This window comes from Saccopteryx bilineata, chromosome 4, assembly GCF_036850765.1.
Source record: "Saccopteryx bilineata isolate mSacBil1 chromosome 4, mSacBil1_pri_phased_curated, whole genome shotgun sequence".
Taxonomy (NCBI): domain Eukaryota; kingdom Metazoa; phylum Chordata; class Mammalia; order Chiroptera; family Emballonuridae; genus Saccopteryx; species Saccopteryx bilineata.
Genome location: NC_089493.1, coordinates 254,474,406 through 254,762,763, shown reverse-complemented (window position 1 = coordinate 254,762,763; position 288,358 = coordinate 254,474,406). Strand labels below are relative to the sequence as shown.

The following is a 288,358-nucleotide window of genomic DNA, read 5'->3' as shown; positions in this document are numbered from 1 at the left end:
AGGAATGCAGGTCATCTCTAGAGGCTGGAAAACGCAAAAGAACAGGTTATCCCCTGCAGCCTCCAGGAGATCAACAGTCCTGCTGACACTTGGATTTTGGCTTGGTGAGACCCATTTCTGTAAGATAATAGATGTGTCTTGTTTAAAGCTACTAAATTTGTGGTAATGTGTTACAGCAGCATGGGAAACTAAAACAAGTGTGCCTTTGATACAATATAAGTGTTATTAGATGGTATGAAAAAACCTGGAGCCCTGGAGCAGGGCCCAGGAGAGTCAGAAGAGCCCCCACAGAGGGTGCTGTGCAGTGAGAGAGCATGCCATCTGCATACCAAGGCTTCTTGCTTCCAACCACTCCAAGTTCATTAGTTCCCCCAAACCACGCTCAGTTTTGATAATTCTCCAGGAGGACTCACAGAGCTCAGGGAGAGCAGTTACACTCAGTTTCAGTTCACTGCAGGGAAAGGATACAAATTAGAATCAGCCAAGGGAGGAAGCACTAGGAGAGGCTAGTGAAGCACCAAGTGCAGAGTCCCGTTGTTCTCTCCCTGTTGAGACGCAGGCAGCCTCCCTCTCCTGGCATTGATGTGTGATAATGTTGATGTGTGGCATGGAGTATTGCCAAGCAAGGCAGTTCACCCTGACCTTGAGCTTTTACTGGGGCTCCATCAGGTAGACATGATTGATGGATCTCTTTCTAAGTCAACTGATATTGTGTTACTCAAAGCCTCCACTCTACCTTCTACCTTCTATTATTGGTCTTTCTAGTCAATCCACACTCTAAATACTATGGGGTGTGGCCAGCTCCCTCTCTGAATCACAATTGTAGACTACTTGGCACAACCTAAGGCCCCCAGGCAAACAAAAACACTCTTACCAGTGATGACACAAGGCCTCAGAGATTGCCTCCCAGAAACCAAGGGCAGAGGCCAGACCTTCTCTTTGGGCAAGGCTAAACCCTTTACTACCTGTCTGCTAAACTGGGTTTGGAGGGTGAGTGGGATTATTTCCATGGAAGCAAAGGAAAGAGAGAAAAAGGCACCCAAGATACAGAAATAACATGAGCAGAGGCACAAATGTTTGTGGTATTTCTGAAGAAAAAGCTAGTAATTGACTACAGTTTCAACAAAGGATACTGGTCCCTGGCAGATAAAGTGGCCAGAAAAAGCCTTGCCTGGCGAGGCCCTGGGATGTATTTAGGAGTTTTGTATAAAGAGCAAGCTGTGTTTGAGTGCTTTTTCAGAAAGGAGTGATATGAACAAAGAATCCTTCTGTCATGTAAATAGTCATCTCCCACTTTATCTTTTATGAGTTATGCTTTTGTCTATTGGATTTATTTTTAAATAGCACAATTTGTATTTATAAGAAAGGAGAAAATGATCTTTTTTCATAATAATGCTGACAGCAAAGTCATACAGTCTGCTCAGATTAGACTGTGCCCGACTCCTAGGGTGCAGGACAGAAACTCAGCAGGGTGGCCAGCAGGGTTGCTTCTCCTGACATCCTTGCTTCATCTGGAAAATGGAATGTAGTGGTAGAAACCCTGGTGACAGTAACGCTGGGACAGAGATGGCCTACAAGTGGACACGTGCCACATAGCCCAATCAGCACACGTCCAGACTTAAAGAAACCTTACCCTAACGTTAGTATATTTCATCTTCATTTTATTTCCCACAAGGGTAAGGTGACTAATTATCCTGCTTTAGGGAAGACAGTCCTTATTTTGTAAGTTCCATCCTCCCTCGAAAAGTGTCCTCCTACATGTCTTCCTTTTTGATATTGGAAGACTAATATGTAAATGTCCATATTCAATTGATGCAGTCGATCCATTGCATGTGATGTGACGTTATTTGTATTTCACATGATGATTTGTCAAGAATCAGTACAATATGGAAAGATACAATTATGAGACACATGCGCTCCGCATGGGACACCTTGAGAGAGTGCGCGATATACCGAGCCTGCAAATGGCTTTGTGTACTTTTTACTGAAACACGACACAGCACATATGACATTGTAGACTCACGATAATTTCTTTCTCAGTGAATTTTAATCATACACAGGTAAGCACAATTCATGTTTTATTAATTCATTATCTATTTAATAATTTCCAAATATGTATAATTTTATTTACAAGTATTTTCCTGAAATTCAAGTTTTAAAGTGGAAATCTAACTTCAAACCATATCTATTAATAACATCTTTTGATTAAATAGTTGCATAAACAGATGTTTTTTAATTAGAAAATGATAAATACACCTGAATATCACTCCAAATTAGTGGTTTTGTTTGATATTTAATTGCCTACCATGATATAACGTTTTCAGTTCCTAATATGCTTGCATCATTCGTGTAGCTCTATATTTTATTTTTAATTTTAAATTTAATTTAAGGGATGGAAAAATCAAAAAAGAGAAAATGCCATTTCAATGATAAATTGAAAATGGAATTTCCATTCCTCATATCAAAGAAAGATACCATTGTTTTTTGCAATATTTGCAGTGGAGAATTTTGTATTGCAGTTGGGGCAGAGCAGCGATAGCGAAACACTTGACCACCAACAAACATAAGCAATCATTAGATGCAACAGCTTTCAGTTGTAAGTAAAGTAACAAGTTTTTTAAAAACTTCAAGTTATTCAGAAGATGAAAAACAGTTGGCTGCAATAGAGGGAACATTTGCATTTCATACCATAATTCACAAAGTTTTCATAATATGTATTGTACAACTAAATTATTGAAAAAGTTTCACAATGCAAAATTTTCATGTGCCAGGACAAAATGCCAGGCTATTTTGAAATCAGTATTTAAAAATTACTGTGACAAAATACTTACAGAGGACTTGGAAACTACAGCATTTGTAATGATTTTATCTGTTGCATCAAATCATAATAAAATTAAATTGTATCCAATAATAGTAAGATATTTTAATGTTACCAAGGGCATTCAAGTAAAAAATTTCAATTTAGAATCCATTGAGGGTAAAACTTCTGAAATTTTGTCAAACCATCTATACAGAGTAATAAATGAAAACAATTTGAAATCCAATGTTGTTGCACTAATGGCTGATAATACAAATACAAATTTTGGTGGCAAGGATGCAAAGGGGTGAATAATGTGTATGTAAAATCACAAGAGTTACTCCAAAAGAAAATACTAGGAATTGGTTGTAATGCACATATTTTGTCAAATGCAATCCACACAGCATCATGTGCCATGCCAATTGATGTAGAAGTAATAATAACTACAATTTATTTGCATGTTAGTCATTTTACCATTCTTGTTGCTACTTTAAAACAATTTCGTGAAGACGCAAATGTTGAATACAAAAACTTTTAGGATATTCAGAAGTTAGATGGCTTGCTCTAACACCTGCTATAGAGCATGTTCTATAATTATTTGAGCCTCTCCGTTCATATTTTTTAAGTTTAGACAAATGTCCTAAAATCCTGGAATCATTTTTCAATAATAAAATATTTGAGATATTAGTGCATTTTGTACATAATCAAACTTCTATTTTTCACAAAACGATTCAAAAGATCGAAGGTGAACACATTTCAGGCTATGGAAGTTAGTCTTATTTTGAATGACTTTATCCTTCAATATAAATCTCATTTTAAAGAAAAATTTCTTCCTTTAATTATAAAGAGAAAATCATCAAACTTAGAGGAATCAAATTTGGGCATAACAGAAATGTTTATCAAAGAAATGCAGAATTTTTACCAGACATGTTTTCAATATATCCAAGAATGGTCTGAAACAAATATCATGGAAATAACAGTTTTCAATGGTGTTTTCTTACTTCATTGCAAGTATATTGGACAGATATTGAATCTTGTCTTGAGTTTTTATCTAAAGAAATGCCAGACATCAAAATAGACGACAATCGTCTTTTTGAAGAAATTAAAAGATTGAATATATATTTAAATTCTGAAAAATTAATACAGTGGGAAAATGAACATGTTGAAATTGATAAAAGATGGGTGGAAATATTCAGTCATTTCAAAAATGAACATATTCCATGTGAAAATTTATTTATTCTTGTTCAATTTACATTGTGCTGCCCTGGAACTAATGCAGCAGTTAGAAGAGTTTTTTCAATTGCTAATGATTTTTGGACAAGTGAGAAATCAAGATTGAATGTTGATACTCTAGCTGCAGCACTTGCCATAACATTCAATACGAAGGATATTCCTTGTTCAGATATTTTCAATATATTGTTACAAGATGATACATTGACAAAAAATATTCATTCAATGGATAACATTATCTAAATGAGTACTTTTTCTTATAATTATTATTAAAAATTAATAGGCATGTAAGCATAATTATAATATAAAATATTACAAATGTTTTTATTATGCATTTATCATATTATAGTGAATCATTATTGCAATGAATAAGATGTTTCTTTTATTTACGATATTGTTTTCTTCAATTTACTTTTGTCCTCCTTTTCATTGTAAAAAAGTTGGTCACCTTACACAAGGGTCCCATGCTACAGAGCTTTGATGGTCAAGACTCAGAGACAATCAGAAACACACTGTGTCAGTTCAGACTGCTATCACAAAATACTAGACTGAGTGTCTTAAGTAACAGGCATTTTTTTCTCTCATAGTTCTGGAAGCTGGAAGTCCCAGATCAAGGTGCTGATAGATTTGATTCTTGGTAAGGCCCATTTCCTACCTGCAGATAGCCACCTTCTTACTATGTCTTCACATGGTGGAGAGAGAGCTCTGTGGACTCTTTCTCTTTTTATAAGGACACTAATCCACCTGTCATGAGGCTTCACCCTCATGACCTCATCTAAACCAAATTGGCTCCCAAAGGCCCCCTCCCCCCCAATACCAGTGCAATGGGAATTAGGGCTTCAACATAGGAATTTGGCGGGGGGAAGAGCAGATATTCGGTCCTGAACACCATTTCTCTCAGATCAGTTTACAAGTGCCCACGGGCCATCTCACTAATAATGTCTGTTATTTTATTTTAGCAACAGGGTTGTTTCTATACAAAAGCTAACTTGAGAGTTGTTGGACAAATGAGTTTGTAAACTTTGTGTTACTTGAGTTTGCTCACTTTTATTGTTAAAAATTGTGCTGGGCAGCACCAGGCATGTGATCTGTGAAATTGCAAATTATATTCCTGCTTGGGAAGGGCCATTGTTATGCTAATTTTTGCTGGAAGAGATGTTTTGGTACCAGAAAAGTTTTAAAAAGAAGGAAGAGAAGAAGCCAAGATGGCAGAGAAAGAGAGAGAAGCCAGTTTTGCAGAGTAAGAAGCCATGGTGGCAGATGGGGAAACCAGAGGCGAGGAACTTTTGCAAGTTCCCCTGAGACTGGTGCGGCTTTTGATTCTAGGAAAAACCAGAGAAGATTCTCCTGGTTGTGGATCCAAAGAATGTGTCAGTAGCTTTGTGAGCTTTGAGTGAAAAGGAAGTGTTTTACCCTGTGTGTTTGCTTGTCAGCCGGTACAAGACTTGAATAAAGGAATGGCCCACCATTTTTTTTGGCTCCACTGTTTCTTTATTATCTGTCTGAATCCAATGGAAACTTGCATGTGAATGATCATGATGGCGGCCACTACTGGCCATATTAGGTAGTTTTCAATTGAGAAATTATATTTTTTATATCTATAATTATAGAACTTATAATTACATTATATAAAAAATTACACTTTCTATTTCTGCAGAAAGGAAGGACTGCAGTCTTTCAGTGACAAAAACATGGCTCAAATACTTGGGTCACCTCTGTGTGACCTTGTGCACATCTTCTCATAATTTTAACTTATAAAGTGATAGGAGCAATTATTACTTTTTTTTTTTTTTTTTGAGGAGGGACTTACTTCACAGTTTTGTGAGGGCCATGGAATATTTGGCTAGTTGTATCAGCTGTACACATGTAAATTTTCTGTTATACAAAACACTGCTTTTGTTTTCTGGGAGGTTTCTAGGTCTGTGGAAACTGTTCAAGCTCCACCCCCACCCCCCTACCCTACCCCCCCCCCCCAGTTATAAAGCACATCTACGGGAGCCTTTGGGGAAACAAAGAATTTTAAGGTCCATGGATTATACTTTTAAGAACTTTATGGTTTAGTTGATGAGAGTTCTATAGGTACAAAGATGAGGCCCCCTGAGGCCATTTATCCAGCCCCACTGCACTTCTGGAAGGGGCACCTCTTTCATTGGTGGTCAGTGAGAGGAGCAAAGTGCGGTGTTGCTCATGTACAGTACTACTTCCGGTGACGCAGGACGCATGTGTCATGGCTCCAGAAGCGCGTCATATCACTTGTTACAGCTAGCAGTGACAAATATGGAACCGGACATTGACCAGCTCATTAGCCAAAAGTAGGCCCATAGTTCCCATTGAAAATCTGGTCAGTTTGTTGATTTAAATTTACTTGTTCTTTATTTTAAATATTGTATTTATTCTCATTTTGGTTTTTTTTACTTTAAAATAAGGTATGTGCAGTGTGCATAGGGATTTGCTCCTAGTTTTTTTTATAGTCCGGCACTCTAATGGTCTGAGGGACAGTGAACTGGCTCCCTGTGTAAAAAGTTTGGGGACCCCTGGGTTAAATTCTCTACCTTTTCACATTGACATACTGTCCTTTCATTAAGTATAATAGGTAAACAAACAAACAAACAAAATGTTTATAAAAATAGGCCAAAACACTCAGGTTACAAACACTATATGGAGCATGATCTTGTTCTGTTAGCACATATTGGAGTCCGTTTTTATACACACATGTACATACACACATATACATATTGGGGACAAGAGGAGAGAGAGAAACTGATAGAATAAGCACTAAAATATTGACAGGAATTATCTCTGAGCGGTGCGATTGCAGTAGATTTTTATTCTGTTTGTTATTAATATTTTCTAGATTTTCTACAATGAGTCAGTGTTATTTTTTTTTTACAAAGGCTAAGTATTTGGAATATTTTTAGATGTCACCATTACACTTCCTGGCCTTTCCTTCCCTTCTCACAAGAATTAAATATTATTTTACACATTATATTTCAAGCATAGTTGGAACTCACCACAGGAAAAGATGTCACTCCCTACTTCATTCTATTGGAGAAAGTGGTCTAAGTGATTTCCTGGGAGTTTGCTCTTTATTTTTTATTTTATTTTTTTATAGTTTTTTTAAAAATTTTATTTATTCATTTTAGAGAAGAGAGAGAGAGAGAGAGAGAGAGAGAGAGAGACGGGGGGGGGGAGCTGGAAGCATCAACTCCCATATGTGCCTTGACTAGGCAAGCCCAGGGTTTCGAACCAGCGACCTCAGCATTTCCAGGTCGACGCTTTATCCACTGTGCCACCACAGGTCAGGCGGAGTTTGCTCTTTAAAACTCCACACATCATTGTAGTGACAATGGGCAAACCTGGTAAGTGCTGGTGGGCACAGTAGGGATGATCTTTGCTTTCTTTCCCCTATAGACAAGGGAAGGAAACAGCAGCTTCCCTGTTACTGCCATCTTCCTTCTATTTTTAACATTTTATCTCTTGTTCACTCTGGGGAGCTAACATATCACTCTGCTATTAAAACACTTTGCCTTTTTCAAGAAAGCTTTTAGATTAAAAAGCTTGGATATGGAGTGTAAAGACTTATAAATGTTTTATTTACCAGGGATGTGGATGGCTAGTTCAAAAAATATAAAAACATCTACATTCACCTCAAAGACAGGTTGTGGTTTTCTTGGGCCATATAAACTACTGACTTCAGCAACATTACAACAAGGAATTAAATACTCTTGAGAAGAGAAAGAAAATAAGATCTTGTTGGTTTTGGATGTTTGAAGTCACTCATTCAATACGATGAGTCCTGCAATGCTTTCTCTCACTTTAGACAGAAGACATAAAATAAGACAACACTGGGGGGAAAATGCTAAGTGGATTCATAAAATGCCCAAGTCATTCGTGAATGATGTTTTCATGGGAGAAATCAGTAAAAGAAAACTTAAGATCTTTTAAAGGCCAAAAAATAGGTGCCTCTCCCTTATCCGTGGAGGAGGAAGATATGTTTTCCTTGGGGTCCAAAGAGTTAAGTCCTCAACCTATCTACTTCCAATTATCTACTCACACCAGGTTGACCACCATGATGGTTTCCAGAACCGTAACATCCAGATTTGGCTGTAAAAGCATGGACACTTATTTATTCAATTATATATGTAACATTCTACACATCCACTGAATACCAAGCGCTGAGGTGGTTTTTTTTTTTTTTTTTTCCATTTTTCTGAAGCTGGAAACAGGGAGAGACAGCCAGACAGACTCCCGCATACGCCCAACCGGGATCCACCTGGCACGCCCACCAGGGGCGACGCTCTGCCCACCAGGGGGCGATGCTCTGCCCATCCTGGGCATCGCCATGTTGCGACCAGAGCCACTCTAGCACCTGGGGCAGAGGCCAAGGAGCCATCCCCAGCGCCCGGGCCATCTTTGCTCCAATGGAGCCTTAGCTGCGGGAGGGGAAGAGAGAGACAGAAAGGGAAAGCGCGGCGGAGGGGTGGAGAAGCAAATGGGCGCTTCTCCTGTGTGCCCTGGCCGGGAATCGAACCCGGGTCCTCCGCACGCTAGGCCGACGCTCTACCGCTGAGCCAACCGGCCAGGGCCAGCTGAGGTGGTTTTTAAGTTACGAGATGCTCACCTTGTGGGAGGAGTAGGTACAGAAGAGATTCAGATGACACGGTTCTCTGAGTTTCTTCCAGTTTAAAGTTCTGTATAACAACTTCCTTAGGGAAGTCAGAATTGGACAGTAACTCAAATCAAAGCAAACTAATGATTTAGACAAATATTTAAAAAAAAGAAAAGAAAGAAACGGAGCAAAAAACAGAGAAAAGCAAAGACTTTGTCTGTAGGAAGAGACACTGGGAAGGCATCTTAGGGAGGGAACAACTTAGCTGAGCCTCAAGGACAGAGTGAGGGCAGACAGATAGAGGAGAGCTGTAGGAGCCCCATGCAAAGGGCCCTGTAGCAGCTAAGAGTCCTTGGTGAGCCTGGGGACCTGGGATTCTCCAGACAGTAAAGTTGGGTGTGTCAGAGTGACCAGCCTGGGAGTGGAGGTGGAGAAGGAGCTGATGTAGATGGCATGGCACAGCAAATTCAGGAACTGGGGGAGCCAGCGAAGGTTTCAGCAAAGGGTTAGCTTGATCAGATTTGAATTTTAGAAAATAACTCCGAATGGGTTGGAGGCTGCAGATTGGTGGTGAAGAAGAAGCCAGGACAAAGAGAGATACAGGGGCCTAATCTGAAGGCCTGAACTGAGGCTACAGAGTTAGCAGGAGGAGGTGGGTTCCAGATATATTTAGAAGGCAACAATGGGAGCGTTGGATAACAAACTGAGTGGGCGAAGATGAAGGTGTAGTGTAATGGGGTGGAATAGGATTCTAGATTGACTCCTAAGTTTCTGGCTCAAGCAACTGAGGAATGATGTTACTCACCAAAGTAAAGAATAAAGAGAAAGTATATTTGGAGGGCAGAAAAGATGATGATTTTGGTTTGGAATGTGCTGAGTTTCAGATTTGTGGTAGATCGTATTTTTTAGAGATAGTCTCAACCTTATCACACAGACCATATGCTCTTATTACAATGTGACTTTGTTATGTCCTTCATCCACTGAGAACTGAGGCTCTGCTCCTCTCCCCTGAACCTGGGTTGACTTTTGTGACTGCTGTGATCAATAGAATATGATGGAATTGATGCTGTATGACTCCTATGGCTGTATCGTCAAAACCCCATGCACTTCTGCCGTCCCCTCTTGGGATGCTTACTCTCAGAACACAGCTGACTCATTGCGAGGAAGTCCAAATGGGCACCATGTGGACAAACCACATGGAGAGGCTCTCCAACAGCCCAGCTGACGTCTCAGCCAACAGGCCTATCCACCACCAGACATGTGAGTGAAGAAATATCCAGATGATTCCAGGCCCAAACGATCAAGTTGACCCAACCTCCAATCTTCCCAGTTGAGGCCCCTGACTTAGTGCATTATAGATCAATCATCCCTGCTGTGCCCTCCTTCACATCCTTACCCACAGAACCTATGAGCATAATGGTTGTTTCCACTGCTATGTTTTAGGGCGGTTTGCTATACAGCATTAGTACCTGCAATAGGAAACATGCGGGACATTCACATGAATGTGTTCAGTGCAGATTTGGCTATGTGTCCTGGAGCTCACAGAAGAGGCCTGTTCTGAAAATGTTCGCTGGGTGTCATCAGCATATAGAGTATAACTGAAGCTGTAGATACAAGAGCTATCCTAGGATGTGTCTTAAGTAGGAAGACAAGAAGGGTGGATCTGAAATTTAAGAGTATATATATATTTAAGGAGCATTTAGAAGAAAAGAAGCATATGGAAGAAGCTAAGAATAACACTATTTAAGGATCAGACAGGAAACTAGAAATAACTTGAAGAACGTCAAGCAGAGATGTAGGTGCCTACAAAATTATTGAGAAGGCTAGACTGCTGCTTCCAAGTTCTAGGTTCCCTGCCACAGGTGTGGCAGAGTCAGTGAGCTGCTGCCACTACTCAGAGGACAGGGATCTGCAGAATGCTGTTGGCAACCTCACAAATGCACCTCAGCATTGAGGTGGAGACGGGTAGGGGGATATAAAGGCTGCAGCAAACCAATTTCCTTCCCTTGCAGTAGGCTCACCCCTCTGCTGCCTCTGCTGGAGGATAAGAATAATTCCCACCTTCCAAATCCAATGCAGCTCACTGCATCCAGACTGCAAACTTTATCCAGAACCAGGGAGCAAGGGAATAGAAAGAAACATATGCCAGCAAACATCTAGCAAAGAGCATGAAAGGGGGGGAGGGTGAGAACCAATGCTGGTGACAAAAACCAAACTGAACCAAAATACAGCCCAATGACTTTTCAAAGAGATGGGGTGGTCTGAGGTGCACAGTAGATTACCCCTCTAGAGTCAAGCCAGGAAGCAAAACTGAGGGCGGAAGGGCAGTGGATTTTGGAGCCCAATAATCTTGAGTTCAAATCTCCAGGTCAGTCCCTTCCTTATGGAACTCACCATTCTTTCAGGCTTCCGTTTCCTCAACTTTCCAACAGGAAGAAAAAAAATACAAGCATTGCAGTTTGTTTTTTTTTGTTTTTTGTATTTTTCTGAAGCTGGAAACGGGGAGAGACAGTCAGACAGACTCCCGCATGCGCCCGACTGGGATCCACCTGGCACGCCCACCAGGGGCGATGCTCTGCCCCCCAGGGGGCGATGCTCTGCCCCTCGGGGGCATCGCTCTGTCGCTACCAGAGCCACTCCAGCGCCTGGGGCAGAGGCCAAGGAGCCATCCCCAGCGCCCGGGCCATCTTTGCTCCAATGGAGCCTTGGCTGCGAGAGGGGAAGAGAGAGACAGAGAGGAAGGAGGGGACTGGGGGTGGAGAAGCAAATGGGCGCTTCTCCTATGTGCCCTGGCCGGGAATTGAACCTGGGTCCCCCGCACGCCAGGCCGACGCTCTACCGCTAAGCCAACCGGCCAGGGCCAAGCATTGAAGTTTTTTTGGGAGAATTAAAAATAATATGTGTTGGTTGCTGAGCACAGAACTTGGAAGATGGAGGCAGACAGAAATGGTGGCTTTTCTTATTCCTCCTAAGGAGGCAAGTGAGGCGTGACTCAGTCCAGCGGTGGGGAGGCCCTGCCCAGACGGGAGCGCCCGTCCACCTTGACGGATGGACAAAGAGCAAGATTGGCAAATACACTGGTGGAGCAGACACTTCCTGGATGGCACTGTGTCAGACTTTATTCAACAGCCCTTGATTTAACATTGCTTCTTTGAAGATCTGTAGATAAAATGTGGCTTCCATCCTCTTAGAGTTTCAACACCTACTTTGAAGGGTGGAAGAAAGTGGCCAAAACGAGAAAAAACTGCTGAGAGCTGAGTTCACAGCAGCTGGTACCGGCTCAGAGCTGACGCCACCCATCCTACACTGGGAGCTTGTTCTGATCCTGGGGGAGGCTCGCTCAGCTTCCAGCAGCTTGTGAACGCCAGCCTGTCTCCGCTTTCTAGCCGGGTTATTTCCATTGCAAAGTCCTAATCCAAAAGGTGGAACTGTCAACATGCAGAGTGTGATGTCTAAGCAGGCTTAGTGTAGTGTAACAGAAAGCTCACAGCTGGATTTAGATACAGCTGATGCTACCTTTGAGCTGGGTCACCAGAGCCACATGCTGAACCTCTCTGAGCCTCAGTCTCCCCACTTACAAATAGAAAAAAATGTACTGACTGCCTTGAAGGACTGCCATGGAGGTGAAATAGTAAACGATGAGAGCCGCCAGGTATTGACTTGCATGTGCCAGATGCTGTGCTAAGAGGTTTGTTTATACACATGTGCTTAATTTAATCCCCAGAATAATCCTATAAGGATTTGTTATTTCTAATTTGTAGATAAGGAAACAAAGGTTTAAGGAGATTAAGTATGTACTTTATTCCAACTCACACAAATACTAAATGTGCTGTAGAGGCAGGGCTGGAGCCCCTGCTGATGGAAGGGCCTAGCACGGAGGTCTGACTCGCAGGAAGTAGACAGTAAATAGAAAATGTTAGTTTTTTACTAGTCCAGCTCACTCCTTCATATGGTAGACCCCAAACTGATTCCCAGATAGTGACTTGCCAAGAGGCAGGACTGGGGTGGAAATTTAAATTTCCTGGTTTTGAGTGCAGTGCTTTTTACTTTAACCTCAACTGTCCTCCCAGGATCAAATCCCTTTCTAGGAAGACTAATTTAAGCTTAGCGAACCTGGCCATAAACAATCACATGTGCGCGACAACAGCGCCCTCTGCTGGCTTCTAAGAGAATTGAAAGGGGGCAACGGGCCATTGACTCATTGCTCAAGGTTTCTTTGCTGTTAAGACTTTCTAACTTAGCAGCCCTTATTACCACCCCCCACCTGTTTTTAAAAATTTTAAATGGCATCCTTGTGTCCTTATGTCTTTCATTTATATTTTACTAGAAAGTCGTTTCTGGTCATTAAAAACTATGTGCCTGCCCAAAGGGAGTGGGCCAGTCTTAGAGGGTTCCTCTGATTTCCTAAGAGCCGTCCTCTAAGACTCCAGCGAGCTCTCTCACCCCCTCCTGAGACTCGCTGCCTGGGGAAGTACTGTAACCCATGCTGCAGACTTTGGGGGTGCTAGTGATTGACAGTGAAAGGAGTTTGAGCATACAAGGACACCTTTATCGTGAAGTCCCTATCGTCCCAACACTGCTGAAGTCATCTGGGAGAACCAAGTTGAGCATACAACACCACATCTGACTCCAACCCAGGTTTTGTGCTTCTACATCCACCACGATGACCAAATGATTGGGTGTAAATTCTTTTTTTTTTGCATTTTTCTGAATCTGGAAACGGGGAAAGACAGTCAGACAGACTCCCGCATGTGCCCGACTGGGATCCACCCGGCACGCCCACCAGGGGCGACTCTCTGCCCACCAGGGGGCGATGCTCTGCCCCTCCGGGGCGTCGCTCTGCCGCGACCAGAGCCACTCTAGCGCCTGGGGCAGAGGCCAAGGAGCCATCCCCAGCGCCCGGGCCATCTTTGCTCCAATGGAGCCTTGGCTGCGGGAGGGGAAGAGAGAGAGACAGAGAGGAAGGAGGGGGGTGTGGAGAAGCAAATGGGCGCTTCTCCTATGTGCCCTGGCTGGGAATCGAACCTGGGTCCCCCGCACGCCAGGCCGACGCTCTACCGCTGAGCCAACCAGCCAGGGCCTGGGTGTAAATTCTGTAGAGAAGAACCCAGAATCTCCCAACATCTAATTCCAGGGGTCAAACTAGACAGAATTCAGTGACCACTACATACTCAGTTACCCATATTTTGAGCAAGCGTTGGTGTTTCTAAACGATGAACACATCGATATCAAGTTCCTGCTCTCGTTGAGGGTTTAAGGAGATGCTGAATCTAATGTACACTGCCTGGTGCCTGCCATTCAAAGCAAGTAATAAAGAATTGCTAGAGCAAGAACCAAAACAAAGCCATTACATTCCCCAAACCAGCACAAGCTCTCTAATCTCCTAAATTCCTTCCAGAGATTAGGCATTGTCAGACCTCTGGAGTGAGAATCTGACCACCAGGCATTCCACTCCCAGCGCCAATCACCTGCCCTGGCGATGCTGGAACTCATCAGCCTTCTCCTGGCACGGAACATGCGCTTGTTATTTTAAATATCCTTCCCATCAATCCTTCTGCCATTACCAAGAGAGTTTGCTTTTCTGCCCCTTATTTTCAAATGAAAGAAACTTTGCCCAAACTTTTCCTTGAAGTTTCTCTTCTGGAACAAGGGAGAAGATGGAACTCCTATGAGGAAGGGATCTCCGTGACAGCGCTGACTGAACCTGCCCCTACCGGCCTGGCTGTGGCCTCTGCCTAACTTAGGTGGCGTTTTCACCAGAGGGGACGAGGCAAAGTCCTAGTGATGCACACAATTCAACAGGAGTTCCTGCTCCTACCTCCAGGCTGTTTGCATCTGTGTAATCATCTCCTTTGAAGAGGTCAGTTGGTAAAGAGCACAGACGATGACAGACCTGGGCTTATATCCCCCGGCAGCCGCCCACTCCCAGACAGGCCTAGGTAATGCGTTAACTTCTTTGAGTTCTCCAACCCTAACACGGGGATCATGATCACTGAATCCCTCCTGGCAGCTCTGGTGAGGGTCATAGAAGACAATGTACAGAAAATGTGGGTCACTGTGTCTGGCACAGAGGAAGCGTGCAAGGCACTCATTTATTCAACAAAAAATTGAGTGAGGAGCTAGTGTGCCAGGTGCTGACCCACATTATGGGGATTCAGCAGTGAATGAAACAGCAAACTCCCTGTTCTCAGAAGGCCCACAATCTAGTTGGGGGCGGGTTGATGGTAAACATGCGAGATATTACATATCCGGAGCGCTGAGCTATGAAGAAGAATATTTTTAACAGAGGAAATGCCTCTCTCTCTCTCTCACGGAAGATTTCTGTGAGAGATGGCAAGAGTATTGAGTGAAGTAGGATACCTGCAGGAAAAGAGTTCCAAACAGAGGTATCAGTAAGCCCCAGGCCCTGAAGCAGGCCCACTTCCGGACTTGGGAGCAGCAGCAGGTGGGCGTGGCCGGAGTGGGGGGCGGGAGGGGCGAGGTGGCTGGGAGCCAGGTCTGTGGTGGGATTTTTGAGGCTGTGGGAGGGACCAGTAGATGAGTAGCAAAGGTGTGCGGGCCAAAGAGTCACTCAAGGCCACTGTTCTTTTCGTTCTTGGCTTCCTATTCACCTTTCTTTGTACCTGGCACAACCATACATGGATATCTGTGTCTAATAGCAGCCTTGAAAATCATTCCATTTCTTGACCATCATTTGACCTTCCCTTGATTCTGGAGAATGGCAAGATTCCTGAGAACTAGAACTCGGGATGTCTGCTGCAGAGAAGGTATTAGAATAAACTTCAGGCCCTGGCCGGTTGGCTCAGCGGTAGAGTGTCGGCCTGGAGTGCAGGAGTCCCGGGTTCGATTCCTGGCCAGGGCACACAGGAGAAGCGCCCATCTGCTTCTCCACCCCTCCCCCTCTCCTTCCTCTCTGTCTCTCTCTTCCCCTCCCGCAGCTGAGGCTCCATTGGAGCAAAGATGGCCCGGGCGCTGGGGATGGCTCTGTGGCCTCTGCCCCAGGCGCTAGAATGGCTCTGGATGCAACAGAGCGATGCCCCAGAGGGGCAGAACATTGCCCCCTGGTGGGCAGAGCATCGCCCCTGGTGGGCGTGCCGGGTGGATTCTGGTCGGGCGCATGCGGGAGTCTGTCTGACTGCCTCCCCGTTTCCAGCTTCGGAAACATGGAAAAAAAAAAAAGAATAAACTTCACCCCAGCATTCATTCTGCCTTCTCTATGTGGTCCGTTATTAACATTGTTCTTAATATTAAGTGCTTCTTGAGAATGACTTATTTTATTTACTGCCCAGAAAGGTTTAATTATCTATTTGAAAAACCCACTGATGAGGTGTTGAGAAAATTCACCCAGGCTGTTTACTGTCCCATAAACATGAGGGCCACCTTTACTTTTCCCAGGAACAAAAACTTAAATTATAAACCCCGTTTTGTTTTGTTTTTTTCAGTACACAGAAGTGAGTATTTTATTTTTAAACTTGAGAAATATCTCAAAGCAGAAAGTCTTCCTGAAAATGTAAACTTGTCTAACAAGAATGTGTTTGATGACATAAAACAGACCGATGAAGCTACAGCAATCATCTCCCCTTATCAGAGGTGGAATCTTATTTTGGATGATATTTAAGTTTACCCCCTATAAGTGGTATGTATGTTTGTGTACATACATACATATGTGCATATATATTTATATATATATACAGGCATATAAATATGCATATACATATACATGCATTATATATGTGCATGTATATTGGTTCTAACAAATAGAAAAGTGAGGAAATGTCACTAAGAACTGAGGCTTCTGTCTTGCGTATTTTCTCACTCTCTGGCTGGCCAGCTGCTCCATGGAGAAGCCCACTTGGTAAGGAAATGAAACCTTCAACAACAACCCGTGAGGAGCCGAGGCCCCACCTGAGTGAGTGAGGAAGCTGAGCGCTCTCCAGTCCAGCCTTGAGGTGGCTACAGCTTCAGAGGCAGCTTGGTTTCAGCCCATTGGCATACCAGGAACAGGAGGCACAGCGATGCACTGCGCCTGAACTCCTGACCCATAGGAGCTGTCAGATAATATCTGCTGTTTCAAGGAACTAAGCTTTGGGGTCATTTGTTATTCAGTAATAAAGAACTAATAATTAGCTCACAGATAAAATGTTTTCTTCCAACTTGTCCTTGATATTCTGATTCAAAGAAACACTTTAGGAATAGAACGCTTACTAAAAACACTAGTGATTGCATTATAAGATGACTCTAGACACATAAGCTCAGACTAAAGGTCTTGGTTTTCTTACTATAGAGACCAAAATGCAAGTAAACAGTCAAAGCATTTTGATCTGAAATAATAAAACAAATACTTTAAAATTCTTTCCTCTATTTTTCACAATTCTGAGATATATTAAAACACAATGAAAGAGGACATTGAGTTCAGCACGACTAGCATTTACATCTGTGCCCGTTGCAGGGTGAGGTGCAGAGGGTGCACGTGGCCCTGTCCCCAGTAGCTTGCCATCAAGTTCCCAGTGGTCACACCAGATATCTATAGAGTATTAACACCACCATTTAATAGATGTGCAGAAGACTGAAAAAATGGCAGCAGAGTAGGCAGATGCACAGACGCCTAGCTCTTACCACCAAACTGGAATACAAATCAATTTAGGAAAAATCAGCATGAAAAACCAGCCCTGGCCGGTTGGCTCAGTGGTAGAGCATCGGCCTGGTGTGCAGAAGTCCCGGGTTCGATTCCCGGCCAGGGCGCACAGGAGAAGCACCCATCTGCTTCTCCACCCCTACCCCTCTCCTTCCTCTCTGTCTCTCTCTTCCCCTCCTGCAGCCGAGGCTCCACTGGAGCAAAGATGGCCCGGGTGCTGGGGATGGCTCTTCAGCCTCTGCCCCAGGTGCTAGAGTGGCTCTGGTCGCAACAGAGCGACACCACGAATGGGCAGAGCATCGCCCCCTGGTGGGCAGAGCGTTGCCCCCTGGTGGGCATGCCAGGTGGATCCCGGTTGGGCGCATGCGGGAGTCTGTTTGACTGTCTCTCCCCGTTTCTGGCTTCAGAAAAATACAGAAAACAAAGAAACAAACAAACAAAAAACCTCTGAACTACAAGAACAGCTCTCAAAAACCAAGGAGCGAAGAAGACACAAAAAACCTGGTAGGGAGTGCCTGAATCTCCCCTGCTTACAGGAACGGTGGGGGGGGGGGTGAGGCTGAGAGCCCAGAGGGGATCTCACACAAGGGAAAAGGGCAGAAACTACTGCTCACAGCCACTTGCCTGGCGACCAGAGAGCGAGGTGTGTTGAAAAGACCAGCTTATCTCCCAAGTGGAAAGGACAGGGAGAGGGACAGACTGTGAGGGGCTAGGAATGCAGGAGATAAACTAAAAAAGCTGATTCACCCGTGCTGGAGGCGGCCATAGCTGGGGGAGGGACTGAACCTTTCACAAAACAGAGCTGAATTGCTTCTGGATCAGAGATCTCCGGACATCTATCCAGCTCCAATCAGCGCAACAAGACACAGCTGAAAACAAGAAGTGGGGAGAAGGGGCAGTAACTCAGGTCTCCATGGAGATTTGAGATACACCTCCCCCTACTGAAGCTGAGAAAACACCCTGCCCCCAGAGAGATTAATTGGCTAAAGAGGCCTTCAGAGTCTCAGGTTACACCCACCGCATTCCTGGATACAGTTTCAAGGAAGCCCCCTGCTGAGATCAGTAAAAAGACTATCACCTGTTAAGAAAACAAACAAATCAAGACTTCAAAGCTGCCCAAATCCAAAAGTGGATTACAGATAACAGCTGATACCATCCCAAGAAGACCTAGAAATAACTGAAAACTGGAGGCAGACAACACCAAGCCTAGACTCAACCAATTCTACAAATAAAAAACCCAAAAACAGACAATGAGAAGACAAAGAAGTGCAATCCAAATGAAACCACAAGAGACACCTTCAAAAGATGAACTGAGTGATATGGAAATAATCAAACTTCCAGATGCGGAGTTCAAAATAATGATTGTAAGGATGCTTAGGGATCTTAGAACAATAATGGATGGTCATTATGAACACCTAAATAAAGAAATAACAAGTATAAAAAAGAATCAGTCGGAGATGACAAATACAATATCAGAAATAAAGACCACAATGAAAGGAATTAAAAACAGGATAAATAGAGCTGAGGATCAAATCAGCGAGTTGGAGGACAACTGGAATGAAGGCATGAAAACAGAGAAGAAAAGAGAAAAGAGACTCAAAAAGTCAGAGGAAACCCTTAGAGAGCTCTGTGACAACATGAAGAGAAATAACATCCGCATCATAGGGGTTCTTGAAGAAGAAGAAAAAGAACAAGGGATAGAGACTTTGTTCAATCATATCATAGCTGAAAACTTCCCTAAATTAATGCAAGAGAAACTCTCACAAGTCCAAGAAGCACAGAGGACTCCATTAAAGAAAAACCCAAAGAAACCTACACCAAGACACATCATAATTAAAATACCAAAGCTAAGCAATAAAGAGAAAATATTAAAAGCTGCAAGAGAAAAAAAAGTTATCACCTACAAAGGAGCCCCCATAAGGATGACATCCGACTTCTCAACGAAAACACTTGAGGCCAGAAGGGAATGGCAAGAAACATTCAAAGTAATGCAGAACAAGAACCTACAACCAAGACTACTTTATCCAGCAAGGCTATCGTTTAAAATCAAAGGAGAAATAAAAAGCTTCCCAGACAAAAAACAACTCAAGGAATTCATTACAACCAAACCAATGCTGCAGGAAATGTTAAGGGGCCTATTGTAAACAGATCAAAGTGGGAAAAGAATATAGCAAAAAAGGAATACAACTTTAAAGAAGAAAATGGCAATAAACAACTTCATATCAATAATAACCTTAAACGTAAATGGATTAAATGATCCAATCAAAAGACATAGGGTAGCTGCGTGGATAAGAAAACAGGACCCATACATATGCTGTCTATAAGAGACACACCTTAGAACAAAAGATACACAAAGATTGAAGTAAAAGGATGGAAAAAAACATTTCATGCAAATGGAAATGAAAAAAAAGCTGGGGTAGCAATACTTATATGAGACAAATTGGACTTTAAAACAAAGAATATAGTAAGAGATAAAGAAGGCCACTACATAATGATAAAGGGAGTAATCCAACAGGAAGATATAACTATTATAAATACCTATGCACCTAATATAGGAGCACCCAAATATATAAAGCAGACTTTGATGGATTTATAGGGTGAGATCAACAGCAATACTATAATAGTAGGGGATTTCAATACCCCACTAACATCACTAGATATAGATCCTCAAGAAAGAAAATTAACAAAGAAACAGCAGACTTATTGGAAACACTGGATCAACTCGATTTAATAGATATCTTCAGAACCTTTCACCCTCAAGCAGCAGAATATACATTCTTTTCAAGTGCTCATGGTACATTCTCTAGGATAGACCACATGTTAGGGCACAAAAGTGCTCTCAACAAATTTAAGAAGACTAAAATCATATCAAGCACTTTCTTTGATCACAATGGCATGAAACTAGAAATGAACCACAACAGAAAAGCTCAAAAATTCTCAAACACATGGAAACTAAATAGCAGGTTGTTAAATAATGAATGGATTAAGAATGAGATCAAAGAAGAAATAAAAAAATTCCTAGAGAGATGACATCAGAGTAATGGCGGAGTAGGAAGCGATACCGATAAATCTCCCCCAAAACTCAACAAGATCTTCAACCAGAAACAGAAAAACCTATACTTGGAGCCTCCAGATGCTTCACAATACACCCGAAGGTATGGTCGAGTGAAAAATTGGCTAAATATATAACCAAATCCTGAAGGAAATAGGGAGTAAGAAATGCTCCGCCTTCCTCACTAACCTAAACAGGGCGGCTTTCTGTGGTAACTGTGAATATAGAAACTGAGGCGGGCAAAGGGGGTGAATACATCCAGGCTGTGCACAAAAAGCCGAACCAGGCTGTGGCACGGAGATCCTAGCGGAGGAAAAATTGTTCCTGTGGCAAGCCGGGCAATACAAGCTAACACTCACGCCAAACCCAAACAAAGAAAGACAAGCGGGGCAGCCATTTTAACCGTTCTCCTGGTTGGTGCGCAGTTAGTGGGCGAGAGATCTCTTCCTAAGCCCCAAAAGTGGGTGTCCGTGTTGCCCCACAGAGAGGCAGGGTCAGAGGCCTTTCTGTGGGCCAAAAGCAGAATCTCTGGGCAGCCCCAGCGCCCTGGGAAAGCCGCGCACGGGAGGGAGCGAGAACTAATTCCAACGGTGGAAATTTTCCGTGCTGGTGAGGGTTTCACTCAGGGAAACGCGGCTGGCCTCATATCCTGGTGTGCGCGCGCAGATAGGTAGTGAGCGATTCCTCCGAGTGCCTCGGCAGGGTGCGCCCGTGTTATCGCACAGAGGGGCAGAGTCAGGGGCCTTTGTGTGGGCCAAAGCGGAATCTCGGGCCGCCCCAGCGCCTTGCAAAAGCCGCGCACGGGGACGGAGCGAGAGCGAATTCCAGCGCTGCAAATTTCCATGCGGTTGGGGGTTTCACTCAGAGCGTGAGACTACTGGCCGGATATCCTGGTCTGCGCGCGCAGATAGTGAATGAGAGTTTCCTCCAAGCACCCCGGAAGTGGGTGCCCGCCTGTGTTACCGGACAGAGTGGCAGAGCCAGAGGTCTTTGAGTGGGCGGAAAGCCCGCCTGATTATGCTAGCAGCTCTGACTGACTGAGCCTTACCCAGAGCCCAGTGCTGAGTGGAAATAGAGTGGGGAGTTGCCAGCTCTTTGAACCTCTTACTATCCAGGCAGAGGCAGCAACAACCCCATAGCTGGATTATCAGGCTACTAATTGAGGAAGGAAAGACTAGGAGAAAGGCTCCAGGAACACGGACTCTCTCACTGTCGGAGCCTATGAAAGCTAATGAGCCTTGACTCCCAACGAGACTAAAGCACAATACATGACATTGCCATAGAGACTTATCAACTGCAAACCTCTACCTGAGCGTGCCAAAGGGGCAGAACCCGGGGTACAGAGTCACCGACCAGGAAGAGGGAGAGAAAAGAAAAAACAAGAAGATAACCTCTCAAAATCAAGAATAATCTGCAGACTTTATAACCTATCCCATTTTATTATATTTGTTCGTTTGTTTCTCTTATCTTCATTCTTGATACTTTTTTTCCTCCTCCAATTTGGCCGATTAACTCTCTGCCGGTCTTACTCTCTCCTCTCCTTGAACTACACTACCCATAAGTGTTACATCTCCCATTATCTTTTTTCTTCTCTTCCTTTCTCTCTATGAGGGTTGCACTCCAAAACCCTTAACTCTCTCTCTCTCCTTTCTTTTTTCTTCTTTTACTGGTTCCCTCTTTTTTTCTCTCTCTCTCTTTCTTTTCTCCCTCTATATTAGTCTCTTCCTTTCTCCTTTACATCTCCTCTCATTCAAACCTCAATAACAAACAAATTATCTTATCTGGGACTCAAACTTATGTTTGTGGCATTTTGGGGGTTTTTTACTTCACCTTTTTAACGCACTAGCAGTGCTCCCATCCCTGGCTCTCCATTTTATCTAGTTCTTGTTCCACTAAATACAATAGTATTTTTTTAATTTGTCCCCCCATTTTTCTGTTCTCTTATTCCTCTCATCATAACTCTTAGACAACACCAACACCTAAAAGCAAATTATTTTATTCTTGACCCAAATTTTTTCCTTATTTGCTTTTTGTGGGTCCATACCGCCCCCCCTTTTTTTTCCTTTTTTTTTCTTTTTTTCTTTTTGCCCCTTTATTACTTTTCCCCAATTCAGGACCTCCATCACAGGCATTGTTTGTTATAATTCACAGTTCACCACAAGATTTTCTCAAGAAAAAGGGGAGAGGAGAGGAAAAAAGGAGGGGGGGAATAATTTCCTTTTTTTAAAAATTATTATTTTATTTTTCTTTATTTCATTATTAATTTTTTTAAAAAAAAACAACTCTTTTTGATTTTTCATTTTTTTAACTTTTTATTCTTTATTCACTCTCATTAATACTATCAACAAAACCACCCTCAGATGCCATTAAGGAAGAGAAAATTGAATATCATGGATACAAAAGAAAGAGAGGTAACACAGCTAGATGAGGAAAAATCTATGGAGAAAAAATTTAATATATTGGAAACCTTGGAGCTAAATGACAGAGAATTCAAGATAGAAATCCTAAAAATCCTCCGAGATATACAAGAAAACACAGAAAGGCAATTTAGGGAGCTCAGAAAACAACTCAATGAACACAAAGAATATATGTCCAAGGAAATTGAAACTATAAAAACAAATCAAACAGAGATGAAAAACTCAATTCACGAGCTGAAAAACGAAGTAACAAGCTTAGCTAATAGAACAGGTCAGATAGAAGAGAGGATTAGTGAAATAGAAGACAAGCAACTTGAGGCACAACAGAGAGAAGAAGAAAGAGACTCAAAAATTAAAAAAAATGAGATAGCCCTACAAGAATTATCTGACTCCATCAAAAAGAATAACATAAGAATAATAGGTATATCAGAGGGAGAAGAGAGAGAAAATGGAATGGAGAACATACTCAAACAAATAATAGATGAGAACTTCCCAAGCCTGTGGAAAGAACTAAAGCCTCAAATTCAAGAAGCAAACAGAACACCGAGTTTTCTTAACCCCAACAAACCTACTCCAAGGCATATCATAATGAAATTGACACAAACCAACAGCAAAGAAAAAATTCTCAAGGCAGCCAGGGAAAAGAAGAATACAACATATAAAGGAAGGCCCATTAGATTATCATCAGATTTCTCAGCAGAAACTCTACAAGCTAGAAGAGAGTGGACCCCAATATTTGAAGTCCTGAAAGAGAGAAACTTTCAGCCATGAATACTATACCCATCAAAGCTATCCTTCAAATATGAAGGAGAAATAAAAACATTCACAGATACAGAAAAGATGAGGGAATTTATCATCAGAAAACCCCCACTCCAGGAATTACTAAAGGGGTTTCTCCAATCAGATACAAAGAACAAAAAAAAAACAGAGCCACAAGTAAAAGCTCCAAGAAGAACACAATAAAACCAAATTTAAACTGTGACAACAACAAAAAGAAAGAGGGGGAGAAGATGGAGATTAACAGTAGCAAAGGACGATGGAGTGCAAAAGTACTCACAAAATAGTTTGCTACAATGAACAGGGTAGGGACCCTTTTCATTACTCAAAGGTAACCACCATTGAAAAAACCACCACAGAAGCACATGAGATAAAAAAGATAGCAACAGAGGAAAGATGTATGGAATACAACCAAATAAAAACAAAAGATAGAAAAACAAAAGAGAAGGATCAAACAAGACACAAAACTAACAGAAAGCAAGATATAAAATGGCAATAGGGAACTCACAAGTATCAATAATTACACTAAATGTAAACGGATTAAACTCACCAATAAAAAGGCACAGAGTAGCAGAATGGATTAAAAAAGAAAATCCAACTGTATGCTGCCTACAGGAAACTCATCTAAGTAACAAGGATAAAAACAAATTCAAAGTGAAAGGCTGGAAAACAATACTCCAAGCAAATAACATCCAAAAAAAAGCAGGTGTAGCAATACTCGTATCGGATAATGCTGACTACAAGACAGGAAAAGTACTCAGAGATAAAAATGGCCATTTCATAATGGCTAAGGGGACACTGAATCAAGAAGACATTACAATTCTTAATATATATGCACCAAACCAAGGAGCACCAAAATATATAAGACAGCTACTTATTGATCTTAAAACAAAAACTGACAAAAATACAATCATACTTGGAGACCTCAATACACCGCTGACGGCTCTAGATCGGTCATCCAAACAGAGAATCAACAAAGACATAGTGGCCTTAAACAAAACACTAGAGCACCTGGATATGATAGACATCTACAGGACATTTCATCCCAAAGTGACTGAGTATACATTTTTCTCCAGTGTACATGGGTCATTCTCAAGAATTGACCATATGTTGGGCCACAAAAACAACATCAGCAAATTCAGAAAAATTGAAGTTGTACCAAGCATATTTTCTGATCATAAAGCCTTGAAACTAGAATTCAACTGCAAAAAAGAGGAAAAAAATCCCACAAAAATGTGGAAACTAAACAACATACTTTTAAAAAATGAATGGGTCAAAGAAGAAATAAGTGCAGAGATCAAAAGATATATACAGACTAATGAAAATGACAATACGACATATCAGAATCTATGGGATGCAGCAAAAGCAGTGATAAGAGGGAAGTTCATATCACTTCAGGCATATATGAACAAACAAGAGAGAGCCCAAGTGAACTACTTAACTTCCCACCTTAAGGAACTAGAAAAAGAAGAACAAAGACAACCCAAAACCAGCCGAAGAAAGGAGATAATAAAAATCAGAGCAGAAATAAATGAAATAGAGAACAGAAAAACTATAGAAAAAATTAATAGAACAAGGAGCTGGTTCTTTGAAAAGATCAACAAAATTGACAAACCCTTGGCAAGACTTACCAAGGAAAAAAGAGAAAGAACTCATATAAACAAAATTCAACTTGTTATCTTTGAATATATGTATCCTGATTTATTGATGTCACCCCATTAAAAAAATAAAATTATTAAAAAAAAAAAAAAAATCCAAAATGAAAGAGGAGAAATCACCACGGACACCATAGATATACAAAGAATTATTGTAGAATACTATGAAAAACTTTGTGCCACTAAATTCAACAACCTAGAAGAAATGGATAAATTCCTAGAACAATACAACCTTCCTAGACTGAGTCAAGAAGAAGCAGAAAGCCTAAACAGACCTATCAGTAGAGAAGAAATAGAAAAAACCATTAAAAACCTCCCCAAAAATAAAAGTCCAGGCCGTGACGGCTATACCAGCGAATTTTATCAAACATTCAAAGAAGACTTGGTTCCTATTCTACTCAAAGTCTTCCAAAAAATTGAAGAAGAAGCAATACTTCCAAACACATTTTATGAGGCCAACATAACCCTCATACCAAAACCAGGCAAGGATGGCACAAAAAAGAAAACTACAGACCAATATCTCTAATGAATACAGATGCTAAAATACTAAACAAAATACTAGCAAATCGAATACAACAACATATTAAAAAAATAATACATCATGATCAAGTGGGATTCATCCCAGAATCTCAAGGATGGTTCAACATACGTAAAACGGTTAACGTAATACACCATATCAACAAAACAAAGAACAAAAACCACATGATCTTATCAATAGATGCAGAAAAGGCTTTCGATAAAATACAACACAATTTTATGTTTAAGACTCTCAACAAAATGGGTATAGAAGGAAAATATCTCAACATGATAAAGGCCATATATGATAAACCATCAGCTAACATCATATTAAATGGCACTAAACTGAAGGCTTTCCCCCTTAAATCAGGAACAAGACAGGGTTGTCCACTCTCTCCACTCTTATTTAATGTGGTACTAGAGGTTCTAGCCAGAGCAATCAGACAAGACAAAGAAATAAAAGGCATCCATATCGGAAAAGAAGAAGTAAAGGTATCACTTTTTGCAGATGATATGATCCTATACATCGAAAACCCCAAAGAATCCACAAAAAGACTACTAGAAACAATAAGCCAATACAGTAAGGTCGCAGGATACAAAATTAACATTCAGAAGTCAATAGCCTTTCTATATGCCAACAATGAAACAACTGAGAAGGAACTCAAAAGAATAATCCCCTTCATGATTGCAACAAAAAAAATAAAATACTTAGGAATAAACATAACAAAGAATGTAAAGGACTTATATAATGAAAACTATAAACCATTGTTAAGGGAAATTGAAAAAGATATAATGAGATGGAAGAATATACCTTGTTCTTGGCTAGGAAGAATAAATATAATCAAGATGGCTATATTACCCAAAGCAATATACAAATTCAATGCAATTCCCATCAAACTTCCAATGACGTTTTTTAAAGAAATAGAGCAAAAAATCATCAGATTTATATGGAACTATAAAAAACCCCGAATAGCCAAAACAATCCTAAAGAAAAAGAATGAAGCTGGGGGCATTACAATACCTGACTTCAAACTCTATTTTAGGGCCACGACAATCAAAACAGCATGGTATTGGCAGAAAAATAGACACTCAGACCAATGGAACAGAATAGAAAGTCCAGAAATAAAACCACATATATATAGTCAAATAATTTTTGATAAAGGGGCCAACAACACACAATGGAGGAAAGAAAGCCTCTTCAATAAATGGTGCTGGGAAAACTGGAAAGCCACATGCAAAAGAATGAAACTGGACTACAGTTTGTCCCCCTGTACTAAAATTAACTCAAAATGGATCAAAGATCTAAACATAAGACCTGAAACAATTAAGTACATAGAAGAAGACATAGGTACTCAACTCATGGACCTGGGTTTTAAAGAGCATTTTATGAATTTGACTCCAATGGCAAGAGAAGTGAAGGCAAAAATTAATGAATGGGACTACATCAGACTAAGAAGTTTTTGCTCAGCAAGAGAAACTGATAACAAAATAAACAGAAAGCCAACTAAATGGGAAATGATATTTTCAAACAACAGCTCAGATAAGGGCCTAATATCCAAAATATACAAAGAACTCATAAAAGTCAACAACAAACAAACAAACAATCCCATAAAAAAATGGGAAGAGGATATGAACAGACACTTCTTCCAGGAAGAAATACAAATGGCCAACAGATATATGAAAAGATGCTCATCTTCTTTAGCTATTAGAGAAATGCAAATCAAAACGGCAATGAGATACCACCTCACACCTGTTCGATTAGCTATTATTAGCAAGACAGGTAATAGCAAATGTTGGAGAGGCTGTGGAGAAAAAGGAACCCTCATACACTGTTGGTGGGAATGTAAAGTAGTACAACCATTATGGAAGAAAGTATGGTGGTTCCTCAAAAAACTGAAAATAGAACTACCTTATGACCCAGCAATCCCTCTACTGGGTATATACCCCCAAAACTCAGAAACATTGATACGTAAAGACACATGCAGCCCCATGTTTATTGCAGCATTGTTCACAGTGGCCAGGACATGGAAACAACCAAAAAGCCCGTCAATAGATGACTGGATAAAGAAGATGTGGCACATATACACTATGGAATACTACTCAGCCATAAGAAATGATGACATCGGAACATTTACAGCAAAATGGTGGGATCTAGATAACATGATACGAAGCGAAATAAGTAAATCAGAAAAAACCAGGAACTGCATTATTCCATACGTAGGTGGGACATAAAAGTGAAACTAAGAGACATTGATAAGAGTGTGGTGGTTACGGGGGTGAGGGGGGAATGGGAGAGGGAAAGGGGGAGGGGGAGGGGCACAAAGAAAACAAGATAGAAGGTGACAGGGGACAATCTGACTTTGGGTGACGGGATAATTGAACGACAAGATACCCTGGTCTTGTTATCTTTGAATATATGTATCCTGATTTATTGATGTCACCCCATTAAAAAAATAAAATTATTTAAAAAAAAAATTCCTAGAAACGAATGACAATGAGCATACAACAACTCAAAATTTATGGAACACAGCTACAGCAGTACTGAGAGGGAAGTTCATAGCACTACAGGCACACTTTCAGAAGCTAGAAAAAGCTCAAATAAAGAACTTAACCCTGCATCTAAAAGAATTAGAAAAAGAACAGCAAGTAAAGCCCAAATGTAGTAGAAGGAAGGAAATAATAAAGGTCAGAGCAGAAATAAATGACATAGAGGCTAAAGAAACAATACAGAGGATCAATGAAACTAGGAGCTGGTTCTTTGAAAAGGTAAACAAGATTGATGAACCTTTAAGTAGACTCACCAAGAAAAAGAGAGAGAGGACTCAAATAAATAAAATTAAAAATGAGAAAGGAGAAATAACAACTGACACAACAGAAATACAAAATATTGTAAGAAAATATTATGAAGAACTGTATGCCAAAAAACTAGACAACCTAGATGAAACGGACAAATTCCTTGAAACATACAGTCTTCCAAAAATCAATCTGGAAGAATCAGAAAACCTAAACAGACTGGTTACACCAAATGAGATTGAAACAGTTATCAAAAACTCCCAACAAAGAAAAGTCCGGGGCCCGAGGGCTTCACAACGGAATTCTACCAAATATTCAAAGAAGAGCTAACTCCTATCCTTCTCAAACTATTTCAAAAAATTCAAGAGGAAGGAAGACTTCCAAGCTCCTTTTATGAGGCGAGCATAATTCTGATTCCAAAACCAGGCAAAGACAACACAAAGTAAGAAAATTATAGGCCAATATCTCTGATGAATATAGATGCTAAAATCCTCAACAAAATATTAGCAAACCAGATCCAACAATACATGGAAAAAATCATACACCATGATCAAGTGGGATTAATTCTGGGAAGGCAAGGATGGTACAATATTCATAAATCAATCAATGTGATTCATCACATAAACAAAAAGAAGGAGAAAAACCATATGATAATTTCAATAGATGCAGAAAAAGCATTTGATAAAATCCAGCACCCATTCATGATCAAAACTCTCAGCAAAGTGGGAATACAGGGAACATACCTCAACATGATAAAAGCCATCTATGAGAAACCCACAGCCAACATCATACTCAATGGGAAAAAATTAAAAGCAATACCCTTAAGATCAGGAACAAGGCAGGGGTGCCCCCTTTCACCACTCTTAGTTAACATAGCCCTGGAAGTCCTAGCCACAGCAATCAGACAAGAAGAAGAAATAAAAGGCATTCAAGTTGGAAAGAAGAAGTAAAACTATCATTATTTGCAGATGATATGATATTGTATATAGAAAACCCTAAAGTCTCAGTCAAAAAGCTACTGGACCTGATAAATGAATTCAGCAAAGTGGCAGGATATAAAATCAATACTCAGAAATCAGAAGCATTTTTATACACCAACAATGAACAGTCAGAAAGAGAAATTAAGGAAACAATCCCCTTCACAATTACAACCAAAAAAATAAAGTGCCTAGGAGTAAACTTAACCAAGGAGATTAGAGACTTGTACTCAGAAAATTACAAAGCATTAATAAAAGAAATCAAGGAAGATACAAACAAGTGGAAGCATATACCGTGCTCATGGTTAGGAAGAATAAACATCATTAAAATGTCTATTTTACCCAAAGCAATCTATAAATTCAATGCAATACCGATTAAAATACCAATGACATACTTCAAATATATAGAACACATATTCCAAAAATTTATATGGAACCAAAAGAGAACACGAATAGCCTCAGCAATCTTAAAAAAGAAGAATAAAGTGGGAGGTATCACACTTCCTGATATCAAGTTATACTACAAGGGCATTGTACTCAAAATAGCCTGGTACTGGCATAAGAACAGGCATATAGATCAATGGAACAGAACAGAGAACCCAGAAATAAACCCACAGTTCTATGGACAACTGATACTTGACAAAGGAGGTAAGGAAATACAATGGAGTAAAGACAGCCTCTTTAACAAATGGTGTTGGGAAAATTGGACAGCTACCTGCAAAAAAATGAAACTAGATCACCAGCTTACACCACTCACAAAAATAAACTCAAAATGGATAAAAGACTTAAATGTAGGCCGTGAAACCATAAGCATCTTAGAAGAAAACATAGGCAGTAAGCTCTCGGACATCTCTCAGAGCAATATATTTGCTGATTTATCTCCACAGGGAAATGAAATAAAAGACAGGATAAACAAATGGGACTATATCAAACTAAAAAGCTTTTAAAGACAAACTATACAATGGGAGAACATATTTGACAATATGTCTGATAAGGGGTTAATAACCAAAATTTATAAAGAACTTGTAAATCTCAACACCAGGAAGACAAACAACCCAATCCAAAAATGGGCAAAAGAGATGAATAGACACTTCTCCAAAGAGGACATACAGATGGCCAATAGGCATATGAAAAAATGCTCAACATCATTAATCATTAGAGAAATGCAAATTAAAACCACAATGAGATATCACCTCACATCAGCCAGAATGGTGCTCATCAACAAAACAACACAGAATAAGTGCTGGCGAGGATGTGGAGAAAAGGGAACCCTCCTGCACTGCTGGTGGGAATGCAGACTAGTGCAGACACTGTGGAAAACAGTATGGAGATTCCTCAAAAAACTGAAAATCGAACTGCCTTTTGACTCAGCTATCCCACTTTTAGGAATATACCCCAAGGACACCATAGAACGGCTCCAAAAGGAGAAATGCACCCCCATGTTTGTGGCAGCCTTGTTCACAATAGCAAAGATCTGGAAACAGCCCAAATGTCCGTCAGAGGACGAGTGGATTAAAAAGCTTTGGTACATATATACTATGGAATACTACTCAGCCATAAGAAATGATGACATCGGATCATTTACAATAACATGGATGGACCTTGATAACATTATACGGAGTGAAATAAGTAAATCAGAAAAAAAACTAAGAACTATATGAATCCATACATAGAAGGGACATAAAAATGAGACTCAGAGACATGAACAAGAATGAGATGGCGCCCTGGCCGGTTGGCTCAGCGGTAGAGTGTCGGCCTAGCGTGCGGAGGACCCGGGTTCGATTCCCGGCCAGGGCACACAGGAGAAGCACCCATTTGCTTCTCCACCCCTCCGCCGCGGCTGCGCTTTCCTCTGTCTCTCTCTTCCCCTCCCGCAGCCAAGGCTCCATTGGAGCAAAGATGGCCCGGGCGCTGGGGATGGCTCTGTGGCCTCTGCCTCAGGCACTAGAGTGGCTCTGGTCTCAACATGGCGACGCCCAGGATGGGCAGAGCATCGCCCCCCTGGTGGGCAGAGCATCGCCCCTGGTGGGCGTGCCAGGTGGATCCCGGTTGGGCGCATGCGGGAGTCTATCTGACTGTCTCTCCCTGTTTCCAGCTTCAGAAAAATGAAAAAAAAAAAGAAAAAAGAATGAGATGGCAACAGGGGTGGAGGGGTGGGGGCTTGGGGGAGGGGGGATGGGGCGAAGAAGGAGAGAGGGGTTGGGGGAAGGGAGGGGCATAAGAAAACCAGATAGAAGGTGACAGAAAACAATTTAACTTTGGGGGAGGGGTACACAGTACAATCAAATGTCAAAATAATCTAGAGATGTTTTCTTTCAACATATGTACCCTGATTTATCAATGTCACTGCATTAAATTTAATAAATAAATTAAAAAAAATAGATGTGCAGAAAATTCCTGATTCCTAAGCAGATGTTTATAACTTGGATGATAACTTTATCAATTCTGGCTATTGGCATTTGTTCTTATAGAAAATCAGATGAGCAGGATAAAAAACCATGAATTGGGTCTAAAATAAGTATCTGAAGCAAAGTGAGGACTAATATCATCCATTCCATTTCCCTGGGAAATTCCAGCAGGAACAAAGGAGCTGAGGGTGGATCTCAGTTGGGGCGCATGCGGGAAATCTGCCTCACTGTCTCCTCTCCTCTCCCCTAAAAAAATAAATAAGTAAATAAAGTAAGCTTTAGAGCTGAGTAGTTAGATGGGACTATAGAAAGTGGTTCACTCCAGTGCAGGCACTTGGGTACTGATAACCAGCTGGTGGTAAAACAAAATATATCCCCAGAAACATTGAAAATGGCAGAAAAGGCAAATAACTTTGTTTATGGAAGGAAAAGGGCCTCAGATAAACATATAAATAACCCCAAAATAAGCAGCACCAACAAAATCATGAACGCTTTTCACATAAAGCAACCTGGACTTCTACAAATTATATTTACTTAGCTAAATGTGAATGCAACATTGTTAAGGCTTATCTGAAGAGTCAGGAAGCAAATGAAACCAGAATTAAACTATAGATATGCTGGCTAGAGTGCCTTTAAAACTTGCCTTCTGAGTCATAAAAATTGTTTGGAAATCCAGTGAGCTAATAACTGGAAAATTAAAGTTCACAATAATTTTTTCTCTCTCTTGTTTCAGCTCCTATACACATATACTGTAAGGGGTCTTAGCATTGAGGATTTATTCCTTAAGAAACCATCATTTAGGCCCTGGCCGGTTGGCTCAGTGGTAGAGCGTCAGCCTGGCGGGCGGGGGACCCGGGTTCGATTCCCGGCCAGGGCACACAGGAGAAGCGCCCATTTGCTTCTCTACCCCCACCCCTCTCCTTTCTCTCTGTCTCTCTCTTCCCCTCCCGCAGCCGAGGCTCCACTGGAGCAAAGATGGCCCGGGCGCTGGGGATGGCTCCTTGGCCTCTGCCCCAGGCGCTAGAGTGGCTCTGGTCACAACAGAGCGACGCCCGGAGGGGCAGAGCATCGCCCCCTGGTGGGCAGAGCATCGCCCCCTGGTGGGCGTGCCGGGTGGATCCTGGTTGGGCGCATGCGGGAGTCTGACTGTCTCTCCCCGTTTCCAGCTTCAGAGAAATACAAAAAAAAAAAAAAAAGAGAGAGAGAGAGAGACCATCATTTTCCCATAGAATTTACTGCTCTATATGTGTCCTTTCTTTCTAAACTCTGAACCTCTGAGAGGGACTAATTCATTTTTAAAATTCCCAACTCACCCAATTCCTGGCATGTAGTAGATGATCAAAATCTACCAACTGAACAGATATATGGTAAAGTGAAGGACTGGAAGAACTTGTATGAAGTGTCGATACCATAATCTCTCAGGAAAGGACCATCTCACTGGACCTTCACCCCAACCCCTAAGGAACCACCAACCACAGTGTGAACCAAATAGGTTTCTCCTTAGATGGGGACTCTGTCCTTCAGCTGCTACCACCCTCTTGAAGCTTGGATTGCTGTTTATATTCTACTTCTCTTATTCACTTCTTCTGCCTACTAATTCCATGTTGGGGTAGGGTTTCCCAACATAGTATTACCGTGAGAGGGTGAGCAGACAGAGCAGAGAGATAAAGGCTTCCCATTCATCCATCACCAATGGGTCAATTATTAGCAGGAGTCATTTTTATTTTTTTCATGACTTGAGAAAAATTAATTAGAGCCAAATAAACTCAACAAGAAATAAATATTGATTGAACTTATCCTATTCAACCTAGTATGTTCAGGAAGTCTTCATTGTTAAAGAACTCTTATAACTTTGTCATGAGGAGGATGTCCCGGCTGAGAAGAAAAGGTTTATTATGGGATGACCTATAAATATCTATAGAGTAACGGACACACAAGCACATTCTCAACTTTGGCTCAATGCACAATGCCATGGACATGCCTGAAGCCATCTTACTACCATTCCACTGAAAGTCTTAAACCATATATTTAGATATTCTCATGTGATTTGTGAAGGAGAAAGTCAGCACTTTACAAAGTAAGACACTGAACTGCTAAGTGTTTCTTTAATCTGGGACAAAGATGGCATATGAATGACTCCTTCAGGAAAGATAGTTGTTAATCAATCATGGAGCTCAGTTCTGTTAGGCCTGGGCATGATCCAGCATCCTTTTCAATACAGCTAAGCACAGTCACGCCAATTGGTGGCATGTGAATGACATGCAGTGGCCCCTCGCCATATCACGGTTCACTTTTCATGGTCTCCCTGTATCGCGGATTTTTAAATTGTATGTATCTAATTTTTGTACTGTGGATTTTTCGCTATACTGTATTGTGGGATTTTGCAGTATATAGGTATTTTATATATTTATTATTTTAATTATTTTTGTGGTAAAATAAGTATTTTCTAGAGTGTAGAAAGTGTTTAAGAGCATAGGAAGTGTTTATAAGAGTGTGGGAAAGGTTAATAACAGTGTGGGAAAGGTTTATAAGAGTGCGGGGAGGGTTTATAAAGCCTTAAAATATATATAAATAATAAAATAAATTTAAGGTTGCTACTTTGTGGATTTTCGCCTATTGCAGAGGGGGGGAGGAGTTGGTTCTGGAACCGAACCCCCGCGATAGACGAGGGGCCACTGTGTATTCGCCATCCCTAAGGACACAGGGCAAATGCTAGCTGTGGCTATAGAGAAATTGTTCTGTAGATACCATAGCAACTGGAGCATAAAAACTTTCAGATGAGTGTCCTAAAACTCAGTGAGACTGTTAATTGACCAAGATCATGTAGAAAACGGAAGGCAGAGCACAATCTGAATATGGAATGTCTAATTTGAAAGTCGGAAACAGTATTGGGCAGCTTTTCTTTTCACTTCAATATTGTGGTCCATAGTCCTGAGAGAGAGCATGTGGGAGTGATGAATAGAGCTAAAGCCTCAATGTCTTCCTTGATTATAAATTGTCTTTTTCTAACCTTTTTGCCGAATTATGGTTAGACAGCCATTACTTTTTGTCCAAACTTTCTATTGTCCAGGACCTGAAGTTCATAATCTTAAATATATCATTCCCGGATCTTGGCATATGTTCTTGTACTTTCTGAACTATAAATCTGCAAAACTATTTTCACCAAGAAGCCTTTTATAGCGAATATATCCAAAATATATTCACGATTAAGAAGTAAACATATGAACCAACAAATAATTTTGGAATAGTTGAATATATGGTCAGAGCCCTAGTGGTCTGATGAGAGATTTTACCAAACATGTATTTCAAATCATTGCAGAACAAAGGAAAATGGAAAGCTTCTCACCCTATTCCATGAGGCTAGACAAACTCCTGATACCAAAATGGAGAAAAAGCAAAACCAACAAGCAAACAAGCAACAAAGAAACTAAAACCAAAGAGATCCCACCACTTTAATCTTGTCACCTTTCTGAGCACCTGGTGTAGCATCTGGTTTAGTGTCTCAGAGCTTAGGGCAGTCATAAACCTCATCAGTGGGATGAACCTGCCTTGAGGTTTGGGGGTCCACTTGGTAGCCAGGGCTGATAAAAGGGAAGGGGGTCAGAGCTCAGCTGGCATCTCTGACCATCAAAGAAAATAAGTTATTGTTTTAGTGGGTGCATTGTCGCGGCCAGAAAAAAAAAAATTCAATTACTGATAGAGGGAGCCCCCTCTCCCAGGGCGATTAGCCCAAGACACCAAATAAGTGTTTTATATGTGTAAAAACCTACACTTATTCACAGGAGACTGAGTCTTACTTCAGGCTAAGGAGAGTCTTGCCAGGTTAGAAATCTGACAATAGGAAGGTTATATTAGACCTGTGGGTCAGTAGCAAGAGCATTGAACCAGGAGGAGTTAGATGCCTAGGTGGAGTCCTAGCTACATCCCTTACTAGCTCTCAGAGCCTTGGAAAGTCACTTAACATCTGGGCTCCTGTTGTCAACCTCATAGAATGTTGAGAATCAAATAGGGCAAAAGAAAAAAAATCTTACAATATTTAATGTGATATTAAAGAGGACTGTTTGGGGGATAGAATCTTCAGAAGATATTGATAAAACATTTTAGTCCTGTTATTTATTAAACTGCTCAGTAGCTTATAACTTGGGGCATGTTATACAACTCCTCTGGGCCCCAGCTTCCACATCTGCTAAATGGTAATAGTAACAATACTCATCACAATGTGGGGATTGCAGGTGGTGGAGGAGGGTAGAGGGGGATAGATGGTGATGGAGGGAGACTTGACTTGGGGAGGTGAACACACAATACACTGTACAGATGATGTGTTGTAGAATTGTGCACCTGAAACCTATATAATTTTATTAACCAGTGTCACCCCAATACATTCAATAATAAAAAAAATAACACTACTCATTTAATAAGGCTGTTGTGAGGATTAAATTAGTGTGTTTATAATGCTTAGAAATAAATTTATTACATAAAATGAAAATTGCATTAATGAAGTGTCTAAAGCTATTTCCCATGAAATCATAGCTTATTGTGTGATGAATAAAACAACAAAGCAAGATTTTATATAAATTATAGCTCATTTTTTATGATGATGAGCCACTTTGCTGTAGGCATTTTAAACTTGTGACACCCTGTCCTTAGATGTGGTGAAGAAAGACTTGCAAAAGTCTGTCTTGAAACACTGTTCATGCAGAAATGTGGCCATAGATAATGTACCAGTGGCAAAAGGTCTGTGCTATACCATGGGCTACAGAAATTTGGCCTTTGTTCTGTTCCTGAACTTTCACCTGGGTGAAATTTTCAATGATCTAGGTCCTTGTCATTAGATTTGTATGTATTTAGGTTCATCAAATTGGGTGACAATGTTTTAAGACTCATATGTGCTTTGGCGCTCTTTGGGGTTCACTGTGATGTTTTGCCACAACCATGTAGAAGAGGTGTGAAGTGTAGAACCATCCAGTGTGAATCAGACATATCCCATCACCATGGACCTGAAGCCCTTTGATGAGCCACTGCCAAGTATCCATTTTGCTTGGCTTCAATCACACCTTTGCCTTGCACTTCACACATTTTATAACTGTTACTTTCTCACTGAAACACACACACCCTCACCCCCAGAAGAAATGCACATATTCTGAAATTGTCATTTTGTGATTATACATTTTGGATGTTGCAGAAATATATACAAAGATGCATAGTCACAGGCAATTTGAAACATGCCTCAAGATGCTGCCAAACACGGTCATATGCAGTTGGAGATCCACACTGCAGAATTAGCATCAACCAAATCAGCTGTTTACAGGAAAGAATTTTTGAGTCACCTTCATAATTTTAAATATAGAGGCTTCCATTGGAGACCCTTAGGGCACCTTTTACATCTCTCGACCAGCAGTCTATCAATGAGACGCTCATTTATACGCGGTGTGTGTGTGGGGGGTGCCTGATAGTAGTAGGGGAAATGATCTTAATCCTCTGGCCAGATCTTTCTCGATCACAGATTAACACTTGACCTGGGGGGCAACCTTGTTTGTTTGTTTGTTTGTTTTTTACATAGACAGTGAAACAGACAAATCTGATCTACAGAAGAGAGACAAGGAGGTGTTCAGAGAGACTGAGCCAGACTATTCATCAAAACAATGAAAAGCAGGGAGGGATTGGTGGGGGAGACTGAGAATGCTTTGCTTCCTAACCGCTTTGCTCTCCTTATTGTTAGGCTTTCTAGATGCTTCCAGTACTGGAATTCTGGGAAAGATCCTTGAGTCCTTCCAGTATCATCTCTTCCCTCCACTTTAGCCTAGTTTGGGTGGGTTTTCATGATTTTTAACCAAATAATCCCTGACTAGGACAAGTGGGATTAGAACTACCGAGGGGAGGAAGTAGTGAACCAACTACTGCCGTGGCCCCTTCCTGCTGGTTTGTTTGACTGAGTCCTGCCCTCGCAAACCTGTCTTCTCCGGTGTCTACTCCTGGTGCCTGGGGCTCAGCCTTTACTTCTGGGTCCGGGCTTTGTGTTGAGGAGACCAGGGAATCTCAAACCTGCCATTCATTCATTAACTCCATAAATATTTAGACAGCCTCTTTTTCACGCTAAGAGAGGCAGTGGAGATGTCTAGACTAATAAACTCAAGTGTCTCCTCCTTAAGAGCTCAGTGTCAATAGGCTAACTACCTTCTTCAATCAGATACGTGAATCAAGAGAACATTTTATTTTAATTCTATCGATTTTTTTTTTTTTTTTTTACAGAGACAGAGCGGGAGTCAGAGAGAGGGATAGATAGGGACAGACAGACAGGAACAGAGAGAGATGAGAAGCATCAATCATCAGTTTTTCATTGCAACACCTTAGTTGTTCATTGATTGCGTTCTCATATGTGCCTTGACTGTGGGCCTTCAGCAGACTGAGTAACCCCTTGCTCAAGCCAGTGACCTTGGGTCCAAGTTGGTGAAGCTTTGCTCAAACCAGATGAGCCCACGCTCAAGCTGGCGACCTTGGGGTCTCCACCTGGGTCCTCTGCATCCCAGTCCAACACTCTATCTACTATGTCACTGCCTGGTCAGGCTAATTCTATCAATTTTTAAGAATACTTTTCCTTCCCATTGTGTGGCACCTATTCTAATGAGAAGCTTAATAAAATTTCAAATCCAGAAATTAGACTAATTGGGTTCTTAAAAAAGGATGTCTGATTTTAGGAGTATAGTTTTACATATCCATTATTTATATAGAATGTTTTGATATTTAAAAATCCAATTTAAAGTTTTGTGGCCAAAAAAAAAAAAAAATCTAAGGAGTCAATTCCACATCAAACTTTCCTTTGCTTTGGCTGTGTTCAATTTCTTTCCCAAAAAAAAAAAAAAAAAAAAAGTAGTGTTGCTCTTGTGTTTCTGACAAGAATCTCAGGATTGGACACAGAAGCTGCGGAAACTGTATATTGGTGCCTTTAACTCAGAAAGCACGTGTTCTCTGAGACTTCAGGGCAGAGGCTTTGGCCGAGGGGACTGTACACACTGGACAGCTGCTCCTTACCACTTAGAAGAAAGCAAGGAGAAGGAGGGGGGAAGGGAAAGGGGGAGCAGAAAGAAGAAAGAGGAAGAATAAGAGGAAGAAAAAGAAAGCCACAGCAGCGGAAGACATTAAACCAAAACAAAGGATTCATTCCATCTGAGGTTGTTTTCTTCCAGGCTCTGTGCTGAGCTCCCTGCTGAAATGGAAGAGCCTGTGATAGCTCAAGCTCTGTCTCCCTCTGGTGACCGCTCTTACTATCTCCGCCTCCTGCACAGGCTGTGGCGATCCCTGTTTACTTACCTGAGAGGGTGAAACCTTGCCATTGATAAACACGCTCACTCTTTCCCTTTGAAGACTCCAAAGGGAGCTTCAGTTTGGGGGCCGTGTCATAGCAGTAACGAATGGCACGTGCCCCTGGACCAATTGCCTGGGCTTGAATGTCGGCTCTGCCATTGACTGTGAAGCAGCCAGAATGTTATTGAAACGGTGTGCCTGTTCCCTCAGCTGTAAAATGAGGCTGTGAGCTGCGTGACCCAGAAGTGTATGTGGAGTGAACAGGATACTCCCATCAGCACTTGCACTGTGCCTAGTAGAGACAGCGCTGGCTGCTGTGGATCTAGGGTCAATGAAGACACTCTTGTCTTTGGGGAGCAGGGCTTTTCCAGCACGCCAAGGGCACTGCAGAGGTCATTAGCTAGGAAAGGGTGGCGGTGTATGCTCTATTATGAGACAGTTTTCTTGTAGGAATCCACTGCTTATATTTTCAAATCAGATCCTAGAGGGTACAAAACATACAAAAAACATATTTTAAGAAGTCCCTAGACTTTGGTCACTGGAAGACTTTAGGAATCTCTCAGGGAAATAGATTTGATTCTTTTTTTTTTTTTTTTTTTTTGTATTTTTCTGAAGCTGGAAACGGGGAGAGACAGTCAGACAGACTCCCGCATGCGCCCAACCGGGATCCACCCGGCACGCCCACCAGGGGGCGACGCTCTGCCCTTCCGGGGCGTCACTCTGCCACGACCAGAGCCACTCTAGCGCCTGGGGCAGAGGCCAAGGAGCCATCCCCAGCGCCCGGGCCATCTTTGCTCCAGTGGAGCCTCGGCTGCGGGAGGGGAAGAGAGAGACAGAGAGGAAGGAGGGGGGGGGGGTGGAGAAGCAAATGGGCGCTTCTCCTATGTGCCCTGGCCGGGAATCGAACCCGGGTCCCCCGCACGTCAGGCCAACGCTCTACCGCTGAGCCAACCGGCCAGGGGAAGATTTGATTCTTAAGTCGAATACTGATTACACCCCTTTTCAGCTGTTGACTTTGTGTAAATGACTAGGCTCTTCTGAGCCATAATCTCCTCCTCTGTAAAGTGGGAGTACCATGGCGCCCTACCTCACAAGGGCTCTCGGGACTGTGTCGTAGGCGGGGCCACCCCAGGAGACACCCAGTAAATGCTTCGCAGAGGAAGCTCTCAGCCTGGGGGTCTATATTATCACCTGCAGTCCAAGCGAGCCTCCCTCTCTCTGAGGAAGGCTGAGACCAGCATCCAGGGAGATAACCATGCAGTGAATCCTGACGCAATGGGGTCAGAGGAAGGAAGCCTGCTTTCCTTTTCAAAAATGGTTTTCAGAATAATATTGGCATTGCCTGGAGAGCTTTTAAAAATCCCCAGAACCAGGCCCCACCCTCTAAGGTTCTAACTAACAGGTCTGGGGAGGGGCCTGACCCTGAGGTTTACCAACCACTACCTTAAGAGTAACCTTCTACAGCTACACACCTGTGTGTCAGAATTTTTTTCATACCTTGTTGCCAAGTTGGCTGAGGTGTACATGCTTAATAGCAATTTAAATACAAATTTCTTTGTGTGTGTATGACAGAGACAGAGAGAGAGAGAGAGACAGAGAGAGGGACAGATAGGGACAGACTGGTAGGAAGGGAGAGAGATGAGAAGTATCAATTCTTCGTTGAAGCACCTTAGTTGTTCATTGATTGCTTTCTCATATGTGCTTTAACCAGGGGGCTATAGCAGAGTGAGTGACCCTTTGCTCAAGCCAGCAACCTTGGGCTCAAGCCAGCGACCTTGGGGTCATGTCTATGATCCTACGCTCAAGCCAGTGACCCCACGCTCAAGCTGGTAAGCCCCTGCTCAAGCTGGATGAACCCGTACTCAAGGCAGCGACCTCCGGGATTCCAACCTGGGCCCTCCGTGTCTCAGTCCGACGCTCTATCCACTGCGCCACTGCCTAGTCAGGCAAGTACAGAATATTTTTGAAATAAGGGCAGCTTGACTGGTTTCAATGATCAGAAAAACAGAGGGAGAGGATATGTAAGTCCCACTGAGTATTTTTTTTGTTTGTTTGTTTGTTTTTTTCCATTTTTCTGAAGCTGGAAACAGGGAGAGACAGTCAGACAGACTCCCGCATGCGCCCGACCGGGATCCACCCGGCACGCCCACCATGGGGTGATGCTCTGCCCTGGCTGCGGGAGGGGAAGAGAGAGACAGAGAGGAAAGTGCGGCGGAGGGGTGGAGAAGCAAATGGGCGCTTCTCCTGTGTGCCCGGCCGGGAATCGAACCCGGGTCCTCCGCACGCTAGGCCGACGCTCTACCGCTGAGCCAACCGGCCAGGGCCACCACTGAGTATTTTTGCACCATGATGCTCTTCAGGGATGTGGACCTGTCCCCATTCTCTGAAGCGCCCTCCACTTACACAGCAGGCAGAAGTCCTCTGCCATCCCTCGAGGTCCAGGCCCTGAGCACACATGAACTGCAATCAACAGCCAGCACCAGGGACCTTTAAAGTGGAAGAGTCTTTGTGGAAGGATATAAAGGGACTCTTAGGTGCTCGCTTCGGCAGCACATATACTAAAGGGACTCTTAGGACAGGGGCGGGTGGGGGTCACCAGGAAGAATTGCCTCTGTATATGTGGCGAAGGACTTTAGAGAGAAGCCAGTGGTGTTGTTTTTGCCAGAGCCCAGAGCCCATCCCGGAATAACTTAGGGTCAGGTGGCAGCTGTCAGAGAGCCCCTGGGAATGAGCTTCTTGAGTGAGTGGGGTTTTGCGGTGACGAGGTTAGTAGAGCAAGCAAGGGTCCCCTTTCCAGCCTAGGAGGTGCTGGCCCACAGAAAAGCATCACTGTGAGAAGAGAGAGGGATGACGTATCTACTGAGTGTGGGGACCGCAGTTAGCAATGAGGTGGAAGGCAGCTTTCAGGTACGACAACCATGAAGTGTCACGTGGCTCATTTTCCAACCCAGAGCACGGACTCTGGAGCCAGCCTGAGTTTGAATCCCAGCTTTGCCACTTACTCTGTGACCCTGGCATGCCCCCCACACAACCTCTCAAGGCCTTAATTTTCCCATCTGTGAAATGACCATGATAATAACACTTCAGAGTTGTTGAAACACTTAAATAAACTAATCAATATCAAGGGTTTTAAGTAGCATTTAGAATATGCTGAGAAACATAGTCAGCATTAATATTTTCATCATTTCCCATCCAGCTCAGAAGAAACATTTTTAGGTCTTAAAAAAAAAAAAAGGATAATTTTTACTAAAACAAAAGTGACTACGATGAAAGAGGGCATACACAAGAACCAGGAGAGTGATTTTCCGTTTGGGAGAATTCTTGTACCCGTGCAACGAGGATGCTTCCTCTAAACTTCAGCAGTGGAAGGGCTGGAAGGGTGCAACGGCTGAAACCGAGCTTGGAAGAGCATGCCAAGGCCAGGCCAAAGCCAGCTGGTGTGCTCCAGGCTGACAGCAAGGGAAAGGGCAGGCGGGACTGCGCCCCTCTGCCTCCCGGAGCTGTGTGTGTCACAGGAGAATGCTCCAGCTACCCTGGGTCTACGGACAGGAATTTGTGTCTAGCAATTTTGCTGTAGGGGTGATAAAAATGACGATCTGTCTCATTGTAGCCTCTTTTTTTTTCATGTCGGTGAGCCCGAGTTACTGACCAGCTGGTCCCCAGCTGTTCCCTGAAGCAGGAGGCCGATGAAACCCAGGGGCAGAGTGATTACTCACATTGTAGCATCTTTAGGCACAATTCTTCTGCACAAAGGGGTTTGCACTAATTCTCAAGAGCAACTCCAGGGGACTGGGGAGCTTCGGGAGTGTGAGATAAGACGAATCGCCCAAGGAGAGACCCGGGCCCTCATTACGGGCTGTGACAAACCCACAGACTCTAGCAGGCGTCCCCAAACTACGGCCCGTGGGCCACAATTTGGCCCCCTAAGGCCATTTATCCAGCTCCCGCTGCACTTCCAGAAGGGGCAACTCTCTCATTGGTGGTCAGTGAGAGGAGCACTGTATGTGGGAGCCCTCCAATGGTCTGAGAGACAGTTAACTGGCCCCCTGTGTAAAAAGTTTGGGGACCCCTGCATGGCGTTTCTCACACTGCCCAGAGGTGCTCACCAGAGTCAGGACGGATATCTGGTCAAAGCTGTTTGTGTAACCAATGCCTGGTCCAGCTAAGCTGTGGCTTCAGAGTTATTACACCACCCCCCCTCAGAGCGCGCCCCGGAGAAGAGAGCATTAATGGTGCAGCACACTCAAGGGCAAGGCAGCTTCGGGGTCTTTCATAATGAGGACATCCTGTGCAGTTTTCTCAGAAAAAGGCTTTTCTGTAGGCTTCAAAGTTTTTAAAATTAATTAACATTTTACATTCGGCATCCCATGAATTTCACATCTGCCACTGATTTTCTTACTAATTAGAAACACTGTTGGTGGAGGAACTGTTAGATGTTTGCACAGTACAAATTAGGGCATAATTACAAGACAGGGTGTATGCTAATGATAGCAAGGCTGATAAACCAGTGTTCACACCAACAGAAGGATCTTCCTTCTCATTCCTATTAGGACCCTACATGAATGGAGGCATAAATCTCTTCTGATAGTTGGGTGGGAGTTGTTTGAAACTATACAATCTTCAGAGAGACGTGCCCCCTGAAGACTTTTAGCCTCCACATCTCACTGAGAATGTTGTAACCATGCAATACCTGTTCTCAGGTGTAAGCAGGTAAGACCTCCTACCACTCTCACTACCGCCCGATTGTTACTTTGGAACACTTCCAGATGTGCTTCTTAAAGGGTCTCATCTCTTTGGGAACCTCCAGCCTGGCAGGGGCTGAATTGGTCTCAGCTCTTACGGAGAGCAAAGCAGGGCCCACGCTGACTGCTCTGGGCCCCAGCGCAGTTCCCGCCATTATTACTCTGCCATTTTGTCCCGATGATCTTACTGATGCACTGAAGACGAGCTGCTGGTTCAGTTTAGGACAAATAAGGAGCAGCCTGTTTGACTAACACACAGCAGTTGGTCACAGAAGGCAATCAGTGAAGAGTAAGAACTTGCCCACAAAAAAAGTAACTCTCCTATGGAAGACAGAAAACAGACACTGAAAGCCAATACGAGATAGGATAAGAGTGGTTGTCAAAAGGAGGTCTTAGTGAAGGTTCTTGAAGCCGGAACCCCTGCCTCAGCCTCAGAACGTAGTGGTGACAACAGTGAGAACCTGTATCCCCTGATGTAATGACTCTTACGAGAACCCTCCTTCCATGTGTTTCTAGTCCCTTTGTAGAAGGAAATCATCACAGCACAGCATGGCATGGCAGAGGTCATGACCTATGGGTCCCAGGCGACACCAGCATATTGTTAATTACAGCAATCACCATTGCCCACTCTGGGGGAATACTGGTCCACTATCAGCCAGACCATTCTATAACCATCTGCAACCTCCAAAGAAATGTCCTGATTGCCTAAGCCTTCCCTCTGCTTTGTGGCTTTTGCTACACTCATGACCAAGTTCTCTGGTCTGACACTGTCAGCAGCCTCTCCGCCCTCACGTTGGCCTTTTTACCCACGTCGAGTGAGTCTGCACCAATCTGGCATATGCCTGACTGTTCCTCAGGGCCTGGGGTCACATAGCCAAAGTCTAGAAAGGCCAGAGGCATACCACACATGGTTGTGGAGACACACAACCCCGAGCACAGGCTCCTTCTCCAGAGAGCGGCCACCGCTTGGCTTCGGCCTTGTGGGCATATGGACCGATCAGTGCCAGACCTTTCTGACTTCTCAAGAGAAATTAGAACACTGAATTTGTACAGGAAATTTGCCAATTTTGGAAATGTCAACAAATTACAAACCTGCAAGTCAAACAAAATAACACATACACACAAAAACTTGTACTATATTCATTCTACATGTGGCCTAGATAAAATCTGCCTTAGGCTGATGATCCCGGTCTCAGCAGATAAAATAAACAGAAAGTGCCGGTGGAACTCACAGATGGGTGGGTGATTTTGGCAGGAGCCGAAAGGGTCACAGAAGACCGCAAGGAGAACTATGACAATTCTATTGCTTTGTCCCAAAGATAGGATCTCTGGTCCCCTGCCCACTCATTGTTTACCATTCTAAAATTGAGGAGTCTTTTGAAAATTATGAAATATTTTTAATTTTTAAAATATTCTGTTAGCATAATGTCCTTTTAAGCCCCTGTGTCCTTAGAAAGCTGTTCTTGGTGGTTTATGTATGCTATTTTATGATGTAATATGTTGGGATAGAGGTCAATAAATCCCCCAGGCAAAACACAATTTTTAAAAATCAGGAATCCTAACACGTACCATTTTAAAAAATCTAATAGAGTGACATTCTTCTAAAGAGGACATTTATTCTCTGAAGACATCTGCAACTGAATGTCACGTGAGGAAGTAGAAATGCTCCATTGTTACTAAGAGCTCGTGTATGAAAGAAGATTATACCAACTCTCCTAAGGTAGCTATGACATGTCCCTTTTTTACGTGACAGTGAAGTGCTGCTTCTATAATAACATGCACCCCCTTTTTTTTGTATACCATATTTTAAGGGGGAAAATTGCTTTTCTATTTCATAATGGCCACAATGACATATTAGAGAAAAGGGATGTATTTTTCTTGGTATATTTTTCATATTCATTTATAAATAGTAAAATTCGCCCTCCTTTGTGTGACTTTTGCCAAACATGTACAGTTTGGGTAACCTCCTGTGCTTTGTTTTGATGCTGGAAGTCAAATACAAGGACAGTCTTCAACCTAGATTCATTAACTTTGTCAGTTCATCCTGCCCATGTATTCACTCATCCCAGCGCCTATCCTGCACCAGCGCTCAGGACTATAGAGGAGCACAGACATGCCCCTGACCTTAAGGACATTTCTGTTCTGCAGGAGAGCCAGGCCCCTAAAAGTGACGATGCAGTAGGACAACCGCTGTAAAGGATATCTGTACAGACATCACTCGCGTTTATTTAACTAATGTAGCCTGATCCACCTAGCAGTACCAGGTCTACCGTTAGTGTTGGGAGTGCGGCTGTGGGTAAGAGAGTCCCAAGCCAGCTCACAGACCAGCCAGGGAGCAACGAGATACAGAGGGTTGAGTGGTCGCTGGGGAAGGACAGGGATCCGTGGGGCCAGGTGGGAGCAGGCTGGGAGGGGCGCTGGACAGAGGGACATCTTATACTAGGAGCAAGGGGGAGCCGTGCTGGGAAGGCACCGGTCTCAGTGTCAAATTCCCTGTGCAATTCCAGCAGCACAGCCCAATTCTGGAAGGGGCTGTACAAACCTTCACCAAGAGTGTAAAGATGTTGCTTAGTAGATTGATTTATGACTGGTTAATGATGGAGAAAATGCATGGGAGAGCGTTTACCCTAAACTACAATCCAAGAAAGCTTCTGTTTTTCCTGCTCCAATCAGGCATAGAAAAATGGCTGTTCCACTGACAAGGAGTCTGTGATCCGTGTGTTGGCAGTGCCTGGAAAGTCATTTATTAGTAAGGGAGGACAAGAACGGGCCTGGGTGTTTGGTACCGGCCACTCCGCACAGCCCTCTGCTGGCCCGGCTCCAGGAGCTGACAGCTGGAGGCTGGTCCCATGATGAAGCAGACGTTGACGGGCTCATTCCCAGCCAGCCAAGGGGTGCTGAGATAAGGGGGCCTGTATCAATTTCAAGGCAGGAGACGATGGTCAGAAGGCAGCCAGAGTGAACAGTCCCTGGACTGGAATGCTTGGCTTTGTCCAGACTCATTGGCAGGGTCTTCTGTATCTTCTGTCATGTGGGGTGATGTTCACCAGCCGAAAAAGGGAACAGTTCATTTAAATTATGGGAAATTTATTGGCTCGAATTCTGTTCCCTGCTCACTCTCCATCTCTCCATTACAAATGAATGGAAGTCTCCACCTTGAGCCAACAACTTGTCTTCAACCTCTTTTGCCCCCAGTCACACCTTCACAGTCTCGTCTGTGTTTCCATGTCTATCCACCTGGAGGCTTTGCAAAGCAACCAAGTCCGCCTTGGAATCACATAGACTGAGGGTTCCCGCTTGGGCACCACTGCCATTTGTGCTGGATAATTATGTGCGGTGAGGTCTGTCTTGTGCATTGCAGGAAGGTTAGCAGTCTCCCTAACTTCTACCCACTAGATGCCAGTAGCATGCCTTCTCGTTATGGCAAACAAAAATGTCTCCAGTCATTGGTAAATGCTCCCTGGGGAGCCCAGTTGCCCTTTGTTGAGAACCCCTGAGGTAGACCTAGGCTCCAATCTTGGTTCAGCCACTCGTGAACTTAATTAGCTTCTCTAAGTCCTGATATTCTTGTCCATTTAATAATTTTTATGGTTGTTAGAAGTATGAGAAGATGTAAAGTTGGTTAATTTTTGGCATGCGGTACGTCTTCCAAGGGCAGCAATTATTGCCATTTCAGTACTCTGCGTTTTCCTAGATAATCTCTTGTGGTTCCTGATTTCTGGTGACTAAAGCATTCAAGAAGAACAGTGGCACCGACAGAATTTCCCTGGTGCTGTATCTGCCTCATAAAGCAACTTGGCTTGAATTGCATCCCCTAGAAGTATAGTTTGGAATCTCTTTCCAGGAAAGCTGCTGTCTTCACATTCCTGTAAACTGGGGTCAGCAACACTGCGACCACAGGGAGACGCTGGCCTTGTTACCGTTACTGCGGACTCTGGGGTTTGAACCATCCCTGTGACCTCGCACTAGGCGCATGTAGGTGACCAATGGTTTCTGAAGTCAAGGTTTGAACTCCCAGCTTTTGGGATTCAGGGCTTAAGACAGATACAAACTGATTTGGTAGTACAGTTTTTAAACAGTATATACAGGGGGAACCATTTCTTGGAATAAGTTGTAATTTTGAGAAAATGGTCTTTCAGGGTTTAAGGAATGTCTATCTCTGCATCCAGCACCCCACCACGTACTCTCTTCTCTTTCTCTCTCATCCTGAGAATAGGGACTTTTTTATGCAATTACTTTGAAAAGTATTATTCAAGAAATTAATGTGCTTCTCTTGGCTGATTTATAAGAATAGAGGAGTGGGAGAGGTATACAAAGAGGAGATATATTTTGCAGTTTAATCAAAAGTATGAGGTAATATGGCAGTCCTTTCTTTTCTCCTCCCTCCTTTCCCTCTGTCTCTTTTCTCTCTCTCCTTCTTTCCTTCCCTCCTTTCCTCCCCTCTCCCAACTTCCCTCCCTCCCTTCCTCCTTTCCTCCTTCCTTCCTTCCTTCCTTCCTTCCTTCCTTCCTTCCTTCCTTCCTTCCTTCCTCCCTCCCTCCCTTCCTTACTTACTTCCTCCCTTCTTCTTCTTTCTTTTCTCTCCTTCTTTCCTCCCTCCCTCCCTCCCTCCCTCCCTCCCTCCCTCCCTCCCTCCCTCCCTCCCTTCCTTCCTTCCTCCCTTCTTCTTCTTTCTTTTCTCTCCTTCTTTCCTCCCTCCCTCCCTCCTTCCCTTCCTTCTTCCCTCCTTTCCTTGTTTCCTTCCATCCATCAAAACATTTTTGTTTGCTCTAGGACCTGCCATGCCTGATGATAGATTGGACATAGTGCTAATTGAACTGACTGAGAATGGCAAAGTTAACTGTTCAGTTAGTTATACGGAGTTATACAGAAGTAAGGCAAATGTCAAACATAAGTGTACACTTTAAGTATATACAGATTTTGGTCAACGTGGTACTCTTTTGGAACCATTATGAGAGTTAGGTATCTAGGATCCAAAGTGGAAAAAGGCAATCTCTATCACAAGAAATAGAGAATCTAATTGGGAGAAAATAGATACTGGAGTTTTTGTGAAGATTAAATTGGAAAATTGACTGAAAAGTGATTAGAAGAGTTTCCACACAGAATAAGCAGCTAATTAATTCTAGAAGAAAAAGGAAGCTGCAAGGGGAAGGAGGAAAGGAAGGAAGGAAGGGAGAAGGGAGGGAAGGAAATCATATAAAATAGTATATATTAAATGACAAATGGGGGGACAGAGATCATTCTTTAGGAATTTAGATAAGATTCCAGGCCATAGGTTATTCAGAGAACACTCTTTGAGATAAACATGGAAAGACGTATGAAATGTCAAGTAGTGAGGAAAAACAGAGGCCTCATTTTAGCTAATAACTTAAATATTTCTAGGAGATATTTGGCAATATTCTACTAAACATGAATTCTTTCGAATTGCTAGAATTCTCATCTGAGCTCCCTGAAACATCAAGCTAACACAGGTCAATAAAAACCATTGCCTCTCAGTATCTTAAACCCTGTAGCGTTGGGACATAGCCTGCGGTTTGCCAATGTAGCGTGTATTCCGTGTCTGGTGGAGAGATCCAGGCACGTCTAGGAAAGGGTGCCGCTGTCCTCCCTAAGGGCAACCAGGAAGAGGGACTCATGTCTTTGAATTTTTATTTATTGATTTTAGAGAAGGTGGGAGAGAGGGAGGGAGACAGAGAGAGAGAGAGATCAATTTGTTCTACTTATTTATGCAATCATTGATTGATTCTTGTATATTCCCTGGTTGGCGATTGAACCTGCAACCTTGGCGTATTGGGATAATGCTTTAACCAACTGAGCTACTGGGCCAGGGTGAGATATGTCTTTGTTTATTCACTCTGAGTTGGTGGCCATGTTCGCTCAATGTAGGATTTTAAGTTTTTTAAGTCACTACCTGCTCTGTGAGTAGTAATTCCTTATATAATTTCTAAGTTTACCTCTTTTGGACTCTCAGATTCATATCTGAGTCCCTAAATATTACAGTTCCTATATGAAGAAAAACATCTCCAATGCCAAGTCTTTCACTTACTTATTGACCAGTACTGTTGATTCTTGCCCAGATATGTTTTCAGAATCAACTGGGATCAAGTCTTTATTTCTACTTAGGGCAAGAGTGAGGAGGACATTCATAGATCTCAGCATGTTTGAGAAAGTATATGACAATCAACCTGGCTCCAGCAATATGAGGCCCTGTCCAGGGAAGTAATTTGGAATTCCTTCAAGCTTATATGTACTTTGTTAATTTGTTTAACTTTTATGTAGCTGGGATGAGGAGATTGACTTTTTTCATTAATAAAAATTGTGTTCCTTTTTTTTTTTAGTGCTCAAAATTAAGATGATTACATGTAAACTGTATAAAATGACTTTTTAAATTTTTTTACTTATTTGTAATTGCCTTGAAACTTCCTGCTTTCTGGACGAATTTCTTGGGAAGCATACTATCTAAACTTCAGATAACAATCACTTATTCTCAGCAAACAGAACTCTGGTATGGTTGGGAGGGGCAGCTATCCCTATAGGAGGAGTGGCTTTTAGAGTATCACACGAGACATTGTCTACCTTGTGGAAAGCAAAACCAGCTTATATGACCAGAGTCATCTGTGATCTGGGTAGCAGCCCAATTAATAGGTGCCATGATTCCAATTCATCTACCCCAGTTGGAGTGCCCGGGACCCAGCTCTGGACGACAGACGGGCCACCTCTACGGGTTCCAGCGCTAGTTACCTCGGGGTCCTCTCTGGCTGTTCCTTAAGGGCTCACTATTTGGGAACCTCTCATGAGTGACCAGCCTTCCAGAGTTTCCATGCTACAGATCTTTAAAACTAAAATGGACTATAAATAATAATAATAATAATAATAATAATAATAATAAACATATTTAGAAAAATGATAAAGATAATTCCATGAGGTTCCTATCATAATCTTTCATGGTTTAAACAATTCCAATTTTATTTCTCAATGTGTACTTTTCTCTTCAAATTTTATTAGCCATTCTATTCCTTTGGGGGATTACTCATCATGCGCCCAATCTGCTCTACTCTGCTGGTCTACTTTATATTTGATAACAGGGACTATATGATGTTGTAAAGATAGACTTCGAAGTCAGAAGCTTAGGGTGAACTTAATTTACCCTTCAATACCTCTGTGGAGTGTGGTGGGAACAGGAGAGATTATACCTCTGTCCTTGGACATCACTTATGTTCTATTCCTTTCAAGGCCCTACACCTCCCCATGACTTGTCCCCTCTTTATCTCTGACCTGCCTCCATCATCCATCTGCCCCATTCACTCCATACAGATTAGCTACAGGGGTTTTCTGTTTGTTCCTTAAATATGCAAAACTCATTTCCACCTCAGAGGGTTTTTGTGATTTTTTTCTTGTCTGGAATCCTGTTGCCAGATTTCTACCTGACCAGCTACTGTCAAGGCTTTACAATATGTAATTTTGCACAGATGATTAAATGCCTCAGATTAAGAGCTGGACTGGACAACAGTCCCATGTTCTAAAATTTTCTGAGTCTTGAACATCCTCGAAGTGTCATTAATTTAGTAAAATAAGATGCCATTGGAGTCCCTGTGAGATCCTAGATTAGGGGAATTCTGTCAATATATTGATAAGTGGGAAAGTTTAGGGAAGTAATGAGTTTGTCTCTCTTTTTCTCTTTTCCACTGGAGAGAATCAGGATGACATAAGAAAGACTTAGTGTTCAAGAGTGGAAACTGGGCTAAATCATGAAAGGTGTGCTCTATACTTTCCCAAGGGCCCTTTTTGGCAAACACATGGAGAAGTTGGAGACTTAACAGCTTTCACTAGGGCCCCAGGCAAAGACACAGAGAAAGTCAAGCATGCATTCTGCATTCCACCACCTCTTGCTTTCCCCCCATTCACTGCCCTCCAGCTATTGAATTTCCTCCTGCTGCCATTGCCTTCTAAATCTTTCCACTCCCCAACTGTTCAACGCCTCCGCACAGAAGAGTGTCTTCTTTCTCTGCCAGCTGGAGTTCCAGTCCCCTGAGTTCTCATGACAGCCCAAGTGATTAAAAACATTTCTATTAAAGGGTAAAGAAGGCCTAAAGAAAATGTGTAGTTTGAAAAAAGAAAAAAAGGTTTGATATCTTACCTGGTCTTCTAGAACCTGAAATGCAAGTAATTGGGAACACGCACACACTCACACACATTTTCCTTGTAAATTTACCCTGTAAGCTAAGCTAGGAGATAATAAACAGAACCTCATTTTGGAAGAAATCCTAAGTAAGCAATATGGCCCCCTACTTCAGTGGTTTCCAACCTTTTTCATCTCATGGCACACATAACCTAATTACTAAAATTTCTGCAGTATACCCAAAAATATTTTTGCCAATTTGATAAAAGTAAAGTAGGTATAATTTTGATTCATTCAAACTGGATGGCTATTGTGTTGACTACTGTTATTTTTTTACTTGACGGTCTAAGGATAAAGAGGTCAGTGCCCATGACTAAATAGGTATTACGTTTTAAATTTTTTTGTGACACACCAGTGTGCCTTTTGTGACACACATGGGCTGAAAATTGCTGCTCTACATACCAAAAGCCTCATGGAGACATACCCTCATATTCATGGATTTGGATGTATAATCTTTGATATTTTTCTAATCAGACCAAACTAGTAAATAATGGTTTTTAGATAAAGGGATTTCCTAATCTCCACAATTTTTATGGTTTTATAGTGGCTCGGAAATCTGTAGTGGCACAGATTACAGAAAAACATACTTTATGATTTAATAAAAGTTAATTGGTAAGTATCCTTTAGAGGAGGGGTCTCAAACTCGTGGCCCGCCGAACAATTTTGTGCAGCCTGCAGACTAATCCACGAAGTTCAAAATATTTTGGATAAAATTAAGTAAGCCTAGGGGCCTACTTGTATTTTTTATTTCTCTAGCATCCTAGCTAGATATTAGCTTAGTTAACAGCAGTTTTGATGCGAACTACAGTTTCTGATCGTTTTGTGACACTGAGTAAAACTGCATGTACGATTGTGCTTGTTGTCCTGATTTTTTTTTGTTTTCAACTGCAGTGAGAAAAGTGTTGTGTAACAGTTGCCTTTTGTAGACCTAGTGCGGCCCGCGGAATGGCTGTGATCTTGCTCTGCGGCCCACATGCTGAGTTGAGTTTGAGACCCCTGCTTTAGAGTCACCTTTACATAGAGCCAGAACTGAGACCTTCATTCTCACTTTGCCATTAAACTATTTTATCCTTAATCCTGGATCTCAGGGGCGGTTGTGGCCCAGCCAAGTTGACACGTAAAATTAACCATCCCATCCACACATATATCCAATTGTTCTGGGGTCTCATTGAAAATACTAACTATCTCATATTAGCTTGGGAACTTTGCCCAAAATCATGTATGTATAGGTCTATTTTTGGACTCTATTCTGCTCCACTGATTCCTATATTTATCTTTACACCAATACTACTGTCTGGATTTCTGCAGGTTTGTAGCAAATCTTAAAGTCAAGGACTACCAATCCTCCAACCTGCTTCTCTTTTTCCAAAATTATTTTGGTTTTTCTATGTCCTTTGAATTTCTGTATGCATTTTTAAATCAGCATGCTAATTTCTAAAAAAAATCCTGTCAAGAATTTTTGATAGGGATTATATTGAAGCTACAGATAAATTTGGGACAATTGACATTTTAACAATATTGAATTTTACAATTAAGAAAAATTGTTTATTTCTGTTTTTTAGGTCTTTGATTCTCTCAGCAATGTTTTTTAGTTTTCAGTGCGCATTACATGTGCTTATTAAATTTGTTCCTAAGTAGTCTCTGTTCTTTGATGCTATTTTAAAATTTCACTTTCCAGTTACTCACTGCTATACAAAGATTTATTAGTGTTTACTAACCTGTTATCATCCTGAGACCTTACAAAATTCACTTGTTAGTTTTTGTAGCTTGTTTTGTAGATTCCTTAGGATTTTCTATATACACAATCATGTCATCTGTAAATAATTTTACTAATTGTTTTTATCAATCTTCAGGCTGTTTATTGCTTGTCATTGCCTTATTATACTGCCTAGGACTTCCATTATAATTCAAACTGCAGTGATAAGAAGGACCGTCCTTGTCTTGTTCCTAATGTTAGGCAGTAAATTTTTCATTGTTATATAGAATATTAGATATGAGGTTTTCAAAGATGCTCTTTATCATGTTAACAATCTTTCCTTTTTTCTTTATGATTAGATATTGTTTTGTTAAACGCTTTTACTCTATCTGTTAATATATATATTTATCTACTTTTTAAAAATTATCTTATTGTTGTACATTACCTTGAATGCTTTAAAAACAAGGAAAATCAACCCTGTATTCCTAGAATAAACCCCACTGGGTCATAATGTATCTTCTTTGTCTTGTCAGTTTCAGTTTGCCACAAATTTTAAAAGATTTTTGGCTTCTATGTTCACATAAAAGATGTATTTATCTGGTTTTGATAAAAGAAAATGAGTTAGACAATATGCCTTACTTCTTTATTTTCTGAGTTTCTGTAGAATTGGGAAGGATTGGTATTATTTTCTTCTTAAATGTTTCATAGAGTCCCTCAGTGAAGTCATCTTGACCCAAGATTTTTTTAAATTATAAATTCAGTATATATATATTATATATTATATTATATTATATTATATATAATTCAGATATATATATATAAAATTCAGATTTTCTATTTCTTCTTGTGTCAGTTTTAGTAATTTAGGTCTTTCAAGGAATTTGTCTATTTTTTCTAAGTTGTAAAATTTATTGTTAAAAACTGTTCATTTTATATTCTCTTTTCTTTCAAAATGGCTGTAGAATTTATAGTGATACTGACTTTTATTACTGATATTGATGCTTTATGTTTATTTTTTCTTGATTAGTCTGGGGTTTATCAGTGTCATAGAAATTTTCAAATAACCAGCTTTTGTTTTCATGAAATTTTCTCCATTGCTGGTTTTGTTTTTCATTGATTTCTGCTCTCATTTTTATTATTTTCTTTATTCTATTTGCCTTGGATTGAATTGCTTTTCTTTTTATGGCTTCTTAATGTAGAAACTTACATAATTGATTTGAAACATTTTTTTTCTTTTCTAACATAAGATCAGGATCTAAAGTTTGCTTTTAGTACTACCTTAGCTGCATCACACAAATTTTGATAAATTGTTTTCAGTAGCTGTCACTGCAAACTATTTTCTAATTTCCTTTGTTATATCTTCTTTGACCCCAAGATTTGCATACAAAATATAAACATATAAGAAAATAAAATACTTTATTTGTATTTGTTACCTACATTTTTACTTAACTATATCAAGAACATTTTTACATTAAATAATTTTCTGTAGCATCATTTAATGATTGCATAATTTTGCACATTATGGGTATATTAATTATACAAAATTTATTTAAACCAAGCCCCTATTGTTGGATAACTTGGACATTTCCAATATTTCACAGTTACAAACTGTTGTGATAAATATTCTCATATTAGTGTTTGTGCAACTAAGAATTTTTGTCTTTGCATTCTTTTTCTATAAAGTGGAATTTGGGGGTAAGAATATCTTTTTTCAAGGCAGTTTCCTGTTTTCATACTGACTTCTTGGGCCTAAGCCCACATTATTTACATGATTGAATTAATTTATTTAGCAAAATTGCTGATTGTTTAATTTCCTCTAAGCCTTTTTGTTTGTTGGTATATGATTTGCAGAAAATTTTATTAAATACTCATACTGAAGAGACCTAACAGTGATATATTTGTTGTTTCTTGGTTAATTTTTTTTTTCAGAGTTGATGTGGTCTGTGGGCTGCATCAGCTATTTGGCATTTATAGTGATAAAAAAAATTTTTTTAACCACCAACATCTAAAATTGAGGGAGTGGGTATTACACATAGCTTATATAAGAGTCCTAGGCTCTTGGAAAATTGGGGATCTGGCCACAGTAGGCCAGTATTCTCACATAGTAAGAATCAGTGGGACGTAATTACTCTAGACCCATACGCCCTTTTCATTTCAGCATAGTTCTCACTCTGCCCGTGTTACTTGATTAGGATACAGCCCAACACTTCTAAGTATTTGGGTTCACAATCCCTGCTTTGATAAATTAAAACTTTTTAGAAAACTAATGTTTGTCATATATAGGCAAACTCTGATTTACCATTTCAAATCACATGACAGCTGTTTGGAATGGTCTCTACATGAAGGCATGGACATTTTCCAGTGTCCACAACTTGTATTCTGTTAGGTCTCCTTCTGTTTCCTTCTCCAAGAAATTCTAGATCCCCACCCCCAATTGGGTGACTTTTATACTTTCAAAAGGAAGCTTCACTCTTTGGAGACACAGAACAGAGATCATCTCTATGCTCGAATAAACATGAGTGTTTCTAGGCAAGCATTATCTCTAGAGCTATGCAAACATAATGTATTTACACAGTGTCTCTGATTTTTCAGGTCTCAGTTTTAAGGGAATATTGAATGTATAGGTCTCACATATCAGTAGTTTTAAATTCATGACACAGTTATGTTGGGATCAAATGATCAATGCTGGATGTTAGCTGTCTATTCCCCTACTTGGTCCTACCTAGCCAAAGAAAATTCTCTGATCACAGGTCAATTTCTTGATTCTTTTTATCCCCTACAAATAGGGATTCTTTTCTGCTAGGAGAGAGGTAAGGTCAGTCTACAAACAAAAGTGATACAGAAAAGAGACAGTGAGGAATGGCAGAGAAAGGAGAACATTGTGCTGAACCAAGTTTTGGGGAATTGTGAACTGAAATGCTCAGAGTGGCAGGCAGCGAGTGCGTGGGGGAGAGGTGGAAGGTGCATGAAGGTTTTAATAAATTCTGTTATGGTCTTTGAATCTGGATCCCTTTATGGTTTTTAAGAAACATAAGTAAAGGTTTTGAAATGACTTTTGGCTGTGGAATGCTATTTCTTAACTGATTGCAACCCTGCTCAGAGACCAAATTTTCTGCTCTAGGTTTATAAAGATTACACAGGCTTATGAATAGGTTTTCCTTGTTCATATCCTTCTTATATTGTGCTATGAATATATTCATTTGCTGTTCATGAGACAGTGAGTACTGGACACCTGTTTAAACAGATTTAAGATTGTTCTTTCTGGGCAAGAGTTTTGTTGTGTATGTACCTTTCTTAAAAAAAAAAAATCCAAGACCTAGACAATTGAGACATACATTTCTGTTTATATTTCTCATTCTATGGTTTTTTGGAGTTGGGGAGTTCACATTAAAGGTCATAATGCTTCTGGCTCTAGGATTTGATTTCTTAAACACATCCCAGGTCAACTAGAGTGCTAGAGTTTATTACTTTTTAAAAACCAAACCCCTGCCAAGTGAAAGGAGAGAAGGCATGTTTAGATGAAAGTGCCTGATGTTCAAATTCTGCCGTTTGTTGACATTTTATTGCTCAATGCAATTTTTCCTACCCTTCAGGGCATTTTGCTTAATGGTTTCCCAAGAACAGTAAGATGAGGCTTCAAAGCAACCTCAGGTTTTAGCAACAATGCTCTTATTCGAGTTTATATGAGCCACATGTCCAAAATCTTGCATAAATCTGAAGTTTTTCCTATAAACACTTATGCCCAGAAAATACGTGAGCCACGTTCACTAGCCATATTAGATATCACATGCTAATATAGAAATAAACCAGATAATTCCAAAGTAATAGACTTTTGTGGGGGCTGTGGCAAGGGGCAGTATAGCCAAACTAGATATTAGATGTACTAAATTAATTCAAGGATGTCTCTCACTAGTGATCTGAAAGTGCCAGCTGTTGGTGAGATACCTTAGACATTGAATTATTACAAATACACCAATAAAGTCATGTATTACCCTCCCAAAGTCTGTTCTTTGTGATTATTCATTCCACAGGTCAAAGGGAATATGAGCAATTTATTAGCTTGAAAGCAGTTCTCATCTTATTGAACCACATACATACCAGTAAAAATGGCTTTATGAGGGGGATATATTTTAGTACTGTGACGGTTAAAAAAGGAAGTGCCAATTCATACAGTCAAAGTACTATCCAATTCCTCACTTACTATTATTGGCTTCCAGAGCTGACTCTTCCTCAATCTTTTTATATTTGCACTGGGTTGGCTACTGGTCATGGTCAACTGAGTCAGTCTGAATAAGAATGTTTCTGGGAAGCAGGACCACAGAGACGGCAGGCCTGGAGGAAGAAATGCCTAGCATTACCGGTTGTATCAACCTAAAGAAGTTACCGAGAGGGATGATGGAATCTCATTCTCTAGAGGTTTAATAAACAAAGCATATGCTTTTCTCTGTCTGAAAGGGTGTGCATGTACCACATGTGGAAGTATTGTGAGGCATATCATATTTTTCTTTACCATGTGTTTATTACTGAAAAGCAGAAGGAAGAGCTCTCTTACCTTGCAGGAAGAAGGTATGTTGGCAGCAGAGTAGCTAGAATCATTTCATTGCTGATGGTTGCCAACAAGGTAACCCGCCAGGAACTAGTGTCAGCCAAACCTGCAACATTTAGGAGACTGTGGGGTCTGAACTCACGCTTAGGAAAATGTTCATACGTATTTAAAACTTCATCTGACAGCTATTCTCCAACACTCGTTGCACAACAGAGGAAATTTTCAGCCCTGGTGTTTAATTTTCTTTTGTGGGCTTAGGGACGGACCTCAATGTTATTTTAACTTTGTCTCCTCCAGGCAAGGAGACTTACTTAATTAGGTAGCCAATCAAGAAATGCTGTTTTGAACATTTTGTATAGTGCAGGCCACGCGCTCCTTATGGTCTGCAGTGCGTCTGGAAAACAAAAGGGGTGTGGGAGAGGACTCGGCTTTGAAACATGTCTAGGAGGGGATGAAGGGTACTCAATGAGAGCAACTACTTTTATGTGTCCACTGGGCCATGGGGCAAGTCTAGAAGAATGGTCTTAGAATGAGAGGTGTGATTTTTCTTAGTTGACAGACTTGAAGTTTGGGAAGGAGCAATAGCTAGAGGATTCTTTGGGATTGCGCCTCTTTTATATACAGTGGAAAAGGAGGGCTCTCTTTCTTTTCTGATTACTCTGAAGCTTAAGAAAGAATTGCTTCCTGCTAGAGATTTATCACTACAATCCAGCCATGGTAGGGAATGCAACATCACAGGATTTTTCTAGCAGACATGTGTATAGACCCAGACACACCTGGTGGCTGTAGTCATGATGCTAAGCACTCATTCAGACAAGCTATAAAGAAAATGGTTTAGTTCTTCTCCTTGAACTCTTCACAGGTTTTGGAATCAGGCTGTGAACAATGAATCCTGCGTGTGGCCCAAAGAAGGCAACCACTGTCAATAACATAATGACTATTAACTTTCCAATCTAACGTAACATTGATTTCCTAGTACCTGTTATTTACTGCCTGTACCAAGTTTGTGAACATTTTTAATATATTTATATTTAAAAATTTATCTCTTTCAACATAGATGAATGTCAGGAAAACAAATGCTACAAATAATGACAGATATCTTTAGTAATTGGCTAACACATTCTTTGTGCTAAATGAACATAAATATGGAGAAGGATGTGAAGGGGAAACCTAAGGTGACGGGGAAGTGTAGGTTATTTACCTGTGAACAGCAAAGCTTTTTGTGTAAGGGACAACAAATGTAAAGAAAAACCAGGAAAGCTTTTTTTTTTTTTAATTTTTTTCCTAAAGTGAGAAGCGTGTAGGCAGGAAGACAGATTCCTGCATGTGCCCGACTGGGATCCACTCAGCACGCCCACCAGCGGGCGATGCTTGGCCCCTCTGGGGTATTGCTCCTATGCAACCAGAGCCATTCTAGCACCTAAGGCGAAGGACATGGAGCTATCATCAGTGCCTGGGACAACTTTGCTCCAATGGAGCTTTGGCTGCTGGAGGGGAAGAGAGAGAAAGAGAGAAAGGAGAGGGGGAGGGGGAGGGGTGGAGAAGCAGATGGGCACTTCTCCTATGTGTCCTGGTCAGGAATCAAACCCGGGACTTCCACATGCTGGGTCAATGCTCTACCACTGAGCCAACCAGCTAGGGCCTAGGAAAACTTAATATAAAATGGAAGCTGTCTTCCATTTCTTATTGATCATTCTTTTCTTTGAACTCAGATAACATTTACCCATGTTGTAGGGTGAGTTTTTTTCAATCATATGCCATCTCTCCCTGCTCGACTGGCCTCTCTTTTTCTCCCACTAAGACAAAATCTGGTCCATAAGTCTGGAACTTACAGGGCATAAGAAATAGAATATGGCTTTCCGTGATAGATCTCAAGTTGGGGAAGAAAGTAAAGACTTTTCCAGCCTAAGTTACAGGCAATATACATACTAACACTTAGTTCATCTTTGCCAAGAGGAGAGAAGATCTGTACTCCTACCCTCCATGCACAGGACCCTAAGCATCATCTTCACTCTACCCCACCACCATACTGAGTGGGAGAAGGAGAGGAAGGAGAGAGAAAAGGATATACCATGCTGAATGCTTAAGTCAAGAGTTGGCTGAACCTTGAATAGGGTGGGAGAATATAAGGAGGAGGACACAAAGAAGAAGGTCAAGGGATGTGTCAGATGTGTTACAACCATGAAAAAGGATAAAGAAGTGCGAACAAAGGAAGGGGGTGGATTTGAGTGAAAGTGGTCTTCCAGAAAACACTAAGCTAAGGATTGCTACTGAGGCTAAATACAAACTTGACTTCTGACCTTTTCCTGGCAGGCAAGACAAAAAAGGAAAACATAAGTTATATAAGGTTCTTATTAGCTAATAAAAAGAAGCATGCCAGTTTTTCTATAGGAGCAGATTATTTTCTCCTAGTCTAAGAAGAATTTATTTTATGGCCCCTTATAGAGCCATTGGCTTCTTAAAACATTTGATGGTTTTATAAAATATATATATATATATAGAAACTTTTTTCTATATGGCTATTTCTTATATTGATTTTTGATAAATGCCATAGTTCAGAGATGACATTTCTTTGGGACTTAGAATGCTATTTATTCAACCATCAGCAATGAAATGAGGTTGATGAATTACATTTGGGCTTATAGCTTATGGAAGGACCCTGGGAATGGTATGCTACAATAATAATAACCACAGGCTACTACAGAAAGTATCAATTTGACATTAGCAAACATATGAAGTTGTATTCAAATAGAATATAATTTTGGCTTCATTTCCTTGAAATTTGGCTAAAGGGTTCAGCCCTGACACATACATTTTGATTTAACACTGTGTCTTCATCATACTAGAACAGTCTAAATTCCATATATGTACAATGATCTAAAATTGATTCCAGTTGGTCCCACACTCACATCGAGAAACCACTCTGGGGGATGTGACACGTGTTCCTCCCATTTACAAATCAGTTTAAGCACCAGAAGCAATTAAAGTTTCAATTAAAGTAAAAGTTTATTTTGCTGAGATTCTTCAGGACTTGAACGTGCTAATATGCTGTCACAGATTGAGTTGCCTGGTAAGCAGACTGACCTGGAGACTCTTGTTCAGGAAGTTTATTAGAGATGGCTTTCAGATTCAACACCCAGGGCAGGGCAGGGAAGGGGAGGAGCAGGATAAGGCAGATGAAGAAGCTTGGTCAAACCCAGGGAAAGCTCTGGCACTGGGATGGCTTGTTGGAGTTTCTACAGTTGGGTGGAGAGATGGGTCTGCATAGCACCATGTTGACCAGTCATTGGATAGGTTGCCCTGGGAAGAGGTGTGCTCTTGGGCAAGGTGGCTTTTTGGCCATGGTAATTTCTTGAGGGCCAACACCTGAAGGCTGTGGGCAGCAGCAGTGCCAGCAGATGGGAAATAAGTCCTTTGTTTCTGAAGGGTGCGTGCATCACAGTAGGTTATAGAATTCTATATGCACCGTTTACTAAACTAGCAAAACATACTTTAATCCTAGAGAACAGCCACACAGCTCCTAGACCGAGTGGTAGATAAGATGCAATTTATGAAGTGTTGCTTTATTCCAATGACCTGGATGGTATACTATTTACTCAGTATGACAAACACATCAACTAGATTTTATATTTGGTGTCCCCTGCCAGAAGCCAGATGTCAGTGACTTAGTCAATGAAAATTGCTCATTTTACTCAAATATACAGAACAGTCCAAGGCTTAAGCAGCTCCTACCAGAAACAAGTTCTTTTCCTTCCTCCTCTTCTTTTTTTGGCTTCGTTACTTTTGTTCTCAGCTGCAAGAGGCACTGCCCTTCCCCAGTGGCAAAGAAGGGTTAAGTACCAGGGTGACAGATAAGTGCTAGGTAAGCTTCTTCCTTCACAAATTCTCTAAAGCATCACTCTGATTTCTACTGACTTTTCATTAGCCAGAACTGGGTCATATGACCACTCCTAATCAAGGCCATCTGGGAAAGTAATTTTGCCTGAGAACATTTAGCTGACTCCTTTGATTAGGAATAAGGGAGAGAGGATATTAAGAAGGCAACTAGCACTGCCTACCACAAGTAATAGAATTTAAATTCTTCCTTCTCTGGTCCTAACTGACTGAACAACAGCAAGAACAAATTCCATATAAAGAAAAAGATAAATATAGTTATAAACCAGAAATATAGACGTGAGCACAACATCACAACAGATTGTTATACTTTGCAAATTTATCCCATTTAACACAGACTTTCTACATTTTAGCATAATCACTATACATTTATTGCCATAGAATTATGGTTGCATTTCTACCACTTGGGAAAAGCTGTGTGGTAGGAATTCATTGTGTGTGCGCTTGTGTGTGTGTGTTGTGTAAACAAAGACATGTACTGGTATACAATACCACACTGTACTGTGTAATGAGGTCATAAACCATATCATGAATCTTGCTGGCATATTATGGGGAGCCCCTGCAGCAGTGCTCAGGGTGTAGGTTTTAGTTTTTGCTTTGGTGTGATTTTGTCTTCATTATGCCCCTGCCAGGTGGGTAGCTTCTGATGGTTTTACTTCTATAAACATAGATTTTAGGAAATTTAGAGCAATAACAATGAAAATGTAGCCCCTGTTACAATTAGCCATAGAAGTGTGATGACCCCATCCTTTATTGAAAAGTGTTTGCCCTGTCTTCTGTGTTTCATCTGGGAAATGCCTCACTCTCTCTAATTATGATTTTGAAGTGTCCTTCATATGAAATAACAATATTGAATATGACTTTCAATCTATAGACACATTAAATAAATGAGCGTCATATCTCCAACGGCACTTCCCCAAAACATCCAATAATCTCTTCTGCATATCTTATCCCAGGTTTAGGGGCACACCTCTTCTTGAAGATGGTTCTTTTTTTTTATTGTCAAACCATCTCCTCAAATGTTATCTCCATAGACAGTTCACAACATCATAAAATTAAAAAACAGAGACCAAGGTCATGCCAGAAGAGTCTGCATGTCTGACACGCTCCCAGCGGAGGCCAATGCTGAGGGTGCCCGAGCACACCTTGAACAGCAAGACACTGGATTGAAAACTGGGTTGCCTAGTGGAATCCTGGGGTAGTTTTTATAAATGCTGATGCTTGGATTCCACCCTGGAGAGCTGGATTTATTTGTTACGGGGTTTGGTGTGGGTATCAGAGTTTTAAGGGCTCCTCCGGTGATTCTAATGTGCAGGAAAGTGTGAGAATGACTGCTATACACCAATTAGAATACTTTCTTCCCCAAAAGTCCCTCCAAATGCACAAGACCTGTCTATCCTTGTATGCCCCACTATGGTTGATACCCACGTTGGGGGCTTTTGTGTTCAAACAGAGTGCTGCATTCTTGGTATGGGCTCAATCACAGTTTGCTGACTACGTCAGCATATAGAAAAATGCTTGTTCTACTTACAACTCTGGCAAGGAGGGAGAGGTGATTTACTCTTCATTGTAAATATAAATATGGGTCCAGCACATTTATATTTACAGCAATTCCTTCACCAGCTTATTCCAAGGATGATCCCATATAAAGGGAGATCTTAGGAACTAAGGGCAGAGAGGGCAAGAAAGGAAGGAGAAAGATAGTAAAGAGGAAAGGAGGGCAGTGGAGAGGAAAAAAGAGATAAGAGAGGAGGAAGGTGTGGAAGAAAAAGAACGGGGAAGAAATGAGAAGGAAAAAAGATGGATCCAAGGGTATTGAAAAAGTTGTTACATAATTATGAGCCATCCTCTGCAAGAGATGACACAAATATCAACAAACTTATGGTCTCATAGGAGACGGGAACCAAATGCTTGAAAGTTACATAAAACTGTGCTATAGTAAAAGAATAAAGAAAAATAGTACCAGTGATAACACAGAACATATAGACAGACCCATCAGCAAATGAATGTTATGGGCAATAGACAGAATGAAGGCTGTTTTTATGGAGGGTGATGGTGATAACCCCGTCATAATGAAGTCATTCTTACCTCGCTTTATCAGCACAATTCAACATTAAGCATAAAGGTAGCCTTCTGAAAAAAAAATAACATTTAACCTGTTTTCTATCAGGGAGACTGTCAAGGAATTATTTTATAGTTAATTTCTCTAGCCTGAACCATAGATGTTGCTTATAAATATTCACTTTAAGAAAGAAAATAATTCTCAAAATTTACCTGAAGATACCCTGTGAGAGTTTTATTCCTGCTCCCATTTCTATGATGTACATCTAGAACTTTTATAAAATAAAGATTGAAGTTTTGATAGTAATGTTTTATGAGACGAATAACTAAAATTCAACCCATTCAAAGTGGTGAAGGTTTGGTATCTTGTTATCGTTTCTAAGAAACATTCTTAATTTGATGTGTTGAACTTTGACAATACAAATCCCTTTAGTGACATAAAAGAAGCCAGTCTTTAAAAGATGCTGACAGATGTTGTGATAGTCTTTTTTACAATGGCACTGTTTCCTGCTCTGCTGCATGTAATTAGGCATGCAGATAGAGCTTTACTCATTTTACTGGCCCAATGGGAGGGAACTGGGGCAGGGGCCTCAAAGCTCAGCTTACTAAAAGGCAACACACTCTTTAACATGTAAATGTCTGGAATTCTATAAAGAATTAAGAGTTTGTGTTCTTGTTTTTTTTTAAATGCTGCATAAAACTAGGTTTGTGGTAAGGAAAAACACCATTTCTATGAATTTCAAGCAAATAATTAATTCATTTCATAAGGAACTTGGATGGTAAAGATATTATCCATGTATGACTTAAGGACCTGCATTTTTAGTGTCCTAGCAACGCCATTAAACATAGACTGCATTGTCTTGCATCAGAATCTGTTCAACTTCCCTATTTTACCTTTTAAACAATTCTTGGCTTAGTACTGTGGCATTTAAAACGCTAGGGTTAATAATCAAATTGCCTGAGTTTTCTAAGTCAAGGTAGCATCTCTTTCTTTCAAACTAGAAATTTTCTTTGCTGTTTAATTGGGAACACTGTGTCTGGCTTATAAAATCTGCAGACTGACTACCCAGCCCAACTTCCACTTTCAAGTTTAAAAACACAGTCTAAGAACAGACTGGTGCCTTGAGGGGAGAGGACACTCTCTGGGTCTCCTTCATTTGCAGGCCCTCTTCTAGGACTAAGTCCCAAAGGAAGTTTCACGTGTGATTCCAGCATCACATCCTCTGCAACAAGCAGAAAATGCAGGAATCTCTGTTTCACATGTGCTTACTCTCTGTTAGAAGTCCAAGCACTGGAATAGAGCAGTGAAATGTACAGAAGCAAAGTGGGCATGTGAAGCCAACAGGCCAAAATCCAAATGGGGCATCTCATTTGAGGAAAAGATAACGTGGGAAACACAGAACCATACGTGTAAACTAACGTAAGAAACTTACTGGACAGGGACAGGGCAAACTGGCTGAAATTTATAGACACATTGCTCTGTAAGTTGGAAGGAACCTACCTTCTAGATGGATATGTAAGCCAGTCTCATCCTTTTCTAGATTTATCAAAAAGGAAACGTCCTTTGCCCAAGACCAAAGAGTTGTTCAGAAGCAGAGCCAACACCACACTCATGCTTCCTGTGTGTTAGTCCAGTGGGCAGCATACTAAGGAGATAGCACATTGCAGGGCAGACAGAAAGATGAATTGTAATGAAGATGATGAGAAAGCGTGTACCAAAGCCAATTCTTCCATTTGCCTTGGACACAAAACTTAAATTTTCTGAAGTTTAGTTTTCTAATCTATAAAAAAAGGAGTAATATCTGCACATAAGTCAGATTTGTGCATAAAAGATTGTGCACTTAAATATTAGCTCCTTCTTGTATACCTCATTGCATCTCATCAAGCTCAAGTCTGTCAGATGATCCACATATACAAAATTACCCCCTAATTTAGTACCTTGGCCTGTTGTGTCCACTAGGATACAGAATGGTCCACATTTGAGTGTAGTAACATTGCTAGGAACTGTTAATAGCATGCAATGCTCTTTCCTACTGGGAGGAATGTATTGTCCTTTCATACTTAAATCTGACAGGCCTCTTACAGGCAGGCTCTGCCAACAATTTGAAAATAAAACATTTGAAGTTTCAACAGAAATATATTTTACATGATAGGATGAAACCTCATGGAACTTACTGCTTACATGAATTGAAAAAGCTACATCAATAAGGCTGTTATAAGTCAGGCTCCACACTGTCCCCTAAAGGGATTAAACAGACCTCATAATGTGTTAGAGGCAGAAAAAAAGTGACCCAAGAAGGGGCTAAATCCTTAGTTGTCATTAGCATTTTCTCTTGTCAATGTTGCGCCTTGAAAAGACAGAGGACTTGACTTATTTTATATACTTGTCTGATTCTTTAGTACTTAATGAAAACTAGCGTGTTTTATTTGACCCTGGTGGCAAGACAGCTAAACTGGGCAGTTTGTTCCTGAAATAAAATAGCAGCAATCAAAATACTCTGAGTCCCTTAGAAATGAGAAGATCACAGATTTATTAGAAAGTAGGTATCCCAAGCTTATAGGTGGCTGTTAGCATTGTTTTGTCTCCTTTATACAAAAAGTAGAAATGACAGAAAAATGCTCTTGACAGAAAACAACACCGCTGGCTTGATCTCACTGAGATGCCGAGCCCAGGCTGCCCACATATAGGGAAAGGAAGTTCAATCAACATTAGCAAACACTCATGCAATTGATGAAGTTCAAAATGGCGTCTGAGAGTTGGTGAATGTTCTGTGGGTAGGCTGAATCAATACAATCTTAAAAACATACATTTGTTCAGTCATGCTTTTAAACAGCATCTCTTTAAAAACAAGTTATATATACAAATATCACTCCAAAATGTCTTGTATAGTCTACTACTATAAATTTAAGGCATCCAGATATTCTGTTCTTCTGCTGGTGAGGCACTGTTCTCATGGTTCTATTTCCACAGAAGACAATCCAGAAATTTCCAATGGTGTCCAAAGGGCAGCGATGAGATCTAATAAAAAAGTGATTTACAAGAAGAGTTCTTTGGACTCTGGCTCAGCAATATGCTTTATGCTGTAGAATTTCTTCATTTTTCTATTGATGTCATTATGCCTAAGCAGAAGGGAAACCACGAGGCCAAAATTAGATATAATTATGGTCAAGTTACAAGACAATACCACTAAACCGTTCAGCAAAAATGGAAATTATCCTCACACAAACCACACGAAGAACACTTCATTCCAGTAGGCAAGTTATTCTCTTATTTGTATAAACCACTCTTTGAAAAATAAAAGTCATGTCATAACACACATTTACTGAAAGCTTTGTAATTCTCAATTCCAATTGCTGATTGGAATCCAGGCAAAATTCTATAGTCGAGTGCATTTTATCACAAACAAATAGAAAGCACAGTAGAACTGGTCTAGTGGAAACAAGAGATAGTCATACTTTATATACATGGATTCACTGGTGACCCCTTTTATTCTCCAGTAAGCATAATAGTTATTAACAGTTTAAAGATAATACTTATTAATCGCTTAAAAATATGCTTTTTCTTTGGGTGTGTGATTACTGAGTAGTATAGGTTATTAGAGCACAAGGAGGTCGATTTATAGGGAAAAGAGGAAACAGGGAACAATGATGCTGTTTTTCCCTTCATACTTGACACCCAGTAAGCCTGTGGAAAGAAGTTCAAGCTCAACTTTGAAACAGTTTTATTTTTTAAGTGAATTTACCTCTGGGAGGATGCATTCATTTTCATGTGAAATTAGTTCTATTCTGGGTTTAACATCTTCCAGAGAAGAGCTGTTGCCTGAGGGTGAGTTAGCCACTAAAGTTTTCTTATTTCTATATGAGGCAAAAACAGTTTCTGGTAATAGTACTTGCTAGCATGGAGACATATTTGGATGGAGAACTCCAAGTATGGTTTTATAGCCTCAACATCATGCTAGTTTACTAAGATCATGTAGTTTATTCATAGTGTTTTAGTAGATATTTGATTATTGTCACCACCTGAAAGTTATCATTCTTAATTTTATCTATTCCTCTGAATATAACTTTAGAGAGTTGGCCAAGGGCAAGAAAGGAAAAAGATAAAAGAAAAACACAGTTGGTGAAGAGACATGCTAAGGACTTCCCACTGAACATGGTGGATTAGATACACACCTTTATCACCCCTTTCTTACAAAACACTATGATGAAAAAGTAAAGACATAATGAAGGCATAAGCCGAAATGAATAAGGGAAATGGGAGAGGAGATGGCAACAGACAAAATGCCTATAATATTTCAGGAACAGGAATGTGAATGGATACAGGTTGCATTTCTGCTTTAATATAAGAGATGCTGTGGTCAAAAACACTACAAAGAACACTTTCTTCAGGACAAAATCCTCCGTGAAAGGAGCTGAATGTATACCAAGTAAAATGTTCATTTGGGGCATTTATCTGAATAATATCAGGCTAATTCAAGCATCCCTGAACCCTACAATTACCTAGTCCTGAATTATCAGTATTCAAAAGAACAAATGTATTTGGGTACTTCTGGCATGAATTATTCAGATAATTTGCTCCTCCTTGATTTCAGTTTTGGATATAAAATCGCATTCTCAGTGACCAAAATTGGAAAGAAGAAAAGTCTTGGATTTAAATGACAGTTTTTCAAGTACTCTCGTTTGCTGACTCATCTAGGCATGAATTCCATATTTCCATAGCCCAGGCAGCAACTCAGAGGATTAGTTTAAAATGGTCCATGGCATGCGTCACATTTCCACTGATAGTCAACTTCGGGGGAAATTGCTACTTTTGTGGTCGCCTCCTAAACTTTACTGAGAGCATATCTACAAATCCCATCTCTCAAACAATGGGGTTTTGGTTCAAAGAATGAACTCAAACTAATACTCCCTGTTGGTAGGTGACCTGTAATTGGAAGACCTAGATTTATACAGAACACACCATTCTTTCTGTGGGATGACAGCCTCAGTCCTTTTTGGTTTTTCTTTTTCCTTCTTCTTCCATTTCTTCTTTCTAGGTCTCCCTCTCTCCAACTATTTATGAAGTCCCTACCACGTGCCAGCCCATGCTAGACACTGGGGGTACATCTTGGGGCACAACAGCGCTATCAAGGATCACTGCTCTCATGAAGTTCTTTACCTTTCATGGAATTTACTATGTTTTAACTGTATCCTCCTTAATTCTCTCTTGATTGTGATCTCACTGACTGAAGGGACTGTGTCTTATTCTGGGCAAAAGGTGTGGCATAGCACTAAAGACATGGTGGAAATGAGTGTGCCAGCAATCCAAGGATGTGGGCCCAGGGAAGTAACAAATCTGAAGTTTTCAGTGTGAGAAGGAAAATCCCAAAATGCTTGTGGTTGAAGCAGGGATGTTTGGTGAAAGTACTGGATATTTGGGTAAAGTCTCTATCTGGTACTTTTAAACCTCGAGGAACTTGCTGCTTCTTTAAAACTCTTAGCCTTAAAGAGTTTACAGCTGGGCACCGCTCTCCTAGTGTACAAAGGTATCCTGGTTGTGGCAGATGCGGTGCAGTTACGACACATCATAGAACATGTATTGCCTTTGGAATGACACAGTTCAAAATCGGACCCTGGGAGTGAGGAAAGGAAAGTTGGGTGAACGGTGTTGTTTGTTTTAAGTTTTGTGACGACACTTAAGTCTGGATTAGCATGCTCAAAGAATGTGCTTCTAGTGGGATGACTTTAGTTTCCAAGACAGGTCTCTTCCTGTACCCCCCACCATGGGTGTCCCACATTTGGAAGGCATTTGCCTTCCAAAGGCAGTGCTTTAGGACAGAACATGGGCTCTTAGTTGTACAGGGGGTCCTTGGGTTATGACACAGTCTGTTTGTTCCCTTAACCCGAAGTTTGGTCTAAGTCAAAACACACCCTACCTAACACGAACGGAACACTTGTGCTTTTAACAAACCAAAGTGGTGTAGGTAAGCATACTGCAGGACGCCAACTCCCTCACTCATGTGCCACGTTACTGTGTATTCTTCCGCCGTGTGCAAACTAGTTCCCCCACAGTCTGTAAGTGCGAAGCTAATGGCTAAAGCCAAACACGTCTCAATTTTTTAAAGATTTTATGGGAATGTCTAAAACTCAAAATGTCGTATGTCAAGACTGTTGTAACTGAGGACCCTCATAATGGCCTTTTCTATGTCTCAGCTCATTCTATTTTGATACTAAATTCACTGTTCTCCTGTGTCGGAATATGCTTCCTCCTCTTCCCAGAGGGTGCAAGGAGCTTATGAAAAGAAACGCCATTTGTGAGTCATGCTCTCATTAGTCCTGAGAGCTCCAGGGGCTTGTAGAAAGAGTTTGCTAAATTGTGCTTAAATGCTGATCATTTAAACTATTTCCTATCACATAGCCATTTTTCTCTACATAGAAGCTTCTACTATGCAAAAGCCAATGACCATTTCAAAGGAGAACCTGTCAATAAATGAAATCTGGAGGAACGGCTCAAGATTGGGACGTCCTCCCTTCCACCACATGGACAAAGCTTCAACGTGAAATACAGGTTTTGTCTTTGAAATGAATTTGAATCCTAGGGAGGCAGAGGTGGGGTGGGAGGGACAAGAACACCTGGGGAACATGGGCAGGTGTGGAAAGAAAGGAGCCCAGACCGGCTCCAGGGGGTTCTGAGGCAAAGCTAATCGCCTCAGGTCAGGAATCAGCTCCTGCTGACTGGACTGGCTCTGGACCTCACAGCCAGTATATTAGAAATGAAAACACACACACAGAAAATACTTCAGATCAAAGCACAGAATTTGAAACTATACCTTTTTGAGCAGAAAGTCTAATGGCTATAGTGTTACAAAACACCCTTTTTGTATTAGCACTTTAACAAACGTTTCTGAACTGTTACACCGGGAAGATTCAGCCTGCTTCGCCAGGTGTGCTCTAGACCTATGCCTTCAGCACATATTCAGGAAGCTCGGAAACGTCCCTGACTGACTAGGTACTAGAGAACTGGCTGGTTCTCTCTGCTCTGGGCGATGACAGGTAAATCCCCCTTCAAGAATCCTAATGTAGCATATGGGTTAAAAATAAAGTTAATACTTCCAGGTCAAAAATTTAAGATGAGACTAAAATGTAGTTATTTTATTACATCCAGAGAAATTGTGGCAAACGTGCATTTGCTCAGCAGGCCCAGGGATTCCTTTCCGCGCGGACTGCGTTTTCCACCATGACTCTGAAAATGCTGTTCAGTGTGGTTACCAGTACCCTCTGCTTGGATCAGGTATCAGCCAGGGCCTCACCTCTACTTTCCCAAATGTCTTCCACATCTTTGCTCATTTTTCTGTTTAGAATGATAGTTTAACAATAAAGCAACAAGGACAGAAACGTGTGTGCGCGCGCGCGCGCACAGGCACGCGCACGCACGTTTGCATACTGGCGGGAGTGGGGACACACTGAATACTGATCTCCACTGGGCACAGCAGAGGACCACTGCCAGGTGCTCACATCAACTCAGGCTAAACACATCACTCTCTTTGAAGTGGTTGTTGAACAACCTTGATATCTATGTAAAATTTTTGATGCTAGCTCTGGGCTCCAGATATGCAATTCTGAGTATGGCTAATTCCTTTGCAGTAAAACCCACACAGATGGTATTTAATGCTTAATGTCTTTTTAAGAAGTCTGTTCTCATGTTGGTCCTAGGATTAGGGGTTTCCTGATGCTAACCCCCCGAGGACACGGCGCCCCACTAGTCAAAGAGAGTGTGACTGGTGGTGGCCAAGGGTTAATGCCCTCTGTCTATCTGTAACTGGAACCCACGCTCATTTCATTTGTTACGAATCTCGGATAGACTTAAACTCTGGGAAATGAATGTCTTATTGACGTTTTAAGACAAGTAATTGCAAACATTCCCTTGGAGTGGTAATAACTCAAAACCAATTTGTCCTCTGCAGGAGAAAGTAAAGATAAATCTGACTGTTATAAACAAAGTCATCCTCTGCAGCTGAAAGACACTGGGAAAGCTGTTCAAAGTAATTGAGTTGAATCTAATTTTAAAAAGCATTGAAAAGAAATTTAGATTCTTTCTATCAAGCTGTGACCAATTTAGAAAAATAAATAGCAAATAGAAACCCCGCAGAGAGCTGACATTCTTTAAAATGTTGTATTTTATTGCCCCCATTTTTCATTTACCAGGAAAAATAAAAATTTTCTTAGGAACTAAACTGTGATTCCAGTGCCCGCCTGGAACGAGGGCCCGCGGCCTGCCTCCTTGCCCAGGGCTGTCCTGTAGGGCCAGTCGGCGGCAGAATGTGGAACTCACTGACTGCCACTGCTTTCTGAAGTCATACGATCCTGGGCAATCCCTGATACCTGGGAGGGGCCATTTGGCCTTCAAGCCAATTCCTGGGACAGGATTTGAAGCCATCACTGATAGAGGAACACTCGGGTCCCTTTCCTTCTCGTGTCTCTCTATAGCAGGGGTCCCCAAACTACGGCCCGCGGGCCACATGCGGCCCCCTGAGGCCATTTATCCGGCCCCCACCACACTTCTGGAAGGGACACCTGTTTCATTGGTGGTCAGTGAGAGGAGCATAGTTCCCATTGAAATACTGGTCAGTTTGTTGATTTAAATTTACTTGTTCTTTATTTTAAATATTGTATTTGTTCCCGTTTCGTTTTTTTTACTTAAAAATAAGATATGAGCAGTGTGCATAGGGATTTGTTCATAGTTTTTTTTATACTCTGGCCCTCCAGTGGTCTGAGGGACAGAGAACTGGCCCCCTGTGTAAAAAGTTTGGGGACCCCTGCTCTATAGGATGCTTTTCCTATGGGTTCCATTGGCAAAATAAAACAGGCACTGGAGCCAGGTGTTTTTCATGTCCACGTTCCCCTACCAGTTTTAATTTCTCTGAGGAATCTCTATTTCAACTAGAGATAGCCATCCTTACTTTATCTAAGGAGAGAATCGGGCTGGTTCTCTCTGCTCTGGGCGATGACGAGTGAATCCGAGAACCCTCCCCTCTTGCGCACGAACAACGTCATGGGTTTCCACTTGCTGTAGAACACATGGGAAACTAAAAACATAGTGAAGTGCAAACCAATTTATATGGTAGGGAGGGAAAGTGGCCAGGATGCTTATTTAAATACACTGAATATTTTTATTTTGGGGTTTCTGCTTATCACTGAAATCCAACTCTGTTAATACAAAAGGCCCATGAATCTGATAGGTTCAAAACTGAGCCTTCAGAAGGTTTGTTTCTTAAACTGCGTAGGAAATTGTGAACCTCATGTCAGATATCCAAGTAGTCCCATAACTTCCTGCCGGGCTCTTATTTTTGTAATCCTATTATAGTAGATCGTTCAGCTTTGTTCCCTTGCTTATGAAAAGACAGGATGAAATGCTTCTGGCAGGAGACTCTACTTATGACACCATCTTGCTTCCAGGTGCCGGAGGAGCTGGGAAGGAGTGGGAGGCCCCCTTCCCCTCCCACCCCGCACAGTTTGTCAGTCTTGGTGCTTGAGTCGCTCGGGGTATCACGGTGACTGTGTTTAACCATAAAAAGAGAATTTTCTAGGCACCAGAAGACACAAACTCAGATGGGAACAGAGAAGCGTATGCGGGTGTGGAAGGGAGGTTAGGAAAAACAGAAGTAGGCCAGGGCCAATGCCCGTGTCCGGGAAGGGAGCTGGCAGTTTTTCCTGTTCCTTCCTGACCCCAGGAACTGAGATGCTGGCATTGCCTCAGTGTGGCCAAAGCAGACCAGACTTAGTAGCATGTGAGCCTGACCCAAGCAGTAACCACCAGTAACTACCAGACACTCCAGGCACTTCCTTCGATTTAATGAATTAGATGAGACCCCTAGGGGCACCCACTAAAATAATTGTGTGACTGACTTTTCCTCTAGCCTAAATGGAGACCTGGAGCAGATAAAGCTCAGTTTAGAAGGGAAAAAGGAGAGTGACATCTCACACCTCAGTATTCTGAACTAAATTTCATACCCACAACCAATATACTCACATTTGTGTGTGTATAACTACATACACACACACATACACACATTCACATCAACATTTTAGAGGATTTTGAGAGAGGGCTAAAAGGTGTGTCATGCATTTAATTTAAATGATTCATTAAATTTAGTTTAAGTGATTTAAAAGTGACTGTCTCTTTTTTTTTTTGTATTTTTCTGAAGCTGGAAACGGGGAGAGACAGTCAGACAGACTCCCGCATGCGCCCGACCAGGATCCACCCGGCACGCCCACCAGGGGCAAAGCTCTGCCCACCAGGGGGCGATGCTCTGCCCCTCCAGGGCGTTGCTCTGCCAGGACCAGAGCCACTCTAGTGCCTGGGGCAGAGGCCAAGGAGCCATCCCCAGCGCCCGGGCCATCTTTGCTCCAATGGAGCCTTGGCTGCGGGAGGGGAAGAGAGAGACAGAGAGGAAGGAGGGGGGGCGGGTGGAGAAGCAAATGGGCGCTTCTCCTATGTGCCCTGGCCAGGAATCGAACCCAGGTCCCCCGCACGCCAGGCTGATGCTCTACCACTGAGCCAACCGGCCAGGGGTGACTGTCTCTTTTAAGAATGGGTTTGGATTTCACTCATCTGGAATACCATCGTGAGAGGCACCTCCAGCATTACTGCCCTCCCCGCTCGCCTCCTCCTCCTCCTGTTCCCTGCCTGTCAGTCCTGTCCCAGTCAGAGAGGTGTGTGTTCCCCGGGGAGATAAAAGAAAGCTATGCTACAAAAGAGTTTTGTCCAAGAAGATGTCTGAGCCACCTGGGAATCCAACATAGTCCTTCCGTGTACGCAGTCCATGCATTTTGAACGGCAAACATTTTGTTGGAGAAAGACTCCTGTTTTGCGGGCTCTCAGAGACTGGCTTTCTGACTGGCACCCTGGTTCCAAATGCTAAGCGGGAGCTATTCTGGCAGGGCAGGGTCTGGCTTCTCCAAGGGCAGCAGAAAGGTGATGAAATGAGCTTTCAGTCTATGATCAACAATGAAAGAAAACCTCAGCTCTGCTTCAAAGTTCTGGTTCTGATCGGAGGCTAACTCATTCCACCCATGGCAGGAAATTCAATTTCTGTACTTACTTGGTACTTGACGGCATTAAAACAAAGACTGAAAGCCAAAGTCACCTGGGAAACGGCCGGTGTGTGAGCTGGGCAGACTCCTCTGCCCTCGGCTGCTGGAATAAAGCCCCTCCCATAGGGCACTTGCTGCCTTTCTATGGTCCAGTCACAAGCCTGCCTATTTCTATTTGGGGGAAGAGTTTTAAGTGTCGTGCCTTGGTGTCAGCCCTGCTGAAGGTGCTCTGGGACCATGATGTAAAAGGTCACGCGAGTCAAAGCAAAGGCACAACCCTGCTCCGCTCCATCTCCCTACACCACATACCGTGCACAGCCATGCAGATGCTCTTCAATCGGCGTGTTAGAGGGAAGGTTGGTGCAGCTGCCGGACATCTCCTAGAGGTGCGATTAAAAATCATCTGAAACCATGCAGCAAGCTCAGCACATGCGCAAGTCTCAATGAACAGGAGGCGTGCAGGAGATAGCTTAGACTAGGTAGGACAGAAGCTTGGTGCACACTTTCAAGAGCATGGGGAACTGCTGAGATGATTCTTGTACTCCTTGTACTAAGTTACCTGGAATAGTTGTATCTGAGCAATGTAAGTTCGGACACATTTAACCCCAAAGGGCCTGGTGTTTGGGGGCACAAGGGTGACTTTTCTAGCTGAACCAAATATAGCTAAAGTCCTTTATAACAAGGACAATTCACAGTGGAAATCAACTGGTGTTAATTTAATTAGAGAGATATTAACTAAAGCTTAGTTTTGGTATGGTGAAAAAGAATTAGACAGTTCTTAGACTGCCCCTGGGATTTTACCGTGTCCCAAATAATAAATTGCGTGATGTGATTCTCTAGATTGAATGATGTGTATTATGGGTCCTTCCACTCCTCAGAGGTTTGCATGTTGGAGGCTGTACCATCTTTGATGGCATGGCGCGCACAGAGCACACAGGACACATTGCCTGAAAAGATGTTCACGTTTCTTATTCACTGGATTTGAACCACAGATCACAGCCCATGGGTTTCTAATAAATGCAATTATAGAATGCAGTCCATGGCGCGCTCTGCCATCCATCCCGTGTGAACTGGGGAGTGCTTCGCCTGCTCTCGCCCTTGTCAGTGCTTGGGGGCCTGCATCGAACAGTGCCAATGTGGATGGAGGTCTCTGGGGTGTGTTTATTTCTAAGATCATTCCAGACTGAAATAGTTAAATCTTTAGAAATAGCATTTCTATTTATGTGCTCTTTAATTGGGCTTGAAATTAAACTACCCAGTTGCACGAGGAAAACGAACTCTTCCTGAGGCAGAATCCACGCCAAAGAAAGGCTTGACTGCACGTGGATTGGTCTCTAATCACCTAGAAATGCCTCCCTGTCTCGGATCCTAATACTCAAGGATCAACCTATTTAGGGAAATATAGGGACCAAATATAACTCCCTGTAATTTATTTAATCTTTCAGAGTAGTTTTCCAGACGAATAGCAAAGGGGATGTACTCAAATGTATCTCACTAGAAACACATAAACTTGGCTTTCCACGCATCCCTTTGGGATTTTTCTGGGGATTACTGCAAGGTGGCGAAGGTCAACAATCTGTAGTGTCAACAATGACATCATTCAGAGGTTAAAAGAGGTACCCTCCAAACAGCACTCACCGCCTTACTCTTTCCTTTGCTGGCAGAGCTCATGGGATGTCCCTTGAAATCCACCGTCTTCCTCCCTAGCGCGGTTAAGGGCAGTGTGGAAGTCTTCAGCTGGTTGACCGCCTGATAGTTATTATTATTGTTCTGGTTACCACTTAGGGTCTCCATGATGGAGCGGAAGGTTCCGAAAGGCCTTTTTAGGTGGTCCCCCGACTCGCTGCTGGTGGAGGTACGCTGGAGGGCCCTGCCCTTATCTCTGTCCTTCTCTCCAGTTAGTTCCAGGCTGGTCTGCTCCATCTGCACCACAGGCTCCTCAAAGGTAACTCTGAGTTTCAAGTTCTGAGAGGTCCGGCGCTTGGAAGATGGAGACTTGAGGGCGCTCTTGGGACTCGTGGCCGCTTTTTGGGCAGCCGTGCTGTCAGGGTGGGGCTGAGTGGGGTCTCCGGAGGGCTGGTTTGGGGGAGTAGTCCCTGAGCCTAGACCCTGGGATTCTAAGTCCGGCTCGCTGCTCTCTGAGGTGGGAGATGGGCTATGGCCGTCCAGAGATTTGGGGACCTTGATGCTGAAGGGCAACCTGCGCCCCGAAGCCAGGCTGTGCTTCTTGATCATCAAGTGTAAGCTCTCCGCGCTGTCCATGGTCTCCGCACTTTCCACGATGGGCTGCGGCCTGGGCCGCTCGGCCTTCCTCACGGGGGTGCTCTTGGGGTCTTCCGAGTTGTTGGAGTCTGTGTCGGACTCGCTCAGGGACCTCTGCATCAGCTGCCTCAGCCTGGCTAACTTCAGCTCCCTCTTCTCCAGAGGGATCTTTTTGGAATTTCGAGAGGAAGCCTGAGTATCCTGGAATTCCAAGGACAGCTTTTCCTGGGTGCAGACACTCTCGGCGATATCTTTCCCCAACAACTGGCGAAGAATTTTATCAGAATCTTCGTCTTTTGCTTTCGCCCTAGCCCGGCTGGATGCTGACAGGCTCCCGAGGACTGGCACCCCCTCCTGGGCTCCCGGTTTGCCTTTGGCAACAGACTCATCATCTGCATCTGGGGATTTCCACGGGGACTTTCTGGAAGCCGGGGAGGATGGTGAACTGAAAAGAGGATGAAGGAGACATGAGATGATTTCCTCCTGGGTTAAAATGACCTGGCCACAAGCTATAGCATAGCCTTTGCTGTCGCTAATAAATTATAAATCAGTAAGATTGGAATAAGAAGAATCACTTAATGTCTGTTACAAGCAATTCACAAATACTCAATAGTGACAACTATAACCAAAGTATGGCATCCCTCATATTTTTATACCAAGTCTAAATTTGTCTACTGTTTTACTACTTACACATCAATTTTGCACAAATTTTCTCAATTACCTCATCTTCACCAATCTTACGAACCCAGGTATACTTATTCCCATTTTATAGATGAAGAAATGAAAGACTGTGAAAGAGTTAACAACCTGCTCATAGTCAAGGAACGAAGAAATGGCAGAGCCAGAGGTCAATCCAGGACATCTGACCCCAGGTCCAGTGCCTTTTCCCTGTGATATCTAATTTTTTTTTCCTTTTTACAAATATAAAATATGCTGCTGACATCTTTTTTTTCTTTTTTTGTATTTTTCTGAAGTTGGAAACAGAGAGGCAGTCAGACAGACTCCCGGCATGCCCACCAGGGGGCGATGCTCTGCCCATCTGGGGCATTGCTCTGTTGCAACCAGAGCCATTCTAGCGCCTGAGGCAGAGGCCTAGAGCCATCCCCAATGCCCGGGCCAACTTTGCTCCAATGGAGCCTTGGCTGCGAGAGGGGAAGAGAGAGACAGAGAGGAAGGAGAGGGGGAGGGGTGGAGAAGCAGATGGGCGCTTTTCCTGTGTGCCCTGGCCAGGAATCAAACCCGGGACTCCTGCATGCCAGGCCGATGCTCTACCACTGAGCCAACCGGCCAGGGCCTGTTGTTATCTTCTTAAAAGATATCAGAAGAAAGTCCAAAAGAAGGCTTAGAGATTTAAGAGACTTAAGAACTCTAACCACCAATGATCCCGACATTACCTGGGTGAAGAAAGGAGTGACTTGCCCTCTGATTTCTGGGCTTCTAGAAGTTGTTGGAGCTGGTTCTGTAGTGTGACACGTTCCATTGTCTGTCTGGGTAAAACAAACCAAGACAATAAGCTCTCTGGTATATAACTCCTACTAGAAATTAGTAGGTGTAAGTTTTTTCATGATAACTTATAATAAGTTGCAACAAATCTAAAAGTCTCACACATGTTCATCTCTTCATCCTTACAGTTCAGGAAACTTCCTAGGTATACATTCAAAAGGACCCAAAATGGATGTAAATTTAGACTGTAAGTAACATAAATTCTCATCAGTAGACTGAGTAAATAATTTATTAAAGGGGACTATTTAAAATAATATACTTGAATATTTTTTATTTAAACTTGAGAAAAAGTTCCATATACATATACATACACACACGCACACAGAGAATACTTTGTAAAGTATATCTTATATTCTTTAAATAAAAAAGGAAGTTATAAAATACTGTGTGCAGTATAATCTTATTTTTAAGAAAAATCTTTCTCTCTCTCCAAGTAAGGTGACTCTCTGAGGTACTATGGGTTAGGACTCCAACATGCTGTTTTCTTGAGAGAGTGGGTCATAATTCAAACCATAATACCTAGGCTTGAGATCAGGATTTCTAACAGAGCTGAAGGTTAAGGTCGACATTCTAAATAGTTACTATGTTTACTAACTAGAAGAGGTAAAGGTATTCTTTTTTAATTTTTTTTTTATTTTTTTTATTTTCCCAAAGTAGAAGCAGGGAGGAAGTCAGACAGACTCCCACATGCGCCCGACCGGAATCCACCTGGCAAGCCCACTAGGGGGCGATGCTCTGCCCATCTGGGCCATTGCTCTGTTGCAACCGGAGCCATTCTAGCGCCTGAGGCAGAGGCTATGGGGCCGTCCTCAGTGCCCGGGGTCAACTTTGCTCCAATGGAGCCTTGGTTGCAGGAGGGGAAGAGAGAGATAGAGAGGAAGGAGAAGAGGAAGGGGGGAGAAACAGATGGGAACTTCTCCTGTGTGCCCTGACCAGAATTGAACCTGGGACTTCCACACACTGGCCGACACTCTACTGCTGAGCCAACCGGCCAGGGCTGGTAAAGGTATTCTGATAGGTAAAAGCACTCAGGAGTGTCTCACACTCAGAATTTTGGACCAGAAAAGCTAGTGTTTTCCATCCTTCCTCCTGCCCTGGAGCCCAAAGGGGACAATGTGCTGTGGCTATACAAAGGGGGTTTCTCTGTTCATTCCTAGTTTGCCAACCTCACTGAGGCACATGGTAAGTAAAGGGCTAGTGTCTACATGCAACCTCTTATATTTTATCTCATCATTGGCCTAACTACAACTGTCCACAGCACCCAGCTTTGGACCGATGGAAGAACTGCTGTCTACTAGTGTACACATGCTTTTTATCCTAGGATCATCAACAGAGAGAGCAGCCAAGACCTTGACCTTGAAAAGTTCACCAATTAAACAGCTCTAACAGCTCATAAAAGCTTCTCAGATTCTATGGTGCAGAGACTGAGGGGAATGTTTTGAATCCTTTCTTTGAATGTGACCCTCTAGGAAAAACATTCTATTTGATCATTTACAATTTCTTCCTGATGGACATGTCTATACATTACTTGGAGGAGTGGACGATAGTACATTTTTGAAAGGCTCTTAGGCAACATGTATGTATGTATGCCCTTTGATCTAGCAATTCCCTTTCTAGGGACTTATTTTTTAGAATTACCTACACGTGCACAAAAAGACAAGTGCACATATGTTCACTGTGGGAAGATAACTTACTGAGTTTTGAATTTGTGTGTGCACTTTTCCTTCAGTTACAGCTAGCTCTCCAGGCTCACTGCCTCAGAGTAGTGTTTTGTAATTGGGTGAAGAATGCTTGAAGGGAACTGTAATATTTTTAAATATTAGTTTGTATTTTCTCTATTAAAAGCCTGATCACATTAAAGACAATATTCTATGTACTGGCAGCAGGAGTGATGCAGAGGCTTGTACCTCTAAGGCAAACAGTAGAAGCAGAGAGCTCAAGGTGTCCCAGGTTTGGAGAAGGGTCTGAGGCCGTGCACCTGGTTGTGTGCATTACATTTGTAATCAGTGGAGGCCTTCTACCCAGCATAGGCCTTTTTTCAAAAGGAAAAAAAATATATATATATATATATATATATATATATACACACACACACACATATATATACGTTTTATAATTTAAAAGTAAGACTTCCTTTACATTTTTTCCTTTAAAAATTAATTTTTAAAGTTATCCCTCCTGTTCTGTCCATATTACTTTCAGATACTGATTCTAGTTTTAGTGATTCTCTCACCAATATGGCAACTCCCGTTTGACCACTGTGTTTTCAAGGGCTGATGTTGGTCTCAGGTGGGCATCAGCTCCTAATCCTTCAATCCAACAGAGATCTACCTCTCTCCCGGTCCCCCTTACATCAAGTGTATCGTGACAACCTCCCAGAAATGCTTCCTGCACATCCATGCAATGTGTGTCTGTCTAATAATCTCATAGAGAGAAGAACTGACTCTAGCTAGACAGAGTGTTTTAAGTAACATCATGCTGACTGCATAAGAGTTTATGTTCTGAGGATTCATAAATCATCTGATTAATTTTTATGTTAATTTACTGGTGGTATGTTACCATGTTAACTGTAATTTCCGAACTATATATTTTTCTTTTTGAGAAAGCTGAGAAAATGGCCCATCTCTAGACTTTCCTTTCTCGTGTGCTTTATGATCTCCTAGAATATGAAAGACAGAAGTTCGGGAATGATGCCCTTGTGTGCTCTCCATGCTTGTGACGTCCTCTGTCCCTGACATGGGGACACACAGGGAGAGGCTCTCGCTCTTTCCCAACGTGGCTTAAATTCCTTGCTTAAAAAGCTTGCTTTGCATTTTTCTTGTTTAAATATCATTTTGTGGCCTGACCTGAGGTGGCACAGTGGATAATGCATCGACCTGGAACACGGAGGTCACCAGTTCGAATCCCCGGGCTTGCCTGATCCAGGCACATAAGGGAGTTGATGCTTCCTGCTCCTCCCCATTCTCTCTCTCTCTCTCCCCCTCCCTTCTCTAAAATGAATAAATAGAAAAACACTTTAAAAATGTAAATATCATTTTGCTTCTGCAGAGATGGCATCTTCCACATTAAAGCTGGTTGTGAGGATTTGGGAAGAAGGAAGAAAAGAAGATAAGAAGACCAAGGGGGTCTCCATACAACCCGTACCGGGGAGCTCACCAAAGCACCTGGCTGAACCCTGAGCACAACGGGGATGGGCCAGACTGTTCTCAGGGGATGAGCAGGTACTTACTCCTTCAGCTGCTTGGTTAGCTTCACCACCTGCGAGGCCAGTGACATGCAGGTCTCCACCACCACCAGGTACCGGGAGCACAGGGTGTGCCCATGGCGCTCGGCACTCTGGGAGGGCTTGTCCCCTGCATGGTTCTGCATGGTGACATTTGCTCCATATTCAACCAGGGTCTGTCAGAAAGTGCAGAGACATGTGGTCGTATTGGAACCTCCTTTTAAACATTATTTTTTAATGACTGTAACGGAAGGATGAAAATGGAACTTTTCCTGTTATTCCAAAACCAGTTACCAGAGCTCCTAACAGCACAGGGTGGGGGACAAAGGGGTACCATCATATACAAAAGAGAGCCTCTGGCAAGCTTTCAGCAGTCGATATCAAACGCCTCCTTTCAGAGCCTAGAAGGATGCAGAAGACCAGTACTGCCTCCATCAACCCTACCCCAGTCACAGAAGGAGACTGAGAAGGGCAGGGGTTGCTGCATCCTTACAGTCCTGTCCTTCATGAAGAGTGCAGAGCAGTGTCTGTGACAAGATGCCGTGTTCCTTCCAACGGGTGGGCTCACAAAGCTGGGGTGCTGGTAAGGAGAGAGTGGAGTTCTGTTTACCTGTCCTATGTACTTGGGCAGCACACTTGACCTGCTGCTGAGCCAAGTTGATCAAGAATAGGAAGCCCTGGAGTGAAATGACATGGCAGAGGCTGTGCCATGCCCGCACTCCACCCTGTGCCATGGCAAGGACGTGCCCGTAGATTGAACAGATGTTGTAGAAGGGAGCTTGGTGCGAGCTTGCGTTGCCCCATTAAAATTGGAAGAGGTTGCCAGTGGATGCACAGGTGGAGGGAATTGCATGAAGAAGAAGGGTGGACCATTGGATTCACTGGGTAGACTCCAAAGAGCCCTCCGAAGACCCTATTCTCAATGCCCAGCTGAAGGCTGCCCACAGAGGGCGTCTGAGGCAAACCACAGTGACGCCTTTCGGGGAGAGTGCCATGACCTTTCCCAGTTAAGCCGAGAGTGGACTTTTTCTCTCTATACCTCCTCTTGGTCCCCAACACTGGAGCCCAGAAGAGAGAGGGGCAGAGGAGCTAATGTGGAGTGTAGAAAACCAAGCATGCCTCACATCCCATGCCAAGTTCCTTGGACCCCAAGTCTAGTCTGGCTTGGGATGAGAATGCTTTGAATCAGAAATGAGACTGAGACTTTAAACTGGTTTGAAGTAAATGTTACAAGTTAAAAATCAGCAAAAATTATGGAATCTGGCCAATGTAACATTAGTGGAGGAGAGAGAGATTTGATGGAGCATGGCTGAGATCATTAATTAAAAATCAAAATATCAAAATTCTTTAGCATTATACTGTGATGACATCAGCTTCCACAAAAAGCTGTTACAGTGATACTAATCCACCGCCACAATCTGACACATTCCTTGACACTATCAACATGCGATTAGAGACCTCTGAATTTATTTTTGTAATAGGTAATTTTTTTTTTTCCCCACAAGCTGTGCTTGCAACTTTCAAATTCCTAGACTACTCAGACTCAGAGGTCATTAAGGAGCTTCATTTCCCTTTCGGTTTATGATCACTCAGCATGAAAGGTCAATCTGCCAGAGAGCCATCGCCACCCACCTCACAAGAGTCACGGAGACCACCTCGGCCCAGAGCTCGCCGAGAGACTCAGTGTAAACACACCCCGCGATCGCTCCCTGGACTCCGGACTCTTGTAATTTTCTTTCCAATGTTTTTCAAACTCAGTCCCCTCCTCACCTCATGAGAAACCTTGCTCACCCTCACTTCTCCTCTCAGTCCCTTTGTATTTTATTTTAATCTCACACCCAGTGGACAGAGCTGCTTCCAAGATTATCCAAGTTTCCACATCCGTGGTATCGAATGCCAAAAATACCATTTGTGTTCAGCGGAGTGATGAATGTTCTGAAGGGACAGACCGCCTTTCCTCACATAGTAAAAAGAAAAATAACTGAAATCTCAAACAGAATTGGAGATATCAGCTGGTTTTCTTTGGCTTTCCGTCATTTATTAGCTGATAAAAAAACACGTTTATTTCAGGACTATTCAATATTAAGGGCGTTTTGTTGAATGGAAAAAAAACAAAGCTTTCCATTTTTATTCAATTATTTTCCTTCCACAAAAAATAATGCCACTCCTTTCATCTTTCTGCAGATCCTGGTAATAATTTCAATGTCTCTCTTTTCTATACTCTCCAATTTCTCAGCACTCCTTTGACAACTTGGTGCCTTAAATTAAAAGCTTTATCCTCTGCCAACAATAGTGGGGGAACTTTTGAACACTTGGAATATTTTCTATCAATTTAGCTCTCCAAAGAGCAGTTGTCTGTGGGTAGATACTCTCGAGAGCTCTCTGTTTTTTAAAAAAATTATTATCTCTTGTCTTTTACTTTTATAGTCTTTCTATATCTCCTCCTGTTGTTTCCTGAGTCCTCTACTTTCCTAAGCCCAGTTTTTCCTCTCAGATACAGTCTACCTTGCGCAGGACCTCAAACAGTACCTGTGAAATAAAGGAGCATGTTAAGTTTGCAATAAAGGAAACAGCACGCAAGAAGGCAGAAATGATTGTTGCTTCTTGGAGGTGTTAGAGACACATAACGTATTTGAATTGTACAAACTTGGCAGAGGAAGACTATTTTCTCTAATCATGGCTGTCGGCCATGTGTTGTCTATGGCTCTGCCGGAGATGGAGGAATAAGTGTTGGGTCACTTTCAATGACAAGAATGCTGTGATTGATCTGATTCTGGTCACTATGATTACTGTTTATAAATCAGATTCCAGGCCAAATCTAAACCTTGTTTTCCAATTCAAAGCCTTTCTTCTCACATTGTCACTCTGCTTCTACCTGCTCTTCCCCCTCCTCTTCAGCTATCCTCTCTCTCTGCTTGTCACTCAGGGCCTTAACATTGTTTTCTGGGTGAAACGGTCTATCTGGTTCCTTTGCCTGTGCCCCAAACTTTTGAAGCCCCTCACTGGGCTCTCCTGCCATGTGCTGTTATGACGGCCACACCGGGTCTGGCTCAGTGTCACACCTCTGTATTAGGCTGAGGGATGAGATGGCCGATTCCTCTTGTAGGAACCCCAACCTCTCTCCTAGTGCCCCACATGTGGTCTGGGCCAGGGGTGGAGCCTCCCTCCCCTCTCCTGTGGCTCTGCTCCCCAACCATTTCACATCACTGCACACATAGTTTATAGTAACACTTGCAAAGCACACAGATTATAGTAATACTTGTAAAGCATGTTCGGCTAAGAAGATGCAGCCACCGGAGGCTGCTTGGTGGAGGGGCTGGTCAATCAAGGCCATGGCTAGTATGCCCAACAGCTATCTGAGTCCTTCCTGTAATCAATTCTGGGCCTTTCTGAATGCATTTGAGAAGCTCAGTCCTTTCACAGAGAAGGGGGGGGGGGCTACAGTCACTCTCTTTAGTCTACTATTCCTTATTCCGAAGAATTCTTCTAATCCATTTTTTTAAAAAAATCTGTCCAGTTTTTCATATACCTGAGAAGACATATGCTAATGGTAGGTAGCAAGGACACTCTGCCATTTGAGAGACTGAGAGATGCCAGGCTGGTAATGATTTTCTGCTGTCTTGAAAACACAGGGGCACTTAATGTCTATTGTCCTCAGCATTAGGGTTCTAAAGTAATGCTGAGAGAGAAGGAATAGCCCCTTTCAACATCCTGTGACACTCACGGGGCATCTTGTAGGGCTATTTTGCCTGGATCCGTGTGGCCTGCTGGAAATACAAATACATCAGTTTAATTTTTTATTATCTACTTAATAATCTACTATAATAGAAAAGGTTGATTTGATCCATCTTTCTGTTTCTCCTTGATCGTTTTATGGATTGGTAAATTCATTTCACTCTCCAAAGCAGCAGGGCCTGTGTACCTGTATGCACCCAAGGTAGCCATGCTGCGAGGCTACGTGAACAGCACTGTTGCCATCCTGGTCCACTTCGTCCAATGAGATGCCCTGTTCTTGCATAAACTGGAGAAGCCACAGGAGAATCTTCTCCTATAAACATACAGAGGATTGGAATTAATGGAATATCATGTAGAGAAATCTAACATACAGAGGAAAACAAAACTGCATGCAGTATGCAGAATGAACTCAAAATCCATGACTGGAGACAATGAAAGAGAAATGTTCAGAGAACTTTCAGAGCAGGAAGTTATCTCAGAACTGCTCTTGTTTTACTTATCCTATTGATGGGAAAGTTGGTTTGCAGAAAGTTTTGTGGACCTCCTCAAAGTGACACAGCTGGACAGATCTGAAGAGGAAACTGGTGTCCAGGTCCTTTGATTCCAAGGCAATGTTTTTGTTACTGTTACACTGTCTGTAGGGTTCATGAATACTACTATAAAACCCAGGACTATGGAGATAACTAGCTTCTACTTTTTTTTTTTCCTTCATTTTTTCGAGGCTGGAAATGGGGAGGCAGTCAGACAGACTCCCGCATGCGCCCGACCGGGATCCACCCGGCATGCCCACCAGGGGGCGATGCTCTGCCCCTCTGGGGCGTCGCTTTGTCGCATCCAGAGCCACCCTAGCGCCTGAGGCAGAGGCCACAGAGCCATTCTCGGCGCCCGGGCCATCTTTGCTCCAATGGAGCCTCGGCTGTGAGAGGGGAAGAGAGAGACAGAGAGGAAGGAGAGGGGGAGAGGTGGAGAAGCAGATGGGGGCTTCTCCTGTGTGCCCTGGCCGGGAATCAAACCCGGGACTCCTGCACGCCAGGCCGACGCTCTACCACTGAGCCAACCTGCCAGGGCCTAGCTTCTACTTTTAGGTTTAGAATGCTTCAACCATGACTTCCGAATCCCAAACCTCCTGCAATCAACCGGCTTACAAAAAGGAGCGATGCCTTGATTTGTCAAGTCTAAGATAACCTCACCAAAATGAAATGGAGATTCATTTTGATTTTTCTGACCAAGCACAGGTCATGCTCTAAAGGGAAAGCTTTCTCTTCTCCCATGTTAAAGGGAGAGCATCTAAAACTCTCAACACAACCTTCCAAAAGGAAAGACACAGAGCAGTCAGTGCATTCCCGTGATCCGCCACATTTTACCCACTGAGTCCTTGTGGTATTTTCATGTTGTGTTTGGCCTAGGAAGAAGGCTGGGGGATGGGACTGCACCGTTTTCAAATAGAAAAATTAAATATAATGTTAAAAAAATATGAGAGTGGTAAAAACAACAGCATGAAGTTTAGTGGGTGGAATTTGACATTTGAAAAGATGATCATGTGTTTGAAATAGCCTTGAACCTTTCCTTAGCCTTTTAAAGGCTTTTTTTTTTTTTTTTTTTTTTTTTCTGTTATTTGCTCGGACTGGTCATGAACTTTTATACTTTTCTGGATTAAATTTGCCTTCACCTTCTGAACATGCCAACTAATCTGCTAAAGGAATGTTGGATAAAAACAGCCAAGTCCTTTAATGTTTCACCCGTCATGTGGGGAACAGGGCACTGTTTATGAAGGCATCTGGGACATCAGGGACAGGCTGAACATTTGCACCACACTTTTTCCACATGAGCAAGCAGGGAGTAAGACCCCTGAAGAGTAAGAAGAGAAAAATGTAATCAATGCCTACAACCTACCAAGAATGCACCCAGGGGAAGCAGAGTCAGAGTGAGCGTGAGCTGCGAAAGCAGACAGACCCTGCAGAAAGTGAAACCCTCCCTATGCCGACAGGACGAGGTGGAACAGAGCCTGGAGGCCAGGCTGGGAGTGAGAATCTGGGCGGAGAGGCTTAATTCTCTTCCTCAGAGGCAAACTTGGGAAATGCTGGAGCTGACATTTGAAGCAGAGCAGGTGACGTTTCACATGCATAAGGTAGAACAGTTTGCTTTATTTGTCCTAATACGGGAGGAAACAAATTAGATTATTTCTATGTGGAGACAGATGATGGCACCATGTGATCAATCTTAACTCCTTAAAAGATCCTAAGAAGTCGATGACCAAGACATAGAAATGTCAAGAGGGCAGGCGGCTGGACCTCTACAGATGAAAGGGGCAGCCCTGCCGTCTGCAGTGGGTCGTTCTCAAGCTCACAGGGATTCGGTTTTCTCCATAATAGTAAGTCATGAAATCCTAATATTGCAGAGTGAGAGAGATTTTAGGGTCATCCAACTCAAACACCCTTATTTTAGAAATCAGAAAACTGAAAAAGATCACTGTACATTTTCTGATATTCTAGTAGCTTTTTTTTTTTTTTTTTTTTTAGTAAGTAAAGGTCAGAGGAATTCCAGATATTTAGAAATGTTTTATAGGTACCTTCTGGTCAGGCATATTTTCATATTTTGCAGACTCAATTAAATATTATAGTGGCTATGTCTATTCCACATGCACAGAAAAGGCCCTTTCCTCACAGTGTTTTGACTGTTGGTAATGCGGTTGTAGGAAATGGAATACTGCATTTCATATGACTAGGAATTTCCCCCTTATAGACATCTGGGAAGGAATCTAGACACCTGGACTTTGTTGGGGCTTGATACTCTGGGAGAACAAGACAAGGTCTGTGTGCTGCAAGAGCCGCCTTGCTTCCTGATGGCTCTCCAGGCCAGCTTCAGTCTATAGTGTTACACTGACCTGCATTCTTTTCTTATGATGGCATGGATAACTCTTTCTTCCTTGCAATTAAAGATCTTACCCAATTAAATATGCAAGACTCACATAATGGAAGAACCATGACTTTTCTGTTCATAAAAGACAGGTCTTGGGCCAGCACCTCAAATTTGGTTTTGTGTTTTTCACTGGATAACTTACTTTAATAAAAAGACATGGCCCTGGCCTGATAGCTCAGTTGGTTAGAGCACCATCTCAATGCACAGAGGTTGCCGATTTGATTCCTGGTCAGGGCACATACAGAAACAGACTGATGTTTCTGTCTCTCTCTCTCTCTCTCTCTCTCTCCTTTTCTCTTTTCCTAAAATCAATAAATAATTAAAAAAAATAATATGCCACTGGCTTGTCCACTAAGATATTATATGGAAACAAAAATCTCTTCAATGACTACCAAAACAGTTTAGACACAACAGTTCTTCTAACACCCAACATCTAGGATTTCTGAGATGGACAGGAAGATGGCTAGAATCCCCAGGTATTTAACATCCATTTTCAGAGAAAAGTTGCTTTCTGCTCCAATTTCACTGAAAATATTCACTGTCCTACAATTTAAACTTAACAAATATGTAATATGGAGAACAGAATATAGCCATTTTCTTCAACTAAGAAAGCCCTTATAAATGCATGTGTGTATTATATGTACATACACGCAACGGTGTCCACCTCTCCCCTCTTAGACCTTTAGCGCTCCAGCACACCTACCTACCTCCAATCCCCAAACACTGAGGGAGAAGAGTTAAGGAAGAATCCAACTTCAGATCTTCATTTTCCCCAAAGCATTGCTTTCAGAGAGCATCTGGTGCGGTCACATGGATGGAGAGGCTCTTCTGCAGTATTTCTCTTTTACAGAAGGCCTCTCCAATTTATATTTCATCCATCCACCTATCTTATCTATATCCATTCAACTCTCATTATTGACTGAAAACTTCCTTCATGGACTAGTTTTGTCTTCTGGAAATGTTCTACTCTCTTAGTAACCTGTTCTAATGTTGTGTTCTGTGTGTTCCTAAAGGCAATGTAATTGTAATTTATGAGACTTGCTGAACAAAGTCTAATAAAAACATAATTGAAATGTATGCTACAGCTTTATTACTGGCATGAATAAAGTCTCTGCAGTTTTTGATGTACTGTAAGTTCCGAAGAAGGTAGCTTTTGTCTTGTGATCAAGGATCATCAAATATAAGATGCCATCAATGATAAGATTCATTCTGGTTTTGAGATGTTAAAGTATAAAATAAATGGCCAGCAATAATTTCATAATGTCATTTATTGTGAAATAATTGTAGGATCCAGAGATGGTAAAATGTGTGTGGGGGGCAGGGTACAACCGAGAATTAATTACATAGGTGAAGGAGTAAATAATTCTTTGATAGATTTCTTGTATATTTTATGAGAAATTATGGTGACATAAACTAAATAATAGCTATAGAAATAAAATAATAAATTGGAAGATATCCAATAATTATAATAGCCAACATTGATCTAGTGTCTACTACATGTCCACAATGGGCAGTATTTCATATGGCTTTTCCCCAGAGCAACCCTGTAAAAAAGATTCCCTTATCTCCATTTTAAAGGAGACCTTCCCTTTTTCAAAACTAAATGACTACAGGCCACTGAGCGAGGCAGTGGTGAGGCTAAGCTATAAATGCAGACAGCTTGACTCAGGAGCCAATGTTCATCATGATGCTGTTTTTCTGTCCTCTGAGTATGAATACCCACAACTGCCCAATAGCCCAGGAACCCTAATTCCATCAAGGAATGCTCCCTTTGCACCCTCTGTGTCACAGAAACCATGGTTAGCTGCCTGTCAGTCCGAGATCCTTGGGGCTCTGCGTTATCGGGTACGCTTTCCCAAGATCAGTCCTTGGAGAGCCGACAGACGTGCATGCTAATCAGAGACTTTTCTGTTTTGCTTTCATCTGCAATGGCAGCGCTCTCAGTGCTGTTTACTTATCTCCACCCCATGGCAGTGAAACAATAAAGTCAAAGGAATACTCCCCATTTTAAAGTAAATGGTGGAGAAACAATAACACAGCCTGCGGAAGCATTCCCCCTGCCAGCATGCCTTGCCCTGTTCATGACCATCCTGGGAGCTGTTCAGCCCTTTCTTTTTTTCAACAAGTAATCTCCCTCCAAAAAAAAAATCTGTATTAGAGCAAATATTTAAAAAGGAGACTGAATAGAACTGTGTGGGCAAAGGTATTCCTTGTAAATGCTCATTGCTATGATGACGCTTGTGTGTAACGGAATCTTTTGATGGAAGGTGTGAACAATTCAGAAACAAAATGATCACAGGTTTGAAGTGGAAAGTAACCGAGCCCGCCGAACCAGTGACCAACGAGGCTGACGCCCTGAGCATCTGAGGGTGAGAGCTGTGCTTGGCAGCCTGGACGAGACCATTTGAACCTTCCTTCACATTTGAATGAAACAGCCGGTAGTTACACAGGCGGAAGCCTTGACTTGAGACAATTCTGTCTCAATTGTTTCACTAGCAACACCTCTCTCAAGGGACAGTGGACCGAGCCTCCCCCAGGCTTTCACCTTCACGCTGCCTGTGCTGGCTCTGCGAGGTACAGCCAGGCAATGAAATAATTGCACCCTCTGAGACTTCATGTGTCAGGATGAGGAAAATCAATTCCTATCATCCAAAGATCTATCACCCCAGGACATCACTAAAAACTGCTGGCTACCCTGTAGCACTGGAGTCTTTAAAGGTAATTTTTACAAGAAAAAAAGACACAAATTGGAAATCAAATGGAGCCCATTCTTTAAGAATCTATATGAGGGGCAGAGGGCAACTAAAATAAACCAAGAGAGGAATTTTCCCCTGTACTATCCTTTTCAGAGGTATTTACTGAAGAAACAAAACCAGAACACACTCAAGCGCCGGCTTGATGTAGAAAAACTTGCATGTGCTGAATCCATTAGAAAACTGTTCAATAACAGTCTTCCTTGAGAAAATATTAGCCTTGTAACGGTTCCAAGTTCAGCATCTCCACAGGTTATCTGTTACATAAGTGGCTGTGGCGGATATAGGATGGCTGAACAGAATTCCCAATTCTAATGGGTACTTGGGTAGAAACGCTCTCCTAAGGGCGCTGCTAGACTGCCCTGCTCAAAGCTGTACTTTAGGTCATTAAAAATGCTTATCAGCTTGAAATAACAACCTGAAGATTGATACTAGCATGTAGCAAATGTCTGACACTGCTACTCGCATAGGTCACCAATTTCCATCTTTTCCTCGAGTTCAGCCAAGTAAGCCACACTATCACCCAACCAGTCCCAGAAAGGGCACTTTTCTTTAGTTCTGTCCCAATAGCTTCCAAATTATGAGAAACCTGCTGTGAGAGTTGAATAGGGAAACTGGCATATATAAGTAACATTTCCCAAGACAAAGAATGCCGGATGCCCAATTATTTACTTAGAGTCTCAGAACAGCCATGCAATCCTTCCCTCCTTTTCTCTGGCAAACACTACCAAAAGTGCAGACAGCCTTTCCACTAATATCAGAATTCCTTGTTAGACTCCATACAATCAAATCAAATCAGGGACATGAAACAATTATTCTGACAATTGGAGAATAAACTAAATTCTGTTTTATACTGAAAACAGTTTATAAAGATTAGCAGTGATTAAATTCTTTAGGTCTTTTGAGAATTGTATTGTGCCTTCTGCTAGTATAAGTAGAAAAAAAAAAGGCAACCTTAGCAAAATTTTCTTAATTATTATGATTGTTTGTAGAATACTGGAGATGCGTAAGACAGTAGTTTTTACAAATTTTAAATGTTCTTTGTGCTCCTTTTTTTCATTTCATAAATTTAGTACAGGTATTAACTTCTTCAATGAGCTATGTAAGTCACCCCATAAATCACAATGTATTAGTAGATAAAATGGTGAAAAAGACTTCTTCTGTAGCTCTATCAATGCCACTGGGAGCAAGTTATACAAATTATGTAAACAGATGGGGAATGGGGACAAAAAGAAATCTAGCCCCGCAGTCAGAGGACTTGAGATTCAGTCTTTGCTCTTACTAACCAGTAGACCGTGTGTAAGCCACTTCACTGTCTTTCTTCACTCTCATCTACAGAATGAGTATAAATACAACATGATCTAACAGCACTGTTTTAAGGAATAAGTAGATAATGCACACAAATTCCAATGGCATGGTGCCTGGGACAGAGAGGATACAGTACATAGTAATACATATTTTAATTGAAATTACCATGGCATAAAATAAACCATCACCTAACATGACTCCCAGTTCAAGCCAATTTTTTGAACTTGAGATTGTCATGCATAAAAAGCATAATTTCTTGTTGACAATACCACAGCTTACTGTCACTAGGGATGTTTATGAAGCCAGAGGGGATATGGAGAGATGCATGAGAAGCAATTTTCTTTGCTACAAACAAATATGATTGAATCTATTTTAATACAGTGCTGACTTTATTTTTTAAAGACTGAGATAGGCATTTTGTGGTTTCAAGTTTTTTTTTTAAGATAATTTATAGTCATTTCCTCCAAGGGAGTTAGTGATCTGTGCATTATCAATTACTCATACTGGGATTTCCTACTGTAGAGACTGGTTGTAACTAAGACTCATCTATTCAATAGTTAGTGTGCTTGCTCATCTTCAATAGGGAACTTCCTTGATTAATGTCTTACAACATATTTTCTTCTTAATTTTGGGTTCAAAAATATGCTTTTTCTTATTACCTGTGCCTTTTTCTCTATCTCCAAAGTTCAAATTTGGTACCAAATTACTAGAACAGTTTTGTATCATGCATTTTATATATAATAGACAGTTACCTGTAAAAGTTTTTCATACGGATGTAGCTTCATTATTTATCTAATATCCTATTATAGAATATTTAGGTTGTTTTAGAACATTTTTCATTAAAAAATGCTACAATGAATATAATTGCTTATAAATCTGATAATTAAAAATTCCTCATACCTGGCCAAAGCAACCTGCATAATGAATGAGGCTTGGATAATCCTTAGAACAACTCAGTTCTGCAATGGCTTCCGTTTCACTCACCATCCAGCGTACGCACTCTAACTGACCATTCTAGGTTTGAGAAAAAAAGAGAAAGAGAAAGAGATTCATGGTAATTCAGGTTTGAAAATAGCTCATAGATGGGAATTTTACTAAGGAAGAAATCACATGAATTTTGCCTTTTATAAATCCGGCTTAATTTATTTACAAATAAATATAGGTATATCACCTATTATATCTGTAATATGTGGTTCTCGCTCTAAATCAACTGTAGAATTTACTTAAGCATATTTTTATAATTTTAATCAGTTATTTAAAAAATCACTATATTGAGGTAATAATCTGCACACTATAAAATAAACCCTTTTAAGTATACAGTTTGATAAATTTTGACAAGTAAGTTCTCACTTGTAACTACAACTCCAATCAAGATATAGAATATTTCAATCACCTCATCAAAAAATATTTCTGCTAGCCTTTTGCCCCCATCTCCCAGGCAACCACTGATATGATTTTTATCACCATACAATAGAGTATATATATACTCTTTTGGACCTGGCTTCTTTCATTCCACATAAGGCCTCTAAGCCTTATTAATATAAGCTACGGCTTATATTAATAGTTTATTCCTTTTTACCACTGAGAAATATTCCATTGCATAAATATAGCACAATTTGTTTATTGACTTTTAGAATAGACTGTTTTTGCTTAAAAAGTTAAAATGTTAGGATTTCAAAATAGAAAATAATCCTATTATACTGGCTCTAATGCTACCTACCCTGAACTGAAGCCTTCTGTGACTCCATGCCCACAAGGGCTCCTTTCTCCTGTGCTGACAGCCCACATTATACAATCCAGAAAGGCAGTTGTGACATACATAACCTAGTGATTAAGACCTGGACTTTGGAATGGACTTAAATCCTTAATCCACCACTTAGTTACAAGGCCTTGATCGAGTTACTTCACCTTTCTGACACTCAATTTTCTCCTCTGTGAAACAGCAGCATGAATAGTAACTACCTCATAAACTTACTGTGAAGATCAAATGTGAAAAACTACATTAATTTTCTAAACACACAATACTTGTTACCTTTTAATATTAGAGTGTTCTCTTAGACACTCACAATCACCCTATAAGACAAAGAGATATTCAAAGGCCTTCCCGGTGTGCACAGCGTGGGACCTTACTACAGGAGAAAAGAGCTACTGTGGGCATGGAGTCAGGGAAGTCTATTCTAAAAACAAGACAGAGGAGGTAATCTGCTCATTCTTAATTTACTCCAATGGTTCAAGTAGTCGACTCACAACTAGACACGCAGAGTCTATTTCCTCCATCTGGAATATCTAGCATCACAGGTGTTTGCTGAATAGTTTCCTGGTGCCTCATTCAGATCTACTTCCCCCCTTCTCTGCCCTCCTTGCTGGCAGGGGAGGCTGATCTGTATGGGCTGGCTCCCTTGTCCCTGGGCTTCTGGCTAGGTTTCAGTGATGGAGAATGGTAGCAAGAGACTAAGAGAATGAGTTTGAGGTTTTCTCTGTTCCTGGCTCCCCTTTACCCTTCTCTGAGGTTGCCACTGGCTGATGGAGTCCTTCTACCAGTCAAAGCTCAAAAGTTAGCCAGTGCTCCATCCAGCCCTCTCTATTGCAGGTCCTTCCCTAGTTCCTTCAGGCTCTGGGGTGGTAACGCCCAGATCCTGCACTTTCCTGTGTGGGCTCCCTACACCCTACCACCCTCCTCTTGTGTGTGAGTCCTTCATGATAAACTTTCCTTGAACTATACAATTTGAACATGCCAAATGTTTCCTACTAGGATTGAAAAAAAACAACACTGATACAATGTGCTTCATTTCCTCTGGATAAACCATATTAATCATCTACTAGGCAGACAGTTTATATAAACTGGTATCTACAATACAAGAACACAGAAATATGAAGTAATATTTCTGATTTTAATAAGTAGGGTCTTTTTTTCTTGTTCTAACTAGAGGTTTATTAATTTTTAAAAATCTTTGATTTTGTTGATTTTTCTCCATTGTTTTTCTATTCTCTATTTCATTTATTTCTACTTGAAATTTTTTGTTCCCTTTCTTCTGCTTGCTTTGAATTTAGTTTGCTTTTCTTTTTCAATTGAGATCTTTATTTTTCTTCTGTTTTTAACATAGACATTTACAGCTATAAATTTCCCATTAAGTACTGCTTTAGCTGCATCCTTAAATGTTTGGTTATGTTGCATTTCCATTCAATTTTTTTTAAAATTTCTCTTATAATTTCTTCAATAAAATTATTTAGATTAATTTCATATACTTATGAATACCCCAAATTTCTTTCTGTTATTGATTCCTAATTGCATTCCATTAGGTTGAAGAACATACTTTGTATGATTTCAATCATTTTAAGTTTATTGAGACCTGTTTTATGGCCTACCATATGTTCTATTCGGAAAAATGTTCCATGTGCACTTGAGAATTCTGCTGTTTGGAGGTAGAATGCTTTGTTTTATGTCTATTAGGTCTAGTTATTCAGGAAGACAACATTTAAATAAGTAAAATGCTGCTTCTTAGAAAGGAAAAAAGAAATATATCACCACTATGAGTTTGAAAGCAATATTACTTGCCATAAACAGAAATACCAAGAAAACAAAATATGTTATTAAATTCCAGTGGGAGGTTTTTGCTTGCTGAAGTCTCCAAGCCTGGGTTCACTCATTGTGTACTAAAAAGGAATGTCAGCAGATTGTATTTTAAGTTATTTTTTTCACCAGACCAACATTTTCTCTTTGAGCTTAATCAGAAAGATTGACTGAAGAGAAGGAATTAAGGTTATTTCATTCCCAGTCTGTTTAGCTCCTAAAATAATTTCTTGTTCTAGCCCCATTTTAGGAAACATAGTGGTTTTACCTTATAGAAATCTTTCTTTTTAAAGGGCACTCAATATATGTCCTAAACTCCTACAGTATCCAGTTTTGGGTCCCCCAGAAAACACTCAATAAATTCTGGCAAGTATTTATTATGTTCTATTTAAGAAGTTCAAGAGTGGGAGAGAGATGTTCTTAAATCTTGGGATAACTTCAAAACTACTTTTTTCTCAGATAATCTTTTTATTTGATACCCTATCTCTGGCTCTATTTCCTGTCAGCCAAGTCACATTATCTGAGCAACTTCTGTCCACTTGTACCTAGTTTGTTTGTCTTTAATGACAACAGGGCTCTCAGAACTGTGCTTAATGAGGTGAAACACCACCAGCCAGTTACTGGCATTCAAAACAAGGTCCTAAAACAGAAAATGATGACTTCTTAGTACTCTTTCTGCATTAATGTCCATCCCACTATACTGAATAGATGGAAGTAGGACATGTCTCAGGACAGATTTTTAGACGGGGTAGCATTTGTGAAATATTTGTATGTATTGTTTTTATAAAATCTAGGTTAAATAAAGGCATAGATGAACACTTGCACTTCTCAAATCACTGTCCAGAAGTAAAGCAGCAGAAGCCTGGAACTCTAAATCTATAAAAGCTTTTGAGTCTTATTATTTGGCTGTGTTCTTCATTAAAACAAACAAAAAGTGCTAAGCTTTGCATGCTGATTGTTTGATGGCAATACTATGTTGACTGAAAGAGTTCAAGAATGAGTAACGCTTAATCTGGATATTATAGAAGGAATTTATACCCATGGATGGCTTAATAACCACAGTTTCTTAAGTACCTTCCTACTCAAAAAATTCTTAATCTGTCAAAACAGGACTAGGGCATATAAATTAAGAAAGAAAATTTTTTTCATCCAACTATGTTATTAGAATAATCTACCATTAATCAGGGAAATTATACATATAAATATTTTATAAACACTAAAACATTTAGAGGTTTTTTTTTTGTTTTTTGTTTTTCTTTTTCTGAAGCTGGAAACGGGGAGAGACAGTCAGACAGACTCCCGCATGCACCCGACCGGGATCCACCCGGCACGCCCACCAGGGGCGACGCTCTGCCCACTAGGGGGCGATGCTCTGCCCCTCCAGGGTGTCGCTCTGCCGCGACCAGAGCCACTCTAGCGCCTGGGGCAGAGGCCAAGGAGCCATCCCCAGCGCCCGGGCCATCTTTGCTCCAATGGAGCCTTGGCTGCGGGAGGGGAAGAGAGAGACAGAGAGGAAGAAGGGGTGGGGGTGGAGAAGCAAATGGGCGCTTCTCCTATGTGCCCTGGCAGGGAATCGAACCCGGGTCCCCTGCACGCCAGGCCGACGCTCTACCACTGAGCCAACTGGCCAGGGCAACATTTAGAGTTTTAATGTCAATGTTTATTGGCATTGCAAGAGTATTCTACTTGTCACTGGCATGTGTCCATTGATGACCAAACCCAGCCTCCATCTTCCCACAGGACTCTGACATAGGACAAGATTGTGAATTTGCATTAGTACTTGAATTACTGATAACTTACTCATCTTATCCACCAGGTTATCAGCTCCTTAGGAAAAGGGATGATGTCTCATTCAAATTTTATTATCATCACCTAACATAGTATGCGGTGGACTTGGTACATATTGTTGAACTCAGCTATCCTGAACCTCTACTTCACATTTGATTTATTTTTCTTCATGATGACTACCTGTGGTCTTAACCTGAAAACATCATTCACAATTAAAGAAAATGATATCCACTAGGCTCACAGATCTGTCATTTTGTATCAGAGTTATTTTTTACACTATCTTTGAAATAATACCCTATTATTGAGTAATATGAAATAAACAACTTTTAATGTCTAAAACTTTACTGAATAGTAAATCGAGATATAAAAATTTAGATTTGCATAAAAGATATATTAAGGATAAGATAGGAATTACTTGCTTTTCAAATGTTATATGTTCTTTAATGAATTCATAAATAGATTTCTGTAACTACCAAATTCCCCTAATAAATTTCAGTATAAATCCATTAATGAAAGTTACAATTATTCAGCTTTTAGAAGACATTATTATGCAAAGTACTTATGCAGAATCACAAGCTGTATATTTTTCCAAACTTCATTTCTAGCTTAACAAATATGACTGAATTCCACATATATTTGCCAAAGACCTTAAAAAAAATTTTAGTTTAATAGCTTAACCTTCTAGTGATGTGTTATATATTTTACAGAGACACTCACTGCCATGCTATAAAAAACTATGTTTTCTTGCATCACAGTTTCTAGGTTTTAAGTCCATTGCAGTCGGCATTAATTGGTGTAGTTTTTGACAGAGCGTATACTATGCTCTGCAGGAGCTAAACTCAAACTCAACCCTGGTACTCTAAACAACTCTTGATCCTTAAGACATTTCAACTTCAGATGTGACCCATAAAAAGCCCACTTCACTATCTAAAAGACGCCTGCTGAGGGCTGTCATCCCTGAAAATACACCTTGCCCTCATTTGTCTTGCTCATTATATTCATGTTAGGAAAGAATGAAAGACTGCGACAGATCCACGTGTGGTTGAGAGTGTAAATTGCTGTCTCCATGAATAACACAGTTCCTAGCACCACAACTGATCATTTCCCTTTCTCTTTATTAACTGGTTTGAGGCATAACCTCATTGCACAATAAATTGGAATGCTGTCTCAAAATCTCAAAACAGGGACTGAAATGATTAATCTCTTAAATATATAACATGTTCATTTGCTGTTAGATCATTTGCTTGGTATATCACTCTTCTTTCTCTCTCTCCATCCTAATACTTTAGCTCAGTAGGAATCCTAAAAAATAGAAATCGAGGCCCTGACTGGGTGGTTCAGTGGATAAAGTGTTGACCTGGAGTGCCAGAGGTCATAGGTTCAATCTCTGTTCAGGGCATGTATGAGAAGCAATCAATGAGTATACAACTAGATGGAACATCTAAGTGAAACAATTTGATGCTTCCTTCTCTCTTTCCCTCTTTCAAATCAATGGAAAAGTTATTTTTTAAAAATAGAAATTTAACTTTTAGCTGTGGAGGGCCCAGCCCCCAACCACTCACCTTGATGGCCAGGCCTGCAGGAGTCAACCTCGCAGCATTTCGCTCATTGAGACAATCTTCTCCCATCAAAGACGTGAGGTGCTGCAGACATTCTGCATGGCCCTGTGACGCAGCAATGTGTAAGAGATTGTTTCCACTCTCGTCATGAATTTTGTCTAGATTGTCAGCAGCTAGGTGTGGCTGTACAAATAGTAAGATTAGAAAAACTTAGATCAATAAATCAGAATGAGATACTTTGAGAGTTTTACTCTGGGCACTACAAAGAAGGTATGAGCTTCGGGGGGGGGGGCAGCCATTGGGATCTAATAAGTCAGAACCCTTGCTATTAATTCTAAGGATTTTCTATTACTTTGTTGTTGTTGTTATACTATGCTTTAGAACATAAAAGTTCAAGAGACTTATTTTCATGTGAAACATGGTGACAGGATAGGTTGGAAGGCTTTGGAAGGTTCCAAACTGCCTTATAAACAACTATGATGACATTTATAGTAACTGGCAGGTTCCTAGTCTCTCTCCTCCACTCACTGCTAAGTCCTGAGGGCCAGTTGTGTTATGTTACCTGTTGTAGGTTTGTTGAAAGAATGAACTACTTGACTTGGGGGTGGGGGTGTGAACACACTAAATACACTGTACAGGAGATGTGTTATAGAATTGTACACCTGAAACCTGTGTAACTTGGTTAACCAGTAACACCTCAATAAATTCAATTAAATGTGTTTTTTTAAAAAAGAAAGAACAAACTACTTGTTTTAACCATCTGCTTTACCTCGAACCATGGAGAACTGGCTTTGACTGCAAGCTACATGGTGACTGCTGCAACTAGTCCTTCCATGGGTTCCTCTTAAACACTTTCATCCCCAAACAAGCTTTTGGGGGCATGGGAAGAAGCTACCTGCCTTTGGTTTGCTCACCTCTACTGAAGTTCATCCCCTGACTATAAACTCATTGATAAAGACTGTTTGGTAAATTGAGAGGTGTTCTCATTTGGGAAACAGGAAAACATGGGAAGGACAAAAGAAACAAATGAACCAAAGAGAAATAGAGAAGAAAAGCCAGGAGAAAAGGAAAAGACATTTTCAGGGGGAAAAAAAATTATTGCTTTATTTAGTAAAATTATTCAATCATATCATGCTATTACAACAATAAGATCTGTGATAACAGAATAAGCACATTGTACTTATCTACGCATGGCTTTACCCTAAGTGGAATCACACTGCCAAGATGTGATGATTTTCCTGAATGAGACTTTAATTAACATCATAGTGTTAGCCCAGACTTGCTACTGTGTGATCCAAGTCTGGGAGCCAGAAAAGAACAATGCAGGCAGATGGAGTGTGATTTCAGTTCAGTTCTTTGAGCCTAAGCAGACCAGACTTTTCTTACATCATGTTTCTCTGTGTCTAGAGTCTTTAGAAAAGCTTCTTCATGCTCCCTAGACATGCTGAGCTGGAACTAGTAAAAACCCCATGTGGGTCAGAGGGCAGTTAAGCTCTGGGGTAAGCTTCTATCTGCAAATGCTCTCAAACATCCTGGCCCAACTCTTCAGAATAATGATTAGGATAAAACAGAAGACCCTCTGTTCACGTATCTGGCAGGTCCCACCTTCAGCAAGAAACTGACATGACATCCCCACAAATAACTGAGTGAGAGCATTGGAAACCATTAGAAAAAGAAAGAGAAAGACATTAAAATTCAAGTTTAAGAAAGTGCTGGGCTTTTCTGTTTTGTTTTTGTTTTAGATTAAGTGTCCTTCCAGTTGAATTCATGCAAAGTTAAAGAAATAACATTCTCTCTACAGTCATTTGTTTTCCCCTGCCTTAACCTCCTAACTTATTTTAAAACTCATAAGTCAAACCACCTAGCTAAAGCCACAAGTAAAATGAGACAATGGAAACAAATGCATCCATATTCTGTTACTAATGAAGGGAGCTGATAAACTAGAGCTTTTGAATTACTGATACGTATGCTGAATAAGAGCACACTTACCAAGAGAGAAATTTGTCCTTCTTTAACGATGTTCAAGATGCTTTTTACTTTTTTCAGATACTCACTCCTTTCTTCTGGGCCCTGGGAGCTGGTCCAGTTCATGCCACCGATCTGCTCTTCTAGTTTGGGTTCTGTTGCTGAGGATGACAGGTGGAAGGCCCTGAGCTGGCAGTCCGGTGCTGGCTTCTCGCCTTTTCGACCGTGAGCATCACTAAACGTCTTGTTCAGGAAGTCCTTACTCTGGTTTTCAGGCTCATAGGCAGAGCCACACTTAACCAGAGGAGGCGAGCTCTCGGAGTCCTCGGCGGAGGGCTTCTGCTGGTCGTGGAAGGCAGACGGCGCCTTTCTCAGGTGAGGGCTTCTCACAGGAGAAAGGGCACAAAGTGGCGTCATGTTGGACGCGGAGGTCTCAGCACTTGGCGCAGAGCAGGCTTTGGCAGAAAGGCCATTGATGGTTGTGCATAAACCCAAAATTCTTTTTTCTGAAGTCACCTTGGTAAAAGAGGCAAGCTGTTGACTGGATTTAATGTAAGGCACATCCAGAATCTCATCCATGTCGAGGTCATAATGCTCCAGTTCGCCCAGCAACACACCGGGCTCCGGGATCTTACTTTGGGGGCCACCCTCTCTATCTGCGGGGCTGAGCTCTTCAGGTTGGGGGCCTGAGTCAGCGTCATCCCCTTTCTGGTACTCCGCCTTCTGGTTCTTTTGGTCATCACTTTCATTGTTGTCCAGAGTCTCCGGCTGATGTTTCAGTGGGGACACTCGCTTCACTGGGCGGAACTTACTGTATACATCCGCGATTCCTGTGGGCTTCTGTGCATTTGTAATAAGAGTTGAGACGCTGCAATTCCAGCTAGAGCTAGAAACTGTTTTAATATAAAAGAGGAGACTATTAAATTGAAACACTGGACATATCTAGGCCATGCAGGCAGATCTGGTCCACTGAAGTTAAGCTCCTAGTAAGCTCCTGTGTAAGGGGACCACTTAGAACATGTATAATAAAACAAATAGTTCATACTTAACATTGGAAAACTGTGAAAGATAGAAAAGTTTTGACATATTGGCTCAGAATTAATTAAAGTAGTAATGGTGAAAGCAGACAGCTAAAGAAAACAAATCCAGATGGATATTCAGGTTTATTTTCTGGACAGTCACATCTGCCAGGAGGTATTTTGATATTTGTTATCCCTGAAACGCAGAATTAGAGGACAGGTGTCTCTGTGTTAAATGAACTTCCAAACTAATTTAGGGAGAGAAGGGATGTATGTTCACACATTCACACATGCGTATGTACACTCCTAAAGCTTAAGAAGTTCCATATATAGAAGGTATAGATTATTCAACATTGGGCAAATTATGACCAGTTGGGTGCTTCACCAGGTGATTTGTTGGATGGATTGGGGAAAGAACAGAAAGAAATGAAGTGGTCAGGAGTTGACAGGACCGTGGGAGAGTAGCCGTGGTTGAGTTTGCCCCACTCTACACTGGGCTTCCCGGTCAATCACTGTTTAGAGGCCTGTCATGGTGCTTTTCTGCATATGACACAGCAATGTAACGTACTGACACTTCACAACAAAACAAGCTTCAGTGCTACCCTCTATTGTGTGAAAAGTCGGAAATAAACAGGAGAAGGATGTTGCAAAGGGTGAGTGAGATAGGCAGACTAGTGGGTTTTTTTTCTTTCTCGTTTCTATTCAAAGCTTAGATAAACACCGTATGGTTTGCATTTGAGTGTCTGGTTGCGATGGAGTAAAAAGCCAAACAGTGTCACACCTGGAGGTGAGAGGTGAGAACCACCACCTCTCCCAGTTAGCATCATAGGAAAGGCCACCTGTCCTCTTCTCAGTGCAGGATGGTGGAGCAACACCAGTCTCCTCGGCCACCATGATACTGCTTCCTCCCTGGGACACTCCCCTGCCTAGATGACAGATGACCCAGCACTCCTGGAAACGTGCAGGCTGGTGATTTATGGATTCCTACTCCCCTGCCACTTAATTTACACCATCCCCCATCCAAAAGGATGAGGTTTCAGGACATGCCCTCCAACCAGGGACCTCTCATCTCTCTCTCCTTTTCCGGAGCAACAGCAGGTGGGAAGACTTCAACCCAAAGCATGTGTTTGTGTCTGTTCTTTGCTACTGGGCAAAACAAAAGAGATGGCAGTATATCCAGGTTTCTACCTTCTGCAAGAGTCCCTGGCTACCACTGACTTGGGGACTGAAAGTGGAATACAACTTATTAAATTTAGACCACTGGTCATTCTTCCTCCTGCTAGGTAGGATGTGTTCCAAAAGGATTCAGAGACATTCTAAAACCAACCTAAGGAGGTGCAAGTGAATGTTCTGATCCTGAATGCCATATAACTGAGTGTGGGTTCTGTCTCCAAAATGGACCTTGATTTTGCAGGACGGTTTCAGAGAGTCTGCATTAACCGGTTCTCCTTGAGGCCCTTCTAGCTCTGGCATTTTAGGATCTCAGAAAATATTATAAGCTGTGGGGGAGACTTGGATTCTGTCCAGTAAGGAATAGGTTTTAGCAGGGAATATTCCGGAAAGAAAAGACGGTATCCAGATACCTGTAAGCTGTGGCTTCTCTCCCTTTTTGTAGGTTCTGGTTCTGAGGTGTGCACAGTAGTTAGCACCAAGCAGACAATTAACAAATGCTAGTATTTGAATTTGAATCTCACTTTGTACAACATATTAACCCCTTTTTAACTGCTCAAAGTGCATCCTTCTGAGGGATTTACCGCTTCATGTTCCACAAAAAAAGAGTTCTGTTAATAAACTCAGAGGAGTGACAATTACTAATAAGGGCTGGATTTTTTAAAATGACGTATGAAATGTAAAGATGCAAAACTTAAAGACTAATTCCAGTGGTCCATTATAAATTTAAAGGTTTTTCTATCCATGTCCTCTTCTCTTTAAAAATGTAAAGCAATGAATAAACGAATGTCTGACAGAAATTCCTGTCAAGCATTTCCCCTCTCCCTTTTAAGAACACATGTTACTTACTTACTTGTTTAAAACAGCAGAGATAATGGACACAGAGTTTATTATGTGTAAATATGTCTTTAATTTTATCCATCAATTTTCTGAAAAGCTTCAAATATAGTGATATATATAATCCTTCACATTTCTGAGATACATACTTATTAAATACAGTGTCTGCTAATATTTTTGCCAATTACCTTCATTTCTTTGAAACTTCTTGAACATGCACATCTCAGGACACAATAAAGAGTTTTTAAAGGCTCAGAGCTTAGTAGGCCAATACAACGAGTGCATTGTACCAATATATTTATGTATTGTATAAGGTCGTAGGTTCAAAGGGCTACTCTTTTATGTTGGCTTTATTTACATGTGAAATTTTTTCCAAGTGATACAAGGAAATGGATACCATATGTTTCCCAGCTGTTTTGTTCTGACAGGAGCCATTACAAATGCTCTATGGGAATGAGCTCTGTCTGAGTCTTAGGAAAACACTACTTTCTACGGAAGGGTCTAGAAACTGAAGTATGGTGTCAACATTAGGACACTGTTGTCCTTCCCCTTATTTAAACGTATGAGTCTTTTTTAGCCTGAAAGTGAAATCTATGCTTTCTAGCTTTCTAGTCTGTGTCTTGACTACTGGAAAGAAAAAAAAAAATCTAAGTCATGAGAAATGGATTATTTTACTGGTTTTCATGAGAATACTCTAATTTATTATTGGAATATATGCCATTGGAGAAGGGCAATTTTATATACATGCAAAAGCTAAAATTCTATTAGTTTATTTCTCCTAGTATGGGAAAATGGGTATATTTTAAGCACAACCCAAGAAACTGGCAAAATTTTCATTTCTAATTCTGTGTCTACCAAAAATGTCACTTAACTTTGTTCTACACCAACATCATAATAAATTTCTTCCAATACATGGAAACAAAGTTCAGACTAACTGTGGCCATGAGGAAGATTTTTGAAGCTAAATTTTTTTTCTGAGAATCATGAATAAATACTTCCCATGTTAACAAACTATAAATCCCTGAAAATTTTACCTGTTATCTTATTAGATCTTTACAAGCTCAGTTAGAACAGGGTCTGTGTCTAATTTATCTCTCTGTCCCTCAAAGCAGCCAGTAAACTGCCTTACATAAATAGGTTCTTAATGACTCTTAGTTGAATGGGTTCATTTTTAACATCTTAGAAAGTAAACATGTCTAATATATCTTAGATCTGTCTGCTGATTATTCACAAATTTTCTAAAATGGTCAGTGGGTAAATGGAAATGTATCTGAGGCTGATTTATAGGCCACAATTACCTCTTCCAATCTAACTGGCATTCGGAATGTCTCTGATCACCAGCAAGATATTTCCAATTGCCTGCTGACCATCCACACTTCACCATTTATTCAACAAATATTCACCATGAGCCTGCAAACTGCAAGTATTTGTGGCAGGCAGAATGTTCTGATGTATGGGGTCCTTATCGCTCTCCACCCTTGCTTACTTTGTCTCCTTCCCCTCCTCACTCGACACACACACACATACACACCCACTCCACTGTCTTCCCTAATCATATCCCTTACTCCTGGACCACATGACCACTTACCGTCTACTGGGCAACCCATCTCCAAGGCATGGCTGCCCCTTCTCTTCCTTTGACCCCTGCCCACACCCCTCAGGAACCACGTCCTGGTCCTGCTATGGCCTGATCATATATCTTTCTCAAACCCCTTTTCTTCATCTTATTATACTGACTGGACCACACTAGGACCCTCTCACAGTTTCTTCAAGGTTCTACCTACTTTTTTGGTCTTCCTTTCCAGTCCTGGTTTATCCCTCTTTAGGTAAGTCTCATTTTGTTACTTCTTAGTTCAAATCCTCAGGTGGCCTGTACTGCCTGCAACAGTATGTCCTCCTATGCAAGGTGCAAATCCACACAGTACTAAGATGGCACACAGCTAAAAACCCCGGATGGAGCCACGCTAAATACTCCAACTGAAAGGGAGGAAGCTAGACAACTTTCAACTCTCTCTCTTTCTCCTAATTAATTTAAGGGGTCTCAATTTGATGTTACAATGAATTTAATTACTCTCCAAAAATTTTAATCTCCCTTTGGAATAATGAGGCCACAGGCTATGGGTTCAGAAATTTTCGTAGGTAAAGAGTAAGCAGAAATATTTTCTTTTCATCACCTTCATTTTAATGAAGACCTTAAAATTACTGCGAATGACATTGGTTTTCGTGTGTGTGTGTGTGTGTGTGTGTGTGTGTGTGTGAGACAGAGACAGACAGAGAGAGGGACAGATAGGGACAGACAGACAGAAAGGGAGAGAGAGATGAGAAGCTTCAATTCTTCATTGTGGCAACTTAGTTGTTATTGATTGCTTTCTTATATGTGCCTTAACCATGGGCCTTCAGCAGACCGAGTAACACCTTGCTCAAGCCAGCGACCTTGGGCTCAAGCTGGTGAGCCTTGCTCAAACCAGATGAGCCTGCACTCAAGCTGGCCACCTCAGGGTTTCGAACCTGGGTCCTCCGCATCCCACTCCAATGGTCTATCCACTGTGCCACTGCCTGGTCAGGCTGACACTGATTTTCTATTTACAACATTAACATCAAGTTTCTTTTAAGAACAAGTGTCTAAGTTACTTTAGAAAAATATGTTAAGTAAATTATAGTACAAATACACATAAGTAAAGCAAAATTAACAGAGGTAGATGCTGGGTATAACACACGTTATGGAAATAACACTTGAATCACTGAGGTTTGGGAAACCCAGGCTTTCAGGATAGTAGCAATGTATGTAGCATTCTTTTATTTATCTCCTAACTTATCTTCTCCTTTCAGAACCCATTATTCCCACATCACTTTTTTTTCCCTGTGCTTCCATCACTAAACTCATCCTTTCTGGTTAACCTTCGTCCTTTCTTCACTGCTCTCGCCTTTGGGAAAATCCCCCCTCTCCTACAATCCCCTGGTTGCCTTCTCTGCCTGAGATGCAGGCTCATCTGACAAGATTCCCCTCAGGTGTTACCTCCACAGTGCTCTTCCTCGTTCTCTCCCAGGGAAGCATTGCTCCTTGCTTCTCAGTGACTGGATAGTATCTGGCCATACACAAGAGTTGGGCATTTCTGAAGATCTGCTGCAACTGTTTGCTCATTCATTAGTTTCACCTTCTTTTTCCAGAGCTCCTCGGGGCAAAGACTGCTTGTAAACCTTGTGTTTATAACCAGCCCTCTGTCTAGCACAATATCTCACAGGTACTGGGGCTTAGTAGCTAAATTTTATTTATTTATTTAATTGAGAGAGAGAGATAGAGAAAGAGAGAGATAAGAAGGGAAAGAAGAGATGAGAAGCACCAACTCATAGTTGTGTCACTTCACCTGTTCATTGATTGCTTTTCATATGTGCCTTGACTGGGGGGCTCCAGCCAAGCCAATGACCCTTTGCTCAAGTCGACAACCTTGGGCTTCAAGCCAGTGACCTTTGGGCTCAAGCCAGCAGCCATGGGATCATCTAGGTAGACGATTCCACACTCAAGCTGTTGAGCCTGTGCTCAAGCCAGTAACCTCAGGGTTTCAAACCTGGGACCTCAGCATCCTAGGTTGACACACTATCTACTGTGCCACCACCAGTCAGGCGGTCACTAAATCTTTTAATGAATAAATGAATAAAGGGAGGAGAGAGGGAGGAAAGGGTAGAAGGAAGGAAGGGGGTAAGATGGGGAAGGAAGAATGTGAAAGGAATATGCTAGACTAAAGATATAGTAAATAAAGTCTTGTCACAATGAGGTACTTTTGCCACAGTTTGGGCACACTAACTGTGTCCAACTATTTCAAAGACAGTATTAGTCAGCTATTGAAGATGTTCAGACATTTAGAAGATGCATTGCATATTGAAACAGTTTTATGTATTTCCTACAAGTTCTAAGTCTTGTTTTCTTCATCTGTAAAACAAAGGGTTAGACTATATGATTGCTAAGACCTGACCCACCTCTAAATTTCTGTGACTGGATGGAATGTCTACAAATAACAGGGCTCTTTCTTCTGAGTGACTCACTATGAAACACTGTAATTCTTCTGGATCTGTGTCTTTCAACAGATCCTTACAAATTTGTAATTATGAGGCTAAGCTGATTGCTGACACAGAACAATTCTTTGGCTCTTGGGACTGATAAATTAGTATTTTCTTAGGAAGATAATGTACAGTTTGCTATTGCAATGGTGAAGACAATTTTTAAGACTGAACGTCAATGCTGGCTCCCAAAAGGCCTACTTTACTTTTAAATATGGAATTATATGTTCAGCTTAGAAAATATGAACTTTAGACATCAAGAAGAGAAAGAAAAGCGGTATGCCTTTAGGATAAAAGTGTTCCCCTACTGTTTATTTTTAAAAATTAAATAAATTCTATTTTCCATGAAGCAAAATGGTCTGTTTTAACTCTCACTCTGTCTCTCTCTTCCCCTCCCACAGTCGAGGCTCCATTGGAGCAAAGTTGGCCCGGGCGCTGAGGATGGCTCTATGGCCTCTGCCTCAGGTGCTAGAATGGCTCTGGTCGCAACAGAGCGACACTCGGATGGGCAGAACATCGCCCCCTGGTGGGCGTGCCAGGTGGATCCCAGTTGGGCGCATGCAGGAGTCTGTCTGACTGCCTCCCAGTTTCCAGCTTCAGAAAAATACACACACAAAAAAAATGTGCATAACAATCAATACACTTCGCATCTATAGCTCCCGGAAATCTAGGCACCTTCAAGAACGTATCTTTTAAGTTCTCCAACATTTCATTCCCTTCCATTTTTACACCTGAGGGAGGGACATTATGAAAGATGAGGGATGCCAATGCGAGAGTGATGAGTTTCCTTAACCCAATATGAACTGAAGTCTCTAGGGAACTGCTTATTCCAAGCACCCCAGGCTCTAGAAGAAGTGGTGACAGTCGACTTCACCCATCTTGGATGATAGGAAGAAGGTATGGAGTCTGAGGACTGCAGGCCATATCCTCACCTGTACCATCCTATACTGTTACCTGATCCCAGAAAAGGGTGAGCTCTGGATTTAGAGACTTGTGTTCAGGTTGTCCCATTGGAATGAATGAGTATAAGGAAGGCATGTTTCTGGAATGTTCCCACAGGGTTGCTGGCTCATCCCTCTCAGGGATGTGCCAGTGATGCTCCATACCCATTACTGAGAGAACTGTGAGGCTACAGGGGAAGTACAGAGGACTTTATTACTGTATTTATAAAAATATAAATCAAAACTATTTCACAATAAGATGTTAAAATACTATTGGAAATGATACATGATTTGGCTTTAAATTTCCGGAGTTAAAGTGGCTACTGATATCAAGCAGCTGTTGCAAGTGTCAGGTTCACATTTCTTTATTCCCAGTTCCACCCAGAATTGTCACTTAACTTTGTGCCCCATCTGCATCCGTGTCTTTGGACTGTGAATACTCATAGACATACTCAAGCCCCTCCTACCCTGGAGAGAAACGATACTTCTTCACCAACAAGCCATGTTCTATCATGAAATCAGACTCAATATTTTGACAACTTTAAACCTTTGGACTTCAAAAGTACAGTTCAAGTAGAATAACAATTGGTGGGTCTAAGGAAAGTACATGGCTTCAGAGTTATTCTGTCATCTAAAAAGTATGCTGACCTTCACTTTGACATTAATAAAACCTCTTAAGTGGATTAAGCCTTATATTCCTCCCTCCCTTCCTCCCTCCCTCCCTTCCTTTTTCTTCCCTCCCTCCCTCCGTCCCTCCCTCTTTTGTGCTGAATTCTAGAAAGAGATACACATCAAGAGACATCAAGCAGAGCAGCACAGAAACGTAGAAAGTAAGAACTTGCTCAGCGTGTTTTCTGGAAAGTGTTCGCAAGCTCAGCTGGTTTCTGGAAAATGCAGAAACACACCAGTTTTAACTGAAGGTGGCGGTGTTTTACAGTGTTGCTCTGATGTCAAAGACAAAGAACACAGAGTTACTGCTCCTTTGTAAGAGAAAGCAAGAGGCAGATGGAGGAGTGTGAGTGTGAGTGTGTGTGAGGTGGGGTGGGGTACAGGGCAGGGTGAGTATTGGAAAATCCCTACCCTCTACCCTCTGCTCCCCGTATCCAACCGATGGCTCCCTAAATGCCCGCTGCATATTGTCAGCTACTTCTCCTGGGCTATCTGTCAGTCAGGATTATCAGCATCATTCCTGAATCTTTGGCTTCTAGGACCAACTCCACTCTGAAGAATATTTTATCATCTATTAACATCTATTAATATTTTGGTAATAATCTTTTATGTGCAGGAATTTGACTAAACTTATTTTTTTTACATTATTTAGAAATGTTGAGTTTCTGAATGTCATTTTGTGAGACTTGTTCTAAAATAGTAATAAGCTTTGGACGGTTGGCTCAGCGGTAGTGTTGGCCTAGCATGTGGAAGTCACAGGTTTAATTCCCGGTCAGAGCACACAGAAGCACCCATCTGCTTTTCTACTTTTCCCCCGCTCTCCTTCTCTCTCTCTCTCTCTTCCCCTCCTGCAGCCAAGGCTCCATTGGAACAAAGTTGGCCTGGGTGCTGAGGATGGCTCCATGGCCTCTGCCTCAAGCACACTCTCGCTGCAACAGAGCAACGCCCCAGATGGGCAGAGCATCGCCCCCTGGTGGGCGTGCCGGGTGGATCCTGGTTGGCGCATGCGGGGAGTCTGTCTGACTGCCTCCCCGCTTCTAACTATGGAAAAATACAAAAAAAAAAATAGTAATAAATTGTGTTAGTTCAATAAAAAATAAGAGGTTTAGACATCAAGAAGAAAAAGAAAAGGGGGTATGTCTTTTGGATACAGTGTTGTCTTAACTTTTCTTTCCCTAAAAGTTAAATGAATTCAATATTGTATGAGAAACAAAGTGACAGTCTGTGACACTTGGTCTCCTTTTGAGGTGGTGCTCACGAGGGGCCCGAGGGGAGGACTAGGAGGAAGAACCAGTGCAGCCTGCCGCCCCCTCTTCCTCACGGCAGCCCCAGGCGAGTTCCCGCCTGGCCAGAGCTCTCAGTCACATGGCTGCAGAGGGAACAGGGCAGGGGCGGCTGAACAAAGCCAGGTGCAGCCGGAGGCCTGTCGCAGCACAAGTGCACAGGGAGCCACTGCCGCGTCTCGGGTGCAGGTCCCTGAACATCGCTCAGGCGTGGCTGTAACTGCAGAAAAAAGGCTTATGTGCAGTTTAAGACTTCCAAGGATGTTTTTTAATTGGTATTCTGAAATGCCCTCCATTTAACACTTTGGAATCACATATTTCCATAAAGTTACCTATGTTTCTGAGTATAAGTGGATGATTTTCTTAGAGGTTTTGCATGAAAATCTTGGATGCTCTTAGATTTTCACGAGAACGCTGGAGAATGGATGAGCAGTTCCCACGAGTTCCTACATGGAAATAAATGAGCACTCAGGGAATTTTAAGCGCTATGTGGAAAACACATCGCACTCTGACTCCTCTACCAGGGCTGAGTTTCCTGGACTCCAACTTCTTTCCGTAACCCTGCAGGGCCACCTTCATGAAGATGAAAATTATTTCCTAAACATGCAATTCACATTTGCTCTATTTGGGTCACATGTAGGCAATTAATTCCAGAAACCAGTGGCAAAATCTGGTTGTACTCATTTCGGATCCATTTTTACCTAAATCCTAACCGTGCTCTCTGCCCGGAGTTTGGCAACCACTGACACTGAGCCTCTGTGTGGCAGCACAGTTAGGAAAATGGTGGAGTTATTATTTTTTTTTTAATTACTGAGGTGACACTGGTTAACAAAATGATACAGAGTTCAGGTGACAATAGTACATCACGTCATCTGTTCACTGTCCTGTGCATTCACAGCCCCAGTCAGGTCCCCTCCCATCACCACTGTCTCCACTCCCCACCGCCCCCTGCCCCTGGCAACCACCACAGTGCTGTCTGTGTTCCTGAGCTTTTTCTAGTTTTTTCTCTTTTTTTCCCCCCTTTTTGCTCAATCCCTCCAACCCTTTCACCCAGCCACCTTTCCTCAACAGAAAATAGCTGGCAGCCATTAGAAAATGATTTTTAATAACAATTTTTCTTAGAAACAATTGAGTGAAAGAAATTTCCTCCTTTATCTTGAGTGCATCAGCCTAGATTTAGAGTCATCTTATCCCTGAGAATCTGTTCTTTCAGCTCTTAATTCCTTCAGCTGGTGAAAGGTGGCTATCTCTCTCTTATGTAAGCCAGACATACAAGAATATAATACAGCTTGTCCAGAAGTGTTCAAGTCATTGGCAGAATGCTAAAATGCTCTTACAGGTTTTACTCATTCAACAAACACTTGTTGAATGCCTTTTGTGCACGTGGTTCTGGGGTGCCAAGGTGAATGAAGTGGACATACTCCCTGCCCCAATGGCGGAACCAGATAGCAAAGTGATAATACCGAGGAATCAGAAATGACACAATGCAAAGTACTCAGAAAGAGACAAGCAGGCTATTGGATTAGAGAATGGCTGAGAAGTCTCATCGTGGAGGAGACATGTAAGCTAAGATCAACGGGACAAGAAGCTGATTTTGTGAGGATCTGGGGGGAAATACAAGAGGAAAGATAATTCTGTGAAGATCTGGGTGCAATGCTAAATGCAAGAGAGAATCTGCTCCCAAAGTTCTTTTCTCTAGAGCCCAGTGAGCCAGGCTGAACATGATCAGAGATGAAGTTGGGGAGGCTGTCAGAGGCCAGCTCATTTAGGGGCTTTATTGACCACAATAAAGAGTTTGGTTTGTATTTTAACTGAAATGCGGTATCCCTGGGCGGGGTGGTTCACAGAGAAGTAATCTGCTTTATTTTATACACTAGACCCTTCTGCCTGCTCTGTGGGAAACGGGTGGGCAAGGACTAGCGATGAACAAAGAGGGAAGACTGGTTCATGGCTGTTAACCCAGAAGAAACATAGAGGTGACCCGGATGAGCTGGTGGCTGTTGAGATGAAGACAAGTGGACAGATGGGGCACTTTGAGCACTGACAGCCCAGGGCCTGATACATAGATCGATGTTGAGTGGGAGGGAGAGGGAGAATTCTGGCCTCAGCCACTGGGTGAATGTTCAGTACACTGGGTATGTTTATGAGGGGGGGTAAGAAGAGGGACATGTTAAGAAGGGAGATTCAAGACTTCCTCGTCAGAATTCCACACGACAGCTCGTGTACATACTGAGTGGGCCAGGAAGCAGGAGGCTTGGAGAGCTGAGGCAAGCAGCAGCAACATGTAGGTGGTATGTGAGGCTGTGAAAACACATGTGACATCAACCCAGAGAGACACGGATATTGACAGGAGCCAGAGTCCTACTGAATACTTAAGTCCCACGTAGATATTTAAAGGTCAAGCAGAGAAGGAAAAGGAGTTGCAAAGGAGACTAAGAAAGTGTCAGAATATTAGGAGAAAAATGAGGAACAAAGTGGTATCACAGAACCAAGAGAGGAAGATGTTTCCAGAAAAGCATGGCCAAGTGTCAGATAACATCAAGGCCAAGAAAGATAAGAACGAGCAGTGCCAACGGATTTGGCAACATGGAAGCTGCGACCATTCCTAGAGAGGTGAAGGTCAGGCCGTCGGCACTTAGGGTGAAAGGGAAGTAGAAGGCTAGAGATGGAGGTCCCCTTATCTCTTTAAAGCAGGTTGGCTGAAAATAGGGGGTAGGGGGAGAGGAAGCAGCAGAGAATCAGGCTGGAAGCCACTAGAAGGGGTACTGTTTACTTGGTTTTTCAAGATAAGAAATAGAGTGTTTGTATGATGAGGGTAATGACCCCACAGAGAGAAAGACACTGAGGGGGTAGCTAAGAGGGGAGATAACTGAAGGATCTAAGTGCCAAACCAAATGAAGAGAAGGGTTGTCCCAAACCTCAGTTAAAACACAAAACCCACATCCATCCGTCCATCCAAACTCAATATACACAGGGGTGGGCAAAAGTAGGTTTACAGTTGTTCATATGAAAAAAGACAAAATACAATAATTAATAAATAGTACAAGAATAAACTCTGCTTCACAACTGTAAGCCTACTTTTGCCCACCCCTGTGTTTAGCACCAGTGCCAGACACTGGAGATATTATAATGAACAAAATTACACCAAAGAGATTTTATTTAGTCTTTTAGAGAAAACTGATATCAAACCAACATCACATTATTAATAATTCCTTCCCAGTGATTTTATATACTGACTTTTAGAGAGAGGAGACAGACAGGTAAGGGGACGTAAGGAGTAGGAAGCATCAGCTCACAGTAGTTGCTTCTCTTATGTGCTTTGATTGGTCAAGCTCGGGGTTTTAAACTATCAACCGCAGCATTCCAGGTTCAGGCTTTATCCACTGTCCCATCCCACCACAGGTCAGGCAATTATATTGATTGATTGATTGATTGATTGATTTAGTGAGAGGCAGGGAGAGAGAGACAGGAACACTGGGCTGCTCCTGTATGTGTCCTGACCAGGGAATCAAACTGGCAAACTCCATGCTCTGGGATGATGCTCCAACCAACTAAGCCATCCAGCCAGGACAGGCAATAATATTTTAAAGACAGATATTTAAATAGGAAAAGCATAGAGAGCTAGGAAATAATAGAAGTTTGAAGGGTTATTAATATAATTTAGGCTTGCATTGCTCAAAATAGAAGCCATTTGACACCTGTGGCTATTAAGCACTTAAAACGTGGCTAGTGATATACATTAAAATGATAATAGTTTTGATTTATTGGGTTAAATAAAAAATATTATTAAATTAACCTTGTATGTTTATATATTTAAAAATTTTTCAAAGATTTCACTTACTGAGTTTTAGAGAGAAGAGAGAGAAAGGGTGGGGGGAGGAGCAGAAAGCATCAACTCATAGTAGTTGCCTCTCATATGTGCTTTGCAAGCCCGGGGTTTCGAACAGGCAACCTCAGCATTCCAGGTCAATGCTTTATCTACTGTGCCACCACAGGTCAGGCTGGTATATATTTTTAAATCTAGCTACTAGAAAAATTTAAATTATGTAAATGGATTGCATTATATTTCCACTGGATAGTGGTGGTCTAGGGAGGAAGTCAATGGGCCCTGAGAAGGTGAACTTGGAAGTGAAAGGAACGATGGAAGGGCATCCCATGTGAAAGAACACAGCACACCTGGAGAACTGCAGGAGGATCCTTGACGTGACTGGCAGGCACAAAGGCAAGGGCAGAGTGGCATGCAAGGAAGCTTGTTGATCCAGGAGAAGATAACTCAATATGCTGAAGGCAACACAAGAGTGTTTCCCACTGTATATCTTGAGAACCATCTTGGGATACTTTGAGCATTGAGTGGCATGATCAGATCTGCATTTTAGAAAAGATCACCCTAGGCCCTGGCCCGTTTGCTCAGTGGATAGAGTGTCAGCCTGGCATATGGATGTCCTTGGTTTCATTCCTGGTCGGAGCACACTAGAGAAGCAACCATCTGCTTCTTTTCCACTCCCCCTTCTCTCCTTCTTCCCCTCCTGCAGCCAATGGTTTGATTGGTTCAAGCTCCAGCCCGGACCCTGAGAATAGATCATTGGTCCAAGTTTGCCAGCCTCAGGTGCTAAAAATAGCTTGGTTGACTTAAGCATCTGGCCCCTGATGGGCGTTGCCAGGTGGATCCCAGTCTGGGCGCATGCAGGAGTCTGTCTCTCTATATCCCCTCCTCTCACTTGAAAAGAAAAGGTCCCCATGCCTAACCATGAACAAGAGATGAGCAGTGAGGTGGCAACATGCTTCTCCATGTTGCATATGCATAAATGAATCACCTGGAGAGCTTCTTAAAATGCAGATCTGATTCTGGAGTCTGGGGCAAGGCTTGAGAGTCTGCACTGCTAAGAAAGTCCCAGGTGATGTTGACGGTGCTGGTGCTGGTGCTGGTGCTGGTGCTGGTGCTGGTTCTGGGTCTGGACCACAATGTGAGATGCAAGGGCCTCAGGGATCAACTGCCAGAGCAAGGTCTGGGCTTTTGTGAAAGTCAAAGCTCTTGACTTTCTCTGAGGATTCTTCAACTATGAGATTCTAGGATTCTGTTTCTGTTACTTCAGTTTCTTTTGTGGGTTTTTTAAAGGGAAGGGTCAGGGCAAAGGAGATATATGGACCAAACAGGGGTCATTTAAAATGGGAAGAAAGAGCCCATCTAGTAGTGGGAACCAAAGGAAAAGGATATGTTTTTAGCAACAAAAGAGATGCTGTCAGAGATGCTATAAAGCCCCAAATCTAGTAACCATGCCCCCTTCCCCTGCCCTAGTGCCATGTACTCATACTTTAGCCTTGGGCTGGGAAGATGGGACCAGACACCACCTCACCCTTAGGACAGGACTGAGACTTCAGAGAAGAAATTCATTGTGAGGCCTCGACAAGGTACAAGATACTTCTCCTTGTCCCTGTGCTTCAGTTCTTTCCCTCCCTGGCTAAATGCTTGTCTTTGTACTTCCAGTTTCTCGTCCTTCCTTATCCAGATTTCTTCGAACTCATTTCTACCAAGCAATTTCTGTCATTTATAAGTGTGAAACATTTGTTTTTTAGAGTCCAATAAAAATAACCAAAACACAGGAGAGGAGACTGTGAGTCCCTTCACCTTGATTTTTCTCTCCCTCTAATATGTCTCATTCCCGATTTTCTTAATTCCCCAAGGCTGCTAGCATTTAAGAAAATCAGGGAGCTACGTTGGATATATTCCTAGAAGTAGAATTGCTGGAAACACTAATTTGAAAGAATATATACACCCTTATGATGATTAAAGTGTTATTTACAATAACCAAGATTGGGAAGCAGCCCAAGCGCCGCCCATCAGTAGATGAGTGGATAAAAAAGTTGTGGTCCATTTTCACAATGGACTACTATGCAGCCATAAAAAAGAAGGAAATCTTACCTTTTGTGACAGCATGGATGGACCTGGAGATTATGGTGTTAAATGAAATAAGTGAGTCAGAGAAAGACAAGTACAATAGGATTTCACTTATATGTGGAATCTAGTGAACAAAATAAACTAGCAAACAAAATAGAAACATAGATATGGAGAACAGACTCAGCTGTCAGACAGGATGGGGGTTGGAGAGATAGGTGTAAAAGGCGATGGGATTAAGCAAAGGAAAGAAAATTTATAGACACAGACAACACTGTGGGGACTGCAGCAGGGAACTGCAGAGAGGAGACAGGGAGATGACAGACAAAGATTGGGGGGTAGGTGCTCACCTGTTTAATTTTATTGACCAATGTCACCCCAATAAATTCAATTAAATTTTTTTTAAAAAAGAAAAAAATTTGCTGCTTATAGCTATGGTCAAATAAAGAGAAGAAATGTTCAAGTGAAGAGAGAAAGGTGCCAAGATGCAACATACATAGGCTCTGTTACATTCCACCCCTTTCTTTATTTTTTTTTTACATTACCAGAGTTTAATTTTAACTTCGCTATCACTCCGTGCTCCTATATTTCCAAATATGACACCTACTCTTTCTCGTAGGAACATAAACAGAGTGTTAATGATTTAAAGGTAGAGATGGTCTCTCCCTCTGGCCAGAGTGCAGCTCTACCCTCAGGAATAATTTCTGTGGTTCATTCAAAATGATGGCCATGCACATTCTCTTGCAACAGAAAAAAAAGCAACAGATATAACTTTCCTAACATTATGATTACAACCATCCCCCCAAATAAAGCCTCCAGAAGAAACACTATAAAAAATGCCTCCAGAAAAAATACTATAAAAAGTGCCTCCAGAAAAAATACTATAAAGAGACAGTAATTTTGGTGGCAGAGTTAATTGTAGTTTTTACTTTCCATTTATTACAATGAATTATATTACTTGTATAATTTTTATTTTATTCAAAAAATAAATATTATTGTTTTATTTGACTAACATTCACATCTAGATGTTTTATTGTATGTAAATTTTTACTATATTTAGATAAACTGAGAATTTTGTCATAAATGTTAGATTCTTTATTGAATTAAAGTGTTCATTTTCTTTCTTTCTTTTTTTTTTTTCTTCTTTTCCAAGTGAGAGGAGGGGAGATAGAGAGACAGACTTCTGTATGTTCCTCGACTGGGATTCATCTGGCAACCCGTTTGGGGCCGATGCTCTGCCTATCTGGGGCCATGCTTGCAACTGAACTATTTTTAGCACCTGAGGCAGAGGCTTCACAGAGCCATCCTCAGTGCCCAGGGCCAATGTGCTCAAACCAGCTGAGCCATGGCTGTGGGAGGGGAAGAGAGAGAAAAGGGAGGAGGGGGGCTGGAGAAGCAGATGGGTGCTTCTTCTGTGTGCCTTGATTGGGAATCAAACCCAAAACATCCACATGCTGGGTTGATGCTCTACCACTGAGCCAACCAGCCAGGGCCATAGTGTTTGTTTTCTTGACTGAGATCTTAGCAAACATGTTTCCTACTCTTTGGAGTCCATTTTATGTTACATCATGTGAAATGGTTCAATTAGCAGGATTTTTAATTTCAAGTGTCGTGCCAACCTTCCCTTTCATACTTTAATATTAAATCTTAATTTTTATATTGTTTATTTACTTAGTATCATCAGCTATGTCACGGCAGCGTGAAAGGATAAATTTCACATCAACTCATTATTTTGGGTGCTGTCTGAAATCCTTGGAAATCTTTAAAAACCCCGTATTTTAAAAAATTTAGGGTTTATGACAAAATTTACATGCACAGGGACTAAAAATACAGAAAATCTGCAATGCTCTTAAATATACATCCAAAATTATTTTTACCAGATATTAAGTTTTAAAAGCATTGTGCACCTTTACTCATCGTCATCCAGTGAGGTATAATTTAGGTATGTTCTTTCAGAATCTTCTCTCAAACATCCTCAGGCCATTTATTACTGTTACAGAACCAAATTTTATAATCTCAGAGCATCTAAGTTCTCAGACGCAAAGCTGCATTAATATTTATTTCCTTCTTTCATAAGAAAATGATACAATGAGCTCAGCAGATACACATTTTGAAGAATCACAAGACATTTAAAGCACCATGAACTGAAACAAATGTGCATTTGAATTACTATTTAATTTTTAAAACTCAAAGTTAATGTCATTGAATATGTTTGATTTGAATAACATAAGTCAACATAAGATATTTTTGTCCCCATGTGGGTAAACTGTAGGGCAGAGTTAACACTCACGGTACTGTGTTATCCTCTTTACTCCATGAGTAGCAGGGATCAGGCACAGAATACACGCAAACTTCTCACAAATAACGTTCTTTTAGAGGAGTAAATTTTTTCACATACAAAGTCTATCCTGCTAATCCCTGGCCCACACTACTAGCCAAAGTTCCCTGGGCTAAAATTACTCTGCAGCTGGCTCAATTTCTTACTGGCTCTGGAGTCAGTAGACACAGCTTCAGATACACTTGCTAGCTGTAGAGCAGTGGTAGTCAACCTGGTCCCTACCGCCCACTAGGGGGCGTTCCAGCTTTCTTCCATGGCCGGCAGTAGTGGAGCAACCAAAGTATAAATAAAAAGATAGACTTAACTATAGTAAGTGGTTTTATAAAGATTTATTCTGCCAAATTTAGCGAAAATCCAACATAAAGTACTTGGTAAGTAATTATTATTATATGCTTTAACTTGCTGTAACTCTGCTTTATAAATTTTATGAAGTAAAGTTACTTCCCTACTTTATAAATCAGCATTACTGTGGAACCGGTGGGTGGTTAGAAAATTTTACTACTAACAGAGATACAAAAGTGGGCAGTAGGTTGACTACCCCTGCTGTAGAACGATAGCCAAATTAGTTACCTCAGGGAGCCTCAGTTTCCATGTCAATAAAGTGGGCATAAATAATGGTCCTCTCTTCAGAGAATTATTCTGAGGACACATAAGCTATTCACAGAGGACCTGGCATACTGTCTGGCACACGACACACCTAAGGAAACACTGGGAACTCCCAATAGCACCTGCGCAGCTCCAGGGACAGGCAACACTCGCTCGCAAACTTCTAACTCCTAGTTCTTCACCTCTCTCCTGCTGTCTTGCGGCATCTCTACTACCTTCACACTTCCTTTCAAAATTTTATTTCTCAGAAAATTGAAACCCAGTGATAGCGTAGCATCATCGATGGAGAACAATTTAAAATATTCCTGTTGAGGGAAAACACAGATTTCTATAGGAAGGGCATTCCCAAGGCAGGCCATGGGCATCGATGAGCTAGAGAAAGGCGTAGAGACATTTCTGGGCCTCTGACAATACTCTGCCATTCGCCTTTCTTAAATCCCATCAGGGGTCGGGCCCAGGGTTCAGGGAGGAAGTGGAGTGAGTCCTGAGGTATTATGTCTCACAGAGGGGTTTCCCAGGACCACTAACAGGGCTTAGTAGACGCTCCTAGTCCTCTCAGTAACTGAAAAGCAGACGAAGCAGACAGGCATGAGCCTTCTCTTTGTAGCCCACTAGGGGAGGCAGGAAAGGTGGAAGGTACTTAAGCAGACAGGCATGAGCCTTCTCTTTGTAGCCCACTAGGGGGGGCAGGAAAGGTGGAAGGTACTTAAGTCCTGGGAGGTGCTCTGTGGGGCTGACCGGTTCTGATTCTGATTGGACCATACATGGAGGGACTTTAGGTTCAGTTCAGGGCGCTCCACTTTTAAGAGGGGTGCTGATTAACGGTGGTCACCCACCAGAGCACAAGAAGGAAGAGCAGGATGCACTTAAAACTGTGGAGAGAAGTTACAACCTGGAGGAGACAGGACTGAGAATGACGGCCATCTCCAAACACTTAGTGGTACCATTGTCCAGGAGGGACTGTCCCTCTCCAGCATTCCAAAGGAAGAACCAGGATTAAGGGAGGAAAATTTGAGAGACACTGATTTTGGATGAACTAAAATATTAACCTTTCGTCACCATGTATTTGACTTCCTTTATCTTTGGGTGGTAAACACACATGAAATATCCAGCTGATGATTATAGAATTGTACAGTAGAAACCTATATATAATTTCATTAACCAATATCACCCCCCCCCAAAAAAAAAGTAACTTCTATGGCTGGTGGCCCCATGCAGCTGAGAGTTCCATGTCACTGAGGTGATGACGTACAGGCTGGATGACCCCAGGGAAGGATAATTAGGGTCACCTTCAAAGACCCAATGGACTTTGGACTATGCGAAGTTTTTTGCCTTTTAAAAATAACTCTTTATTTGTAAATAAATTTCTAGAAGACTTGAAAAAATAAAAAAACAGTACAAAGAACATTGTGTACCTTTAATCTACATTCATTGGTTGTCAACATTTTACCCATCTGCTTTATCATTTACAATCTCACTAGCTCTCTCTCAGACTAGATTAGTTTTAGGGTCCCTTCTTGAGAGTTGTGATTCTACACACCGAGGCTCTCTCCAGGTAACAGGATTTTAGAAAAACTGGACTCCTGCAGGCAGTGCCCTCACAGCACTTGGAATGGATCTGAACTCCACACACATGATAGACAGGGCCCTACAGACCAGCCTGACCGTGACTTCATCCTCACTTAGATCACCACACGCAGCTACACTGGTTTTCTTTTCCTTCCTCACACATGCTAAGCTCATTCCTGGCTCAGTGACTTTACACCTGCTAGTGCTTCTGCCTCCAGCCCTCTTTACTGGTTTTCACGTGGCTGGGTCCTTCTGCACTGCCTGATCCGCCCAAAAGCCCCTTCTCCTCCCCAACTCCTACAAATTACTCCATCACATGACTTCAATCACCTCTTATCACTCTCTCATTCTCTGAAATGATCTGGTTCAGTGATTCCTTTGCTTGCCTCTTGTCTGTATCTTGTCATTGTGTCCTCGGTGCCTAGGACAGAGAACACTCAACGATTATTTGCTGAATGACTAAATAAAAGAAAAAAATGGATCCAAGAACATCTGGTCAGAACTTGTTAATACAGGGATGGATGTCAACATTGGACAATTTACATTTAGTAGAAAGTGCCTAACACACTTTAGAAAGGTAAGGAGGAATGTCTGTATCTGGTGGAGGATATGCTAAGTGACAGGAGGTTTGGGGAACAGTTTCCCTAGAGGGTGCCCCATCCAAAAGAAAGATGTGGACTCTTCTCAGAAGCTAAGGTGCTTTCTGCAGCCATCTGTTGGGAAAAACCACCATAAAGATGAAAATTTGTAAGCAGCCCTGACTCCTCCTCAGTGTCTGGCACAAGAAAGCCTGGAGTGCTGCAGGAGGTGGTATTCCTACATTTGGATGCCCACAGAACTCACTGAAAATGCCTCAGTTCTTTCTAAAACTGGCTGTGAAGACTTGTTAAGATTTCTTTCAAAGGAACCCATAGATACGCAATGCTATCAAGAGATAGCTATTTTCATGCGTTTCTTTTCCTTGGACCATTCTCACTCCGTTGGAAAGTGGTTTACCTCAAGATGACCTATCAAATTGGACTGTGATAGCCTCAAAATGGCCTATCAGATTGGACTGTGCATGGGATTATATTGAGATTTTTTTCCCCCCACTCATATATCCATTTCCTATCAGGTCTAATTAATGCAGATGACCTTTAGCACTGGGTCTTTGCTCTGCATGAAGTTTTCAAGCTTCCGAACTTGAAATCGGCCCCCTTCTCAACCAGAGAGGAAATGTCTAACATCGCCTATTGTGGAAGTGGCTAGAAGTCACACGACCTGGAGAAAATGGAATGAACAAGTCCCAGGAAAAATCAGTTTCAAAAGCTTTGGTTAAGTCATTTCACTTGGTAAGCAAGAGAAGCTATTTAACAATGCAAAGAAATTCACCACTTAATTGATGAGGGAAAATGCTGTTTTTTAACGTTTTAAAAGGATAATATCCTAAAATTAAATTAATGCCACCAAGTCCAGCTATTTGAGAGGTAGTATGCAGAATGGTAAAATAACTCTAGAGCAGGGGTCCCCAAACTTTTTACACAGGGGGCCAGTTCACTGTCCCTCAGACTGTTGGAGGGCCGCCACATACAGTGCTCCTCTCACTGACCACCAATGAAAGAGGTGCCCCTTCCGGAAGTGCCGTGGGGGGCCGGATAAATGGCCTCAGGAGGCCACATGCAGCCCTCGGGCCGTAGTTTGGGGACGCCTGCTAGAGGCAGACTTCCTGGGGTTTGAATGCTCTGTAACTTAACTGCTGTATGACTCTGGGCAAGGTATTTCATTCCTCTGTTCTGTGTTTCAGTTTGCCCATCTATAATACAAACATCTTAGTGCTTAGCTCACAGGGATTTTATGATTAATTGAGCTAATGTTAGTAAAGTGCTTTCTACCATATCCAGCATACACATTAAGCAACAGTGAAGTGTTTGCTATTATTTTTACTTCCTTACGCCCTAATTCAAATCAATGAAGAAATAAAATACTCTATCTACAAAGTACCTCATATATGTTACCTAATTTTTATCCTAACAATAGTCTGGTAACATTGGCAAAATAAGTTTCCTTTTTACTTTCTAGATAACTTAGTCATAACCTCAGGGTCATACAGCTGACAAATGGTTGAATGCTAACTTGAACGGCCGGACTCAGGTCCCTTGACTCTGAGGCTGGTGGCCTGTCAAGAGGTTCAACCTGGAACCCAGTGATGCCTTTCAAGGGAACACATCCTGATAAGCCTTCTGGTCAAAGCTTCTGTTGAAGCCGATATAAACTTGAGTGTGTTTGAAATAAAAAAATACTTTTTTAAAACTTGAAGGTAAATGAAAACTCTTATTTGAACTTAAAACCTTCTTCTATCATGTTTCTGATCCAAACATTGAAATACTACTTTCACACACACACACACACACACACACACACACACAGCAAGACTAATTGTTTTCCCCGTCTCGTCTAAGCAAAATGTCAAAAGAAAACAAACAGGAGAAAAATAAGTTAGCTTTGTATAAGTCCTTTCCGTGAGGAAGGATTCTAAGAATTCTAAGTAGCTGCATAGGTAAGGACCACCTATTAATTGTTAAATATGAAACACATCATTTCAGGATTATCTTAAACCTCCCATCACCTACGGTTCTCAGGATTCTAGCTGCTATCAGAGGAGGTCCAGCTTTGGCAAGGTTAATGGGATGACTTAGAGTAATTACTCGGAAAAAATAATAAACATCATTTCATAGTTTAATGCCATGGTATCATTCCCATCAATATCCATTTTTATTTTCATTTTTGCCCATCACAGAGAAAAAAGGAAGGAGGTTTAATTTGATTTACAGAGGGGAAAACAAGCCCGAATGTACTTCTTTTTGTTGGGGGTGGGGGGATGCAAGGACAGAAGGTCAACCAGCTGGTTTTCATCTATATGCCATAATTCTCTTTAGTTTACACTATTAAACTCTAAAGCTTCGCTCTAATCTTAACTGCTGCAGCATGCCTTATTGCAGATTCTAGCATGTCACATCCCTGACAAGGTTGCAGATGTTGGTCAAGTGCCATCCCCTAAGCTGGCCTTGCTGTATGGGTCTCAGATGCACCTAACATTTTTTTTTCATTGGCGCCTGCATCATTATGTTTTGTCACCAAAGGTTTCTTGGGTTTTCAGTAAATTGCTGTGCATACTGTGGTTTGGGCTGTCAAGATGATCGCCTACATTTATTTGTACACAGCCGTGTATCCTCATGACAGCCTCCCTGTCCTGTTAGCCTTTGGAGGATGACCTAACATCTGTTCTTTGAGAGTGGGGAGGAGGGTGAATAGAGAAGCTATAAAAGAAAAAGGAAACAGAAAGCAGGAGCAAACAATGTGAGGGGAAGCAGCTTTCACACTAAAATCCAGGACCAGGAGGAGAGGCGAGAAGCAAAACCTACCTGATCTGTCTTCGTTTTGCGAATCACATCTTCGGCACAGTTCTGGGATGGTCTTGAGTGACGTGACTGAGTACTGGATGGGAAGCCAGAGGAGAAAGGGTGTAAAATACCACTTTAACTGAGAGTGTGACATTCACTCAAACTGGACAGAAAAAATTCAAAACACAAGACGTGATACTTGAGTCCAACATGTATATCCAGAAAGTCTAGCTAATTGGCTGCTCGGTGATCTGGGAGCAGCCCAAGCTCGACCTCCAAGCATCTAAGCAGGTGCAGATTAAAAAGAGGGCTGATGGCCTTTCTCTAGGAAACAAGGTGCAGTGTATCTGGCAGAGACCGTCCATCACCCATCACTTCTGCTTCTTGTGGAAGAGGGAAGGATGCTCTGACCTTGAGAATGTCCAGAGATGGCCAATCCATGTGCACTCTGAAGCCTCAGAGTGAAATCTCTGTGCAGAAAGCCAGGGGGGAGAAGCATCTAGCTTCCTGGAACACCCAGGGCGGCCAGGAGCCGTATCTGTGCCAATGCTGATTGGACTACACAGACATCCCTAACGTTGCCATGTGTCACAGGTTTTACTGTGTCCAACCTGTAATCTCTATGGAAAATACGGGGTAATGTTATAAAAAGTAAGAGGAGCGTGGTTCTGCATTTGAAAGCTCATCTGTTTCACAGATAGATTAGACTGAACCGAAAGAAACCCCCTTGCAGGTTCAGACCCAGCACCAGCTCAGGGGCTGGCTATCAGGATAACAAATTATGACACAGGGGGCATAAAATCAGAAGGGTAAAACAAACGTAAAATCAACAGCCATGATTTATGGGAACTACGCTTGGTGCCAATCAATCTTTCTTTAGAGAAGGGTGTTTCAAAACAAATAAAGGACAAGCTCTTTCTTTAATCATGGGGCTGTCTTCAATCTCATTTTAATGCAGAAAATACAGCTTCCTAGAAATGTTTTGCTCTCTACCTTAGGAAACACGTTCTTATGTAAATGAGAACATATTAGGAATGACTTCAGTGTTGCAAAATGGGGGGGGATGGAGGAAAAAAACCATTTAATCTAAAAGAAAAATGATCGTGGGAAACTCAGGATTATTTTAGCATTACAAGTGAGGAATGTGTAATTGGGACACATTTGTCAATAAGAAGGTTCTTTAGTTAGCTTGATGTTGATAGATGAAGCATAGCATCTACATGGAGACCCCAAGTGCTTCCCACAGGGTATCAGGACAGCGAGGAGGAGGAGGGGGTGCACTTGTAGCTATTGTCAGTTTGCCAATTTTATATTACAAACAAATTAAATAGCTAGCACTTCCAAATGAAAAAGAAAGTCTCCAAGGACTAACTAGAGAAATTACTCTTACCTGTCTGATGCAATAACACCCTGTTTGTGTTGGCCCATTCCTTAGAGAATACAGGTGCATTAGCAAATCCACTCACATACTCAAAGAGAGGGAGGGCTGCTTCTTAAATCAGAAATGAACTTCGAGAATTCTTTTCCCTCCACATTATGTTCTTTGAGGGTCAGGGACAACACAGGTACAGAAGGTCTTTTTGTTGTTGTTGTTACTAATAAGGTACCTTATGTTTCCAGCCAAGGACAAGGTCTCTAAGGAATCTGGTAGCTTCTAGAGACCAGCTGGTACAAGTTAAATAATTACACAGTCTATAATTCAATTAAAATCAGGCCTTTTGTTTTGGCTGCCATGTGCCCATACACCCTTTGGTCTGGCAAAGTCTTACCTTCTCCCTCTTTTCTCTTCTCTTTTTTTTTTTTTTTTTTTTTTTTTGCTTTTGTTCCAAAGCACAGTTTAAGGAGAGGAAATTCAAGATTGATTGTGTTTAAATATAGTTAATGATAAATTCAATGAAGCTGGTGGGCTGCCATCTGTCTGCATTGCCAGCCACATGCATCCTCACTGCCAACCCCTACCCTGAAGTCAGGCATGTCAGAATCTCTGACTTATTTATTAGCTGTACCTTTAGCTCTTCCCCTGTGACCTCAAAGGTCTACTCTGTGCAGTTACTTTTAATTTGAAGAGGTTTAAACTTGAACAGCATGGCTGCCAGGTTGGTGTGGGGACTGAGCTATGGGCATAGACAAGCAGATGGCCAGCCACTGCTTCAACCTATTTCACCCATGGAAGCTTTGCCTCTCCTGCTCCCATGGTCACACAGGAAGTCACTTCTGGGAAGGCATACACCTTAATTCTTTGGGAAAAATGATCTTGAAGTAAAAGTTGTTTGCTGCTCCTGGCAATGGAAATAAAAAGTACAGCAAGCTAAGAAAAGGATGATGCATTTGTCAGAAAAGTCAGAGTTTTGGATAACTGTAAGGGTATATGGAATGTCAAACGCAGCAATGACTTTTGATTTACAGTAGAACAAATTCACCATTCTTTATAAAGACACAAGAAAAAAAATCAATGCGTAGATCTGTTTCAGTTAAGGACTTAAGGGATGCTGCAAAGGTAGTTAAGTTGTGATGTGAAGAGATGAAGAGGAAACAGACAATTTGCCAAATCATTTTCCTATTTGCAAATTTGGGAATAAGCAAATGACCCAGGAAGCCACCCTTACACGAATGCATTCTGCTACCTTGTGGGAGCTAAAACAGAAGGCACCCAAGGCCTTTATCCCTGTGCCCGGGACAGATGGCCTTTTACACGAAGCCATCAGATCCCCAACCCACCTCATTCTCAAGTCAGTGGCTGGCTCCCATGCCAGCCACTATTGTCATTTTGGCCCCATCAGAACCAAAGACCAATCTTCCCTACCTCTTGCCCCCAACCCAGGGCTTTATATTCTGTTCCCTTGATTCCTATTATCCTTGGATGATAAGACAGGAGAGGAAGCTTGCAGATAGTTGAGAAGCAGTATATTTCCTACCTCTATGTTGTTCTAATTTATTCTTTTTCTAAAAATCTTCCAGAGGTTACTCAGTAGAAACAGCCCTTTGGATCCAAACTTATTTTCCACTCCTCCATCATTTCTCAAGAAAAGCTTCCACCAAAGGTTGACCAGCTGCCTCCGCTTCCTCGATGTCCCTGCACATTCCTTGTTTAGTTTCCCGTCTGTCCCTTTACTCCAGGATCCTCTTTGTCTGCTCTGCCTTCCTCTGGCCCAACAGATGGAACTGTTCTGCAAGGCCAGCAGGCTTGTGTTCTGCCTTCTCCCTGAAACCCTGGCCGACGGCTTCATCCCCTCCTGACCTTACTCTTTTCTGCCCTTGGTAAAATATTGCCTGTCTTCTGCTCTGTTTTGCCTGTGTGTTGGTGTTGGCTCCCATAAGTGCCTGGGGGAAAGAAAAGTTTTGTGGGATTTTTTTTGTATTTTTCTGAAGTGAGAAGTGGGGAGGCAGAGAGACAGACTCTTACATGTGCCTGACTAGGATCCACCCGGCATGCCCACTAGGGGGTGATGCTCTGCCCATCTGGGCCATTGCTCCATTACAACGGGAGCCATTCTTGCGCCTGAGGCGGAGGCCATGGAGCCACCCTCAGTGCCCTGGCAAACTATGCGCCAATGGAGCCTTGGCTGCGGGAGGGGAAGAGAGAGATAGAGAGAAAGGAGAGGGGGAAGGGCTGGAGAAGCAGGCGGGCACCTCTCCTGTGTGCCCTAGCCAGGAATCTAACCTGGAATTCCACACTCCAGACGACACTCAACCACTGAGCCAATATATATCAGTATATATACAGTGTGTCCGTAAAGTCATGGTGTACTTTTGATCGGTCACAGGAAAGCAACAAAAGACGATAGAAATGTGAAATCTGCACCAAATGAAAGGAAAACCCTCCCAGTTTCTGTAGGATGATATGGCAGCATGTGCACATGCGCAGATGATGACATAACACCATGTATACAGTGGAGCAGCCCACAGCCATGCCAGTCGAGATGTGGACGGTACAGAGGAAAGTTCAGAGTGTTCAGTGGCTCACTAAATTAAAATCCGTGGCCAAAGTGCAATGTGAATATCGGCGCGTTTATAACGAAGCACCTCCACATAGGAATAACATTACTCGGTGGGATAAGCAGTTGAAGGAAACCGGCAGTTTGGTGGGGAAACCCCGTTCTGGTAGGCCATCAGTCAGTGACGAGTCTGTAGGGGCTATACGGGATAGCTACCTAAGGAGCCCTAAAACATCTGTGCATGAGCCCACATCGAACTGCACTGAATAGGTATGGAACTGGGAGAGTTTTCCTTATATTTGGTACAGATTTCACATTTCTATCATCTTTTGTTGCTTTCCTGTGACCGGTCAAAAGTGCACCATGACTTTACGGACACACTGTATATACATGGCACACAGTGATGTATCAAGTATATGACTGAAATACCAAGATGTACACACATCTGACTAATCATCTGGGCATTATTAGAAATAATCAGCCCTGGCTGGTTGGCTCAGCGGTAGAGCGTTGGCCTGGTGTGCAGGAGTCCCGGGTTCGATTCCCGGACAGGGCACACAGGAGAAGTGCCCATCTGCTTCTCCACCCCTCCCCCTCTCCTTCCTCTCTATCTCTCTCTTTCCCTCCCGCAGCCGAGGCTCCATTGGAGCAAAGATGGCCCGGGCGCTGGGGATGGCTCTGTGGCCTCTGCCTCAGGCGCTAGGATGGCTCTGGATGCAACAGAGAAATGCCCCAGATGGGCAGAACACGCCCCCTGGTGGGCGTGCCGGGTGGATCCCCGTCGGGCACATGCGGGAGTCTGTCTGACTGCCTCCCCGTTTCCACCTTCGGAAAAATGAAAAAAAAAAAAAAAGAAAAGAAAAGAAATAATCAAAGGAGTTCCTTCATATTTAGGCAGTAAGTGGGAATTTTCTCCATGTTTCTGTCCTTGCACTAGAATTAATCTGCTTTCTCAAATGCAAATTTGACTAAAGTGCTTCTCTGTTTCAAATCCTCCACTGGCTCTGCACAGCCTACAGGGCATAAACCACGTGCTGGAGCATGGCACATGAAACCCTTATGAGTTCAGACTCATCTAGTCCTCCCTCATTTCTCTTTAGATTGGGGTAACATCACTATTTCTGTGGTTCCCCCATACTGTTTTCCCAGTCTATACCTTTATGCATGTTCTTCCATCTACATGGAATAACATTCCACCTATTCCCTAAGGCAAACTCTTTTATAATTCATTAAGCCTACCTGGGTAGGTCTTCTATAATATCTTCTCTGACACCTTCCAGATGGCAGCTTTCAAACTATGGTCTCTATACAAGGCATCAACCCCATTCAGAATTCACATTCTTTGGCCTCATCTCAAAAACTCGGAGGGCGGGGCCTAGCAAGCTGTTTTTACAAGCCATCTAGGTGACTCAGATGTATGCTGAAATTCAAGAAGCATGGCTCTGCATTGTTTCCTATTGCAGGCATATGTCCATTACAGAACCCATCATGTGATGTTTCAGCTACATGTTTACATAATTGCTTTTTCTGCTTCCTGACGGTACGGATAATATTTTATTTAACAAAGATACAAGGTTATTTAATTGAATAAAATAAATTTCCCTATGTAGCCCATCTTTTTAGTGGCAATAATAATAGTAATAATGATGGTACAGGCAGTCTCCAGGTTATGAATAAAATAGTTTCTGTAGGTCTGAAAATGTTTAAACATTTATATGCACAGTAAGGTAAAAAATAAATACTATGTTAATACAAATCCCTATCTAAGTTGAATTTAGTAGATAAATGTACCTGTTCCAACCTACATACCAATTCAACTTATGGACAAACTTATGGACCCTATCTCGTTCCTAACCTGATGGCTGCCTGTAGTTAATGTCTACATAGCACTAATCTTCTTAGAAAAGCCCTTAATTACAAGTCTAGCAATGTAACCAGGTTCTATTTCAGGGGTCAAGAAACTTTTTGGCTGAGAGAGCCATGAACGCCACATATTTTAAAGTAGAATTCCATGAGAGCATACAATGACCCGTGTACATTATGCATTATCCAATAAAAATTTGGTGTTGTCCGGAGGACAGCTGTGATTGGCTCCAGCCACCTGCAACCATGATCATGAGCAATAGGAAATGAATGAATTATAGTACATGAGAATGTTTTATATTTTTGACATTATTTTTTTTATTAAAGATTTATCTGCGAGCCAGATGCAGCCATCAAAAGAGTCACATCTGGCTCACAAGCCATAGGTTCCCGACCCCTGGAAAAGAAAAAAGACTTCCAATATATGTATTAATAGTATGAGTGCTTGCTGATGCCTTAGCCTTTTGTATAAAGAATAACGAATTTGGAGTGAGAAGATCTTGATTCAAGTCCCAGTTCTGACATTTATTAACTCTGTGGTTCTGAGCCACAGGAACCTGGGGCTCCAGTTTCTTCCCTATAAAACAGATACTCAGACGGGATAGCGCAAGTGAAGTCCATCCGCAGGCTGGAAAGTGATGTGAAATGCTCTGTCCCTTCTCTCTCACCTGTTTTCCATGTGTGTCCCACAGCCTTGCCCTCTCATCATTCCACTCATGATGTTAAGCTCAACAGATCAAGGATGGGAGACTTAGTCAGGCAGGAGGAGGGGGCCTGGGCTGGGGCTAGAAAGCAAAGGAAGAAGAGCTCAGCCTGTCCCAGCACGTTATGTGGCTTCTCTTTGGCCTTTCCTCATCCAAGAGAATCCACGGCCAACGGCTGACCCTGAAACTTAGCTTTTGCGAACTGCACAGAGTCGATATGACGCAAGACAATCCTACACATCCCAGATGACACCCGTCCATTTTGTCACTCTGCCATGCAAAACAGTCTGAACGTGGGATTCATAATAACAGTGTGTGATTTCTACATGGGGCCATGGGGATCTCTGACCACCCTAGATACTGTTCAGGCCTGAAAGGCTTTGGCCCTTACTCCTGAAAGCTGGAGCCAGTTGGGTGAACAAGCAGACATTACTCAAACGGTAATGAGCCACAGAAAATGAAAGAACGAAAATCCCAAGCACCTTTTCAAGCGAGAGACTTTTAAACAATGAAGGTCCCATCAAGTTTCCAAAAGAAACAATTTCGCCAGTCATCCAAACAACTATCCTGAAGTTCACGATTTTTCACGCAGTTTTCCAAACCTCCAGCAGACGTCTCAACAGGCACACAATAAAACAACTAAAATGTGTACGAGCAAAGCTGGTAGTGAAAGCAAAGATACACAGCTGAAGCGAGATGTTCAGAAACAGCATTTTTCTAAAATGTTGACCGCGCCTCCCAGGGCCTGCCCTTCCGATTCAGGAAGGGTGTCCTAACTGCACACCCTCCATAGGGGACTGTGCTCCGCTGCTCCGTCTCAGAGGCTGTGGTCTGAACAGCCCCTTCTCCGTTGCTCGCTCTCTGCTTGGGCTCCGGTCTCCTTTTCCTCAGCCACTCTCTCACCAGGGGCTCTCTGCTCTGACCCCACAAAAAGAAACAAGCACCTCCACTATCTCAAGACATGCAGCCTCTCCAATTGATCCCAGACTTTCCAGCTCTTGTGTTCGTCGCCATCTTTTTAAAAAAGAATTGCCTTGGTTTTTTATCTCTGCCGCGTCAACTCTGCATTTATTCTCCCATCAGGTGTCTTCAGTCCCTCTCAGGCACGGTTCTTATTATGGCCACCAACAAGTTTTAACAAGACAATCCAGTGGACACTCTTTAACCTTTTTCTTTATAATGACCTATTTCCCACTATTGACTACATCCTTCTTTAAATTCCTTAAGTCCTTCCACCCTTTACAGCTCCCTTAGTTTTTCTCCTGTATCTTTGAAAACTTCTTTCTAGTCCCTTTTGTAGAAGACTCTTTCCTCCTCTAATTCTCCCCCTCCCCCATGAGAAACACTTCTGCACACTTCCTTCCTTGGAACATTCTTCTCTTTCCAAACTCGTTTCATAGTTGACCTCCCCAACTCCTACAATTTCACCTACCACCTGTACATAGTACAGACACTGGTTGTATGGCCAGGGGCTGCCATCGTGGCCATTCACATGCAGGTTCTCATTGGATTCGGACAGACGGTAAAAAAACAACGGAGCCAAGAACTGGTGGACTTTAATCCTAGCTTGCACCCAGCGGGGGGGGGGGGGGGAGGGGAATACACACGACACGAAATACTTCCCTGTTCATTCAGGACTCCCAAAGCCACTGACTCACCTGAGTTTCCTAGAATCAAAGGTTTCTACCTCACCAGTCTTATTCACCTCTATTCCCCATTCCTTCTCCTAATCCACCATTCTGGCTGCCTCCTCCACGTGGCTTCCCTGTCCTGCCTCCGTGGGCTCTTCTTATAACATAATCACTCTTCCCTTGAACAACGGGATCTCTCCTTTTAAAACCTTTTGGTGCTAAAACCCTCCCCCAACGCACATTAGTATAATCACACCCATTCCAAGCAAGAAGGGCAACTAATATTATCACCTGGATGACAAGCATCCACGTGGGCAGCGCCATCTTTAACAAAGTAAACATAATATATTTTATCTGCCCAACACTGGTGATCAACATTTTTAATATATCCATCCCCATCGGCCTTTAATACATTTCTTTCCACCATTCAGGCTCCAATAAAGAAAATTATTACAAATAATCCTATGGTTAAATACATTTTTTTTCTTTTGTACCATATTTTTAATCCTATTTTCCAAGAGGTTTTTCTTTTAAAATTCACAAAATAAATTCTTGTATACTAAAATACTGCTTATGGTTGATAATCTGGGAAAACTCAGTAACTCTTTTTATCCTACAGAGTATGCAAGAAACTACTCTATTGTAATGCTAATATGTGTAATCAGGAAAAAGAAACAGTACTCCCCTGGCTAAGGTGGTGGGCTCACAGTACTGAATGACCCCCTTCTACTGGGAGAAGTGTTCATGAACCAGAAGAGACCTGGTGAACAGGGATGACCAGAGGTGACCAAGGGGCCCAGCAGAAGTCACTTTCTTTTTATGTATGTGTGTGTGTGTGTGACAGAGTCAGACAGAGGGACAGACAGGCAGAGAGATGAGAAACATCAATTCTTCATTGCGGCATCTTAGTTGTTCATTGATTGTTTTCTCATATGTGCCTTGACGGGGCGGGGGTGGTGGTGGTTACAGCAGACCAAGTGACTCCTTGCTTGAGCCAGCAACCTTGGGTTTAAGCTGGTGAGCCTTGCTCAAACCAGATGAGCCTGCGCTCAAGCTGGCGACCTCAGGGTCTCGAACCTGGGTCTTCTGCGTCCCAGTCCGATGCTCTATCCGCTGCACCACCGCCTGGCCAGGCAGAAGTCACTTTTAATGCAGGGGTTACATACATGGTTTCTAGTGCTAAGACTGCACATACTATACCCCAGCTCCATCATTTTCTGACTAATTAATCTTAGTTACTTAACCTTTGTATATCAGTTTTTTCATCGGTAAAACATGTAATAATGGTATCTACAAAAGAATGTGGCTGTGAAGATTATGGGCTAATAATGTAAAACGTAGGGAATAGTATCTGATGCATAATAAGTGTTCAATAAGCATTAACTAGTATTATTAGTTAAATTGAAAAGCATCAAAAGTGAGCATTAAAAAATGAAGCCGGCCTGACCTGTGGTGGCGCAGTGGATAAAGCGTCGACCTGGAAATGCTGAGGTCGCCAGTTCAAAACCCTGGGCTTGCCTGGTCAAGGCACATATGGGAGTTGATGCTTCCAGCTCCTCCCCCCTTCTCTATGTCTCTCCTCTCTCTCTCTGTCTCTCCCTCTCCTCCCTAAAATGAATAAATAAATTAAAAAAAAACTAAGCTTTAAAAAAAAAAAAGAAGCCAAAATAGTGGGAACAACAGAGGCAAAAACTACAAATTACAAAGAATTACAAAAGAAATGTATCTTGCAGTAGGGCAGATGGCTAGCTGTAGTACTTATTTAACTTCAGTGATGGTCTAGTTATAATTGTGAACCAGTAATCAATCACCATCAGAATTTAAAGACTACTTGTCAAGGATGGAGTTCGATATTCTAATTAAATGTGTCCTACCATAAAGTTACCCTGACATGTCATAATCTGCTTGTGTGTTATTATGGGGTACTGCAAACCCTGTGAGAACACAGACCAAGTCTGTGTCACTCACCCAAGCCTAGAAGCATGCTGATAAATACTTATTGAGTAGATGGGCATAAAATCTAGTTATGCATAAGAGGTAAATAGTGTGTAAATAACCTGCATCGCCAATCTAATGAAGTACTGTGACTCTCAGGCAAGATAAAAACCTTTAGGGCTATCTTCAGAGTGAGAGAAGAGCAGTTGCCCATTCTTCTTGGAAAACCCTCTACAGCATTTCTTTCTTCCTTCTGAGGAGGGGATGTCCTGTTCACGATTTGTAGTTGGGGACCTGGGTTCTAGTCCTGGGCTCTACCATTAGCCATGGGACATGAATGTACAATTCATCTTGTCGGGATTAGATTACTCCTAATTCCCTTCCTGGCAAGGGTTAAGAAAATCAGATAAAACATATGACTTTTATCAGATTAGAACTAGGCGTGAGGTTTTTGATAATGGGGGCTAGAGAAGGGAGGGATGAGAGGTCATTTAGATTTGAACATAGGACACTGCAAAAAGGACATGCGAGCAGTTGATGAAACTAGATCCTACGGAGAAACATTAAGAAAGGTTTAATGTAGATTAGAGCAAGATGGCTGCTGTGAAGGGCACAGAGGACAGTACTACAGGATCTTACGCAGGCAGATTCCTGGCTAGAGAAAAGGTTCCAGCGAGCCAGGTTCTCTGTACCTGTAGTATCATTATATATATCATATATATGGTTTTGTTTTTGTTTTTTGTTTGTTTGTTTATTTTTTAGAGAAGGGAGAAAGGAAGAGAAAGGAAGAGAGAAAGAGAGAGAGAAGCATCCCTTCTTAGTCCCTTTTAGTTGTGTATTCGTGGGCTGCTTCCTATAGGTGCCCTGACCGGATCAAACCCACAACCTTAGTGTAGCTGGCCGATACTCAAACCACTTAGCAAGCTGACCAAGACCTGCCTTTGTACTCTTTATCACACTAAAATCAGGGCAAAAGCTATATTCTTACCTGCCCAACTCGGCAGGAATCCACTCGGTAAGCAATATGTATCCTTTCTCAAGGTCTCCCACTGCTGTGAAATGGCCCTTCACCAAAGTGTAATGCGACCTGGGAGGTATCAGTGGTCTGCGGTGAGTAAAAGGCAGTACACACAAAGCAGAGGTGGGCAGGTATTTTAGTGCCACTGATGCCTGATCTGTAGGATGCCAAAATGTGAAAACTCATTGCAAGGGAGACTTGTTCACCACAGAATTGATTTTTCTACTAGACAGAGGTTCAAGCACCTTAGGAAATGAATCCACATAATTCTGTGCTATTACTCTAGACTTAAGGGCTTGTGTAGAAGGGAATAGTGCCGTGGAAGGACACATTTATCTGATCTCATTTGACTTGCACACAAAATAGGTTATGCAATTACCAAAAAAAAAATGCCAACCTTCATCCAAGTTATAGTCACACTGATACAGAAAAACTAAACTTCCTGTGCAGGGAAATACAGTGTTTTCCTTAGTATTTGTTTGTGTGCACATAAGCATGTGTGTATTGACATGTAGGTATGTGTATACATATGTATATGTGTGTATGCATATAAATATGGGGGGGGGTGTTTTTATGTACATGCACATACATAAAATTTCAAATTTTCTCCAGAAAACCAGGGCAATAGGTAGATATGATTATTATTTTATAGATAGGAAAGTTGAGGTACAGTAAAATTAAGAGATTTGCCTAAATTCCCTTTAGCTTGTTTTATTTTATTTGTTTATAATATATACCAACTACATTAGTTCCAAAAAGCCATTTGCAATTGCCTCAGTGCCTATTTGGGGATAATAACGGGTGAGAGGGCGGGTCCATTCTACAACTAAGTTACTCCGAAGGGGAAGAGGAATGTGGTCAAAGAGTTTTGTATTTCAACCCCGACTTAATCTCTCTGTAACCTTGTGAAAGTCATACGACATTGCTAAGCCTCATTTTCTTCATTTGCCAAACGGGATTTAAATAGAGCCAGCTTTGCAGAGTTGATGTGAGGCTTAAACAAAATAATCGACTTAAAAGAAGAGTTCAGTGCGGCGTGTGGCGCAGCCAACATTTGATGGCTCTGAGTCAAGCTCTTCAATGGCCCCATGGCCCTGCCTCCGCTCTCTTCAGTCCTGTGCACACTGTTTTTGAGAATAGCAAATTGGCTCCTCTTAGTAAAATATACCATGGCTACTAAGAACCCCGCGGTAGAATAGTATTCTGGAGCATTATTCATTTCCAGACAGAGGGCTCTGGCTTCCATAGGAATAAAGAAATCTGTAAACCCATTTGTGGTGACAGAAAGGCCCTACTTTGACCCTTTATGTTTATGTGTGGCGTCATCTCTCCCTCACACATCTGCAGCTATTGCACAATGTTCTGCCCTTTTCCATGGCAGGATTACAAGAATGTATAGTTTCAACCCTGCATGTTGCAAAGGATGAGCATTATTTTCAAGTCTGGGAACCTTCAAAATAATTTAAGTGCGTTCTGTGTTTTGTCTCATTAGGTAGAGGCAAAAAAGTTCTTGCTTTTTTTTTTTTTTTTGTACTACTATAGAGCTTGTGTCTTAATTAAAACAAGAACCAGGCTCATGACCAGAGGAGAAAATCGTGAAACAGAAAGCCTAGGGCTATGTCTGGAGAGGAAGAAGAACAGTTTTAAACTCAGGCATCTTTTTGGTAAACATCTTTTTCAGCTGTACTGTCCATTACCCACCCCGCCCCTGCCACTTAGCCAGGAAAGAGGCTTAAGGGCTGTCAGAGATGGAGGTTTATGGGACCCTATAAATAAAGGATTTTTATTTCGCTTTAAGCCAGTAAATTTAGCAAGCTGAACACATCTTTATTCTTCAATGGTAGCATCTGAATAGAGTCTCCAGGTTGCCCCCAAAACAGCCGTCACACATTTATTGCTTGTAGTTCACCTAAATGGGCTGAAAACAATCATTTCAATATTTACGAGGTTATCTCTGCTGCTTTCCTGGTGAAATCATTATGTAAGAACAATGTGATTCGGGCATATTTAAGGTATTAAAGTTGGATTGAATTGAACTACAATAATCTACCATGTGATAGAGGCTGCTAGTCAAATTTGAGCTTTTCAGTTTCGTGTGGGTATTTATAGGTCAGGACTGCTCATCCTCAGTGTATCACCATTTAGGCCAGACAATTCTGTTGTAGGGGATTTTCCTGTGCATTTTAGGTTATTTAAAAGCATCCTTGGTCTCTACTCACTAGATGCCTGCAGTATACCTCTACTTATGACAATCAAAAATGTCCCCAGGTATTGCCAACTGTTCCCCCAGAGGGTGGGTAAAGTCGTCCTTATAAGGACTACTGCAATAGATTATTTTCATCTTGGAGAAGTAGTCGAGTATTGTGGCTAAAAGTATGCATTCTGGAGACCAGAGTATTCCTAACTAAGTGGGTGACTGTGGGCAAGTTATGTAATATCTCCACGTTTCAGGCTTCTCATTTGTAAAATGAAGGTAATAATAAGTACCTTCTTCAGAGGGTTGTTGTGAGAATTAAACAAGACAATGCCTATTCCATAGTGAGTGCTCAATGGATGTTAGCCATTATTATTGTTTCAACAATTCCATGTACTTTCACTTTTTTCCCCTCTGATACAAGTTTAAATGTAGGTCAAAGATCTGAACAATACCTACATCACCAAAGGGGGACGGTTGCAATATTACACAATTGCAACTGGCTATCTTTTATTTATGTTTCAGAGCGGTCAAGTTATAGAAACTCAACTATTGCATAATTTTGTATCACAACTTGCTAAACAGCTTCAGCTATTGCTTAACATATTTTATTATCTTTTAAGTGGAGATTCCTAATTCATCAAAATTATGGGCTGCCGCCAGATGAGTCTTCTATAAATAAATACAACTGCTCTATTGTAGTGTTTGAAAAAAAAAAGTCTTGACATGATGCCTGGTCTTTTCCCTCGAGCTCTTTCTTCACCATTGGTCATATAAATATTATTGTATTATTCATTGAAATAACAACAAAAGCTACCATTTTTAAAATCAAATTACTGTGTGCCAAGCTAAGTGCTGCACATATATTATTTCACTCATTCCTAAAAAAAAAGGGGGGGGCAATAAAAATTATAAAGCAACCTTAAAAGTTAGGTGGGTATCTCAGAGAGACGAGTTAATGTGCTCCAGCCAGCAAAGGTCACAAGTCTGGAACCCAGACTGGTGCCTTTAAAGCCTATGCTTTTAAGCCCTGGCTAGTTGGCTCAGCGGTAGAGCGTCGGCCTGGCGTGCGGGGGACCGGGGTTCGATTCCCAGCCAGGGCACATAGGAGAAGTGCCCATCTGCTTCTCCACCCCCACCCTCCTCCTTCCTCTCTGTCTCTCTCTTCCCCTCCCACAGCCAAGGCTCCATTGGAGCAAAGATGGCCCGGGCGCTGGGGATGGCTCCTTGGCCTCTGCCCCAGGCGCTGGAGTGGCTCTGGTAGCGGCAGAGCGACGCCCCTGAGGGGCAGAGCATCGCCCCCTGGTGGGCAGAGAGTTGCCCCTGGTGGGCGTGCCGGGTGGATCCCGGTTGGGCGCATGCGGGAGTCTGTCTGACTGTCTCCCCGTTTCCAGCTTCAGAAAAAGAAAAGAAAAGAAGAAGAAGAAAAAAAAGCCTATGCTTTTAAGATGCAACTTCACCGAGAAAGCTCAGAGAGTTACTCCCAAACTCTTATTACACCAAGTCCCCTTTTCTAGAACACCGCCTGCCCTCCCCAAGCCTCCACACAGTAGCATTCACTTTCATTGCTTTATCCTACTCAGCACAAACTACCCTGGAGAGGGAGATTATAGAAGAATCACACTCTGAACGCTTTTAAGTCAAGCACAGTAATTTAAAGAGGGAGGAAAAGTCAGAAAGATATTGCAGAAATAAAGAAACTCACGTTACATTCGTCTTAACAAAGATTAATAAAAAAATGGAACCGGGAGTAGTGAAAAGCTGAATTCACCTTTCCCTGGTACAAAGATTCAACCAAGGTTAAAACAGATCACTCATCAAACACATCGTAATAATTCAATTCTTGCATACGGTATGAGATTTTACTTCAAAGTGAGGAGTAAAGGAGGGGACTAACGCTGTTGCCAGAGGCACGGTAAAGTCAACTTATCTCTCTGAGACAATTTCTAGTTGTGACTCAAAGCTCTATGCTACAAAAGATCAATAAAAAGTAAGGTCAGAAATTGTGTCCATCTGCTTTTGTGGCCGCCGCCAGCACTGGGGCTCCTGGTGCTGCTGCAGCCCCAGCTGAGGTTGGAGCAAAGGGAGACTCGGAATCACACAAGGATATGGGACTTGGTGTCTCTAATAACCACAAAGCAGTCAGGTCAGTCAGCTCTTCCCTTGTGAAACAAGGAAATAAAGGCTTACTTCTTTTAAAAGAAAAAAATAAATTGTGACCTTGGAGGTTCTGAGAAGGAAAATCATATGACTAGTTCAAAAAGAGCAACCTTCTTGTCTCATACCCCGAGAGCCCAATTTGGCTGGGAAGGCACAAGAGTTCAATAGGTGGCAGAATTGATTGTATGGACCAGGATAAGTCACAGTCAGCTCTAAGCAGGGTGCATGAAGAGGACCCATACCAAGCAGCCATAAGTTCTGAGAAGTTCAATAGCCTACCACAGGGATCGGGAACCTATGGCTCGCGAGCCAGATGTGGCTCTTTTGATGGCTGCGTCTGGCTCGCAGACAAATCTTTAATAAAAAAAATAATAACGTTAAAAATATAAAACATTTTCATGTATTACAATCCATTCAGTTCCTACCGCTCATGTTCATGGTTGTGGGTGGCTGGAGCCAATCCCAGTTGTCTTCCAGGACAATACCAAATTTTTAGTGGATAATGCATAACGTACAAGGGTTGTTGTATGGCTCTCATGGAATTACATTTTAAAATATGTGGTGTTCATGGCTCTCTCAGCCAAAAAGGGTCCCGACCTCTGGCCTACAGCATTACAGGAGTAAGCAGGGCTTCAGAGGTTGGTTGGTCCAGTCCTTAACAATGCACGAATGCATGACTCTTCCTCAATATTTCCAACAAGCATCCAAGCTGTGCTTTGAAACCCACAGTGATTGGAAAGACTCCCCATACTGTTCATCAGTTACTAACCTGTCCATCCTTGAGTATATTTGCTTGTGAACTCTTGATAATGCTGGCGGTGCTATAGCCAGCCATATAAAGGGAATTAGCATGAACAGGATTAATGAGATGCATAAATAACTCTAGGAAAATCCTTACTATCTGCAGGCACTTTATAAATTTACTCAGTGAATAATTTTGGCAACAATGAAAAAGATTAGGAATGGGAAGCTCAGTAAGGTTAAATGCCTTTTCCACTTGAGCTCATGCACAATTAAATGGGATTTACTTCTTGGTCCAGGATACCCCAACACAGTACTTTTTTCTGCTCCACAGGATGTCTGCTGTCAAGTTCTAAGGTGGTTTGGTGAGGTTGGGATACACCGATTATAATAGGGAAAGCAGTTCATGTAGGTGAAGGCAGCGTCTCCGAAGGGCATTACTGCCAAGTAGTAATACTTACAGATATGTCATCACTGAAGTCAATTTCATCCAAATCAAGGTATTCAGGGGCTTCCATTATTCTTCTTTGCACATTTTGAGTAAGGTTAAATACTTATAAATTCCTGGACAAGACAGAAAAGAAAGGCAAAAAGGTTAGTGGTTTTATAAACAAAAATCGTATCTACATTTAAACAAAATGAAAAAGGTAACTGGCACTGGCGCTGCCTTTGAGCACATTTCCCTTCCTCCTACGCCCCAGCCTGGCTCTCCAGCCACATGGAGCACAGCCCCTGCATGCTCCCCGGTACGCCTCCCCAGGGAGCACCTGCAGTCCTTGGCTGCACTTCATTTGTGCGATCGCTCTTGTCGTTTCCTGAGCACTGACTCAGGTCAGACTCAGCCCCTGCGATCTGATCCCTATCACGGCTGAGCCAGCCCATACCCAGCCCATAGGGCGCCTGGGTGGAAGCAGGCCTTCGGGGGCGGGCTGCCCTGAAATCTTAGGAAAGCTATCTTCAAAGGTCTGTACCGACATATCCCGGACACTTGCATGGAACAACGCACGCTGGGCCTCCACAGTAATAACAACAGAAGGACAAGGCAGGTCCAACTAACCAACAGTAAAGAATATTTCAGAATTTGAAGCACAACCTCCAGTTCATTACTCAAAAAAAAAATTTTTTTTTTTTAAAGAGGATCGAAGTACACATTTTCACCACAGAGTTACTGTCACATTGCCCCTGCTTCTCATGGCTCTGCTCAGCCCAACTGTGCAGGAGTGACCGAGGTGGCCGCCAGCGCGTCCTCTGTCAGCATCGCCTCGGGGCTGCCCGTGGCGGTTCTGTAAGTCTGTCAAGAAGATACATCACCTCCCGGCTCATTTTCTCATCACTTATCATCATCACCACTGGCGGTGGCAGTGGCACCTACAGATGTCAAGGACATGAATATAGACCTCCTGGAGGTGCCTTCCTATGCAGTTGTCCTCCGCAGAGCCAACTCTCAGCTAAAAAGATTCCATTTCCCGGAAGTTGTCTTTCTGATGATAAAACCTGCCTTATGGACTCGGACATGAAGAGGAATTTGTGTTTTCCTCTAAGCAAGGGATCCCTTGCAGAAGAGTAAGAAATACATTAAGGGAAAGTGAAAATAAATCTAGACACATGAAAATGAGCTTCTCAATATAAGATCAAGAATGTAAAAATACCTAGTTTTTAAAAGGAAACACTTATTCTGAAGGTATTGCCTTTTCATTTTAAGGTATTTTTTAACAGCTATACAAGTAGGAGAATTACAATAAAAGGGAAAATAATCACTTGCATCCCGTACCTTAAACTCATTACTTAATTTGATTTTCAGTGCTTCTTCCTTCCTTTCCACATGCTTGTACTATTTATATATAGTATATTTTAAATTATAGCAGATATAGAATTAGTCCAGAAAAGAATTAGGAACCCTACTATCATGCTTTAATGAGATTCATTCAGAATATTAAAAGTTCTTCTGAAATCACAGCAAGGTTTAAAATAAAAACAAATGTTCATTTATAATATATGTAGCCAGAAATTTTATGATTTATAGAAATCTAAAAATAGGTTCTTAAGCAAATTACTTTTTACAAAAAGAAATATATCACTCTTCCTCTGATCCTCATAAAGCTTTTCAGAGAAAAACATACACACTCATACTTGCAAATTACTCAGAATAATGATCTCTTCCATTCTGGTGGAATCTGAGACAATTCAGGCTCTTTGGATTCCAGCTTGTCAGCTGAAACAGACTTTCTTCCTATCCTATTTCTTTTCATTAGGTCTGTTCTCCATAGTGGATTGTTAAATTGCAGGCTATTCCCACGGCTTTGGTGAACACAAGGATGACACTGGGTATATAATCGGGTGCAAAGTATCACCAGAAACACGGAAACTCAGGGAGAGGAATCAGAGAAACATTCATCAGAGTGGGTACTGGGTGGACCTTTACATATATGGAAATACAAGACTAAATGCAAAATGCAAATGAACACGTCTTAGCCAAGCACGTTAACAAATAATCAGTGAGCCCATTTGAGGTATTCTGATGCTATAAAGAACAATGTATACTCGAGTCTGTGTAGCCATTTCCATGAAACATATCCAGTAGATACTATAAATCATGGTATTAAAACAGAAAATCTTGGCCCTGGCCGGTTGGCTCAGTGGTAGAGCGTTGGCCTGGCATGCGGGGGACCCGGGTTCGATTCCCGGCCAGGGCACACAGGAGAAGCGCCCATTTGCTTCTCCACCCCCGCCCCCCCTCCTTCCTCTCTGTCTCTCTCTTCCCCTCCCGCAGCCAAGGCTCCATTGGAGCAAGGATGGCCCGGGCGCTGGGGATGGCTCCTTGGCCTCTGCCCCAAGTGCTAGAGTGGCTCTGGTCGGGGCAGAGCGACTCCCCGGAGGGGCAGAGCATCACCCCCTGGTGGGCAGAGCATCGCCCCTGGTGGGCGTGCCGGGTGGATCCCGGTCGGGCGCATGCGGGAGTCTGACTGTCTCTCCCCGTTTCTAGCTTCAGAAAAATACCAAAAAAAAAAACCCCCAGAAAATCTTTACATTTGGACTTGGAGGATGACAGTGAGGTTCTTTATCCTACAGTCCGGAACAGAAGAGTTAGAAAAGTTCTAGCCCATCACAGGCAGACCTGGCCACTGCTCATATTTATCTCAGTGGGTGGGATGGTCCAGCCTCAGACTAAGGGGTCCTAGGCATCCAGGATTGTCCTTTAGTTCCTACTGGACCTTCATGCATAGCTATCTTCTTCAAGAGGCCTTATTCTACGGCCCCGTTCCTTATGTTTGGTTTGAACGCTTCTCTCTTGCCAGTTGCCACTTTGAAAGTATTATGTCCTCATTTATCATGTGCCAAAATCCCTGTGGTTCATCAATCCCAGCCACAGTCCCAAAGTGAACTGCTTCTTTTCAGTTGAGGGTGAGTCCACAGTTATCTCATGTTCACTGCTTCCTCCTTCCTCATCTTCCCATGCACTGAGCACCTGGCCCCTTGAGGACTCCCATCCCAGGAGTTAGATGTCCGATGGGAAGGGATGAGGTTGGATTAGAGCAGCTGCTGCAAACAACCCCACCTGATAAGGACATTGAGCCAGGCGAACCCGTGGGTGCCGTCCTCATCCTGCCCCCTGGCGCCACTCCAGCCCGCACACCAGCCCACAGTGGAAGCCAGTGAGTCGTCTTTCCTGACCGAGGACACACGGGCTCTGAAGGAAGGTGCAGCCACAAAGGACATACACCGGAGGCCCATGAGCCGAGTCTGGCTCACAGATGTGATGTGTTTGGCCCTAGCAGTGTTTTAAAAATAATCACATCAGTTGCCAACACGCAGACCTTGGGTGATTTCACATTAAATTCTGGGTTTTTGGCTTCACTTAAAAAATATCTGAAGCTGTGGCAGCACAGGTCCGCATTCCCCATGACAAGAGCTGGCTTCAGCTGAGCTGCAGCTGCCCTACCTGTCCAGGAGGCCTGCTCCCCAGCCTGCCGCCCCTCCCGCCTGCCGTCCTCACTGACAGGCCCTGGCTGGCCTTGGGCTGTTGGAGTGGTGGACCCTTCAAAAAAATTCAGCATTAAACAGTAAGTACCGCTCCGCCCTCAGTTTTTTTGTTGGTAGTGGTGGTGCCTCCTGCCAAATACTGTTTACTTCATTTGTACTCTAAGATTGAATTTGTAGTCTAAGGTTGTTTTAAATTCTCATACCGCAAGCAACAACAACATAAAATTTCTTACACATGAACTACCAGCATGTTACAATTTGTGCTTTTACAGGGCCTTCATTCTATCTCTTAGGAGTAGGAAAAGAAAACTTTCAGGAACACGTTAAAATGTGATGAGGCGAAGAGTATGTTTTCCTCCCTTTACAATCAGAGGAAGGAAGGGTTCTTGCCCTGCTGTGACAGGCACTGTGGGGTGACATGGTGCCACTTCCCCGTTGTGAACAGACGGGACAGGAAGCGGTGTGCCAAGTGTAAGCCACAAAAAGACCTAGGCCTTCCTTCATCTGGCCAGACCAGCAGCTTGGATGCAAGAGGACCAGCCTTCCTCAGGCCAACCAGAGTGGGTTTACGCCTCAGTGCAGACTATTTTTCAGCCTCCGCGGAAAGGGAAGTCCAGCGTGAAGTCCTTTACACGAGGTTTTATTGCTATGCATCATAGTTGGCCCTGGGCCGCTTGGGAACTCAGGACGCAGTCATTTATGAATCTGTACTGCACCCCACCCTGTTAGCCCCGGCCCTACGAGCTGCAGTCACTTCTCCGGGGTCACTGAAATCCCAAGGGCTTCCTTTAGCATTGCCGCCCCTACCACCCACCACACCTCTCACAAGGTCTGCCTACCTTCTGTATTGAAGCGATACCATTTTTCTCAGTTGGGCTTTTGATTTCTTGTCCCTGATGCTGCCAATTTTTAATCTGTTACTCACTTAGGCAGATACGGCCATGTTGGGGGTAGAGGTGAAGACGGAGAATGGGCAGGAGGTGAGAGCATAGAAAGGTAACGAAAATATTTTTCAATGGCTTAGCTCTACCAATTTGGGTAGAAAAACTTATAGGGAGGGAAAGAATAAAAATATGCAGAGGCGCAGACCCCAGGCTAGGTGATGGGGGACCCGCGTGCTGTGCAGAACTTGTGGGTGACACACTGCTCTCTTCTTTCGATGTGCCCAAACCACTGGGAAAAACTTTACCCAGACTCCAAGCTGATGCTCCGCTAGAGAAAGCAAAGTACAAAATAATCAGCGTTGACTACACACAATGTCTGCAGGGTTTTTCCTTCTCTCACTGAGTTTTGATAAACTGCCAAGTACAGGAGTCCTTCCAGTGCCTATAAAAGTATGTGGGAGGGGCTCATAGCCCTAATGGGTCTATCAACACCATGTCACCTTCTCACGAGTGGCCTTCGTGATAGCCCAAAAGCTTCCTTTCAGGGAAGATTCAACTTGGGAAAAAGCTCAAAGGAAGTAAAAGCCCAACTGGATAATAAAAATCAGACAAGCAATTTAAAAAAGACCTTCCCCCTCCAGTAGTCTGATTTTCAGGTGAAAATTTTAATTTTTTTTTTTTGTTGTTATTGTGACTTAAAAATTAACTCTGAAAATAATTCCAAGTGGAGACTTCCAAAAATCTGGTGGGTAATGGCAACATCAACTGGAAAAAGTTTGGAGTGGCCAACAAAATTTCTTTGAGAAACTACACCCATTTAACATACACATTCTGGTGTGCTTGGCTCATAAAAAAAAAAGGGAAAAAAAGGCTTACTGAATTGTGACTGCAGTCACATATCACATAAATTGCTCTACTGAAATTCTTCTTAAAATGAATTGCCTCACTCCATTTTACAAGGAGTCAGCGCGGACTCATTCTGAAGGCTCACGTTACCCAGATTTCTCCTTTTCTGCCAAAGTCACTGTTGCTACATTTACCGGTAAACTATGAGGCTCGGTAATTAAAAGTAAGTTAAGGCTGTCAAAATAAATGAGCAGAGTACATTCGGTGATGAGGTAACCTCAGCTGATCTGTATCACAACTTCTCTCTTTCCTGTTTAATTCACCCATACTTGGGAAAACACAGCAGCTCCCTACACCCCTACACACGTGCACACACACACATACACAGAAACATTTGTATTGGGATAAATTTTCAGTTTGAAAGCCTGCACGTAGATCCTGGACTGACTTTCTTTAATATAACAAGAGCTTTAAAAATTCACAAACTGAGAACTGGAATGCTTGGGTGAAAAAAAGTGGAATATGTGAAACGTTTGTCCCCAGCTGGCTCAGTAGTTTGGCTGGCAAGGAAGCAACTCATTCCAAATGTTGGATTCAGTTTCTTCCACTCTCTGATTCAACAGTGGCCAGAAGCATGGCAGTCGCTAAATGTCTAGTCCTGCTGCAGAAAAATAATAGCGGTAAGGAACTTGAACTGGAAGGAGACAACTAAAGGACAGCCAAGAAGTACCCATGGGGAGAGAAAGGGAGAAAGCATACACTGCGTAGATTTCTTTCCCTTCTTCCTTCATAGAATATTCCTGCATGCACATGCTGGATGAGACATATTCTACTCTCCATGCCTGCACAGAGCATACACTACAAGAGAGACAGACAAGAAAACAAACCATTATAATAGGATACAGCCCTGGCTCAGGCAAATAAATGCACAGGAGTCTGAGACATCTAACCTAGACCTTGGAGATGAGAGACATCTGCCCAGTAGAGGGGAGGTCTCAGCTGAAAGCTGGAGGCGGGCACCTATGGTGAGGGAGCTGTAACTGCAGAAGCAAGGGTTGCAGGTAGTAGTTATGTTAGATAGGACAAGGGTCTCCAGGTCTGGGCGGTTCTTACTAAATGCTATTCTTGCTATGTTAAAATGTAGCACAGTATTTTGCAGAAGCAGCTGTAACTTGATGAGCTTGACCAGAACCCAACCTGATAAGTTTAGCCCACTGCCAAGAAGAAATCAACATGTAATTAACCAAATAGTATATACAAGCAATGGCTAAGCCTCCCTTTGGGGACACAGAGCTTTCCATGTGAATCACCTCTCTTTTACTGGCTGCAAGTATACAGAACTACCTAATGATAACCACATCTCGTTCTCGAATAGAATATCCCTTCAGCGAACCCCTTGAGTCTGGTAACGGTTAAAGCGTGGGCTAAGGCCTGGAGGTGAGAATTCTGAAATGGAATTTCCAGAAAGATGAATAACACTGATATAGCGCCCGTTGCTCTTTTTTCCACAAAAAAAGGGGGGATCTTGAAGTGCGAGGGCCAAGCTGGGGTGATAAAAAGGGGTAGCTGGGGGAGTATTTCTAAAACCAGAGTGTAAACAGAGCACATCCTCTTGGAATATCAAATTTTCTGGCATGTTTGGAGAGAGTTTGCCATCAAACAAGAGACTTCAGGATAATATATTGAGCCTGCACCAGCTCGTGGGGAAGGGGTGTGCGAGCTCCTGTTTGAACATCCACAGAAACATTCATGAAGCAAAACTTTGCACCAACATCTAGGTCTGGGTGCTTTTACATATGCTTTCTTATTTATGTTTCACAAACAGCGCAGGAGATAAATATATATTATCTTTTGAGAGGACAAGGCGAGAGAGGCTCTGTAATTGCTTCCTAGTCACACCACCAGGACTCCTGATGTTCAATCTGCTTTTCTCCCTTATTTCACAGCTTGCCAAACCTGCAATGGGAAAGTAACACCTTACCTGTGTCAACTGTTCTATTTCTTTTTAAATCACATTTGCTGTTTTGTTAATCTGACTTTATATGTCATATTACAACTCTGTAAGGGAGGCTGAGGGAGTGTATTGTGACTTGCAATCATATTCTATTTTACAAATGGCAAAACTCAGAAATGTTTGGGCCAAGGTCATGGACTACCAATTGGGGGCAACACCAGCTCAGACAATCCACTTCCCAATAATGAGTCCAGAGCTCTTATGATTCACTCTCCTCGCTCAGGTAGCTCTGAAACATTGGCATGTCTTTGAACCATGTAGGGCAGTATCCCACAGACAATCTGAGCCCTGAATTGTATTGCTTTTAGTGAACTGTAACCCCAAACAAAGTGCTCTTTCCTCTCTACAGCAGAATGTAAACAGAAATGGCAAACATGATCTTCATCATGAAAGAAAAGTGTATAGGTCTTGGTGTCCCTACCATACCTTGCCCATAGATACCCCTGAACTAGTTTGTGAAACATTATATGCCACAGCCAGTTGTTTAATACTTCATCTTAAAAAAAAATCTGATTATGACCATCTTTCCTTGCACCTTATTAAAAAGGCAAGTAAGCTAGCACTGTACTAGGAAACTCGTTCTAGAGATCAGGAGTGCTCTGACAAATCCCTACGAAGGTCACCCTTTTTGTGGTTCGCAGCCCTGGCTTGTAGTTTAAACTTCTTGCTAATGATTTGGGAGGTCATTTCATTATTTCTAAAATCTAAACACTGAGCACGAACCAACTTATACCAGAAATTCAGAGTTTGGAAACACCTTAGTTTTTAAGCCTAGAGGTAGAGGTACTTTTAAATTTGTGTGTGTGCAATTTAAAGTGAGAGTAATATTTAAAATTATTTTGGAAAGAAGGAGAAAACGCCATGCTCACAGTAGCTGCACAAGAGAATTGAAGAGAATGTACAATAAAAAAAAAGCATATCTATGTATAAAAAATACACACATATACAAGAAAAAATATATTGTGTTCAGTTCTGGATGCCACTTCTTAAGAAGGCCACAGTAAATTGGGATTACCAAGACACAGTAAGGAACTTAAGACATCCCATGTTTGGACAATTCTGTCTGAAGTAGCACAGCTAAGGAAATATCTAACTAGAAGACAAGGGCACTCTTCTCTTTCCCGAAGAATCTACAAAGCTATCAGGTGAAAGAAGAATTTGACTTCAAGGGTAGATCTTAGGGGAAATTTCAGGGATGCCAATCTCAGCAAAGATTTCCTACTAATTCCACCTGGAATGGGCCGACACGGAGTGGGTGACTCTATGAGATCACAACCACACCAGCAGGCAACTGTTAATATAGAGGTCTGGAGGGATCCGTGGGGGAGAAAGATGAGAATCATGAGTTGGGAAGAAGGAAGAGATGACCTTCTAACTCAAAGATTCTGTGTGGTCTGAGATGGCAGTGGTAACATGCCTGAAGCCAAACCAGAACCTCAGGACAGTCCTGACCCACTTCATCCTCTATCCAGAGTGCTACCATGATGATCTCTGTTGAACTTCCCTTATCATATTTCATCTGCCATCCAGATCCCACCAGGAATGTGAACGAAATATGGAGGTTAAGGGAGGAGAGGGGAAGAGAAGGGAAGGGAAGGGAGGAGACAGAGAGAAATAATTTTAAGGAGAGAACTGAAATGGTACTCATCCAATGTGAATATGATTTACTCTCTGTGGAAGATGAAAACTTATCAATTCCACAAGGACAAAACTATGACCTAATGTGGTCCAAATAAAAAGAAAATATCTGAGATGAAAAAAGAAACATTTCTAGCACCAGGAAGTTGAGCCTGGACTTAAGCCAACTGTGTCTTATACTGGCTTCTGGAAAAGAACTATGGAATAATTTGGGAACTGGAGCCCTTACTCAGTTATGTACAGGAAACTATCCAAATCCAAGTTCCCAATTTTTGGCACACCTGAAGTGGTCATGATTTACTCCTGATTTTGCTTGATTTCTATAGTGGATTTGTTTGGCAATTATTATGGAGAATGTATGGAACACAGATGACAATCCTGATTCTCATTTTAGAGCAAAGTAGACGTGATAGCAATATGCACAGACAGCATTAAAGACCGCAGCAGGAGTTAGTTGTCCTCGTTTTGTTCTCACACCTCTCGTCTGTGACCAAACTGAACAACACTAGACCAGTGATTCTCAAAGTGCAGTGTGCATGAGAATCCTCTTTTTAAAACAGATTGCTGGGTCCAACTCCAAGAGTTCCTGATTCAATAAGTCTGGGTTGGGGCCTGAGAATTTACATGTCTAACAAGTTCCCAGGTGATGCTGATTCTGCTGGTCCCAGAACCATAGTTGAGAACTACTTCCTAAGATCAATGACTTGTCCCAGCCCTGGTTGGCTACATCTGTACTTAATTAAAAGACAGTGACCTCTTCCCTGCACCCTCATCTCCACAGATGTTAACTTCATTATACAGGATCCATGCCTAGTGCCCTTCTGATTAAACTGCCTCAGTGGACTTGACTAAGCATTTCCCATGAAGACCACCCAGAAACCTCAGTTCTTATGTGTGTGAGAGTGTGTTTGTGCATTTAATTCTCAGTGTTATACAAGGGACATTGGTCTACAAAACCCTACAAGATTTGGGCCTGGGTTACTTTAAAATCTCCTTTTTCTATAGAACATCATGGCAGCAAAGATGTTCTAAGTTTCTCCTGTTAATGAGACCCAATTTATAATTTTACTCGCAGCCTTTTCAGAGTACGAATCTCAATGTAGGGATATCCATTCACCAGAACTACAGTATAGTAAATCTCATGTCCACTAATAAAGAAGGAAAATGGAAAAATCTAATAATTCGTTTAAAAGTCAAGGCTTATACAACATGTATGCATCATAGATATTTAAAATAATGACTCGTTGAATCTAAAGCAGTCCAAATGGCTACACTGGCTAACTGTGAACAATAAAATCCTGCCCATGTATTTAAAATTCTAATTATAATGTGCTTGCTTATTTTTATTGACTCAAAATCCAGAAAACAGGTTAGTATAAAGATTTTTTCAAATTTTCCAATTAAAATGTTCCAATTCAATAACCAAAAGAGAACATAAACTCTCTTTAAAATAAAAGTTCCTTTTTTTATTTTCTGAAGAAGAGTATATAGTTTGATATTTAGGTGATGAAGCAAATGGGCTAATGTCTGTAGTAACCAAATATTTTCACATCTGCATACACACAGAGTATCACTGATTATTTAATCCAATGCTTTTATCTAGCCCCCATTTACTGAAGACACTTAAAGGAAAATGAACAAAATATGCTTCTATCTTGGATGAGGTACTATGATTAAAAGGGCCAAAACTGAACCCTGCATGCTTAAGTAGTGCACCTCCAGCGTGCCAACGCATTTCAAGAAAATTGTAAGATGAAATCACAAGGTTACTTTCAGGGAGTCATCTAAGAAGTGTTACCCACAGTTTGAACAATATACTGTTTTAAACACAATACCTTGCACAGAGAAGTACTTAATATATTGTTTATGTTGGGTTCATATCCAGACTATGATCATTGCTGAGTTACTTGGTAAGTTCTACATGAACAGTCTTAGTATCGGACCAGCAGTTGAAAGCCACTGACCTGAACAACAAATGCTGTGATGACTATTTGTGTTCAACTTGTAACAACTTAGTGTTCATATATTTTCTACTTGCACAGTTTCCCTCAGAAGTCTCTTTTTGGGGGCGGAGTCAATCTTCTAGTCCCCCTTTCAGAAAGGGTCTTTTGATATGGGCCATGGAAGCTTTGGCCATACCTTCCAGTGATGGGGCTCGTTTCCCATTGATTAAAACCAAGTAGGTTTTTTTTCTTTTTTTTGCCATTAAGTGCATGAAGAAGGAATAACATTTGCAGGCTATGGTGGCATCCCCAAACTAGAGCCCGCGGGCCGCATGCGGCCCCCTGAGGCCATTTATCCAGCCCCCTGCCGCACTTCCGGAAGGGGCACCTCTTTCATTGGTGATCAGTGAGAGGAGCATTGTATGTGGCGGCCCTCCAACGGTCTGAGGGACAGTGAATGGGCCCCCTGTGTAAAAAGTTTGGGGACCCCTGGTAGCACCCCAGAAGGACAGCAACTTCATTTTGTAATTCACCAGCATAAGCAGGAAAGGACTGAAAACAGAGAAGCCTGGAGAGAGGTCTGTGAGAACAGCTGGAAAAAAGACAAGGGCTGCCAAGTCTTTTAAGAAACAGACTAAGATAAAGTGAGAAATCCAAAGTAGAGCGATCAGCCACCCTAATAAAATACTGAACTTGGCCCCTCTAAGAATTTCAATTTCTGAGTCATCATCTCCCATCCAGATGTCACTAGATGTCATCTTCCTTCTTTCTGAAAGGAGAAAGGACATCCAGACACAGACAAAGACTAAGATGGCTAGAGGAAGAATATCAATAAGAACTAAAAATATTTTCCCATAGTAGAACTCTACCTGCTTGCTTCCAAAGTCAATTAGGCAATCCACGTAAACTCTTGTTAGTGGACAAGGGGTGTGTAGCATTCCCCGCATTCGGGGATTCTGATCTTCCAGTATAGATGAAAACTGGGATGTACGCAGCCACACCAGCCACCCAAAGAGCAGCAACCACCTTCAAGGAATGCTTCTGGTGGTCCAGGTTTTGAGCCTCACTCAAGGGGTGGATTGCTTGGTAGAGCTTCCAGTGGTAGAGCAATGCAAAGTGTACCGTGAACCAAATGGCCAGTGAAGTCGTGAGGGCTGCCGTGAAGTGCAGGACTTTGCAGCCAGCTGAATCCAACATGAAACCAGAAGAATAAACAGCTTTCCTGACATTCACCACCAAGTTTCTAATGAGGTAGACAAATGTAAGACTGCAAATCAGGAAAAAGGATGTCTATATCTGCCCAGTGATGCATTTCCCGGTAGAATAAAATAAACACAGGTTTCCAACCAAGCTCACAAGGATGAGGATGGTAAAAGGGATGATCTCAAGCACGTCTGCAGATGGCTTCATGGTAAACGGCACATTGGTTATTTCAAATGTCTTCTCTTCAGTTTAAGCTTCTGGATAACCAGTACAAGGTCTTTAGCAAGAACTCTGGTTTTTTTTTGCTTTTAATCCACTATATGTTGACAAAACCACCTGGTGTCACCCTAACAGTTCAGAGATGGTCTGTAACAGAATTCTGCTTGCTCCAGTGATGAGCTGCTGAAAACAAACCCTTCTCAAGAGCTATCTGCTTTATCATCTCTGGGGACCTAACTATGATGAGAAAGTTCTAAGTATCATCACTTAATTAAAAGTTCTTAGAAATGTATTTATAACACTGTAATCCAATTTCCTAGATACAGTGCCATATAGTTTTCAACAACCATGAGAGAAAGAATAAAATTAAATTTGTGACAGCAAAGGAAAGGTGGCCAGCGGTTGAAGTCACCCTCTCCATTCACAGAAAAGAAATGAAAGAAGTGGGCATGCCTGAATAACAATGAAGATTCCCAATAAGAAAAAGTGACGAATTACCAATGGCTGTAATAACATGACAGAGATCGTGAAGTATAGCAGTTTTCTAGTTTCTCCACCATTTTTGGAAAGCAGGGATACTCTTATCTGTTCTGGGGATCTCAAGTGCTTGTGAGTATTAAAAAAAAAAGATCATAGAAAATACTCATGAAGGCAGTTGAGAAGGAAATAAAGAAGGGAGGAAGGAATAAAGAAAGTGATTAGGGAAACTCTCCCCTCCAAGAGCACAAGAGGCTAAGAAAAGATTTCTGTCCTAAGCATGATTGGAGAGCACAGAGCAAGAACAGAAAAATGGCACTGAAACACATTATTCTAGTAATTTGATATTAATTCACTTTTTGTATGAAGTTTTTTGGCCAAGTATATCATAATGATCCATTTCAGGGACAAACTACTTTCCCTCTACTGTATTTGCCTGTAACTTTTGCTGTCAATCATCCCACGCTATCCTGTCACAATATCCGCTTCAGTCTGCCCCAGTGGTGGACTGGAGCCCGCTTGCACTGACTTGAGTAATTGTGCGCATCTCTTTCCAACTCTGTGGTCAGTGGCTTCATTTTAGGAGCTTGAAATTAGGTATGCTTGGAGTATTTACACCATGGAAATGAACAAATGCTACAAATCAGGGCTTTTAGAGGAAGAGAATTGTTTTACTAGACCAACACTAGGCTGAAAAAAAAAAAAGGACATTAGAGTAATAGAAAATTAGCTGATATTTTATCTACAAAGGATAAGATCAGTATTTGGTACCCACCAACCCATTAAATAAGGGTATGTGTAAGAGGTTTATGGCAGCACTAGCAGGTAAAAGAGCTGGCCCCACAATTCCACCGGGGGAGAATGAGCCTGGGGTGATAACACTTCCTGTTAACAAAACAACAACAACAAAGTAGTAACAGTAACAAGACAATAATAATGCTCAGATTGGCTACCATTTATTTAACACCAATAAGAGCCAGACACTATGTTGATGTTTCATAAAGTTAACCTCATTTAATCCTTAATATCATTCTCATTTCACTGACGAGGAAAAAGAAAACCCAAGAGGAAAAGTAAATTGCTCACAGCTACTGAGTAATGGAGACAGAAATCAAGTCTAGGTATGACGGACCCAAAACCACCAATTCGTCACGGCCTCTCCACACATGCTGTCAGATTGTGAATTTCCTGTTGACTATTTTTGATCTTCCTCCAATGACTTACAGTTGGTACACTCAACATACAGAGCCCATGATAAAATCCTTTTGCGAAGAGTGTCGTCAGGTTTATAATACACAAATCATGTATGTTTTGGGGTAACAGTCATCTCCCTTCTCCTTCAATGATAACAACACACACACATGATGGGTGTTTTACACATCTGCATGTCATAAAGATCTTTAAACCTTTTACACACCAGTTCAAGATACCTTACTTGAAACAGAAAAAGGCTGTTTCCAATAGTCATGAGCCCACCCCCTTCCTGACCGCATTTAAGCAGAGGCACAGTCTACTTGGTGTGAATTAGGAGAGCAGCAAAGAATAACCTTAAACAGCAGGCAACATACAGCCTACCCTCATTTGAGATCTATTAGGATATGAATTAAGAAATTGTCTGTGTGATGCTATTTCTCAAATATGCCCAAATGGTAACAATTTACGGCAAGTCAATTGACCTCTCAGGGCTAAAAGGGTAAAAGAAATGTTTTGTAAACTCTCCACTCTGCCCTCCCCCACAAAGGCTTACATAAACATTTGTTTTTCACAGGATCAGCAAACATAGTATGTCCCTTTGCATTGGGGCAAACGTGTAAAATATATGTCATTTTTTCCTCTACAGGATAATTTTTACACTAGCGAAATAGTGCTGATTAAAATGTAAGGAAAGTAAAATTAATTTTTGTGAATACTGGCTTGATTGATGGATAATACTTTCATTAACTATGGCATAGTAGGGCTGAAGAAGTACTTTTGTAAGGCTTAATTACCTATCTACTAAGAACCTTTAGCATGACACTGGACTCTAAAGATGACAGACAGGAGTGGAAGCCATTGTCCCTGCCTTTGAGAGGCACATGGTTGAGTCGTAAGAACACAGATGTATAATGCATGTTATATATTACATTATGTGTACAGATACATACACACATATATCAGGCCATTTATTCAAAGATATATTTAAATATTTATTTATTAAAATTAATAAGTAATGAATAATATAGTGTAATAAACTGTCTGGTCTTGAATTCAAAAATAAAACATTCAGGCAAGAGAGGGACTCATGGGGGTAGGACTATTTGTAACCATCAGTTCACAGAAAAGGAAACTGAAGCAGGGAGAAATTAAACTACTTGTCCTAACTAGCAGGAAGAGGTGGCATGGAACTCTCCAGACCTCTGGCTTCAACTCATCTGAATCAGAAAGGGACACGGTCAAGCAAAGCTAACTGAATTGTGAAATAGGGGTGCTAAGAAAGTTGGGTGCCACTCAGTGATGGGATTCAAATACTTTACCAACCAGTTCTCTGCCTCAATAACCATTTTAAGTATAAAAAACAATATACTGAAAGGTAGTTTATTAGTTCATGCATTTTTTTTTTTTTTTTTTTACAGAGACAGAGAGTCAGAGAGAGGCATAGATAGGGACAGACAGACAGGAACAGAGAGAGATGAGAAGCATCAATCATCAGTTTTTTGTTGCGACACCTTAGTTGTTCATTGATTGCTTTCTCATGTGTGCCTTGACCGGAGGGCTTCAGCAGATCAAGTAACCCCTTGCTCGATCCAGCGACCTTGGGTCCAAGCCGGTGAGCTTTGCTTAAACCAGATGAGCCTGCGCTCAAGCTGGCAACCTCGGGGTCCTCCATGTCCCAGTCCGACGCTCTATCCACTGCGCCACCGCCTGGTCAAGCAGTTCATGCATTTAATACTTAAATAAGAACAATAAAAGAGGTACACAAAGCTAAATTTTTTTCACCTGTGGGCAGAATGAACATTACTGTGGGTGCTTAGAATATGCAGTTGCGCAGGTGAATGTTAAAAAAGAGTTAGGAATATAAACTTGTGATTTCCACATTGGGTGGCTCCTCAGGTGCTCACTTTAGAGAGAACCCTGATTACAAGTGCCATTTTATCAACTGGTTCGCCGAACTCAAAAAATTCGGTATTGTTTCTGCCGAACCGGTGCGAACCGGCTGAGTCCCACCACTGGTGCCACTCCTGAGATCCCCGAGAGGGGCTGCAAAGAGCTCCCGGCGGCAGGCGGCAGAAAGCCCATTTCTCAGAACATGGCCCCGCACCAGGAGGGCCCAGGAGGCCATGCTGCTTCCTCCACCGAGGAAGGTAACTGTTCGTGTCCACTTCAAGGAGGAAAGAAAAAACCAATCTTCCTTTGGAAACTAAACATAGGCTCCTGCCAATCCAATTTCACTGAGGTCATTTGAGAACTGAGGAGTTCAAAGGTTCCCTACAGCTTCCATTTACTTTGGCATCAGATTTAACAGAAAAAGAACTAAGGGAGAATGTATAGTATAAGGCCCAGGCTGTTTTCCAAATCGCAAACTGCTGAAGTTATTTAGAATTTACTTTAACTCGCAATCACATGTAAAGTGGTTCAGATGTAAATGCTTTCCGCGTGGCTTAAGACAGTCTAGGTTTCCTCAAACGCACATGTGCTGTTCTAATATGAAAGCTGTGGGTTCAAACTCTCAAATACACTGGGTTCCTCCTGATTAGAGGCTGCTGTTGCTTTATGCGCCAGTTGGTTGGGTTTTAGGAGGAGAAATAGAGCACGCAGGCTTCCTTTGCTGGGGCATTAGGTTTTCACAGTAGCGCAAAGATAAACAAACTTTGCAGGCGGAGGGGAGGGCACTTTCTCTTTTAAACTGAGGATGTAATATAAATAAATGTCTTTTAAGAAGAGATGGTTTGAAACTTGATTCTGAGGCTGCATTGATACAAAGGCACTAATTTATTTTACTGAAGATCAGTATAGCACACATGGGGAAGGGCATGCCATCTTGACAGGCTGGTCTAACCAAGCTGGATAATTCACTAAGAATAATTCACAGAAAGATGCTACTTAAAATTGTTTGACCCGCTCCCTGTCCAGGAGCAAACTGATATTTACATTTTCATATACAACCACATGGAGGGAATCACCAAATCTTTTCTCTTATAATCAATGACTGCCTGAAGTTTTTAATTCTCCCCAAGGCAGCTAATTTCTGAACAGCCAGTGTAGGACTGAAAACCCCTGGCTCCAAATTAGAAGTGAATGACGAGGAACTTCAGGCTGGCTGGGGCCCGAGCAATTAAATGGTAACTGCCTTTTAGATATAGGTACTAATGCTGCTGATTATGTTAGTGTGCTCGGGGCTGGGAAACTTGGACCAAGCTCCAGGCCACTCTGGTTTGGGGGAGGGGGCTTTGATTGATGACACCTGACACTGAGCTGGACCCTCAGACACATGCCTTCTGCAACCTTCACTCTATCCTGTGAGGTACTCCTAGTTTCAATAGAGCTGAGTCACTTGACACTGAGCTGGACCCTCAGACACAGGCCTTCTGCAACCTTCACTCTAACCTGTGAGGTACTCCTAGTTTCAATAGAGCTGAGTCACTTGACACTGAGCTGGACCCTCACACACAGGCCTTCTGCAACCTTCACTCTAACCTGTGAGGTACTCCTAGTTTCAATAGAGCTGAGTCACTTGACACTGAGCTGGACCCTCAGACACAGTCAGTTCTTCTGCATCCTTCACTCTAACCTGTCAGGCACTCCTAGTTTCAATAGAGCTGAGTCACTTGACACTGAGCTGGACCCTCACACACAGGCCTTCTGCAACCTTCACTCTAACCTGTGAGGTACTCCTAGTTTCAATAGAGCTGAGTCACTTGACACTGAGCTGGACCCTCAGACACAGGCCTTCTGCAACCTTCGCTCTAACCTGTGAGTTACTCCTAGTTTCAGTAGAGCTGAGTCACTTGACACTGAGCTGGACCCTCAGACACATGCCTTCTGCAACCTTCACTCTAACCTGTGAGGTACTCTTAGTTTCAATAGAGCTGAGTCACTTGACACTGAGCTGGACCCTCAGACACAGGCCTTCTGCAACCTTCACTCTAACCTGTGAGGTACTCCTAGTTTCAATAGAGCTGAGTCACTTGACACTGAGCTGGACCCTCAGACACAGTCAGTCCTTCTGCAACCTTCACTCTAACCTGTGAGGTACTCCTAGTTTCAATAGAGCTGAGTCACTTGACACTGAGCTGGACCCTCAGACACAGTCAGTCCTTCTGCAACCTTCACTCTAACCTGTGAGGTACTCCTAGTTTCAATAGAGCTGAGTCACTTGACACTGAGCTGGACCCTCAGACACAGTCAGTCCTTCTGCAACCTTTGCTCTAACCTGTGAGGTACTCCTAGTTTCAATAGAGCTGAGTCACTTGACACTGAGCTGGACCCTCAGACACAGGCCTTCTGCAACCTTCACTCTAACCTGTGAGGTACTCCTAGTTTCAATAGAGCTGAGTCACTTGACACTGAGCTGGACCCTCAGACACAGTCAGTCCTTCTGCAACCTTCACTCTAACCTGTGAGGTACTCCTAGTTTCAATAGAGCTGAGTCACTTGACACTGAGCTGGACCCTCAGACACAGGCCTTCTGCAACCTTCACTCTAACCTGTGAGGTACTCCTAGTTTCAATAGAGCTGAGTCACTTGACACTGAGCTGGACCCTCACACACAGGCCTTCTGCAACCTTCACTCTATCCTGTGAGGTACTCCTAGTTTCAATAGAGCTGAGTCACTTGACACTGAGCTGGACCCTCAGACACAGGCCTTCTGCAACCTTCACTCTAACCTGTGAGGTACTCCTAGTTTCAATAGAGCTGAGTCACTTGACACTGAGCTGGACCCTCAGACACAGGCCTTCTGCAACCTTCACTCTAACCTGTGAGGTACTCCTAGTTTCAATAGAGCTGAGTCACTTGACACTGAGCTGGACCCTCAGACACATGCCTTCTGCAACCTTCACTCTAACCTGTGAGGTACTCCTAGTTTCAATAGAGCTGAGTCACTTGACACTGAACTGGACCCTCAGACACAGTCAGTCCTTCTGCAACCTTCACTCTAACCTGTGAGGTACTCCTAGTTTCAATAGAGCTGAGTCACTTGACACTGAGCTGGACCCTCACACACAGGCCTTCTGCAACCTTCACTCTAACCTGTGAGGTACTCTTAGTTTCAATAGAGCTGAGTCACTTGACACTGAGCTGGACCCTCAGACACAGGCCTTCTGCAACCTTCACTCTAACCTGTGAGGTACTCCTAGTTTCAATAGAGCTGAGTCACTTGACACTGAGCTGGACCCTCAGACACAGTCAGTCCTTCTGCAACCTTCACTCTAACCTGTGAGGTACTCCTAGTTTCAGTAGAGCTGAGTCACTTGACACTGAGCTGGACCCTCAGACACAGGCCTTCTGCAACCTTCACTCTAACCTGTGAGGTACTCCTAGTTTCAATAGAGCTGAGTCACTTGACACTGAGCTGGACCCTCAGACACATGCCTTCTGCAACCTTCACTCTAACCTGTGAGGTACTCCTAGTTTCAATAGAGCTGAGTCACTTGACACTGAGCTGGACCCTCACACACAGGCCTTCTGTAACCTTCACTCTAACCTGTGAGATACTCCTAGTTTCAATAGAGCTGAGTCACTTGACACTGAGCTGGACCCTCAGACACAGTCAGTCCTTCTGCAACCTTTGCTCTAACCTGTGAGATACTCCTAGTTTCAACAGAGCTGAGTCACTTGACACTGAGCTGGACCCTCAGACACAGTCAGTCCTTCTGCAACCTTCACTCTAACCTGTGAGGTACTCCTAGTTCCAATAGAGCTGAGTCACTTGACACTGAGCTGGACCCTCAGACACAGTCAGTCCTTCTGCAACCTTTGCTCTAACCTGTGAGATACTCCTAGTTTCAATAGAGCTGAGTCACTTGACACTGAGCTGGACCCTCAGACACAGTCAGTCCTTCTGCAACCTTCGCTCTAACCTGTCAGGCACTCCTAGTTTCAATAAAGCTGAGTCACTTGCCCAGTTGGTTCCAGCTGGTACGTGACTGAATCTAGAGTCTCACCAGGTAGGTGTGTGTGGCTCCCAGAGCAGTCGGTTAGGAGAGCCTTGAATGGGAATGGGTAGAAATACTGAATCCAAAAACTAGGTAGCAGAGAACGATGAGAGAACTTGAGAATCAGACCTTCAAGAAAAAGTCTGCCAGTCCGAGGAGCCCCGTGGTGCCTTTCCTTGCCACTGTGGTAAGGAAGAGCCTGCGACAGAGAAGCTTTGTGAGCAGGATCTGGGAAAGCCCCATGTCAGAACCAGAATGCAGGAGGCTGGGAGGGGAGGAGCTGTCGCCGAAGAGGAGGGGCTTCCCGAGCACGGGGAAACCACTGCACTTCCAGCACTAGCTAGAGGTGCCGGAGGAGAGGCCCCCAGACGTCTGAGTGGAAGGACTGACAAACCAGGAAATAAAGTGGAGGGGCAGACCTATTCTGGCACTTCCTATAGGCCAATCTGTAAGAGTGATGAAGTCTGTCCCTAGGAATCTGAAGCCAGAAGACCTAGGTTCAATCCTAAACTATTTGTGAAAGGTCTGTCGAGTCATATCTGCTCTGACCTCAGGTTCCCCACAATGAAATATCTAGTCATATATGTCTGTACAAGTGTGTGTATATACACATGTACACACATATATAAACACACATACATATATGTTTATGTATGTATGTACCATATTTACCCATGTATAATATAAAACACTCCCATGTATAAGATGCACCTTAATTTGGGGGCCCAAAACTTGAAAAAGAAAAATGTATTACATAGAGTTAGTGAACTCAAGTTTTATTCATCATAAAATTCATACAACTCCTCATCACTGTCAAAACTCCCATCCATTAGCTTGTCTTCATCTGTGTCTGATGATGAATCACTGTCTTCAACAATGAGCCCAAAAACAAGCACGAAAAAATGGGAAATGCAAGTTAAAAAATCTACAACCACTGTATAAGACACGCCCAGGTTTTAGACCCCAAATTTTTCCAAAAAAAAGTGCATCTTATACATGGGGAATATGGTGTATGTGTACACATACACACACCTATGAGGCGATCATAGAGTCAAATGAAATTGTGAACCCAGTCTGAAGGTTGCAAGGTGCTATACAACTGCTAGTTTTTATTAGTATTTATTTCCTAAAATCACCCAGACGTAGAGGTGCTTTATGCTTGTAACTTGAAGGTGCTACGTGGGCTCTTTGCTGAAGGCTGAAATTTTAAACTCACTGTCTGCAGCATAAGCTCAGTTACTGGCAGGCAGTCCATCCTTCTTCAGGCCAAGTCCATCCCTGAGCCCCTTGGTTTCTCTCTCTTCTGTCCTCTAAAGATTAAACCCATCTCTTGCTTTTTGTACTTGATCACAAACAACCAACAACCTACATCAACCCTACAGATGAAATCCACCCCGTCTTCTCTTCTCTCTCTGGACTTCTCTAAAGAGGCGACTTTTCTAAAGAGGCGTCTAGATTACCTGTTGCCACTTTATCTCCTTTTAGCTCTTAATCCACCACAATCTCCTTTTTACCTCTTTTCCCTCTGAAAATGATTTAGAACAAGATTAGTTCCTACTACTAAATCCAATTACAGCCTGACCAAGCAGTGGCGCAGTGGATAGAGCGTCGGATTGGGACGCAGAGGACCCAGATTCGAAACCCCCAGGTTGCCGGCTTGAGCGCGGGCTCATCTGGTTTGAGCACACCTCACCAGCTTGAACCCTACATCGCTGTCTTGAGCAAGGGGTCACCGGGTCTGCTGTAGTCCCCCCTGCCCCTGGTCAAGGCACATATGAGGAAGCAATCAATGAACAACTATGGTGCCACAACGAAGAATTGATGCTTCTCATCCTTATCCCTCCCTGTCTTGTCCTTATCTGTCTGTCTCTCTGTCTCTGTCACACACAGACACACACACACACACACACACAAAAATCCAGTTACACTTCGCCTTGTCTTACGTTCTTTCTTTTTTCTTTAAGCCTCTAATATTTTCCCTCCTTATGGGTCAAGAGCCCAGTCCACTTCTCACTCAACCACTGACCCCCGTAATGTACAGATTTCCACCTGCTCCTGGATGTCACCACCTGATGTCACCACCTGGATGTCCCCCAGGCTGCCCTTCAGCTTTCCTGGGCCACATTATCATTCTCTACTTGGCTAAGGTCTAGAGCAGAGGTCCCCAAACTTTTTACACAGGGGGCCAGTTCACTGTCCCTCAGACCGTTGGAGGGCCGGACTATAAAAAAACCTATGAACAAATCCCTATGCACACTGCACATATCTTATTTTAAAGTAAAAAAAAACAAACAAAAAACGGGAACAAATACAATATTTAAGATAAAGAACAAGTAAATTTAAATCAACAAACTGACCAGTATTTCAATGGGAACTATGCTCCTCTCACTGACCACCAATGAAAGAGGTGCCCCTTCCGGAAGTGCGGCGGGGGCCGGATAAATGGCCTCAGGGGGCCGCATGCGGCCCGTGGGCCGTAGTTTGGGGACCCCTGGTCTAGAGAGTTAGGTATTATCTCTGTCCTGTCCCTCCCCCTCACTTGCACATTCAATCATTCTGTCAGTTAAGTTTTTATCTTTTCATCCTTCCTACCATTTTCTTATTATAGCTTCTCCCTGTTTTTTGCTGGAATGAATTTGAGAGGGACAAAACTAAAGGCAAGAAAACTAGTACATGTTTGCTTCTTTAAAAATGCTCTCTGAGTCTAAACAACCCTTCAAGTGACTTAAAACAAAAAGATAGCTTGTCACTTGACTTCTGAAAACACTTCAGTGTCTTCCCACCGCCTACGGGCAGGTAGCCAGTTCCTGCGCCAGTTACATAGAGCCAATCCTGCTGCACGCCTGCCTCCTGTTCAGCTCTGACTCACGCTGGAAACTTCAGCGATAGTGACGGAGAGGCTGTGCACAGTCCATGCTGCTCCCTGTCCGGGGGTTTTGGCTTACGCTGGTATCTCTGCATACATTCTTCTCTTCCAAGCCACCCAAAGCCCCGCCGCTGGCTCTTCATTTGCCACTGAACGGTGCAATCATCTGCCTGTTCTCTCAGGTAACTGTATTTCCTAAGCTCTTTTGCCAGCCCACTGACTTCCTGGTAGTTTGGCCAAGGGCAGGCTGGGCTGAAAGATTAGAGGGGCGGGGGAAGGGCAATCTCCCCGGCTCTCTCCACTTTCCTTCTCAGTCTCTTTTCCTTTCCCTCTCTCACGCACTCTTGCTCTGCCATAGGCAGTGCCTCCTATGTTATCAGCATCGTTAGCATCATTCTCTGATTGCTCTAGAAGGCCCTAACTTGTGGGTGATAACAAACCTTTCCTCTGTCCTCTCAGCCCTAAGTATTACTCCAAAGGAGGCATTTACAGCTACATCTGAGTTCTAGTTTAGATTCTTTACCTACCTCTTCCTCTGTGAAAAATTCCTGAGCAAATTACATTCAATATACTTACCATAAAAATATTATTATATGCTTATACATCTGCTTTTCTCATGATGAGACTGTCTTGTTCACCATAATCCAGTCTATTCATCACAGAGTTTGACATATGTAAGGCCCCTGAGAATTGTTGAACACATGAAAAAATTCACTGGATGAGTCAGTAAACCAAAGAAGAATCTTTTTATGAGAAGCTAACTTCAGTTTAGCCACAGAGGGTATCCAAAATGTTCTGCACTAGTAACTGTAGCAAGTCTTTCCACAAATCATAGTTTAATATTTTAAAATAAATATAGGATATACTGTACTGCATTTTGGGGAAGGCCATGTATCATAAAATCAAAGTTATTACCCCCCAAAATTTAGGGTTTATGGTTCCAAATAGTCCAGATGGAGAACTTGGAAAACTAAAAAAAAAAAAAAAAAAAAGGGACATTTGACAACAGTAAATACAACAAATAAGGCTGACCAAGGGTCAGGGGAGGGCAACAAAGAAGGCAGGATTCCAAGGGGGAAAAATCGACCAACACGAACACAGGTTCTTCTGAAATTCATTTTATGTTCAAATTCTGGCCTTACCCAAATGTCTTACAAATGTCTCTTTTTACTACTATTCTCTCCTGTGTTTCCTTTCATTGCAGAAAGCCACTGAGAATTACTGAATAAAAGGGAACTCCTTCAACTTAACTTAGAATATTTATAAAACCCTACGGCTAACATCAAACTTAATGGTGAGACACTCAAAGCTTTCCCACCAAGATCAGGAACAAGGCCTCTTACCATTCCTTTTCAACACTGTACTGAAAGTCCTATCTACTGTTTGTTTCCTAGACAAAAGGAAATAAAAGGTATACAGACTGTGAAGGAAAAAATAAAACTGTCTTTATTTACAGATGACATGTTGTCTATTTAAAAAAAAATCCACCAAAATAACCCAAAACTCCTGGAACTAATAACTGATTATTGCAAGGTTTTAGGATATAACATTACTATACAAAAATCAATTGCTTTCTAATTAAAACCACAATGAGATATCACCTCACACCAGTCAGAATGGTGCTCATTAACAAAAGAACACAGAATAAGTGCTGGAGAGGATGTGTAGAAAAGGGAACCCTCCTGCACTGCTGGTGAGAATGCAGACTGGTACAGCCACTGTGGAAAACAGTATGGAGATTCCTCAAAAAATTAAAAATGGATCTGCCTTTTGACCCAGCTATCTCACTTTTAGGAATATATCCTAAGAACACCAAATCATTGATTCAAAAGAAGAAATGCACCCCCATATTTATGGCAGCATTGTTTACAATAGCCAATATCTGGAAACAGCCCAAGTGTCTGTCAGTGGACGAGTGGATTAAAGAGCAGTGGTACATATACACAACAGAATACTATGGGGCCATGAAAAAGAAGGAAATTTTACCTTTTACGACAACATGGATGGACCTAGAAACTATTATTTTAAATGAAATAAGCCAAACAGAGAAAGAAAAATATCATATGACCTCACTCATTTGAGAAATCCAATGAACAATATGAACTGAGGAACGGAACAGAGGCAGAGATGGGATCAAAGGTACCAGAGGAAAAGAGGACAGAGGAAAAGGGGATGAGAGGATGGGATCAGAGAAGGGAAAGAGATTGGTGAAATTATATATACATAACACAACATTATAGAGAGCAGAAACAAAATCCTGGAGGGAAGGGGGGAGGGCATTGGGGGGGAGGGTGGCAAGGGGGATGTTGAAGGGAACATGGGGGTGGGGGGATGTATTCAGTGGGACACTTGAATCTATGTAAACACAATAAATTAAAATCAATAAATAAAAAAAGTCAATTGCTTTCTTATACACTAGCAATGAGTAAATGGAATTTGAAATTAGAAACACATCATCATTTATATTAATATTCCCCAAAATGAAATACTTAGGTATAAATCTAATAAAATATGTATAATATCTATATAAAGAAAACTGTAAAACTCTGATGAATAAAATTAAAGAACTAAATAAATGGAGAGATACTCTATGTTCATGGAAAGGAAAACTCAGCATTGTCAGGATGTTAGTTTTCCCCAACTTGATCTAGAGTTAGTTTCAATAAAATCCCAAAGAAAATCCCAGTAAGTAATTTTGAGAATAATGACAAACTGATTCTAAAATTTATATGAAGAGACAAAAAATAAATAAATAGCCACCACAATATTGAAGTGGGAGGACTGAAGTTACCTGAGTTCAGTAATTACTATAAAGATACAGTAAGAGTAACAGTGTGATATTGGTAAAAGAACAGATAATGAGATCAATGGAACAGAACAGGGAACCCAAAAACAGATCCACATAAATATAGTCAATTGTCTTTAACAAAGGAGCAAAGACAATACCATGGATCGAAGAAAGTTCTTTTCAACAAATGGTCCTGGAACAACTAGACATCCATATGCAAAAAGAATAAATCCAGACACAGACCTTGACCCCCTTCATAAAAATGAACTGAAAATGGATCATGGACCTAAATGTAAAATGCAAAATACAAAATATAGGGGAAACCTAGGTCACCTCGGGTGTGGTGAGGATTCTTTAGCTCTAACACCGAAGGCATAATCCATTAAAGAAATAACTGATAACCTGGACTGCATCAAAATTAAAAACTTCTGCTCTGTGAAAGAAAACATCAAGAGACTAAAAGACAAGCCACAGGCTTGGAGAAAATATTTATGAAAGACACATCTGATAAAGGACTGTTGTTCAAACTGGAGAAAGAACTCTTAAACTCAACAATTAGGAAGTGAACAACTGACTGAAAAATGGACCAAAGATTTTAACAAACACCTTACCAAATAAGATTTAAAGATGCCAAATAAGCATACGAAAAGATGCTCCACATCACATGTTACCAGGGAAATGGACATTAAAACAATAGTGAGATACCACTGGACACCATTAAAATGGCAAAAATCCAGAACACTGATAACACCAAATGCTGGCGAGGATGTGGAGCAACAGGAACTTTCACTTATGGTTGGTAGGAACGCAAAATGGTACAGCCATATTTTTGTAAGGGGAAAGTTTGGAAGTCTCCTACAGAACTAAACATGCAATCCAGCAACCGCACTCCTTCGTACTTACCCAAAGGAGATGAAAACTTATGTCCAGGCAAAATCTACACTGGGATGTTTACAGCAGCTTTTCTCATAATTACCCAAACTTGGAAGGCAAGCAGATATCCTTCAGTAGAGGAATAGATAAATAAGCTAAGGTACACCCAAATAAATGAGTGTCATTCAGCACTAAAATTAAATGGGTTATCAAGGTATCAAAGGGCAGGGAGGAATCTTAAATGCATAGTACTAAATGAAATAAGCCAATCTGAAGTGGCTACACACTGTATGGTTCCAACTATATGACATTTTAGAAGGGCGAAACTATGGAGACAGTGAGAAGATCAATGACTGCCAGGGTTGGGGGCAGGGCAGTGGTGGGACGGGCAGATAGGCAGAGCACAGAAGATTCATAGGGCAGTGAAAATACTATGTATGATACTACTATATAATGCTGGATACATGTTATTATGCATTTGTCCAAATCCATAAACTATACACCACCAGGAGTAAACCCCAAAGTAAACTATAGACTCTGGATGATGAAGATGTGTCAATGTTGGCTCATCAACTCTAACAAATGTTCCACTCTGGTAGGGGAGGCTGATATGGGAGGTGGCTCTACGTGTGTGCTGGGGACAGAAAGAATACAGGAAATCTCTTTACTTTCCTCTCAACTTTGCTGCAAACCTAAAACTTCTTTATTTTTTTTTAAGATTTTTTTTTAATTTTTTTATTCATTTTAGAGAGGAGAGAGAAAGACGAGGAGAGAGAGAGAGACGGTGGGGAGGAGCTGGAAGCATCAACTCCCATATGTGCCTTGACCAGGCAAGCCCAGGGTTTCGAACCGGCGACCTCAGCATTTCCAGGTCGACGCTTTATCCACTGCGCCACCACAGGTCAGGATAAAACTTCTCTAACAAAGTAAAGTCTTTAAAAAATACCAAGTACTTAGCACAATCTTCTAAGTTTACAAATTAAGCTGTGTGCTAACGGCCACACAGCTTCCGACAGGCAGAGCTGGGAAGAGGACACAGGTCTCCTGAGTTGTTCTGCCTACTACTTTTCAAATTAATCAGAAAATAAATAAACAATAGTAATAAAAATAAATAAAATGAAATTAGTTTTTTTTGTTGTTGTTGTTTTTTTACAGAGGCAGAGATAGACAGGGACAGACAGGAACGGAGAGAGATGAGAAGCATCAATCATCAGTTTCTCGTTGCGCGTTGCGACTTCTTAGTTGTTCATTGATTGCTTTCTCACATGTGCCTTGACCGTGGGCCTTCAGCAGACCGAGTAACCCCCTGCTGGAGCCAGCGACCTTGGATCCAAGCTGGTGAGCTCTTTGCTCAAGCCATATGAGCCCGCGCTCAAGCTGGCGACCTCAGGGTCTCGAACCTGGGTCCTTCCGCATCCAAGTCCGATGCTCTATCCACTGCACCACCACCTGGTCAGGCTGAAATTAGTTTTTTAAAAAAGGATTTACTGTTTGACATTAAAGCAACTTGTCCTCAAGTCAACTGCTGCCCATTCATTCACACCAAAAGCATCTAGTCCAAATGGCTTCATTAGTGAGTCATTCAAAACAGGTGTCCCATTTTCATTACAAGCAGGTGAAAGACACAGTAGTACAAATACTACATCTGTTTGAATACAATTATTTAGAATATGCATCAAAAGTCTCATATCTATGTTAAATATCTTGAACAATAAGAGTTTGAACATAGATGTTTTATTTTTTCGATGCACTATATTGTCTGTGTGTCTGTAAGAAATTTTTCAGTTGCAAACTATTTTAAATAAATCAGGAGGCCTGACCTGTGTTGGAACAGTGGATAAAGGCATCGACCTGGAAACGTTGAGGTTGCTGATTCGAAGCCCTGGATTTGTCTGGTCAAGGCACATATGGGAGGTGATACTTCCTGCTCCTCCCCCCTTCTCTCTCTCTCTCTCTCTCTCTTTCTCTCTCTCTCCTCTTGAAAATGAATAAAAAGAAATTTAATAAAAAGTAAATCAGGAGATGATTATTAACTCCTCCCCAGTTCTAGGAGCCTTCCTTTACCCCTCTGTACCTGGCATGTTGGATCCTCAATTTAAACACTTGAGTTTACTTCCAGCTCTAGACTAATTTTTCCTTTTCCAAGGCCTAACTCTTCTAGGTGAGTCAACACACGGGAGCCAACCTGAACCACGAGGAGCCTGGTCAGTATCAGCCGGCTTACACAGGGTCCCAAGAGAAGGAGCTCTGTCACTTCCCAAGCAAGTCCTTTCCAGGAAGCAATGCCAACTGGTAGAATAAGCAAGACAACATGTGATTACTTGAACTGTTGGTATTAGTGCTACCAAGTCAGCGAGAAAATGATGGAAGCCACGTGTGTTGGTTTTGGTGCACCGTGTGTTTTTTACTCGTTGGCTGGTACGAGTCTAGAATAAAGGATGGCCCACTAGTTCTTGGCTCCGTTGTTTCTCTACGATCTATCCAAATCAAATGTGTACCTGAATGGGCCTGGCCGCAGCTGTGATGGGCACACCTGCTAGACTTACATTTGGCGTAGGGTGTGGCAGGATTCAAATCAAGTCAGTATGGAGTCGCCACCACCCTTGAGCGGTGGGGTAAGGACTGGCTGTTGTTATGGTTCCCCATGGCTGTCCTTTGGGGGACTGTAGGATGGCTGATGTTTACAGCCATGCAAGAGGAAACTGAGAGCTCTGTGGAAGAGGCTGCCCAAGGCCTGTAAACCGAGCAGTGGAAGGAGCTGGAGCAAGTACGGGAGAAAAAGATGCCAATCCTAGAGCTGGAGCAAGCGCCAGAGAAGTAGGCCGATCAGTTTTGTGAGTTGCACCTGGAAATGGAGCAGCTGCTGGAGATGGAGTTCCAGATTGCCCTGGAAGTTGTGGAGAGCCAGCGGCAGTGGGAGACCAGGGCTGGGGCTGCAAGGCCTGTAGGGTGGCAGGCAGCAGCAGCCCAGGGTTCAAGCCTGGAGGCGGGAGCTGGCGTTTCCAGCTCCTCTTCTGAGGATGAGAAGGCTGAAGATGCTGTCCGCAGAGAGAAGGTGAGACCCCAGCAGCAAGGAGTTCCTACTGTGTTCCTGGTAGGTTTGCTGTGATTTGGGGACAAAGGGGTGTATGGTAGCATGCTCTCTGGAGCAGAGGTAGAAATGCTGACTGTCCTTGCCACATGCTCCTCCTTGGGACAGCTTAAGAGCTGCCAGGATGGCAGGGATAGGGGAGGCTGAGGCCCCATGTGTGTGGACTGATTCCCGGACCATGACCAGAGCGAGCATCAGCTCTTATGTTGGATGGATTTATGGCTTTTGGTCAATGTGAAAAACCCTGACGGGGGCGGGGGGCGGGGGGAGGGTGGGGCAGCTCTGCTGGAGGCCCTCCTGCACTGGGAAGCTTTTCATCCTGTTGGAGAGAATCTCCAAGGACATTTTATGCTTTGGGCAAAGTGCTCAGAGAGACCCTGATTGGGGGGGAGGGGGCGCTCCGGTGAAGGGCATCTTTATAATTGTTAAAATTGTTTGACTTGTGCTGTTACTGTGATTTGTTTGTGATATGCCCGATTCTTTGCACAGGAATGCCTATGGTGTGGATTGTGGATTGCAAAGTGAGCAAAAGAGTTGGAATGTTGGGCAAATAAATTTGTAAAATTTGTGTTATTTGGTTTTGCTCACTTTTATTGTTAAAGATGGCTGATGCCCACATGGGGCAGTTTATTACCTTCCTGCTCGGGAAGGTGCTTGGTTATGCTAATGTGTGCTGGAGGAAGGGCTTTCATGCCAAAAAGTTTTAAAAGGAGGAGCTAGGAGGCCATTTAGAGAGAAGACCACGTTGTTGCAGGGAGAGAGGCCACATGGTGGCAAAGAGGAAGCAAGCAAGATGGCGGGGAGCTGAAGGGGAACAGAGGTGAGGAGCTTTGTAAGCTCCACTGAACTGGTGAGGTGGGAGCCTTTGATTCTAGAAAAAACCGGATTCTCCTCGTTGTGGGAAAGGAGAAGATTTGAGTGGGTTTTGGTGTGTTTGTTTTTTACTTGTTGGCTGGTATGAGTCTAGAATAAAGGAGCCAATTCTTGACTCCGTTGTTTCATTACCATCTGTCCAAATCAAATGTGAACCTGCACAGGCCAGGCAGCTGTAATGGTGGCCGTGGCTACTGGCCTTACACCATGGTATCTGGAAACTCAATGTTTTCTTGTTTTGCTTTTTGTTTGTTTGTTTTGAAAGGGAGGGAGGGAGAGAGACAGGAACATCAAGCTGCTCCTGTAGATGCCCTGACCAGGGAATTGAACCAGCAACCTCTGCACTCTGGGATGATGCTCCAACCAACTGAACCATCTGGCCAGGGCTCAACCTTCACTGATTTTTAGAGAGACGAAAGGAAGGGAGAGAGGGGAGGGGGAAGGGAAGTATTTGTTGCTCCACTACATTGTGCATTTTTGGGTTGATTCCCGTGTGTGCCCTGACTGGGGATCAAGCCCACAACCTTGTTGCTTCAGAATGATGCTCTTAGCTGACTGAGCTAACCAGCCAGGGCTGAAATTCAATGTTTTCAACATAGATTTTCCCCCTTGACCACATATTTTGTCTGGTACCCAAACCCTTACCAAGCTTTTCAAATTCCATCCCCCCAGGTAAAGCTAGCTGGAGCAGGTATTCCTACACTATTTATTTGAATGTGTCTGTTATCACTATATCGTTATCAAGGTGGGGGGCATTGCCAAGGCCACTGAATATGGTTCATGCTCAGTTCAGCCTCAGTTGAACCTTTATTTCATTTGTCAAACTCTAATTGAGTTCTTGGTTTACTTTCTTCTCCTTATCTAGAGTGATGTGGAAATGTAGACATTCTCCAGTTTCCTTCTCCCCCATTTAATCTGGTTCTGCACATGGTAACCAGTACATATTATTATGAGTTTTCTGATGCCAAACATTCCATTTCTACTGATAAGCCTTCAACCCCCTTGTTTAAATTCACTACGGTTTGCTTCAAATCAATTCTGTAATTCTGCTGCAAATCTCTGAGTTTAACAGAGGAAAAACCTGGTTTTCCACCATTCCTCTTTTCATTGGCTCCATTTCTGGGGTAAAAAAACACACAGATTCCTGAATTCCCAACATGCCTGCTGTGGTGAGCCATAATGGTAATACTGATACATCAGCAGGCAACAACATCTGGATTCATCTCACTCTTACCAGATATCTACTCTCATCCAATGTTCACAGGTATCTGAGTGATGGGGCCCCAGTGTCCTCATCTGTAAAATGGGCACTTGAGGGTTTTATGAAGATTAAATGAGATCATGTAGGCAAAGTCCTTAGAGTAGTTCAGTGGATGTTAGTTGTTCCTGTTTTTATTATTATCCTAGTATTAGATCAACTAGAGTATCTCCAATGATAAGCAAAATTACTCAGTGCACAGGTTCAGTGATTAGGAAATCAAGATTCCACATCTAGAATCCAGAACATTGACACACATCATCTTCCATTTTCAGCCGTCCCAAACTGCACCCATCCTCCAGTCGTGGAAAATTACAAGGGTCATACTTTTTACATCACTGCTAGTTAAAAGATGATTGTGATGACTCAGGACTGAGGAAGCATGAAAGATCTTTCCCCGCTTTTCTAGGTCTGGTCTGTCATTAGGAACTGATTATGTGGAAGCAGAAGATCAAATGATTCTGAAGTGAGAAGCTGTTCTGGGAAACCCAGGGGAGAGAATGAGCCAACATGCTGGAGAAGATCACGCCTGGGAGGCTGAGGTCAGTGGTACAGCTCCTCGGCAGGGGAGGACAACAGTTCTACACGGGGAAGCCTGGTTATCCAACTGCCCACAGCTTCAAGGTCACATAGGGATATGAAAGTCATCATAACATAAAAATATGCATGAGTTAGCTATTTTAACAACCTCCCCCCACCAACCCCCCCCTTCCTTCTTGCTTACAAGTAGCATCTCTCTTTATTCATTAAATCAATGTTTTTGGAAGTCGGTCCCACACTGGTTGTGGGAGACTTCAAACACTCCTTTAGTGTAACACAAATACAATGCAAGTAGATTGGAATGGAAATTGCTGGCCAAAGATGTAGGATTCATAAAGTCAGAAACAGTGATGTTGAGTAACTGCTTGAAATGCACATCAAGTCACTAGAAAAGTTGGAATGGTTAGTAATTTCAGAAACATATCTACAAGGGTGGTGGTGTAATAGATGTTTCACAAGAGATTGATTTGACTTTCAAAAGGTAAAGAGAGGCCGTGGGTAAGTTGAGTAAACCCAGGACATTTAGGGGGGGCAAAAATGACCATAATTATGTACCACAATGCCAAATACAAAATGATGTAATGTAATATGAATGTATAATTTTATTGAGAGAAATGACTGTCAATTCATTTTAAAGGTCTAATGTAAATCTCATTATTTATAGGCATAAATGAACTTATATTCATAATTTCAGTTTAACTTTTTAAGACGAATTCTAAATTAGTGAAGTTTGTTTTACTGTTTACTCTGAAAACATGTTGCAGTCTGTAGTGACTTCACTTTTTAAATTAAGTTTATTGGGGTGACATTGGTTAATAAAATTATACAGGTTTCAAGTGAATCATTCAGTCACACATCATATGTCTACTGCATTGGGTTTACCACCCCAAATCTAATCTATTTCTGTCACTGTGTATTTGACTATTTTCCCCATCCCCCTTTCCCTCTGGTGACAACCATACTGTTGTCTGTGTCCAAGTACTTTATTTTTTAATTAAAGTGGTCTTTTATTCCTCTTCTGATTATTCTCAGATAATAAGGATGTCTGGTCCGTATAATCAAACTTGGTTTTCATAAACTATACTTGGAGACATTACAAAATAGAACTTAAGTGCTAACTGAATGAAGTCCAAAAAAAAAAAAAAAAAGAGTTCTCTTCTCCAAGTAAAGTTCCACCTAATGAATTTCACGAAGCTAAAGAGACAATAGTGCTTTTTGAACAACTACCACATGCCAGGCACCTTACATGCCTAACTTCTAAAACTTTTAACAACTCTGCAAATTATATAATATATATAATGGGGTTGATATAATTATCCCCATTTTAGACACAGGAAAACTGAGGTGTGGGTTCTCAGGGCAAGTAATTGGCAGAGAAAGATTACAATCCATATCGTCTAAGAGCCTAAGATCAGTCCAACTGATGCCGAGGAGACAGTAAACCAGACGCTGGATGCTGGTGTTGGTGGAAGACAGCGGTTTTTAAGTTTAGCTGCTAATGCAACCCTATTCAGCACCAGCCTCCATAAAAAAGAAACTGAAATGTAGCTTCTGCAGCTGGCCATGGGCCTGTCAAGAAGATACAAGATCCACAGCTCCAAAGGGTTCTAGGCCTTCTGCCCAATTGGTGCAGCTATAGACATCTGAAGCACTTGCAAGCATTCTTATGTATGTTTGTTGTGGGATATTCTTCTGGGCAGAACAGCTGGCTATTTGGCCAAATATTTAGGATTCAATGAGTCGAAAGCAAATTCGGACATCAACGTGTTAAAACCAAAAAGAACTGTGAAAAAGTGATTACAGGTGCTCCTGGAACAATGTTTTCCCACTTCTGCATATAAGAGCCCTGCCACAAGTGCAAATAATCAAGCCTGACTGCACACAGAGGTCCTTAAAATCCAGCAGGTTCTCCAAGCCTTGGCACTGTCCACAGGAATCCTTGCAGCACGAGATCCTCCTCTTGAGAAGCTAGAGGCATTACTATTTGTGGCCTGAAACATGTGCTAGAGGCCAAGATCTTGATCTCTAAGCCTACAGATTCGTGGGCTGCTTAGCACTCAGCTTTTAAAGCCATATATGCTTTACCTTTTCCAATAAAAATAAATTATTATGACTATCCACTAATAGCTATTATATCTCTCTTATAAGATCTTATTAAATAAAGATATTCAACCTGACCTGTGGTGGCGCAGTGGATAAAGCGTCGACCTGGAAATGCTGAGGTCGCCGGTTCGAAACCCTGGGCTTGCCTGGTCAAGGCACATATGGGAGTTGATGCTTCCAGCTCCTCCCCCCTTCTCTCTCTCTCTCTCTCTCTCTCTCTCCCTCTCCCTCTCCCTCTCCCTCTCCTCTCTAAAATGAATAAATAAAAATTAAAAAAATAAAAACAAGCTATACTTTAAAAAAAAAGATATTCACTAATTTGTTAAGCTTTCTGAAGAAAGGCATAGTAGATCTACATTTGTTTTATTAAAGTGAAACATCTCATGTTGTTACTCAGGCTAATAGAATATTTGATATGAAACCTACTCAAAAATCGTACATGCTCTGACATGTTTCTGATAGTTCAAATTTAATATATTTCTAAACTGTATAGTCTTCAAAACATGATTTGGTAAATTACTCTTGGCTTAAATGATTTCTTTCTGTGTCTTAATACAAAAGTGATCAATTTTTGTTTTTGAAACCATTCTTACTTGAAAAAAATTTTTATATCTACTATATGGAATGGTTTCCTATCTAGACAATTGTATATTAAAAATTGTTTTCTAAGGACTTTATGTTAAGTATACAGGTTTCAGATAAGTTTTAAAACGATAAATTGGAAGAAAACCTTTAAAAGCCAAGAATCAAACTCATTTTTAATAGATGTGGTTTGTTACGAGGAAGACACAAATTCTAAGCTGTGGATTACCTTACTTCTTATTATATATATTCAGAAGTTTCTCTGAGTTCAAAAGTTCAGAGCAACAATTTATAAAGGTTTTAGCAACTGAAGCAAGCCAGAGGGAAAGTGCTGCTTTAAATCAACACTCGACTCCAATCCCTGGCTTGCTGTACCCTGCGCCAACCCAGTAGGATACAGAATGCTGCGAGTTCCTACACCGTCCGACACGCTTAAAAATGTATGATTTCCCACCAGGTCAATTCAGAAAGATTACACAAAAAACCTGCAGGTACACACATTGCATATTTTAACTTTTAGGAACTGTATGTAGTCTTTGCAAGAGAAAAAACCCCCACTACATACATCTGGAGATAACGGGAGGAGAACTGTTTATTGTACTGAACAGGGACTAGGAAAAATGCACTTCTCTCCTGGGAGTCACATGAAGACTGGAGTCCCCAGAGTGAGGCTCTAAAAAGATGAGAGAAGGTGGCAAGTAGAGGGGAATTAGAAGGGATTCCATTATGATCATTAAAATTCCTCCCAAGTCTTCTATACATATAAAAGCATTCTGAAATTTAAGACTATTTAGGAAGAATTGGAGACCAATTTTAAAGTAATGAAGATACCTCTTTATGAAAGATACAGGGCTCTTCCTTCTCTCTTTTCTGTCCTCCATCCCTTTTCTTCCAACTCATACTTCCTGAGCACCGTGGCCACTGGCCATTCAGCAGTGAACAAGCAAAGCAGGCTCACTGACCGCAGGGAACTCCCATTTTAACACAGCGCCGTCTAAGAGAACGCTCTGTGAGGGGGGAAGAGTTCTAGAGCTGTATTGTCTGTTGTGGTGGCCACCAGCTCCAGGAGGCCACTGAGCGCCTGGAAGGTAGCTAGTGCAAGCAAGGAACTAGATTTTAGATTTTATTCCACTTTATTATATTTAAATTTAAATAGCCACATGTGGCTAGTGGCTACTGTATTAGCACAGAACCAATGGATTAATAAAACAATAAATAAATAAATAGTACATAAAATCTTTTCAGGTCTGGATAAGTGCATTAATGGGGGGATAAACTGGCTGAGCATGACAGTGTGGGGCAAGGAGGCTGGGCTCTTTAAAGCAGGGGTCCCCAAACTACGGCCCCCTGAGGCCATTTATGCGCCCCGCCACACTTCTGGAAGGGCACCTCTTTCATTGGTGGTCAGTGAGAGGAGCATAGTTCCCATTGAAATACTGGTCAGTTTGTTGATTTAAATTTACTTGTTCTTTATTTTAAATATTGTATTTGTTCCTGTTTTGTTTTTTTACTTTAAAATAAGATATGTGCAGTGTGCATAGGAATTTGTTCATAGTTTTTTTTATAGTCCGGCCCTCCAATGGTCTGAGGGACAGTGAACTGGCCCCCTGTGTAAAATGTTTGGGGACCCCTGCTTTAAAGTATGGCGGGTCACCGAAGGCCTCTTTCTGCACAACAAAACAGTCATATAAAATGTGGGGGGGAGAGGGAACCGCCAAGTGCAAAAGGCCGGAGGTGAGAGTGCTTAGGAGAGACACAGCCAGAGGCCAGTGTGGTGGAGAGAATGGGTAGGCAGAGAGCAGAGAGGCAGAGATGTGAGCAGGCAGGGCCTCATCCAGGGAAGGAGTTTGGCATTTACTCTGACGTGGAGGGAAGCCAGTGAATGGCTTCAAGTGGGAGAGTATCATGAGCTGATTTATGTTTAATAAGATCAGACGAACAGCTAGCTGGAGACCAGGCGGCAAGAGTGGAAACAGCGGTCAGTCAGGCGGGAACTGCCTAGTCAGGCCTGATGCTCCAGGGGCTTGTCTGGGGCCCCGCCAGTGCCAGACTCAGAACGTACTATCAGGCAGAGCCAGCGGGCCTGCGGGACGGATGACATGTGGTGAGAGTCTGTCTGCGTGTGAGGGGGGAAAGGGAGAGATCAAGGAGGATGACTCCAAATTAGTTGTAGAGCTTATCCCAACATCACTAGACTCTGGGGAGAGAATGACCTTTGAACCTCTGAATGGTATGTGAAAAAAAAAGGTGCTCAAATTCCCAGAAGAAATCAATGTCCTTATCCATATGTTAGGAAGCCCATTTGTGCGTGCGTCCATGTAAAATTTTAAGTAAAATGTGCCCAATTATTTCAAGTCTGATCAAAAAGAACTTATTTAACCTTAGGCATATAAACTGTGCAATGGCCTTTTAAAAAGGAAGCCAACTCTTGCAGCATTTCATTGTTGCCAAAATATGCTTTGGCATAATATTAAACGCGATCTACATATATTTAAACATGCATAAATGGCCACCCACCTTCAAAACCAGTTGTTTTAAACTACAAATGCTATCTAGTAAGAAAGTCTGGGTACAGACCACTTAAATCTCTCACTACAGGTGTTGTGTTCAAGTGTTTAACCCTGGGGTTGACAATGTATTTCCTCTGCGTCCACGGGTGTGTTATGCACAGAAAAGCCCAATAGGGATTTCATAAATGAGCTAGTACCACTACATGTATGCATTTAAGTTCAATTTAACGCTTCAGAGTCAGGGAGAAAGGGAAGCAATGGAGAGTATGAGAAACTGCACTCACCCTTCCCCTCAGTGAGTATATAGGCCTGACAATAAGCATGGGGCTCGATGGGAAACTAGCCGTTCCACCATTGATTTGGTTCCCACTTATTTCATGGTGTCTTACCACACCAGGTGCCCTTCTAGTATCCCTCTTTCCTATAATATGGTCCTATCTCCTCTGATGCTCAAAGACAAAGCGCCGTTTCCAATGCTGGAGGAAAAACTGGCAGCATTGGGCTTACGGGAGAGAATTTTATGGGCAATTTAACGGGCATTCAAGGGTCATTTTGATTAGACATAATTTCTGCCTCGTGCACTGAGTTTGTAACCTAATCATTTTATAGGATGGGGGTTCACTGTTCACCATTATTGCCACAGAGAAGCTTCAACTTTTCTCGGAAGGAAAATCATGAAGGATCTAACATTACTATCTTTTGTTTATAAGAATTTGAAAATCAAGCTCTCTCAAGGGTTTTTTTTTTTTGGGGGGGGGCAGGCCATCCTTATATGAATGAAGGACATTAACATGAACAAAAGGAAACACACCAATTTTGAGGGATTATAGCTATTAAATTGCCCCTGAAATATAGTTTTAAATCTAAGTTGAATTTGTTGTGTGTTTATTTATATAACCTGTGGAGAAGTACAGGACAGTCTTTGCATGGAATTCGCTTACCTCTCTAGAAATGTTGATGGCATGAGGCTAAATCCTTGAACAAAGATCATATACCTCCCCACCACACACACACACACACACACAAACTCTTTTCTACTACAGCTTATATGATCTCAAAACTTAAACATCCTTTTGGAACATAAAACCAGAATTTATATCCTGGCACTTGCAGATTTGGGAGTAATGCCTAGAAAAACAAACATGCCTTTTCTTTAATTAGTCCTAAAGGAAAAGAAATACAACTGAAAATTAATATTGTTGATTTAATAATGCAATAGAAAACATGGTTCATAAACTCTGAAAGAAATCTGAATTTGTCCTATGCTTTAATCTGAATAAAAGTATAAAAATAAAAGGCAAGTTGATCTGCTTTAAAAGGGATGTTTCATTTACTGTTTTTGATTAGTTTGTGTTTTTTCTCATGTTTAAACTCCTACTAGGCTGATTATTGAAAATATCGTATAACTCGAGTCACATAATATTAACATGATTACTTCACTATATATCTGCTCCAAGACAATCAGCTCAGTCAGAGCAACTTTCCTTTCAATTGCCTTTGCTGAAAAGTTGCATAAACATCCCAGACCAGTTAATTCTTTCCATGGGCTTTAAGCCTCATTGACATGCAGATGAGAGCCTGATCAAATGACAAGCCTGGGAGCCAAGTGATGTGAATGAGTTTACCCGCACAGAAATGATGGGGACTCCAGTCTGCAAGCCCAGAGAGGACAAGGCAAGATTTCTCTCTGCTCTCATCACAGCCTCTGTGGAAAAGTGTCTCTTCTCAAGGAATATTAAACGTTACTTAATTCTCGAGTCATCCTTCTCTGAACACAAGAAGACATGTAACAAGAACGGGAAAGGAAAGGCTAGTCTGCGCCTTAAAAGATGAAGTATCTAGCCTGACCTGTGGTTGTACAGTACATAAAGCGTTGACCTGGAATGCTGAGGTCATGGGTTCGAAATCCTAGGTTTGCCCAGTCAAGGCACATATGGGAAACTACTATGCTTCCCGCATCTCCCTCCTCTCATTCTCAATCTCTCTTTAAAAAAAAAAAAAAAGTATCCACTTTTCTGAAACTGGAAGATAAATGTGAATCAAGGAAGTGCAAAACATCTACTGGTCCCCTGAGAGGGGGCAGGTCATGCAAATGAGTCTGCTGGAAAACCTGAATTCTAAATTCTGTGCGGGCAGGGTCTGGCTGCATCAGTCTGGTCCCTAAGTACATCCTGTGTTAGTGTAGGTAGCTAGTTAGGTTTTCTCAAAAGAGAAGGGAGCTAAACTGGCTAAGTATGATTGAATCTGGAAGTTATGGCTTCACAGACACCGCAGGGGACAGCTGCATCCTCCGCCAAAGGGACTTTACTGGGGAACAGCTGGCTAACTCCCCAGACCATCTGATGAAGCAGAACTCTGAGGTGTGTGCAGTAGGAGCCAAAATGGCAACATAAAGGGGAAGAGCCTACCCTGGGAAAAGGACAGGATAGGATAAGGGCACAAGACCTCAGAAGATCCAGAAAAGGACTGGGTTGGGGGAGGGCTCAGTATAAGCTAGCAGAGAATCAGAAGATTGGATAGCTTGAAAGAAAACTTACGCCAAACCCAAAGAACTATAATCAAAGGCTAACAAAGGCCCCAGGCTTGTGTGTTCTCTTCTCTGTAGCAGCACTGAAGATGGGCTGGAGGGGAGCAGAGACTAACCCAGACGACTGAAGCTTCAGATTCCAGTGCGAGGGTAATGGCACGACTGCTCCAGGCCCAGGCCCTCCTCCTGGGCTGGGTGAGGACCAGTGCAAGCCTGCCCCCTGAGAAGCTGGACTTCTCCCATAGAGAGATGGAGCTGAGCCACCTGGCCGTGGATGAGGCAGTGCAGCAGTACCTTTGGGGGCATCTATGCCCTGTGTGCCCCTCCAATAAATCTTGCCACATACCTCAAATCCTCCTATGTATGAGTCCCTGAAATTCTTTTCTTGCAACTTCACAAGAACCTATTTCCAGAATGATCCAACAGACCCACCTTGGTCCCTGTCTATGTCCAACAACAGTGGCATTCAGTTCCATATCTTTGACATGGTTTTCTCCCAATTTCCATGTGTGTGTGTGTGTGTGTGTGTGTGTGTGTGTGTGTCTGTGACATGGTTTTCTATCAATTTCCATCTCTGTATGTGTGTGTGTGTGTGTGTGTGTGTGTGTGTGATCAAGCAGCTGTATAATTTGGCCAACTCACAGTCTCTGGAGAGCCCTTCTTTCCTCACCTATCAATGTAGTGGCTGGGTTACAGCAGTGCTTTTCAAATTGGCTCACACCCCACCCCATCCTGGGCCCTTCATACTATCCCTGCTTTAACTACAGCAGTCGTCTTTCCCCTCAACTAGCTAGTAACTGTTAGAATTTTAGAATTATTTTAAGCTTTTGATTGAAAAGTACACGCAATCATACACCTTAATACATTTTCACAAACTGAAGCCATCTCCCTCTTACCCCATTTCAGTTACTGCTCCCTCTCAAATTCTAGGTAACCACGGCCCTGAATTCCAATACAATAGACTGGTTGGTCTTAATTTTATAGAAATAGAACCACACAGTATGCAATCTTAAGCCCAACTTCTTTTGCTCAACGTAATGTTGGGAGACTCATACACATTGTTGATTTCTTCCAGCTCTATTGATGCCAACTACTAACACAATAAACAAGAAAAAAATACTTTTAAAACATCCAGGGCAATATAAACTGATCATAGTTATAAACAGAACCATAAGTAGATAGAGCCTAGATCAGGAGTCCCCAAACTTTTTACACAGGGGGCCAGTTCACTGTCCCTCAAACCACTGGAGGGCCAGACTATAAAAAAAAAACTATGAACAAATCCCTATGCACACTGCACAGATCTTATTTTAAAGTAAAAAAAAAAAAAAAAAATGGGAACAAATACAATATTTAAAATAAAGAACAAGTAAATTTAAATCAACCAACTGACCAGTATTTCAATGGGAACTATGCTCCTCTCACTGACCACCAATGAAAGAGGTGCCCCTTCCGGAAGTGCGGCGGGGGCCGGATAAATGGCCTCAGGGGGCCGCATGTGGCCCGTGGGACCGTAGTTTGGGGACCCCTGGCCTAGATGTTATTATCTTTGCTTACATGTGTATTAAAAGATTTCCCATGCAGGAGGGGCTCTGTATTCACTGGTGATGAGTAACTGGAAGCTGATGATGATTCCAGAACTGTTCTAGATAACTTTCCAAGAGTCCACAGTTCTAATTAATTGCTTAGTTAGAGCCATGGCATATCAACTACGATTAACCATATATTAATCTGTAAAGCAAGGTGATTTTGAGTAGCCTGTAACTCATCTGCGTGAACAGAAAAGGAAGTATTTGTTCAATGAATGGACTAATACTTTCTTTTCAAGGAATCCAAGGTTGTCTGTCTTCTTATGTTCTGATTATTTGCCCGCAATGATCTTTTCTTGGCCTGCAACTGTGAGGATTAAAAAGCCTGATTCTTTTAACAAGGTTCAGAGCAGGCAAGAAAAAGCTATCCAGAGGGAGGAAGAATAGGCAGAACACAGAAGTATGGGGCAGCGAGACCACTCTGTACGACACTGTAATTAATGACAGATACACGTCATTATACATTTGTAAAACTCATGAACTGCACACCATCAAGAATGAAACCTAATGTAAACTACGGACTTTTGGTGGCAATGATGTGTCAGTGTGGGCTCACCAAATCTAATAAATATGCCGCTCTGATGGGGGGGTATTGCTAATGGAGGAGGTTATGCATGTGTAGGGGAGAAGAGTATTCGGGAAACCTCAGTACCTTCCTCTCAATTTTGCTGTGAATCTAAAACTACTCTAAAAAATAAAATCTATTAAAAATATTATAGAAAATAGAGAATTGACAAATATCTAGGGACTTCCCTTATAAAGGGAATAAAGCATACAATTTCTGAAATATTTATCTTAAAAACAATTTATGGCCCTGGCCGGTTGGCTCAGTGGTAGAGCGTCGGCCTGGTGTGCAGAAGTCCCTGGTTCGATTCCTGGCCAGGGCACACAGGAGAGGCACCCATCTGCTTCTCCACCCCTCCCCCTCTCCTTCCTCTCTGTCTCTCTCTTCTCCTCCCGCAGCCGACGCTCCATTGGAGCAAAGATGGCCCAGGCGCTGGAGATGGCTCCTTGGCCTCTGCCCCAGGCACTAGAGTGGCTCTGGTCGCAACAGAGTGACGCCCCGGATGGGCAGAGCATCGCCCCCTGGTGGGCGTGCCAGGTGGATCCCGGTCGGGCGCATGCGGGAGTCTGTCTGACTGTCTCTCCCGGTTTCTAGCTTCAGAAAAATACAAAAAACAAAAACAAAAACAATTTATACAGATAACATAAGGGATCTGAGAGACTATTCTTATTAGACAACTTTTCCCAAGAATTTTTACAATGGAGTAGTCCTCCCCCTTATCTGTGGTTTCACCTTCCAAGGTTTTAGTTACCAGCAGTCTGAAAATATTAAATGGAAAGTTCCCGAAGTCAACAATTGATAAGTTTCATATTGAGAGCAGTCCTGAGTATCATGATGAAATGTCATGGCATCCCACTCCATCTTGCCCAGGACATGAATCTTCCCTTGGTCCAGTGTATCCACGCTGTGTATGCTACCTGCTGGTTGGTCACTGAGCTGTTTCAGCAGATCAGCTTTTGAGGTACTGCAGTGCTTGTGTTCAAGTAACCGTTATAATAGCCTAATGTTGCATCACAGTGCCTACATTATTCACCTCAATTCACCTCATTACGTAGGTACTATATCACCTCATATCATCACAAGAAGAAGGGTGAGTATAGCACAAAATACTTTGAGAGAGGGACCACATTCACATAACTTTTATTACAGTATGTTGTTATAATTATAATTATTCTATTTTATCATTAGTTATTGCTGTTCACCTCTTACTGTGCCTAATTTAGAAATGAAACTATATCATATGTGAAGGAAAAAACATTATATACAGGGTTTGGTACTAGATGTGGTTCATTTCAAGCATCTACAGAAGGCCTTGAAATGGATTCACAGTGGATAAGGGAGAATTACTGCAGTAACATTTCAAACAAAACTGTTTCTACTACTTCTCTTTTGATAAGATGAAAGCACAAATCTCTGTGATATTCATAGTGACTTTCTGTGAAATCTCAAAAAATTGTTTTAGGTATAAAAGGTTTCCTGAGAATTTACTTATTTATTTTTCTGCATTTGGGATCTGAATTTGGGAAGATAAAATTCAAAAAGGTTTTCAGGGAAATGCTGATCTTTCATTAAGACAGGATCATGAGTGAATTTCAAACAATATTTGATTTCTTATTTAATCAAAGCAAGAAAACATGTCAATCAGAAATGATTAATAAAATTAAGAAACAGCTCTTTCAGAAATGAGAAACTTTTCCTTTTTTTCCCTTAAATAATCAAATACATAATAAAGTAAAAATAAAGCACTTCTTAAACAAACAAACAAAAAATTCTATCTAGGAAAATCACAAACAGGTAAAGAATAATCTTTGATTTTATATATGAGAGGGTTGATTAGTAAACCAAGGAAAAAGGACCATGAAAATTGAACAAATTTTCAAGGTTTAAAAAATTTCATTGTTTTCAAATTCAAATATGATAAACCAGGGCAAATAATATTTAATTTCCAAGTTTTGTCCTTCATTAGAATGAAGGAGGTCCATAAGGTCAAATTTTATCTCAAAATAATAATATGTTATTTATGTTAATATACATTGCATTAATAGTAAATCAATAAATACTTCTTAAAAGCTACCTAAAATTTTAAAGAGGTTAAAAAACATTTTTTAAAAACCTGCAAGAATCTCTTTTTGTATTAAGGGACTGTTTTGCCATCCATACATGGAACCATGAAGAAAGATTTCTAATATTTACGGTACACAGAATCTTGCAAACCAAGAAAAATCCATGGAATCACATATTTACAGTTTGTCCTTTAGTAAGAGAAGTAGAAAACGCAGCAATTAGAGAAGACAATTTAGTTTTAAAAAGTAGATTTTAGCCTTATTAATGAGAGCTCAATAAAAACTTCAATAATTTAAAAGAAGCTGTTAAACACATTGACATATTTTTTTAAAAGAAGGCTTATTAAAAACATATAGTTAAAAAAAATTACACTGGAAACTCTGAAAAGACCTTTGAGATATTTATCCAAACCATGGTGTACTCTTTGATGACAATGCAGAAGTGATATACAAGTAACTCATTTTTCTGGGAAGGTCTGAGTGAAATCTAATGAGAGGAATAGAGACAAAAAGATAATAAGTAACTTTTACTGACAATATGACATGTACCAATTTAATACAAATATGAAAACATCATCAAAATCCAAGATTTTGAAAACTACACTTTGTCAATCATTCTTAAGCCTTGTTGCTTCCAACACAGCTATTAGGTGAGTGAGATATGGCCTGCCTCCTGGATGTATCTCTGGGTAAGGTCACAGTATCTTGATTTTGGGGAAACAAGAGGTCATCGTTGCTAACAATCCTTCCTTCTAAGCAAATCAATCATCTTGTCTTCTGGTACACAGCTGACATATTTTAACAAACTCTGTTGGTTTAGGTTAGGGTTGGCCACATTTGCTGAACAGCCAGCCTTCCCCAATGAGGTCAATACAGACGTCCCAGTTATAGCTGAATCAAACAGAGAGGAGATACTGCATGCTACTGATTACTGCCCTTTGTTCAGGCCTGCCTGAATCCTAATGATGTTACACAAAAAAAACATAAAAAGTTGCATACCAGTATGCTAAGTACACAACCACTACAGAAGAAATAATATGTCTTTCATCAGTTTACATTTATAATTTTCCTCTGACTGGAATAAAAAACTATCTACTAATTGGGGGGGGGGGGGAGGAGAGGTAAAATGAAGAGAGAAGGTACCAAAAAACAGAATTTAGATAGGATAACAAAATCATAAAAGAGTTACACTTTTTTTTTTTAAGTGAGAAGCAGGGAGGCAAAGAGACAGATTCCTGTATGTGCCCCTCTGGGATCCACCCAGCAACCCATCTGGGGCTGATGCTCTGCCTATCTGAGGCCATTGCTCCATTGCTTGGAAACTGAGCTATTTTAGTGGCTGAGGTGAGGCCATGGAGCCATCCTCAGCACCTGGGGCCAACTCACTTGAGCCAATCTAGCCATGGCTGTGGGTGAGGGGGAGGGAGAGAGAGGAAGGAGGGGGAAGAGTGGAGAAGCAGATGGTTGCTTCCCCTGTGTGCCCTGCCCAGGAAATGAACCCGGGACTTCCACACCCCTGGCCAACGTGCTATCACTGAGCCAACTGGCCAGGGCAAGTAACACTTTTATATCCAAGAGAAGATCAAGTAAATATGCTGCATCAACAGAAAAATGTTGGAACTACAGCAGAGATAAAAGAAAATAAGATTTGGGTCACAACAGCTGATGAGCTGATATGCTAGACACATAATTAATGTTTTTTAACAAAGCTCTTCAGGATTAGAGAAAGTAAACAGTACTCAACACTGTAAAGAGAATAAATCCTGAATTTTAGCTAGTACATGGCCTTGGGTGTTTGGCTTTTGTTAAGCCTCAAAAAATCCCTCAGTACCACCCTAACCTATTCTCCCTACTTCATTGTGAACACCCCAACCTCATCTTGTATCTTCTTTTCATAGCATCTTCCCATCTGGGACACACCTTCTTGTCAGGCTCTGCCAGGAAGCATCCTGAAAGCGGTTTGGAGACATGTCTAATGACCCTACCATACACATTATGTGACCTTCTGGCTTCACTGCACGCATTAGCACATGCGCACGCACGCACACACACACACATACACACATACAACTTAAAATAACATGGTTGTTGCCCCCAAACCCTTGTAATTAAAGTTTGTCAGTGATGAGCTATGAGTCAGAGTCTGAGCTAAAATACAGAAAGGCAATTTATAAGATTTTCCTAGTAATCAACAATAATTCAGGCAAAACTCTTTAATCCTAGTAAACCCTTTATGAGCTATTATTCTTTGTGCGTGAAAGGGATGCACAAATCTAAACTATAATAGCTATTTACTGTATACTGAAATAATATAATAAAAGTAAAAAAACTATTATCCTAATTTTAAAAAATAAGTCCATTAGTTGAAACTAATTCTGAAAAACTGAATTAATAAAAAAGAAATCATTGTTTTATGTTTGAATGGAATCTAAACAACTACCCCTGATATGTCTTGTCTACAACATAAAGATCTGCAAACTTAACTATGGATTTACAAGTGTTTTCAGCTGGGATGTATGGGAACATGCTGTGAAAACATACAGTTAGGATAACAATTAGAGACAGTGAGGCAGCCTAGGGTGAAGGCCCCGAGCAGCTGAGAGTCCAAGGGTCTCTCTGATCTTGTACTGGAGACAGTATGTGTGGAAACATCAAAACAGCAGGATAAGAATCAGCAACACAGAAATGTTTAGGCTCTCAGAACAGAGATTAGCATGTTTCTTGTCCTTTACTTCACCCTCTGAAAACTTCTGCTGTCTGCTTCCTTGAGGTATTTGTACTGGCTAATAAATATCTGCGTGAGGCTGGGGACGGGGCTTCAGTCCTTTGATCTGCTGACCAGGACTGTGGCCTCCCATCAGCCCCTTGGTGCATTTCATCTGGTCTCTGAGCAGTTTTTGTTGCTGCAACAGGGATGGATTCCTGAATTCAGATATTGTCATGCATAACTTAATCCAAATGTAGAAATGTAACATGACCAAGAAAATATAATTCTTGAAATAAATCTGTACAGAGCAAACTACTATTATAGTGGAATGAAACTTTGAGTTTCTGTCCACCATTATTTCCTTTTTCACCATTTCCTAACTTAATAAGAACATACCGAGTGTCTATCTAGCATGAGCAAATTATAACATCCAGTTAGGAAGGAACACAATACAATTGTTCTTCCTAAAGATTACTCAGCTGACTTAGGAGCCAAGAGTTGTGGAAGTTGGGAGGTGTTCTACAGACTGGCTGAAGGGGCTGTGATAGGTAGTCAGCACAGCCACAGACAGAGAATGCTCCCTAAAAAGCATTATGGTGGCCCCGGATGGGTAGGTATCTCAGTTGGTTAGAGCGCCATGCCAATATGCCAAGGTTGCAGGGTCGAAACAGCCAAGGAATGCATAAATAAGTGAAACAATAAATCGATGTTTCTCTCTCTCCCTTCCTCTTACTCTAATATCAATAAATACATTTAAAAGAATAGTGAAACACCATAGATTTGGGAAATATAGGGTTCACTTATGTGGCTAGAGAAGCATGCATAATGGGATGGAACAAAGAGGAGATTAGGGGAGTGAGGCAGGATGAGGTCCTGCCTGCCAGGACCTCGACCTCACAGTAACATGAATAATACTGTGATGTTTTCTCTAAAGAGGAGAAATAACATGAGAAAATAAACTGAAGAAATTCAGAAATGAGTTGTCTTCCTTAAGAACATTCTCTTTTGCCTGACCAGGTGGTGGTGCAGTGGATAGAGCATCAGACTGGGATGCGGAGAACCCAGGTTTGAAACTCCGAGGTCACCAGCTTGAGCGTGGGCTCATCTGGCTTGAGCGGAGGCTCACCAACCTGAGCGAGGGGTTGGGTTGCTGGCTTGAGCGTGGGATCATAAACATGACCCCATGGTCACTGGCTTGAAGCCCGAGGTCGCTGGCTTGAGCCCAAGGTCGCTGGCTTGAGCAAGGGGTCACTCGCTCTGCTGTAGCCCCCAGTTAAAGCATATATGAGAAAGCAATCACTGAACAACTAGGGAGCTGCAATGAAGAATTGATGCTTCTCATCTTTCTCCCTTCCTGTCTGCTGTCCCTATCTGTCCCTCACTGACTCTCTCTCTGTCTCTGTCAAAAAAAAGAACATTCTCTTTCTTGTCACTAAAACCTAATATGCTTTCATTATTTTTACAAATTTGACTTATATAAGGGAAAATCTTAAGATGTTTTCAGTTCATGTGAATAGAAGAAAAACCATATCTATATTCATTTATTTGGTTGTAAAGCTAGGTTTTGGAAGCTTTAATTCTTTTTTGATGTACTATCAGTGGTACTCACTCGAATCGCATGTGAAGCTTCAAAACTAGTTCAACCTCTACCTGTCAGAGATTCTAATTTAATTGTTCTGGGAGTGGAATGTGGGCATCAGTATTTTTTAAAACTCCTTGGGTATTTTTTAGGTATGAGCAGAATTGAGAATGACTGTGTTAAATTAATATTCTGAGAAGAGACAAATAATACTTTAGGTTGTAAATGGAAAAACAAGTGAGGCACATTCTATTCATAATTACTGGAGATGGGTAATTCAGACTGGTGCTTTATTTAGGTTTTCATTATCAGAGAAAACTTGGAAAAAGGAAAAGGTCAATCCACACTTTAACAAAAATGATAAAACATCACACTGGGTTATTATCTTAAGTTCATTAAAAATTATATAAGGAACAACATTTAAGCTATAATTGTGGCCGTGACCGGAAGTAAAGACTGAAACAAGGGTTGACTTTTGGGGGTTATAATTTTTCTTTTCTGACAAAATTATACAACACTTCAGCCTAAACCAGAGCTATTATGCAAAAAATACTGAATATCATTTGCCCCAAGAGTTTCTCCCATCCTTGTATTCTAAAGCAATTCTCATATGAAACACCTACTTGTGTCAAACATTTTACACTCTCATTTTAAACTGTTCGTTGCTCTAACACTGTTGCATTCTCATTTATCAATGGATTTATATTTAATTCAGATACTTCTGCATCATAAATTTCCTTGAATTCATGATTTCTTGCAGTCAATTTTTTTGTTATAGGCATTGCATGTGCATTATATTTTTAGCATTAAATTGTTATAAGCATCTTATAATCATCCCAAAAACAACTAATAGAAACATTAACTTGATATGGGTTTAGAAGGCTACTTTTATAACTAGTTATTTCATCAGTGAATAGTTTCCTCTTACGATAGCTCAACTGAACTGTGAGGAGTCAGATGATGAGGTTTCCTGTTAACACACCACTTATTCAAGAACATAATGTTAATATATAACGCATAATATCAATTCCCTAGACCATAATGTCCAAAAAGTGAAAACTAGGTTTCTAAATCTTTTTTCTTCTTTAATGAACACAGGTATCTTAACAAATATGAAAAAATAAACTTTATTAATAGTTGTTTCTATGTTTCACATTTCTTTAAGCAACATATAAAATACTTGGAAATTTAAATTTTTCCAAGTTGTATTTCAACTGTTAAAATATTTTGAATGAAAGTTATATGTCCCTTGGAATCTGAAATAATAAAAGGGAATCCCAGAATTTTGAGAAAAGTATAAGTATAATCAATAATTATAGCATTTTTACATATGAAAATCAGCTCTAATTTAAGAGGTAAAAACAAACTATCAATAATTTTGTTTGCTCATATCATGCTTAGTAATTCTAAATAGTGAAAGGCTAAGAAGAAGAAGGGGGAAAAATGGCATCAGAGCAAAAATCAGGATGAATGTTTCCCAAATTCAACTTCTCCTACCTCAAAGAACTTCGCAATTCTATTTCAGGCGAAAAAGACATAATATACTTTTTTAAATAATAGTCTGCAAATAAGACACAAATAGAACTGTATAAATACACATGGGGGCGCAACATTGAAGGCATTATTCTAGTTAAAACTGCAAAGCATTTCTAGAAATTGAGAAATTAGAAGGAAGACATAGGAAAACCAATATTTAATTTTTTTCAAATTGAGGGTGTCTATCTACACATATATGAAAATACCAAGAACTTCCAAATTATCTGAAGAAACAAAACATACTCATATGTGGCTATGCTTATGATTTGACCACGGTCTACACATATATGCACATGTACACACGTGTACTTAGACACGCACACGCGCACACACAGAAACCCTTCCTACTGTAATCTTTGTAGTCGGGCCTCAAGCACAGAAGCCTGTCAAGGGACAAAAAAGAAATCATTCCCTGAAGTGTTCTTACAACCGGTCAAAGAAAGCAGAGCTGGTAAACAGATGTTCTTTGCGGTAAAGATGCAATGATCGCCACTTTATCCCAGCAAGCTTTGAAAAGCATTTCTTGCACAGACCTTCCAGAAAGCTGTAATATATTATGGCTGACAAGGACTTCATAGCCTACCTCTTCAAATAATTTTTGGATAAAATGAAAAATATCGAATAGCAGTGGCTTCTTGAAGACTCTACTCAAGTACATGTTTTTTGCTTCAGCAGCATTAAAACATTGAGCTATCTCTAATCTAATGATAAAAATGAGCTCACTCACATCTGGGAATAATTCCTGGAAAACTTGCTTCTAATTCTGTTCTAATTATGTGGTAATATAGTTAGTACGATGGGAAAAAAATCCTACACGATCCATTAACAACTGCTTTCATTATATCCATATCGTTAGTTTCCATTACAAATCTGCAGTTCAAATATCTCAGTAGTCAATAAAGTTATTACTTTCTATATGGCTATTAAAAGGTTTTAAAATTGATTTCTCAGCTTTACACTACCATTAACTGGATATATCAAAATAGATTAAATAGGTCACTTCAACCTTATTTTTACTTACCCAAATTCCCGTAAGTTATTAGGAAAAAAATTGTGTAAGTCCTATTATTCAATAACTAAAAGGAAGATGTGTATTTAAGTGTCTTCTGACTCAGCTGTCTGAGAGAGTATTGCTAATAATTTTACAGCTCTAAATCTATACTTTGCAAGAGATAGGCTATAATTGAATTTATTGGTCAAATTGTCTTCTACTTGAATGAAAAGAGGAAGTTTTATTTTCAACTTTGGAAAACTCATCAGCTACTTGAGACAGGCTCTATTCCCTCATCTCTAACACTGGAATCCTACTTTAAACCTCTTTCAGTGATGTGAATATACTTAGAAAATATAAAGCCACATAGAACAAATCGTGGAATGAATGAAATACACTTTTGAGTTTTTTTTAAAGTCTCTGAGATGATTCTAAAAAACGACAAAAGTGTTATAAGTCAGCCCTGGCCAGACAGCTCGGCTGGTTAGAGCATCCTCTGAAAGAGCACAGGTTGCCAGTTCAATCACCAGTCAGGGCACATAGAGACACAGATTGATGTTTCTGTCTTTCTCCCTCCCTCCCTTTCTCTCTTGCTAAAATCAATAAACAAAGTTTGTTCATTATAAAAAATAATAGCCTGACCAGGTGGTGGCGCAGTGGATAGAGCTTCGAACTGGGATGTGGAAGACCCAGGTTCGAGACCCCGAGGTTGCCAGCTTGAGCATGGGCTCATCTGGTTTAAGCAAAAGCTCACTGGCTTGAGCCCAAGGTTGCTGGCTCGAGCAAGGGGTTACTCCGTCTGCTGAAGGCCCATAGTCAAGGCATATATGAGAAAGCAATCAATGAACAACTAAGGTGTTGCTACGCGCAACGAAAAACTAATGATTAATGTTTCTCATCTCTCTCCGTTCCTGTCTGTCTGTCCCTGTCTATCCCTCTCTCTGACTCTCCCAGTCTCTGTAAAAATAAATAAATAAATAAATAAATAAATAAATAAATAAATAAATAATGCTACCAGCCAAACCAGACTATGTAAGCCATTCTGTTGAATATCCAAAAGATCAAGAAGCATGATTTACTTGAACCTCTAGGGCAGGGCAAGATCAGACTCCTCTTTATCCACTGTATCAACTTTTATGATGTTTTGCACCTAACACAAACTTAACATATCTATTAATTGAACATATTTTTTAAAGTTTCTGCTATCAAAATTTCAGGGAATAGCAGTCCTCTACTGTTTTCTCTCTTTCTTTGTTCCCTGTCACCTCCACTCATCCCATTATTATTATGAAACTATACAAAAAAATCCTGTGGTCATACTATACCACAAACAGAAGACAAGAATAACAATGAATAGAGATAATGAGTGCTAGAGCTCAGTCAAGGATCTGGCACTAACGCACTGTGTGAGACTGGGTGAGTCAACTGTTCTCCTAGTCCCATCAAATAGAGGCATAGCGTTGAATATTTTCTTGGGTTCTTCCACTTTTGCAAGCAATAAGCAGGTGCCAATCCACAGCCCTGGGCTTGCCTTGCACTCTTCAGATATATGTTAGTATACCACAGGAAGCACGTATGGGGAAAGGTGAAACAAAACAAAAATAATCCGGTATTTTTATTAATTATATTGAACCTATGTTTAAAACTAAGAAATATTATGGTCTTTGAAATAGCTAAATAAGCAGTATAATTAAGAAATACATGAGGGCACTCTAATCAACCAACAAAAATAAATTTGATATTAACATTTTTTAAAAGATTAAACTGTCACACCCCTTTTGTTGATGATACTAATGAATTCTGGCATCTGCCCATGGCCATGTAGGTAATTTTTGTCATTTAAAATTTCAGTGGTGTTCAGTACACAGCTTGCAAGGGCTGCATTCTTCACCTTGCCCCTATATATATCCATAATTTTTCAAGACCAAAACACATTTGGTGGAATGTATATCTAGTTTTTGATAAGCTTGCCGCATATTAGCCATTCATTTCCGGACCTTTCAACTAACCCAAGGATTTTATGTTCTATCTTTTTAATGAAATGCACATTTCCTACTAAGGACATCTACTTCAATTCAAAACTGCAAAACTACTTTAAAATATTTGCAATTAATTAAATTTAGGGAGCTAAATCAATAAGTATGAAACAAGTAAAATTTTAAAAATATAAAATAAAAATTGTAAACTCTCAATGAATAAATTATTGGCTGAAAATCCCAAACTTCAGCTGTTAGTTCTGAAATTACAAATAAGTATTAAAAGGATTATTCTGTTTGTCCTTCCATACCTTCCAGTGAAACCACCTGATGCTGGCCTTTTGCTTACTGACATGTTCAATTATTGCTTTTATAAGAAGTGTTGGTATTTCCCTATTGTCTGCTCATTTCAAGCACCATCTGGGCATTCCTCATTTCTTTACAGCTCAAAGCTTTCTCTTATCTGAAGCTTGACATGAAAAATAGACTCTAGTAAAACTAATTACATTAGATGAAGGAAAAATCTAAATCTCAATTATGGAATCATTAATTCTAAAACCATCAGGTAGACTTATCATATTTGAAGCTGGGCTTCTCCATTCAACAATTTATTTTAAGCTATATTTGCGATCTTTAATATCTTCACTCTTTATCTTTTTACAGCAAGTGTCTCTAACTAATCGGCTCATTTAGTCAACAATTATTCATGAATTACAAATGATGTGCCAGGCATTGATCTATGCTCTGAATTTATAGTATTGAATAAACACAAATGTCCTGCTTTCATTTAGCTTACATTCTGATGGGGAAAGAAGATAATAGGTAAACACATACCTTCAGGTTGAGAGGGGGATGGGAAGATAAACAGAAGAGATGAGAGTGACAGCCACAGAGTAATGCTATTTTTTAATAAAGTAGATTATGGAAGGTCTGGTAAGATGACACCTAAGCAGACAAGTCTGAAAAGAACACAATAAACAACCTGGCTTGGCCCTAGACCTTACTAGCCATATTCCCTTCCTTGGCCTCACGATCAACAGAGCTAATCTTTTGATCCCTTTCTAACCATGGTTTCTCATCTGGAGAACCAGCCAGTGGGTACAGGCCGAAGATGCTGCTAAACAGCCTCCAATGCAGAGGGACAGCCCCCACAAAACCAAATTATCTGACCCAAAATGTCAGTAGGACCAGGTTTAGAAACCCTATCATAGAGAATGAGGCATGCCTGGCCTCTCCAAAACCCTCCACGCCTACTCAAAAGAAAACAACAGCATATCCTCCTTTACTTTAAGAATATCTATGCAGAACTTATTTATTAAAAAGTCTTAAAGCGTCGACCTGGAAATGCTGAGGTCGCCAGTTTGAAACCCTGGGCTTGCCTGGTCAAGGCACATATGGGAGTTGATGCTTCCAGCTCCTCCTCACCTTCTCTCTCTCTCCCTCTCTGTCTTTCTCTCTCCTCTCTAAAATGAATAATAAAAAAAAACAAAAACAAAACTAAACTAAACTTTAAAAAAAAAAAAAAAAGGCCTGACCTGTGGTGGCGCAGTGGATAAAGCGTCGACCTGGAAATGCTGAGGTCGCCGGTTCGAAACCTGGGCTTGCCTGGTCAAGGCACATATGGGAGTTGATGCTTCCAGCTCCTCCCCCCTGTCTCTCTCTCCTCTTTCTCTCTCTCTCTCTCTCTCTCTCTCTCTCTCTCTCTCTGTCTTTCTCTCTCCCTCTCTAAAATGAATAAATAAAATAAAAATTTAAAAGAAAAGAAAAAAGAATAAAAATATTAAAAAAAAAAAAGGCTTAGTGATTCATTAAAGCAAGAGATAATCACTAACCCTTAAACTTCAGTTTAAATAACTGCTTACATATAATAACCATACTGTTGTTCTTTCAAATATCCTATAATTAAAATTTGCACTAATATCAAGAGTCCCCGGTTCAAATTATTGAATTTGTAACACGTGTTCCTACTCTAAGGTGGAGTTTGTACTTGAATGAAAGATTTCAGTCAATAATAACTGATAGGAGGATAGTGAGAAGAATGGAGAACATGAGAGAACTACTTGACTGGCAAGAGTTTAGTTCCCTGTGCAAATATTTAGCTATACACAACTAAGAAGCAAGCAGAAAATTCTACTTGGTTAATTCAGCCTGAGAGCTAAGCACCTAAATAATTTTCAACATTAAAATCTTTGGATTTTATTGTGTCATTGAAAAGTCTGGTTGGTATTAAGGACGTCTATAATTTTAACTCAAGAACAGATCTGCGAAAACTATTTTAAGATACCATCTGTCATGAGATCTCTCCCAATACAAGTGTAATCACAAGTTTAAGAAGCAAGAAAAGACATTCTATTTTGTTTTACTTAAAGCAAATATGGAGATGGAGTTTCACATATCAATCGTAAACATCTCATACACCCTCTAAGAACACTATATCTTAACCATTCTGTCACTGGAAAAAAAGAGCAATGCCTGCTTATCATACTGTCACCATGAAAACAAGTGACAGAATCAAGGAAGCTAACATTGTGAAATGCACTGCATATACTGGTGAGTAAATCAGGCAGTTGGGAGGACACATGGCCAAGTTAAGAATATAAGCTTAGGAGCCAGGATTGAGTCCTTTTACCACCAATTACATAAAGAACGACCATAGGCAAGTTCCTTAAACAATCTATAAGACCAGCTTCTTCATCTGTCAATTGGGGACAATGGTCATCAAAGTTCCCCCTAGCACTGTAGTAAGGATCAAACAAGGCAACATCTGAGAGTATCTGCACTTCACTGGGCACTCCATTAGGAATCAATAATGACTGGCAGCTATTAGTGGTGTAATTAAGTGATGTGAATTAAAACAATTCCGCTTTTTCTTTTCTTTTTTTAATTCCGCTTTTTCTTAAGCATTAAAATCCATATCCAATCTGATTCATGGTAAAGAGATCCCAAATCTTTGCTTACCAAAGCCCCTGAACCCTACAGTTGTCCCTGTGGACATTACCTAAGGACTGTGCACTGGGAGAAGTGACTCCCACTGGGAGGGATCAGATCAGTGCTGGTTCCAGTATTCCCTTCCCCAAACGGCCCTGCTCAGTCTTCTCTACCCTTTGACCTAAGTACTTGGGTAACAAGACAATAGTGGATCAACCGTTGAGAAGGAAAGAGAGGTGAAAGAAAGGAAACACCAAAACAAATGATTACATTGGCTATACTAACATCAACGGCGGGTGATCTACAGCCTGATCGGTGAGAGATTGTTCCTTTCATTCAAGTACCATAAAACTATACAAAATAAGCCTTTCTAGGAATAATGTCAGTTTTCATGTTTCAGAGCATGCACTCCTGATTTTTATGTATTAGCTAGAAAATACTGATGACTAAGGTACCCAATTCATTTAACTGACCACAGTACATTACCCTGACAACTGAAAACAACTTAAGTTTCAAAATCTCCATGAGGCCAGGGAATTGAGACTACTCAACCTGTGAGCTCTGTATACTTCTCTTTCAACACTTGAAAAATGTACCCTGCCAGTCTGAAGAGAGACAAGGTGCTGATTATCCTCCCTGGTTAGCCAAGACATGAAGTAGGTATTTCTGGTGCTAGAGAGTTTAACTTTACATATGTCCTCTTTATGGTAAAGCAGGCTCTTGGGGTTAAAAGAAAGGGAGGGGTAGTGGGCCAAAAAATGCATTAAAAAGCATTTTTCTTCCCTCTTAGTCAATGATCACTTGATTCAATTTATGGGTGCCTAATCTCCGTTTAAGCTCAAATCCTAAGGTACTAAAGCTAATTTATGAAGGCTCTCATTTAAGCAGTCTGAAAATCAGCTTAATAAACAGGTATTACTCACCACCAGCAAGTACCTAATAAATTTGTCTAGACACAGGTGAAGAGGTAGTAAAATTCACTTTAAATAATTTCCATGGAATTGTAGGATCACGTGCTTCTTTGCAATAATGAAATATAAGCGCTCACATAATTCCATAAAAAGGAGTCAGAAACGTGATTATTTCTGTTTGTAGAACGCAATGATACTAAATATTAAGGATGTTTTGCACAATTGACTAAGTTGAATCCTTTCAGGGCAGATTGACTTTCTAAATTATTTTCACGGCTGCTGTAAATATGTTGAAACATTTCTTTGTTTTGAAGTGTCAACCGTTCTCATTAGTCTTGTACCTGGCAAGTCTTAGTATTTTTGAGGAAGGAGAGGAAGCTAAGCTTCCATGCAGAAGGAAGGGAGAGGTTTATGTTGGAGAAGACTGGAATGCTTCGCCTGACCAGGCGGTGGCGCAGTGGATAGCGCGTCAGACTGGGACACAGAGGACCCAGGTTCGAGACCCTGAGGTCGCCAGCTTGAGCGCAGGCTTATCTGGCTTGAGGGGGAAAAAAAAAAAGCTCACCAGCTTGGACCCGAGGTTGCTGGCTTGAGCAAGGGGTTACTCGGTCTGCTGAAGGCCCGCGGTCAAGGCACATATGAGAAAGCAATCAATGAACAACTAAGGTGTCGCAACGAAAAAGTAATGATTGATGCTTCTCATCTCTCTCTGTTCCTGTCTGTCTGTCCCTGTCTATCCATCTCTCTGACTGTCTCTGTAAAAAAAAACAAAACAGACTGGAATGCTTCATCACACCCTCCCACTTGTGCCCCTCCCCATCCCCCCTTAACTCTTACCAGGTATCTTAGTACGCAGGCGAGGAAACGCTTGCTTCTCCGTAGTCACATATACAGTAAGCGCACATAACTACAGAGTGCTCTTTACATTTGGCTCCCCAATATTTTAAATAATTCAATTGCATCCTGACCCCTCCCAATCCATCACATGTTCAAGAAGCACAGCAGAATTCCCATGTTCTCCACTGAGAACTCAACACATGGAAAAAATACCTCAGGTGCAACAGGGAAAAGAATATCCCCATGGCTTCCAATTCTGAGTACAGTGTCTTTTTCTAAACTGCTTGTAAGGGCAATTTATGAGCTCCTGATTGCTATAACATATTGTACTCCTAAAAAGGAAAAACGGAAAAAAAGGTAATAGTAGTTTGGCTCCTTGTTGGCATTCCATTTTTTATAGATTATTATATTGTCTTCAAGCTGGGTTGAGTCTGAAATTAATATAATTAACCTGCTCAGCTACAAGCATCTATTTTCCATTCTCATTCATCTTTTCTCTCTCCCTCTGAAGACAGACTTGGAAAGGAAAGAAAGCTGTGTTCAGAGGTCTAACATTCATTGTTAGTTCCCAGACTTCTGTTCTAGAAGCCAGTATCAGTCGAATGTGAAAACAACTTGAGAAATCACAAGAGACCCTTCCCCACCGACCGGCTTGCTTTCCATAAATAGCACTTACACTTTTCTGTTAAAAATGTTATAAAAACATATAAAGGATATCAGACAGACGAATGATCAGATAAAAACTGGCCTCAAAGGCTTGAATCAAGTCAGGAAACCTCACAGTGAGATGTAAGTGGGAAAGAGGAAATTCGGTATCCAATTTTGGACCAATCATTAATAAAACACAGTATTACAAGCGAAATGGGATTCCAAGTCCCCCGCCCCCTTCTGGCTGAAAGTACATATATCCCTGGTTTAAACTAGAAAACTGGAGGGTCACTCTATTTTTCACACTTGAAGAATAAAATGTAAACTTACCCAAAGTTGGTTTTGATTCTCTTTTGAAGATTCCATTAAGGTCATTAGCTTCCTACTCAAGCTGCACTGACAACCCATACACGTAAAAGGCAAACAACCCAGGACTCCAGTTTCCCATGACTTAGATGGGAATGTGAACACTGGCAGCCTTTGGGCCACATGCAGCACACATACGGGATTGATTTGGCCCACTTGGTGTTCTAAAAATAAGGAATTTTACAAAAACATCCATATTTTTGTCTTCTCTTGGAAATCAGATGTGGAGAAAGTGGCACTACTTTCCCAAATGATCACAAACCCAGCTGCTTCCTTCAGACCAGGCCCGCCCATTCAATTTGCCAGTTTCCACCGCCCCCAACTGTATCGGTTCCAAGTCCCCTCGCGGTATCCAAGTACTTCCTGCCTCCTTACGCATGTGATTTTGGATCCCTGCCCTAGAAGCAGAGAGGTGCGTGTGAATCCCGCTCTTATGTTTAGCCCATAAAGAGGTTTTAGGAAATGAGCATTGCCTTGAAGAGTTGGGCCAGCAGACTCAAATAACACACAAAACCTCATTCAAATACTGTGGGGATCTAAAATAACGTTGAGACCTGAAGGTACTAAATCGTTGTACGTTTATGAATTCTCAAGATATGGTATTAGTACTTAATGGAAAAAAGAGAACTCAAAGGCATCTTTAATTTGGTTCTCATTCAGAAACTGTTATAATTGCCAATGTCAGCATAACTTAATATATGTATGTATAGATATGAAATGGTATTACTGTCATCCTGTGACCATTTTAATACCCAGAACAATAAAAGTAATAAACTTTTAGTTGGTCTTGACTCTAGCACAAGTAGTATAATCCAGTTTATAGATGTTTAGAATAATACTGATAAATTGTGAATGCATATTTTTAAGCTGACTGACTGGCTGTTAATGAACATGCATGCATATGTGTTTATGATGTATTAAAATATTTATATGTTTATATAATGATATCCTTAATTCTACATTTTAAAAAGCAAACATACTGTCATCTGTTTTTAATACTAAAGTCCCAAATAATGTATAACGCAATTATATAATATATATGGGACACTGAATCAATCATGCAGAAATATCTGTTCCATCCAATAATTCTCAAAACCCTCCATTGAATTAATACCGAACTAAAACCAAAGACATATGAACAAACAGTTGCTTGATAAAAGGCATAAAATACTTCAGATTGAGATTATATGTCATTTACTTCACTGTATCAAAAAATATGTTGACTAAAAATATTACAGTGACTCTCCTTATTCCTTTTTTTTAACTACAGAAGAAAAAATATTATATAAAAATCTGAAAAATACCTTAAAATTCTCCTGGATTATCTGACACAAGCAGTACCCTATTAAAATAAGCAAAGGAACAAGAGAACCTTGTCTAGTTCAATTGTGTGTCGTCAAAAACAAACTGGAGGAAGCCGACGCTCACAGAGCAGTACAAGTGTTGTATCATTTGTAACTTGATTCAACTGTGGGGATCAGCCAACCGTATTCTCTCAGTACGGAACATAGTATGCGGAACATAGTACGTATATAGTATATAGTTCAGACATTCCAATCAAATGAGAAGCCCACAGGAAGTTATTCTAACCTAAATGAAGGATACATTCATTTCAAATGTCACACACTTTAAGTGCATATACTTATATTTTTATTAGTAGCCACTCAAATGATTTCCTTCTACTGGTCCCAGAATCTCTTCATAATAAATAAAATGATTATATTGGAGGGTTATTTAAAGGTTAGTTTGTTTCTGTACTTAACGTACATACATATACACACATTTTTCTTTCCCCATGTTAATCCCACTGAAGGGGAAATCAAGCATAGGATTTAGAATCAGTGTCACCTCTCACCCCATTTTAGCATCACAAGTTTCAGTTACCTGCTAAATCATCTATTAAATGGGGGCAGAAGTATAGGGCAGTAGTCATCCCAGAATGGACCCATTCCCATAGGATGCTGGGTCACTGTTATCAGCACTACAGTCCTACTAAAGAGGGGATAAAAACACTTGCCTTTTACCTACAGAAGCTGTGGCAAGAATCAAATACAAGACACACTCAGTTTAAAGTGAAATTTCTGAGTTTTTTAAGGACAAGAAGCTGGATAAAGAAACATCATTAAAACAAAGGTGAACAGTTTTCTTCTGAACTAGAAAATCTCTGGCTAAAGTTCAAGGATTAGAACCAACAACACAGTATGGGACCTAAGAAAAAGAACTGTGATTTGGGAAGAACTGGCTTAGAGTCATGACTACACCGCGAAGTAGCTGTGTGATTTTGGACAAGTCACTTAACCTCTCTGAGTCTGTTTATCTATCAGTAGAATCAGGATAACAGTACCTTCCTCACAGAGGAGTTACACAGAATAAATAATACAGTAAGTTCCTAACATAAGCCTAATACAGTGCATAAGACTAAAAGTGGCTCACTTTTATCTATTGTTAGTCAACTCACTTTATCTCTCTCTCTCTCTCTCTGTCCTAATTACCAGTATATAACTAAACATATGACTTCTTCCTCTTTTCAATACAAAAAAAGACTTATCCAGGTAACAAAAGTTCTTTTAGCTGTATTTTCTTTGTACAAAGGAGACTTCAGTGATAACTCTATATAGTATAACTTAAATGTCCCCCCCAAAAATGTAGATATTATTTTTTATTATTTCCATTTATTTTCCTTAAAATGGCAAAATATCTTAGTCAGTTACTATAGAAGGGACTATCGTGTGTTACCCAGATTCCCTTTTGAGACCGAAGGACTTACTGCCCTAGCTGCTAAGAAGGAAAGCCCTCAGCTATAGGCCTTCTCTGGGGATTGCCTTTGCTTAGAGAGAGCCTCCAGAATTTTACTGTACCCCATGACCGGCTGCCATGGACTCACACAGGCCAGGCCCCCTTGCCCCAACTCGGTACCCTGCTGAAGAGCACGCCTCACTTCAGAGCTCTCTACAGCAGTGGTCCCCAACCCCCGGGCCGCGGACCGGTACCGGTCCGTGGGCCATTTGGTACCGGTCCGCAGAAAAAGAATAAATAACTTACATTATTTCCATTTTATTTATATTTAAGTCTGAACGATGTTTTATTTTTAAAAAATGAACAAATTCCCTCTGTTACATCCATCTAAGCCTCACTCTTGACGCTTGTCTCGGTCACGTGATCCATTTATCCATCCCACCCTAAAGGCCGGAAATTGAAAATATTTTCTGACATTAAACCGGTCCGTGGCCCAAAAAAGGTTGGGGACCACTGCTCTACAGGACAGCAGAGGCCTTTGGTGAGACTGCATCATAGCCCAACTCCTCCTCCTGCCCGCGTCTGCTTCCTTCCCTCCACAGGCGTTGTCAAGAAAACTCTCTAATGAACTTTCCTCTGGAGTCCGTTTCCAAGGGAACCTGATGTACAACACAAACCATCAGGACCCTGATGTATAACAGTCCAAAGAAACCAGCTGCCCCAACTCAAGCGTGCTTTACAGGTTACCAACGTCAGGCTTCCAATACCATCATGACTGAAACACATTTCATTTTTCATCAGAGCTCATGTACCTGCTTTATCTAAACTACAAATGGGTACTTTTGATTGAGGAAGACGAGAGAAAAAATAAAAACAGGTTAACTTAGCCAAATTGATTGGTTGTCCCTATTTGATCGTGGAATTGAATGTTTAATCAAACTAAGCAGTTATTTTGACACTATAGAGACAATACCTTAGATATAACCTGTCTTTTGGGTCCTTGGCAATTATATTCAACTCAAATTTCTTTATAAAACTGTCCCCCCCTCCCAATAACTATATTCCACTAAAGATGAATGCTAAAATATTAGGTTTGTTTCTATTTAAAATAAGATTATACAGTATCTTCATTGTCAACAAAAAGGAAATGGGAAATTGCTTGAAAATATATATTTATGTTGCCTAAAAGTCTTCCTCCCACCTTTTTAACTGTGTTAGTTGTTAAAAGTGAAGGCGCTTTGTCAAATACATTTAAAAGTAACTTTCAGTCACATCTACACTGATTTAATAATATCTCTTGCAATTCAATAACATTTCCTGAAAACTGCAGTAACTACATCCACACCTATAACATCAATATCAGCTTTTGCCCAAGGATAATAAGTTGAAGGAATCATTCACAAATTACTGGGCACTTCGCCAAAACCAGTGATTTATTCATCTGTATAGTAGTAACAATAAATTATTTCATATACTATTTAATCTAGGACCGCTGTAAATTTGTATGATATTTTTCAACTGCAGAATAAAACTTTTAAAAGAAACAACTTTTTCTAATATGAATCCACAGTTCCCAGATGAGGCTTTGCTGTTATTTTTTTCTCTAAACCACCCTGTTTTCCCTCAATTTTACGATTTGGTGTCCATGGACATGAACTTGTGTGCCCTCTTTTACTCTTCACTTCTCAGCTATAACTGTCTTGAGTTTGAATTAGACGTTAAACAAAGAACCTGACTGCCAACTCATTCTTTCACACAATAAACTCTTTTAAAACAATCACCTTAATTTGTCACCCATGTCTGAAAGAGACAATACAGTCTCATGATCAAGAGCATGGGCTCAGATCTGAGGTTCCTGGTTCAAATCCCAGCTAGGCCTCTTGTTAGCTGTTTGACTTAGGCAAGTCATTTTAAAAATTTTTATGCTTCGTTTTTTTCCTTTCATCTGTATAGTAGAGATGTTAATCAATCCTATCCCCCTGGGTTATTGTGAAGACTCAACGAATTGACATATGCAAAGCATTTAGGACAGTGCCTGTACATGGTATGTTTGTGTTTGCTATAGTTTGCCATTCTATTTTCATTTTCCTTGAGTTCCTCTCCCTATAAACTCTTTACAGAATGCTAGCCTGCTATAGCATCTTCTTACGTCGCTACCTGACCCATGGTCTTGATTAACTTCTCTCTTCTTTACAAAGCTCAGTTTTCCATATGGATCTACCTCTTGTGGCCGCCACCTCCTCCACATCCATCATAGTATACATTCCATTGCCCCATTATTTCTGAATTATCATCACCTGTCTCCAAACAGTTCAGCCCACTGTGACCTATGATAAAATGTAAAATGTGATTTACTAACACGGGTAAATTTCCATTCATAACCTAAATGCAGGACCACTGCTGTGGTGCTGTCTTGCACAGGTTTTTTAATGAGTTATACAGGGTGGGGCAAATAGGTTTACAGTTTTAAGTACATGAAACACAGTTTATTCTTGTATTGTTATTTATTAATTCTTGTGTTATTTTCCATACAAACAACTGTAAACCTACTTTTGCCCCACCCATATAGCAAAAGCACTGCCTTGGTTAAATGTGGCAAAGAGACACCACAAGGGAAATGGCAGAACAACTACAATGTAGGGTATAAAGTTCCAAATTAAATGTGCTCTTGAATTATGAAGAGCCACTGCTTTTCTGGCCATCAGGTGTGGTCTCTGTAAACAAAGTGCCTTTATTTCTACTTCACTTAACATTATCATTGACAATAACAGTTCTGGTTTAAAGAGTTCCAGAGATTCTTCAGGGCTATGTGAGGGAGAGAGAACTAGATCTTACTTTTACAGTAACTCCTGTGTATCCTACACAAGGCAGGCTGCAGTAAAGCCTTAAGCCTAGTGGGAGTCAATAAACTGAGCAGATAGAACTCGGAAAACACCTAAACCACAAATAGGTTCCGTAACAATGTGACATTTTTATAGTCACATTTTAAAACTATAACAGCACTTGAATGGTACACATTATAGTATTTCAATTTAGTCATTTATCTAAAAATGAGTTTTATCTTGGCTCATAAACAAACAGTGACAGTCTAGCAATTTGAAAAGCTCAGCTTCACCTTTTGCTTCAAAGCTCACTTTACAATTACAGAAACACTCGCCCTTCTGGGCCATGCTGCTTAATCTCTGATTTATGGCCCTATCTTTGCGCTAACCTCTTTCTGTACACTATGTGAAGTTTGTACAAGCTCAGCTATTTCATTCTTATTTCTAATCTTAATGGGTTATTTTCTCCCAAGTGGCCATGTCTCTCTACCAAATAGGTCAGGGAGAAATTCTTCACTCTTTCAATTTACCTAACACTAGCCACTGTCTTCGTGTGTTCTCAGAGTCTAAGACAGGTAATCCATTTCCCTAAAAGCCTGGCTACCTCTTCCACAAAGCCTTTCTCTTCTGTCCCTTGCTTCCCCCATTGCTTGCTCTAGTGTGCCTCAAAGCACAGACAGGCAATGGCTATCTGCTCTCCCCCCTTCCACGCCTCACTGTCACCAGGCTCCCTCAGCCAGCAGGCTCCTCCAGTTCCACCCCATCTGCCTTTCAGTGGTAACAATTGCATGTCTACAGAGTCACTCCCAACTTCTCCCACAGTCCATCTACATACAGCTCTTGGTCTTGTCACAGAATTCAGGTAAAAATGGTGATGTCTTTTATGGCAACACATTTCATTTAATGTGTGAACCCTGAGAAAGAAGACACCTACAAAGAAGGGTTCCTGTGGCTAACTGGGCTCAAATTTTAAAAAACAGAGCCTAGTAGCCTTTTCTACAAAAGGATCTCTCAAGCCAACTGCACTTCACAGTTAAGTCTGCACTAACCACATGCCTCTGCACTGAACTGCCTGCCCGCACTGTTTCTGCCCTCTGAGCCAGCCCGTATGAAGGAGTTCCTGTAATCCCATTTCAACCAATGGGACTGAGGCTTTCCCCACCCAACTGGAGCTGCACAGCTCCACCCTCAGAGCAACTCTATTCTGACTAATCAGGGCTGTGCCTTTTGGTCCAATCAATCTGCAAGGATTTGGTGTCCTCATTTGCATGAGGACAAACCAATCAGGGACCAGGGACAAGGATTTCTGTCCATATAGGCCAGTTCCTCTCAGGCTCTGAGAACTCACTCTCCCTTCCCACTGAAGACTGAAGACTGAGCTTCTCTGGCTGGCACCCTAACACGGAAGATGTCCTGGAGGAGCAGAGCAGAGCAGCACAGAACAGCACAGCACGAAGCAGTTGGGAAGGAGCAGAGCTGAGATGTCTAGCCAGAGAGATGCCTGGCCCCAGGGCCACTCTCTTTTCACAGCCATGCTCTTTTCACAGCTTTGCTGTGTCACAGTTGAGCTGTTTTGCACTGAATCAAGTTTCCTTCCTCACCACACCCCAACTTGGAGATTCCTGTTGGTACTGAGCTGGGGCCAACAACCATCATTTGACAGAGAAAAGTCCATGTCTTGCTCAAACTGGAAGATGAAGAGACAACTATAGGTTCTTATGTCTTCCTTCTGTAGACATACAGACTTGGCAGGTGTATGCACCTCAAGGTTTTTGCTCTAGGGTTGTTGCTAATGTCTCATTTCATTATAGACAGATTTTCTTCTCTGCTTTCCATTATTTCTGTTGTTTGGAAAATGGGGAGAAATGTACTTTTACTCCAACATTTTAAAATATAAATCTGTATAAAAATTTCCTTAAAAACATAGAAAGATGCTGATGATACAACATTAAGTGAAAAAAAATGCAGGCTATACAATAATACATCCAGGATGACACATAATTATGATACCCAATACATGAAGGGAATAATACACCAAAATGTTAAATCATTGTCTCAGAGTTGAAGAGTCATTTCAAGTTTTCTATTGGTACTTCTTTGTAGTTTCCAAGTTTTGTTTTGCTTTCAGAGAACAAGTGTTACATTATATTCCACAAACAATGTTTACAAACACACACTGGACTGGCAGCACAGCCTGTTTAGGACTCTCTACTAAGCACAGGCTTGTATTGGTACACTTATTCAAGCCACAAATATTTACTCAGTTTCTGCTACAGGCCAGGCATTATGCTAAGTTTGGAGACTAGAGTAGTGAACAAAGAAAAATTGTCCGCATATCAACTTATAGGCAGGCGGGGCAGATAGACAATAAATAAGCAAATAAACATAGGATATGCTAAACTGCGGTAAGAGCTATGACAATAAATTACACAAGGAAAAGGTAGAAAATAATATGGGACTGAGAGAAGAAACCAGTGTTTTGAGTCTATATCCATCAAAAACAAACACACACACACACACACACACACACAGGGAAGTCAAAGAAGCTACAGAAGCAGAAGGGCCTCACTGGGTTAATATTGCAGGTGCTTATTCACTCCTTGTTCGTTATTGGCTGGGCAGTCATTAAGCCAACAACTTTTATTATTATTCATCCTGGGGAAGTCCCTTAAGGATGCAATACTTTTACCTTGAAATATACAGAAACAAGTTATATTGTCTAAGCATTTGGTAAACATAGTTTATGGGTTCTTCCTGTTAAGATGTTTGTCTACATGGCTAAAATAATGAGTAGCATAAGAGACTGCTTAATGAATATTCAAAACCAATAAACCTCAAAATTGCCACCGAACAGGAATTAATTAGGTACCACGTTTAATACACTGAATGCATTAAGTGAGTGTTCACCGCTAACATTTGTGTGTTCTCCTCACTAACTTTTCCAGGAATTATGTGGGGAAACCAAACGTCCTTAGGTTGCACCCTAAGAAAAATCCTTGAAGTGAATTTTCATATACATAATTATCATTTTTAATAAAAAACGAGGCAAAATTTCTTCCGTTATAATACATCTACAAAACATAATGAAAGCCAATCAAAAACATAAGCTAAAGTTCAAATACAGGAACTGCTTCCTTTCCCACTATTGCTAAGGAATGAGGTTGTACTCAAAGGGAAACCTGTATTTTACTGGATGCTAGCTATTGATACATTCCACTCTGCTACAGTAGCATGTTTTGGTTTTTTTATTCAATCATTAACACACCCCAACAATGAAAGGACCTCCATTCTTAAAGATTAAATAATTTGTCCCAGGTCTTATGGCTAGTAAATGGCTGAGCAGGAATTCAAACAAGGCATTGTGACTCCAAAGTCCACACTTTAACCATTGCTCTCTGCCGACAATCCCTAAGCTTCTAGTCAAAGCTTCATTTCACCTAGTTCTTTCTATAGTCCTAACAAACTTCTTGCACTTAAAGTAAGTTCTGCTGAAAGTTCTAAAAAACACATGTTGGGCTTTCTAGTCAGTCTTCCTTTCTCTCTTCCTTCTGTCCTTCCTTGTTTCCATCCATCCATCCATCCATCCATCCATCATCTCTCTAAAAATCACTATAATAAATTTCTCGTTTGATTTCTATTGTCTCCACTTTAGCATAGATCTCTTAAATTCTCACTTGTTTTGCTAAAATACCATCCTACCAAACTCCATGTAACAATTCTCTTGCTCAATCTTCACTTTTCTGCCACATTCCCTTTCCAAAGCATACCTTGATTTTATTTTTCACCTTTAAAGGAGATAAGGCATATAAATAAATTATCACCTTGCCTGGTCTATAATAAGTCTTTTGTAAAAACTATTATATTTTGCTATAACTATGTGTCAGACATGAAGCTAAGCACTGGGATTATGGTAGACATGAATAAGACATGGCACCTGGAATTGAGAAGTCTAAAGTCTGGTGGGAACACAGAAAAGTAAACAGACTATCACCACACAGTTGTGGAAACATCTGTTGGGCAGATAAAATATATTATGCTCACTTTGTTAAAAATGGCGCTGCCCACGTGGAGGCCGTTGCCCAGGTGAAATTAATGTGTGTCTCTGTGGGCTGTGGGCAGGCAGAATCCTTGTAGCCTGGGGCTTGGTTTTGGGATTAAGCCTTTCCCACCCTTTTTGATGTGGGGTGGTACAATCCCATCATGCGTCAGATAAGTGACTTTGTATTAGAGACTGTTTTGTATATTGGATTAAAGGTTTTGATTTCTACACTATAAAATAGGGGCAGAATAAGAGCTTGCTCTCTTGGTTCCTAAGATTATCATTTAGAGGAGAGAGCAGAGCAGAGAGCAGAAGGAGGCCACGTGGAGTAGGCCAGGAGAAGCAGCCAAGATGGCGAGTGTTGAGTGAAAGGCCAGTTTGTGCAGTTTATGCAGGGAGAAAGAAGGAGATGGGGAACAGAGGTGAATAAGTCTGGTGAGCTAGAAACCTTTGATTCTAGGAAACTCGGATAAGTCAGTAGCTTTGTGAGCACTGAATGTGAGTGGGTTTTGGAGCCCAGTCTGTGTTTTTACTTGCCCGCCGGGTGCAAGCTAGAATTAAAAATAATGTCCTACCAGTTCTTGGCTCCATTGTTTCTTTACCGACTGTCCGAATCCAATGCGAACCTGCATGGGCCAGGCTGCTTTGATAGTGGCAGCCGTGGCTCCTGGCTTTACAGCATCTTACCCTGACTTGGGTGGAGGCAAAAGTAGGAGGAATGAAGTGACAACGTAAGAAGGCTGGGACAAGAAAATTCCCAGGACACTAATACATTGGAAATTACAGGGAGCTCCAAGTCATGTAATAAGTCTGGAGAAGGGTGGAGGATAGGTCATGGGACCCCGGAGGCTGGACAGATGGGCAGGTCCAAAATCAGTAAGACCTTGTATGTCATGCTAAGTATTTTGAATTTTATCTACAAGCAATGAAAACCCACAAAAAATTTACTAACACAGTTACTGATGCAATGAATTTTAGAAAGATCAACTTGGTAACAGTGATGGAATTGATTTAAAAAAATGGGCGGAGTTGAGTTAAGAGGTTGCTGCTATAATCAAATTGTGGTAAGGTACCAAAAAATTGCAAACATTAATATTAATATTTGGAGGAAAAGTCAGGCTTCTTGCCCCATCCTTTCTTTAGAGAATAGAGGAAGAATGCAGAAGCATTCTGGCTTGCAAGGATGACTGGGTCATTTAGTTTAACTACAATAAAGGTTATCTGAAGAACTTCCTTTCCCTGTCAATAAGAGACAATATTTACATATCCTACACTGATTTAACTCTTCCTCCCTTCCTGGAATCCTGAGAGTAACATATACCTCTAGGCAAAGGGAGGGGAGATAGACACTAAAAGATTTGCAAATATCGTTTTGTTTTGTTTTTACAGGTACAGAGAGAATCAGAGAGAGGGGCAGACAGGGACAGACAGACAGGAATGGAGAGAGATGACAAGCACCAATCATCAGTTTTTCGTTGTGACACCCTAGCTGCTCATTGATTGCTCTCTCACATGTGCCTTGACCACGGGCCTTCAGCAGACCGAGTAACCCCTTGCTCGAGCCAGTGACCCTGGGTCCAAGCTGGTGAGCTTTTTCTTTTTCTTTTTTTTTTTTTTTGCTCAAGCCAGATGAGCCCATGCTCAAGCTGGTGACCTTGGGGTCTCGAACCTGGGTCCTCTGCATCCCAGTCCAACGCTCTATCCACTGCCACTGCCTGGTAAGGTGCAAATATCTTTGATATGTAAAACGACATCACTATTGTGTTACCTTGAAAGTTTTAATGTTTTTTATAGATCCTCTAGACAAATGTTATAAGCTGGTTAATGATTTTGTCATGCTCCCCCTACTTTTCCCCCAAACTGTATCTGGTTAAGGGTATATAACCAGCCTCAGAGCTATATTCGACACGGCACAAATTGGGTCAGTTATACCCCGTGTATGTCATATGCAGCCGGCTTAATCAATAAATCTCCCCTTAAAAATTCTTCTGTATCCTGCCTTGGTGTCTCGATGTAAACCTGCAGAACGCTACTTTATAACAAAATGGGAAAAATATGACAACATGAATAAAGATACTAAAAATGAAAATGGAAAGAAAACGATAATGTCTATAGAGTTTCTGAATAAATAAGGCAACTTGATGAGAGTTTGAATGCCGGGCGATACTAGGGAGTAGGGAGGGATTTAAGAGAAGGGAGCATTATGGATAATATCCTTGAAAATTGGGGGCATTCACTAAACTAAGACACTGGGACAGAGCCAAGATTTTGAGCAAGAGGTGATAAAGCTGTTGTCTGCGGTGTAGACTGTGACAGCTGATGAAACATCCAAATGCAGATGACCAGGAGACAAAGAGGTTCTCTAGCCCAGGGCTAGCGAGAAAAATTTGGAAGTCACCAAGACAGGTGATAGCATAAGCCTTGAGAATGGATGACACATGAATCGACATAGGGTTATTTATTAATATCACTCACTGAAAAAGATTTATAAGCTCCCTTTTTTTTGGCTCCAATTATCTTTTTAACATTATCTCCTGCAACTTCTTACTGTGAAGCCATATCAAAATACCACTTTCTCAGTATTGGTCAAATAAATTTGCAAATATGTATATTCTTGCTCACTTATAGTTTGCATTGGATGTGGGGGGACAAGCTGTAAGCAGTCGTGATCCTTATAGCCTAAGGCAGGGGTCGGGAACCTTTTTGGCTGAGAGAGCCATGAACGCCACATATTTTAAAATGTAATTCCGTGAGAGCCATACAACGACCCGTATACATTACACATTATCCAATAAAAATTTGGTGTTGTCCCCGAGGACAGCTGTGATTGGCTCCAGCCACCTGCAACCATGAACATGAGCAGTAGGAAATTAATGGATTATAATACATGAGAATGTTTTATATTTTTAATGCTATTTTTTTTTTATTAAAAATTTGTCTGAGAGCCAGATGCAGCCAACAAAAGAGCCATATCTGGCTCATGAGCCATAGGTTCCTGACCCCTGGCCTAAGGCTTAGTTTTAAGACTAAGCCTTACCCACCATTTTTGATGTGGGTGGTGCACTCTCATGAGGAATCCCATTATGCCTCAGATAAGTGACTTTGTATCAGAGACTTCCTTGTTTGAATATTGGATTAAAGGTTTTGATTTCTGCACTATAAAGTGGGGCAGACTGGTACCTTGCTCTAGCTTGGTTCCCGAGATTAGCATTAGAGGAGAGAGCAGAGAAAGGAAAGCAGAAAAAAGGCCACGTGGCGGAGAGGAGAAGCAGCCAAGATGGTAGAGTGCTGAGGGAGAAGCCAGTTTGTGCAGTTTGGGCAGAGAGGAGATGGGGAACAGAGGTGAATAAGGCTAGTGAGCTAGAAACCTTTGATTCTAGGAAACTTGGATAAGTCAGTAGCTTTGTGAGCACTGAATGAGTGGGTTTTGGAGCCCAGTGTGTGTTTTTACTTGCCCACCAGGTGCGAGCTAGGATTAAAGGTAATGGCCCACCAGTTCTTGGCTCTGTTGTTTCATTACCGTCTGTCTGAATCTAATGTGTACCTGAATGGGCCAGGTGGCTGTGATGGGGGCCTTGCCTACTGGCTTTACACTCAGTCTGTCAGAACCCAATGCCATCCCCTAAATTTTCTGCCCATTGAACACTTACTTGGCCTTTAATTCTAAACCAAGTATCACTTTTCCTGGGAAGTCCTTGAAATCTGACCACCCTCCTCTCAGTTCCAGGTGAGATTCATAGCACTCTCTTTCTTCTTTACTCTAGTATTTGACCCATGCCTGTACTATTGATATACAATTTTTTCCTCCTCTACTAGATAGAAACATTTTCCTTCCTATAAGGAAAATATTGTATCTACACAGGAAAAGGCATCAAGGCATGTTTACAGAATACTTTCATACAGTAATGTGTCCTCTCTATCTGCAAACACCATCAATTACTCTAAAGGACCTGTGACGACTTCTGTTTGGCACGCGGCCATAGAAGGTTCTTAGGTATATACTATATGTTCAGTATGATTGACTAAGAATTTTTTCTACTCCCCTGTAATTAGAACTCATGTCAACACACAAATGATGTGGTGAAAACAGTGTAATCGTTTAGAATAATAATTACTATGACTACATTAGTTCCTCTCAATGAAAATGCCACTGTATTTCACTCAAGGCAAAAAATGGGAAGAGATGAAACCTAAGCAGAAGTAGTGGGCTGGAATGAAGCAATGGCAGGCTTCACTAGGGCCAGCTGGGAGATCACTATGGCAGTCTGATGTAGTATCTCCTTCAGAAAGGGCAATTCAAAGATGATAGATGATAGATAAATAGATGATGGAAAGATAATTGAAAACGTTTATATTTACATGTCCAACGTATGAGAGGCAGAGTCTTTATAATAAAAGAAGACAGGAGTTGTATCTGGGTTGACTTTAAAGAAAATGCTAAAGAATATAAAGAGATCCAAATTCTCAAACAATAATCATTCCTTCTAGAACCATCAGCTCTTCTGGCAACAGGACGTTTGTTTTTGCCTACTCAACTCCTTGAACAGAAGGGACAATTTCTAAATCCTTTTCTGGACTAACATCAAAAGGCCCTTCATACTGCTTTCCTCCCTTGATTCTACTTAAATTGTAAAAAGAAGACATTTCTTAAATTCATTTTTCTTTTTAGTTAGGAAATACTTACACAGTTTTCCAAGACAGTGAAAGACACATTGATATGGTCTGAAATTTCAACAACTATGACAAATTTAGTATAAAAATGGAAAGAAGTTGGATGTTTTCTTTTTCAAACTGACCACCACTTTAGGAATTTGTCAGTTTTCTTTCTTGACAGTTGCATGAGTATATATAAGTTATAGACGAGATGCTTTGTAACTATAACAGAGTGACCTACTTTGTGTGACTAAATGAGAACTTCAAGAAAGAAGTTAGAAAAATGAGTTATGTGCAGAAAATCTACCATACAAGCATCAGAGTGCTGCTGTTAATTATAAATAAACAGATCTACCATCAAGAGCTCACAAGAAATTTAGTCCTAAGGATCATCTGCCTTGAAACCAAGAGGGTACAAATGTGAAAATGCTTAGCCCTCACCCTTACAGTAATTAAATGAGGATGTTGAGTTGTCCATGATTCAACCCAATTATTATTTAGTGGTCATAAACAGGGTTTATAACATTAGGTATACCCGATTATACAAAGTAGGTTATGTTTTCATTTAAATACTTTGATGTTGCAAGTTTCTTTTACAGACATGTGTCTGTGTACCCTGTGCAAAGAAACAAGATCAAAAATCCTTAATTCACTTTTTAGTTTTGCCACTGAAGCAACACTTTAGCCCTTGACTATGCTTCACTTTTTTATTTTATTATTGTGTTATTTTTGTTTAGTTTAGTTTAGTTTTATTTTTTAGAGAGAGAGGCAGGGAAAGAGAGGCAGAAAGACAGGAACATAGATCTATTCCTGTTAGTGCCCTGACCAGGGATCAAACCTTTGCATTTCCAGATGATGCTCCAACCAGCCAAACTATCCAACCAGGGTTTATACCTTATTCATTTTTAACATTTTCAAGATAATAGATTTCGTATCACCTTTTAAATTTTTATTTTTTATTTTTAAGTGAGAGGAGGGGAGACAGAGAGACAGACTCCTGCATGTGCCCCAACTAGGATCCACCCACCAAGCCCCCTACTGGGGGATGCTCTACCCATCTTGGGCTGCTGCTTGGCAACTGAGCTATTTTTAGCACCTGAGGTGAGGCTCCACTGAGCCATTCTCAGTGCCAGGGCCAACTTACTCAAACAAAATGAGCCATGGCTGCAGGAGTGAAAGAGAGAGAGAGAGGAAGAGAGAGAAAGAAGAGGGAAGAGTGGAGAAGCAGATAGTTGCTTTTCCTGTGTGCCCTGACTGAGGATCAAACCCAGGACATACACACAACGGGCTGATGCTCTACTAGTGAGCAAACCAGCCAGGGCTCACCTTTTTGAAATTTAAAAGAAATGCAACAATTAATATGGCAAATGTAATACTCTGTAAGAAACAACAACTGATAATAACACTTAACCTTGTTGAATACTTACGATGGGCCAATCATTGTATTAAATTCTACCTAAATCATATCATTTTTACTATGACCTCAGACAAATAATCACTTGTGTCAGGTTCCCAACAGGAGACACATTCAAATGCAATTTGAGGGTAGTTTAATAAACAGACATTTGCAAAGGTGTGGGCAGGGTTTGGAGAAACTATAAGAAATGATATGGTGAGCTAGTAGATTATCACGAAGAGTTATCAGCATGAAGTGTCTGTAGGAGGGCACAGTCACCAGAATCCATAAAGCAGTCTTAGGGAGTTGGCTGCATGCCAGGAGCTGTGGCCAACAGTAGCGGAAGGTGACCTGGTTAAGTAGGGAACCCAGGAAATAAACAGCTCAAACTATCTGCCTGTACATTCTGCTAATGCCTCCCATTGGCCACAGCCAAAACCATAAACCAAAGAACAAAGGGTCCTGCAGATTCTTCCAGACATCTCGGCACACAGAGCAGGAAGAGAAAGGAAGAGAGTTATTCTGACATCCACAATTCCCATTTTACCCCAAATATCTAAAATTACCTTGAATAAATAGGGTAATCCCTAAATATTTGTTAGTGAAAGAAGCAAATCCAAACATCCATAGGCTGGGTAAGCTGCGCCGGGTCACAGATATGGAAAGAGGTTGAGCCACGCTTTGCTCTGAGCTTCAGGTCCATCCTCATAACCAGGATGGTCTCTGTCCCCTCCCCTCCATCTGCATACCACACCTTCTGTAAACAGGCTGCTGGGTGTTTTGGGAGATTGTAAGAATGAGAAGAAATAAACACCCCCAAGAAGCATACACTCTGTGTGCTAGTTTTATCTTACCTTTCCATCTCGTTATTGTCAAGTCTCCAATTCCCTTCGAGCATCAGAAGTTCTCTAACAGCAGGTCCTAGGCCTCCTATAATTCCACCACCTATTCCATCTAGCTGCTAAGCAGTGAAACCGTCCATTGCACACGGCATTTTGCCCACTTGTTTGGCAGTATCCTGCCTCAGAGGGATGTTCTGAATATACATAACACAGGTAACACGAGGACATCTTTTGAGAACAAAAACCAAGCCCGTAACCTCTATTTAATTCAGTGAAATAAGCCTTGACTTTTATATTATTAATAAATTTACTTGCTCAAGACCTGTTGAAGGATTCATTTCTTCAACCCTACAATTATTGATCATACAGTATATACCTGGAGCCTGTGCTGGGTAAGACCGAGAAAACGATTCTTACCAAAATCAACAACTAGCTTTCTAAAAGAAAGCTGTCCATAATTGTCCAGAGGTTAGTTCAAAGTGTGTCAATTACCAGAGGAGGTCGTGGGTATGTGTCCTGGAATACAGTCATGCTGCTGCCCCTCACTAGCACCCTCCCCTCCTCCTCCTCCCCAGGTTCCGAGCTTGAATACAGGGTAAAATCCTATAATGAGCACAAGCCACCCCAGCCCTGATGTGGTGCCTCAAGATAATCAAGTATTCTGCTAGTTTCCGTCTCTTAGGAAGGGCCTCTGCTTTGAAATACCAGCCCCATGTACAGGGCCAGCCTCAAATAGATCAAATAGGAATTTGTCCCTGTAGGTCTTTTTCTCAGTTCTGTTTTTGAGCTTGGAGAGGCCACTCTTTCATGCCTGATCCTGACTGAAATAGCACATAGAAATCTTTCATCTTTTTCAGGGACAAGGCAAGCGAGCTGGCATCGCTACTCCCTTTCATGCTGTGCAAGCATTAGCTTTGCATTTTTAAAAACTATTGTACAATGTGTCATGCAGTGAGGTTTGCCAAAGGGAGGGAAAGGAAAAAAAGAATAGCAGAGTTGATTTCCTACATGCAAGTTTAAATGACTTTGGAAAACCATCAACCTGGATCAAATTTCTATACTAATTTGACAGTTTCCCAACCAATGGCAAGAATATAAAACCATCAAGTAGCCTCATTATCATTACATTTTAAAGAAGAATCTATTTTCTTGATAATTCTAGCACATGGAAAAATTTATTTCATTAAAAACTCAAATATTGCATAAAGCTTATTTCATCCAAGAGCTCTAGGTGAAAATTACTATTTCAAATATCCTCCAAATGTTTACTTTAGGTACCCACACCTGTGCTCTCTGTTGCCAACAAAAGCTCTGCATGTGCAAAACTCTTGCTGCATGAAATATAATTACATACATCATGTAACAAAACAGAGCAGAAACATTCAAGTACATTACTGGGAGAAGCTCACTTCCCTCCTTCTACCAAGGCAATCTGTAACTTGCTAAGAGCTCTGCTATTTCCTAGCAACATGAGTAAACATGGTGCTATATCCAGTGCCCAAGATTTGTAACCATGTTAATCTGCGAGTGCTCAACTTAATTAAAGATTAGACTTTTAAATTGTATTTTTAGTGCACAACAGTACTGCTAAATTATGATGATCAGTGGCTAAGTGTGCCTATGTCTGCAGAACTCCGGGAATGAAAATGAATCATTTATTTCCATCTTGATATGACTGCTCTTCTCTGAGGCGCTATTCTCCCAGTTCATAGGCCTTGGAGTTCATTGGAATTCTATGGTTAAAACACAGCTCGGAGACCTCATTTATGAAAATTCCTTTAAACCTTTCACCACTTTGACAAATCCAGTCCAAGTTCACTGAGCCAATTCAAAAGTAGCTCTCAGCCGTTTTATAGGTTTTCAATTACACCAACACAGCACACCAGAGCCGTCATATTGGAAGAAGTGTATTATAGTTACAGAGAGGCACAAGTTCTTTCTTTTGAGAGACTCAAAAATGAAAGCAGCATTCCCAAAACTGGGGCCAACGGATGCAAAGCTTTGTCTGTTTTAACCATCCTTGACTTACTAAAGAAGAGAGCTACAAATTCCTTATACATGGCTAGTGTATAGTTATCTACTATATGATGTATGCTATGATTTTTTTAACTTTTTAGACTTTGCAAAAATATTGGCAGGCTACCTTACCCTTAAACCGTTCCAAACAGTTTTTGGAAGAATTGTTCAAAACATTTTCTAGACTTCATTCATCGTCCTCCTACATAGTGTGTGACAGCAGGATTTGCTTCTCTCTGTGTGCATTCTGAGAAACAAAAAAACCCAAGCAGGTCGATGAGCTTTCCAGGTTGAAACTGGTCATCACTGGTAAAATGGAGGTTAGGCCTAACTCCATTTTCTATTTCAATGCGCTCTTTAAGTGGGTCTGAAGTAACCATACTCTTTTCTGAGACAGGAATCCGTTCTAAAAATGTTTATATGACTTAACAGATCAAACACTCATATTTTCTTGCATTTTCAAACTTTGAATTTATATGAATATGTGGTCAGTATGGTTTTACTAACCACATATTCAATCTTTGAGCCCTGTTTGTATGAATTATTTTAAGTGACATTTATCATTAGGGGTGAAGTAGACAAGCGAGCCCCATGCACATTAGTTGGTTTGAAGCCTTTGCAGGATTTAAATGCTGTATGTGCAAAGGCAAATTTACTCAGGATATAAACCTCCCATTCTCGGGGGGGGGGGGGAGGGTGATGATCTGAAACCGCTGGAAATAGAGAAAGCATATCATGATGATTCCAAAGCTCCCTGCTGCAGACTATTCCTTCCTTGAGTTTTAACGTTCTAGATGCCAGTTGGCCTTTCGAGTACTCTCAACAGAAGGCTTGTTCAGTGGATGAGTTTCATTTTGGTCTTTTATCTGTCTTGTTGGTGGTGTTATCCTGTTCAGTAAAACCATTATGATTTCACCTACTAGACTGCAGATAAATTTCTCTAGTATTCAATATTAGGAGAGGTGAAACCCAAAGCTAAACAAGACCCACAGAGGTGCAGTACAATTCTAGGCTAGAATATTCTTTCTGACTGTAGAGGCCCCCACCCCATTCAGTCAGACTCAAATGCAGTTCGGTGGCACTGCAGAGCAGCAGAAGCAAAAAAAAATGTTTTTTTTATTTTATTTATTTATTCATTTTAGAGAGGAGAGGGAAAGGCAGAGAGACAGAGAGAGAGAGAGGAGAGACAGAGAGAGAGAAGGGGGGAGGGGCTGGAAGCATCAACTCCCATATGTGCCTTGACCAGGCAAGCCCAGGGTTTCGAACCGGCGACCTCAGCATTTCCAGGTCGACGCTTTATCCACTGTGCCACCACAGGTCAGGCTAAAAAAAAAAATGTTTTAATGTTTATTTTATTAATTTTAGAGGGAGAAGAAGGAAAAAAGAGAAAGAGATATAGGAACATTGATCTGTTCCTATATGTGCCCTGGCCAGGGATTGAACTGGCAACCTCTGAGCTTTGGGATGATGCTCCAATCTACTGAGCTATCCGGCCTGGGTGAGCATCAGGAATTTAAAGATGGGTGCCAGGGCTGGTGAGGTGAGCCCCCACAAACCACTCTCTTCAGAGGCTTGGGTTACCAATGAATCCTCCCTCATTTATTAATGTATTTCCATTGTTCTAAATGCCAAACGAGGGCCTAGTGAACACTGCACTCTACAGTGGAGACAGAAAGATGACAGATGCCTTCCCTACCCTCAGGAGCCAGGTTCAAGAGTACAGACAGCCACATACAGCACTCCTGCGCAAGCAACAGTGGAAGTGCAAGCTGGGAGCTGAGGAAGATGGGGTCCAGTGTCACTGGGTTCACCCCAGAGACTCGCAGGTCCTCCTCAGTGCCCAAGTCTGCAGTCCACCACTACGGGAGCCACTAAACTGGTGACTGGGCATCAAAATGTGGCTAGTCTGAGTTAAGAATAAATTAAGAATAAACTTGAAAGAGTTTGAAGAAAAAGAATGCAAAGAATCTGGCTAGTAATTTTTTATACTGATCACATGGGGAGATGCTAATATTTTTTATCTGTTGGGTTAAGTAAAATACATTATTAAAATTTCACCATTTCCTTTTGCTTTTCTTAATATATCTACTAGGAAATTAGAAACTACTTCGGTGGCTTACTTCCATGGGTCCTATTAGTCCTGTCAGCCAGTTCTGGTCTAAGCAGTCACAAGACCACACCTGGGGAGTAAACCTGGGAGGCAGCCTCAGGACAGGGGGGCAGGTGGGCAAGTGGGGAGAGTGACCAGAATGAAGAGCCGACACCCCGAGGGGCTGACCAGGGGCTGCGAAAGGGGAACAGAGACTGGCCGTGCGATTGCTTCCTGAAGAGCACTTGCCTGCTGGATTCATTTGCAACAGACAGACCACAACATAAAGGCCAAAAACAATGACAATAATCAAATTGCAAATAAATTAGAAGCAGCCTGCGGTTTACAAGAGTCCTGCTCTGCCTGGGACCAGACGGACTACTTAGCCCTGTCTTTACCCTACTTGCGGCTTGTCATTTGCAAAGGGGGGCACAAAGATGGACCGCTCTGCTGGTGTGTCCCCCTCACTCTGTCAGCTAAGTTTCCGGAAGCCTGAAGTACTCTAGGGAGGAAAGGGACAGAGAAGTAGATTCATTTGTCACTAGAATTCTGAAGCTGTGAAAGAGCAGAAACTAGTACAAAACAAATTCTTTACATTTCCTTTTTCGTAAAACTTATCGCACTTTAAGTTATGATTTAGTCCCCTAGATCAGTGGTCCCCAACCTTTTTTGGGCCACTGACCGGTTTATTGTCAAAAAAATATTTTCACGGACAGGCCTTTAGGGTGGGACGGATAAATGTATCACCTGACCAAGACAAGCGTCAAGAGTGAGTCTTAGACGGATGTAACAGAGGGAATCTGGTCATTTTTTAAAAATGAAGCATCGTTCAGACTTAAATATAAATAAAACGGAAATAATGTAAGTTATTTATTCTTTCTCTGCAGACCGGTACCAAATGGCCCACGGACCGGTACCGGTCTGCGGCCCGGGGGTTTGGGGACCACTGCCCTAGATGGAAGTGGCACGTGTCCAGGAACCAAACCTGTGTGCTCACTGCTGTGGCCGCAGGTCCTAGGGCGGAGCCCACAACACAGCAGATCCAAATAAACGTCTAGGGACAGGTTCAAATGGAGACTTTGCAGTCATTATTGTTGTTGGAAATCTATTTGTTGAGTTAGTTCCAGATGTGTAGACTGCTCTTAGGAATGAGCTAGGCTTCACCTAGGAATGGTCAAGCAGTAGTACAGGATTGCTCTCATGGCGTTATCTGCATGTGAAGAGTTGTGACAGGGGAAGGAAGACAGTGGTCTGAAGACCTTCCAGAGAGTTCTTCTGGCAGAGGCAGTGCCTTGACAGACTTTACACAAGGAATCTGAGGGCTGAGAGAAGTCAGGACTAACAGTGGCTCAGAACTTCACCGGCATCGGTCTCACACCTGGCCTGGTAAGGTGAACGCGCATGAAGGCAGCGTGAGGCAGCGGAGATACAGGTCTGGGTTCTGGGTTTAATCCCACTCTCACCACTTGGCAGCTGGGAGACTGAGTCCTCCTCTGAACCTCCTTCTCCACAGCTTACACAGGGCTCATATGCATATCTTAAAGGATTGGTTAGCTATAATGCACTTTCCAAAAAGGACTGGCGAATGGGAAACACTCAGTAAATGGTTACATGTGATACATGGTTGATACCCAACAATGGCTCTATTTCTTTGGGGTTGTAGTTTTCTTAGTTGATTTTTTTGTTTGTTTGTTTGTTTGTGACAGAGAGAGGAACAGACAGATAGGAAGAGAGGAAGGAAGAGAGATGAGAAGCATCAATTCTTTGTTGTAGCTCCTTAGTTGTTCATTGATTGCTTTCTCGTATGCACCTTGAACAGGGGGCAACAGCAGACAGAGTGACCCCTTGCTCAAGCCAGTGAGCTTTGGACTCAAGCCAGCAACCTTGGGCTTCTAGCCAGCGACCTTTTGGGCTCAAGCCAGCAACCATGGGGTCATGTCCATGATCCCACGCTCAAGCCAGCGACCCCATGCTTAAGCTGGTGAGCCCATGCTCAAGCCAGCAACCTCAGGGTTTTGAACCTGGTTCCTTTGCATCCCAGTCCAATGCTCTATCTACTGTGCCACCACCTGGTCAGGCTTGGCTTGTAGTTTTTAAACAAGGTTTTTAACCTGGAGTCTATGGAGCCCCAGGAAATCCACAGATGGGCTTCCACAGATCCTGGAAATACCCTGAACTCATACAAAGTGGAATGTGTGTGTGTGTGTGTGTACCTTTTTTTCCTCGAAGGAATAAATCCATAGTTTTCACCAGAACCTCAAATAGCTCTCAGACTGAAAACAGGTTCTAAATCACTGAGTTTTTGTGCCTTCCAAAGTGCTGAGTTCACTTTATGTATCTATAGAATAACTTTCTAAGTCACCTCAGAGCTAAACCTTTCCTGTGCCTATTTAAGAAGCCTACAATTAAAACACCACAACACAACCTCGTCAGAGGACTTACTATCTGGCAATAGCAGAATCAAAGATATATGACAGAAATTTCTGAAGCAGAAATTTATCTTAATATCAACAATAGTACTGCAGCTCTGACCTCTTTAAATGCATCTTTTTCTAGTCTTTTTGACATAATTGATGGCCAAGGGAGGCAGATGGAATGTTTTATTCTTGGGAGGTGGTCACTTCATTTTAGGCCAAAAAAAAAAAAAAAAAAAAAAACAACCACACACACATAACAAATGAACTGCAGGAGCCCAGCTGAAGATTGGTTCTGCTCCTCATCAACCCAGATGAGTGTCTAGTGGCTCAACAATCTCTGGCAAGAGGAGCCTTGGCAGCTAGAGAGCTACTTCAACTCTTTAAATCATAGTCTCCTCATAGGGGGGGAAGCAATGACAGTGATAATACTTCTTTCCTGGGGCTGCCGTGAAAATTAAATAAGAAAATAATTGGAAGGTGTCTGCTAAGCACCCAACACAGTGTAAATACTAACTACTAAATATCTTTTTTTATAGTATTAAAAATTCCTCCTCATCTGATTTATGAATCATAGATTCTATCCTCAAGATTGATTCTGGGCCATTAATACATTTCAGTTTCTTTCCTAAGGTATCTCTTAGTGACCAAGCAGGAAGACAGCACACGCTGCTGTGAAAACTGTTGAAAGAGCATCTGAGCAGCTATTCAAAGAGAACCTATCACCATGTCCAACACTGAGATGCAAATGTGAGAATCAAGTGAAAAAAAATAGACTACACCTCAAAAAAAATCACCTTAAAAGCCTAAAGAGGAATGATTCAGTACACATTTTTCCCCTCATTTAAACATCACTGGGCATATGTGATGTGACAGGCACCAGGACACACAAAGAAGAGGGAACAGAGCAGCAGGAGAGACAGACAAGCAGAGCCCCCACTGCACCACAGGGTCAAGTCCGATGCAGGGGCTGGGTAGGAGCGGGTGTTCAACAAAGGCTTCTTGAAAAAAGCAACACTTGGGCTGAGTTAGGAAGGAGTAGGTGTTCACTAGGTCATAAAATGAGAAACAATATTCCACAGAGACCAAAGCACATGTAAAAGTCATGAAAACGAGGAGGAAATGGAGCATTTGGTAATCCTGATGTTATACAGGTCAGCACAGCTTCCGGATAATGTGGGCAGCCAGGAGAAGCCTTTATGGAACATCTTCCCTCCTCTCCATCTACTGAGTCCAGAGGAGGCAGCGCACATATCATGGGGACGCTCAGAATTCACGGGCAGAAGCTTGGACTTTCCCCCAGGGCTTTGAGGTTTTGAATGGTTCTATCTGTGAGGTCCTCTCTAGTTGTATCTATAAGGTTCTGAATGGAACCTTTATTAGCACATACAGTTACAAGTTTCTTCTTATGATGAGAGACTTTGTAAGATCTACTTTCTCTGCAACTTTCAAATATGCAACACAGTATTATTAACTATAACTGCGTGAGGTACATCATCACATCCTCATGACTTGTTTATTCCTAAATGGACGTTTGTACCTTTTGACCATGGATTCATGATTCAATCTGATCTATCTGTTCTTTGGAAAGAGCACTCAGACAGGGGTGAGGAGGGTGGCCTGGAAGCAGAGAGACTGGAGGCAGCATCTTAGAGATGACTAGTAACGAGTGAAACAGGGAGGGTCTGAACTGAAGGAGAACACAAGTAAGACTGACAGATGCAGCAGAAGGCCCCAACCAATCAACAGATTGAGGAGGTGGAGGAGGAAAGGGAGGAGGTGTGCACAGCGCATTCCCAGGGTCAGGGCCTGGTGGCCTAGTGAGAGGACGATAGCGCCTCCAGGGAAAACAGAGGGAACAGCAGGTATCTGCTATGTCTCCTTGCGCAGCATCCACTCTCTCTTTTCAATATTTCCTTTTTAAAAAACCCCCTCTCCCTGCACTCAGGTCACTTGGATTAGGAGGGCTGTTGACCACACTCCTGTGTATCTCCTCCACCTCCCACCCACTCCTCACACAGACCGCCTTCCCATTCCCAAAGGCTCCAAACCTCTGGACTGATTCAGGCATGGGCACGGGATCTAATTAAAGTTAATCCTGAATTATTACCTTTTCCTGCCAGGTTTAAGCCTGAAGCTGCCTCTCACCATTTTACCACCAAGAAGATGAGAGGAAAATCAGAAGTGGGTCCTTCCTGAGCTTTTCAGATGCAGGGAGGGGCCAGGATGCGGCCCTTCCTACTGGAGCAAGTACAAACTGGGTTTCTGTGACTTGTTGCCAAGAGTCCCGGCGAGTACGAAAAGTAAAGACAACTGTGTTTCAAAAAAGGAGAAGACTACTTTTTTGAGTGGTGCATTATAAAAACCTACATTCCTATGATAAGAGAGAGTACCTTAAAACATTTCAATCTACACAAGGCATTTAGGGATTTCAGAGCCAAGTCTACCGTGAATAATGAAAAGCCAAGCCAGACTGCTTTAGAAGAGGTTTCTGCACCAACAATGGCACATTCACTCATTAAGTTAACATTTGTTGAATATCTTCAGGGTTCTTAAACTTGTACAATAGAAATTCTAAAACTCTATGCGTGGGTTTGAGCTGGTCCATCTAAGGCCCTTCCATAAAAAGCAGCTGTGCGTGCTGTTCAGATTAATTGTACTATGTTAGAGAGGCCAGGTGTTTCTGTCTGGCCCAACAGCTGTACTTGGTGTTAAGGACACCACCTGAATTTGAGGCTGGCTACCTATAAAGCAAGGCTGGTGAAGCAGCACCTCAACCGAGCCTTAGGTAAAAAAAACAAAAAACAGGACATGTTTTGAATTTCTCTCCCCTCTAATAAAATATCTACTGACATTTATGGAGGAGCTCAGATGACACACTGTGCGGGGCCTTCTTTCTTTACTCTCCCTCCATGCGAAACACCTACCATTACCATAGACAGGCTTAAGTTTGATTAAAGCACTCAGGCCTCTATATAGATATGCTTAATTAGTCCACCTTCCCTTTCTGCTTCCCAGTGGCTAGGCCCAAATAAATCTTCAAGTGTCCATCTCTGGTGGGCCTTTGTTGGTTTTGCCACCGTGTGTCCATTCCCACTTCTGACAACAGTGCTCTCGTGTCCTTTGCGGAAGCACTTCTCCCGATTGTGTTCTGTCTTGGTGGGGCTGTCAATCAATGCTTCTGGCTCTGCACTGTGCCTGCCACTCAAACTACCAAAAAGTGGTGTTTTCTCTGGTGTGCTAAGTCCAAGGGCAGAGCACGCCACCAAGGGCAGACGTCCAGCAGGGCCGCAGGAAAAAGAACATCAGTTCCTACTCCCCAGCTGCCCAGAGTGACCAGAGTAGTTCTGTTTCCATCCTGGGAGTGGTTATTTTGACTTCTTTTGATACTTTAGGATATCCTCCATGTGGCATTCTATCTTCCGTTGCTTTACAACTAGAGGAATTTAGCTATATATAACCCACTGTGATTTAAACACTAAGCAATAGCTAAAATACATAGCATATGCTACAGCTTATGAAGCACTTTCACAATCAATTTATCTCTTTTAATCAACCTTTCTGGAACTGAATTCTTATCCTCCCCCAAAATAAATCACTTACTGATTTCTCTATTTCTCACAATGGCACAATCATTCTTCCAGTTATTTAAACTTTTTTAGATCTTAGAATGCTTTTGACTCTAGGCTTTCACCACCCTATAATCAGTCACCTCACCCTAAATATGGGATCTACTTGGTCAAACCCCTCCCTCCCATCCCCCCTGCCTCCAACTTTGTCAGAGCCTTTCTCACCTCCCAACAGTGGCCTGCTGACTCTGCCACCAGTGTCCTGTCTCCAAATCGTCCTGGTGCCACCAGCAGAGGGACATGGCTAAAATTTTATTATCACTGTGTCACTCCTCTTCTACCCAGTTTACACAACAAAGATTCCAGGACATTCCCTAACCTCAATTCTGGGCTGTCTACAAGCAGGCTCCACCCAGTTAGCCCATCTCACAGGACACTATTCCTCAGCAGAAAACATTTTCTAGAACAAGCATTCTTAAACATGTTGTAGATTGGGAGAAAAAAAAGGCTACAATTTTCTGCTGCTCCTTCTCATCATAAGTGGGGTCTTTGGACGCCCCTTGAATCTGGGGTGACCTTATGACTTGATTTGGTCAATGCAACCAACAATGGCACATTCACAGTAGCAAATGTAATATAGAGGCTTAAAAATCACTTTTGAATTGGGGTTTGTTCTGATGGTGCTCTGACTGCTATGTAAAAAAGCCCAGGCTAGTAGGCTAGAGAATGGGAGGCACATGTCCCAGTCACCTGTTAACCTGGCCAACACCAAGGAACTGCCAGACATAAGTGAGGCCATCCTAGATCATCCTGCCACCAGCATAGCTGACCAAAGATGCCTGAGGAAATATAACCAAGACCAGTAGAAAAAATACCTAGCTCAAGCCAGCCTACACTGCTGACTACAGAATCGTGGCCTATAGTAGTAATTTTAAGCAACAACTTTTGGGGTGATTTGTTATATAGCACAGGATGACTGACAAAACATCTAGGTTGATTTGGTCACTTTCTCTCACTCAGCCACAAGAAATAATGACATAGTGACATTTACAACAACATGATGGACCTTGAGAACATTATACTAAAGTAAATCAGAAAAAGCTAAGAACTGTTAGGATTTCACACATAGGTGGGATATAAAACTGAGACTCGGGGACATAGATAAAAGTGAAGTGGTTACAGGGTGGGGGAGATGTGAGGGGGTGGATGTGGGGGACAGGGTGGGGAAAGGATGTGAAGAGGGACAAATATAAGATGATAGAAAATGATCTGACTTTGGGTGATGGGTATACAACATAATCAACAGTTCAAATGCTATAGAAATGTTTACCTGAAACCTATGTACTCTTATTGATCAATGTCACCCTGTTAAAGTTAATTTTCTAAATAAGATTTTAAAAATGAAAAAATAACTTGTCACTGACAATAAAAAAAAAAAGGAATTCCTTTCAACTACTATTTAGCGTCTTGGGCACTCAATCATAAGATATATTTTTGCATGTTTTGTAGCATTATTTAATCTTTTAGGTGTCTTATTCTCCCCCTTGTAAGTTCCTTGTGAGGAGACTGTGCATTTTATATATTTATATCTCACCTATGTGCAAACTGAACACACAATAACTATTTAGAAATAAACTTATACTTTTTCAGGGCTCAGTCATCAATCCTATCAATTAACATTCTTCATTTCAATGCATATTATGACCATTAATTTTAAAAGCTTAAGAAAAGATTTGATAAGATGCAAGCCATAACATATAAAATCTATCTAAGCTATAAAGTGCAAAATCATGCACAGCATATGTATTAGGAACCATTTTATTGATTCATTATCAGACAATTACTTCTTGCAAACACATCAATAAAAGGGGGCACAAAGAAACAAGTTTATAAGTGTAAAAGTTTCACAGCAGCAACTGTTTGATTTTCACCAGGACATTATTTTTCTCCCAAGACACATATTTCTCCTCTGTGGTTCGCAACCCTAATCTGACAGACTGCCAAAACACAAGGCTTCCATTCTAAGAATGTCACTGCCTTTCTCTTTGCTGTTCAATTAGATTTTGCATTGAACAGAGAAATTCCCTCGTGTTTCTTATAATGGTGCACCTGCTCCTTGGGAGATTTCCTCTTTTGACAAGATCATGCCTTAAATCTGGCAAGAAAAAAAATAGCTCCAGGCTTTCTCTGATAATATCAAAGACACTTGTTTGTATTAGATGTTTGTGTGGGTTTCCCTCCCTTTAAGAGCAGCAAAGCACTACTATGATTCCTTCCAAAACGACAGCACGTACAAAGTTTCTTGGCCTCTGTTCTGCATTTCCATTGTACACCTGCACCAGAGCAGCTGCCTGGAGTTGTTAAGCTGTGACACAGTAGACAGAAATTCATTTACTCTAATCACTACTCTTTGGACGTCAACACATGGTAAATATCAAAACAAATGCGTCATCATTTCAAATCCACTATCTTGTAACCTTTTGTCATGAAATGCTTGCTATGGAGAAAATAAAATTTATATTCAAAAGTATCTCTAGCCTAACCTGTGGTGGTACAGTGGATAAAGCATTGACCTGGAATGCTGAGGTCACTGGTTCGAAACCCTGGATTTGCCCAGTCAAGGCACATATGGGAGTTGATGATGCTTCCTGCTCCTCCCCCTACCCTTCTCTCCTCTCTCTCTCACTCTTTCTCTCTCTCTCTCCTCCCACCTCTCTAAAATAAATAAATGATTAAAAAATTATATCTCTAACTGAGATATCCAAAGACTCTTAAGAGAAACACAATCTTTTTCTTTTTTATTCTAGATCTTGGAATTCTTACATGTTTGGTTATGTGTAATCTTCAGTTAATATCGCCTCCTGGAGAGACTTCTATGACTGCTACCAAAATGTCACATCTTTTTCAAATACTTTTGAGGACACCTCTAAGGTATCTCCCTGCACTCTAACCACGGTGCATGTCATTTACTATTGAGATGCATCAGAAATAGCCAATAGGCATTCTCTCCCATATGTGAACATACTAGCATACTGTTTTTCTACACCTTGTTCTCTCTGCCTTTTAAAATTTCAATATTTACAGGCCCTGGCTGGTTGGCTCAGCGGTAGAGCATCGGCCTGGTGTGAGGGGTACCCGGGTTCGATTCCTGGCCAGGGCACATAGGAGAGGCACCCATTTGCTTCTCCAACTCCCCCCTCCTTCCTCTCTGTCTCTCTCTTCCCCTCCCGTAGCCAAGGCTCCATTGGAGCAAAGATGGCCCGGGCGCTGGGGATGGCTTCTTGGCCTCTGCCCCAGGCGCTAGAGTGGCTCTGGTCACTGCAGAGCGACCCCCCGGAGGGGCAGAGCTTCGCCCCTGGTGGGCATGCTGGGTGGATCCCAGTCGGGGCATGCAGGAGTCTGTCTGACTGTCTCTCCCCGTTTCCAGCTTCAGAAAAAATACAAAATAAAATAAAATAAAATAAAATTTCAATATTTACAAATGAAATACAGATTTCAACTGATTCCCAACTGGGATGTCTGGTTCACAATGAGAGAAATAGGTTTTTGCCTTCCTGCAGATCCAGCAAGTGATGTTTGGAAATTATGTGTTTCGAGTGACACCTTGGAGAATTGATAGACTCTGCACACATGTAGTCCTCATAAACCTCCCCAGACAGCCCTTATTTCATTTTGCAAACTGCACCCTGGCCAGGCTCCACAGCACATAGTGTGTGGTGAGACTGTCCTGCAGTGATTCTTCCTTCCTTGGGGCTCTTTGATGGACACCTGTCAATAACAGCCAAGAGGAGTGGGGCCCAGCCACCAGCAAGTGAAAAATGGACACGGACAGTAAGCTCCCTTCATTAACTTTCCCAAGGAATGCTGTGTTCCCACAGGAAAAAACAACACATTTCCTCTCTCCTAGCGGTCCATTGAAAATGAGCAACAATGCTGTTGCCTTTTTGTTTCCTAAAGACTTTCTTCTCTGCAAGCAGTAGCGTGTTCCTCAAAGAATGCTAGAATTTCCTGTGGAAACTATATGGCTGCCAGTAATGGCTCATAATTTTCCCTCTTTTCTTTTCATAAAAATGAAATAAACAAAATATGGCATCTGTCAATAGCCAAAATCCCAGTTCACCTCACTTACCACCTGCAGATGCAAGTCATCACCAGCAAAGGCCAAGAGAGAAACGTGCCCGGCTGTAATGGACACGGACCGGCTGGGGACGCAGCACTGCCGCGTAGGGAGGTGGACGGAGCCGGGCTGGACGGGGCAGACCGGACCCGAGATACTGATGAGCGAGGGGCTAGCCCTGGCCGGCAGCAACCCAGGTGTCCGTCTTTGGCGTCTATTACTATAGTAGGTTCTGTTATTATTACTATTACTTCACCCTTCGTTATCTCAGCTCTCAGGAGCCGCAGCACTGCCCATCCCTGCCTCCCTTACGGTCCGAGGTGGCAGCAAGAATAATGAGCACAGGAAACGGGCAAATGAAAAGAACAATCCTTTGGAAACCGAGGCTGGGGCTATTTCCCCCTTCTCCCGTGTAAAGCAGGCACCGCCGCTGTTACTATAGAGACCTTCCCCCCAAACCCTTTCTGCAGAGTCGCCGCCGCTACCCGAGCAGCCGGGACTCGAGGCACAAAGGGGGCCTGTGGGTTGGGGGAGCAGGGGCGACACCCTCCGGAGTCGCCCGCTGCAAACTTGGAAAGGCTCGGCCGCCCGCGCCGCCGCCCCCGCCTCCCTGCGGCGCCCGCCCTGAACCTGGACTCACCCGGGGCACCCGGCGCGCCGGCGGCTCCCGTGCGCTGACCGACTTACGGACCGACAAACGGACGGCGGCGGCGGGAGCAGCAAGAGCCGCAGCCGGAGCAGGCGGGCGGTGGAGGCGCTGCCGCGGCCCCGCTACGTCACAATGCGGCCGGCCGCCGGCGCCGCTCCCCCGGCCCCCCAAAGGGCGCGCGCGGGCGGGGGCAGCCCCGGGGCGGCCGGGCTCCGGGCCGGCGCGGAGGACGCTGAGCGCACGGCCGGGGACGGGGGCGCGGCCGCCACTGCCCAGCCTGCGGGAGCCGCCGCACCCTCCGTCCGCCGCGCGCCCGGACCGGCGAGCCCCGCTCGGCCTGGCTGACAGCGCCCCTCCCGCCCTGCGCGCGGCGCCCCCGGCCCGGCCCACGCCCCTCCCTCGCCGCTGCCTTACCGCGACCCCCAGCCAGCCCGCCCGCCAGCGCCTGGCCGCGAACCTGCTCTTTCTTCTTCACCTCCGCGCGTTTACCTCTGCTGCCTTTGCTGCTCGGCAGCTGGGTTTCCCCTCCCTCCTACTTTTACCGCTTCCCTCACTCTCCTCCGCCCCCACCCTGCCCACTTCGCGGCCTCTCCCCCTGGAAATGAAATCGCCCCTCGCGGTGATCCGTGCGCCAACCGCTGCCACCTCATTGGTCCCCAGACCATTCCTGGGTTCCAGCCGAAACAGGGCAAGGAGGGAAACGGAGCGTGGGCACGGTCCTGGGAAACTGCTGTGCTTCAAAGCTCCTGGCAGAGCATTTTGGGTTGGCACGGAGTCTTCAGCCCCCAATCCTGTCACCTACCCTCCCGCCCGCCCCGCTCGCCCCATTCGCCCCGCTCGCCCACCTCCGAGGACTTTGCCAAGGAGTGAAGGGCAAGAGGGTTCTTCTGCCTGAAAGGTTTTATGCTCGTGTGTGTGGTGAGCGGAGAAGACTTTGGTCTGAAATAATGGCTTTCTAATTCAGCAACGCTTATAACACCACTTTATTAACTTTACTTTTAGCGTCTTTCTTAATTAGGGCGGGGAGGAGGGGCGCACTGGATGAGGCGAGGGCAAGCCAAGAGTGACGACTGTCTCCTTCTTTATTTCCGAAATGAGTTTAGGGAAAGTGGAAGCATTTATGGTTACATTGGCTCACGACCATTCGCTTTTGCCCTTTGGAAAGCTTTAAATGGTTTGAAGAAATCTCTTTCCCAGGAGAGATGACTCGGGGAAGTTCACTCAGCAAAGCCAGTGAGGGCGACACCGTTGTTCCAGGATGTGGCTGCTTGCCTGATGCTGACCCAGAGAAAAGTGTGAGGAAGCAAGTTTTGGTCCTTCTGTTTAGGAGCATCCTCCTTTCCTTGACGATTCCAGAAGACAAGAGGGGCGCTACGACTCTCGGAAACTCAGCTCTATCTGGTTTAGTGGAAATAATGGGAATGTGTAGCATGTGTGAGCCTGTCATTGAAAACATGTTACCGATAAAAAAGAAAGGACCTGGTGATTTAAAATCTGGGGTTCCTGGGATGAGTAGTGTAATATTGCACGCAGTGCCTCTGGAGTTTTTCAGGAAAGAGGAGGCGGGGGGGGGGGGGTTACGGGGGGAGTCCTTGCCCTGGACCTATTTGGACGAGACAATCACGAGCCATAGTTAACCTCTAGTCACTGAAATGAGGACTGCCTGGATGGCCAGCAGAAGACATGCTTTTAATTCCACATGAATTTAATTCCATTTCCTACTGAGACACTGAATTTCTCTTTCTGCTTTTTGACATAAATAGCCAAAAGCATGTTCTGCAGTGTTGTAATTTGTTTACTGTAATTTATCATATATAAGATTTTAAGTACGTACATGGAATGTGGCTTCACAATTTTAAAAATACACATTATCCTTCAGTAGAAAATATAAAATCAAATGACATCATATGGCACTAAAAATACTTGAAAATATTGGCTTTAATTTGTGCACATCTGGTTAAAATAATTTTTTTTTCCCAGTATAAACTTTGAGAAAAGCACATCTTGCTTCCATCCAATAGATACGGATAGAATTGGTGTCGCCCTTGGCATGTTGTATAGGCAACATACTTTCATTGTCATCCTCTTAAATATTTTGACAGCCTGCTTTTTAAAAATCAAATATTAATTTATTGAGAGCAACCTATTGAAGAAAATTATAAATGAGTATCTCCTTCCAACTGCACTAAACATCTGCAAGCTCTAACAATGAGCCAGGTGTTAACTTTATTTAAATTGTTCAACAAGAAGAGACCCAATTATATTGCATATACAGAAAAAGGGTGATCCCTGGAAAGAAAGTTTTGTTTCTGTATAGCCAAAGGAATAAAATGTCATAGAGTTAGAGCAATCTCTGAGATGTCATTTCAGATATTTTCCCTTTTTTCATATAGATCTTTTGTTATGGTTTATTCTGTTTCTGACATGTTTTTGATTACATATTTATCATTGTTTCCATGATTATTTTTACACTATGATTTACATGCTTATATTAACTCTCTTTTTTTTTACATTTTTTTATTAACCTTTTTTAGCGAGAGGAGACAGAGAGAGAGAAAGAGACAGAGAGAGGAAAGAGATAGAACAGAGGGAGGAGCTGGAAGCATCAACTCCCATATGTGCCTTGACCAGGAAAGCCCGGGGTTTTGAACCGGCAACCTCAGCATCCCAGGTCAACACTTTTACCCACTGTGCACCACAGGTCAGGCCTATATTAACTCTCTTACACAGGTTGAGAATTTGCTTTTGCTTGGACTGTTGGTTGGTTTGCTTCTCTTATGTCAAATCATAATCTTGCCAAATCATAAGCCACAAATTGGTACAACCAAAGTGTGGAAGTAGTAAAAGACTTGGGTTGAAACAGAGATGCTAGATTTTAGATTGGATGGGCCTGACCTGTGGTGGTGCAGTGGATAAAGCGTCGATCTGGAATGCTGAGGTCGGCGGTTCAAAACCCTGGGCTTGCCTGGTCAAGGCACATATGGGAGTTGATGCTTCCTGCTCCTCCCCCTCTTCTCTCTCTATCTCTCCCTCTCTCTTTCCCCTCTCTCTCTAGTAAAAATGAATAAATCAAATCTAAAAAAGTAAATAAATAGATTTTAGATTGGATGGAATGAAAGTCAGCCTTCTGGCTTTTTATCAAGCCAAAAAAACTATTCAGTGGTTTCTTACTACCAACTAGGCTCTGATAATCAGTTTTCTAATCAAGCAACTGCCTCTATAGCCTTGTTAGTAACAATGAAATGATTTAGCAACCGCAGCTGCTAGACCATTTGCCCCCTTTTAGAATACCTCCTGCTCATGCCTGCCGCAACAGGAGTGTGCACTGCTCAGAGTACTTAGGGTATTTCTGATTCATGTCCATTTCCTATCCCCTACTATTCAATTGTCAGTTCCCATCAAGGTGCCAAGAGAGGTCATAGTACTTATATTTAGATTTTCAACACTGAGCACATTTTTAAACTCAAGAGTTAGCTACTGAAAATAATTACCACATCAGTGCATTTCACTGTATATCATCTGCCAAACAGCTGCCATGTAATTGTTCATTCAATTATTACAATTAAACATCTGCCTCTATCCTTTTACCCAGTTTCCACAATATATCTTGTGCACAAAAATTGGGTAAACCTGCTATAACATTGCTAGTGATCAAGTTAGATTTTTTTTTCTATTCTTTAAGTGTAGATTTTGCTTAATAAAATATCTCAATATTAAAGGCAAAGATTATTTATTCTCATTGAGGTTCTTTCTGATTTCTGGTTGGGAATGATATATATGTTCTCTTGGGCCTGACTATTCTTTTATTCTGGAGTCATTTGTTTGTGCAAATGTATGTAAGTAATTGTGTTTGTTTATTTTTTAAATCAAGAATCAGATCATACTTCTTAAGTAAATGTGATTGTATCAGTCAGGATAGGTTAGATTATGCTGTGGTAACAACCCCAAATTTCCAAGGAGTAATAAAAATTTCTCACTCTCATTAGATAACAATCCCAGATCACCTGCAACTCTGTTTCATGTCTTTTTAACATTCCAGCCCAATGGAACAGCCACTGTAAAGCCAGTAGTCACGGCCTCCGTCACAGCCACCTGGCCCGTGCAGGTTCGCATTTGATTTGGACAAACGGATATGAAACTGCAGAGCCAAGAACTGGTGGGCCATTAGCTTTAATCCTAGCTTGCACCTGGCGGGCAAGTAAAAACACACAGTGGGAAAACACTTCCCTTTCCATTCAAGGATCCTAAAGCCACTGACTTTCTCCATCCTTTCCTAGAATCAAAGGCTTCACCAGCCTTATTCACCTCTGTTGCCCATCTCCTTCTCTCTGCACACCTCCATATTGCTCCCTGCCTCCTCTCCAACCATGTGGCCTCCCTCCTGCAACAACATAGTCTCCTCTTCTCTGACAAAATGACCTCCTAGCTCCTTCTTTTAAACCTTTCATCGTGAAAACCCTACTCTAGCACATATTAGCATAACCAAGCTCCTTTCCGAGCAGGAAGGTAATCAGCCGCCCCACGTGGGCAGCGCCATTTTTAACAATAAAAGTGAGCAAAACCAAGCAACACAAATTTTACAAACTTATTTGCCCACAGCCACTAATAGCAATATTATTATTCATTCCAGTGAGGGAAAGAGATCTCTGGAGGATCTTATACCAGGAACTAAAAGCTCCAGCTCAGTAGTTACACATGTCACTTCTTCTCTCAACTCATTAGCCAGAACTGGTCATGTGGCTCCACCAATCACAAGATGACAAGGGTGTGCATCTTATGATATAGCCAGAATCTTTGGTAAATTATAGGCTGAGGAAGTATGAGCATATTACATGTCATTGGAGATCTTATATGTCAGAGAAAAAAATTGAGCATTTTACATAAAAGCCATAGAGCTTAAGCATGGAAAGAGATGCTGAAAAGTATAAATTCCATAACAGTTTTACTTTTTTTTTTTCTGAAGCTGGAAACGGGGAGAGACAGACAGACTCCCGCATGCACCCAACCAGGATCCACCCGGCACGCCCACCAGGGGGCGACGCTCTGCCCACCAGGGGGCGATGCTCTGCCCCTCCGGGGCATCACTCTGCCATGACCAGAGCCACTCTAGCACCTGGGGCAGAGGCCAAGGAGCCATCCCCAGCGCCCGGGCCATCTTTGCTCCATTGGAGCCTTGGCTGCAGGAGGGGAAGAGAGAGACAGAGAGGAAGGAGGGGGGAGGGGCGGAGAAGCAAATGGGCGCTTCTCCTATGTGCCCTGGCCAGGAATCGAACCCGGGTCCCCCACATGCCAGGCCGATGCTCTACCGCTGAGCTAACCGGCCAGGGCCAGTTTTACATTTTGAAAGAAAAAAAGAGTAACTGACAAAGAATGATTAGGAACCCAGTTTTGGGTGTTTTTTTTAATTTTTGGGGTTTTATAGAGAAAAGAATGATTATAGAAATATGTGGTTTTACCCAGTTTTCCACCTAATTATAGGGCATGCTGTCATGTTCACTTTCTTTTCCATGTACACACCTTCCTTATCTTTGATTTCTTCTTTACATCATGCTCACCTTGGTGCATCCCTGCATCTCTGCCTGAGCTGAGTGTGACTAGGAATTTCGCATTTCTTGCCTGACCTGTTTTTTATGATCACCCCTTCCCTTTCCAATGATTATTTTTAATAGATAAAATGGCTACTAAGCCACCATCTTTCTTAAGAACAATGTAGGCCTGAAGGAAGAAGAAGGACTTGCTTACTCAGTAATCTGGCTCAGACCTCCCTTGCAGCTGGATGCTGATAAGGGACAATTGGATCAGGGTGCAAACTATTTAGAGAAACTGTGGCACCACTCCCAACCAACAAAAAGAAGAAGCTATCTTGCAACTGCCTTTGCCCAAGGCCCTTTGACGAATCCATGTAACCCCTGCCCCATCCTTCCCTTTATGTTGACAGGGCTTAGTCTATCTCAGATCACTTACTCCCAGGCATTTTAAAATGTTTTCCCTTGTGAACACACTAGCCTTGTGTTTTCGGTTCAGCCTGCAGTTTCTACTTTTCAATTTTTCTTCAGTCTTTCTTCTTTTCTCTCCTGCTGGGGCAAGTTTTACCTTTTTGCTTCATCTTAGCACTTCTGATAAAGTTAAAACAGTCCAGCTGCTTAGCTGCTTATAGTATGGCATCTTTAATAAAATATTTGGTAGAGAAGAAATTTTATGGATTTTTCATTAGATTCACTGTAAAGCCAGTAGCCACGGCCACCATCACAGCCACCTGGCCTGTGCAGGTTTGCATTTGATTCGGACAGACAGTAATGAAACAATGAAGCCAAGAACTGGTGGGCCATTAGCTTTAATCCTAGCTTGCACCTGGCGGGCAAGAAATACACACAGTGGGAAAACACTTTCCTTCCCATTCAGGGTTCCCAAAGCCACTGACTTATCCGAGTTTCCTGGAATCAAAGGTTTCTACCTCACCAGCCTTATTCACCTCTGTTCCCCATCTCCTTCTCTCTGCACAAACTGGCTTCTCCTTCAGCACTCTGCCATCTTGGCTGCTTCTCCACTTCTCCATGTGGCCTTTTTCTGCTCTCCTCTCTAATGCTAATCTCAGGAATCGAGAGAGTGCAAGCTCTAGGTCTGCTCCACTTTATAGAATAAAAATCAAAACCTTTAATCCAATATACAAACAAGGAAGACTCTGATACAAAGTCACTTATCTGAGGCATAATGGGATTCCTCATGAGAGTGCACCACCCCACATCATACAATCAGTCAAGGGTGTGGGGAAAAGCATAGTCTTCAAACTAAGCCTTAGGCTATAATGACCCTGCCTGCTTACAGCCTGTCCCCCAAACCCAATGCAAACTAATAACGAGCAAACCTATATATCATATTTACAAACTTATTTGACCAACACTCACCAAGACTATCCTGGGATTCCAATTAATCCTATTACCATGCTTTACCTAATCTTACAGATTATTGGAAGTTCACTGGTGGTTCTTTTTTATTTTTTTAATGGAAACAATTCTGTCATGTGCAATCAGATGACTAAATGTCTTGCCTTATGTTCTGAAACAGGCTGGGAGGAAATTCAAAGACACCTCACACAGGGGCTAAGAGTGTTTGGTTAATCATCTGAGTTGGGGCCTGATCTTACCCCTTGTGCCCCTCTTCCATAATGAGTTGCCAGCAGACAGCACAGTGCATCTATGAAGTTGAGGGGATACCCTAGAGGAACTCTGGATCAAACTGTATTTGGGCCGGTAATATATGTTTCATGACTGGTTTTACACTTACTTTAACCTAATAGCTGGAGTTTTGCAGGTTAGCACTTAATTCTACCTGAGCTTAACATGGGCTCACTCTTCACCTTGGCCCTGAGAGACTGCCTTAAGCTTCATCCTCCAACCTTCAGTTTTGATTTAAAAGTGTGTAAAGCCAGTAGGCACGGCCAGGGCCACTATCACAGCAGCCTTCTGGCCTATGCAGGTTCGCATTGGATTCGGACAGTCGGTAAAGAAACAACGGAGCCACAAACTGGTGGGCCATAGTCTTTAATCCTAGCTTGCACCCGGCGGGCAAGTAAAAACACACACTGGGCTCCAAAACCCAATCACATTCAGTGCTCACAAAGCTACTGACTTATCCGAGTTTCCTAGAATCAAAGATTTCTAGCTCACCAGCCTTATTCTCCTCAGTTCCCATTCTCCTTCCTTATCCCAGATACAAACTCTGTACAAACTGGCTTCTCACTCAGCACTCCGCCATCTTGGCTGCTTCTCCTGGCCACATGGCCTCTTTCTGCTCTCTGCTCTGCTCCCTCCTCTAATGATAATCTCAGGAACCAAGAGCAAGCTCCCGTTCCGTCCCCATTTTATAGTGTAGAAATCCAAACTCTTAATCCAATATACAAAACAGGGAAGTCTCTAATACAAAGTCACTTCTCTGAGGCATGATTGGATTGTACCACCCCACATCAAAAAGGGTAGAAAAGGCTTAATCCCAAAACTAAGCCCCAGGCTACAAGGATTCTGCCTGCCTTTAGCCCACCCCAACACACATTAATATCACCTGGGCAACAGCCTCCTCATGGGCAGCGTAATCTTTAACAAAGTGAGCATAATACATTTTATCTGCCCAACAAAGTGGTACTGGTATTTCTGCAGCAAACTGAGCCCAGTAGATTGACCTCTTTTGCTAGTGGTTCCACCCACACTGTCTTTAAACAGGTCGTTGTTGTTTTTTTCCTGGATATTTTTTATAAAAAGCCTTTTCCCTCCAGGATAGCTTGTTGCCTTCCAGTCCATCTGAATTAACTCCCCTTGGATTGTATCATATCTCCCTATCTGTCCACTGATGCCTCTAGTCTGAATCAGGTTACTTCTGACCATGATCGAATCTGCCTGAGCCCTGTCGTCTCAGAAATGCCCCCAACTTTTTGTGTTCCAGGAAATGGCGTACTGCAAAGTCACCTCCCCATATTGCTTTGATAAACTCATGGTTCACTCTTTCTCATGACTTCATAAGATTCACAGATAACTCTCTTGTTTACCTATGTCAAGGCCAAACAGACTTTTCCCCTTCTGCCTGAACGTGCTGACAAGACCAGACACAGACCCTCCAACTTTCCATTCTTTGTCTCATGAATGAATAGCTGAGATTAGAGCTGTTTTTCCCTCTGAAACTTTTGAGACACAGAGAAAAATATTTCCTGTTCAGCTAACTGACCTAGACTTCCCCTGATTGCAAAACAATATCAAATGTAACTTACCCTACCTGTAACTTGTCTATTCCTCCCTATAAACGTATAATGTAAAATCACCCTCCAGAAACACTATGATAGTCAGATTGAGGGTGTTCTTGCTATCGCAAGAGCCTAAATCAAATCAATCTTACGTGTCTGATTTTTGTCTTTGAAACAGCCTTTGAATTGATGTGATGGCTATGTTATTTAACCATAAAAATGGTTATTTCTAAGGAAATTTTTATATCAACATTTTTGTCTAGAAGGGAAATATCTTACATTCTACAAAAATAACTAAGCAGTGTTTAAAATCCTTCAAATTGTACAGCCTTATTATTCAACGTTTTCCTAATTTTTTGTTTTGTTTTGTTTTGTTTTTTCCTATCAGTGAAATGAGTAGCCCTTCTACGTCATAGTATTCAACTTAAGGATAAATGAAAATGCTACACAATTACCAAATGGCCAGCATGTGTGCTTTCATAGCATGGTGTATATATATCTCAGTAATGAAATACTCAGCCAAATTCTCTATGCTATACCATGGGATCAATATATTTTTCAGAGCTTTCAAGTTAGTAATTTGCCTGCTGGGTTACACTACTTTCCAACTTGGGCTAATAAAACAAATAATTTTTAAAATGGAGGCCCAGGATGGGTGGTTCAACAATTGGTATATCCTACAGTTTAAAGATTGTTTAGGAGAGAGAGGGGGAGAGAAGAGAAGAAAGGGGGAAAGAATGGGAGAGAAAGAGAGACCCTCTTAGAAAGGAGCCCTGGCCTTTCCCTCCCGGAATGATTCCCTAATACTGTACAGGCCAATGTGCATAATACCAAACATTATCTGGGGCAGTCTGACCCAGACTGGCAATTGTCTCGCTGCTTTCCATTTTCAAGGAAGAGAGAGAGAATTCATTTAAGATTGGGAAACTATGGCTGGGAGGTCTTGGGAAATTTCTATTCTGCAAGCATGGAGTATTTATTCATAGGCAAGGATACATTAGACACTAGACACTTCACACGTGTTGCGTAAACACAGATTAAATCTCTAACTGGAGGTTTTGGTATCTGAAATGAATTTGATTAGGCTGATTTAAAAAGGAATGCAGATCAGCTGAGTGTGGTTAAATGATTTGAAGAGGAATGCAGGTCAACTTCCGAACACCATGCCACATTCACATGGACCTGCCATAGTTGCAGAATATGAGACTCATAGAAACAAATTCCATTGATTACTTATCATTGATTATTGTACTGTATGTTCAATTGTATCTGGTCCTATAGGCCAGTTGTCCCCAACCTTTTTTGGGCTATGGACCGGTTTAATGTCAGAAAATATTTTCACAGACTGGCCTTTAGGGTGGGATGGATAAATGTATCACATGACCGAGACAAGCGTCAAGAGTGAGTCTTAGACAGATGTAACAGAGGGAATCTGGTCATTTTTAAAAAATAAACATCGTTCAGACTTAAATATTTATATAAATAAAACGGAAATAATTTAAGTTATTTATTCTTTCTCTGGGTTGGGGTTGGGGCTCAGGGGTTGGGGACCACAGCAATAGGCAACTATAAAATCTTCCTCCTTCATCTTGATAATAATTTTACTATAGCATATAATTTGTGCTTTGATTATTACTATGATATATATCCACTTGGACTCAGAGTTCTGTTGTCTTTACACATAATTCACCTTTAACTCACCTATTCTACCTGGAGACCAAAAACATGCATTTTGAGATGATTGGATACCCATGGCTATGAAATGAGATAAAGGGATTTAGAACCTGTGGGGATTAAAGCTATAATGAACTAGTCTCTGGCTTTATATTTAAGCAGTTCTAGTAGGTTAACTTTTCCCTCTTGGACAAGCCATGCAAAGACATAGAATTGGTTACCTCTAATTATCAGAAGAGAGCTGTTAGTGAATGGAATGCATAAATAATTATAATTGCCACTGTTCCAAACCACAATAAATCCTATTTCCAAACAGCTTTGGGGAAGAAACAGTAGATCTGAAAATTAAGCAGTGTTTTCTGTCTTTAGATATGACTGTCTTGTGAGTTTTATTTTCTCAAGTTATAGCTCCCAGTTTCCAATTCCTCAACCTGGGGATATATGGTCCTTTTTAGAAGACAATGAGAAAAGTTAAATAGATACTGAATTGGATGAGAAAAGCTGCTGATTGATGGAAAAAAAACATTCCTTTCAAATCATGGGAAATGTTTTAAATGTGGATTATAGAAAGAACAGAGAAAAATATAATTTTTGATAGACTAAATGGTTTTAAATTCAAAGTCCAAGGTGTCCTTGGAATATAGAGGGTAAGGTTACTAATTAAGGCATCAGACTCACTGGGTTTAAATCCCAGGTTTATAATTTACCATCTCCAAAGTTTTTTAATGTGTCCAGGTCTTAGTTTCAGTAACTACAAAATGATATGTCAATAGTACCTCCTTCGAAGAATTGTTCTTATGATTAAATAAGCTAATATTCTAAGAGAATTTAAAATAGAACCGAGAATAGAGCATTCACAAGTATCTGCTCAATAAATGAACTTGAGAAAGCTGATAGCACCTCGTGAATTCATTGGCAATATGGACTCTGGATCTGAGTTTTGAGTCTTGCCTTGCTGGCTCTAAATATCCCTATTTCACTAATTGTATCATGGTGTTGAATAGACCTAGACTTCTTTGCTTCTTAAACAATAGTAATAGTACATCTTGGTTCCTTATGAGGTCTGTATGTATTTGTCCTCAATCCTACTTTTATTACAATCACTTAGGTTATGTAAAATGTTATTTGTAAACATAACAATTTATGTTTTATTATTGTGATTGGTTCTCTGGCAATTTAAGAATTTTAAAGATTTCGATCCTCTAATTTGATATTTAACATTGGTTTATATTTTTTTCCCCAGACCTCCAATGATGATTTGATTAATAATTCAGGAATAGATTAATTTTTTTTATAAAAATGAAACATCTTTAGTGAGAGGAGTATCATTGGCATTTTAACTCTAGAGCTGTCAGTATGATTTGATGTGTTTACCATTAATCTGACATCTGGGGAAAATGCAGTTCTTGGGAAAATACAGAGTACTTGGTTGTGCATTTATTCAGAAAATAGTTTTGTTTTTTTAATTTACTCATTTTTAGAGAGGAGAGGGAGAGGGAGAGACAGAGAGAGAGAGGAGAGACAGAGAGAGAGAAGGGGGGAGGAGCTGGAAGCATCAACTCCCATATGTGCCTTGACCAGGCAAGCCCAGGGTTTCGAACCGGCGACCTCAGCATTTCCAGGTCAACGCTTTATCCACTGCGCCACCACAGCTCAGGCCCAGAAAATAGTTTTTGAGCACTTTCTGCACACTGGGTACTGTGCTAGTAGTTTAGGATATTTGGGGTGTACAGAACAGACACACTAAACCCCTTATAGATAGTTAATAAACAAGTATATTTTAGTGTTGCAAAGAGCTTTGAGGTCGAAAAGCAAATTGCTGTGGAAAAAACTACAGCGGGCATCTAATGTAACCCTGGGTGGTCGGGGAAGGCCTCTGAGGCGTGAAGGATGAAAAGCCAGCCCCGTGGACAGGGAGAGCAGAAGAGTTCTAGCAAAAGACCCAGCTTGGACTGCTGAGTGTCCATCCACCTACCACTCAGAAACCAAGAGTGTTCAGAATAGTTAAATAACTCTGTGATCTAAGGAGAGTCATGTGCAATCTGCCTCTTGGACTAGTACGACAGACGAATAAAACAATCATCAACAATACCATTAACCATCCAGTAGGGAAACACGGGTGGAAATGTTGACGTATTAAAATGCTTACAAATTGTCTGTGGGCACAACATTACTGCATACTGCTTACGCCTCAGAAGCAAGTCTTCAGAGAAACTTGCAGCTCCTACAGCATCCTCCCTGGCAGGAGGATCAAACACTGCTAATAGAAATACGTAGCCAAAGTGGAAGAACATTGATTGTTCCAAAACCTTGGAGAGTTGAGATAAGAACACAAAATATAATACAATTTAAGAGCAAGTCAGGTAACAGGAAATTATGAAGATGATAAAAAAAAAAAGTCTATGAGACTCACAAACAAGTAGACATGTTCTAATAATTTTGCCATTTCATGTGACTTTTAACTTAAGAATTGAGACCTAGAAATGTGGAGCACTTTTTTTTCGCTCTAACCTCCCACATTTTTCTAAAACCTGTCAGGACTTTGGCAATGACTTTTAGCAGCGAGATTGACTAGGGGAAAAGAATGTGGTATCTTGGTACAGATTTGAGGAAACAGAGATTTTGGGGAAAAAAATTCTATTGTTCAAAGCATCCTGAACTACTCAGAACTACCGAGTATTATATAAAAGCATAACAAGTCCACAACCAATAACTTAAGTGTAGCCTACATGGTCCCCTAGGGCTTTACCCTTCAGTACACTACCAGAGGTAATTATTGAGCATTTACACAGTGGCTGGTCAAAAACCCTTCAAATGTTAGAGTCACACAAGATTTCAGGCTGAGTATAGAAAAAAGAATGTAAAGTATATTATTAACTGTGTAACGTTTGGATATACTGGATGAAATAAAATATTGAAAATTACTTTCACCTGTAATTTTTTTATCAAGCTACCTCAAAACTTAAAATCACGTATTTCACTTGCATTCTATTTCTAATTGGACAGCTCTGTTCTAGGAAATGTGAAAAATCACCTCCATCACACATGCTCCCTAAACAGCCATTCTAAACCATTCTCTCCAAATGGATGGCAGCAATGTCAGAGGCAAAACAGGTGGCTAACCAGCTACGGGTTGAGGAGGAATGTAGCAGATGGATATGACAGTTACATAGCCTCGGAAAAATTGATGCTTGGTAGAAGACTCATCAGTAAGTGTTGGAAGGAAACTACTGATGTGCTCTGTAGATGTTCCCAGAAAATGAAACCAGAAAAATGGAATAAAATAACCACACATTACTACTCCATCCTGTCTCCTATGACTGAGGGACTCAGAATATCTTGTCTTTCACCTTGTTTGTGCTCTTATGTATTTATTTATTTATTTAATTGTATTTATTAGAGTGACTCTAGTTATTATAATCATACAGGCTTTCAGGTGTCCAAAGTCACAAGACATCTCTTTATACTGCGCCTGCATATTTCTCCAAACCCATTCCCAACCTCTCTCACCCTCCCTCCAAAACAAAACAAAACAAGCAGAAAATAAGCCTTTGCAATCCAGAGTTAAGGCATCCAGGGTGTATTCTGCATACTTCATGACAATAGCCCCATTTCATGTAGACTATAAAACAGATGTTGATGAGGCTTAGTGTGAGCTGAGGATAGAGAAAACACTACTGTATCTTCATACTTGGCCAGAGGAAAAATCTTTTCCCTTGAAAAGATTTGTGTAAATGTATGTATGCCCTTAGCAAACTAGCTAATATGTCAGGCTTCAAAGTAACCAGACTGTATACACTTACTGTTTTACTAATCCTCTGGTTTCCCTTGTTTTAAAATGGTTACAGAAAAGTCCATTTTTGAATATTCTGCCCTTGGCTTTAACACTTGGCAGAGTTGCTCACTGTCCTCTGTTCTTCTTTGTGTTAGTTATAAAGCTGTTTGTCATCTCTAGTATCCGGAACACCTGCTTTTTTTAAAGGACTGCTGGCTCAGGGAACAGAACATAACTTATTTTTATGCAAAAACTCGCCAGCTCAAGCCTTTTAAAAATCCTGTCTAAAACAGTGCATTTTCGTTCGCCTTAACCAAACAAGGTTATTTCAAAAATTGGAATATTTTATTTTTCCAGTTTCCTTTTGAGGTAAATCATTGGAAAGCAAGTGACAGGACAGTTGGACAAACCAGAGAAAGAGCCTTTGCTCATAACAGGATTGATAGGGATGAAAAACACAGGCAATCCTGTCTTCCAATCCAGGGAGAGATTTTAAAAAGACTGTACAGAAACCTAAGGCGGGAAACCTTTTAAGAATTTAGGAAGACCAAGAAGATGAGGGAGGCTCTGTTACTTCATTCAAATAGTCACACGTTCAAAACATCATGTTTAGTGTATGTCTGTTGTCTTTGCCTACTTAGCAGACCTTTTCTCTTCTTGAAACAGCTATTCTCTTCTTCTCCTGGAAACACCCCCTTCCTCACTTGATAGATTGGCTTATTGTTTGAGCTACCTCCTTGCCGTTGGGTTAGGCACGTGGCCAAGACTAGCTAGTCAGAGTCTCTCATCCTCTTGGCCATAGTGTTTGCACAGGGATGGGGTGATTGGCAGGAGCTGCTGCGATAGAGATATTCATTCTTGTCCTCTTAGCGTGATTAGGTTGTTCCTCTGAGTAATGTAAGGCTAAGGCCGCTGCGGCTGCCATCTCTACTACCCTGAAGGGACAGCCTGATGGAGAATGAAGCCAATGTAGAGAAAAGCAGTACTGAGAGGTATGACACAAAGAAAGTTCGGATGAAAAAATTTAAAGCCCTGAATTTCTTATATGATCACAAAATTTCCACTCAGCCTTCTTTTTTGACATAAGCTAGTTTGAGCTGGGTTTTCTGTTTCTGGAAATCAAAATATTCATAACTAATTGACTATGTTGAAGTGCAAATAAAAACTGTGTAAAAAGAGAGAAGATAAGGGAAAAAAATAATAAGGATCTCTCAAATGGGGGAAGAAGAAACTGAAAATGATTAAAGATAATTTCTTTTCCTTTTTTCTTAATGTGTTAGTAGAAGTTACATACACACACACAACATGCACACATGGATATTCTAAAGAATATCAATCTTAACTTACCCACTAGAATTGTACACCAACTTAAAAAATACAATAAAATTAACCTTTCCTGACAGAGAATGTAGCCTGCATGCAAAAGTGTAAAGTTTTGACCCATACCTCTCAGCTGTTTCCATATTATCTAAATAAATATGTATTGGATATTTTTAAAAATTAATAAAATAATATATACCCATTAAAAAATATATATATAAGTAGTAAAGAAGTCAATTTGTTAAAAAATAGAAATCCAAATCTTATGTTTCAAACCTCTTCTTCAAGTTCGTCTTCGAGTGTGCTTTTCTAGATTCTTTGCTTGTGTATATTAAAAAGTATTTCTTTTTCTTTTAATAAGATATGGAACCAATAAAATTCTTCTTAAACAATTAAAAGCATTTTACAGACATCTTTTCATGCATAAACATTTAGGTCCACCTCACTTTATTTAGTGGCTGACTAATATTTCAACATATTAAAAGAAATATTTGTCTAGTTTTTTTTTGCTCTGTTTTGCTTTTGTTATTAGATCCACTGATATAATACCCTTCAATATACCCTTAGTCATCTTAAAATGATGATGATTTTTATTACTGTTACAGCAGTTTCCTAACCACAAACAATGAACTAATGATCAAGACAAAGGCCAGTTAAAATCTTCATCTTGCACACATCCTTATGTCTGTCCACACTGGGGATGATGAAATAGGCAGCAGCGAGGTGGGATTTGAAGTGTGACATGAGAAGAAACATCCACATAATTTATCTGATCCAGGATGGGTGAGGTCTGCGCTTACAATCACAAATGCACAATCGCTTTCTCTAGTGTTTGTGCATAACATTCAAATCATGCTCCGAGTACACAGGTCTTGGCAGATGACTGACCGCTTAACCTACATCTCTTGTCATTTTTATTGTCAGCTTCTGTCAATTACCACACAAGACAGTTAGTAAAACAGTTCTTCACCTTCTGGCAGATGTCTGCTGTCCATTTGTCTAGATCAGGAGGTTTACAAGCACCTCTAATTTTGAACTCTGCGGGGGCGCTGGAGTCCTGGAAAGACTGACAATACAATTGTTCCTCTTCTATCAGTCCAGTGGACAGGATTCATTTATTTTACCTTTTGCTTTGAATGCCTTTCCAAGGAGACTTCTAAAATTTTAAAAATAACTTTTCTTTTTGCTGTGGTACAATTATTAAACCTACAGATAGTATCAGCCCATTTTGGGGGTAAGGGGTGCTTTATGATGCTTCAGGTTGCTGAAGGCTGATCCAGGGACCTGTAATATTTTCCCCAACTTCTTGTGGTGGTTTATCACCTAGCTTAATTTTCTTTCCACTGGCATTTTTATGCCTGAAGGCAGGGAGATAAAAAATGTGCTGACTGATGTGCAGCCCTTGTTCTCAGATAACCTGAACTGGGCAGGACAGGCAGGTGCCTTTGTGATCCCAGAGAGGAAGCGGGGTCGACTTTCACTTCTGTTTTTATTGTTTTCCCTGGTTCTATTTAAAATGTAACAAAATAACACAAGATAATTTTGTAATAAAATCTCCCACTGTAGCAGATATTTTTCCAAGAAACCACTGGCCAGTTAAAAGAGCAAGCCCTGATTTTTTTGCTAACAAGAAAGATGAACTCCTGATGGCAATTCTTGTGCGATACTGGAATGCAGAGGAGCGTCTGGAGCCCAAGGCAGCAAGACCTCTGGGCCTTCTTCAGTTTTACTTTGTTTGGCAATCAGCAATGAGTCCTAAATGGCTGCCATCAAAGCAGGGCTAGTACTTGACTGCAACATTATGGGGCAGGCCCGGTTCATGTTCGCTACCAACCAACTCATTTCACTTCAACTACCCTCTATCTCTGATAATAAGCCCTAACTTCCCCTTGCCTCCAGAAATCAACTGTCCTCACCGTGGCCTGGGCTGCCTAGGACCATGCTTTGTTCATAGAGCTGGGCTGTGTCCTACCTCTCAGACTTTTCTGTCTCCATCCAACACTTGGCACCAAAATATATTTGTCTTGTGCCCTACTCCCCCTGGATATTAATAGGATCTGAAGGGAAGCTGATAGAATTATACAAGTGAAGTCATTGGTAGGTACATCTCTTGGGTAAAATGTGCAATTTAGAGCCTCCTCCTGAATCTGGCTAGAATCCTCTTTGTGCAAATGGAATGAGTATTATGGTGGGGCTTTAAAGAACTCTCTTGTGGAGGGTTTCAATACCAGAGTTGCTTAAAGAAACTCCTCAAGCCTGACCAGGCAGTGGTGCAGCGGATAGCGCATTGGCCTGGGATGTGAAGGACCCAGGTTCAAGACCCCGAGGTTGCCAGCTTGAGTGCTGGCTCATCTGGTTTGAGCAAAGCTCACCAGCTAGGACCCAAGGTTGCTGGCTTGAGCAAGGGGTTACTCAGTCTGCTGTAGCCCCATGGTCCAGGCACATATGAGAAAGCAATCAATGAACAACTAAGGAGCTGCAACAAAGAATTGATGCTTCTCATCTCTCTCCATTCCTGTCTGTCTGTCCCTATCTATCCCTCTCTCTGACTCTTACTCTGTCTCTGAAAAAAATAAAAATAAACTCTTTAAAGTATGTAATGAGGCAGCTCGCTACCACACCAACTTAACCTGGCCTTCAGCCTTCTGCTGTTTTGACAAGGAAATTCAAGGAGTATCCTAACACAGCTGCACTATGCCTTCATAGTCCTTGGGTCTTCTCCTCATCTCAGGTGAGCGTTCTCCAGTGTAAGGCAGGCTCTTGTCATTTCACAAGTCAGGTAGTGAAAGATCACGTTGTTTGAGATGAGCACATTTCACTGAATAGTTTTCTCACACTTATTGTATGTTTCACCTCCTCCATGGCTAACCTGTCTTGTAGAGGGCACACAAGGGGCCAGGTATGCCATTTCTACAGAATCTCATTTAAATTCCTACCATGTTATGTTTCAACAAAGAATTCAAAAGATACACATGTCAGGTCAAATTGGTATAAAGAAGACAGCATTATTCCATCTGAACAAAACATTCAATCATTTCTTTTGTCTCTTGTGTTTTCAACTCAATCCCTTTTTTTTTCTGATACCTTCAAATTCACTGTTTCATATGATGATTTTTTTCTTTAAATAGTATAGATTCTATGCAGTATTTCAATTTTATTTTCCAAGCATCAGCTGAAGATGCAGTATGTGACATAAGTGATTTTGATTAAGATCAGAGGGAAGAGAAGTTAATCTAAAGCTCTTATGGAAGTGATCTGTTTCTCTGTATTTCTAAATATAAATAAAAATTCATTTCACATACTGCAATATTTTACTAAATTTAATTGATTATTCTCTGATGAATATTTCTATTTCCATTGTGTTCTTTTATTAGGTAGTTTAGAACAGCCAACTAATATTCTATTACCAAGAATAAATTTTCCTGGCTACTTAACTATTTTGGACATGGCTATATATAAACACAGTACTTTCTAATTTTTCCATAGGTGAAGACCTTTGTTCAATTCACTTAGCTTTAGCACAACATAAAGAAAATTTATAGGTACATTAAATGTTCATTTTATGTTCAGTGAAGTAGCTATTTGAAGGATAAAGAACAATTGTAAACTTTGATTTGGATTGGATCAAGACCTTGTAAATCATTATAAAAGAAAAACTTTATTTACTTTTCAGTCAATTAAATATGTTTATGTACAGGAGAGAAGAATTATACAGTAGGGGAAAATTTCACATCTCAAAAAAATATAATGAAGATGAGATTGCAGTTGTAAATTCCTAATTAGGGGATCTTAATATTGGTGACCAGGACAATAGGAACAAGCTAACTGACAATGTAAGAAAGACCGAGGGCAGCCTGACCAGGTGGTGGCGTAGTGGATAGAGCGTCAGACTGGGATGCGGAGGACCCAGGTTTGAGACCCCAAGGTCGCCAGCTTGAGCGCAGGCTCATCTGGTTTGAGCGAAGCTCACCAGCTTGGACCCAAGGTCACTGGCTCGAGCAAGGGGTTACTCGGTCTGCTGAAGGCCCATGGTCAAGGTACATATGAGAAAGCAATCAATGAAAAACTAAGGTGTTGCAACGAAAAACTGATGATCGATGTTTCTCATCTCTCTCCATTCCTATCTGTCTGTCCCTATCTATCCCTCTCTCTGACTCTGTCTCTGTAAAAAAAAAAAAAAAAAAAAAGACCTAGGGCAGGAGGAAGATTTTCAAATCAATAGAGTAAACAAATGGCCACATTGGGTAAATAAGAGGCAGTTGTTTCTGTATAACCATCTGAAAGCTTGTATTTTCCCCTGGCTCTCAGTGTGGGAAAAGCTGAATTCATAATATGAATGGCGAGTAAGGAATAAATCCAGGAATTTCAGGTTCTCAGTTTGGGGCTTTGTCATAGTCCTAAATTATCCATGTAGTCTCAACTCATGCTTCCCTCCTTTCTCCTCAAGCTATCTACAGAGGCAATAAAAATACCTGTCATTTTACATTTTGAGCAAAGTCTTAGGAAGAAGGCAGAATTCTTTGCAGTATCTTTTTTAAAGAAAATACCCTAATGGGCTTGGTCTAAATGGCTATGAAATGAGGCCGTCTTCATTTTTCCACTTATATTAAAAGGGTTCCCCATCCTGTGATGTCATTACTATCTATTAGCCACATTTTCACTAGACTTCTATCTTGAGTTAATAGTAATTTCACAGGTACTATTAATCCTCCCCTTTTTTGCAGCTGCTATGCTGCCCAGTGCCAGAGACTCCATTTACTTTTAGATGTGCTCCATTCACATAGACTTCCACGGGAGTAGCGCCCCCTAGCTTTGTGCAATGTCCAGAGTTTCTGTGCTGTCCAGAGTAGGAACAGGGACTGTGGAAGGGGGTCAGCTGCCACAGAGGCACAGGAATTCAGAGAAAGAGCTAAACCAGAAGAACAAATTCCTGTGGGAGATGTGTGAAAAACAGGAGCAGGGGCCCTGGGATCAGGGAGCTGATTCAGTTGATTTGGACATTAAAGTGTAGCTCCAGACGGGTAGACCTTGGGGCTAATGGTAGCGCACACCTTTCAAATATGTCTCCACAAATCCACACCCTCCTGCAGTCCCTATCAAAGTGGACCACAAATCTGTAATCCCCTCAGGAGAGCCTGTTCACAAGGCAAGGACAGCTCTGTGAGGGGAGTGAGGGAGGTGAGGAGGCGCTCCAAGAGGAGACACTGATGAATCCTGTTTTCCTTAAGGTCTTCTCTCTCATTCATCTCAGCATGTTGCAAAAGCTAGAGAGTTGGTTCTCCTCCTCAAGAACAGGAGTCCGAGAATTAGACACTGTACAGAACTAATTCCATTATGTATGTAATGAAGTTTAGTTAGTTATACTCTATACATAGAAATGGATTAAGAAATAGGTGGAAAAACCAGTTTAAGATATTTGGGTTTTGGTTATATAAAGACAAGTGCTTTTATTTTCTCTCTAGCATAATTTTTCAAAAACAGTTTGGTTTTTTGTTTGTTTCTTATATATAAAACTGCCAAAAAATCAGAAAATCAGAAAATAAAATTATTGAACAGTAATGATGGACTTAATAATCGGTCTGAAACCTTTTGACCCACAGGGAGCTCCTCCCTATTCCAGCAAAGGAAAACAAGTCTTTTATTTTAGCTTAAAAGATTGAAATTAAGGTACTCTAAGCTAATGTGTATCTGACTTAAACTATTTTTGCATGTAAAACCGCCAAGTTAGAGAAAGGCTCCATCAGCTGCAAGAACCATGTGACACCTAAAAGGCCAGCCTGTCAGAGGGGAAGTTTATCGTGGCGAGCCAAATAAGAAGCAGCTGGGCTGCAACATTCCTCCTCCTCCCAGACGCTCCGAGCTGGGGACTGGAGTGCCCGCCATGTGTGTGCTAAAAGAGCGTACGTATCTTTAAATAGTCTTTCTGTTAAATTCATCTTTCGTCTATTAATAAGAACGTCCCCCTCCAATCCTAGCCCCTAAACACACGATCAGGGTCTCAATTTCAAAGCTGTAGTGGCACATCCTCTTCTCTGGTGCTTCAGTGACAAGGTGACAGAATGGGCAGTGACCACCATGAAGCAGTGTTGATCCATAAACTGTGAAAATGCAAACCTGCCGTTTAGGAACAGAAGCGAGGCAGATCAAAAACAAACGGCGGCGTGGAGACTGGCAAAGCACCTGGTGGAAGGATTTTACCGCCAGCCTAAAGATCTGCAAACTTGCATCACGAGCTGGTCCCCGATAGTACCAGGATGTAAGTGAAAGGCCAAGCATGCTTTAAGCATAAGGAAAGCTCACAGGTTCACGAGAATGGGAAGATGTTTTAGCTATGGTCACATTTGACCCTAACTAACCATTACTATTGTCTGTTACAGCACAGATGTATCAGCTGGTTGCCAAACTTCCATGCTGTACAGTTTGAATGGAAGTGAGTACAGGAAGAGAGGACTTGGGGTCAGGTGCTCAAGGTGCAGTTCATAAAAAGTGCATTTTTATCCCGTTTCCTGTTGCTCAGTAATAGCAACATTGCAGCATCATGTGACAGCACATTGTCTCAGGCTTTCTAAAATGCTGCACCTGGCCTGGCTAACCCCCTGCAAGGGAGGATCTTTGCCTATTTATGTAGACAAAGTTTTAATTTATATGTGTATGGTAGGCAGATGCAAAGCACAGCTTGGGGACTTCGCCGTTTACACTGAGTTCCACCCTCAGAAGAAAATTTGTGCTTTATGGTTACCTACCCTCACCCGCCTCCCACTCACAACTACCCCATGGCCAGACCTTATTGCATTGCACTGTCCTATGTATCGGAAAAGAATAGCCATTTCTCTGGGGAAGTGAGTGGTGAAATCTGACCATTGTGGGTGACATTTACTCTAGGTTTGGGTCATGTCCCATCAGCCTTGTGAGACCTCTGGGACTGCCCAGCACAGCAACGTTAGGATTGCCCACCTGCTTTGGCTTTTCCAGCCCAGCCCAGACCAGCAGTGGACCTCTTCCCAGTTTTCAAGGTGATTGTGGTCCTGCACACCGTCAGGAAGGACTGAGTCACTGCAATTTGCAGATACATGCCTCAGGTTGGGGAAGGAGATAATGGCCTGCAGCTGCAATCAGCACTTGAGCCACGTGTACCATCCCAGATACCTGCTCATTCAGGAACAGCTCTTTGCTATATATCCTTGGAAATTCATGTTCTCCTCGACCTGCCAAGCTATGCTAGTCCTGACATTAGTCCAGTGATGGATGGCTTGGGTTATGAGTCTACCTGACTAAAACACATTTCGCAAAGCCAAATATTTCCATCAGTACAAAATAAACATGCTTGCCAAAAACTACAAACCCACAATTCCAATCTGTTAACATTTGTAAAAGATAAAGATTCAGAAGAATTGGTTTCCTTGGATTCTTTAGTCTCCTGTGTTACCTTTCCTATTGTTTTTAACTACCTTTCAATTCATACTTGAACACCAAGGTAATCATAGATTTTAAGAGTGTCAGGATAAAGAGTTACCAATCTGGTCCCTGAGAGCAATTGTCAGGCGTGTCGGTGTGGAGTGATTTGTCCAATGTGGAACAATTCATAATTTGGAACTGAAGCTTTAAAAACGTTGTACTCAATAACACTTAAATAGCTATGCATGCTTTAAAATTGTAACTACAACTATTCCAAGAAACACAGGCTTCACATGTTTCTGCATTTAAGAACTACCTAAGAAAGAAATTTCTGATCTCATACTCATGATGTATATAGGGGCCAGTTTATTCAGGTGAATGAACCAGACCTTCGTATGAAGAAAACTCATACTGAATATTTTTGCGGGGTCTCTGGTATTTGACATTACCACATCAGCTTCTAAACCATTGTTTTCTTTGGGGATTTGTCATCTTGGGGCTGATTACTTGAGAAAATGTACTGTCATTTTTTTTTTTTATTCTGAGCAATAAGAGTTTAGACATTTTGTTTATAAGGTTAACATGAAATCTACTCATCAGAGTTGAGGGTAAGCTCCATGGGGCAACGTGGTAATTAAATTTCTCTGAAGTTCTGGGTTCTTAGATGGCATGTCTCCCAAGAAGTTCAGTCCTGCAATCTTGTGATTACAAGAGTTTGCTTTGTGATCACCAAATGGGTAGGGATGTGTGTGTGTGTGTGTGTGTGTGTGTGTGTGTGTGTGGCTAAGAAAATGACTCTCAAGCCTCCTATTTACATGGCTGTTTGAAATACATCTCATCAGGCTAAATTAAAAACACTCTTTGTTGATCTAGATATGTTTCTTTCTTTCTTTTTTTTTAATGTGCTGATTCAGGCAGGTCTGTCTTAGGAATCTACAATACCTCTGTAGAATTAGGAGGAGGAGCAGGAAGGGGTGTGAAGGGCCTGTGTGTTCACATTTCAAGACCTTACATATATGTTGTTTTTAATATATCACTCATTAGTTAAATTCATCAGGACCATTTTAACGTTTAATTTTTGTTCAAATTTAAAACCTGAACTTTTAAAAATTATCTGGAGAAATAGATAACTCAGTTAGGTTTGGGACTTGATCAACACACAATCAAACCGAACATTGTTTTACAATTGCAGGCCTCATTAAATTTGGTTTAGCTACCTTTTACTAAGGCAAATCACTATCTACAATAGTTATTGGGAGTGGTTCTTAGAGTTTCAAGACAATTTAATATCAGTTTTCCAACAGTTCACATCGTGATATGACCACTACCTTTTGTTTGCTGCTTCTGACTCCAGTGCACACATAGAGTCACACCAGGGTGTCCAGATTCCGGGGCAACAGGGAAAGAAAAAGTACAAATCTATGAGTAGACATTTTGCCTGACATTGACTTTAGTAAGCATCTAATATGAAAGTGTATAAATGCACATCAAAAGCACATTCCAAATTAACTAGTATGCAAGTAAAGAAATCCTAACACCTCTCCTAAACTCTTTAGAGGAATAACAGTAGATAGCATGTACAAACAACCACAAATTAACATTTGATATATCTTTACTCTGACTTTGGTAAAGATCTACTCCTAATAACACTACCCTTCGATGATGAGTATTAATTTTTTATTTTTTTTTTCCATTTTTCCAAAGCTGGAAACAGGGAGGCAGTCAGACAGACTCCCGCATGCACCCAACTGAGATCCACCTGGCATGCCTACCAGGGGGCGATGCTCTGCCCCTCTGGGACATCGCTCTGTTGCATCCAGAGCCATCCTAGCGCCTGAGGCAGAGGCCACAGAGGCATCCTCAGCACCCGGGCCATCTTTGCTCCAATGGAGCCTTGGCTGCAGGAGGGGAAGAGAGAGACAGAGAGGAAGGGGAGGGGGAGGGGTGGAGAAGCAGATGGGTGCTTCTCCTGTGTGCCCTGGTCAGGAATCGAACCTGGGACTCCTGCACGCCAGGCCGATGCTCTACCACTGAGTCAACCGGCCAGGGCCTTAATTTCTTTTTTTTGTTTTTTTATTTTCCCAAAATTAGAAGCAGGGAGGCAGTCAGACAGACTCCCGCATGCACCCGACCGGGATCCACCCAGCATGCCCACCAGGGGGCAATGCTCTGCCCATCTGGGGTGTTGCTTCGTTGAGAACAGAGCTGTTCTAGCGCCTGAGGTGGAGGCCATGGAGCCATCCTCAGCACCCAGGCCAACTTTGCTCCAATAGAGCCTTGGCTGTAGGAGGGGAAGAGAGAGAGAGAGAGAGAGAGAGGAAGGAGAGGGGGAAGAGTGGAGAAGAAGATGGGTGCTTCTCTGTGCCCTGACCAGGAATTGAACCTAGGACTTCCACATGCCAGGCCAATGCTCTACCGCTGAGCCAATCAGCCAGGGCCTTTAATTTCTTTTGTTCTTTAGATACCAACAGGACTTCAGTGCTGCCATCCTTAAATCCTACACCCCTCTAGAACTCATGCTTATAAATGGTTTCCTATCTGTCTGCTATCCTTCCTTCCTTCCTTCCTTCCTTCCTTCCTTCCTTCCTTCCTTCCTTTCTTCCTTCCTTTTTTTCTCATTGCAGTGGCTAGAACTTTTAGTACTATGTTGAATAAAAATGATGAGCATGGACATCCTTGTCTCGAGTCTTTCACTGTCAAGTACAATATTAGCAATAGGTGTTTTGTGAATGCATTTTATCAAATTGAGTTTTCCCCAGTATTCCTAGTTTTTATTATGATTGGGTGTTGGATTTTGGCTGATGCCTCCCCCTCCATGCATTAACTGATAGGATTATATGATCTTCCTTAGCCTGTTGATATGGTAGATTAATTGATTGATTTTCAAATGTTGAAACAGCCTTGTATACCTGGAATAAATCCCACTTGGTCATGGTGTGTGCTTATTTTTACACATTTGTGGATTTGATTTTTGAATGTAAATTCATGAGAAATATTGGCTCATTGTTTTCTTCTTCTGTATTGCCCCTATCTGATTTTCATTTTGGAGTAATAAAAAGCCAGGTAAAATGACCTAGGAAATGTTTCTTCTTCTTCTATTTTTCTGGAAGAGATTGTGTTAAATTTGTATTAATTACTTAAATGTTTGGTAGATTTCTCTAGGGAAACCATCTGTGCTTACAGATTTATTTTTCAGGAGCTTTTATGTTACTGACTTAATTTAATGTTTGTAGGATTATTCAGGTTGCCTATTTAATCCTGGCTGAATTTTAGTAGCATGTGATTTTTAATTTCTTCTAAGTTGTCAAATTTATGCACATCAAATTGTTTGTATTATTTCTTTGTTATTGATGTCTGCAGGATCTGTATTGATAGCCTTTGTTTTATTTCTAATATTGGTGATTTGTGTCTTCTCTCTTTTTATCTTTCTCAGTCTTGCTAGAGATTTATCAATTTTATTGACTTTTTCCAAAGAATCAGCTTTTTGTTCCATTGATTTTCTCTATTTTTTGTTTTCAATTTCATTGATTAATGCTCTTATCTTTATTATTTTCTTTCTTTTGATTAATGGTGTAAAAAGTTTATTTTTTCTATATTTATATTTTTCATTTTAAAAGCTAACAATTTCTGTATTGACATGATAGCCACACCATAAATATGAATTAACTGTGTTAAAAACTGAATAATTCTTAAAATGGTAACAAGGTTTAGTATTTAACTGTTCATGGTGACAAAAGTTTAGATAGAATACAGGTGTTGGGCAGATAAAAGGTATTATGCTCACTTTGTTAAAAATAGCGCTGCCCACGTGAGGCTGTTGCCCAGGTGATATTAATGTGTGTTGAGAATCCTTGTAGCCTGGGGCTTGGTTTTGGGATTAAGCCTTTCCCACCCTTTTTGATGTGGGGTGGTACAATCCAATCATGCCTCAGAGAAGTGACTTTGGTCAATGCTTTAGCCACTAAGCCACCACAGATCAGGCTGAGAAGTGACTTTGTATTAGAGACTTCCCTACTTTGTATATTGGATTAGAGGTTGTGAAGCTACAGTATAAAGTGGGGGCAAAACAGGAGTTTGCACTCTTGGTTCCTGAGATTAGCATGAGAGAGCAGAGAAAGTAGAGCCAGCAGCAGAAGGAGGCCACGTGGAGTAGGCCAGGAGAAGCAGCCAAGATGGTGGAGTGCTGAGTGAGATGCCAGTTTGTGTAGAGTTTGTATTTGGGATAAGGAAGGAGATGGGGAACAGAGGAGAATAAGTCTGGTGAGCTAGAAACCTTTGATTCTAGGAAACTCGGATAAGTCAGTGGCTTTGTGAGCACTGAGTGTGACTGGGTTTTGGAGCCCAGTGTGTATTTTTACTTGCCCGCCAGGTGCAAGGTAGGATTAAAGGCTATGGCCCACCAGTTTTTGGCTCCATGGTTTCTTTACCGACTGTCCGAATCCAATGCGAACCTGCATGGGCCGGGCGGCTGCTCTGATGCTGGCCCTGGCCCTGCCTCCTGGCTTTACATTTGGAGTAGTCTGTGGCAGGATTCGATACAGATCGGCAAGGAGCCTTTGAGTGGTGGAGTAGAGGACTGGCTGTTGTTATGGTTCCCCATGGCTGTCCTTTTGGGGGCCATAGGCTGGTTGACTTTTACAGCCATGGGTGAGGAAACGGAGAGCTCTGTGGAAGAGGCTGCCCGGGACCTGCAAACCGAGCAGTGGAAGGAGATGGAGCAAACGCAGGAGAAACCGATGCTGACCCTGGAGCTGGAGGAAGCGCTGGAGGAGGAGGTCGACCAGGTTTGCGAGATTCGCCTGGAAATGGAGCAAACGTTGGAGGAGGATTGAGGTTCGTGAGTTGCAGCTTGCCCTGGATGTTGCAGAGAGCCAGCAGCAGCAGGAGGCCAGGGCTGAGGCTGAGGCTGAGGCTAAGGCTGAGGCTGAGGCTGAGGCTGAAGCTGAAGCTGAAGCTGAGGCCAGGTCCGGAGCTGCAAGTTCTGCGGAGCAGAAGGCGGCGGCAGCCCGGGGCTTGAGTCTGGCAGCGGGAGCTGGTGTTTTCAGTTCCTCTTTGGAGGATAAGGAGAATTGGGCTGGAGTTATGATCTGCAGTCTCCAGAAGATGGAAGCCCAGCTGGAAGGAGCACCTACTGTGGCCCCGGTAGGTCTGCGATTTTGGGACATAGGGCTGGACATGCTATCCAGAGCAGAGATGGAAATGCTGACTGCCATTGCCATGTGGCCCTCTTTGGGACAGTGTAAGACCTGCCAGATGGCAGGAATGAGGGTGGTGGCTGACACCCCATGTATGTGGACTGATTTCCTGGATTATGACCAGAGTGGGCATTGGCATTGTTGGATGGATTTACGGATTACGGATTTTGGACAATATGAAATACCCTGATGGGGGTGGGGGGTGGCTTTGCTGGAAGCACTCCCCTGCCCCAGGAAGTTTCTCCCGTGGCTAGAAAGAAGGCCGAGGACATTTTGCGCTTTGGGCTAAGTGCTCAGAGACTGGTGAAATGTACCTTTGTAATTGTTGAAACTGAATGATTTTTGCTGTTGTAATCTGTGTAATGTTCTAATTTCCTTGCACAGGAATGCTGGTGATGTAAATTGTGGGTAGTAAAGTGAGCATAGGGGTGGATTGTTGGGCAGATAAAAGGTATTATGCTCACTTTGTTAAAAATAGCACTGCCCACGTGAGGCTGTTGCCCAGGTGATATTAATGTGTGTTGAGAATCCTTGTAGCCTGTTGCTTGGTTTTGGGATTAAGCCTTTCCCACCCTTTTTGATGTGGGGTGGTACAATCCAATCATGCCTCAGAGAAATGACTTTGTATTAGAGACTTCCCTACTTTGTATATTGGATTAGAGGTTGTGAAGCTACAGTATAAAGTGGGGGCAAAACGGGAGTTTTCACTCTTGGTTCCTGAGATTAGCATGAGAGAGCAGAGAAAGTAGAGCCAGCAGCAGAAGGAGGCCACGTGGAGTAGGCCAGGAGAAGCAGCCAAGATGGTGGAGTGCTGAGTGAGATGCCAGTTTGTGTAGAGTTTGTATCTGGGATAAGGAAGGAGATGGGGAACAGAAGAGAATAAGTCTGGTGAGCTAGAAACCTTTGATTCTAGGAAACTCGGATAAGTCAGTGGCTTTGTGAGCACTGAGTGTGACTGGGTTTTGGAGCCCAGTGTGTATTTTTACTTGCCCGCTGGGTGCAAGGTAGGATTAAAGGCTATGGCCCACCAGTTTTTGGCTCCATGGTTTCTTTACCGACTGTCCGAATCCAATGCGAACCTGCATGGGCCGGGCGGCTGCTCTGATGCTGGCCCTGGCCCTGCCTCCTGGCTTTACAACAGGAAAATCCATTAATTGGCAGGTAATATGTTCAAGTACTTCTTATGTTTCCATGTGAAGAGAGTCCGGGTATTTACAAGTATTCTCTCCTAATCTAAAAATTTATATTTGAGGAAAACTTGCTACATAACTCTAAATCACTGTGCATAGATATGTTGAGAGCTCAGAAAGTTCTATAAAAGGCCTTTCTCCCAAAGAAGAGCAGGGAAACTGTAGGGTAGAAAATAAACTGGAGAGGAACGAATTACCCACACAGGAAAGAAGAGACATTTTAGCTTAAATATAGCTGGAAATTTTAGGTAGAGGTCTTGCACGAGAGAGGGGAAAGGCAGAAATGTCTGAGTCAGAGAAAGATCGCTCCCTAAAGAGAAGTGGGCTGCCAAAAAGAGCAGGGGTTTGCAGTTCAGTTAAGTTGCGAAGAGAGAAAAGAAGACCTTTCTTTAAAAAAGAACAACAACAAAAAAAACCCCCAAAAACCCCCACATATACAAGTTGTAAAAAAAGTAAAGGGCAAGAAAGAAGTAAAAATACTAGCTAACTATAAAAGATTTTTAATTTAACTCACTGTCCTGTTCTAAAGTTTGCAGTCTAACCAATTGATTCTGTTTTATTGGATTGCTTAAATATACATTTCACTTAAAATAGATGATGGCATATTGGTTTACATTTTAATTGCTTAATTAATATAGTGTTTTTAAAATGAATTCCTGAAGTTTTAGCCAGTGTGTCTGCCTTAGCAATGAGTCCTATTGAGCTACAACATGTTGGGTTTTTTATAGACTACAAAACTGACAAGAAGCTAGGTGCTCCCTCCTTGTTTATATCTGCTGGGGCTCAGGACACTCCATAAGCAATGACACTGCAGCTCAAAAACTCATTCTGAAGATGCCCTCTCTCTATTTTACTTCCTCTTCCTCCTTTATCCTCCTCAGTGTGAACTTCCTCAATGCTGTGTCCTCAAGGACTTTCTTCCTCTTCTGGTCTTCAGTTCTATGACTTCTCAGGATGGAATGTCTGTCTCTTCCTCCTGCCCCCCCCCCCCCAAGTCTGTTAGATTCCCAAGAGTACTTTTACATCCAGCTCAGGAGTCACCACCTCTGGAAAGTCATCTCGAAATACCCTTTCTCTCCAGTCCTCTTTCCATTCGGGTATATGTTGCCATGCTAACACCTCCTCCAGGGCACTCTGCACTTCATTTTACAGGTGCCTTCCTGACTAGACTTGATGGCAGAGACTGGGTATGACTTATGACTCTCATGTTCCACGTTTCAGGCCCAGGGAAAGTACTTGTAATAAATGCTCTTGAATGAATGAATACATATGCAGGCTAGCAAAGGCTATTAAATAACTAGTCACTAAAATAGTTTTAAGACATCCACAAAAATACTCAGTATATTCAGAGTACATTTTCATTCTGAAGTAATAAAATGGTAGTTTAAAAGATATTTTTAATAATTCATATACTTCCTTAATAAAGAATTAATGCCAGTCAGTAAAGCTTCACTTTATGAAAGAATAAAGACCTAAGCAAGAAAGGAGGCCTTTTGCCTTAAAAAAAAAAAAAAAAGGAGTATCTGTCAAGGAAATGAGAAGACAAGCCACAGACTGGAAGAAAACATTTGTGAAAGGCATATATTATTAATTACTAACACCCCAAATATAGAAAGAACTGTAGGAACTCAAAATAATAACCCATAACATTAAAAAAAAAAAAGGCAAACGACTTTACTAAAATAATAATGATATATCATTAAAAGCCTACAAAAATGGTGAAAATCTGGAACAGTGAGCAACACCAAATGCTAGTGAAACTGTAGAGCAATAGGGACTCTCACACATTGCTGGTGGAAATGCAAGATGCTCAAGCCTCTTTGAAAGACAATTTGGCTACTTCTTATAAAACGGAACATACTCTAACCATATGATCCAGCAATCACGCTCCTTGGTATTTACCCAAAGGAGTTGAAAACTTATGTCTGCACACAAACTTGCACAGGGATGTTTATTCATAATTGTCAAAACTTGGAAACAACCAAGATGCCCTTCAGCATTTGAATGGATAAATATACTGGCAACATCCAGACAATGGAATATTATTCAGCAGTATAAAGAAATGAGCTATGAAGCCATAAAAAGGCAAAAGGAGGATCTTAAGTGGAAGAAGTCAAACTGAAAAGGCCACATACAGTATGATTTTAAATACATTCTAGAAAAGGCAAAAACAATGGAGACAGTAAAAAAGATCTATGGTTGTCAGGGGTTAGCAGGCGGAAAGAATAAATAGAGTACAAAGCATTTTTAGGAGGGAGAAACTATTTTGTATGATACTATAATAGCAGACACATGCCGTTATATGTTTGTCAAAATCCACAGAACTTGCCACAATAATTGTGAACTTCCACATAAAGTATGGACTTCGGGTGACAACGCATCGGTGTGGGTTCCTCACTTGTGAGAAGTGTGCCACTCTGAGGGATGTTGACAGTGGGCAAGGTTGTGGATGGGGTGAGAAGGGGAAGTGTATGAGAAATCTTTGTATATTCTGCTCAATTGTTCTGTGAACCTCAAACTGCTCTAGAATAAAGTTCGTTAGAAAAAAAAATCTGGTCTACACTCTTTGAGTGCAAGTAATTAACATAAAGACAACACTATTGCATAACACAGAGTAGGACATTACTACTAGAAGCCTATCTGTGTTCCAGCTTCACAGACAGCACATGGGAGCTTGAAAGAAATGTGGAAACCCAGGTCTCAGCCCAGACCTCCTAAAGCACAAATCTCCCAGGACACTGACATGCACATTAGAGTTTGAGAAACAGTGCTGTAGAAGACCAAGACTGAAACTAGGAGCAAGAAGAACCAGGTCCTTTTCTTACCTCATCCACTCACAAGGTGAATAGCACTCCACAGTGTATTAAAACTGCAGGTTTCTCGTTTGTAAGTCAGAAGGCTTGGCATGAGTCACAGGTTCTCACAGTGCAGTTGCAGGAGTAGCAGCACCAGCAGCACCTGTACTGGTTGCAATGCAAATTCTGCTGAATCGGAAACTCGGGGGGGGGGGGGACCCATTCATTGCATTTTAACAAGCCCTCTCAATGTTTCTGATGCCCGCTAATCTTGAGAACCACTGGCTGATCTCTAGTTCTCTTTAGTGTGAACATTCTACGATCATTTGGGAAAATGTAAATGTTATGGAATATGTGTGTGTACGTGTGTGTGTTTGTGAACTTGAAACTAAATCTTTATGCACTTTATACAATTAACTGGCATTCTTTTTATTTTCAGATACTCTAGTACCCTTACAAAGTGTACTATTTTCAGAAAAATACCTTTAGAAAAGTGTACTTTTCCAAGTGAGAGGAGGGAGATAGAGAGACAGACTCCCACATGCTCCCTGACTGGGATCCACCTGGCAACCCCATCTGGGGCTGATATTCTGACCAACTTGAGCCATGCTTGGAACCGAGCTATTTTTAGCACCTGAGGCAGAGGCTTCATGGAGCCATCCTCAGCTCCCAGGGCCAATACACTCGAACCAATTGAGCCATGGCTGGGGGGTGGGGGGGTGAGGAGAGAGAGAGAGAAGGCGAGGAGGGGTGGAGAAGCAGATATTCACTTCTCCTATGTGACCTGACCAAGAATTGAACCTGGGACATTGACACACCAGGCCAACACTCTATCACTGAGCCAACCAGCCAGGGCCAAATATTTCTTATATTGCTAGAAGTTTAATAGAATTTGCCAAGGAACAAAAGCAGATTCCTTGGACTCTGATACAAAGGGAACCGTTGGTTTGAAGACACCCTTCAGACAAAGAGACTTTAAGCTTGCTGCTCATTAAGAGATGAAGGTTTTAATCTGTCATGATGGTTTTATTCTCCCTTTTGTAATTAGCAAACCACTTATTTTTAGTGTCAGGATGACTGGCTAGGGTCATTTTCATTATCATAATTTCTACTGAATGCTAAGTATGCTTCTTTCATCCAATAAGAAAATCTGAAAAAAGCAGGTAGTGTGAACTTTAATTTGGGTTAATCACAGAAAAGAATGCCACATTCACATGCTAAACTGGGAATCATGAAACAGCTAATAGGATTCAGTAAGGGAACACGATGGTGATAACTTTTTGTCCGGTTCAAGCAGAAAAAGAGATTTTGGCTTCATTTGAAATTCTGTCAAGAACAACACAGATAAGCACTATTTTAAATCCCACTTTTATCCTAAGATAATTCACAGTGTAAGAATCAAACAGCATTGTGAAAGAAGGGGAAATAGGCACATAATCCAGTAGCTCAGTTTTCCTTATCAGATAGTTAACATTATTTTGGGGTGGGGGGAGTCTACATTCCAAGTTTGTGGGTACATGGGGCCATGTTCACATTCACTCCGTGAGCAGAGCACCCACCAACAGAACTCCTAGGGGTCCTTTTTTTCTGGAGTCAGACTTGGAATTATTTCCTGCAGATAATAAAACAGTAGTGGAGTGGTGATGTATTTGCATACTTTAGAAGTAATTTACCATATTTCCCCATGTATAAGATGCACCCTTTTTAAAAAAAAATTGGGGGTCTAAAAACTGGGTGCATCTTATACAGTGGTTGTAGTTTTTTTTCTTGCATTTCCCACTTTTTCGCATTTGTTTTTGCGCTCATTGTTGAAGACAGTGATTTGTCATCAGACACCGATGAGGACAAGCTAATGGATGGGAGTTTTTGGGGTTTTTTTTGTATTTTTTCTGAAGCTGGAAACGGGGAGAGACAGTCAGACAGACTCCCGCATGCGCCCAACCGGGATCCACCTGGCACACCCAGCAGGGGCGATGCTCTGCCCACCAGGGAGTGATGCTTTGCCCCTCCGGGGCGTCGCTCTGCTGCGACCAGAGCCACTCTAGCGCCTGGGGCAGAGGCCAAGGAGCCATCCCCAGCGCCCGGGCCATCTTTGCTCCAATGGAGCCTCACTGCGGGAGGGGAAGAGAGAGACAGAGAGGAAGGAGGGGGGGGGTGGAGAAGCAAATGGGCGCTTCTCCTGTGTGCCCTGGCCGGGAAACGAACCTGGGTCCCCTGCACGCCAGGCCGACGCTCTACCGCTGAGCCAACTGGCCAGGGATGAGAGTTTTGACAGTGATGAGGAGTAGTATAAATTTTATGATGAATAAAACTTGAGTTCAATAACTTTATGTAATACATTTTATTTTTCAAATGTTGGGCCCCAAAATTAAGGTGCATCTTGTACATGGGAGCATCTTATACATGGGGATATATGGTACCTTAGCCATTTCATTCCTGATGTGCAAGCCCTGGTAACTCCGCACAGTGAGGTCAGTGGCTGGCTCTGACATTTATCTAAAATATTAGATTGTCGCCACAACACTGTCATTTTTTTCTCCTAAAGATGATCATTCTCTTGGCATTTTGAGCCTTGATGAATAGAGCAATTATGCCAATATTTCTGGCCAGATTTTTAAAGAAACAGTCTTCATTTTGATGCAATAAAATTAGCTTTTGGCCTCCTAATTTGCAGAAAACAATTATTGGCTTTAAGCATAAATCAAACAGAAGCTTTAAAAATAGGAGACTTGGCCCTGGCCAGTTGGCTCAGCGGTAGAGTGTCGGCCTGGCGTGCGGGGGACCCGGGTTCGATTCCCGGCCAGGGCACATAGGAGAAGCGCCCATTTGCTTCTCCACCCCCCCTCCTTCTTCTCTGTCTCTCTCTTCCCCTCCCGCAGCCAAGGCTCCATTGGAGCAAAGATGGCCTGGGCGCTGGGAATGGCTCCTTCGCCTCTGCTCCAGGCACTAGAGTGGCTCTGGTCGCGGCAGAGCGATGCGCCGGAGGGGCAGAGCATCGCCCCCTGGTGGGCAGAGCCTCGCCCCTGGTGGGCGTGCCGGGTGGATCCCGGTCAGGTGCATGCGAGAGTCTGTCTGATTGTCTCTCCCCGTTTCCAGCTTCAGAAAATTACAAAAAAAAAAAAAAAAGGAGACTCTTGGGGGGGGGAAGGAGGGGGGGAGAGGGGGGGGGAGGGGCACAAAGAAAACTAGATAGAAGGTGACGGAGGACAATCTGACTTTGGGTGATGGGTATGCAACATAATTGAATGACAAGATAACCTGGACATGTTTCCTTTGAATATATGTACCCTGATTTATTGATGGCACCCCATTAAAATTAATAAAAATTTATTTATAAAAAAAAAATAGGAGACTCTGAAAAGGGAGGGCCCGTGAAAATCTGGCCTAAATACATTGCTGATGGCAATAAATCAATAGGAATCTTATTTCCTACAAGGTGCCTACCCATCTAACCCACTTCACCTTCATAAAAGGAGTGGTGTATTTGGGATACAAAGGATTGGTGTGGGACAAAGGTGAAAAGCGTAGTGGGGCAAAGAAGTGACACTGGGGAGAGCTGTTGACAGAGGCTCTGCTGAGAATATGCTAAGAGAGGCATCCAGCCCCAAAGACTACCCCACGCGGATGAGACAGGGAGACAGGGGAAAGAGAAAGGAAGGTAGGATGGAAGGCGGTTAGGGGAGAGGAAATAGAGGAGATGGGGAAGAAATAGAGACAAAGACGAAGACAACGAGCCAGTGAGGAAAACAAGAGATGAGAAAAGCCTGACCAGGCAGTGGCGCAGTGGATAGAGCGTTGAACTGGGATGCGGAGTACCCAGGTTCGAGACCCCGAGGTCGCCAGCTTGAGCGCGGACTCATCTGGTTTGAGCAAAGCTCACCAGCTTGGACCCAAGGTCGCTGGCTCGAGCAAGGGGTTACTCGGTCTGCTGAAGGCCCGTGGTCAAGGCACATATGAGAAAACAATCAATGATCAACTAAGGTGTCACAACGAAAAACTGATGATTGATGCTTCTCATCTCTCTCTATTCCTGTCTGTCCCTATCACTCTCTCTGACTCTCTGTCTCTGTAAAAAAAGAGAGAGAGAGAGAGAGAGAGAGATGAGAAAAGAATAGCAGAATAACAGAGAGGTCAGAAATGGGAAACTGAGAAAAAGCCCCAGAGAGGAAGCAGTGATGGGGAAATGGTAACCGGGAGACAGTGAGGTGTGTGTGTGGGGGATGGGGAATTTATCTTGGGTTTTCATGGATGTGGTCCTAGAAATTTCTTCTAATGAAGTCATGAAAATTGGGTGGTAGACAGCCTACAGAAGCTGCTCCCAGCATATGTCTAGCAAAGGCATCCCTGGTGTGAGAGAAAGTAGCTGAGAGTCATGGCCGTTCCCCTGAGATACATCGTTTCCTGGAGTAGGGAAGGCCACAAGGTGACATTTCTCTGCTGCCATCATTGGAAACTAGTGAGGACAGTCAGAAGGAGGGTTCTGCTAGTTTTGCCATGTCCCAGTTAGGAGAATGCCTCAGCACTATATAATCGTTCCCGAGTTCTCTTCCTCAAATGAGTATGCCCGTGCTCATCAAGGGCGTGTTCTTGTTCAGACTTTTCACCAGTCCCCTTGTCACATGAGAACACCTGTCACAGCCTCACTCGCAGCCTTATGTTTTCTATATGTTACGTGGATACTGCATTTTTGTAACATTTGTTTTTAAGACATAGGCCTAGTGGAAAATTTGGGAGGAAAAATCCAAATATTTCTTTAGTTCTACCTATAGTGTAATAAAATTTAATTAATTTCTGTTCAACTATACCATAAAGTGTATATTATATATTCATTAATCTTTTTTTGTTATATTTGGGCTACACACATATAACCTTTCTGAAGACAGTGGGATTTGTCATTTTGTATATTTTATGATATCAAATTTCTTTTCCCAGCTATTTCATACATGTTTGTCCCAAGAGAATGTCTTTTATGATAATGAGCTGAATATTACCTCATGTAATAAGGATTCTAAAAATAAAAATATGCCTTATGACTTTTTTACTGCTTTATACGTTTTAAGTTATTATCACGGATTAGTTTTTAATAACTGTAATATTACGCTATGTTTTATTTTCAGATTTTTTTTTTTACCTAAAATGCTAGAAAATGACTCCCAAGAAAACACCAGTTATATAAATCTTCAAAGCCTTTGTTTGATTTTTGTTAGAAGTAACTCCTGCATAGGCAATTTGGAATGTGTTCAACACAAGTGTGAATCATCGCTATATAATCCTTGAGAATACGCTGAAAGGAAAGCCTTTGCTGAAAAGAAAGTACCCTAAAATAATCTTATAGCATCTGGCTCACACCTGGAAAAGAAAGTGTTATCGTTTAACACTGTGATAATTTTAGAAATCTGTGAACTGTCTTTGGATTTCATATTTTCTTATTTCAGACTATTTCTACTACCAAAATTCATTTGACCGTTTTGTGCACAACAAATATCTGAAGTAACAATTGTGGAGACATATTGATTAATTACACTGTGGCGTTCTCTCAAACACCAGGCAGGGTTAGCTGTGTTTGAACATGAAAGTCTTTGTGTTGATTTGAGAGAAGTTTGGCCTCTTCAACTCTCTTCTATCGAGTTTTTTAGCCTAAGAGCATAAAGCCACCTATACTCAAGATTTGTATGTAAAACCTGTTCATGCAGAGTACTAACATATCAGATGCTTCCTAAATAAGCAAAAATGTTACCAAAGTTCAGTGTGACATGAATTATTTTGTCATTGTCATGGTTTCTAAATGTGACTCTAATTCATTCCTCCATAATATCAATCACAGCACCTAAGAAGGCATTCAGAAGACTTTTCTTCCTCTTCATTGTTTTCCTCTTTTGGCCCCAAAGTACTTAATATTTATGCATGTAATAATTTTGACAAAAGGTGGCAGATGTCTATAAAATGGTTAATTTTTTCCAGACCATGTCAAACACAATTATGCATCTTATTTCCACATCTTTATTAATGAGGCCTTGCCTCCCCATCTTTCCTTTTGAAACCCCTGGCTTCCGTTCTGTCCCCTCAGCTCCCCATGGGCGTTTGCTCCTGTGAGCTCACCAGCAGGTCTACACACGCATGTTGTCCACACATACACATAACTAAACATTTTGCAACTAACTTCAGGTGCTTTCTTTTTTCCTGGGCATTTTTTTTTCTTGATATTTCTGGCCCCAATTCCAGCACTTGATCTCTTGACATCGCGGTAGGTGAAGTTATGAAGGAAGCCAAGATCGGGTTCATAATTCTTTGCTTTCTTTGTCATCACTCCCATTTTCTCCTCCTCAGCCAGGGCTATCCTTCTCAGATATTTCCTCCCTATACATGTGCATCCCCTGGGCAACATCTCCTATTTCTGAGTCTTCCCTAGTCCTGCAGTCCATCAAAATGCATCTATTTTGTGTCATGGAGCCTTGCTCTTTGATAGATGACAAAAGCAGTAACAAATTAAGCAGAAACTCCCTTTGTCTGTGACAGTGAGGTAATGCACTCACCTTGGCGGCAGGCACAGTGTCTCCAACCATATGCCTCTTTGTTTTTTCTTTTTTTTTTCTCTTTTCGTTTCCATGTGCCTCTTTCTCATCCTCTAGCATAGTGGTCCCCAACCCCCGGGCCGCGGACCGGTACCGGTCCGTGGGCCATTTGGTACCGGTCCTCAGAGAAAGAATAAATAACTTACATTATTTCTGTTTTATTTATATTTAAGTCTGAACGATGTTTTATTTTTAAAAAGTGACCAGATTCCCTCTGTTACATCCGTCTAAGACTCACTCTTGATGCTTGACTCGTAAGTTCGACAATTATATTTAAAAATACCACAATTTTTACGCCGGTCGCATAATTTTATTTTGTGCATTTATCCGTCCCACCCTAAAGGCTGGTTTGTGAAAATATTTTCTGACCTTAAACCGGTCTGTGGCCCAAAAAAGGTTGGGGACCACTGCTCTAGCACACTGCTCAGAGAGCCTTTTCTTGACCCCTTTCCTCTAACTGTTCTTTCCTCCATCACTGTTGATTTTCTTCACAGCATTTAAACACTTGTATTCAAAGTATTTAATGTTTGTCAAAACTACATAAATCATAAATGTACAACTTAATAATATTCCTACACAGTGATATTCTTAGATTTATAAGTGAAGCATGGTCATCATCCCAGGCACCCACCTCATACCCTGTTTGGGTCATTCTTTCTTTTCTAACCTAAAGGTAGCCACATCCAAACATCTGCACCATAAATTAGTTTGTGTTTTGTAACTTTACAGAATATGCTGTTTTGTTTGACTTCTGCGTGTGTGTGTGTGTGTGTGTGTGTGTGTGTGTGTGTGAAAGAGACAAAGAGAGAGACAGAGAGAGGGACAGACAGACAGGCAAGGAAAGAGATGAGAAGCATCAATTCTTTGTTGTGGCACCTTAGTTGTTCATTGATTGCATTCTCATATGTGCCTTGAGTGGGGGGCTACAGCAGACCAAGTGACTCCTTGCTCAACCCAGTGACCTTGGGTTTAAGCTGGTGAGCCTTGCTCAAACCAGATGAACCCACACTCAAGCCAGTGACCTCAGTGTTTCAAACCTGGGTCCTCTGCGTCCCTGTCTGATGCTCCAGCCATTGTACCACCACCTGGTCAGGCTTGTTTGACCTCTTTCATGCAATATATTTATGAGATTCATCTATACCATTGCATATAATTGTAGTTCATTTTCATTGCTGAACATCATTTCATGGTATAGCTATATGACAATATATGTATTCTTATTAATAGTGATGAATAATTTGGTACTATTGCAAATAACTGCTATGAACATTTTTGTTTATTGTTTTGATGCACATATGCATGCATTTCTGCTGGGTATATATCTAGGAGTTATATTACTAGGTCTCTGAGTAAGAGTTTTTCAGGTAATATATACTGCTAATAAGTTTTCAGAAGTGGTTGTACCAATTTACATTTGTATCAGCGAAGTACAAGAGGTTTATATTTATACCAACACTTGATACTGATAATCATTTAGAAAATTTTAGCTGCTTTGGTGAATGTGTTTTTATACTTCATTGGGGTTTTGACTTATATTTCCCTAATGATTCACAAGTTTGGCATATGTTCACATTTGTTGGCCATTTGGATATTCTCTTTTGTGAAATGTGCACTCAAATTTCTTTCCCATTTTTCTATTGTGTAATGTCTTCTTCCTTTACTTTCTTTCTTTCTTTTTTTTGACAGAGACAGAGAGAGAGGCAGAGAGAGGGACAGATATGGACAGACAGATAAGGAGGGAGAGAGATGAGAAGCATCAATTCTTCATTGCAGCTCCTTAGTTGTTCAGTAATTGCTTTCTCATATGTGCCATAACGGGGTGGAGGGGGGAGCTGCAGCAGAGTGAATGACCCCTTGCGCAAGCCAGTGACCTTTTGGGCTTAAGCCAGTGACCATGGGATCATGTCTATGATCCCACGCTTAAGCTGGTGAGCCCATGCTCAAGCCGATGAACCCTCACTCAAGCAGGAGACCTCAGGGTTTCAAACCTGGGTCCTCAGCGTCCCAGTCCGACCCTTTATCCACTGTGCCATCATCTGGTTAGGCTATTTGTAGAGTTCCTTATATAGTCTGAATGTGAATCTTGCAATATATATATTATCTTCTGGCTTAACTTTTCACTCCATTAATGATGATTCTAATAAACAGAACTTAATTTTTATGAAGTCCAATTTGTAAATCTTTTTCTTTGTGGTTAGTGTTTTTATGTTCTGTTGTAAAAATATCTTTTTATTCCTGAAGTTTAGAAGGATGTTCTCATGCTATTTTCTAGAAGCACTGATGCTTTACCTCTCACATTTAGAGGTAAATTCACCTGGAATTGAGATTTAGGTGTTAAATTTCATTTATTTCCTTATATATAGATGGACAATTGGTCCATCATCACGTATGGGGAAGGCTGCCCTTTCCTTGCTCTGCAAGGACCATTATTGTCACAAATCAGTGTCCTTTGGGGTATGGGTTTTTTTCTGAATTCTTTACAGTGGTCCCTTGATTTGTTTCTCCTTTTCTGAATACCATATTATTTTATTAATTGTAGATTTATGATATGCCTTAACATCCAACTGTAGATTTAAAATGTGCCTTAACATCCACTAGTGCAGGGGTCCCCAAACTTTTTACACAGGGGGCCAGTTCAATGTCCCTCAGACCGTTGGAAGGCCAGACTAGAAAAACAGCTATGAACAAATCCCTATGCACACTGCACATATCTTATTTTAAAGTAAAAAAACAAAACAGGAACAAATACAATATTTAAAATAAAGAACAAGTAAATTTAAATCAACAAACTGACCAGTATTTCAATGGGAACTATGGGCCTGCTTTTGGCTAATGAGATGGTCAATGTCTGGTTCCATATTTGTCACTGCTAGCTATAACAAGTGATATGACGCGCTTCTGGAGCTGGGACGTGCACGTCCCTGTCACCGGAAGTAGTACTGTATGTGAGCGACGCCACGCTTTGCATCTGCATCCTGTGCTCTCACTGACCACCAGTGAAAGAGGTGCCTCTTCTGGAAGTGCGGAGGGGGCAGGATAAATGGCCTCAGGGGGCCGCATGTGGCCTGCAGGCCGTAGTTTGGGGATCCCTGCACTAGTGTGTCAATCTTTCAACTTTTCAACTTTGTTATCTACAAGATTGTCATGGCTATTCTATTTTTTTCCTTTTGTGGCAGAGACAGAGAGAGTCAGAGAGAGGGACAGATAGGGACAGACAGACAGGAAGGGAGAGAGATGAGAAACATCAGTTCTTCGTTGCGGTTCCTTAGTTGTTCATTGATTGATTCCTTATATGTGCCTTGACTAGGGGGCTACAGCAGACCGAGTGACCCCTTGCTCGAGCCAGCGACCTTGGGCTCAAGCTGGCGAGCCTTGCTCAAACCCGATGAGCCTGCACTCAAGCTGGCGACCTCAGGGTCTCAAACCTGGGTCCTCTGCGCCCCAGTTCGACGCTCTATCCACTGCGCCACCACCTGGTCAGGCTGTCATGGCTATTCTTGACCGTTAGCATTCCCACGCACATTTTAGACTTTGCTTATTTACACACAGAGACTGTCTCTCTCTCTCTTCCCCTTTCTCTCATACACACAAAATGGTAACTATGTAAAGGTAGTGGATAATTATTCAGCTTCACTGTGGTGATCTTTTCACAATATATACAAATATCAAAATATTGTGCTGTATCACTTAAATATACATAATTTTTGCATATCTAAGATATTTCAATAAAGTGGTTTAAAAATTTAATTTATGGCTTTAAAATATTTAGACATATAGTATGGGGACTTCCATTTACCTTCTTGACAGGGCCTGGAAAATGTGAGGTGGGTCTGTTCTTGAAATTAAAGACCATGTCTTATTCCCCACCCTCTGCCTCAACCTTACATAAATGCCAAATACAAGACAGGTTACCTTCTCTCACCAAAATGTTTAATGAACAAATGTATCCTTGCTGAGCAAACTTATGATGAAACCATCAGGTACTTTAGAGCTGGTAAGCCTTTTAACACCTCTAAATTATACTTTTAGATATAGTGATATTTAGGCACTATCTACTCCAGCCCTGAACAAGATCACTGCGTGCTCAGAAACCCTGCCAAGAAATGTACTTCTTCCTTCTTAACCACTTCCTTCCCCAATCGCCCAGGCATTCCTTCAGAACCCATCTCTTGGGGCTATCAGATTAAACCGAGCAGGAAAACTGGTAGAAAGGTTAATACGATTGGATCCAGAACTTGGAATGGTTTAAATTCAAGGGTTTAGTTGCTAATTTTAGTCCCAGGGTAGGATACTCAAAGAGTAGACTGTGCCTCTGTTTAAATAATCTTCCTTAATGATGATGTAAAGTAAAATAAATTAGTTTTAAAATGTCCTGGAGACAGGCAAAAAAAAAAAAAATCTTTTTTAACTTTTTGGTTTGTGTGTATGCCCACTCAGACTGGGTAGAGATGAACACGGCCACATAAAGTTGCCAGTTTAGGATGAAAAAAGAAGACCAATACAATTTTGGGTTTATGACAAAATATAAAAAATATGATATAGACCTCCCACTGAGTTTCTCTGAACCAACTTATTTTTACTTAACCACTGTGGCACTTCTCTTTCTGTAACTCTTTTCATCACCATCCCCCCATCCTTCACCCACAAAAATGTTTTAAAATAATATAAGACTAATAGATTTTTAAAATCTTCATTTGTTTTAATGCTTTTGCCTATTAGGCTCAATGCATTATTGCCATCTGAGTACATGGTACAGCATTCATTTTGAATTTATAATCCTTACTTAGTGAAACTCTTTCAGACCCATAGATCTACATACCGTATTTTCTTTCCTGAAGTGAAAATACTCCATAGGATTTCAACTCTCAGAATGTCTCCATGTTGGGGTTTTAATGGACTTTCTGCTTTCCACCACAATACATTGTATTAAGCAAGATGTGCTTTGTAAGCCAATAAATAAGAACAATAATTGCCTTCATGTTTATATACAACGCGGACTCTTTCAGTCTTGTCTTCATCACGCATTTTGCCACTTAAGGCAAAGTCCAAAACTTTGGTTTGCTTATATTTATCTATTGCTTGCCAAAAATCCTCTGCTCTCAAACTTCCCAACACCCCTCCCCCCCTACAAACCAGGGTAAGTAAAAAAGTTTAACTTATTTTTATTTGATGCCTTTATTTGGTTCTTTCCTATTTCTGAGGCTTACTTTTCTTCCATGAAATTAAAAATAGAAATGAAAGTCATCTTTGTTTTCTAATTAAACCCTCATTTCATTAAATTGGATTTTACTGGCAGGACTTGAAGGCCTAACCTTCCGCTTATTATCACCAGCCTTTTTAATTCCTGCAATCTCTACTTCTGTGGCAGATGATTGTTTGTGCTCTGCTGGTTTTTTTATTTTTATTTTTATGTGTTGGGTTTTTTTTTTTAGGGACAGAGAGAGAGACAGGCAGGAAGGGAGAGAGATCAGAAGCATCAACTCATAGTTGCGGCACCTTAGTTAGTTGTTCATTGATTGCTTTCTCTGCTGTTGTTTTTTAAATACCCGTCCCGTCCCTTCCTGTTCTTTGGAAAGTGGCCATTGTTAACATGGAGGTTCTTCCGTACTTCCAAGTTTATGTTTGCCAGATGCTCTAGAACAAATGGATTATTCAAAACATATTTGAGTCCTTTATGTTTTCTGCCATAGATTAAGTTTTATACCCAAAAGTCAGTGAACTTAAATTTTTTTCTTCTTACACATTTAAAAATTATTCATAAGACTGTCTCTATACATTGCTGGAAAAAATGTCTTCACAACTTTTGTAGGGTCCCCAGTCACCAAGGTGTCTGAGACTTAGAGAGAAGAAAGTGAGACAGTAATTGCCAAGCCACAGGAGAGCACTGTGAAGTCTCTGTGCTCTGGGGGCAAGACTAAGGGTTAAGCCTGCACATTAGGATTCTGGCTGCCTGCACCAACAGTCCACCAACATTCATTATCAAACAAATGTCATAGTTTTATAGTAAAAAAAAAGAAAGTTACTATAAGATATTTTTGGTTACCAAAGCTGTATGTCTCTGGCAAAAATACAAAAAGGTTTTGGTGATACTTTTCTTCATCAATAGATGTTTTTGTTGCTATAAATGCTTATATTACTATATAACTTTGTCTTCTTAGCAAGTGCCAATAACTTTCACAGAGGCAGAGCCAAAGAAGTAAGGACATGAAAAATACCTAGCCAGTGGGTCTCAGCTGGAGTCAGAGAAGAACATAGGTAGTTGTAGGTGCTGAGTCCAGTCTGAATGTCCAGTTAATCTCCCAAGAGGAGGCAGGCTTTAGTTAAAGTCAGGACAGCAGCAAGGTCCTGAGGGATATAACAACATGCCTCACCTAGCAAGGAGGCCATATTCAAAACCAGAAGTAGGAATTCAAGGGCAAATGGGATGCTTATACGTATGTAAAAATTATAGCAGAGCTACCATTTTGAAATTGCTAACTAGAATCCCCCCAAACAAGTTTGGCTCCTGGGGCAAGCTGAAAGAAAGGCACACAGACAATGGAGGCAAGAAGAAAGGTGTTTGTTTCTCCCTCTCTTTACCTCCCCACCACCTTGAACAAGGCGGACTTGGCCCTTGGTCTTAATTCTCAGATTCAATCCATCTTAGCCCTGGAGTTGGAGAGAGTATGTGAAGTTTAAAAACATAGACTATTAAAAATCATTAAAAGTATTTGTAACCCAAAATGAGTTCATCTACAGCCACAAAAATTGGCTTCTGACAGGTTAAATGCCTTGGCCTTTCAGCTTTTGGTATTGAAAATCAGGGTTAGGCTGTGTCTGCTGCCCAAGCCACCATTTTGCATAACTAGGAATCTAAGTTTTAAAATACTCCTCCCAGAGAAATTCTTTGCACCTTGCTCTTTCTGCCTTACTAATCATACTGGTTGGCAGCAATAAAGTAGAAACCCATGGCTCTTGAGTTGGCTCTTGACAGAGCACATTGTCAAAACCTGAAGAAAGGATTTTCCACTATCTCAGTGTAATTCAAAGTTGAATTGCATAACTGTTGGTTTCAGAACAAGAAAAACAGCATTTAAGACAGCAAGAAAGCATTTTTTTTTCCTTATGGAATTAATGCAAAAACAGATTTGGGATTTTATATAAGAGAGTGGGGGAGAGAATTGAAGTATTTGCCTTCTTTTAAGACAAGCTAACATAGAATCAAATTTTGTTGATTTTTTAAGAAGTTAGCTCTAAATAGAAAAATAACAGTGTATACAAATAAATCTGGAATCATTTAGAGTATATTTTCAAACATTTCTGATGCAGATTATGGCTGGCTTAATTTTTTACTTAATTGATTGGAAAATGTTATTCAAATCCTCCTTTTCAAAGTGTGGCCTGGAGACTTACAGCATTAACATCACCTGGGAGTTTCGGAGAATTGCAGCCTCTTGGGCCCCTGCACAGACATGTGGATCAGAATCTGCAGGTTAACAGGTCCCTAGGGGATGCTTGTGTGCACAAAAGTTTTCTTTTAAAAAAAATTGTTTTTCTTTTTATGTATTCATTTTAGAGAGGAGAGAGGGAGAGAGAGAGAGAGAGAGAGAGAGAGAGAGAGAGAGAGAAAGAGGTGGGAGAGCAGGAAGCATCAACTCCCATATGTGCCTTGACCAGATAAGTGCAGGATTTCAAAGTGGCAACCTCAGCATTCCAGGTTGACACTTTATCCATTGCGCCACTACAGGCTAGGCCACAAAAGTTTTTTGAGGCACCAATCTAAATAAACCACTCACCAAAGACAGCATCAGGTGGGCTTTGGAAAGCCATCTTTCTCTGAAGCAACTGCAGATGAACTTGTAGACAAAGTACAAATTATGTTTGCAGTGTAAATATAACTTCAAAATGAGTTTCCTAATGCACCCTTCAAACACTTGGGAGCTACCACCTGTTTCTTTATTTCTGCCCTTATTTCTCTGAATACTTCCAGAGTAAGAGCTTCAGTTTTTGCAGATTCTTGTGTCCATGACTTTGGAAACACGAGTAACAGCTATGGAAAAATAATAGAAAGCAGTAATATTGGGAGGTGTATAGAAAAATAAGTAAATAAGTGAAAGACAAGGGCAGAAATACAAAAGAGCTATCATAGCATAAACTACAGAAATAAATACCTCTATATATTACTTACAGTGAAAATAAATGTGTTAAGATCCTGGCTGGTTGGTTCAGTGGTAGAGAGTCAACCTGGAGTATAAATGTCCCAGGTTCATTCCCAGTCAGGGCACACAGAAGCAACCATCTGTTTCTCCACCCTTTCCCCTCCCCCTTCTCTCTCTCTCTCTCTTCTTCTCCTGCAGCCATGGCTTGATTGGTTTGAGTGTATCAGCCCTGAGCACTAAGGATGGCTCCCTGAAGCCTCCACCTCAGGCACTAAAAGTAGGTCAGTTGAAAGCACAGCTCCAGATGGGTAGAGCATTGGCCCCAGATGGGCGTTGCTGGGTGGATCCCTGTTGGGGCACACGTGGGAATCTATCTCCCCTCCTCTCACTTAGAAAATAAATAAATAAATAAATAAATAAATAAATAAATAAATAAAATAGATGTGTTAAGTAAAAAAATGATGCATGCTAATAGTTTTTCAGTTTTTGCTAATTAAAAAAAGGTAACTTCTCAAATAACAAGTGAAAGTAGAAAGCAAAAAATAAATATGTCCAGAGATATCATCACGAAGAGACAAACTGCTTCTGCTCTTTCAGTAGCGGAACATTGCTTATGCTTCTCCTGGTAATAGTGATGCCGCCAATTTTCCTTTAGGGAGACTCCTCTGCTCTCTTCCTACTCCGTCCAACTCCCAGGCTATAGGTATTATTCCGTATTACCTGTAGCTGGAGGGTGGAACAAGTGACACACAGGCCTACGTCAGTAAGAATCTTTCTTTCTCTAGATCACAGGGTTGATTTCAGTATTGGCACATTTCCCAAGTTCAGTCAGCCAGGCCCAAAGAAACCAGCGCTTTCAACTGGGTAATCAGAAGAAAGACTTTCTCTCTTTCACGCTGGTGCTGAAATGGGGAGGAGCAGAGGCAAAAACTACTACTCGGTCATCTTGTCACCACAAGGGGAGATCCTGTTCTGAAAAGAGAGCCACCTCAGAGAAAGCAGAGCAGAAACTTGGGAACAAGAACAACTGGCTCTTCCTGATGACCCTGGTTAGAGCCTGGGGAAAAGACGTGCCTGGAAGCAAACCAGCACTCTACCATTTGTCAGCCACCTGAGGCGAAAACTCCCACTTTTGCTTAAATCAGTTCGGATTGAGTTTCTGTTACTTGTATTCAAGGGAAGTATAAGTGATACGTAGTGAGAAAAGTTTGTATAGTTCTACGTATGCATCTACATAGATGGATTTTATATATAATTTCACACTCTGTTTATTCTTTATCTACTATTTTTAACCTTCTCCGTCAAAAAATATGTCATGAGCAGTTATCTGGGTAATTATATTCAGATCTATATTGTTTTTTTTTTATTATTATATGATGGTTCTATGATTTTTACCATATTTTATTGAATCGGTTTCATGCTGAGGGACATTTATAAATTAAATACATTAAAGAGAATCCTCATACATATATATAAATTTAGCCTATACAATGATCTTCTTGGCATAAATTTTTGTAAGTTGTTAGGACAAAGGTATCTAATTTAAGATATAATACACACTCTCACATTACCTTCCAGAAATTTATGGAGTTACATTCATACCAGTAAGGCTTGGACTCTCCAGTGTTCCCTATAATTACATACATATCTACTAATTTCATGAGTAAAAAATAATATATATCATTTCTTTCCCACTTCTCTATTAATTAGAACAACTGTTTCCCACATGTTTATCAGTCCCTGTATTTTTCCTTTTTTGAACTGTTATTTTTGTACCCATATTTCTCTTGGAGGGGCTCACTGTTTGAATGATACGCTGGAGTTCCTCATATACTTATTAAGTGTACTAACTCTTTTCCTTATATTTGCCAGCATGCATTTTGTTTTTGGATCTAATTTTAAATTTTATTTCATGGTATGGAAAGTTTATATTTTTATGTAACCAAACTTATCAAAATTTAATTGTGGATCCTGAATTATTTATATTGCTTAGAAAGATTTTTTTCCATCCTAAGATTATAAAATTATTAACCTCTATTTTCCTAAAATATTTTCTGGTTCCTTCCTTCCTTCCTTCCTTCCTTCCTTCCTTCCTTCCTTCCTTCCTTCCTTCCTTCCTTCCTTCCTTCCTTCCTTCCTTCCTTCCCTCCTTCCCTCCTTCCTTCCTTCCTTTTCTTTTTCGTTTTTCTGAAGCTGGAAACAGGGAGGAGACAGTCAGACAGACTCCCGCATGCGCCCGACCGGGATCCACCCAGCACGCCCAACATGGGGCGACGCTCTGCCCACCAGGGGGCGATGCTCTGCCCATCCTGGGCGTCGCCATGTTGCGACCAGAGCCACTCTAGCGCCTGAGGCAGAGGCCACAGAGCCATCCCCAGCGCCCGGGCCATCTTTGCTCCAATGGAGCCTTGGCTGCGGGAGGGGAAGAGAGAGACAGAGAGGAAAGCGTGGCGGAGGGGTGGAGAAGCAAATGGGCGCTTCTCCTGTGTGCCCTGGCCAGGAATCGAACCCGGGTCCTCCGCACGCTAGGCCGACGCTCTACTGCTGAGCCAACCGGCCAGGGCCGGTTTCTTTCTTTCTTTTCCTTATCTCTTCAAAACTAAACATTTAAATCTTTGATCTATCTAAAAGTTATTTTCTTATGAGGAATTCAGATCTTTTCCCCCAAATATCTAGCCCAGGGGTCCCCAAACGACGGCCTGCGGGCCACATGCGGCCCCCTGAGGCCATCTATCCGGCCCCGCCGCACTTCTGGAAGGGACACCTCTTTCATTGGTGGTCGGTGAGAGGAGTCTAGTTCCTATTGAAATACTGGTCAGTTTGTTGATTTAAATTTACTTGGTCTTTATTTTAAATATTGTATTTGTTCCCTTTTTTTTTTTTTTTTTTTTACTTTAAAATAAGATATGTGCAGTGTGCATAGGGATTTATTCATAGTTTTTTTTTATAGTCTGGCCCTCCAACGGTCTGAGGGATAGTGAACTGGCCCCCTGTGTAAAAAGTTTGGGGACCCCTGGTCTAGCCAGTAATCCCAACATGATTTATTGGATATCCTATTCATCTTTTTACCAGTTTGGAATGCCATCTTGTTATATACTTAACTACCAAATATTCCTGGGTCTATTTCTGATCATTTTATTCTGTTTCAATTCAGACTGTTTCTGTGCCTCCTATAGCAGTTCTGTTATAGAAGTTGTAATTTATAAATTATTTCTTATAATTTATAAATTTTAATATTAAGTAAAACAGGTGTTCTTTTATTTCTTTTTAGTCCTAAATTTTCTTGGCTTTTTCATCTATCCATTTTTTTAAATAATTTTAGAATAACTTATAATGTCTCAAGAAAATATTGCTTCAATATTAAATAAAAATACATATATATTATAGGATATTTTGAAGACAATGAAAAGATGACTAGCCTTAAAATAGTGAGTTATTATAGCACAAATTATGACATAATTTTATTTATTATGTTTAATGTTCATTAATAGAATTTTTTAATCAGTTGGCTATACTGTTTCTTTAATAAATGTAATAATATTGGTGACAAAATATTAATTAGATTATATTTGTGCATTTGAGAGTTTTTATTTTTTTATTTTTGGGTGTTTATTATTATTATTAATTTTAATGGGATGACATTGTTAAATCAGGGTACATATGTTCAGAGAAAACATCTCCAGGTTATTTTGACATTTGATTATGCTGCATTCCCATCACCCGAAGTCCAATTGTCTTCTGTCACCTTCTAACTGGTTTTCTTTAAACTCCTCCCTCCTTCAATCCCCTCCCTTCCCCCCCCCAACCACCACACTCTTGTCCATGTCTCTGAGTCTCATTTTTATGTCCCACCTATGTATGGAATCATATAGTTCTTAGTTTTTCTGATTTACTTATTTTGCTCAGTATAATGTTATCAATGTCCATCCATGTTGTTGTAAATGATCCGATGTCATCATTTCTTATGGCTGAGTAGTATTCCATAGTATATATGTACCAAGCTTTTTAATCCACTCATCCACTGATGGACACTTGGGCTGTTTCCAGATCTTCGCTATTGTGAACAATGCTGCCATAAACATGGGGGTGCATTTCTCCTTTTGGAACAGTTCTATGGTGTTCTTGGGGTATATTCCTAACATTGGGATAGCTGGGTCAAAAGGCAGTTCAATTTTTAATTTTTTGAGGAATCTCCATACTGTTTTCCACAGTGGCTTCACCAGTCTACATTCCCACCAGCAGTGCAGGAGGGTTCCCTTTTCTCCACATCCTTGCCAGCACTTATTCTGTGTTGTTTTGTTGATGAGCGCCATTCTGACTGGTGTGAGGTGATATCTCATGGTGGTTTTAATTTGCATTTCTCTAATGATTAGTGATGTTGAGCATTTTTTCATATGCCTATTGGCCATCTGTATGTCCTCTTTGGAGAAGTGTCTATTCATTTCTTTCACCCATTTTTTGATTGAATTGTTTGTCTTCCTGGTGTTGAGTTTTACAAGTTCTTTACAAATTTTGGTTATTAACCCCTTATCAGATGTATTGTCAAATGTGTTCTCCCATCGTGTGGTTTGTCTTTTTTTTTTTTTTTTTTTGTATTTTTTTTCTGAAGCTGGAAACGGGGAGAGACAGTCAGACTCCTGCATGCGCCCGACTGGGATCCACCCGGCACGCCCACCAGGGGCGATGCTCTGCCTCTCCGGGGTGTCGCTCTGCCATGATCAGAGCCACTCTAGCGCCTGGGGCAGAGGCCAAGGAGCCATCCCCAGCGCCCAGGCCATCTTTGCTCCAATGGAGCCTTGGCTGTGGGAGGGGAAGAGAGAGATAGAGAGGACAAGGGGTGGGGGTGGAGAAGCAAATGGGCGCTTCTCCTATGTGCCCTGGCCGGGAATCGAACCCGGGTCCCCTGCATGCCAGGCCAACGCTCTGCCACTGAGCCAACCGGCCAGGGCCTTGGTTTGTATTTTTATTCTGTTCTTATTGTCTTCAGCTGCGCAAAAGCTATTTAGTTTGATATAGTCCCATTTGTTTATCCTGTCTTTTATTTCACTTGCCTGTGGAGATAAATCGGCAAATATATATATTGCTGCGAGATATGTTAGAGAACTTACTGCCTATGTTTTCTTCTAAGATGCTTATGGTTTCACGGCTGACATTTAAGTCTTTTTTCTATTTTGAGTTTATTTTTGTGAATGGTGTAAGCTGGTGGTCTAGTTTCATTATTTTGCAGGTAGCTGTCCAATTTTCCTAACACCATTTGTTGAAGAGGCCGTCTTTACTCCATTGTATGCTCTTACCTCCTTTGTCAAATATCAATTGTCCATAAAGGTGTGGGTTTATTTCTGGGTTCTCTGTTCTGTTCCATTGCTCTATATGCCTGTTCTTATGCCAGTACCAGGCTGTTTTGAGTACAATGGCCTTGTAGTATAACTTGATATCCGGAAGTGTGATACCTCCCACTTTATACTTCCTTTTCAAAATTGCTGAGGCTGTTCGTGTTCTCCTTTGGTTTCGTATAAATTTTTGGAATATGTGTTCTATATCTTTGAAGTAAGTCATTGGTATTTTAATCAGTATTGCATTGAATTTATAAATTGCTCTGGGTAATATAGACATTTTAATGATGTTTATTCTTCCTAACCATGAGCACGGTATATACTTCCACTTGTTTGTATCTTCCCTGATTTCTTTTATCAATGTTTTATAATTTTCCAAGTACAAGTCTTTAATCTCCATGGTTAAATTTATTCTGAGGTACTTTATTTTTTTGGTTGCAATGGAGAAGGGGATTGCTTCCTTAATTTCTCTTTCTGACAGTTCATTGTTAGTGTATAAAAATGCCTCTGATTTCTGAGTATTAATTTTATATCCTGTCACCTTGCTGAATTCATTTATCAAGTCCAGTAGTTTTTTGACTGAGACTTTAGGGTTTTCTATATACAATATCATATCATCTGGAAATAATGATAGTTTTACTTCTTCTTTTCCAATTTGGATGCATTTTATTTCTTCTTCTTGTCTGATTGTTGTGGCTAGTACTTCCAGAACTATGTTGAATAAGAGTGGTGAAAGGGGGCACCCCTGCCTTGTTCCTGATCTTAAGGGGATTGCTTTTCATTTTTGCCCATTGAGTATGATGTTGGCTGTGGGATTGTCATAGATGGCCTTTATCATGTTAAAGTATGTTCCCTGTATTCCCACTTTGCTGAGAGTTTTGATCATGAATGGGTGTTGGATTTTATCAAATGCTTTTTCTGCATCTATTTAAATTATCATGTGGTTTTTATCCTTCCTTTTGTTTATGTGATGAATCACATTGATTGATTTACAAATATTGTACCAGCCTTGCCTCCCAAGAATAAATCCCACTTGATCATGGTGTATGATTTTTTTTATATACATTGCTGGATCCAGTTTGCTAATATTTTGTTGAGGATTTTAGCATCTAAATTCATCAGGGATATTGGCCTATAATTTTATTTCTTTGTGTTGTCTTTGCCTGGTTTTAGAATCAGAATTATGCTCGCCTCATAAAAGTAACTTGGAAGTCTTCCTTCCTCTTGAATTTTTTGAAATAGCTTGAGAAGGATAGGAGTTAGTTCTTCTTTGAATATTTGGTAAAATTCACTTGTGATGCTATCAGGCCCAGGACTTTTCTTTTCTGGGAGTTTTTTGATAACTGTTTCAATCTCATTTGTTGTAATTGGTCTGTTTAGGTTTTCTGATTCTTCCAGATTAATTTTTGGAAGATTATATGTTTCAAGAAATTTGTCCATTTCATCTAGGTTGTCTAGTATTTTGGCATACAGTTCTTCATAGTATTTTTTTAAATAATTTTAGTTTTTTAATGGGGTGACATCAATAAATCAGGATACATATATTCAAAGATAACAAGTTCAGGTTATCTTGTCGTTCAATTATGTTGCATACCCATCACCCAAAGTCAGATTGTCCTCTGTCACCTTCTATCTTGTTTTCTTTGTGCCCCTCCCCCTCCCCCTTTCCCTCTCCCATTCCCCCCTCCCCCCTGTAACCACCATACTCTTATCAATGTCTCTTAGTTTCAATTTTATGTCCCACCTACATATGGAATAATGCAGTTCCTGGTTTTTTCTGATTTACTTATTTCGCTTCGTATCATGTTAGCAAGGTCCCACCATTTTGCTGTAAATGTTCCGATGTCATCATTTCTTATGGCTGAGTAGTATTCCATAGTGTATATGTGCCACATCTTCTTTATCCAGTCATCTATTGAAGGGCTTTTTGGTTGTTTCCATGTCCTGGCCACTGTGAACAATGCTGCAATAAACATGGGGCTGCATGTGTCTTTACGTATCAATGTTTCTGAGTTTTGGGGGTATATACCCAGTAGAGGGATTGCTGGGTCATAAGGTAGTTCTATTTTCAGTTTTTTGAGGAACCACCATACTTTCTTCCATAATGGTTGTACTACTTTACATTCCCACCAACAGTGTATGAGGGTTCCTTTTTCTCCACAGCCTCTCCAACATTTGCTATTACCTGTCTTGCTAATAACAGCTAATCGAACAGGTGTGAGGTGGTATCTCATTGCCGTTTTGATTTGCATTTCTCTAATAGCTAAAGAAGATGAGCATCTTTTCATATATCTGTTGGCCATTTGTATTTCTTCCTGGGAGAAGTGTCTGTTTATATCCTCTTCCCATTTTTTTATTGGATTGTTTGTTTGTTTGTTGTTGAGTTTTATGAGTTCTTTGTATATTTTGGATATTAGGCCCTTATCTGAGCTGTTGTTTGAAAATATCATTTCCCATTTAGTTGGCTTTCTGTTTATTTTGTTATCACTTTCTCTTGCTGAGCAAAAACTTCTTAGTCTGATGTAGTCCCATTCATTAATTTTTGCCTTCACTTCTCTTGCCTGTGGAGTCAAATTCATAAAATGTTCTTTAAAACCCAGGTCCATGAGTTGAGTACCTATGTCTTCTTCTATGTACTTAATTGTTTCAGGTCTTATGTTTAGATCTTTGATCCATTTTGAGTTAATTTTAGTACAGGGGGACAAACTGTAGTCCAGTTTCATTCTTTTGCATGTGGCTTTCCAGTTTTCCCAGCACCATTTATTGAAGAGGCTTTCTTTTCTCCATTGTGTGTTGTTGGCCCCTTTATCAAAAATTATTTGACTATATATATGTGGTTTTATTTCTGGACTTTCTATTCTGTTCCATCGGTCTGAGTGTCTATTTTTCTGCCAATACCATGCTGTTTTGATTGTCGTGGCCCTATAATAGAGTTTGAAGTCAGGTATTGTAATGCCCCCAGCTTCATTCTTTTTCTTTAGGATTGCTTTGGCTATTCAGGGTTTTTTATAGTTCCATATAAATCTGATGATTTTTTTGCTCTATTTCTTTAAAAAACGTCATTGGAAGTTTGATGGGAATTGCATTAAATTTGTATATTGCTTTGGGTAATATAGCTATCTTGATTATATTTATTCTTCCTAGCCAAGAACAAGGTATATTCTTCCATCTCATTATATCTTTTTCGATTTCCCTTAACAATGGTTTATAGTTTTCATTATATAAGTCCTTTACATTCTTTGTTATGTTTATTCCTAAGTATTTTATTTTTTTTGTTGCAATCGTGAAGGGGATTATTCTTTTGAGTTCGTTCTCAAATGTTTCATTGTTGGCATATAGAAAGGCTATTGACTTCTGTATGTTAATTTTGTATCCTGTGACCTTACTGTATTGGCTTATTTTTTCTAGTAGTCTTTTTGTGGATTCTTTGGGGTTTTCGATGTATAGGATCATATCATCTGCAAAAAGTGATACCTTTACTTCTTCTTTTCCCATATGGATGCCTTTTATTTCTTTGTCTTGTCTGATTGCTCTGGCTAGAACCTCTAGTACCATATTAAATAAGAGTGGAGAGAGTGGACAACCCTGTCTTGTTCCTGATTTAAGGGGGAAAGCCTTCAGTTTAGTGCCATTTAATATGATGTTAGCTGATGGTTTATCATATATGGCCTTTATCATGTTGAGATATTTTCCTTCTATACCCATTTTGTTGAGAGTCTTAAACACAAAATTGTGTTGTATTTTATCAAAAGCCTTTTCTGCGTCTATTGATAAGATCATGTGGTTTTTGTTCTTTGTTTTGTTGATATGGTGTATTACGTTAACCGTTTTACGTATGTTGAACCATCCTTGAGATTCTGGGATGAATCCCACTTGATCATGATGTATTATTTTTTTAATATGTTGTTGTATTCGATTTGCTAGTATTTTGTTTAGTATTTTAGCATCTGTATTCATTAGAGATAT

General features: G+C 41.5%; 1 protein-coding gene across 5 annotated transcripts; it reads right to left on the bottom strand.

The window, feature by feature from the left end:
* Positions 1 to 66,820: 66,820 nt before the first annotated feature.
* On the bottom strand, positions 66,821 to 232,858 carry SNCAIP (synuclein alpha interacting protein). Of its 5 annotated transcripts, none has more exons than XM_066274184.1 (12): positions 232,732 to 232,858; positions 142,349 to 142,451; positions 125,728 to 125,800; positions 101,970 to 102,838; positions 99,984 to 100,163; positions 93,963 to 94,076; positions 86,270 to 86,395; positions 82,354 to 82,523; positions 79,016 to 79,108; positions 76,998 to 78,066; positions 75,669 to 75,739; positions 66,821 to 67,406 (listed from the first exon to the last, which is right to left on the bottom strand). In XM_066274184.1, exons 2-12 carry the CDS (start codon positions 142,403 to 142,405, stop codon positions 67,322 to 67,324), a joined length of 2,907 nt encoding a protein of 968 aa, XP_066130281.1. In that variant the 5' UTR covers positions 142,406 to 142,451; positions 232,732 to 232,858; the 3' UTR covers positions 66,821 to 67,321. The 5 variants fall into 5 exon arrangements, with proteins under 5 accessions (XP_066130281.1, XP_066130279.1, XP_066130280.1 ...); XM_066274182.1 differs by lacking the exon at positions 232,732 to 232,858 and adding an exon at positions 232,266 to 232,391; XM_066274183.1 differs by lacking the exon at positions 232,732 to 232,858 and adding an exon at positions 194,670 to 194,739.
* Between the last annotated feature and the right edge of the window lie 55,500 nt (positions 232,859 to 288,358).

What these genes read in the sequence shown, in the direction of transcription:
- SNCAIP (XM_066274184.1), bottom strand. Translation starts at nt 142,405, where the DNA reads ATGGAAGCCCCTGAATACCTTGATTTGGATGAAATTGACTTCAGTGAT. An exon ending in AAGGACAAATTTCTCTCTTG is followed by an intron (nt 100,164 to 101,969) that starts GTAAGTGTGCTC and finishes CTATTTGTACAG; the next exon opens with CCACACCTAGCTGCTGACAA. An exon ending in GCAAAGGAAAGAGTAAGGCG is followed by an intron (nt 75,740 to 76,997) that starts GTGAGTGCTGTT and finishes TCGCACCTCTAG; the next exon opens with GAGATGTCCGGCAGCTGCAC.